This window comes from Equus przewalskii, chromosome 26 (assembly GCF_037783145.1).
Source record: "Equus przewalskii isolate Varuska chromosome 26, EquPr2, whole genome shotgun sequence".
NCBI lineage: Eukaryota > Metazoa > Chordata > Mammalia > Perissodactyla > Equidae > Equus > Equus przewalskii.
In genome coordinates, this window is record NC_091856.1 from 7,804,888 (window position 1) to 8,086,905 (window position 282,018).

General features: G+C 39.3%; 3 protein-coding genes and 1 long non-coding RNA gene across 10 annotated transcripts; 2 read left to right on the forward strand and 2 right to left on the reverse strand.

Moving 5' to 3' along the window:
• Nucleotides 1–1,209: 1,209 nt before the first annotated feature.
• On the forward strand, nucleotides 1,210–29,072 carry RNF20 (ring finger protein 20). Of its 6 annotated transcripts, none has more exons than XM_070595310.1 (21): nucleotides 1,347–1,561; nucleotides 2,647–2,801; nucleotides 5,790–5,864; nucleotides 8,315–8,482; nucleotides 8,602–8,749; nucleotides 8,902–9,084; nucleotides 11,973–12,091; nucleotides 14,205–14,351; nucleotides 14,526–14,603; nucleotides 14,800–14,919; nucleotides 16,028–16,207; nucleotides 17,149–17,284; nucleotides 17,616–17,737; nucleotides 17,858–18,228; nucleotides 19,454–19,571; nucleotides 20,154–20,303; nucleotides 23,082–23,294; nucleotides 24,154–24,279; nucleotides 24,447–24,587; nucleotides 27,635–27,736; nucleotides 27,993–29,072. In XM_070595310.1, the coding sequence occupies exons 4-21, from the start codon at nucleotides 8,366–8,368 to the stop codon at nucleotides 28,167–28,169; spliced, it is 2,748 nt and encodes a 915-aa protein (XP_070451411.1). In that variant the 5' UTR covers nucleotides 1,347–1,561; nucleotides 2,647–2,801; nucleotides 5,790–5,864; nucleotides 8,315–8,365; the 3' UTR covers nucleotides 28,170–29,072. The 6 variants fall into 6 exon arrangements, with proteins under 6 accessions (XP_008520690.1, XP_070451411.1, XP_070451409.1 ...); XM_070595308.1 differs by having other exon boundaries at nucleotides 1,355–1,588; XM_070595309.1 differs by lacking the exon at nucleotides 1,347–1,561 and adding an exon at nucleotides 1,595–1,903.
• A 5,124-nt stretch (nucleotides 29,073–34,196) lies between these two features.
• On the reverse strand, nucleotides 34,197–184,797 carry GRIN3A (glutamate ionotropic receptor NMDA type subunit 3A). Of its 2 annotated transcripts, XR_011533351.1 has the most exons (10): nucleotides 183,150–184,797; nucleotides 137,189–137,793; nucleotides 119,533–120,580; nucleotides 86,656–86,801; nucleotides 82,518–82,633; nucleotides 73,775–73,926; nucleotides 44,552–44,716; nucleotides 43,152–43,228; nucleotides 36,883–38,428; nucleotides 34,197–36,040 (listed from the first exon to the last, which is right to left on the reverse strand). XR_011533351.1 is itself a non-coding variant. In XM_008522467.2 (9 exons), the coding sequence occupies exons 1-9, from the start codon at nucleotides 183,846–183,848 to the stop codon at nucleotides 38,089–38,091; spliced, it is 3,348 nt and encodes a 1,115-aa protein (XP_008520689.1). In that variant the 5' UTR covers nucleotides 183,849–184,797; the 3' UTR covers nucleotides 34,197–38,088. The 2 variants fall into 2 exon arrangements, 1 of the variants encoding a protein (XP_008520689.1); XM_008522467.2 differs by having other exon boundaries at nucleotides 34,197–38,428.
• Nucleotides 56,916–57,964, reverse strand: PPP3R2 (protein phosphatase 3 regulatory subunit B, beta). Its single transcript, XM_008522466.2, has one exon. It carries the CDS (start codon nucleotides 57,830–57,832, stop codon nucleotides 57,317–57,319), a length of 516 nt encoding a protein of 171 aa, XP_008520688.1. The 5' UTR covers nucleotides 57,833–57,964; the 3' UTR covers nucleotides 56,916–57,316.
• Nucleotides 57,971–88,426, forward strand: LOC139079605 (uncharacterized). Its single transcript, XR_011533352.1, has 4 exons — nucleotides 57,971–58,342; nucleotides 60,808–60,886; nucleotides 64,372–64,462; nucleotides 85,553–88,426. It is a non-coding gene; the product is annotated as an uncharacterized lncRNA (long non-coding RNA).
• Nucleotides 184,798–282,018: the final 97,221 nt, after the last annotated feature.

The following is a 282,018-nucleotide window of genomic DNA, read 5'->3' on the forward strand; positions in this document are numbered from 1 at the left end:
GTCCCCAAACATGGTTCTCAGGCTTCTGCTTTGCCTAAAAAAATGTGAGGTGCTGGCCCGGTGGTGCACACGTTCCACTTTGGCGGCCTGGGGTTTGCTGGTTTGGATCCCTGGTGCAGATATGGCGCTGCTTGGTGGGCCATGCTATGGCAGGCGTCCCACATACAAAGGTGGAGGAAGATGGGCACGGATATTTGCTCTGGCTGGTCTTCCTCAGCGAAGGGAGGAGGATTGGCAGTGGATGTTCACTCAGGGCTAATCTTCCGCAAAAAAAAAAAAAATTAATAAAATTAAATTAAATTAAAAAAGAAAAAAAATGTTAAGTCCATTTGGAGCCAGTTACTTCTTTCCAGGTTAGGCACAGTGTTCTAGCACTGGGAACTGTGAACACTTGTTTTCCGTTGTTTACCTTGTTACTTCATCCACAGATAAGAGCCAGGAACCAAAGTCTTCACATTACCAGAAATCCAGTGTAGATTAGATTTCATCTTTTTTCCAAAGATGCCTAAATTCCATGGGCTCTTTCTTTTAAGACATAACAATCATTCTTCATTCCCTGGGCCCCTATCTGACATCATTAGATAGTTTTTCATAGTTCTGCGAGGCATACAGATTTTATGGATAAATTAGATTGATTACCTTACTATCATTAAAACATAGACATTTGGCTTAATTGAACAGGAAATAGCAGTTTGTTACTGACTAAAATCAATGCTTAATTAGCTTAAAATAGACTACTGTTGAAATCAGAAAGTATTTAGTGATTTGTATTTCTTATCTTTTCCTTGGTCAACTTCTTGTTTCAAAGAAGCTGGAAAGCGGTATTGTCCATCTTGTTTGCACACTAGAATCTCAGGGGTGGGGCAGGGTTGGGGAAATGCATTAAATAAAGTGTCCATGTCCAGGCCCTAAGTCTGGAGAGACCAAAACCCCCCAAGTGTTTCTAACGTGTAGAGAGGGCTGTACCTACTTCCCTGTAGGAAAAGTTTACAAGCCCTGAAACCCATCTAATCTCTTGGCTTTTCTCCACAACACTTCACTTCAGCACCCAGGGACTCCGAGTAACGTTTTCCAGAGGTACTCAAGCTGGAGCTTTCCTGCCCGGAGATTGACGGGACCATCAGCCAATCGGCAGCCTGAACGAGTCTCGGGAGAATTAATAACAGCCAGCAGAACAAGGCAATTTAGCTCAGGAGAAAAACCAGGTGGGAGGAGTAAAGGCTAACAAGCCGAAAAAGGCAGGGGCTTTCCGGGCCGCGTTGCACCTCAAGGTCTCAGCCGACCCCCACCTGCAAGCGTTGCTAGAGAGACGGCGCTTACTTCCGGGAGCTCGGCGCCCTCGCGGCACGTCACTTCCGCCCGGCTGGGTTCCTTAGTGCGCCGGGTTGTGTTGAAGCGACTTCCTCCTTTTTTTCCCTTTTTTCCGTCCCTGGCCCCGCCTCCCGGAAGTTGGATGGGTCTTTGCCTGCGGGTCAGGGGTGAGAGGTAGGAGGGCTGCGCGGACGTTGGTGAATAACTGCCCCGAGTTCCGTTCTTGGCGGCGCGAGTTCGAAGAATCCAGGTTAGATCTCGGCCGAGGGCGCGACGGGTAAGTGCAGGCCCTCGGGAAGCTCCGCCCTCTCCGGCTCGCGGGCCTCCCTCTCCCGGGCCTGCAAGTTTCCGCGCCGGAGGCTGGGGTCCTTGGCCCCTAGCGAGTCCGACTGAGGCCCTTGTCCTGCTCCTCTGTCTCCGGTCTCCGCGGGGGAATCCGCCTCAGGCTGCTGCCACCGATACTCCTCTCCTGGAGCTTGAGTTGGAAGCAGAGTAGTGTGTAGGCTCGTTGATGGCAGGGCTGCTTCCTAAAGTAGCAAAGTGCCTTAGCGTTCTCTCCGCTTCCTTTGAGCTCCGAAACCCTGGGAGGCAGGTAGGGCAGACACAATATTTGTTCACTTCCATTGTACGTACCAGGAAATTGCAGCTCTTAGCGAACTCACTGTTTCAAGGCAACTCAGCTCCCTAAGAGGTAGAACTGGGGTTCGCGCCCAAGTCTTTCCTAGCGTTGCACAAAATCGTGGGGAGAGTGTTTGGAAATAGGGAAGAAACTGCAAATATGAAAAGGAGAGCTAGCATCTCTGAGTGGATACTTCATGTCAGGCATCGTGCTAAGTTCTGTCTATACTTATTCACTGCTTATAAGGGGTATAGGAAGCATATACTGTTGTTATTCCAGGCTTCAAAACTTGAGGCTCAGAGATGATAAATGACTTGTCTAATATTAATGATTTGGTAAACATCTCCCAGATCTCTTTCAGCTCTGTGATTCTCCCAACACTGCAGAATTAACTTTCGTCCCGATCAACCTGTACTTTTCAGATCTTGGCATTTCAGGATGTCAGATCTCTGAAATTTTTCTTGCTCTCTTCATCCTTTGCCCATTGTCTTATTTCTTATCAGTATTCTATTTAGAAATTTTTAGTCATGTGAATTCATCCCTGACTCTTGCTCCACAATTTACTTTTCTCTTTCCAAGGGTTGCATGGTGTGGAATTAATGGATCCAGGTTTAAGGGTCAGCTGGAAAAATTGCTATTTTTTGCATCATAAGTGGTCTCTATTGTTGTTCTCCTTGCATATCTTACCTCAGTTTCTGCTCTTTTTTTCCCTCTAGGAAAACAGCTATCATCTTGTTCCAAGATGTCAGGAATTGGAAATAAAAGATCAGCCGGAGAGCCTGGCACATCTGTGCCTCCTGAGAAGAAGACAGCTGTTGAAGATTCGGGGACCACGGTGGAAACAATTAAGCTCGGGGGCGTCTCTTCAACGGTATGTGGAAGCAATGCTGTGAGAGTGTGCTTTTCTTCTGTTCGTTGCAACCTCACAGGAAGAGTTTATGGAAACCTTCTGGAGTAAGGGGAATTGATTTGAAAAGAAAAGGGAGGTAAAATAGCTAAAAGTAGGTGAAATGATGTGCTGGTCAGTTCTGAAGAAGAGATATATTGACATTTGATCTTTATTTTCAAAGGTGTACTTATATCCTTTGGAGAGTCTGGTGACTGACACAGCATTGATCATACATATTTAACAGTGGGAAGCTGTACATTTATTTTTCATTCACTGAAAAATTAGGTGCCAGGTGCTAAGTGAAGGTAGCAGAATCGTTGAGGGAGTGCTAGAGCGTGAGTCTGAGACCAGACTACCTGGAGTTGACTCTCCACTCTACCACTTCCCAGTTGCCTGGCCTCGTGTTATCCTGCCTGTAAAATGGAATTATAGTGCCTACCTCCTTGGGTTGTTGACATGGTAAAATGAGAGAGTCCCTGTTAAGGGTTTAAATATTATCTTTAACATGATAAGTATTCAATATCTGTGAGCTATTAATAGTTATTACTGGGCTAGATGATATGAATATAATGGTGACTAAAATAGATACTGATACTGTCTTTGCTCTTATGGAGTTGACAGTTTCATTCGACTGTTATACACCCAAAGCTCATGGTAATGTTATGAGTTCATTAGACATCAGCAGCTCGATATAATGGGTTTTGATCTAGGTCAGGATTCTGTATTTTAAAACTCAGCTGTGGAGATGTGGTATTAAAATACTTTACATCTGTATAGCTTACAAAACCACATGTGTTACTTATTTGTTTTGAGGCTGAAGATCGGAAGGAATAATGGGAACGCTGAGAGTAAATTGTTGATGAACTGTCATTTCTGAGGCCACCTGGGGTTCACCTCCTCTATACTGCAGCCAGGAGGTGACGTTTTCAGCGGTGTCTCACATCACCCATCCCAAGAACGTTTATTCGTTCAATAAATATAAATATTTGTTGAATATCCGTCATTTGCCACCCACTGTGCTTTACGTTGAGGATGGTGGCCCCTGAACTTCAGTTTGTAGGGTGGCATTGTCAAGGGAGCAGACTGTTGTGGTAGAGTGGTATGTGTTCTTCATAGGGATAACCACATGCTCTAAGGGAAGTGTAGAGCACACATTGCAGCATGGACTTAATCCAGAAAGCAGCGAGGAGCCATTGGAAGGTCTTAAGCAGGGGAGTAACGTGCCCTGGCATATGTTTGGAGAATAGACTTGGAGGAGCCAGGGTCATAGGCACAAGTTCAGTTAGCAAAATCGTTCCCTTGTTCCTTCTTCCTCTTCCTCCTCCCATTCTGCCTCTCTAAGAATGGAGAGCTGGGGCATATATCCACTGTTTGCTGCCTCAATTGGTTGAAGACAATAACTTTCCCTCTTCACTTCGAGGTTGCTGAGTGAGCCAGCTGAGATTATGGAACAAAATACTAAGAGACTCCAAAGTGTGCTTGAAGTAGGAACACTGGCAGTGTGGATGGAGCTGTCCACCAGAGCTGTGCTGAAATCTGGCAGGCCGACGGGGCATGGCATGGGCTCAAGCGTGTCTGTTACAGGAGGCTGTTGCAGTAATCTTGATGAGGGATCATGGTGGCTTGGACCACTGTGGAGGTAGTGTTGACAAGATTTGCTGATGGATTGGATGAAGTATATGAGAGAAAGGAGGCTAGATGACCCCAGGATTTTGGAAGTATGGAGTTTCCACTTAACTGAGTTAGGGAGGAGTAAGAGAGGAGCAGATTTTTGGGACCTGTGGAAGATGAATCATGAGTTTGATTTTGGACATGTAAGTTTGAGATCTTTATTAGACTTCTGCATGGATAGGTAGTTGGGTATTGTAATCTCCAGTCTGGGGAGACGTCAGGGCTAAAGCTGTACCTCTGGGAAACATCTTTTTATAGATGGTATTTAAATCCATGAGACTGGAGGGTCTACCCTAAGAAATGAGCATAGATAAAGAAGAGATCTGAGGGGCTGGCCCAGTGGTGCAGCGGTTAAGTTCGCACGTTCAGCTTCTCAGTGGCCTGGGGTTCGCTGGTTCGGATGCCGGGTGCGGACATGGCACCGCTTGGCACGCCATGCTGTGGTAGGTGTCCCACGTATAAAGTAGAGGAAGATGGGCACAGATGTTAGTTCAGGGCCAGGCTTCCTCAGCAAAAAAGAGGAGGACTGGCAGTAGTTAGCTCAGGGCTAATCTTCCTCAAAAAAAAAAAAAAAAAGATCTGAGAAGAGAGCCCTGAAGCACTGCAGCATTTTCATGTCGAGATGAGAAGGGACTAACCAAAGAGACAGAAAAAGAGGGGTCCCACTGTGGTAGAAAGAGAACACAAGAGAGTGGGGTCCCAGAAGCCAGTGACGAAAGTGTTTCAAGAAGGAGCTGATCAGTGCTGCTGATGGGTTGAGTAAAGGGAGGACTGAGATGTTGGATTCATCAATAGAAAGTTCAGTGGAGACTTGACAAGAACTACGTTGGTGGAGTGGTGGCAATGGAAGCCTGATTGCAGTGAGCTTAAGAGAATATGAAAGGAGAGGAGTTGAGGAAAAGAGGGTAGAGACAGTGCTTTAGAGGGGTCTTGTTGTAAAGCAGAACAAAGGAAATGGGGCAGTAGCCAGAGGGAAACGTGAGGTCAAAGGAAGGTTTTTTGAGGTAGGAGATATTACAGCGTGTTTATCTGTTGATTGAAATGATTTGGGGGAGCGGATAGACTTGATGATGTAGCAGAAAGAGGAGATGGTTACTGGAGTGCTGTCCTTGAATAGGCAAGAGAATGTAATATAACGCACAAGTAGGGGAATTGGCCTTAACAAGGAGCAGAGACAGTTTATCTGTTGCAACAGGTAGGGCAGGAGATATGGGTTCAGATGTAGGTAGGTTTGTAGTTGTGGTTGTGGGAGATAGATGTGGGCATTCTCTTTTGATTGCCTCTTTTTTTTTTTTTCAGTGAAATCAGAAGCAAGACTCATCTGAGAGTGAGGATGGGGGAGGAAGTTTTGGAGGTTTGAAGAGACAGGAGAAGGTATGAAGTAGTCCTCTTGAAGAGAGAATGGACTAGAGAGATGGAGTAGACTTGCTGGGCAGCACTGAGGGCCTCTTTGAATTTGTGATCATGAGTTTAAAGTGAGACGAGGCAGCATGGTGCTTGATTTTTTTCTCGTCCTATTCAGCTGTATGCATGTAGGCCTGGAGTAGGCGGAGAGTCGGATGTTACCAGGATTGGGGTTTTTCCCAGGCAAGTATGAGGAAGGAGAAGGTTATAAAAGTACTCAATTTTAATGACTGATCATGGAATTTAATTTTGATAAAGAAGGGAGAGAGACAAGTGAAAGAGAGGGAAACTATAGGGCCAATGGATTGCAGATTCTAGTGGAGTTGAAGAATTGTTGGAGTCAGCAAACTAGAGAGAGTACGCTGGAAAAACAGGTGGTAATTGTAAAGATTGGGGTGTTTGAAACTGAGCTTATGGAGAACATACAGGTACAGATAAAATTAAGACTAAGAATAACTGGGAGTTTGGTGACTGAGGGAGGTAGAGGATGAGGTCATTGGAGGAAAGAAGGTCAACGACTTGATGAGCCAAGATACAGGAACGATCATCTACGTGGGAATTGAAATCAGTAAGAACTATTAGAGAAGTAGTAGTGGAGACAGTGATAATAAGTGAGGTGCTAAATCTTCAGGAAATGTCGGGAAGTGAGCTGGCCATTTATAGATGAGTGCAACAAAGCAGAGCACTGAGTGGTTAGACCAATGGCATGAGCTGCAAAGCTAGGAGGTTTTAGGGAAGAGGGTGGGATGATGGCCTGAAGTGGCACTGGACAACAGGGAGGACACCTCTGCCTCCAGGTCCAGGGCTTCAAGGAGTGTGGGAGAGAAACCACCACCATTGGAGAACCTTGTGGAGGCTGTACTCTCTTCCTGGTTTCAGTTAGAGCAAGAAGGGGAAGGCAGTGCTCAGAGAAGGGGTTAAGCGTATAGTTTATTAATAATATTAATAAACGGCTACAATTGGGAAACTGTTGACTATTTGGTGTAACAAGAATGTTTTAACCAAAATGGGAGAAAATGAAAGTGAAATCAGAAGTTGGTGCTCTAGTAAGTAGTTCTTCCTTTAAAGTGTTCATTAATTCCTAGGTAAAGTAAAAATGTAATCTGTTCCACATGCTGTTTCCTTGCCTGAGATACTGCCCACCTCCCAGCTTGTGCGAGGGAGGGAGCTAGAGAGAGAGGTGAAAGATTTTGAGTGGGGTCGGGAATTCCTAAGGGAGTGACAATTTCACAGAAACAGAAGAGAACAGGGTCCTGAGCACAAGTGAGGTTTTAGGAATGTGGGCAAAGGTTGAAGTGGTGTGAAAGGGTCGAGGAGGTGGGAATTGAGGAGCTTTCCATCTGAGGGCTTCTATTTTCTCTTTAAAATAGGAAGCAAAGTTGTCTGCTCAGTGTGATGTGAGAGGAGGCGGGGCTTGGTACAGTTTGATACTGCCTCGATGGAGAATAGGAGATAGCTCACTTGTTAAAGAAACATTTCGGGACAACTTAGAAGATCTGTTCAGGTTTGGCGTTCGTTTTATAAAGGTGCCAGTCTCCCTAAGAGACCTTACCTAGAGATCTCAGCATACTGGCTATAGGAATGGAATAGTCAGATATGTGGGTTAACTCAGATTGGGGTTTGCAGAGGTAGAATAAAAGGGTTAAGGGCAGAGAATTGAGCCTGATAGGCAAGTGTTTGAAGGAATGTACTATAGGGTATAGTCAAGATATGGAAGATAGTGGAGACAGAACGGGACTGACAGGGAGAAAGGAGAGAATTCAGAATTCTGGCGATCTAGATGAGGACTGTTGTATTGGGATAAGGGCATGAGATACCTAGAAAGATATGGTTTTATTCAGGCAGTGGGAAGTTGGAATTTAAGATTTCAGATGTAACACAGTTTCAGATAATGACAACAGTCCAAGATGTGACTTTTGAAATGCATGGCTGAAGCACAGTAATATTGAAGCACAATAATCATTGGAGTTAAGGAAATCAAAATACAGCCTAGGTGCCAGAGGATGTCCACATGTGTATTCAGGTCACTGGCAGGGACTGGGATAGAGAAGGACCCGGGTGCCAGTCTTGAATGGCAGTGCTTAGAAGATAGACGACGGTGTTGACTGGTATGGAGGGTGATCCAGCTGGATGGTGGAGCCTCACAGTAGCAGTACTTTGTGGATGTACATGTGAATAGAACAGTGAGATGGGTGAGAGACTGCTAGTGTGTTTGTGTCATTCTTTCCTTCTGTCATCATAGACCCTTTCCTTTATTTCTTCTGCTTCTACTTCTTATCTAATTGTTTGTTGTAAGATTTTTTTTTAATGACTAGCTTTACTCATAGGAGATAACTAATTAACTAATATGACCTTCTTGAGTTTAATAGCTGATCTGTCTTTTCTTTGTGGAGACTAATAAGACTGGTTTCCCGAGGCAGGAGGAGTTAGACATTCGAACTCTGCAAAGCAAAAATCGCAAGCTGGCAGAAATGCTGGATCAGCGGCAGGCCATTGAAGATGAACTCCGTGAGCACATTGAAAAACTAGAACGAAGACAGGCCACCGATGATGCCTCACTCTTGATCGTCAACCGGTACTGGAGTCAGGTAGCTAATTCATTTATTTGCTCAGATTTTTATTTGAGCACTATAGTCCTCCTTAGCACTGTCTTCATTTCCAAAGTTGTGTATTTTGTTTTCTCATCATTGGACCTGCCCTTCTCCAGTTTGATGAGAACATCCGTATCATCCTTAAACGCTACGACCTGGAGCAGGGTTTGGGAGATCTGCTCACAGAAAGAAAAGCCCTCGTTGTACCTGAACCAGAGCCAGACTCGGATAGCAATCAGGAACGGAAAGATGACCGAGAGAGAGGTGAGAATTCGTGGTGGGTTCTACCGCTGCTGCTGTCTGGGTTCTTGAAGTAGAGCTTTGCTTTGAGGCTCTCCATTTGAGGGAAAAAAGTAGCTTTTGGTATTTCCAGTTTTATAATGTTGGGGGCTTCTTTTTTCCCCCCGTGTCCTCAGGGGAAGGGCAAGAGCCAGCTTTCTCTTTCCTTGCTACTTTGGCCAGCAGTTCCAGTGAAGAGATGGAGTCCCAGCTGCAGGAGCGTGTGGAGTCCTCCCGCCGAGCCGTGTCCCAGATTGTGACTGTCTATGATAAATTGCAAGAAAAAGTGGAGCTCTTATCCCGAAAGCTAAACAGTGGAGGTGAGGCAAGAACCAGGAGACGGGGAGCAGAGGGGGAGGAACAAGGACTCAGCTTTTCATGCTCGTCTGTAGTTTGCAAACTTACATCTTTGTTTTTAATTATGTTCCTTGGAATCTAATCTCCAGTATTACCAGTAATGTCATTACTGTGGCTTGTTAGGATTTTACGAGTGCTTCACATTTTGAGTCACATGCCAGTCCTGTAAGAAGCTGGGGAAAGATTTATCAGCCCCAATCTGATACTCTATTAGACACTTTTATAAGTAGCAGAATTAATTTTATTATTTAAGAAATAGCTCTATTTCTGGATATGTGTGTAGTTTTGGCCATTGGTTTATTAGTGGTAATAAATACTTTATTTTAAATATTGGAATTATATTTTTCAAAAATTTCCTTTATTAGATGTTGAATTTTTGACTTCGAAGAGTCAGTTTTAATATATTCTTGTTTTTTCTTTTTCTGTTATCTCTAATATTTTCAGAAAGAGTTGTTAGATGATCTCTGTTTAAAAAGGTAAAATAGAAAATATAATATGAATGGGAAGTGTCTATTTGAAATGAGGATTGTTTGAATTAATTATGTTACTGTTCAGTGTTAATGCAGAAATTATATTTGTACAGTACAGTAAAGTATTTGTGTAGCTAGGTTGCATCTTCTTAAATGTCTTGATTTCATGTTTTCAATAATAATCGTGGTCTAGTTGTTATATCTTATTACATCGCCTGATTATCATTAAGATGTTTAACCTTTCATTTCTGAAAGGAATAAGTTGAAAGTAATGGAGGTTGAACCATTTGGTGGGCAAATAAGAATTTTATTACTCTGTAATTTTGTTTTGAAGGATACTTGGGCTAAATTATCAACAGAATTAAAAGAAGAGGCATGTAAAAGACTTGTGAAAATTTAGCAGGCAACAGTTGCTTTTGCTTTTCCTTTAGTGTGTTTGTGTATTTTTCTGTTTTATTATTTGGATAACAGATACTTGTTTTAAAATATACAAATCAGCAATACGTAAAGGTAGGTTATAGCAGTCCTCCTGTCTCACTTCCCGAAGATAACCATTGTCAACAGTGTGGTTGGCCTCCTCCCAGACTTTTGTATTCATGTGTCCCATGTACCTGTGTGTTCCCAGCTAAGCCCTGTCTCTCGGTGCAGTGCCTTGGCTCACTCTTCTTTGTTTCTCTGGTGTGTCTCATTGTATCTGGTATCTCATGGGTACTTAGTTAATGGTGAATGAATGGCTATAAATCCTCTCTGTCACCTAATATAAAGCAACTTGTGTGTTACTTCTTTCTCCCTTGGCTCTACTTGAACAGTTAGATGGTTATTGTTAAATCTTAATAACAGGCCACACAGATATACCATATACATTATAGTAAATACCATATACATATTATATGTGGATGATATGCCATATGCAGAGGCTTTGTCAACCTTAGGCTTGATTTTATAAAGGAACATCAAGTAAAATAATTGCTGTATTTAAAAAGGAACTAAAATGAGTAGTAAATTAAACAATACTTTAAAATTATTCTTTTTGATGGCATGCATTTTAAAGTAGGGTTTAAGTTAAAAAATAAAAACATTTATTACAAATTACAAATAGCTTAGCTATTATTTATAATAAAAAAGGCAATTGCCATTGAAAGTGAACTTTCTAAGAGATAAAGATGTTTAAAGTATGAATTCTAGCATCAGCTGTAAGCTTTTTTGCAGTTCATTTTCCCTCTGTGTTTATTTGATTCTTGATTCAAAAGAATTGGCATTTATTGGCTTGTTGATTAATTCACTAAATATTTATAGAGCTGCTTTTTTTTTTAATAAGCACTGTTGTCAGTCCTTGGGTTATTAAGAAGACAAAAATTCAGTCCCTAGTTCTTAACTTGGATTATGAATCTGAATCACTTTGGGAGTTTTTGGAGCATACTCTTTTTTTGCCTCTGCCCATTGGGATTCTTATTTAGTAGCCGTGGGATGGATCCTAAGGAAGTGTCTAATTTTAAAGATTCTGATGGGCAGTCCTGGTTGAAAAACCAAGAAAACCACCACGTGACCAACCTGTCCTGTGTTCTGTTTTTTAAAGTGATGCCAAGGCATGGCCGTATGAGAGAGCACACTTTTTCTTCCTGATAACTGTCTCTAAAGGGCAATGTATGTCCTGAGAGTATCTGGTTTCGTTTACTAGCGTTTGGATTTGAGCTATAGTATTTGTGATTCTAATTTTAAACCTATTAACTAGGTGTAATAAGTTCTGTAGATTTACCTACCTTCTTTGTAAATAATAGTGTACATTCTGATTTTTGAGCTCAGGAGTGCCGCTAACATAGTATTCTGGAATATGATATGTAATTCTGTGCTCTTATCTTTATTCTTCATGATTTTATAGGTGCTCATTTGAACAAGGAAATTTCTGCTCCCTGCTCTGCTTCTCTTTCCCAATAGAGATACTTCATGTTGGTGTTAGTGAATAATAGGCCTTATGAAATAGAATTTTCTTGCTGTTAAGTCTGACACTGATGAGAGATACTTTTGTCTTGTCTGTAATTCTAGAATGCAGTTTTTTGGGTGATTGTGCCTTATCTGAGTAAAGTTATAGAACCTCCCCGTTTCTTTTCCCAAGGCATTTTGACTTTAAAGAAAGGGATGAGAGTTAGGGGACCTTGGCCCTGTGTGTCTCTCTACAGAATTACAAGATGTGCTCGTTTCCTTAAGCGAGTCCTCTAACCTCTGGGTACTTAACTTGTCCTGTGAAGATAATAAAAACCAGCCTACTTCTTGAAGTTTTCAGGAAAATCAAGTGAGACAGTGTGTTAATGCTTTGGTAGGATGTACAGTCGTAAAATTTGACACTATAGATGCTAAACTAAAGTACAGTTCTTCTCTCTCAGATAATGTAGTAGTGGAGGAAGCAGTGCAGGAGCTGAATTCCTTCCTCGCACAGGAGAACATGAGGCTGCAGGAGCTGACAGACCTCCTTCAGGAGAAGCACCGCACCATGTCTCAGGAGGTACTTGACGAGAAAGGAGAGACGATGTTTTCTAGTGGCCCGTGGCCGACACTGCCTCTGAATTCTGAGTGCTTCAAAGGTCCTCTTATTCTAGAAAGCCTATTTTTATATTGAAGAGCATGCAGGTCAGGCTAAAGCAGCCAGCTTGGGGAAATAAAAATCTGAGGAAGGGTTAAAGGAAGAAGATAATTGACTATGCCTCTGTTTAAACAGACATTTTAGGATCTTAGTCTTTCGGAAAAAATACCGTCATATGGAATTTCGCAAAACACCAAACCCTCAAATAATGAATTACCCCAAATATAAAGGATCATATACAATGTTACTGAGGAATGAGTTGGTAGAAATGCTTCTGAGAATGGGGCAGTGGGTACTTCTGCATTGATGATGGCCTAGGAACTTGAGGAGTATGGGTTTTCAGTCCAAACTTGGACATAAGTAGTGCCATGACCAAATCATGTCAAGATGTGAGTATTTTTTTTTATTTGTTTATTTGTATAAAATGATTGGGATAAAGTGATGATAGGCCTTTTAAGACTCTTCTGACTCTCTGATTATCATTTTGGTTTAGTTCAAAGGATTTTCTGCTGAAATTTGACCTACCTTAGTTTGGCCACCCACTCTTATGCTTATTAGTAAGTTAATAGTGAACATTTACTTAGTGCCAAGCACTTAAGCACTTTATGAATATTATCTCTAATGCTCAAATAACTCCCATCTTATTGCTAAGGAAACAAATTCAGAGAGGTTGGTGACTGGTCTGAGGCATAGATAGAAAGATAATTCAGATGTAAGTCTGTTTAACTTCAAAGCCTGTATTCATTATGCCCTGTGTCCTCAATTCCAGTGCCAAGGTCCATCCTGGGCTGGTGGCATGAGAATCATCAGAGGAGTTTGTTAAGATCTATGTATTCTCATCGATCTTCAGAGGGGTTAGAGTACCATGATGCTTATAAATCAGTTGGAGTGTAGTAAAAAAATAGAATGTTTTAAGACATACACTAAGTGCTGCCAAGATGGAAAGGTCTTCCTCTTCCAGCCATTTCCCAGATCTCACTTAGCATTACTAAGCTGGAGAGACACATTGCTTTGCTCAGCTGGGTAAACTCCAGGATGACTGTCATGGCTGTCGATGCTACCTGTCAGCTGGGAGCTCACCTTAGTTGTCCACTGGAACACCTGCATGTCACCTCTCCAATATGGCAGTTTCAGGGTAGTTGGACTTCTTTACATGGCAGCTGACTTCTTCTAGAGAATGAGCATCCCAAGAACCTCAGGCGGAACCTGCATGGCCTTTCAGACATAGCCTTGAAGTTATGTAGTGTCATTTCCGCTGGGTCACCAAAGTTGACCCAGAGTCAAAAAGAGGGGACAGTGACTCCATCTCTTGAGGAGAAGACTGTCAAAGAATTTTGGGGCCCTATTTTAAAACCAACACAAAGAGTATGTATAGATTATTGTGAAAATGTAATAGTTTTGTCATTAAAGTATTAAATAGCATTAGCTGGTGTATAGCTCCTAAATAGACAGAACAGCAAATATTTTTGTATCTTTATACTATCTGATTCTACATTGCCCTAGGGTCAGCTTAACAAAGAGAAAGGAAGTTTTACTTTCATTCTCTATGGATTGTCATTTATGGGAATATGGGAAGGGAAAGTTGGGAGTAGAGAGGGATGTCTTTTCTGAATATGTATTTGATTTTGACCTCCTAAAATATTTGGTAAAATCAAGGATGTTATGTTTTGTCTCTTGAAAAGTACACATTTTCTTTTGTGTTTGTGTTCTGTCTAGGGAATTGTGTTTCTACTCAGAGGTGGAAAAATTATTGAATCTTAAGTGGTGTTTTCCTTTTGTGAGAGTTCTTATAGACTTGTACAGTTTGCATGATTGTAACTGACCCAGAAGTGTTTCAAAGAACCTGTGAGTTCAGTTTTGTACTCATGCATTGGGAAGAGGATGAGCATCTTCTATTTAAATTTTTTCTATAATGCTACATAAGCAAGGGTTAATTTAGTGAGATTTGGGATGTAAGGTAGTGATGTAAGGCATTCCTTTTCTAACTGTCTTTTTTTTTGCTGTATTTTTATAAATGGCTGTCTTTGGGATATAGTTCTCCAAGTTGCAGAGTAAAGTGGAGACAGCTGAGTCACGAGTGTCTGTCCTAGAATCCATGATTGATGACCTGCAGTGGGATATTGACAAAATTCGAAAGAGGGAACAGCGACTCAACCGACACTTAGCAGAAGTCCTAGAACGGGCAAGTGTTGTTTTATTCATAGTTTGGAGACTAGCATCATTTTAAGGAGTCTACTCAGAAAGGGTGGCCTTGGGTAGTAGTCCTGGGGGACAAAATGGACTCCTCTGAAAGTAGTTTGGTTAACAGACTAAAATGTTAGCTTCTCTCACTAAAGAATCTTTGTCTTCTCTGTAGGTGAATTCGAAAGGTTATAAGGTGTATGGTGCGGGGAGCAGTCTCTATGGCGGCACAATCACTATCAACGCCCGGAAGGTAAAATCAGGGACTCCCTCAGGATGCGTTAGTTGACTTGGTGTCAGGTGCTGTGCTGGGTATTTAGGGGTGTTCACAAGTGGTGAAGGGGGTTTTGCTAGAAGAGTGGATCAGTGAAGATGGAAGCTTAGGAATGGAATGATTGAAAAGTTCTTTTTCTTTATTCTCATTTTGCTATTTTCCTGCTTCTCTCCAGTTTGAGGAAATGAACGCAGAGCTTGAGGAGAACAAAGAGTTGGCTCAGAACCGTCACTGTGAGCTGGAGAAACTTCGGCAAGACTTTGAGGAGGTCACTACACAAAATGAAAAGCTGAAGGTAGGAGACACACCTCTGAGGGCCGCACAGTGAAACTTGTTGCTCAGCTCACTTACTTACTGTGAACCCTCATAATTTATGAGGGGAAAGAAAAATTTTTATCGGTTTATCTGTTTATTTACTTCTGTATTTACTTATTCTTCATATCCTGCCTTGTTCTGAAAAGGATATAGAGCAACCTACAAAGATGTGTAGACTGAATCAAGGTGTTTTAACTTAGGAATGGTTGAGAAAAATGAGGAGTAGGGTAAACTAGGGTGAGGATTCAAAATGGATCAAAAAATGGCGCTTGTATACAAGATAATATGCGAAGAACATGTACCTACTGTGGAAGGGCAGGCCACTCACATCTCAGTAATTGCCGAATATGGGCCACAGAATTTGGCTCTCCAGTTTCTAGCTGCCCAAACAGAGAAAGAAATGTGATCAGTGATCCTGTTGCTTTTCAAACCTGCTCGTTAGAATTTTCTCTCTCCAGGTTCTGGTGGGGAAGAAAGTGGATTCTGAAAGTCTTCCCCACCCTCTTTTAATCATAGCCATCTGTCTTTTATAATTTGATGTGTTTTTAAATAAATATATGAGTAAGGGTGTTTGAACTGAAAAAACAAAAACAACCTGCATTAAATCAGTTAAAGTGTTTGGGTAATTAAAGCAAACAGTTGCTTAGGAAAAGTATAACTGTTTTTGATACAATGTCAAAAATATTTTTGTCTGTGACTTAAAGAGAGCAAGTTAGTGGCTGGGGTCCTCAACTATGTTCTTAAAATAAGCATGGTGACAAATTTCGTAGCATTCTTCTCTGTTCTTAGATTGGACAGATTTCATAGGGCCCCTCTATTGTCCTGGGATCTGTGTTGACACGTACAGTAAAACACGTATCAATTAAAACAATTCTTGGGTGAAAGAATACAGGTAGCGAGTACCACCTCTTGGATGGTCTAATTTAATTTGGGATACATTTTGTATAACTAGAAGAATGGGTACATATTCTTCATAATCTTCAGAAAACTTGTGCAGGACGTTAATGAGTTTAGATTTTATTTCCTGTCTAGCATCCAGAGCACAGATGCTAGATCCTGCTTCTGAGTTTTCTTTGGGCCTTCCTAAGGTGGAGTTGCGGAGTGCGGTGGAAGAAGTGGTTAAAGAGACTCCGGAATATCGCTGCATGCAGTCGCAGTTCTCTGTCCTGTACAACGAGAGCCTGCAGTTGAAAGCGCACTTGGATGAGGCTCGGACGCTGCTCCATGGCACCAGGGGGACCCACCAGCGCCAGGTGGAGCTCATTGAGGTAATAGCTTAGCTTTGTCTTCTGTATAGAAGCTTTTCTGCCTCAAAAATGTTATAATTGTATATAATTTAATTATAATCTATAAATATAAATTATGTTTTTATGTGCAATTAATCTCTTATTCATTCAGCAAGCATTTGTAGAGTAACCGGAGGTCTTTGCTCTGCTAGATGGCGGGCAGCCAGCCCTCAAGGATCATGCAGCCTAGTGGAGAGAATAGTAGTCATTAGAATGCAGGCTGGTACAATAGAGGGAGATCCAGAAGATGCAGTGGTAAAGGAGACAAAGCATCTGATTTGCCTGTGGAACCTTCCTGATTCTATTTGCCGAAGTGAACTATGACTTTTAAGGATAAATACAAGTTTACTGGTAGATAAAAATAGAAGGGCATTCCCAGCAGTGAGAAGAGCAGATATAAAAATAGTGTGGCTGGAGCCTTAAGTGCATGCGGGAGAATAGTGGGTAAAAGGTGTGTCACTGCTTACGAGCCATTATAGCGTATAACGGCACATGTAAATAATTTTTCTTAAAAGTAGAAACTTTTATGCATGTGTTCACTTCTGTATCTTCCATAGTCCTTAAGGTAATGTTTATAGTAGTTGGTCTTTTACTGTAAGTCTGCCACATGAAGTGAATTTAATATATCTTACTTTATGTTTATATACTGTTTTATTGTTTAGTTCTCCAACTAAATTGTAACATTCTCAGGGGCCATTTCCTTTGTTTCTTGAGTTTCCTGCCAGTTTTCAAATCAGTTTTTTGTAGCTGTCTGGTGCTCATTAAGTATTGATTGAACTGGAACTCTTCAGAGTAATCTCTTTTCTTGGTTTTTTTCTTTTTAAGAGTCTTATAGATCAAACTTAGGAAACATAATAATAGAATATGATGATAATTACACATTTTGGTAAGAGTTTTTGATTGATTCCTTTTTCTGTGTGTAGCGAGATGAGGTTAGTCTTCATAAGAAGCTGAGGACCGAAGTGATCCAGCTGGAAGATACCCTGGCCCAGGTCCGCAAGGAGTATGAAATGCTGAGAATAGAGTTTGAGCAGACCCTTGCTGCCAATGAACAAGCAGGTATAATTGCTCTCACCCCACCCTGAAGTTTGTCTGCTGCAAATGCCTTCCTTTAAAGACACGATGTGGTCACCAGTATTTGTTAGTTCTAACTGGAGTTCAGAAGTCCTCAAGAACCTGGAATCAAATCCTATAATTCATTTTCGTTCACAGCCTGGGTGTTTGTTTTCTAACTCACATTGGCCACTTTTGTTTTCGTCTTCTGAGAAGGAATCTTTCTTTTGGTAACTCTCCCTGTTCCTCAGAGGTTCCTGATGGGTTCTACACTTTCTCTCCTTGTGCCTCTGCCCTCATGACAGTTCTTCATAACATCGCTGTTGCTGTATTTAAGGTCCCATAAACCGGGAGATGCGCCATCTCATCAGTAGCCTCCAGAATCACAATCATCAGCTGAAAGGGGAGGTCCTGAGGTATAAGAGGAAATTGAGGGAAGCCCAGTCTGACCTCAACAAGGTACCCAGGAGGAGTAGGATAAGTATTATTTGCTATGAAGTTTGTAAAGCTGTTTTTGAGGGAGGAAGGCCTTGTGCTTGCCGTTAGTGATGTGTGTCTTTCCTTTCTTTGTCCTCCCAGACTCGTCTACGCAGTGGCAGTGCCCTCCTGCAGTCTCAGTCCAGTACTGAGGACCCCAAGGACGAGCCAGCAGAGCTAAAGCAAGATTCTGAGGACTTATCCACCCAGTCCTCCGCATCGAAGGGCTCTCAGGAGGAAGCCAACGAAATTAAGTCCAAACGGGATGAGGAAGAGCGAGAACGAGAAAGAAGGGAGAAGGAGAGGGAGCGAGAAAGAGAGCGGGAGAAGGAGAAGGAGAGAGAACGAGAGAAGCAGAAACTAAAAGAGTCAGAAAAAGAGAGAGATTCTGCTAAAGAGAAAGAGAAAGGGAAACATGATGATGGAAGGAAAAAGGAAGCAGAAATTATCAAACAATTGAAGATTGAGCTCAAGTAAGAGCAGTGTTTAGAGTCAATGTTTCTGACTGAAAAGCTAAGGTTAGGACATCATGCGTGAAATGTTCAGTTGATGGCATGACTTTATCTGGTAACTAATATTTTGAGTGTAGCTAAATGTACAATTAATGTGGTCTCACTTCTTGATCAAGTGTGCAGCCAAAATGGCCTACCTGGCTATTTCGAAGTCTGGATCAATGGTCAGATCTCAGTAAACCCCCTGGGATTCGTGAAGGATAAGTAAGCCATATTCTTCATGAATCCCAATTAAGGGAAGGAGAGTCGTGACTGAAGTAACACTCATGAGGGTTATTGGAAATGATCTACTGCTATTTATTGGATTTGGACAGATTGCTGGCATTAATTGTAATTTAAATTATACTAGGTAGATTATGTGTCACTCTAACTTGAGCAATATTGATCTGTTTGCTTGGCAGTTAACTAGTTTGTGTATATATCAGCTCATTTTAAGAGATTTCCTGGAAGAACAGTAAGACAGACAGTTAAGCCAGTGGCACACCATCGTAACCTTACATATCGACCCTTCTCCTTTGCATAACCAGTAATTTCTCTGGTAGAACCAGTTACTTCTTGGTCCCCAGTGGTCGTGGTTGAGCCTTTCTTGATGTTTGGATTTTAAGGACCGTGTGCTCAAAATGTTTGAACTTCTTTGTTGTATAAAAGTAGAGTTAAGAGTTTTGATGATTTAGAAGGGATGAAGAGTCTTCGGCTGATGGTTAGTCACTCAACTATCGAGTCTAGTATTAGGATCATAGTTTAAACTTTCAGTTTTCTCCTTTTTTTTCTCCCTGCTCTTGGTCACTTTAAGACGAACGTTTTTCAAGTGTGGTATCAGAATCACCTGAGTGACTTGGTGAAAATACATTCCTGGACCCCATCCCAGACCTACTGAATCTCAGTTTCTAAGAGTGGGGCCCCAGAAATCTGCCTATTTAATGAGTGCCGCAAGTGTTTATCTTACAACTTTATTTGAGAGAACTTGGTCTCTAACATAAGGTAGAAATGATTCCTTTATACACGGTACTTTCTGAGTATATCCAGAAGTCTCTTGATAGTCATTGCAAAAGTTTTGTCTTTGAGATGTGTAACATAAAGTGTAAAATAGAACTGTTGTAAGATATTTTGCTCACTTCAACATTCCCTTGCTCTGATGCCCTTTGTTTTCTCATTACACCGTTCCCCTCTACCACCCTCGTCATAGGAAGGCACAGGAGAGCCAAAAGGAGATGAAACTATTGCTAGATATGTACCGCTCTGCCCCAAAGGAACAGAGAGACAAGGTTCAGCTAATGGCAGCTGAGAAGAAGTCTAAGGCAGAGGTAATCTGGTCTGCCATTACCTGTCATTCTGGTTAAAGTCTTCATTTGTGGGATTTTCCTTCACATTTCTGAAGGATATAGTTTCTTTCTTTATCTTTAAAGTTAGTGTTTAAAACAGCAACATTTTCTTCACTTTCAAAGACCGTTTGAAATAGGGATTTCCAGATTCTCCACTAGGTGATAAGGTATATCAGAATTGGTGGGAATAGGAGGAGCCTTTTCGAGTTTTTAGTCCTGCTTTCCCCATATAAATTATTATTATAGTGATTTTCTGATTACTTTTGGGAAGAATGTCTTATTCTCTTAAAATTTTGGGGCCTAGAAAAAAAGGATGAGAACTCCTATTCCAAAGAAAGGTACATGTGTACTCCTCAAAAATGTTGCTGATGGAAGGTTGTATTGTTGGAGTGATGTTAAAACAGTGTTGTGACGTGGTGTACTAGTATCTCATTTATCTCCTTTCACAATTCTGTAAAGGTTCTTCTGGTGTTACGGGCCCTCCATCGTGCACAGTATTAATTGATGTTTAAAATTGTTTTATAGCTTTTTCTTTGTTTTTGTGTGATTCCTTTCCTCTTGTAGTTGGATGATCTAAGGCAAAGGCTCAAGGATCTAGAGGATAAGGAGAAAAAAGAGAACAAGAAAATGGCTGATGAGGATGCCTTGCGGAAGATCCGGGCAGTGGAGGAGCAGATAGAATACCTGCAGAAGAAGCTGGCCATGGCCAAGCAGGTGGGCGTGCTTTCTGCCTTTAATTGGCTTTGAAGTAAATGTTACTTGACAAGTAAGTGAAATTGGCTCCTTCATTCTAGTCTTTGTTGTTGTTAATATTTTTTTCTCCTATATATTTGCTTGTTTGTTTATACGTTGAAGTCTCTCATCCTTTGTTTTGTGTATTTGTGAGGAAAGAACTTTATTTTATTTTAAAGATTTTATTTCTCCTTTTTCTCCCTAAAGCCCCCCCGTACATAGTTGTATATTTTTAGTTGTGGGTCCCTCTAATTGTGGCATGTGGGATGCCGTCTCAGCATGGCCTGATGAGTGGTGCCATGTCTGTGCCCGGGATCTGAACCAGCAAAACCCTGGGCCGCCAAAGCGGAGCACGCAAACTTAGCCACTCCGCCACTGGGCCAGCCCCAGAACTTTATTTTCAAATGAATAGCTAGTTGTTCAAACATTGTTTATTGAGGGATCTATCCTTTCTCTGCTGATCTGGAATCAGGATATAATGAATACAAAATTTTTAAAAAGATATAAAGTTTTATAACATTAGGATTGTAAATATATGAAACCAAGAAAAGCATGTCCTCCAAATAGGTTATAAATAAATAACCAATATGTTAACTGTGGTTGTTTCTGGGTCATAGAACTATCGAGACTTTTCCCTTTCTCATAATGAACATGTATTTCTTTCTTTTTAAGTCTCAGTGAATTTTATTAACATTCAATAATAAAGATAAGAAAAATGGTTGGAAAAACCGTGTATGTTCATTGTGAGGAACTCCTTCACTGTTTCTAAGAAATAGCAAAAGACAATGAAATGAGGTAGTTGATTTTTTTTTTTTTGAGGAAGACTAGCCCTGAGCTAACTACTGCCAATCCTCCTCTTTTTTATTGAGGAAGACTGGCCCTGAGCTAACATCCATGCCCATCTTCCTCTACTTTCTGTGTGGGACGCCTGCCACAGCATGGCTTGCCAAGCAGTGCCATGTCCGCACCCAGGATCTGAACTGGCGAACCGCGGGCTGCCAAAGTGGAACGTGCACACTTAACTGCTGTGCCACTGGGCTGGCCCCTGAAAGGAAGTAGTTTTAATGGTGACTCGATCATTAAATACTTTGAAAACAGGAATGTTATTAGAACCAGTATACATTCTTTTGTAAAAAGTGGGGTTTTGGCTTTTCTTAAATCTGATGATTGCTGCTTTTCTCTCTTTCTCCTTTTCTTTTTGGTGAGGAAGATTGTCCCTGAGCTAACATCTGTGCCAGTCTTCCTCTGTTTTGTATGTGGGATGCCACCACATCATGGCTTCATGAGCAGTGTGTAGGTTCATGCCCAGGACCTGAGCCCGTGAACCCTGGGCCACTGAAGTGGAGCACGCGAACTTAACGACTATGCCACCAGGCTGGTCCCTCTCTCTTTTTAATAATTATCAGGAAATTGTACTGCTGTAGGTTCTAGTACAAGTGGAAAGACACACTGTGTTCTTATATAGGATGACTTGCTATCTTAAAAATGTTAATTCTCCCTAAGTTAGTGTATAAATTTAATGTAATCCTAATAAAAATATTAGTTTTCGTTTTTGTTTTGCTACTAGACAACTGATTATAAAGTACACATGGAAAAGTAGACAAGAATGGCCTGGAAAAGTGAAAAAGAAGAACAATGGGGTTGAGGGGTGGCAGTTCCTGTCTCTATCAGATATTGAAATGTAAAGTCTCAGTAGGTAAAATAGCTTGGGGCCAAAGACTCTTAGGGCTGAATACAAAGTCTAGAAATAGACCACGGTACCCAGGAGTATTTAATATATGCTGAAGATACAGTTCTAAATCAGTGGGAGACGGAAGACCGTTAAATGTGGTGATGCAAAAATAAACAAGATAACATTGGAAAAAAATTGGATATATACTTGAACACTCAGCACTAGGATAATTTCCAAATGGAACATAGATGTAATGTTAAAGAAGGGAATCCATAAAAGAGCCAGAAGAAAACAGATAAATTCCTTTATAAATTTGGAGTGGAGAAGACCTTTCTAACTGTGAATAAAAGTCTAGAAAACATGAAAGAAAAGATTGGTAATTTCGACTTATGAAAAAGAAACACACACAAAACTTCCACATAGCAACAAAGCCAAAAGATAAATGGAAAAAATATTTCTAACTCTTATCACAAAACGGCTTATCTTTCTAATATATAAAAGAGTTCCCAAAAAGTGATAGAGAAGAAAACCCAACAGCCCAATAGAAGAACAGGCAAAAGATATGAATAGTTCACAGAAAATACAAATGGCTCTTAAACGTGTGAAAAGATCCTCCATCTCTGTTATAATAAGATGTATAAATTAAAACTGTTTTTAGATACCGCTCTTGACCTATCAGATTGAGATGTTTGAAGAACTGTTGGAAGATCTGTAGATTAAATTCAGTATTATGCTTGTGGAAAAGTATGAGAAAATGTGAGATTTTATAATACAAGTTCTCTTAACCAATTGTTACTTGATCAGTTTACTAGATTATGGTATGTGTAATTTTTGTCTGCTTTAGCTGACTTCAAGTATAGATCAGCTAATGAGCATCAGACCAGCAGTCAGTGCCAGTGGCTTCAGATAATAGGACTTCTGTATTCTAGGACTAACCTAGTGACAAAATGAAGCTTCTTAAAGCAAAGTCTCTCTGTCACTAGGTTAATTTATTTCTAATGAACAGTGGGAAAGTTTAGTTTCCTGGGCTCATGTCTTTGGAGTTAGAAGATTCTATTAAAATGAAGGTTCTTCCTTCCTTATCTTAGGAGGAAGAAGCTCTTCTCTCAGAGATGGATGTCACAGGCCAGGCCTTTGAAGACATGCAGGAGCAAAACATCCGTTTGATGCAGCAGTTGCGAGAGAAGGATGATGCAAATTTCAAGCTCATGTCAGAACGTATCAAGTCTAATCAGATTCATAAGTTGCTTAAAGAAGAGAAGGAGGAGCTGGCAGACCAGGTTTTGACTCTGAAGACTCAGGTAATTAGAATGAATAAAGCTTTCCAGAATTCTGTTGAAGTATGATGCTTTCTACATGAAGATACACATAAAAGAATGATTATTGTGGCATTTTTTTGTAATAGGAAAAAAACCTGAAAACTAAATATACGTGATTAGGATACTGGTAAATAAATACATCCCTACAAAGGAGTACAATGTAGCTGTTAAGACAAATATGGATCTGCTAATATGGAAAAATGTCTAAAATATTTCATTAAATGATTTGTTTTATTGTACTTCTTGCATTAAAAATGTATATGTCTTTGTGTGCATGTGCTGTGTATTTTAGAAATTTCTAGAAGGCTGCATGGGAAACTATAAGAATGGTTACCTGACTGCCTCTGGATGTTGGGATGAGAGTTTGTGGATGCGAGACTTTACTTTTTACCCTTTGATATTGTGTGATTGTATTTTATGCATGAATTGCAAGAAAGACTACTGTAGAACTTCTACTTATTCTGAAAGAGACATGCTTGGACTTTTGTTTGAGCTATAATTTACATGTTCTAGTATGAATAGCCAGGCTTTGGGGATTGGTATGGGTAAAGAAGGTAAATATCCGTAAATGAAATTTCCTCTATTCTTGGCAATTTGGAGAAGAACCTTTTCAGTGGTTTCCCGGACTGTTACTTGAATCATCAGCAATATTTTTAATAGTAAAGGTGAAGCTTTTGATTATCATAGTCCTGCATGTATTTTGAAGGGTTCATGGATAAAATTAGTAATAGTTTGAGATTTCTAACAGATTCTCTTTTGTGGGCCTATGGATTAACAGAACCTAGTCAGTTTTGTTTTTTTCCTTCCTGTTTGTGTTAAAATGTGACTTTCTTTTTCAAAGGTTGATGCCCAGTTACAGGTAGTAAGGAAACTGGAGGAAAAGGAGCATCTGTTACAAAGCAACATTGGCACAGGGGAGAAGGAGCTGGGTCTTAGGACTCAAGCCTTAGAGATGAATAAACGCAAGGTATGGTTGATTACTCTGTAATCTAACATGATGATTAGTCTTTACAGGAACAAATAAGTATAACACTGATGAAATTAGAGGTTCACTTTATTCCTTGGACTTGGGTCACGTTTGCCTCACTGGAAATAAGGGGTGGTAAGATGATATTATGCATACATCCCTCTTAGGCAATGGAGGCAGCCCAGCTCGCGGATGACCTCAAAGCACAACTGGAGTTGGCTCAGAAGAAGCTGCATGATTTTCAGGATGAGATCGTGGAGAACAGTGTCACCAAAGAAAAGGACATGTTCAATTTCAAACGAGCCCAGGTAAGATCAATTGTTTTTTCTTTACATTTTGGCCTTTAGATGTTTTCTGAGCGCTGAAGTGACCCATGTGATGAAGGAGTCATTGGTCGAATATATGGCATTTCCTACTTGAGGGTCGATTCCTTGAGGGAAGAGACAGAGCCTTGTTTCTTCCCTGCCACATCCTCAGAGCCTTCCGTCGTGCCACCACTACTTGCGCCATGATATAAATACTTATTAAATGAATGAATTGGTGAGTTTGTAAAGAGGTAGCACCAACTTTAGAGGATTTTAAAGTTCTCCTACAATTTTTCAGTTTTTGGCACACAAACCGTTTTCCGTGATGCCTTTCTATACTTATCTATAAATCTGAAAATTATTTTAATCAAATTTACTTTCAGCTTAAAGCTAGTTATCTTAAAGTAACCTATCAGATTTTCGTCTTCTTTAAAATTAATTCAGTCCCTCTAAACTCTTACGCTGTATTTGCACAGAACTGAATTGACAGTACAGGCATACCTCGTTTTATTGTGCTTCGCGAATGCTACATTTTTTACAAATTGAAGGTTTGTGGTGACCCTGTGTCTAGCAGGTCTCTTGGCGCCATTTTGCCAACAGCATTTGCTCACCTTGTGTCTCTGTGTCACATTTTGGTAATTCTAGCAATATTTCACAGCTTTTCATTATTATTTTATTTGTTATGATGATCTGTGATCAGTGATCTTTGATTTTACTATTATAATTGTCTTGGGGCACCATGAACTTCGACCATATAAGATGGTGGATGAGTCAGTAAATGTTGTATGTGTTTGACTGCTCCACCGACTGGCTCTTCCTCTGACTTGGGCCTCCCTATTCCCTGAGACACAACAATATTGAAATTAGGTGAATTAGTAACCCTACAATGGTCTCTAAGTATTCAAGTGAAAGAGTCGCACGTCTCTCATTTTCAATCAGAAGCTAAAAGTGATTAAGCTTAGTGAGGAAGGCATGTCAAAAGCTGAGACAGGTCAAAAGCTAGGCCTCTTGCATGAAACAGTTAGCCAAGTTGTGAATGCAAAGGAAAAATTCTTGAAGGAAATTAAAAGTGCTACTCCAGTGAGCATATGAATGATAAAAAAGAGAAACAATCTCATTGCTGATATGGAGAAAGTTTTACTGGTCTGGATAGAAGATCAAACGAGCCACAACATTCCCTTAAGCCAGAGCCTAATCCAGAGCAAGGCCATAACTATCTTCAATTCTATGAAGGCTGAGAGGGGAGAGGAAGCTGCAGAAGGAAAGTTTGAAGCTAGATTGGTTCATGAGGTTTAAGGGAATAAACCAGCTCCGTAAGATAATAGTGCAGGGTGAAGCTGCACAAGTTATCCAGAAGATCTAGCTGAGATAATTAATGAAAGTGACTACCCTAAACAAGATTTTCAATGTAGACGAAACAGCAGTCTGTTGGGAAAAGATGATATGTAGAACTTTCTTAGCTACAGAGGAGAAGTCAACACCTGGCTTCAAAGGACAGGCTGACTCTCTTGTTAGGGGCGAATGCAGCTGGTGACTTTAAGTTGAAGCCGGTGCTCATTTACTATCCTGAAAATCCTAGGGCCCTTAAGAATTATGCTAAATCTACTCTGCCTGTGCTCTGTAAATGGAACAAGAAAGCCTGGATGACATCTGTTTACAACGTGGTTTACTGAATATTTTGTCCACTGTTGATATCTATTGCTCAGAAAAAAGATTCCTTACCAAATATGACTGCTCATTGACAGTGCACCTGGTAACCCAAGAGCTCTGATGGAGATGGACAATGAGATTGATGTTGTTTTCACGCCTGCTAACACAACATCCATTCTGCAGCCCATGGATCAAGGAGTAATTTTAACTTTGAAGTCTTATTCTTTAAGAGATACATTTGTAAGGCTATAGCTGCCATACATAGTGATTCCTCTGATGGATCTGGGCAAAGTAAATTGAAAGCCTTCTGGAAAGGAGTTACTATTCTAGATGCCATTCAAACCATTTGTGATTCATGAGAAGTGGTCAAAATAGCAACGTTAACAGGAGTTTGGAAGAAGGTGATTCCGACCCTCATGGGTGACTTGAAGGGGTTCAGCACTTCAGTGGAGGTTACTGCAGATGTGGTGGGAAGAGCGACAGAACTAGAATTAAAAGTAGAGCCTGAAGATGTCGCTGAATTCCTGCAAGCTTGCGATAAAACTTTAATGGATGAGGAAGTTGCTTCTTATGGATGAGCAAAGAAAGTGGTTTCTTGAGATGGAATCTATTCCTGGTGAAGATGCTGTGAAGAGTCTTCACATGACAACAAAGGATTTATACTGTTACATAAACTTAGTTGATAAAGCAGCGGCAGGGTTTGAGAGGATTGACTCTAATTTTGAAAGAAGTTCTGCTGTGGATAAAATACTATCAAACAGCATTGCATGCTACAGAGAAATCATTGGTGAAAGGATGAGTCAAATGATGCAGCAAACTTCATTGTCGTCTTATTTTGAGAAATTTCCACAACCACCCCAACCTTCAGCACCACCACCCTGATCATGATCGGTCATTGGCCATCAACACTGAGACAAGACCCTCCACCAGCAAAAAGATTGAAGACTTGCTGAAGGCTCAGATGATGGTTAGCATTTTTTAGCAATAACGTATTTTTTAGTTAAGCTAAATACATTGTTTTTTTGACATAATGCTATTACACACTTTTAATAGACTACAGTATAGTGTAAAGATAACATTTATATGCACTGGGAAACCAAAAAATTCATGTGGCTCACATTATTTTGATCCTTGCTTTATTGTGTTAGTCTGATATCTGTAAGGTATGCCTGTATTTAGATGTAACTTAAGTTTGGCAATATGATTATGGTTGCTTATTCTGAAACAAAAGAAAATATCTTGCCATTTGCAATTCTGTGCATTCCTGAAAGATAATTGGTCATGAAACAACAGGAAGTCCTTTCTTTTCACAACAGAAAGTTCAAGTTGGAGCAATTTTTCTTCTCAAAAATGGCAGGTTTCAGGGCAGTGTATCTAATGTGTATGTTATCCTACCACAGGAGGACATCTCTAGACTTCGAAGGAAACTGGAGACCACAAAGAAACCAGACAATGTACCCAAATGTGATGAGATTCTGATGGAGGAGATTAAGGATTATAAGGTTAGGAAACCTGCCTCAGTGATCTGTTTGTGTTTTGTTGTCCAGGCCTGAAATGGCCTACTAAGAGACTGAGAGAATAAACTCTGAACTTCTTTATATGAAGGTAACCAGAGACTGGTTTATTTTTGGCGGGGAAAAAATGGTACTCTCGTCTTAGTGCTTAGTGGGTTTTCTCTTGTTTGTTTGCTTATATATGAGAGTCATTTGGGGCTTCAGCCTTTCTGGTTGCTCAGACTCTGACTTCTTTCTTTTTTAGGCACGCCTGACCTGTCCCTGTTGCAACATGCGTAAAAAGGATGCTGTACTTACCAAATGCTTCCATGTTTTCTGCTTTGAGTGTGTGAAGACACGCTATGACACCCGCCAGCGCAAATGTCCCAAGTGTAATGCTGCTTTTGGTGCCAATGATTTCCATCGCATCTACATTGGGTGATCCAAGTCAAGAGAGGAAGAGAGGCTGGCTGACAGGCACTTATTCATTCACCACCAAACCTCTACCTCTTCTCTCCTTGACTGTCACCTGCAGGGCAGTTGTCTGTCAACTCTTTCCTCCACAGACTGTATGTCCAGGTTCTCCTCTCTAATAACTAGGACTTTAGGGGAAAGGACTGGTAAATGCAAGTCTTGAGTTTTACAATGAATTAGAAACAAACAACTCTTGTCTTCCCTACCAGCTTTGTTTATGTCCGGCTTTTAGACTTTTCAACATTTTCTTCTTCAGGCTCACTGTATAATCTTGGATTGTCCATTCCTCCTGAAAAAGTCAAGTTGGTATTTTTGACGTGGAGAAGGGAACAAAGAAGAGTGGAGACACATGGCTATTTTGGGGGGCAGATCTTTTAGAAATAAGCTACTTATGGGTACAAACTTTTCCTGATTTGAGTAGAAAACTTTTTGTAAACTTGGATTATAAAATGGTGTAATTGTACTACTTTTTCCTGGATGGTTTGAAGCCTTAATGAAATTATGTCCAGGATGATTCAATCCATTTCCTTTTCACTAGCAAAGTAACTTGTTAAGATCAGTTGGCTTCCTTGTTATTTAACTTTTGAATGTTCTACTCATTAAAGTCTTTAAATTTCTTGAGGCCAGATAATTTGAAATACTATAGCTCCTTTTATCTTACAATGAAATCAAGATTGGAGAGAAAGGGGAACAGCAATGAAATGGTGAACAGATCTGGGAACTTGATACAGGGAAGCCATGGTGAGCTATGAATTACTCTCATCCGCCTCTCTCAGGGGTTGGTGTGATCCCTGTTTTCCAGAAGATTCTCTATAATGTTTCTGTAGGACTTTATACTCCATAAGCTTCAATTAAAGAAGGATTCAGTTTGCTTTTGTGTTTGTGTTTTTCTTTGAAACTTACATTTGTCACTGTTAGTTGATTTTACACCTGCTGTTCTAGAATTGAAATCTCTTGGACAGAAATAATCAACGTAGATTAAGATGCTAGCTGTGTTTGAAGAATTTATTTCTTTTATTAATTGGAGCACTTTTCTCCCGGTTGTGTTATTGAGTCTGTTCTGGGGAGAGATTATGCCTGAAAGAGGACGGTTTATTTGACTACTCAGTTCCCATCCATAGTTCGCTGTGGGGGTAAGAGATTGTGGTTTGTTTTCCAGGAAGTATAAGGCTGCCTGGCACTTTAGGCTGAGAGTTCTTGAATTATAAGTTTTGAAGTAACCAGCACTCCAGAGGTGTTTTATATCTCTGCTAAGGGGTTGTGTAAAATGGGGCCCTTCTTGATCACCACCTGTCCTAGAAGATAGGTAAGAACAAATTCCATGTCCTTTTGTGGTCACTACCTATATTCAGCAGGATTTGTGATGAATTCCACAAAGTCATGAGGTATGGGTTGAGAAATGAGTCTAAGTGGGGAATTTCACAGCATCATCAAAGAGGTCACGGGTCCTTTGATCCCCCTGTCCCCCTACCCTCACACACACAGAACCATGATGGGGCGAGGCTCTGCTCCTGGACGTGCAGTGCATGTGCAGGCAGTAATAGGACACTTTCCCCTTGCTGCTCTCTTCTTACAGGGCAAGCTTGGGCATAACTCTGTTGGTTTGGAGGCAGACTACTTGTGCAGCAGGTGGCAGGTTTGGATATTGACTGTTTATGACACTTGGCTAGGAAAGCCAGCTGCCCAACAGTGATGATGGTGGAGCCTGTGGAATGTTATGGAGGGAACCGCTAGTCCCACGGGAAGGTGGATTTAAGCAAAGTTCCTCTAGCTTGGAAGAGCGGGGAACCCCTAGTCCCAACTAGCTTGAGGTCTAGGCAATACAGGGAGTGCTCTTAAAGTCGTTGTCAGATAATGACCAAAAACACTTGTGATTTTTGGGTATTCTGGCTTCTCTCACTACAGAAGAGGATGATGAATGGGCTTCAGGAAGACCCACAAATTGTCTGTCAGATTTCATTTGTGTTGGGTGTACATCATTTGTAGCTTGTTTCAGATGCTAAAGGAATTCTGGAACTTCACAAATCCCAAAAAAGTTAAGAATCGGTGCTCTAGATCCATCGAACTTCTTAAAAAGAGAATTTCTTGAATGCCAATTTCATAAACAAATGCCAATTTTAGAGTATTACAGAAGTACTAGAGTCTTCTCTTTTTTAAAACGCTTCAGGACATACAGGGATGGTCTCTTGGTTTTTTTCTTTACTTTTGTTGTTACCTTGGAAATTGTCTTGGCAATTTGGACCAAAGTCAGAGTTGATATGCCCTAAGGCATATGTCTTAACTACATGGCTTGGCTTTTACCTCCTTACCTGCTATCGAGATCTTTTTCAAAGGTGTTCACCTGTTTCTACTAGCTATTGCATTCTGGAAATTTGTAATTCCAGAAATTACATGAATTTCCATTGGGATTCCTTGTTTTTTTTTCTTATTCTCAGTCCAGATCCACTGGCATCTTTCTCCTTCAAGGGCAGGAGCTCTGCACATAGTACCATGTGCATGCCCCTTGAGTGATGAGTGTGATTGGATGCTGTGGGGATTCGTGGAAAGATTCTGGACAATAAGGAAGTGATCACCTGTCATCTTTTAGACCTCCTGGGAAGGTGATGCCCAGTTCTTGAAGGAAGCTTTATGCTGTTCTCATCTATTTTCATGGTTTGCTAGTGTGGAATACCTTTAAATTTTGGTCCTTAAAGTTTTTCCAGAAGACTGTCAATTGATAAACTCAAGTCCCAGTGAGTCTGCAGAAAAGTTTTGACCAATTCTTATCACAAAAGTCTACCTGATTGACATGATAGGACAGCCACACTGAGACAGTAAGTAGAAAATTAGTGGGTTGTGTATATGTTGGATTGGGTTTACGCAGTAGGAAACTCCTGGCATAGAAGTAAATTAAAAATTTCCTAGATATGTAATTGTCCCACCACAAAGAAAAATTGAGCTTTACCTTCTGGGGATTTCTGCCCAACTTTGGTCATTTCCTAACATTAGATATTAAGGTCTTATTTCTAGCATACTTCACAACTACTAAAATCAGGACATGGAAAGGGCAATGTCTTAACAATCTAATCCCCAGCATCCAGCAGAGGGCCTGGCACACAGGAGTATCCATTACATTTTGCATGATTAAGTTAATTCAGCTCCATCTTTCTGCTAACAAATCTTCAGAAGTCTGCTTTATCGGACCAATGTGTGAATTCAGACCTTATTTCTTTTTTTCACCCTCTAACTGGAAATAACTTTTCTTCATATATTGAAGTAACTTTTCAAATTTGGATTATCCTGAAATATATGGCTGCATTTTAAATTTCTTTTGCGGTGATAATAAAGGAGATTATTACAAATTCTGAAACTAATATCTCTGATAGAGGCAACCTATGATAGCCGGGGCTTTTCTTCACATAGATTTAGCCTTCTTTTTTTTGAGGGAAATTGTAGACAAAATTAGAACCACAGCATATTCACATTGACGTAATGATATGCTCTGAGGATTTCCGGTTACTGAAATCTTCAGAGTTGGAATGATTTAAAAGCTAGGATGTGAGAGCTGGAAGGGACCTCAAACCATGTCCTTATTTTAAAGATGAGGAAACAGGCCCCAGGGTCACTCAGTTTAGTAGCAGAATCAAAATGTGATAATCAGACCTCCATTGTTCTTTCTTTTACCCTAAGTGGAGACCTGTACCAACAGAGGGCTTGTCATCTGGGAGAAAATAACTGAAAATACTTTCTGAGTCTTTTTGAAGTCTTTCCAAAAACTTATATAAACCTGGTGTATTTATCCTTGATAGTTCTAATGTAAGTAGGGTCTCTTTGCCAGGCCCTTGATTAGGACTCCGTTTTGTCCCCCTGTTCATTGAGAGTTCCCATAGCACTTTGGTCTAGAGTAGACTTGAACCAAAGGGGTCTTTGGTTTTTCCTGCTCACCGACTCTGTTGATGTGTTTGTTGAGTGCTTACTGTGATTCCAGGAGCTGTGCTAAACACATTTATTATGAAGTCAGACTCAGATGAGAATGGCCCTGCCACATATTAGCAAGTTATTTCAGCTCTAATTCAGTTTCTTCATCTACCAAATAATAATAACCACATTACAGGATTGTATTGAGGATGAAATGAGTCAATAAATGCAAAATGTTTAGCACAGTGCCGAGCAGCTAGTAAATGTTTAAAATATTAACTTCTATTATTGCAAACAGAAATTGAGAGGTCAATTTTTCTTTCTTCTACATTTTCTTCCTATTTCTAGGAAAAAATAAGACTGACATCCTTTGGAATCTGGGCCATTGTGTTTATGTCTGTCTCTAAATCCACCTGTCCTGGTTAATGATGTCATGGCCAAGTCATTCCAAAATATCAAAAAGTTAACTTTGTTTGCTCACTGTCCTACAAACAAAATGCATATGAATGACAGTTCCACCTAGTGGTGAGGATCCTGGTCTTTTAATTCATCCCTCTTCAGCTTAGAATCCTTGAATAGTCCCTGGAGTCTTTGGGATACCAATCCACTCTAGCACAGTTATCTAGCCTCTGCTTTTCTTTCCGGTCCTTACAGCTTGCACTTGCCTCGTGCATTACGTTTCTGTCATATTGAACTATTTGATGTTCCTAAGTTCCTTGACTGCCACAGCTTCGCAGCTCTGGACTTTGTACATACTGTTTCTTTTACCTGGCATCCCTGTTACCCTCCACTCAGTTTCTCCACCACACACACACACGGTAAGTGTCTTTGCCCCCATAGTACCCGATGTGCATCAGAGCACAAGCCACATTGTTTTGCCAGTTTGTGTCTGCCTGCTAGACTGAGCTCCATCAGATCAGAATCTGCGTTTTATCTTTCTGTCTCCAGCAGCTAACCTGATGCATGCCTCAAAATAAGCATCCAAAAAATGACTGATGCAAAACATGCTTGGGTAAGTTGGCAGTTGAATTAGCTTATAGTAGGTTTATGTTTTTACGAGATTTGATTTGGGTGTCTTCTGGAAGAATGTGTGTGAAGAATGCATCCAGCTAGCAGATTCATGATGGCAAGTTTGCAGCAGCTAAAACTGCCTGGGTTGTCAGAAACTGCAAAATACCTGAGACTGGAGGACTGCAAAGTGGTTTGCACCAGTTCTTGGTTGGGCTAGATAGCAAAAAGAAAGAGATGCCCTAAACCGTTTCTGTGAGACTCAAAGGCTACAGTGTTGAGTTCAGTGGACCAATGCAGGTGCAGTTACCACATCAGCTTCCCTCTCCATTCTGTGGAGCTGGAGGCCAGGCTGAGGCATGGGTGGGAGGCAGGATGGCAGAAAAACTAAAGGGGGGTTAGAGGAAGAAGGGGAAGTTGTAAGGAGTGGTCAGTGTCCTGACAATGTAGTATGGTTGTTCTGGAATTGCGCTGCCTGCATGTGAATCTCTGCTGCTACTAATGCTGACTGTGTGACCTTGGGCAACTCACATAATTCCCTGACCCTTAGTTTTTCCATTTGTAAACCAGAGGTCTGGTTTATCTACTCCAGACTAGGTTTAGAGCAACTGTCTCATGGGGTTTTAGTGAGGATTAAATGAGATCACAGTTTGTAAAATAAGTGCTCAGTAAATGTTAGTTATTATTGTATTTTCCGTTTACAGGTTGTGGAAAGGACAGATTGTGAGGAGGTCCCTGAAGTTAGAGACCAGGCCCATCTTATTCACTATTGTGTTTCCAGCACTTGGCACATAAATACAAGCTGTTTAGCAAATGTTTGTTGAGTTCCTAAATGCGTGTGGTCAGGGCAGTTTTTCAGAGATCTCTTAATATTGTGGCTTTTCCTAGAATGTCTCTCTCTGATGAAGCCATTTCAGCTCTACTTCATGATGCCATAGCTCTGAGTGTTCTCAGCATACTTTGGGCCACTTTGGACTACACCAAGGAAACAAGCATAAGTCATAGCAGCAGTGGGTCTCCTGTTAGGAAGGGGCTGATGCCACAGCAACATTTGAATGCCCGAAGATAATGCCAGCAGTACATCCGAAAGTGAAGTTTCTGTCTGAACATTTATTCCACAGTCATAGAAACTGAAGATGGAAAAGACCTGAGGACATCTAGTCCATCCATGTGATTGTACAAGAAAAGTGGCTGGAGCAAAGCAGCCTGTTCACTTCATGCTCACAAGACAGCATTTCAGTTCTTCCTGGAGTGGAGCGATTGCAAACACATTAAAATGAAGACACAATGCAAATACTCTTTACAAACCTTAAGAAAATACTTATAAGTACATTATTTTCATAAAACAATTAGGAACTAATCTAAAAAAGGAGTGAGGGAATCCTGGATTAGATGGACGGTGTGGGTGGGTGAAGAAAAGAATAACTAAACATTGCAGATAGTGAAGTGGTTTTGATGACTAGAAAGCAATTTCTTCTGGACTGGTTGGGTTTTTGGTTTGCCCATCAAAAATATGAGTTGAGAGGAAGAGAGGCTCTGAAGTAGTTTCTTTCCCCTTCATTCTTTATCCACACCAAGGAAGTGCTTACTAGCTCCAAGGCCCTAATGACCCGGCACCAACACTGAGAAGTCTGTCACCCAGATCACATAGCTCTGTTCTGCGTGGCGGTTGCTCCACTTACCACTTCTTCTCTTGGCACCGAAGCAGCAGCTTCTATATTGGGTTTGTGCAATAGTGAGATCCATGAATAGCGGAGAGTCACCTCCAGGCATGTTAAAGACCTCAACTGATTGGGTCCCTGTGGCTGCCTCACTTGTCTGTCCCAGTCATTCTGCCAACTTAATGGTTGAAGGGATCCCCTTGCCCCTCTACAAGGGTGTCCACACTGTGGGGCCCTTATTATTATTTACATGAGCCTAGTAGCCCTACTTGTCCCAACCCACCCAGTCATCCTTTATTATATTCTTCCTGTGTCAGGAATTCCCTCTTGGAAAATTGGGTTGGGGTGAGCGACACAATCAGGTTGTCATGTTCCAAGTTCCCAGCATCAGAGCTTGAAAAGGAATGGAGGCCTTCCTGATCTCATGAAATAGGAGCCCACAAGAGGAGGCAAGGTAGCACCCCATCTCTTCTTTACCAGAATACTACCCTCCGCCTCAAGATTCCTGATCTTTGTGTTTTTTGAGCCTGAGGGGAATTGAGAGAACAGAGGTGGGGCAGAACAGAAAGGAGGGTTTTCAAAGGACCCACCATTTCATGAAGTCTTTTTACAAAACACAACACACTGTTTCACAAATTGCAAAACACTGTTCAATTACTACCAATAAAAATAACCATTGCTACTTAACATGAAGACTGCTTCATTTCACCACAAACAATTATGCTTTGCTTTTCTTTATCCAGAACTTGGAGGCATTTCAAGCAGTACTGATGGCAGGAAGCCCGCTTTCAGACCCTGCTGTGTCTCCCCACATCCTGGCCACAGTGTTGGCCAAGTAGTTCCTCAGAAGATACTCGAGGAGCCATGCACTGGTCACCTACTTCGGGGACAGGCAGGCTACTGCTCAGAATGCCTCAGTAGAGAAGCTTAAGGTAAACGCGATATACAAAAATCCAAACTTACAAAACAGATACATTAAGGGATAATTAATTGCATTACAAAAGGGTTCTTTACTTTACAAAAGAATTCACCTCTGGGTTCCTTTAAATAGCCAGCTTCTCAAGCACAGTCAGAATATGAGCTGAGTTATAAAAATGTCCATGTACAACAGTAGGAGCATGGCTGTTGCGTGAGTTGAGGTACACCTGTACATCAGCCTTCCGGGCTGCACAGAGCATGATGCAGTCTCTACAGCATCCTTAGCTATTGCAGACGGGTGGGAATGGCTAAGGGGCATGATCTTCCAAAGTCAGTTGCAGACATACTTCGGGACCTGCGATGAGAACGTGGGAGGATAGGGCATTTCAAAGCAGAGTTGTCCTTTCTGTTTCCAGGGCTCACCTGTTCCCTTACTGCAAGGTTGGTGAAGTCTAACTTTAGAACCCTCCTACCACCTCCCTAATCAGTCTCTCTGCACCTACATCCACCCCAGGGTTTTCTCAGACAATTAACTAATTGCTAAAGTGTTCTCTAATTACATCTTAAGGTGTTATCTTCCCCTGGGGGACTGGGTAGTTCTTAGTGGGAATGCAGGGATTGCATCCAAAAGTAGGGGGAGAAATTTTGGAATTGAGGAGCTTTTCCAATGATCTGCAGCTGTTACAGAGCACAGTGCTTGGCACAGCGCTGTGAGCTCATTGTAGGTCTTCAAATTGACTGGAGTGGAGCAAAGAGACTGAGAAGATGAAGCAGGTAATTGATAAACAAGGAAATCTAGTCCTAAATGGCACCCTGGGATGGGAGTGGCTGTATGGAAGAGGAATCAGCAGATGTTTGCTGAAGTTTAAAAAACTCTCAAGAAGGCTCTTCTCACCTCTCCCCATCGCTGGGGCAGCCAAATTCTATAACAGTGTTTCTCGAATAGTAACAACCACATGTGTCAGTCACCTGGGGATGGTGGTTAACAGGAGGTTTCCGAGCCCTCATCCAGATTCCCCACCCCTCCAGTCCTCTGGGGGAGCCTGGCAATCAGCATCCTAAGGAGTGCCTTGATCATTGCTACATTAACATTGGGAACTGAAGTTCCATAGTCCCATATTCCCTTCCCTTTCGGCATGTCCAAGCCGTTGCACACCAGGAAGGGATGCCCAGGTGGAGGGGAAACAGGTTACTTACATCAGTCTCTTGGGAGCATTAGATGGAGCCTGGAGGAGAATTGGAGGCTCCTCAGAGATGTTCATGGCTCCTCAGAGATGAATGGGAGTGAGGTGGGGAGGCTGACTTGGTCATTATCAATACAGATATGGAAAGCAGGACACATTCCTGAAGGTTGAAGCTTGTGATGTTCACAGGTTCGAGGCTCACTTTTAGGATTCCTACAGCTAAGAGACTGATGACTGCTGACCTGAAAATGGCCTAGTAAGTGGTTTGCAGAGCATTTTCACTTAACCCACCATGCCAACTCACACATCCTATATAGGCAACAACCAGGGATGCTCCAGTTTCATGCCAAGGCCACAGCCTTGCTTTATATTTCTCTTTCTTCTTCCTTTGTAAAAGGCACACACTATAGTGGAGATGCTTAGTCCTATTCATTCCTTAGCAAAATTGCTTTTCTGGCTCACAGCTTTTGTTCTAAAAGCACGCTGACATTTTTAATGCCTCTTGTGCCTGTCCTCTGTTCCCACTCACACATCCCTGTCCCTTTTCTTCATGGCAGGTCAACATGTTCCTACTAAATGTGAGTCAGGATGGTGTCGGAGATCCAGGACCTCCTCAAAACATGGCTCTTGCCTGACCCAGTCAATCCTTGGCCTGCTGTGATACTAGGAGTTGAGTTAATGTTTTAAGTACCAGCTCCCTGTCCTCGGTTTCTCTACCTCTTACTTTGCTCCCTGTCAGGATTGTAGGAACAAATCTAGCCTGGGGAGTTGTATCAAAAGCCACAACCCTGGATAGTTCTGCTCTATGCTAAGATTAAACCAACCACCCAGTAAGACATAGGTATGGGTGACAATTTTCTCTCTTATTGATAGTGCAGAGAAAGGGCTAAAACCCAGAAATATTACCGTGGCACCTGGTGAAAAGGTTAAGAGGAATGAGGGTCGTCTGGTTATTCAAAAATCCCTTCCTTACACAGAGTTTACTCCTCTGACTAATTTAAGATTCCTGCTCTGAAAAGATGCCTATCCTGGAGACCTAGGGGGCGAGCTCGGAAGAGCTGCCGCTGCTCTTTAGGCTGCGGAGAGCGGCCTTGACCTCTAAGAAGACCCAGACCTCAGCTTCCCTGCGCCTCTGTCAGTAGTTACAAAAGAGCATTACGAAGTGTCTCAGGGGCTCAGAAGAGTGCCAGGAATGGAAAGAGGGGAGCAGCGTGGTGGCCTAGGACTCGCGAGTCCGATTTGTCCTTTGGTACTCTTCCAGCTCCGTTTTCCTGCTCACCGCCAGCTGCAGCTCCTGGCGGATCACCTGAATCTGCTTCTCGAGCTCCGAGAGCTCCTGCATCACTGAGTTCCGAGCTCCGTTCAGGGAGTCTGCTCTCCCATTGGTGGTCAGCGAGGCTGGGAGCTCTCTTCTCCTTGGAGGCAAAGGGATGTCCTGGCGGGTCCGGAGGCCCAACTGGTTTTGTCGTCCCTCATCACTCAAGATGTATTTTCGTCGGTCGTCATGGCTCAAATTGGAAGTATTCCACACGGTGAGCTGACGGGGTCCCACGTTGGACCTAGGAAACCAAGAGACACTTTAGATTTGCCTTCCACTCTGCAGCCCTCAAAGTGCTGTTCCCCATCCATTAGCCATTTCCCGTGTGAATAACATGGAGCTGGTATGCTTTTAGAGATGAAGTAACAGCCATGGACAGCCTGCCTGCTGGAGTGTCATGGGGACAAAGGGAGCCGATACAATTCTTTTCAAGTGAACTTCAAGGTCTTGTCAAGTCTTCCACCACCCCAGAACTGGAATGGGTGTATCATCTGCAGGGCTGATGGATCAGGGTGTGGCACATTACTTTATGAAGAACCATACGTGCTTTTTTTTTTTTTTAAGATTTTTTTTTATTATTTTTTTCCCCCAAAGCCCCCCGGTACATAGTTGTATATTCTTTGTTGTGGGTCCTTCTAGTTGTGGCATGTGGGACGCTGCCTCAGCATGGTCTGATGAGCAGTGCCATGTCCGCGCCCAGGATTCGAACCAACGAAACACTGGGCCGCCTGCAGCGGAGTGCGCGAACTTAACCACTGGGCCACGGGGCCAGCCCCGTTACGTGCTTTTTTATTTCCCTCCTGCGAATGAGGCTTAGAAAGCAGCACTGCCTTGAAACATGCTAGGGCTATAAAGATGGTGCTTTAGTAGAAGTGAGAATCTGTTTATTCAGCTATTGGACTCTAATCGTGAGCCTGCTGATAGATACTATAATATGGCTCATCCGACGGGACCACCCTGATGTTTACTAGTTGAGTTTGAGGAGAATAAAAGCATACAAGCTACAGGTTTCAGCAAAAAGTTCCCTGTTATAGAGATGTCTTTATGTGGGTTGAGAATGACAGCTTAGGTCTGAAGCTTAAAAAAAAAACCCTAAGAAAGCCTCAGGTTCTTGCTGGGATAATGCAAGTCAAATAGAAATAGATTCGCAATCCTCTTTCAGGCTTGTGTCGAACACCCTACCACCATCTCAGAGAGGTGGCCGTAGACAGCAAGAGAGGTCTTGCTGGCCAGGCACAGGAGGAGCGGGGTCTGGTTTCTGAAACATGCTTTGACAGTTAGATGCAGTGAGAAGAGTTTCTTGCTGCAAGAACAGATTAGAGCCCTAAACAGCATAGCTAATTTCTTCCATCCTTGTTGAAGGAGAAGGAGGTGGAGGAGGATTTTGACCACTTTCACAATCTACCACAGGGCAAAACAAAATAGAAACGCTCTATTAAGTCCTTGTGTTTCTGTTCCCATACATATAACTGAATCAAGGCTTGATTCCTGGACTCTTACTTGCCAGGAGGAGAAGGGGAGGACCTGTAGGGGGAGGGGAAAAGGGAGAGATAATCAGGTCTTGATTCAGTTACATGGATGAGAACAAAAACACAAAGACTTCATAGGATGACTATTTCATTTTGCCTGTGGTGGATTGCGAAAGTGGTCATAATCCTTTGTACCTCCTTTCATCCATGCCCCTCTGTAATGTGACTTTGCAGCTTATCCTTATCGAGGGTGTTCAAGGGGGAAAGTCTGCTTCCCCACCTGCCTCCCTGATGAATTTGGTCTTGTCTCATGACTTGTTTTGGCCAACAGAAAGTGCCAGAAGTGGCAAGTGGCACTTCCAAGCCTAAACTTTTAACTCGCTTCACACACTTCCACTGTCTGTCTCAGCACCCCCTGCTGCAGCGTGAACAAGTCCAGACTGGTCTGCTGGATGACAATAGACCCTGTGGAGAGAGTCCCCAGTCTTTCCAGTTGACCCAGCTGAGGCCATCAGCAATCAGCCAGCCCTTAGCTGCTTTCCCTTTCCCCATGAGCTGGCTGTAGAGACACAAGCAAATAAGCTGAGCTCAGCCAAGTTTGGCCCAGATCAGTAAACTGCACAGCTGACCCTTAGACTCATAAGCAACTCACTGCTGTTTAAAACATTAAGTGTTGAGATAATTTCTCACACCACAAAAACGGACTGATATATGCCCCAAGCCATCAAAACACAAGCATTTGAAAACACCTGCAGTTCTTTAACATTTCTCATAGTTTAAGTCTCATATAAATGAGCAGAGGGCACCAGAGCTCAGCTCTCATGTGTCCTGGGCTGGGTAAATTCTATAATGAATCCTCTATAGCCCACTGGCTTTACACTGAGATCAGAGGTACAGTTATAATTTTCTTTCTAACCTTACAGTTCCCTTTAATTTTTCCTTCACGTCTTTTCCTATTGAGTTTGAATAATTTCAAAACAATCTTTTTGTGGTGTGTTATACGGTTTACAATTTTTGTCCGTCTTGGGGTGAGAGGAAAGGAAAAAGGAAATGTATTAGAAACTCAGTAGGGTAAAGGATAGACCAAAACATGTGAAATCACATGCTGAGTAAACCAAGGACTATATATAAATGGTCTCTGGCAATGCCTACTTTTTTCTCTGCTTTAAATAAAAAAGGAACACCACCTACTTTCATACCATGGCCCCAAATTTTTTCAAGCCTTTCCTCAAACCCATACATTAGTAATTCATTCATTTATCTATTGTTTTATTCTTTCAATAAATAGGGAGCACACAGAAGGGATGTTAAGTTGTAGCAGACAGGCATTTGGGTAGATATTCTTCTCAAAAAAGAGGGAGAGTTTTCAAGCAGACCTAACTCTAGTACCATAGAATGATTTGTAGTGGGAAGAACCTGGGAGTAGGGCATCTACACGCTTTCCTGGAATGTCCAAGAAGTCACAGAAACCAGGTAAGTAGAGATAGCTAATCTGGTTTCCTCCAGAGCTTTGTACATCTATCTGGGAATATCATATAGAAGAATAAGCAAAAGCTGGATTCCATGACAAACTCTAGTTGCCAGTGTCACAAGTGCTCTGATAACTGATCGACACGTGGCTCTAGGCTACCTGCAAATGCAAGATGACAGATGCTGAATGTCAGATTTGGTGTCTGGTTGGAAGGAATGAGTGTGTTATATTGTTAGCCTATATAGTGTTTAGCTTGTGTTTTGTAACAAGCCTTCCTCAGCCTAAGAGGGTAATGTGACCAGTGAGTGAACTGTATTTAACACTAAAAATGAGCAAAACAAGCTTCCACAGTGCAATTACATGACATCGAGGTTCAATCTTCCACCAGACCATTTGGAAGAGACCTGAGAGCTCTGGGGCCTCAAACACCCACTGCGCTGGGAACGGTACAGGTGGGTGTGGGGCTGTAGGGAGGTGGCACAGGAAATGTGGGCCCAACATAAGCGATGATGGATGTTCTGCCTTAGCTCCTTCTCAAAATAAGGGGTTCCAGAAGGGACTCTGCCAAGAAAAGTGGATAAGTTGTGTGAAAGACGCATTTAGCTCTCCATTGAGGCAAGAAAGATGTAAATAGGAGTCATATCACAGTTGGAAATGGGATCACTGGGCTTCTTGTTTCTATTACGACTGGAAAACAAATGCCTTGTCATTAGGAGATGATGTCTTTCTGCTGTGTCTTCTTGTGTTCCTCTTGTTAAAAATTTATGTTAAAAATAATTATAGAAAAAATATATATAACGTGACATAGAACAGCTGTGACCTGATTAGTCTGCAGCTTATCTCTGACAAGGCTGCAATTTGATACAGGAATGCCACAGACTGAGGTGGGGACGGGATGTGCTCACTGACTGGAAAGAGGGTTTAAGAGACAGCAGAAGTGATTCTGACAAGCTGGATGCAAACGGGAGAGAAGGAGACTGTGGTAGTCCCAGAGGAGGTACAAACAGGGAAAAAGAATCATGTTTTTCACTCCTTTTCCCTTTTCCTCTGTTATAAATGAGAAGTGTGAGTGTCATATTTCAAGATTACCCACAAAGCCAACCTCTGAGCTGAGGATCTGTCATAGATAACAGAGTCGCTTAGAGGTACCACCCTAAACTGAGGCCTCTGGGCATATGAAAGAAGCAGGAGGGCTGCCATAGGCAGCATGCAACAGAGGCCACCAGGAGCCAGACCCAAATGTTTCTGACATCTTTTGCCACCATGAATGAGGCCATAGTCATCCCCAGGCTGGATGTGGGGAAGGTGTGAAGTTTCATTTTCAAATGTCATCTATGCATTTAATGCTTGCTACCTTCTACTAATGAGATGCTCTTTTCTGGGGAGCTTGTAGTAAGACGGCCAGGAAGGGGGCTAAGCAGAACACGTCTGTTGCATATTTCAAATATTCCTAGGAGTTCTGGCAAGGAGTGGGGAGTGGAAACATGCCAAAAACGCAATATTGCATGAAGTTTGTTGCCTGCAGTCCTATGAATTGTCTTTTGTGTACTTTGTGTACAATAGTAATAGCTGAAATGCTTTGTTTTCAGAGCCTGACAGTATTATCTCATTTAATCCTTGCAGCATCTCTAGGAAGTAGGTACTGTTTTGATCTCAATTTCACAAAAGAGGAAATTGAGGCACAGAGAGGTTAAATAAGGAACTTACCCAAGGCCACACACATTGTAAGTGATGAAGACAGGATTTGGATCCAGATGCTTGCCTCTGGAGACCACGCCCACACTTTTAACCATGGCATATATTGCCTACACTGCATTTCGGTGTTTGTATATGTACAAGTATGTTGATCGTTTTGTCTGTTCTTTTTCTATTTGAAACCACATATATTTTTACTGATTGTGTTTATCAACAACTTGGTCCTAATTCAATCTGAGTTATTTACCTTTTGAGCACAGAGTCTTAGTTACATCTCTAAGCTTTTATTTTAACAAATATAGAGACACCGGGCGCTGGCCTCTTCTTACCTCTTTTCCACACGTTTAGTCTTGAAACGCTGCTGCCTTTCTTCCACAAATGATGTGTTTAGTGCTCGATGCAATCGCTGGCAGAAAGAACAGAGTCACATGCAGAGATCATCAGAAACACACAAGGGACAAGGTACCGCCCGAGATTTAATAGCATATCTCATCACCACAAACCTTGGCCTCTTTAAACAAATTTCCAGGGATCAAAACACAGATCAACATTCAGCCCCAAATCTCAAGAGGACAAGAATTCTAAGTTATTATTCAGCCTGGAGAAAAAAAAAGTAATTTGATAGGAAGCTTAGAAATGCTCCAGGTTGTACCAAGGTGTGTGACATAAAGAAGAGCTATCATAACTAACACATGGAAAAGGGCCTGTACAATTGTTAACGGCAAGTCAAAAACTTAAGTCTGAGCTTCTCAGCAGCCAAAACAAAGAAGGGAAGACGGACTCTTGAGAATTAAACTAACTGTGTCAACACACAGTTGGGAAGATCAGTGGTCTGCAGAGTCCTCCTTAACAGACCAAATACTTCCTAAGATGAAAGTAGGAAGAACGGGGTTCAAGCATAGCTAGACCAATGAAAGTGACCCATCTAGGAAAAAAGTCCTGTGTTAACAATGCAGAGAGGTCAGCCTAACGGATGAATGGGGCAGAAGTGGGAACTGGCAGCCTCACTGCTGAGAGGCAGGGGAAAGCCTGTCCCTGGGAGATCAGGATGGCTCCTCTCGCCTCACCCCTCACCACTGTCAGGGGAAAATGCTGCCTTTGCTAGAGTCCCTTCACCACTGAGAGGCCTTCTGAGTAGATTTTGGCTCTCCATGCCAATTTCCTTCAGGGAGAGATGTGCCAATGAGTGTGCTTGAATGGTTGGCCTGTCAGTTTCAGTTTTCCCTGCAAGTGAGTGTGTTGGTGTCTGGATTACATGAAAGAACTTCCATCCTATGAGGCTTGGCCTTGCCACCAGCGAACTTCAAACCTCTGCGCCATTGAAAATGCGGAGAGAACAGCGGCTGGCGGGTTCACCTAAAGGAAAATAGGGACTTCAAGCTCATTTAATGGGTTTCAATTTTGGCAAGAAAAGAATCTGTAGGAGACAAATGTTTCACACCGTCTCTTCAGATTGTCACTATGAAGTGAAACCAGGTTAAAAACAATTCTATTGCTTCCATTGGGAGCAACAGTGGAGGGTTATATGAAAGGAAGGGGCATTACGGGACAGCCTAATTTAAGGGGAAAGTGAGTTAACGAGATTGAGGGAATTCCATCTTCTACATCTAGAGCATCTACACCACCCTAGTTGTCTTGGTAATGTACCATTCATCAGGGCTCTGGATTCTCCCATCACCGGGAGTTCTGACGTTTAAGAATATTGGTGCAAGATGCCCAGGGCACTCACCTGACTGGTGTGGAGCCAGTACTGCAGCCTAGATTTGTTCCTGATTCGTGGTAGCAGCAGCCTGTACACGATGTGCTCACCAATGGTTGTCAAGATGGACAGACCAAACCCAATGCACAGCAGCACAAAGAGTCCAGAGAAGTGTTGGATGCCCATCTGCAAAGTCTGTGGCAGAAGAGGAAAGGAAAGGCCATGAACGTGATGCTCCTCCTGGCCTCATGTTCACGCAGACGCGGATTCTGTTTTTCTGGACCCAAGGAAATCTGGAGACTATCCTTCCCTGTGTGCTCTGCAGACTTCATTACACTGAACTGTGAAAGGAATCCAGCCAGGACTGAAGATGCTGCAGAGCACAGTTCCCGGGGTGCTACCCATATATAGTCCTACTGCATGAATAGTCCCTGAAGTTGTGCAGAGGCCCTGCATCTGGACCGCCTTACAGTCTCCAGAGAGACTGAGAGATAGAGAAAGAGAGACACCAAGAAATGAAACAATTTAATACAGTCCTGTGCTGCATAACGACGTTTTCGTCAATGGTAGACCACATATACGATGTTGGTCCCATAAGAGGAGTACCGTAGATCCTAGGTGTGTAGTAGGCTATACCATCTAGATGTGTTTTAAGTACACTCCATGAGGTTCACACAAGGACGAAATCGCCTAATGATGCATTTCTCAGAACATATCCCTGTCATTAAGTGGCACATGACTGTATATTAAAACATTGAATAACTATTAAGGAAAGAACCTCTCTCAGGGACATAGAATGAGTAGGTTTAAGGAGAAAAGATGATGAATTCAATAATTTTGAACTTTAGATCTGGCAGGGAACGCAGAGATCATCTAGTTCAATGTCTTTATTTTACTGATGAGGAAGCTGGGACCAGAGAAATGAAGTAAATTGAGCCAGGCTACACAATTAGACAGCCATAGAGGAGAAAGAGAAGGAACCTAACATATATTGATTGCTTACTTTTTTTGCACTGAGATAGGTATTATAACTGAAATCATAGTTAAGGAAACTGAAGCTGTTAAGTGACAGAGCTGGTCTAAGTCCCTGTTTGTTTTGCTCCAAAGCTGGGCTCTTTCTGCTACACAGCAAAACAGCAGCAGTTACAGCAACAACAATAGTTGCAGTAACTCTATGTGGCAGTCACTTTGCTAAGTGGTGTACATCTGATATCTAAGAGAAGCCTCACGAGTTCTCTACAAATTAGGTATTATTCAGTCAACTGACATAGATGACAGGAGTCTATCCTGCAGAAGCAAAGACATGTGATACACTGAATGCCTACTATGTGCCAGGCACTCTTCGAAGTACCATGGAACAGAGATAGGAGAGTTACGTCCCTGCCTTTAAACAGCTTGAGTCTAGGGAGGAAGCAAACATTTATACTCCGTGATGCACTGAGACATACCTCCTGAGTTTTGTGGGGAAGCTGGCTCATGATATAAGATTTAAAGAGAGGTAAGATGCAGAGGCTCAGGTGGGAAAGGAAGCACTCTAAGCTGAGGGTGGCAGAAGCCAAGAAGGACTGACAAGACCTCCCGGCAGGCACGGTGATATAGTGATGCTGTGGCTTGGGGTAGGGTGCATGAGGCATGGTCGTGAGGGAGAAACAGGGCCATATGAGGCAAGCCCTCAAACGCCAATGCCAAGGAGCCTGGGTGTCATCCCTCTGCTGGAGGCTTTTGGTCATCATCATCATCATCATCATCAATATTTATTTAGCCCTTAATATGTGGAAGGCATAACTCTGAGCACTTTGTTGATGTAGGTACTGTTGATGTTGAGGTAGGTACTGTTACTGTCTCCATTTTATAGGTGAGGAAACTTACGAACAAAGGAGTGAGGTAATGTGTCCAAAGGTTAGAGCTGGGGTTCAAAGCCACGTAGCCTGGCTCCAGACCCTACACTGTTAACTACCTTATTTGACTAAAGTGAGTGATCCTCCCATCCTCTGGAAGGGGTTTTCCTTCCTCTTATTCTCCCCACCTCTACCCCCAATCCTGGAGAAACAACCAGTCAGGCATGGCTCAGGCAAGGCTAGACCTCCTGGGGATGCCAGGAAGTCTATCGAGGGCGCGGGGTTCAGAGGCAGAGCTTGGAGATTTCAGGTTTTGGTGCAGCCAGGGCCTTGGAATCTCTTTTCCTCCACAGAAGTGGCTCTGGATCAAAGATGGGTGCTAAGATCCCTGGGGAAGGAAAGACTAGAGGTAAGCAGGGGCACAGAGCATACCTTAGGTCCAGGAGGCTGAGACACAAGGCAGGAAGACTAACAGACCACCTGTGAATGCAGGCAGAGCCCAGCCCCAGGGAATAAGGACCTCGCTGGTCTAGGCAAGGTGAGAGGTGTACTGGCCCCAAGGGCTACAGGGACTAGGGCTTTTCCACAGACATCTCTGTATAACTCTGACCTCCAGAAAGCATATACAAACGTGTCTGAAAACAGCCCTTGGCCTGGACCTGTTGTAATATGCACAGAAAATGGCTATTATGGAAGGATTTAGTGAATTTACTGCTATGGATGATGAACAAACTGGGGAATTCATTTTGGACTTCAGCACTAACATCATCAAACATACAGCAAACACCAAACAGGCTGGCACCGCTTTCTTAGAAGGCACTGCCAAGATGAGGAAGAAAACACGTAACTGACAGTGAACTATCTTGCCTTTAAACGCAGGGCTTCCCCTCTGTTTTCTTGTGCATAACAATAACTAGTCTCATTTTCCTCTTATTACATCAACAACAAATAGGCTGTATTCAGTTTATTTTATACATTTCTTTATTTAAATTTCTGTTGTTTATACCCACATACTTGACTAATAGAAGTAGTTACTGTTTTTGTTTTAATTGGACATCTAACGTGTGTGCCAGACACCATATATGTATACTATGTTCTTATGCTAACCCTGTAAGTTAAGTGTTATTATCCTCAGTTCACGTCTGAGGAAACTGAGGCTCATAGAGATTAACCCCCTTACCCAAGATCATGCAAGCTAATAAATGGGGGAGCTGGGCAGGGGATCCAGGACTGTCTGATGCCAAGCTGGCACTGCCCTTCAAGTGAACGCCAGTTTACAGGTACCCCTGGCTATCTGAACTCCTGCTGTCTATTCCCTATAACAACTTGCAAAAATTTTTATTCAAAACTCACCATCTGAATTGAAAATTCATTATAATCTGCTGTGAGCACCAATGATAATGTTTAAACTGTGTCTGAGCCTGAGCGATAAGATGTGGCGCTGCCGCTGTAACTCAGCTGTTCTTCCCCCAGGACCACACTGCTTAAATGCGCTATGCATTAGCCGTGCGCGTGTTCCCCACCTTATCAAGCAAAAGCTTTTTTTCTAATGCAGTGGAACTTGCTCAACTTGACATTGATGATTGGTCAGAGGAAGACGAAGAGGAGCAATGAACATTCAGTGTCAAATCTTTAAGATAAATTTAAGTGATGCAGACAAAATAATGATCGCAGTTGCAAGTGACACGAGTAGACAGACCACCTTCAGAAATGCAGTCGCAGCCCAGTCCCATGTCATCAAGAGCAGCATAAACGAAAGCAAAGAAGCGCAAGCAGAGGTAAGTTTTCTTCATCCCATCGCCTCCTCTGCAGCTTCATTTGAGACCTCCCAGCCACACACTTCCGGGGTCTCAAGTGACCGGGAGAGAAGACCGTCCCAGGATTTCGCTGGGGGCAAATCTCAGACATTTATGGCTTCATTGGTCCTTCATGTGCTCTCTCTCTCCCACCCAGTCTCACTCAGCTAACTCTAATCAGTAAGGAACCATTAAAAAAATTGCCTTGCTTGCTTATTTTGTTTTGCTGAATGTTATGTTTCTTTAACATTTTATTTTGTTGTTCATTTACATTAATATATATTCATTGCACTGTGGAGGGAAAGTCTACTCTGCATACTGCACCCATGAATACCCACTAATTAAGCATAAAAAAGTGGTCTTTTAAAAGCTTCATATTATGCAGAAATCCTTGGTGGGTTATCATATATAACAATCCATTCTTTGTGCATTTGATGTTAAACACTTATAGGTGTCTAAGAGTGTTTTAGTGACGTTTACGGAAACTGATTGGGGTGGGAATGCTTTATTGCTTTTCCCATATAAGATAATGGAAAGGACTCTCACCATCTGGAACTTCACTAGCCAACACATTTCCAGGAATAGACTAGCTTCAGATAAAGAGAGATGCCTGTACTGTCAGATGTTCTGAGTGGTCATCCAAGCTTCCACGCTTCCAAGCAGATCATGCATGCTTCCAGTGACAGGGAGAGGCCAAGACTATCAATTTTGTCGTTGCCCAAACCCTTGCATCTTTGCATTGCATCTTACTCAGATGTAGACAACATCTGACACCTGGTTAGATAACTGACTAGTTCTTAAACCTCCAGCAAGAAATGCAGTTAAAGGATTTCGCTCATCAATTGCTCTGGGTGTTACTGGCTAAGTCCTAGGAACTAAGCCTCCATGGGCCCCCCTCCACATCTCCTAACACACAGCGAGGACTTAGTTTCTATGGTCCTCTAAAGAGTTGTCTATACTTAGTCTTTTCAATTCCTCTGTTCCCATTATTTCCTGTGACCCACTCCAATTAGGCTTTTCATCCCCACCAGTAACCAGGACAACTTCTGTCAAAGCCATCAATGACCTTCACATTGCCAAATCCAATAGTCAATTTTCACCTTATTCGTGTACCAGCTTGGACACTGTTGATTACTTCATCCTCTTTGATATAGTTTCCTCACTGTTTTTAGGATCCCTCTCTCTTTGTTCTACTTCGGTCTTGTTTACTGATTCCTCCCCATCTTTCCGATCATAAACACTGGCACGCCTTCAGTTGTTTAGTGACACTTTCTTACCCAGACTCATGGCTTTAAATACCACCTATGTGCCAATGACTTCCAAATTTATATCTTCCCGAACTCCCAACTCAGCCTTTCCACTTGGATATCTAGTAGACTTCTCAAACTTGAACATCAAAATTAACTCCTAAGTTTTCCCATGAAACCTACTCCTCACAGTCTTTCTCATCTTAATGAATCTCCATCCTCGCAATTGCTCAGCCCCAAAACCTTAGAGTCATCTTTGATTCCTCTTTTTCTCTAGCACCCCGTACATAGTGTGTCTGCAAACATGGTGGACCCTACCTTCAAAATATGTCCAGAATCTGATGACTTCCTACCACCTCCACCAAGCACCTGGTCCAAGCCACCATCATCTCTCACCTAGACTGTTAAAATAATCTCCTAATTGGTTGCCTCACCTCTTCAGTCTGTCTTCTGCATAGCAGCCAGAATGACTCAAAATATGTCAATCCCGTGCTCAGTACCCAGCGATGGTTTCTGTCTCACACAGAGTAAATGTCAGAGTCCTTACGAGGGGCTACAAGACCTTACATGATTTAGTCCCACACTTCCTAACTTCATATCCTTCTTATCTCACTGGTTCACTCTGTCAGCTACGTGGGCCCCCTCTCTGTTCCTTAAATCTATCGTGCAAGTTCCTGCTTGAGGGTCTTCATTCTCTCTTCTCTCTGCCTGTAAACTCTTCCAGGAATCAATATTGCTCCTTTCCTCATTTTCTTCCGGTCTCTGCTCAAGTGTTACCTATCAGTGAAGTCTACCCTAACCACTTTGGTTAAAAGGCAAATCCTGCCTTCCTCCCCAACCTCCCCTGGACACAATCTATCTCCCATACCCTGTTTTATTTTTCTCCTGACAAAATATTTGTTTATTGCCTATTTCCCTCCTCAACTAGAATGCAAGCTCCAAGAGGCCAGGGGTTTTGCCCATTTTGTTCAGTGCATACGCTGATGGCCTAGAAGAGTGCCTAGCACTTACTAGGTTTTCAATAAATATTTTTTGAATGAATGGTTAAAAGCATATGAAAGCTAGAATCTTTTTTTGTATAATATAAATTTATATATATTTTCCCCATAAAACACTTTCGTATATCTCAGGAGATTTCTAGAATAATTCCATGAAGGAGAAAGATGGAGATGGATATTCCCAATTGATAGATGAGAAACCTGAGGCTTGGAGAGCTCAGAAGACCTGCCGTCCTGACTTCATAATGCCAGTGTGCTTCACTCTGGGGCCTAACATGGGAACTGGGAGAAAAACACAGTTACAATTAACAAAGTTAAAATTTGAAATTGAATGTGGTAATTTCAGCTGACTTACATTGGAAGTGTATTGTATTGATTTTATTTGCATAGGATCCTTTCCTAGGGGACCTGCCCTCCCCCACTTCATGTGGTTTTGGTGTGGCCACCATGGCTACCAGTCACGGACTCCTCACTTCTTGGTCAGGTGAGGCCAAGCACGTGACCCAAGATAAGCCAATTTGCATTTGAAGCAGAGACATGTGGCATCGAAAGTGGCTGGAGCTGAGTTATTTCAACGTCAGTGCCTCAAAGACACAGTTCCCTGCTTCCTGCCACTAACATCCTTGGAGTCCTGTTGTTCCTAAAGCATCATCAGTTCCTCTCCACCTTGCGTCAAAACATTGAGCTTCCCCACTGTTCTTTTGATGAGCCCCTTTTTCTTGCTTAAATTGATCTGTTGCTTGCAACCAAAGAATCTGACCTGATAGACAGCTTAAAGGATTAAGCTTCTTTAGCTCTGAGGTGTGCATATAACCTCTTTCAAGACAGACTATTTCTCACACAGAACACTGAGAAGAATGAGGGAGGTTGTCCTAGGAAGGTTTCTCTGATGGGTTGAGGCGTTGCCTTTCTTTGCATGCCTCCAAAAGCCTGGTGTGTAGCAGGTGCTCAAGAAATGCTTATTAAATGAAGTAAACACCTGAAAAAGAACTCAGTAACAATTACCTTCAAAATTTTCCAGTACCTATTAAGTACTTTTCCCCAGAGCAAAATGACTACAAGAGCAAGGGGAAATCATTTTATTTTTCAGTGATCTAGTGCATTAAACTTTACGTGATCTCCTCTCTGAGTCCGTACAGCTAAATCCTGGTGCTCAAAATAATTTTCTTTTTCTTTAATAAGAGCTGGAGTGGGGAAGGAATAATGGGTTTAGTGAGAGGTAAAGAAAAGAAAGGCTACGGAGCTTCTGAAATATTGATAATCCCTAGATACTTGGAAGCAGGATGAGGAGAAAGCAAATGCTGTTTCTAATTTTGAAGACCTGATTTCTGTTTCTTTTGTCACGCACTATTTTTCCCAGTAGAGCAGTAGTTCAATAAAGTTTGGCAGCTTCGATGTTGTGTCTATACATATGGCCCTCGAGCGGGGGGAGAGAGAAAAGATGGAGACCTGCATGAGGCTGGGCTCCGGCGGTACCAAGCACAGCTTTCAGGGGAGAGATTTGCCTGGCTGGAGAGAGTGGGGTAAGATTGTGCGGTGTAATCACTTGAGATTTCTAAAAGAAATTTAACAACAATCACGAGAAGGGAGAAAGAAGATGTACGGCTCAGAGAATCTGGAATTTCCTCATCCATGAAGACAGATCGAAAGATCACATTCAACAAAAGAAACAAAAGAGGTGATTTGCAAATTCCTGGGAGACACCGCGTGGGCGAAACGAACAGTACTCTCACAGTTGGACAAGCAAAATATTCTAGATGGACAGCAATCAGGGTGTGTGGGATCTTCCCATCACTTCCCCGGCCCGGGGGCGGGGACACCTCTGTCTTCTCTAACCTGGAACGCGCTCAGCGGCTCATCACCTTGGAGGTGCCCATGTTGCCGCGGAGAAGCCCCCTGTCTCTCTGTTCCTCACACTCCCCAAGCCCCGCCCCTTCTAGGCTTGGCAATCATCTTTTAGCCTGGACTCGATGCTTAATTTGCTACATGAGCTCCATTGTGCAGTCTCTGGAAAAATCTCAACTTATTATTAAAACAACTCAAAGATATTGCTAAAAATTAAATTTGAGATGATGAACTATAATCCTGTTGCTATTTAAACAATTAGTTCCAACTCTTCATTTTCTCTTCTGACCCAAGACCTATACATACATATTTTCCAGAGTTGTAAACATAACGTAGAACAATTATGCTTTTTTTTTTTTTTTTTAAAGATTTTATTTTTTCCTTTTTCTCCCCAAAGCCCCCCCCGGTACATAGTTGTGTATTCTTCGTTGTGGGTCCTTCTAGTTGTGGCATGTGGGACGCTGCCTCAGCATGGTCTGATGAGCAGTGCCATGCCCGCGCCCAGGATTCGAACTACGGAAACACTGGGCCGCCTGCAGCGGAGCGCGCGAACTTAACCACTCGGCCACGGGGCCAGCCCCGAACAATTATGCTTTTTAAAAAACTTATTTTCTAAAGATTTATGGCTACACATCAATTTATTTATTTTAATGGCTTTATGTGATCACCTATTTTTTGTTTTTTTAAGGAAGATTAGCTCTAAGCTAACATCTGCCGCCAATCTTCCTCTTGTTTTTTCAGAGGAAAATTGGCTCTGAGCTAACATCTTTGCCTATCCTCCTCTATTTTATACGTGGGACAGCATGGCCTGAGAAGCGGTGCCCAAGTCCCTGCTGGGATACAGAAAGGCGAGCCCAGGGTCGCGGAAGCAGAGTGCGCCAACGGAGCGTGCAAACTCAACCACTAGGCTACCGCCTGGCCGCTGGATTAGTGAGGCTGTTTTTTGATGCTTGTTTTTCTGACCTCCTTTTGTGTGAATCATTTATTTATATATTTTGCCAAATTATGCATTTCATATATATATATATATATATATTTTTTTTTTTAGTTGTGGATCCTTCTAGTTGTGGCATGCAGGATGCCGCCTCAACATGGCCTAATGAGCGGTGCCATGTCCGCACCCAGGTTGTGAACCCTAGGCCGCTGAAGTGGAGCGTGTGAGCTTAACCACTCGGCCATGGGGTCGGCCCCCTAAAATCTTCAGATTTTTAAAAAATATTTGCCCAAAAAAATTGTGAGAAGAAACACCATGTGAAACTAACAACAAAACAATTTCTTTGCCGGTCAGCTTTAGCCTAAGAGCTGTCAGATGTTATCCTTTGATCAACGCAGCTTTATTGCTGCTGGTGTCCCTTCAGTGTTACGGTTTTTCATTCTAAGTCAGCTAATGCCTTTCAAGCTGACACACGATTTGCTGCTGTTCACATTGTCTTCAGCTGCTGGGACAGTCCTGGGAGCCAATATGGAAGGAGAGAGGTCCAGTTCTGCTGCTCAGTCTAGTGACCTGACTCCTCTATCACGATGCCACCTTGTCTTAAAAAACATCCACGCCTCTCCCTTTTCAAGGCATGCAAAACAGACAAAACACAGTAGCCGGACTCATGACCTACTCTACATCCTACTAGAGAGAATCGGAAGCCTAAGTGAAGAGTGGAATTTGTACTTAAAAAAAAATTCCCAGAAGATTTTCCCTTAAGAATGCCTCTAAAGCATGATAGATTTAGAGGATAAACCAATTGTGCTAAGGCCATATTTTTTCCTATGTCTCAAAAAAAGAAGTGTCTAGTGCTTGGAGAATTGCAACATATGGTAGAGAGCAGACACAATCCATTAACAGAGGATTCATAACAACATATTGTTACTGACCTTTGTAACCTCAAAGCATATTGGTTGATGTTATCAGTTTAGTCTAAATACTGTTGCTTATTTTTCAAGATGAGATGAAGGCAGAAGATGATTTAAGACTGCCTTGCCTAATATGTTTTATGGTTTTCTCTTTGCAGTGCATAGAACCAAAGAGGGGGGCACTGCTTGCTGCTTGACAAGCAATTCACCACTTTTGTGAAAACTTGAGGCTTGATTTGATTATATTAATAAGACCATCAGAAATAATTTGGTTATTTCACTGAACATTGGTTTAAGTCTGTGTTTTGTGACTTACCAGCCGGGACACTTGGAGGAGATTCTAGAACTTTCTACAGCATCCTCTGTAAAAGTGAGATGATGGCACCCACCTCACAGTGCTGTTACGATGATTAAATAACAAATGTAACAGTACCTGGGACAGTTGTTCAATAAATGTTAACTACTATTATCACCCCGAGGAGTTGGACAGAACTAGATCTGCTGACAACCAGCAATTAACAGAGAGAAAAATCAAAGGATTCTAATTTGGAAGTAAATGTGATCTTTCTTCCCAAATAGCCATACAGTCAGATCTTCCCGGTTGCTGAAGCTAGAATCAGGCTCTCAGTTCAAGGTCATTGCCACAAAACCTTGGGTAGCTGGTACTGAATGGACTGAGCAATTTGCTTGTTAATTCCAGCCACTCCAGAAGCTGAAATATTTTTCCTCTTCTTGTGGAAATTTGAACGTGTAATCCAAGATGTTTCAACCCTTAGTTATAATTTTAAAATGTCCCTATTTTAATGTGCACATTGCAGAGTGTATAAATTATGTCTCTCTTTTAGAGGTCCTCTCAGCTGGCATCACACACACTCACTTTCCTCATGCAAAGTTTCCTCCACAACGTCAAACACACTGGGCTAGAATGAGAGTCTCTCTCTTCAACTTTCTCCAGTCAAGAAATCTGTTGTCCCCTCTGCAGATGAGGGGGTTGGGGAAGACCTTGACATTGTTTCTATTGTTTTCTTTCTGGATTAGGATTACACTTTAGAGTGGGTGTGGCTAAACAAGGGCTCAGAAGGAACCACTGGGCCTCCTGTCTCCCTTATACATTGATCTAACAGAAGCAGAGGAAGGGGGAAGTGAAGGGAATTAGGAGAATGAACCCATTGTACTCTAGGCACTCAAAGTAACCCTCAGATGGATCCTCGTTTTAATTAGGAGGAATGACAAAGGGAGGTTAAGCAGCTTGCTCATGCTCATACAGCTAATAAGAAGCGACCGTGATAAAAACCCAGTTGTAACTGAATCCAAACCCAGGTGTGTCTGAGTCTTTGAACTTTGTCATCCTGCAATGGGGGTGTGATTCATAGCACTACAGGGTTGGGAGCATTTACTGATTATTGATACATTTTTTTTTTTTTTAGGACTGCAAAGGGATTAAAGAGATTCTTATGCTTTGTGGTTCCTAAGTAATCTATTAAATAAAAAGTGCGGCAGGGTATCTTGGTAGATGGGTGCCCTGACAGTAATTAAATTTGTGGACTTATTTTTCCTACTTCTTTTTTTTGGGTCAAGACTAGCTACCAGCTTCTTCAAAATATAAGGATAATAAATCTCCTTGAAACGGACCTTCCGTGTCCTGAGAAAAGTCACCTGAGTTTTGTCCCTTGGCTAAGTACGTGTAGGGAGAATACGTTTCATTGTCCTGGTGTCAAGCACCTTCTGTGCGGAGTGGTCCCCTGTGAGAAACAGGGCTGGGTTAAAGAAGCAGACGCTGGGACCAGTGCGAGCCCAGCTCTTCTGAAGACAGTTTGTTCTCTGACAAATGGCAGTGGTAAGTGGGATGTCAGAGAGCTGGTAACATCTGGGATGTAGACAGTGGTGTATTCACTGGCACACTGGCTTTCCAAAACAAAACAAAAACAACTCTAAGTTTTTGCTCTTTTCCATGATGTCCTAGTCCCGGCCAATTTCAAGCTGTCAACGTGACGTCACTGAACCTGGAGCTGGGGAGAGATGTACACACAGTGGCTCTCACCAGTGTGAACAGGCTCCAGCACACCCCTTGGCTGCAGGATTATTAGGGTGTGAGGGACTCTGGGTTGAATGTTATATTAGAGAAAAAGCTTCCCCGAATGAGAGATTAGCTTCCCTGTCAGGCCCTGGGTTTGAGTTTCAAAACTAAGCTTTGCTAGTGCAGAAAGAATTCACTTCTGCTGCAAAGAGGTGCTTGCCCATGTCTGCATCTTTTGAGTACCAGGAGCAACACCACTTCAGCATCCTGGCGACAGTCCCCTGCAGCCGGAATCTTCACTACCTCTACCCATGGGAAGCATGACTCTGAATCTGTCCCTTTCTCTCCAGCTGGGGTGGGGCTGAGTGTTGGAGGTGAGAGAGCTCTCTGGGAAGGTCTCTGCCCTGCTTGGCTGGAAGCCTTCTTAACTGAACTTAACACTGGGGTGGCAGCCAACCCTGAAAACCTGCTGCCGGAGGCTGAGAGTTGGGCTGGGCACTTAGTCCAGGCTTAGCATTTCTTACAAGAGCCCCGAGACCAGTTTGTGTTCGGGAGCTGAAGCAAGGAGACAGGAAGAGCCTGACCTGATGCCTACCCCGCAAAACATGCTCAGGGATTTCTGGAAACATCATGGGGAGTTGGCTGTGGCCTGGGAAAGGAAAAGATGGACTTTTCTTGCCCAGAGAGAGGTGATTAAAGGTGCTCAGCCATGAGAAACATATTCGTCCCTGTTGCTACAATAGGGAAGTTGACAGTCTGTCAAAAGACACCTGACACCACAAGTAAATGAAAACAGTTCACCTAACACTTGATTTGAACTCTATAATTTTCTCCCACATATAAAACCATGAGAGGTAAAGGCAAAGATGTATATTTTCTTGTTTTTGAACTTCTAAAGTTCTTGTTGACTCTTTATAGTTTGGTCTCTGAATCTCAACAAAGAAAGAGACGTTTATAAAAGCCATTTCTTTCCCCACCATGCTCCTTCACCTGTTCTCTGCCACTCAGGGTACTACCCTGAGTCACTGAGAGAAGGATAATTAGGAACAGAGTTGGTCATGAGGTTTATGTTAGCAAATTTGGCTTTCCAAAGAGAAAATACTTCCGAGTAAGTCAGAGTGACAGTTGCGGGTCATCTTGAGCTATTCTTGAAAGAGAGAGAGGAGAAAGAAAAAGTTGTTGTTGGGTGGTGCTCTTTAAAAAAACAGCTCACACAGCCACCACCAAGTTCTTGTGGATCTCCAGGCCTCGGACCACAGCGCTGAATTCCTCGTAGGATATTTTCCCATCGCCGTCTGTATCCAGGCAGATGATGGTTTTGTCGACGACCTCCTGTAACTCCCAGTCTGTCAGGGTGTCGTCCCCCACCATCAACTTCAGCACCTGGAAGAGCTCTCCGTTGGAAATGTAGCCGTCTTTGTCCATGTCGTAGATGCTGAAAGCAAACCTTAGCTTCTGCTCCTCGCTGCCCTTGACACTGAACTGGGAGGTCCCCACGATGAATTCCTTGAAGTCCACTACGCCATTGCCGTCGGTGTCGAAGACGTCGATCACTCTCTTCGCCAACGGATTCCGCTGCAGCTGGGGCAGCGACAGGAACTCATCCACGCTCAGAGAGCCCGAATTGTCCAAGTCCAGCTTCTTAAACCTCTTGCTCAGCCTTTTAATTTCATCATGGTCAAACTGGGAGCACATTTCCTCCGGGTAACTGGCCTCATTCCCCATTGTGGACGCTGGGCGCCGGCTCTCAAGGTCGGAGGAGGGAGCAGGGACTGTGGGCACAGGCGGGGTTCGCGCAGGGACCGTTGAGCCGGGGCGGGTGGGGGGACGGGGGAGGGGCGGCTCGTGGGCCAGCCAGGACCCGACTAGAAAATAGGCGGCGCTGGAGCAGGCGGGAAAGGGAGCTCGCGGGTAGGAGAGAGCCGGGCTGGAGGAATGCCCAGCAGAGGGAGCGGCTGAGAGCAGGGCTACCCGCCTCTCTTCCTTCTCTCAGCCCCTTGTAACCCCTATCCCCCTTGCTCTTATGTTCTCTTCTCACTTCCTCACTTTCCTTTTTCTCCTTAGAAAGTAAACCCCAAGGGGGCAGGGGCTGCATCTGTATTACTCACCACAGTACCCCAGCACAGTGCCTGACATACAGCATGTGCTTAATAAATGTCTGTTGAATGACTGAGGGAACTGCAAACTGGGCCTCTTTATGCTCGCTGTGCAGACCTAGTGTGAGGAGGAAGTGAGGTAATACACCAAAGCCCTGATGTGATATCTATTTCCTAAACTCTCTGGGAGGGGAAGCCAGGATTGGCATCCTTCCAGTACAGTGATCACTGACCTTTTTCAGGACATGGGGTTCAGGGTCTTTATAAGAGACCCTGTTTGTAAGAGATCACAAAGAATTTCTCACACGGATCACCTACAGACAGTAACAGGTTCCTGAGGAATATACACAATGCTGAATTTGGGGCATTTTTCGGGAAGACACAGGTCCCAAGAATATAGCCTCTGTCTCCCTATTGCTTGGAATCCATCATCTCATTTGGCGGCTGTCTTGCAGCCCACTTTGGGGAATGGCTGTAACGTGTCCAGGGAAGCCTTTTCGTGTTTTGAGAGTGACAGGGGCCCCTAACCTGTCTCACTCTTTCCCACTCTCCTTCAACTGGATTTGTCCTTTTGGTTGAGGATGAATCTCACGGGTTCCCTCACATTCTTTCTTTTTTCAGGAGCATGTCAGTTAGTGCAGATGCATAAGGAATAAACCTGATTCAAGAACTATGCAGTTCAAACAGTCTTGGGGGAGCCTCAGGTCATCAAATCAAATGGAAGGAGGCAAATACTCCTTCCTTTAAAAAGTGTTGGCACCTTCTCTGTGCTTTACTTTGGGCAAACTATCAGTCTAAAGGTAACCAGGCTGCAACCAGCGCAGCGAAGCCACAGGGTACCTTATCGCTCCGTTGGGACAGTTTAGGGGAAAAGGAAAGGTTTGGAGGCTAAAATATTTGTGACCGAATTATTAGCCCGACTGACTGAATTAACTAGATCTGACAGAAGCATTATAGGATAGAAAGAATTTAAAAGAGGACAACCCAGCATCAAATCTGGAACAAGTTGCTTTATGTCAGTTTTTCCATCTGTAAAATGGGGCTAATATTTTGTATAGTTGTATAAGGATTAAAGACATAATGGCTGACATTAGCCAATATGATAAATCATTATCATTATTGTCATTATTACTAATTTTATTACTATTTACCCTGCCGGTGGAGATGAAGTCTCCAAGAAAGAATACTTGGCAGCCCGGGCCTCTAAGTGTATACATGTCTCTGTAATGAACACTCCTCATAGACCATTTCCCGGATGCCACTCACTGCTTGAAGCATTCTACCAGGATTGACTTTGGGGACTGACGGCAGACTTTCCACTGGCCTGCCAGGCAGTCTTATGGAGTTTTCACTGACTTTCTCCCCAGTAACACCTTGATGGTCGTCAATCAGAAAGGAGTCACCAGTGTAGAAACTCTTAGTAAATGTCTTCCTCTATGTGGGTGTGTTATTAGGAGGTAGTGAGGGGTCACAGAGAGACCATAGGAATTAAATAGACCAGGTTCCAGTCCCAACACTGCCCCTATTAGCTGTGAGCCCCTAGAAGAGCCGTTATTGTTCTTGCCTCAGGGTCCACATCTGTAAAATGGTGATAATAATTACACCTGCTTTATCTACAGCATGTGGTTATTGTAAGAGTGAGGTGAAGGAGTGCATATAGGAAAGTTATGTAAAAGGAGAAATATTGTCCCAAGAGTTAACTAATTTAATGGTCGAGCAGACAATACTGGGAAGATGGTACCACTTCATTGAAATCATTTAGTTTGCAACCAGAATTGCTTTACTCCTGCCTTGTAGAGGATGTTCTGTTATGCTGGATCAGAAGTTTCATTCAATGTGAAGTTGAGTTCCCCACTGCTCCACATTTCACAAACTTTGTAGTTTCAGCAGTATTATGGGACTCAATGTCATTGTTCCGATTTTCTCTGGCCATTATTCTTAGTTATTTCCATGGAAAACAAAATTTGTTACTCTTTCTGTTTATCACTGTGGAGGGATCTGGATAGTTGGACATTCACTGCGGTAAATAAATTACAAGGGTTGACTGATTGTTTTGGAAGAAATCAGGAGCCTGACGGCACTTCCATTTCAGTAAGCCATTTTTCTGTCCTCAAGAGTTTTCAGATGAAGAACTATGAGATGGTCACTTGCAAAAATAACTGACATTGGAAAACAAAATGGAGATGATGAGACCCAAGGCTCATATAAAGCTTCCTCTTCCAAGTTGGTCAGGCAAATGGGTTTCTGAGTAATGTCACACAGTCATTCTGGGAGATTTACAGGCAGCCTTGACCTTGGCTGGAAGGCCTTCCCTCTCTGTGATGTTGCTGGTCACCATACTTAACATCTGTCTGTATTGAGGTTAGCAACTGTGTAGACTGTGGAACCACATAGCCCTGAGTTTAAAATTTTTTTGAGCATCAGATTTCTCATCTGCAAAGCAGGAATAATACAGTGGTGTCATAGTGTTATTGTAGGTTTCAGTGAGATAATACCTGAAATAACACTTTAAAAAAGCATCTAAAATAGCATGCCAGCACACAGTAGTTGCTCAATACATTTTGTACCCCGTCTCTTATTTTTCCCTTCCCTACTCCTTTACAGCTGTGCACTGCACAACAACGTTTCAGTCAATGAGGGACTGCGTATACCACGGTGGTCCCATAGGATTAGTACCATACAGGTGAGTTGTGTGGCAGGCTATCCCATTTAGGTCTGTGTAAGTACATGTGATGTTCACACAATGACGAAATTGCCTAACAATGCATTTCTAAGAACGCTTCCCCATTATTAAGCGACGCAAGACTGTATTTGCTTTCTCCAGAGCACAAATTTGACTCCGGCTATATGTGTTCTAGGTTCCTTGGATATAACAAACCTTGTTTCAAGTCAAGTCCATTTCATAAATATATATTGAGCACCTGCTCTGTCCCAGGCCTTGTGGTCATGGGGGTTTCTGTGGTGAATAAGACACAGTCCCTTGAGAAATATACAGTTTTGCTGTTGAGAAACCTACAGTTTAGTAAACAGTGTGGCTTTAAGAATGTGGCAGGATTTGGTCAGTCTTTTTTGTTTATCATGTATATTCAAAAGGATCAAGAAGAATACACTTTATTTCCTTTGGTAATTCTGGGATGCTATTTAATATGAACTTTGGAGTGCATGATTGTCGATCCTAGTTCAGCTATTTAACAATTTTGAGATTTTGGGCAGAGTTACTTATCCGAGTCACTGTTTGTTCATCTATAAAACAAGGACAGTTGCTAACTCATGGCGTCGTTTTTCAAGATTAAATAAGAGAACACAAAAAGAATTAGACCCAATGCCTAGCACATGGTAGGTACCAAATGGTAGATGTTACCATTATTGCCTACTGTAGGCTTGCCTGGAAAACTCTAATAGGCTGTTTGACACACACACACACACACACACACACAGATATAGTCAACTATTCATTTGTTTTCTCCACAAATATTCATCGAGCATCTACTATATGAGAGGTGTACAATGGTGACCTAAAGCAGATACTTTCCCAGCAGTCTCTGTCCTCATGGAGCTCAGTTTTGCAGGGAAGATGGACATTAACCAAATGATCATATCCATAAATGTAAAGGAGTACCTGTGGCCAGTGTTACAGAGGAGAGGCAACGCAACGGGAATTTGTGGTGCCAGGGAGCTCACACAATAAGAATAGTCAGAAAGAGGAACAAAACCGCTATTGAGGATGGGATGATTGAGCCGAAATCTCAAGGAGGAGAGGTTACCTGGGTGTTCTAGGCAGAGTTGCATGTTCCAGGAAGAAGGAACTCCATGTGTAAAGGCACTGGGGCAGGAGGAGCATATCAAATAGGATGAACTTAAAGAAAGCCAGTGTGGCCGGAATAGGGAGGTCAAGGGAGTATTAGATGAAGTAGTATTAGGTCAAGCGAAGAGAGGGTCTGACCATGCCTTAGACACTGACGTTCATCCAGTCATTCCTTACAGGTCATCATTTATCCAATTGTGCTTTGACATGTAAAGTGTTCAGGGCATTCAGAGATGGTCCCTACTCAGAAAGCTTACCGACTGCTGAGCGAATTGAGGCATAACTAATTATAACCCAAGATGGCGAATGAAAGGTCATCAGAAAGATAAGGGCAAAGAGCTATAAGAATTCAGAGAATTGAGAGATCGTTGAGAAAGTCGCAGAATTCTTGCTGGGAGCAAATGGAGCAAGACTTTTTTGGCAAGAAGTATTGTTTGATCCTGATGACAACAAAGGGGACAAGTGCCATCATCACAGAAGTAGGAAAGGGAAGAGGTGTAGACCTCAGCAACTAGTTTAATGTAGCTGAAGCCCTTGAGGAAAATCTCAGAAGGTGGGCTGGAAGGAGCCAGGTCAAGGAGAGTTTTGAATGTTTGGCTAAGGCATATCGTTTCTATATGAGAGGGAAAGTACAGCAGAGTGACCTGATAGAATGATATTCTAAAAAGATTAATCTAGCATTGTGAAGGGTGAATTAAACAGGGGGAGAGACTGGCACTGTGAGAGCAGCTAGCAAATAATGACAATGACATCCGTTTGTGTGGAAAACGAGAGCCTGCTCTAGGGTGACAGAGGCACTAGAGGTGGAAGGCGAGGTGTATGAGTTTCCTGCGGCCGCCCAAACAATGTTCCACAGACTGGGTGGCTTAAACAGAAATTGATTGCCTCCCAGGTCTGGAGACTTGTTTTATGTGATGTCAAGGTGGCTCCCATTCCTGGTGACCCTGTGAATGAGTGAAGTCCACAATGTCCTGTCCTCAGCAGCCCTACTCAGCTTCTGTAGACTCATGACCCTGGCTTCCTTTATGATGCAACTCGTGTTTGGTCTTCCTCGTTTCCTGCTGTTTATCACTTTTCCCAGCATTATTGTCTTTTCCAAAAAATCCTGCCTTCTCATGATGTGCCCAAAGTAAGGCGGCCTCAGTTTTATCATTTTTGCCTCCGGCGATAGTCCAGACTTAATTTGCTCCGTGACCCACTTGTTCATCTTTCTGGCCATCCAGGGTATCTGTAGAGCTCTCCTCCAAGACCACATTTCAAATGAACCCATTTTTTTCCTGTCAGCCTTCTTCACTGTCCAGCTTTCACACCCTTACATAGTTATTGGGAATACGAAGGTGTAGATAGTCTTTACCCTAGTCTCTAATGACCCTTCCTTACACCTGATGACCTTTCCTAATTCTTTAATTGCTGCCCTTGCAAGTCTCAGTCTTCTCTTGATTTCTTGGCTGCGTTCCCAAGTAAGGGCTCCAGGGCTCCCCCATGATGCTGGCTTCTCCTCTAATGTGTGCTGAAATTCCACCAACTCCCACAGCTGCATGGGGAGTAAGTGTCTTCGGAAGCCTTGGATACGACAGAGGAAATGTGAGGGCAATTTCTTACGTTCTTAGTTCACACTCTTTGTGAGGTGGAAAAAAGATGGATTTTCTGATATTTTTTGACACTTCCCATCATGGCCACTTGATGGCAATCTTCACACATTGCCATACTTTCTCTGTTTTTTCAGCTGGAATCTTTAGAGCCTAGGGGCAACTATTTAGCACAGAGAATAATTAAGGAGGAGTCCCATTTCACGTAATTCTCCCATAGATTTCAGTGTACGGAAATCTAAAAAAGTGGAAGGAAGACTGTCTCTCACAATAGACCTAATCAGTTTGAACACTGTTTACACCTTTTAGTTGCATAGTAAATACCATTTCATAAATATTCATGAGTTCATTGAATTTAACCAAAGGAGAAGCAAGAACTATTAACCGTATGTGGTCTTGGGTATAATTTATGCCCAAGCATCACTGGTGTATAAAAGAGGAGACCTTTATTCCATGAGTTCCGTTTACTTGGTCATTAGCAATGGTGAAGGGGACACTTGCTGGAATTAGTTTTCAGTGTATCAGAATTCAAACTTCGGTCACGTCTGGTAACAAGAGAACAACAGAGGAGCAGCCCCAGCTTTGTGATATGAGGTGGGGGGGGAAACAAGACCTGAGAATTGTAGATCTCCAGCCTGCGCTCAGCAACCTGACTGTGAAACACCATTGACCATATTTAAAGAAAATAGTTACTGTTGTTTCTCTAAAGATCTGTTTTAAGTACAGCCTAATGGTTTCTATAAACTGTATTCATGTTTTCCCACTCAAACCTAGAAGCTGAGTTAGAAGAAAAGAATAAAAGCTCGTTAATCCAGCACATTGCAAAGTAGAAAATTCTAGAGTCACGTATTTCTCAAGTCCTCCGGTAAGAAAGTCTTCAGTTATATAACATATGTAAGTAATAAATAAAAGAACGTTTATGTTGGAATTATAAGATGCTTATAATAATAAGATGCTCCTACTTTTTTGGAGCTGGGGAGGGTGCACCAACTGTAATTTCTTGCACGTGCTTATTATTCATCAAATATTTTTTTCTTCTGTGTGGATAGCTCTATACACAGGGAAGGAGGGAATATTTGTTAAGCTAGATGTTCTCCATAAACCAGCTCATTAAATATATTTCACTACTTACAAGTAGACTCTATTAGTCTCAATTTTGGTGTGAGGATCTGAAGTTTCAGAAGTTGCCTGGCTTGCAAAGACACATAACGATGGAGACAGGAGTCAAACACTGGTATGTCCACTTCTAGAGCTGGAGTTCTCAGTTATTGCAGATGGTATTCCATGTGGAGACTAGAAAAGATGTCCTGCTCTTGAGGAGATGACAGGCGGGCTACGAGGCAGACACAGGAGAAGTCAGAGGCCTATAGTTTACTCCTGGGTCTAGCTGTGGCTGCATAACAAGGGGGCCAGGGAGGGTGGCCATCTATGATTTTAGAATCCCTGGGGAGGGCACAACTAAAACGGCAGCGTCCTGTCCAGCACCATGGTTGAGTGCAGTGTCTCTGGAGGGTGGGACCAAATTGCATTGCTTATAATTTCCTGCCTCAGTGTCTTGCTCGTGCTCTGACTGGAGGGCTCTTTGCCCTACAGAGGTTACCTCCTCTGAGAAGACTTCTCTGGTTCCTTCTTGCTCTCCCATGAGTGAATCAGGGGCTAACCTATGTCACTGTTCTGCCTCATATCTTCTTCCACTGCTGCCCCTGGGGCAGCGTGGTTTAGAGGGTTTGTTTGCAATCAGCTTCTACCTGCCTCTGAGCTCTGTGTTCATCTCTGCACCAGCTGCCCCTGGCACGCAGGAGTTCAGTACGTTTGCTGATTGATGGGTGGATAATGAATGAATGAATGAATGAATGAATTTGTTCTGGTAGCAGAATAAAAGAAGGTGAGGCCTTTCTGAGATTGCTTCCCTTTCTTCACATGCAATTCCACCCTGCATCATATAAGGACACATGAACAGCTTTGTGCTTCTTCAGGTTTCCAGAAAGCGCTACCTGGACAGGTTCCATCTGACCTTATGCTTGGCTTAAATATTAAACTCAATTACTTAGGCTATTCCAAGGGAAGCACTCAGCTGTCAAGGTGGCTCTCGACATACATGGGTTTTCAATTTAAAGCAATCTATAGTCATTAACTCTCCTTGCCTCACCATAACTCTCATCAGGTGGAATAGCGGACAGTGATGTTTTGAATTGAAAGAGGAAGGTGTGGGGATGAGGGAGGGGCAGGAGGCTGTTGGTATGTGACCCGGTTGTCAAGAGCAGAAAAGACTGTGTTTAAGCTCACCCCTCCCCCACCCCCGTACCATTCCCTTTGGGATTTTAAAGATAAACTGGACGGAACATTGACCAGCATTGAAGCTTCTTGATGTGACTTGTGTGATCTCTTTGGCTTTGAATGTAGAGTTGACTAACCCTTCCTCCGTTCCCCAAAAAATTAACAGAGGGAAGAACGGATCTGCCATGAGAAAGCCCCATTTTCTCAGTGAAAAAATCTTAATAGGTTTCACACTAGGTACACATTTTGGTGGTGTGGTGCGGTGGTCAGGGATGGAGAGCCCAGACTGGAAGCTAGTCAGTCAGTTCACTGTCCCTCCCTGTGTTCCAGTATCCATGTCTTGAGCTAGATAGGTCGGGATCCCGCTAAACGAACCTGCTTGAGAACCACAGCATTCTCTAAGCTGGATCTCCTGCATGGCTCAGTCTTACGGTGAGGGAACAAGCTGGAGAGAACTTAAGGGATTGGCCAAAGGTCACTCAGCTGGTTCATGGCAGAGTCAGGACGAACGTGAAAACCACTATCCATTCAGCACCTATTACGTGTCAGGCACTTTTATGTACATCATCTCTGTTCCTTCTGCCAAGTCAGAAACATGGAATATCGTCCCCTTCATTTTGCAGAGGAGGGAACTCAGAAGGGTTAAGTCGTTTGTGTTCATGATGTTTTGAAGCACCTTTCTGACGTGGATATTTTGATGACACAATTATTTCCACATTGGCACCTCTATAGTGTTCCTAAAAACAAACGATTTAAACGTCAGCTTTTAAAAATTACCTAAAAATGAGCTTGACAGACATCTTCACTCCATCCCTGCAGCCCCAACCCTTATTGGATGAAGTTCACAAATGGGGGGTGGCCAAGGATGGGAAGGATCAAGAGTAGATTGAAGGTCAGGTTGGGGTTGGGGGCCAGGAATCGGGTGAGGTCAAGGATGGAGTACATTCAGGGTTGGATGGGGGTCAAGTTGAGGGTGAGGTCAGAGATGGAATGGGGCAAAATTTCCTAATATACACTTTCCTTGATAATAAAAAACATTGAAAAGTGTAATGATTTACTTTTAGACTGTTTCAGAATATGCTTCTCCTTTTCCCTCCCTACCCCATATAATCAAGGTCTCTGGATCCTGAGATGGAGCCCCTTTCACTGCAATGTTCACCCCCTTGCTTGGTACGTGTTTGTTTCCTTCAGCACTCAATAACAGGATGAGACCGGTGGATTCAGAGACAGAAAACTTTGTAACAACCTAGCAAGATATGGATTCAATTGAGGCTCAGAGAACTTAAGCAATTTTCCAAAGGACATAAAGCTGCCTCCTCACAGCAGCAGGAGAACCGGGGTGGTCTGACTCCCAAGACAGGGTCATTCCAGTGGACCCGGTTGTACTTCTCTCTCCTTCCTGGCCAGCACGAGGCATGCTCTCTCTCCCTGCAGGCTGGACTTCTGTCTGCAGGTGCAGAAGCTGCACATTCTCAGATGGTCAGGCTCTGGGCACTTTCCTCTAGCTGGTCCCATCCCCTGCTTTGTGTGCCACAAGGGGCTGTGCTGGACATCCTTTGCCCTTCCAGATCTACTCTTCATCTTTCTCCATCCTGCTTTGTGCCCTGGGGAGTCCTCTGTGGACCACACTGACAGGCTTCCTTGACCAAAGGCAGCGGTGGAAGATGGGAAGGCAGGAAGAGACTGATGTCAAGTATTTATTCCCTGGCTTTCTCTTGGCCAGGTCACTGTGGGTTGGCTATGTTCCTAACCAAAGACCACAGCTCCTGTTAGAAAGCCCTTTCCTATGCACCCCTAGGTTTTTGGAATGGTTCTCTCCATTTTTTCCCTCGAGCCTAGGTGGTAACGGCTCCCTCACTTTACCTGCCCCTGGGAGCCATACAATTTCTGCTGGTTTCTTTAAACCATACCTTTGCAAATCGTTTCTCCTCAAACTGAGTCTGCAATCGATTCCCTGCCAAGAGTACTGTATCCTCTTCCTTCTTGACTATTCCCAGTTGGTTAAAAGGCACATTATTCAACTCATTATTTAAAGGAGACTTTCAAAAAGAAGTATCATCATATATCTTAATAATTCCTTGAAGAATTTTGAGGGTTTGCTAAGCTTTGATCTGCTGCCTTCCTTTGCTTTGCAAAAAGCAGATTTCACAAAACTGTTGCCCTGGCACTCTTAAACTCACTCAGTGACTTGAAAAAAAAATTACATTTGCTTGCTGAGTCAAAGGAAAATGAAGGAAATTCAGAGGCTGCCATACATTTTCCTCAGTGGAATTGATTGACAATGAGTCTACTGTGGGCAGAAGCACAGTTGGGTTAGAAGGATCGTGAAGACACATCTGAGGTCAATTTAAAATTCCTCTGAAAATTGCCGGAGGTGGTCTGTTGAATGGGACCCGCAATTTCCCGGGTGACTCTGGGGAGCAGATAAAGTTCTGGAATTCAAAAAAATGAGTTTATCCTCCAGAGAGACTGCAGCTAGACAGCTCTGGGGTTGCCAAGAGATGAGAGGTGAAGAGGTGAAGGTTCTCACAGGGGACCAAGTATTAATGTCCAACTACCAGAAATAGGGGGAAAAGCATCTTTCATATCATATTACTAGGTGATCAAATCATTTATTAGCCAATCTAGGATATTTCTTTTCAGAGTTAAGGGGAGTTTAATTACTCCGTGTCAACCTACGTAGACGAGGACTGTACCTGGAAAATGGGAGGTCAGGTCAGAAATAAACAGAGGAAGCACCTGTTGGGAAAGGCGCCTTCCAGAACATACCTGCCTCTGCTGCACTGCGCCCTGCAGCAGTCCCCCTGGGGGGTGAAGGAAGAGGAATATGTTCGTTAAACTACCATTTTATTACTCCTCACAGGAGCCACTGAGGAGAGGAAGAGGCTGAGCCTGAGGGGGGTTAGTGATTTGCCCAAGGCAAGGTGACGATGGTAGAGGCAGCCTTCAAATATGGCTTGTCTGATTTCAAAGCCAGTCCTTGTTTCTCTACAGTAATGCAGCCCAGCAGTGAGTGACATTTGAGGAAAAGGGATGGCACGCATAGCATTAACAGATGTGTCTCCTCCTTCCGACCTTTTCAGGGAGAAAGCTTAAAAAAAAGCAGGTGGAGACTCGTGGATTGAGCAGAGAGAAGTCCAGCAGGCAGAGGGCCCTCACAGAGGAGACCAAGCTCAGTCAATGAGCTGAACATTGATTTCAGTTAATTGCATTCTACCTTTACGTTCTGTGAGGGTGACATCCTGAAATTCTGTCTCAGGTTGTTCAAGACAAATATGCCAGTCAGAGCACAAGGATGTGTACTGTTGTTTACAGGCACACACGTGAGCATCATTGTGAAGCTTTTTCTTATGAAATAGACCAGGATATGCCACAGTGCAGACCACCATCCTTGAGAAATAATAGCTCCATGTATGTTCACAACATTCCCTGAGGCTGGGAGTGGCCCTCTGGTCTCTACAAACATGTGGATGTTATCAGGATCTTCTTTTATTTCTGTCTCTGAAGTTCCAATTAAGGATACGTCTCTCTTCTATTCTCTTCATCCCTACCCCCTCTCCCTTCCAAATTCGGCTGACCTGGGAAGTGGGCCCAGGGTTGTCCTAGCAACCATAACTTGATCCTGATATCAGCCTCTTATCCAACGGCTTCCAGCTCACAACATCCAGAATTTCCCAAATGCCTCTCCCCTGAATCTGACCCTTTAAAAACCCTGGCTGAAAAAAAAAATTGGTGTTTTGTTTGAAATTACTCGTAAATCCATACAGCCCTGAAACATTTATGGTGACACCTCATAATCCTTAGGAATGTAAGTGACCTTGTGGTTATCATATTTGGGTATAGGCTTATTATTTTACAAGCATTATCTTACTTAATTTTCACCGCAACAAAATAGATATTATCATCCCCAATCTGCAGAAGCTGAGGCTCAGAATGGTCAAGTAACGTGTCCTATATCACACTGCTAGTGGGATTCAAACCTGGACCAGTCTCCAAAGCCCATGCTTTGGACCATTATGCTATACTGTAAAGAACATTAAATATTCTTATCTTGGATGATATAAAGGGAAACCATAATCACTGTATCAAAGCTGGGTGGGCTCTTGCAGATGATTAAATCCAAAGAACTCATTGTAAATATGACTGGAAGTGGGTAGGAGGAGAAATGAAGCAACTTTCCCATCAACAAAGTGGGTGTGGAAGAGGTGGTTGGTTGCCTATTCAGCATCCATTCTCCTGTCTCCTCCTTCCTAAGGGAACCTTGCTTTTGTTTAGGTCTTTTCCACCATGTATTTCAAAGGAAGCTGCCCCGTCATCAGTACTAGGGGATGAGTCATGATTGGCCTAATCTATCATGGTGATCTCATTTTTCTCACCTCATGGCTTAGACATGGGCAGATGATACAATTTTGGCCAATGAAATACCAGAAAATCTACTGGAGAGCTTCTAGGAAGGTTTCCTCACTTCTAAAAAGAGCTGCGGGAAGACACCTGAAGATATCTATGAATCCCAGGAAATTCTCCTAATGAAAGGAGAAGAAGAATTAATACTTCTATTATTTACTATTTACTGGGCCAAGTAATTTTTTTTTCTTGGTTATCTTTTTTTTTTTTAAGTTTGACACCTGAGCTAAAATCTGTTGCCAAGCTTTTGGTTTTTTTCGTCTTCTCCACAAATCCCCCAATATGTTGTTGTATATTCTAGTTGTAGGTCCTTCTGGTTGTGCTATGTGGCACGCTTCCTCAGCATGGCTTGATGAGTGGTGCTAGGTCCATGCCCAGGATCCAAACCAGTGAAACCCTGGGCCACTGAAGTGGAGCATGCACACTTAACTTCTTGGCCCTGGGGCCAGCCCTGGTGCCAAGTTTCTTACTAGGTCTTTCCATAAGTGAGCTCTTATTCTCAGAACAAAATGGCAAGGCAAGTTTTATCATATCCATTCATGGATGAGGCAACTCAGACTTAAGAGCAATTAAGTCATTCAGTTGTTAATTGACAGATCCAGGATGCAGTCCAGAAATGTATGGCTTCAAATTTATCATGCTTTGTGTTAGATACTTTCACGTTGGAATAAATAGATTTGATACAAGCCCTGATATCAGTTCCCTACATTAAACCCAGCATATATGGGGTTAAAACCAAAGCATTCATTCCCTGCTTACTCCCTGGCTTCCTGGCACCAGAATCCACTATCTGCCATGGAGGCAGACAGCTAAGGACGCCCACCTGCAAATTACCTCATCATCCTCCCCACTGTAAGCAGCCTCCCAAGGCCAAACACAGGCTGGTGGGAAAGTGCCCAAGGCCACAGGCCACTCCCATTCCTATAACAGAAACATTCCTTACAAACTTTAAAACCCCTTGTCTTGGGGCCAGCCCTGTGGCACAGCAGTTAAATTCATACATTCCACTTCGGTGGCCCAGTTGTGACAGATGTTAGCTCAGGGCTAATCTTCCTCAAAAACAAAACAAAACAAAAATCCTTGCCTTCCATCCTTCACGGAAACGAGACACATTTGAGAGCTAACTCTCATCTCCTGGTTGATATCACCTGGAATAAAAACTCTTTCCTTTCCATAAGCCTGGCCTTCCAGTTTTTATTTGGCCTCTCAGGTGTGGAGGGTAAGGAACCTATGTTTGTAGGCTCTAACAGATTTATGCTAGTGGTTGTGTTAATCTCTGAAAGTATGTTCCCCTCTATGTGCCCAGGTGGAGTTAGGTTCTGAGTCTTCAGGGCCCTGCACCCTCAGAGGCTTGTGCTAGGAGTCAGATGGTCCTTCCAGCTGATATCTCGGTCTGATGATCCTGAAATGGCAACAGCCCAGAGGGGTGCTTTGGTCTGGGGGTGCCAGTCATTCCGTACAGCTGGCTTTGTTGACATGACTAGGAGACTCCTTTTGTCTCATCTAATGTCTTGCTGTCAGCTTTGAATTACTTGGACATTTTGGCTTGAGTTAACCATGGTCACAACAACCAGTAGAAAACACCAAGTGATTGTTGCTTTGCACAATTTAAGGAATTGGTTTGTTTGCTTTCTTGGCTGAATTAATTCTGCTGACCAGTGTAAGCCCAATTTTATTTCTCTTAGGAAAAGTCATGCAAATCTTTCCAAATAAAGATAAAAATACCTGCCTTATACAGTTGTAGTGAGAGCCAGTGAGTTAATGTCCCGAATACAGTTTTTGTCACATGGTAAGAAACAGAACATGCTAGTTCCCTAATTCCTCATTTCCCTTTTTGCTTCCTTTAAACCTTTGCTCAGTGAGATATGAGATTATAAAGAGAGATATGATTCAGATTGGATCAGGGACTATGGGCAGGCTCTGAAGAAGACAGGTCTCAGCTGGGAGTTTATGATGAGAAGGCATTAGCTGGGTAAATGTCAGGGGGAGAGTACTGGAGGAGGAGGATGCAACAGCATGTGCCCAGTCCCCAAGGCAGGGAAGCTGCTGGGGTATCTCCATCTGAAATGACCATTGTGGTGTGGCTGTAATAGCCAGGAGGCATGAGGTGAGGCTGAAGAAGTGGGCAGAGTCAAGTCCAACAGGGCATTGTAGGCCATGTTTAGCATTTCAGATTGTTCCCTAATTAACATGGGAGGCCATTGCAGGCTTCTAAGCAGAAGGGTGATCTGCCATGTAGAAAACAAATGGGAGAAAGGCAGGCATGAAAACAGGGAGACCTGTTAGGAGACTTCTGCAGTTGTCCAGGTGAGGGATGACGGCTTGGACTAGAGTGATGACAGTGGAGATGGCAATAAATGGGCATATCTGGGACATATTTTACACAAGGAAAAGATACGGCTTGTTGATGAATGCAGCAGGTGAGATGTGGGAGGCATTAAGGATCCCTGCCAGTTTCTGGAATGAGTAACTGGATGGACAGAGGTGCCATTACCCAAGATGTGAAGCACAGGATGGAAAGCAGATTTAGGAGAGAAGATCAAGGGTTTACTTTTTGACAAGTTAAATGTGAGATACCTGTAGGATATTCAAGTGGACATGTCAAACAGGAAGATAGATACATGGTTCTGGAGCTCAGAAGAAGAATCTGTGTTGAAACACAAATTTGGGAGTTGTTGGCAAATAGAGGCTATTTGAAGCCATTATTGTTGGCTTTAGATTCTTTTTTAAATGTCAGGCTGAACTTGTACTGGTTTATTTGGCTTCTCTCTTAAATAACTGAGCCTGTGGCTCTTGTTACACCTTTAGCCTCCTGTCTTAATCATCCACTTTCTGGCTCACTTTGCAGGTTTCTTTCTAATTACATTGTAAAGGCAGAGCATTGCAATAGAAAGATGTAGATTCTGACCATTTGTGTGCCTTGGGCAAATCACTTAAGATCTCTAGGTGTTAGTTACCCATCTGTAAAAGAAGGGAATTGGTTTTTTTAAGTTAAAAAAAATCTCTGATTCTATAATCTAAGAATTACCAGTTAAGGTATGTCTATTTTTCTAAACTCACAAAGGATTCATCACTGGACTACTGGGAAGTTAGCTTTGATTATATCTTGAAGGATATTTTGAAGTCCACATCCTGACCAGCAATTAACAGTTAAACCAAACACTGTTAATGTCAGTCTCAGATACTATTGCTGTAATACAGAGCAGCGTTTCTTCCACACTTGTGGATATAGTATATAGAAAAAAAGGAGAAATTTAGACATTTACACATCAAAATAGCATCACATTTAAATCCAAGACAAACTTGTCTTACTGCAAATTCCTATAGGAATGGGCATTCTTCCAGTGAAGTTGGGAGTAATCCAAATATCGTGGTGAGTCCTAGGATGTGTAAATAGCCTGGCTTATCGATCACAAGACACATACAACAGCATTTCCTCATATTCTTCAAGGTAAAGCTGTACAAAGTGTCAACATTATCAGCAGTTTTTCTTTACCTCAGTGACAGCGAAACTTCTTTTGCCACAGGGAACCACCTTGTACCACTTGTCATGCAGCACATCCATAAACCCATGTGACTTGTATTGACTAATTAGCTCGGAGATATTGGAGGTCAGTGGAGAGCCGGGTGGGAGACCAATGCCGTATCCTAGGAGAGTAAAGAATCTCAGATCAGTTTTTCACCTGAGAGGCTCCAAAGAGATCGCCACCACACTTGCGTGATATTGCCATTAGACCTGGCAACAAGGGTATGGTGAGCTTTTACCCTCTTTCCTTCAAAGGACTCAAAGATGTCCAAAGTATGATTGCTTTGGATCTGCTGCCTCTCTGAGTAGAAGAGATGAGTCTGGAAAGGAGAAGAATGGGCTGTGCACTGTGTACTAGTGGCACATTGTATTCCAAGGCCTTCTGCCCTTCCCTTCAAGTTATTTCTGAGAAGCCATCTTTGAGGTCTTTACTAGGGCTAGGATTCCTTATCTACTTCTTCTAGAACCCCTTCTCTGGACCTTAAATACATAAAATTTGATTAATCATAATTTCTGGTTTATGACGTACTCTCATCATTGGTCTTGCATGACCCTCTTTTACTTTTATTTTGTTTATTTTTTAATAATATGATGAGACCATGTAAATATACAACATAGTGTGGGAACTAAAACACCAATAAAAACATTGTCAAAAAACAACAACAACAAAAAACTCAAAGGAATCTGGTAATACCAAGTGTTGGAGAAGATTTAGATGAATAAGATCACTTATACATTGCTTATGGGAAGGTAATTTGATATAACCACTTTGGAAAACAGTTTGCTATTATTTCGTGTAGTTGAACATTTGCATGCAATTCGAAGTACACTCCTAAAGAACTCCTACACACCCATATCAGGAGATACGTACAAGAATGTTCTTAGAAGCACTGTCATAACAGCAGAAGTTGGAAACAACCCAAATGTTCTTTGAAAAGAGAATGGGTAAATAAATTGTGGACTATTTACACAATTGGAACATTATATAATGTGAAACATATGAATTAGAACCACATGCAATAATATGGATGACTCTTAGCAATATTGAGTGAAAAAAGAGCAGTCCCAGAAGATTACAGTATGAACCCATTGTATAAATGTAAAAACATTCAAAACAAAACCATATATTTTTAGGAATTCATATGTATGTAATGAAAGTATATTTAGAAAAAATCAAGAAAATGATAAACCAAATATCCAGGATAGAGGTTATTCAAGGAAAGAGAGGCCGCAGAAAGGATGAAGGAGGAGCAAAAAGATGGGTGTAATTTGTTGTTGGAGTTTTATTAACCAGCTTGGACTCTCTATCCTCACTCTCTGTGACTTTACTTGCTTTCCAAACTGTTACAATATTGTTAATCTCTTTGATGAGTCATGTGGAAGAACTAATTAACTATGTTTTGTCTTTAGCTTTTGGACAGCATAGTCAAAAAAAGATATTTTGCCCTCAAGATGATTGAGGAAGGTAAATTAAAAATACAGCTAGTTCCTTTTTCACAAATAAAGACTAAAAGGCTGTCAAGAATCCAAAGATAGTTCATGGAAACAAATATCTGCTATAATTACTCTATCTTATAATTTATTTCCAAGGACGTTAGTTTTTGTTCCTTTTTTAATTGCAGATACACAAATCTGTTTTTTAAAAATATGAGGCTTGAGTCATGTATATAACCAATAAAAGAGAAGAAATAAATAATGCAGAAAAAATTTTTGAGTTTTAAAGAACTGTGTGTTTTTTCCCCCTGATAATTTTGTTTGTTCCTAACAATGGCGAGTCAAGGAAATAATGACAATGTCAAGAACATGATTAGAATTTTCCATTCAAAGAGCTATTTTGAGTGCCTATTTTGTGCCTAGTAGTTTGGTTTGAAAGCCAAGACAGACAATAAAAGACTTTACAAGGGCAGCCTGTTCTTCTGCTGATGTTATCATTAAATAACATTTTTTAATAATCAGTGACTACAAGGAAGTAACTAGTTTTCTCTAGAAACTTTTATTATAATGAATGCTATTGACAAGTCAATTGCAAGGCATTCACTCAGTACCTATTTACATGTCAGGCACAGTAGTAATTGTGTGTATAATAGCATTCACTGACTTACTGATTCATGCCTTCATTTATTCACTCATTCATTCACTCAACAAATATTTACTGAGTGAATAGGCATTGTGTTGGGTGGTTGAGATTTAGCAGTGAGTAGGGCAGGTATGGTCCCTGCTGTCATGGAGTGTACACTCTATTAGGGGGACAGATATGAAATAATGCACTATATAATGATTATTGCATTGCAACTGAGATAATCGCCATGAGGGAGAAGAACTGGGCACATACGAAAATGTGGTAGGAGGACTTAGAATTATCTTGTGGGAGTGGGTTGATGGACTGGATAATTAGGCCAAGTTTGCTCCATATTATTGTATTTTTCCCCCCTGAGGCAATAATTTTCAACAACACCAACAATTTCTAATATTTGTCAAGGGATAACTATACTCACAGTACTACTCTATGATCAACTTTTTATGCACCTTACCCCATTTTGTAAACCATGCACTAGTCTGAATTTGTGTACTAGATTGTGCATATAGTTCAGTCAAATTACTCTGGGACTCAATAAGAACTAGAGCATATTGGGACCTACTGTATGCCAAATACTATTCCACATGTGTCTAACCTGTATATAAACCCGTGCAGAATATGTATTACTCAGAAACTTAAAGATTGAATAAGTAAACTGCCTAAGGTCACACAGCTTGTAGTTGGCAAAGCTAGCATTTGAAAGTAGGTCTCTTTGAGTCCAAAACCAATGCTCTTCCTCCTGTATCCACTATCACATGTGACCCAGGCAAGGGAGTATTTGGCCTATCCTCCCCTTCAATACAGGCTCTATCACTACAGTCATATTGATGTCATCTTCCCAAACCAGGCAATTCAGTAAAAAACCCACAATCATCTAAACTGGTGGTTTGTTTTCAGCAGACACAAATCTATATTATTCCCGGGCAGATTTTGTCATCAAACTTTTCAATAAGTTGTGTAAATATAATGCAAGTACAGCCCAAACTGGTATATGATTATGCATATATGTGGAAATTAACTAGCAAGGGCTGTCCCTTACTATATTGTTTCTCCTAAAAATCCTGTTAAAGCCAATAATTCCAGCCCAGGTTAGTGTAATAATGGCAGAATTGTTTTCATTTGATGAACACTTATTGTATACCAGTTCATCTATTCATTAATTCCACAAATGTATTGAAAGCTTATTCTGTGCCAGACACTCCACCACGTGCTATGGAGGTTACCAAGTTAAATTAGACACTGAGTTTATCCACATGAAGCTCATGGCAGCATGGGGGAGATGAAGTATACATAAATAACTACACAACATAGTAGGAAGTTACAGGACTTTTCTTGGAAAAAAAAGAGGTGAGGCATAAATTCAAAAAAGGTAAAGTAAAATCATTAGGACGAAAGGAGGAGGATGGATAAAACTCTGTGGCATTCAGAGGAATGAGGGATTGCTATCAGATGAAAAGATGAGAGAAAGCATCTTATGTTGATTTTTTTAAAAAAAATATAGTATATCTCTAAAATTATTTTATTGAGGTCACACTGGTTTAGAACAGTGTGTAAATTTCAGGTGTACATCATTGCATTTCGGCTTCTGTATAGATTGCATCACGTTCACCACCAAAAGTCTAGTTTCCATCTGTCACCATACACACGTGCCCCTTTACCCCTTTTGCCCTCCCCCGAGCCTCTCGCCCTCTGGTAACCACTAATCTATGCTCCTTATCTATGTGTTTGTTTATCTGCTACATATAAGTGAAATCATACGGTATTTGTCTTTCTCTGACTTATTTCGCTTAGCCCAATACCCTCAAGGCTCATCCATGTGTTTGCAAATGGCACAAATTTGTCTTTTTTTATGGCTGAGTGGTATTTCATTGTGTGTATATATATATATACACACACACACACATATATATATACACTGATTGTATGTATATATATATATATATATATATATACACACACATACCACATTTTCTTTATCTTTTATCCATTAATGGGCACTTGGGTTGCTTCCACATCTTGGCTATTATGAATGTTGTTGCAATGAACATAGAGGTGCATATAGATTAGGCCTGAGCTAACATCCGCCACCAATCCTCTTCTTTTTGCTGAGGAAGATTGGCCCTAAGCTAACATCTGTGCCCATCTTCCTCTACTTTATATGTGAAATGGCTGCCACAGCATGGCTTGAAAAGCACTGCGTAGGTCTGCGCCTAGGATCTGAACCTGTAAACCCCAGGCCGCCAAAGCAGAGTGTGTGAACTTAACCACTACGCTATAGGGCTGGCCCCTATAGGGGTGCATGTATCTTTTTGAATTAGTGTTTTCATGTTCTTTGGATAAATACTCAGAAGTGGAATAGCTGGATTGTATGGTATTTCTATTTTTAATTTTTTGAGAAATCTCCATACTGTTCTCCTTAGTGGCTGCACCAAACGGAAGTGTATGAGGGTTAGATTGATTCTTGATAGTGGTATTTTGAGTATATGAGACAAAAATACATGATAAGAAAGCTTAAAAATCTGAATTTAATACTTATAATAAATCTACTTATTCTAAGAATAAAATGTTGGCAATACAACAAAATTATTAAAATTACCTTAGGGGAAAAGCTATGTTGAAGTTGCAGAGACATTATAAAAAATTGCTACATAGGAAATAATAAATATTAAATCACTCCACTCCATCATGTCAAGGTTAATTTGCAACTGACTGCTAAAAATAGATTACTGTCTCCTCAAATTTTCTATTTTAATACATACATTGAGTATTGATATTTTAATGATTATTAGCATTACTAATACTCATTAGCTAATTAAAACAAACTATGCATATAGAACAAGGAGAGAAATAGGAAAAAACAGTTATGTGATGACTAGAAAAGGTATTTGTTAAAAGGCATAAAAATCCATTTTATTCAGAAACGCAAAATAGTAAAACCTTCAAAGTTTTGTTTCTGTCCTTTATCAGTTGCTTTTCAAATTTGATTGTGTTCATTGGTCAAAGAATTCTTATTTTTAAATTGCTGACTCAACTTAGCAGCCTGAGTTGCTTTCATTATCATTAGAAACGTGGCTTTGCAATAAAGACGAGGTTGACTATTTCCTGGTTGATGGATGAAGCAAAATGGAATCCTTCAACCCTAAAGATGAAGAAATCAGGCACCCTGGAAATTGGATATGGCTTAATAGCCCAAGACAGCAATTTTCAGAATAGAATCCTGATCTTTTCTCCATGGATAAATCAGCTTTACTCAGCTAAGAGTGGTAGAAATATATTTTGGCTAGGAAATGTATAGAAATTCATAGACGAAAAGAATCTTCCTGAAATGTGGTTGGAAAATAAGATCTCAGATAGGGTTAAAAAGGCTTCAAGAAGAAAGATCAAGTCAGTTTTGCAGTCTGTTCTTGGAATACCGTATTTATCTGGGGCAATGGTTGAGAACATATTGTAATAGTCTCAACTACGAAGAAGACTTTAAAAATGGGTTTCCTCACCCTACGCATGTCAAAGTAGAGAGGGCAGTGTGTGGAAGAAGCTGAGAGGTATGAAGATTATCTATCCTGGGATTATTGTATAGTGAATTGGTCTCAACGTATTAATTCAATATACTGAACAATAATAATTTATTGGGCACTTACTATGTGCTTGTACATGCTTTACATGTATTACTTAATCTTCACAACAACTCTATCATAGATGGACTATTGGTAAGTCTATTATGCAGGTGAGGAACCAGAAGAACACATTAAATGACTTGCCCAACGTAACACAGTTAGTAGCAGCAACTCTATTTTAACCCAGGCACTCACACTCCAGAGCTAGTGCTCCAAGCACTGTATTAAATAATTAGTGGAAAACAAGTAAAAGAACAAATTCAAAAACAGGCAAAGGTCTTCGGCAGAAAGGTCACAAATCATTACTGTGCGGTTCCATTACTCTTTCTTCTCATTTGACCTTTATCGTCAGCTAACTCCAATGCATAAATTTGGGACATGTATTCATTTATCTCAACACTTCCTTTTTTACAAGAGCACGCAATATGTCTTTGTGCCCCTGGTGTGTGGTATTTAATATGATCAAAGCCTTTCCACATGCTCTTGAATTCTTAATGGTTTGGGTTTGCTGTGCTGAGTACTCATGAAAAGGTTTCAAACTCCTTGTGGAGCCACTGTCTCTCATTTGCCTCACCTTTAAGCCTAAACAAATGCAGAATGGTGAAGCTGGGAGGGGTATTTGGCAGTCACAACAACAGCTGGTGTGATATCAACACTATAGAGAGCCAATGTACATTGAGCATGAAGGAATCAAGATGGACTTCGTTTTCCCTCCTAAATTCCCAAAGTCATTTATGCACCTGGGAAAGTGTATGCAGACTATCAGGGTGCTTTTGAGTAACTACATTAGTAAGTGAATTAGGTATGTATTTCACATCTAAACTAATGAGTTATATAATAGGTAATACATCATTTATTACATAACTGTTAAATGCCTAGCATTGTACTAGATTCTGTGAAAGGATACAGACGGACGTATGAAACAATCTCGTAAGCTGACTGGGTAAGAATTGTTCATAAATTTCTTTGATGATATTTTTATGCCTATAAAGTTGAAATAATTAATAACGAAGTCCACATTTCCATAAGTTCTAAATGTTGTGAAAAAAAGCATATATTATTTAAAAAATTTTGTTGAGAGAAATAGTCACTAAAAATCAATGAGATGATTAACATTTTTTAATAAAAGCAGCAATTAAGAGTTTTGCTAGTATCTCTATCATACTGTTGTTTTTAACTTATCAGTAGCCTCCTTTTGTGTTTTACCAAGTTCTGTTTTTACTTGTTGGCAGGGACGGTATGGAATTCAATTTTCTGATTTACACCTCACCTAGAATAAACCTGCTATGGTTTTTTTTAGAATACACCAACAATTATGAGAATGTTCTCTCTGTTCAAGTCTGTGGTCTTTCTGCTCTCTTGCCGAGAGAACTCTTCCATGCATCCCCTTTGAAAACATGGTGGTGTCTGGAGATGATGGGAACTATAAGACACTATGTCTCATAAGCACAGATGGAAATGTAAACAGGAAACCAGTGGGGAGTTAATTGTGTGGCATCTGGCACTGGGGTCCAGCAGAGTCAAACAAGCCATTTCACCACTGCCTTTTGACAAGATAGGGTTGCCCCCTGAAGACAAAGGTGGAAAATGGAGTCCCCCATTCTTATGCCCGCTAACAATGATTCATTGTTAGTAGCTGCTAATGGCAGAAGGGACCCCAATTACCCAGTGCATCCAGGACAGAAAAAGAAATATAACATCCCTTCCATATCCCCAGATGCCACAAAAATGGGAATTTTTCCACTATTACATAAAAACAGGGTTATATAATGAACGTTCTTTTAGTTTTCTAGCTTTCTCCTTCTCTTTCCTTTTCTTTTCTTGCCTTTGCTATCTCAGACTGTGGTCTTAAGAGAAGACCACTACCACAAAATCTCTCTCTTCCTGAGTTCTCTCCTTGGTTCAGGTGGAGGTCACTGCACCTGGAGAGGAGATTAATTTCTCTTAGGAGGAGGCGCAAAGAAACAGCATCAGCTGTTCCATTCTCATTCATCACAAAAATAAAGACTGAATTAAAAAAGGTGCTGATGTGTTTAGGGGAGACAGAGACCACCTGTGGTTGGGAAATTGGAATCAGAATAGTCTTGATACACCAGTTAACATACAGAAAAGTAGAGTTTTCTTGAAATAGAACTTAGGTCCCCCCGGGTATTGTTTCAAGTCAAAGTGTTTTCTGACAAGTGAGCATGGCTGTCTTGAGAGCAGCATGTACTGTCAGAGAAGGGAAGCTGGGAATTGGGAGATGTGAAGTTTGCTGGTTCGAACCATCAGCCTCATATATCAACTGTTGTCCAGAATGAAAGGAGCGACTGACATAGCAATCCTTCTCTGGTCCCAAAGTTTGATTGATTGGTTGATCAAGTTGGAAGCAAAAATTTGCTGTCAGTGGGGAGAAAGGCAAACCTGAGATCCCAAACAAGGTTTTGTTTAGGACTCTTAAAGGTTACTAAGCTATAGAAGATTTTTATTTTTAACTTATTTTCAAACCAGTGGAAAAACATTTACTTAAGAACCATGAGATTTGGATTCTAATTCCAGTCTTATCATCTAATTGTGGGATTATGAAAAAGTGATGTAATGTGCCTGGGCTTTCTTGTGAATAAAGTGAGTAGATTGGGTTAGATCAACACTGGGTCCTTCCAGTTGTAAAATGTAATCATTCTAGTTTTTGCATCAGATTCATTATAGGACTTGGCCATTAGGAAATGCAGGTTAAATTAAAATTGGACTCCTCTTTATTACACTGTGTCACCACTCCCAGGTATCTGAAGAAACATCGTTTGGTTAACAACAATGCTTTTTGTTGTTGTTGTTTTTCTAACAATTGGGTGAATAAATGTTTGTGGAGTAGGTGAAAAATAAATTCCTAACTTCAGCAACTTAATAGCTAAGTGCTTATGAGTTGAAAATGAAAACAAAGGAAGATGAATAGCTCTTTGCCTCTGACTTTGGCATTTGTGACTTGCGAGGTTGGCAAACTGAGCTCCTGAATAAAAGGGAATCACAAGTGACTGATTCATACCTTCTATGGCAAATGGCTTCCCCACAGTTAGAAGTTTGCAGTCAGCATCCACTGACACTTCATAATCCAGAAGGGCTTTGTCCATGATGAAGGCGTCTAGTTTCTCTGGATCATTCCTATATTTAAGACCAAGAGAAGAAAAGTGAAAAATGATTCGTTAATGTACAGGAAGCACTAAGGCTGACAGCTGGCTTTGTTTCGGGGACAGAAACCTGGACATTGAGGGCAGCACAAGCCAGCAAGCTGCTGACTCAGCCTTGTTGACACCTCACTGACCTGTAGAGAACAGACTAGGGAAAACAGACACTCTTACAAGAGAGCCTGACATCTTTCCAGTGGGTTTATCTACCAGGTCCTTTCATTACTTCTAAATCCAACAAAAAAGCCAGAGTGCCTCTGAATTGAATGGGAAGGTTCATTTCCCTTGCATTAACTGAGTGACTTGTTTGCGCTAGGCATTGTATTTATTGCTCTCCATTTTATCACTCATAATGACTGTGCGATGGGTGGTATTACTCATTTTAACAGATGAGGAAATTGATGCTCAGACAGTTGAAGTAACTTGATCCAAGTTATACTGCTAGTTGTTGCAGCCAGGTGGTCTCATTAATCACTATGTGGAAATTCTTATTTCTTTCTGTCATGGTCACTATCTTATTCTTTAGAGATCAGGCATCATTTCATATTTAGGAATATGTATTAAGGAAATGCAAAAAAGAGATCTAGCGCTCTTGGGAAAAAGGGAATTAAGGTCTCTTTAAAGTTCATAGGCTAACATTCAAGAAATGGAAAGGTAAGAATATGTAATAGATCTTAGTGATCTGATTTATTAATATATCTCTAGAGATTCACGTTTCACTCCCATCCCAGGAGGCAGTTCAGGCAAGAAGCATTTAAGGTAGGTGTCCCCGGACGGTATCAGTGAATTGGATGTGGCCTGGGTTCATGATGCCAACAGATGCCTTGTGTATCCTTGATGTGTTCTCTGCATCTTTTGAACCTAGGCTCAGAGGTGGTCTAGAGGAAGGCTATGTCTCAGCACTAGCTGAGCTTCCATTTGCAAAGTGGTCAAGGAAGGAGGAGTCTCAAAGAGAACTGTTTAAGGTGTATGCAGTGACTTTGCTTTCAGCCACCTCAAATTCTTTTTGGGAAAGTGTGGGACATGCATCCATTTAAGAAAGGATTTCCAACCCTCAGGGGGTCCAAACAGCTGTCCAAACAGCTTGGCAAAGAGAACTCTTTTCTATTCCATCTGGGCTTGATCATTCCTCTCTTAGAGCCAAAAATGAGGCTGTTGGAATTCAATACAGAGGAGTGGCCTCTAAACTCAGAGGAGAACATGGGTAAGGCACATCAAAAAAATAAAAGAGAAAGACAGCCCTAGACACCTCTAAGATTCATCCTTGGGCAGAAAGTACATCTTTACACGGATGGCTTTGTCTGGGCCACACATAGACACAGATAAGTAGGTTACCTTCCTTCTTGGTACCAACGACCATTGCTTGCTCTTTCTGCTCTTCCAAAAATTGAAATAGCCAATTCAAAGTGCATCCCCTTTTCCAGAGGTATTGGATATAAGTTATAATGAGGCCATGTTTAATTTTAATGGAAATGAGAAGCACCTCTCAGATACACAGCTGTGGGAAGTTCAGAAAGGGTTGGGGATGTGAATTGTTTTCTAGGAGCTGATGATGAGGAACCTTAATGGAATACAGGCAATAAAAAATAAAAATCAAGCTGAAAGATATCTGTCCAATAAAAGTTTGACTGACCCTGTAGCAGAATGTACCTTGGGATCTACATAGCAACAAGTTACCATTTGCCAATACTCCACCAATATTTGTGATAGCAATAGCAATCGAAAAAAATTGGAGTTCAGTTTTTCTAACCAGTAATTCCTGAGGTCCAGTCTCAGTGGTTTCCTTAAATAACTACTCCTGATTTTGGACTGCAAAGTGAAGTTAGCTACAACAGGTCTCTATTGCATAGAAAGGCAAAAAGCAATTAGCTCACAGATTCCCATGGAGCCCTGAGTCACTGGTGAGGAAGTGGCCAGTGTGGTCCAGGTATTAGTAGTTTCTAGACTGACTGAATCATCCTTATAGTTGGCAGGACCTCCAGTTGTTTCTCTCGTTATAGAATCATGCTGTGTCTTTTTTTAGCATTCATTTAATAATACATATACTACCAAAAACAGTCTTAAATAAACATACTAAAATTAATACTTTAACAGGGATTAATTTATTGGAATACTGTCACTTCAGAAACAAGGCTCTAAGTGAGTAGAACTAAGCCCAAGGGAATTTTCGTGGGAAAGGGGAGGGACAGGTTTAATACAGGAAACTGACTTGTACAAGCAACTTCAAGGGTTGTGCCCTACAGGTCAGGGCTCTGGGGTGTCATGGGGGTAGCACGAGGACTGCGGTTGCTTGGAGTGGTGGCTAAGAGCATGGGCCATGACTGGGCCAAAAGTGGAGAGAGAAGCCCAGAGAGGAAGTGAAGGGGCATTAACGATAAGCTCTGCCTATATTCCAATTTCACTTCCATCAGTGAGTCACCTGGGGAGCTTGTTAAAATGCAGATTCTGAGATGGGGCCTGAGAGTCTGCATTTCTCACAAGCTCCCAGGTGCTAACTTAACATGGACCATTCTTTGAACATCAAGGACCTCCTTTTCTGCTATGGTTCCTAGACTGACTTGCAGCAGCGTTTGGATTCTAAAGACCGGGTTCTATTCCCGACTGCACCACTTGCTAGCTGTATTACCATGGACGAGTAGCTTCTTTTGGGTCTCAGCTTCTTTATCTGTACCTGATTTTCTAACGATTTCTTCTCTCTAGACTAGAGTGGGGCCAACTCTGAGCATTGGAGTCTTCTCAGGTGAAGCCTCCAGGATAAATGCATCCCCTGAGTGCTGAGTGGGGACTACAGCAGCGGCTCTCTCACCGTTTTCACAGTGCCAGAAGGGCACGGTTTGTCAGCCATTACTAAGTGGGAGCCATTGCTGTCTCTCTGACATCTTTTTCTTTCTTTCAGCCATGAATTTGCCTGAAGGAAAGAATACTGAAGAGGAGCGGGGAGGCAAAGGAGCACTGAGCTCCGTCAGAGAGCAACTCTAATGTTTTAACGTTTATGCAAAATTGAAAGTGCCGTTTCATAGTGCTTAAATTGAACATATATAACTTTGCAAATCTGAGAGCACAAAGTTTCCTCTCTAGGTTCTAGTTAAAAGTCCATAAAATTGCTTTTGGGGCCTATTACTACTGCTCTTGAGAAATACAGACTGCTTGAGTCCCGTGACGTTATTTATTCATTTCCATTCTTAAAAAAGAATTTGAAGTGGCAAGTTCTGCGGTCCATTGGGAAGATTATTGTGGTTGGCCATAGAGAAACCAGTCTCCTGATGCTGCACAATTCTAAGAGTTGGAGGTTTGAATGTGTGTCATTGTCCTGAGACCATCAGGCAGGAGGGAGAGGAGCGCTCACCCTCAGGCTGTGGTGCTTATCAGGAGCCATTCATTCCCTTCTCCCAGGCAGACTAGACGAGCAGATCTATAATCACAGCACCCTCCTTTGCCTTCAGCTTCACTGAATTACAGCCTCTGATAATCTGCCATGGAAGTGTGATTGCTCTTGATTGCTTCTCATAAATTCTGATGAGGAGGATGCAGGCATGGGAATCACTGCCTTTTATTTCCTTTCTACAGGAAATCTCTAAGATAAATTCCGTTTCCTTGTGGCAGTCCACAGGCTTGGAGATTCACTGTGAGGGAAAGGGTTGCTTTGGGACACTTCATCCTCTGGCCACATTCCTTGAGTGTTTGATCATTTCAGCACCATTGTTTTCTCAAGTGATGTCAAACCAACATTTACTTCCCCCACCATCTGCTACACTAATGACCCCACTGGCACTTTGAGCAAAGCTACTGCCAACTTGGGACTATGCAGGTAACTAGTAATCTAGGTCACATAATTAAATGCACACTATTCCATACTGCCTCCTGGATCTCACACAGTGTGAGCTATTACTGTATATACAGTGGGTATATCTAGCTGTCATTTACAAAAGCCAAAGCACTACATCAGTAGCTGACTTTCCTTTCAGGGAGAACTTTTTGGACCCAAGAGGTCACACTCACTTCAGATACTCTACTCCGTCGGGGGTGGCTGGTACATTGTACCTTCTCATATACTCATGCATCTCTGGGAAGCTTTGCCTCACATAATCTTCAGCACTGCTTTCCCGGACAGTTCCAAAGCGGAAGCCTTGGGAGGGATGATGTAGCTGGGGAGAGAAAAAGAAATGTCTTCAATATAAATTATTCTAAGAATTGTTTTCAAAATTTTCCTTTTCCATCATTCTTTGGAATTTAGTAATGATTTAGAATTTTTTCAAACACATGTAGTCATAAATATCTACACAGAAATGTGCAGACATATGTACATGCTCTTATTTCAACTTTCACATGTGTTCTATCTTCAAAAGCAAAAAGACAGAAACAACAAACAGAAAATACAAAACAATTTTCTGCTTCATATTGAGAACCTATCAGAATTCTTTAGAAAATGTATGAGTTGGCATGTAGAATCAGCCTCGTTATTATAAACTGCATAACAGATGAAGTATAAAGTTAAGGTAATAAATTAAAGATCGTGTTCCTCCTTGGTTAGAACTACACAAAGGCCAAGATAAAACTTTGCATCCTGAGGTTGAAATATACCTGACCCAAAGCAGTGAATACATCTCTTTAATGTCTATCTGTCTTTTTGCTGTATTATATTTTAAGTATGTTAAATTTATTTTTGGTGTTATTATGAAATGATCTCTTTCCTTTTGACGACTCTATCATCCAGTGCTGAGTCATGCTGTAAATTTGCTTAAATGGAATGAATGGAATGTAAGACAATTAGGAGCAACAGAGGAAAAGGGCAGCTGGAGTAGACCCAGCAAAGTCCTAGTTCTCCAGGATGCGAGACTTCACCGTGAGGACAGGTAGAGCACCGGGAGTTCTCCAGAGGCTCTGCCACAAAGGATGACAAAGACACAGCACGAGAAACATCATTATTCATGAAAGTTGTAGAGGACTGTTAATGTAGACTTAGATTATTTCAAATACAAGAATGAACAGGGATTGGACCATTTTATGAGAATAGTTGAATGTCTTGTAGTCAGCAGTATTTTAGCAATTCTCCTCAATTGTTACGTTAAAGTTTTTGCACTTTTTTATTCTGCTTCATGTTGACATATTTGATATCACTAGTTCTGACCTGAAGCCCCAGGGACAGAAATCCCTGGATAGGCTTCATGGAGTTTATAAAGCTCCTGAAATTGTAGGCAACATTTTATATAAATATGTGGTTGTAGTTTTCTTCTGTGAGGGAGACAGTACAGACTTTCATTTTTAAAAAATTAGGTTTTCAAGTTGTTTACAACCCCAAAAGGTTAAGAACTCACTGAATAGGGTAACAAGTAACTCATATTTGAAGATGAATTAGTTTTGACACACACTAAAGTTCTAACAATATGACAGTAGTTAAATAAATTATATGGCAATCCTTATAGAATGTTATACAATATAAATCATATTTGCAAAGCATATTAAAACAAGGCAAATGCTCGGATGATAAACGAAGAAAAAACTTTTGTATGGCATGGTCAAAATTAAATATGTATATAATTATCTTAAATGCTGTGATCCCCCACATATATCACATTTGTACACACACACACACCTCAGAAGAAAATACATCAAGATGGTAGCAATGGTTGTCCTATTGGTGGCAAAATTGTGTGTATTTATGTATTTATAGATTGTCTACAGAAACACGCCTCATGTTTATAAGTAGAAAAAACTTTATTTTTTCTATCAGTCAGTAAAATAAATCACTCATTAATTTATTCAACATTAATTGAGAGCCTGCTTTGTACAACTTTCAGAGCTATTGGGGCCACAAAGGTAAATACTTGCAATCATTGCCACAGAGGAATTCACCACCTGGTTGTTTATGAGATTTCTACGGACGCTCCAATGTTGAGTAGGTGATATGACATACCCTTGTGTTTAATGTAATCATTCCATACGCTGAACACATTCTAATGTTTTATACCAGTATAACCTTAATGAGGCATCAGCGATAATAACAATAGCTAACGTTTATTTTTTGTGGGCCAAAAATGGTGTTCAGTGCTTTACATGCATTATCTTATTTAATCCTCATAACAGCTCCACGAAGAGGGCACTATTATTACTTCCTTTTTAAAGACTATTAAACTGAAGCTCAGAGAATTGAAGTGATGGGCATAAGATCACACAGCTGGAAGTAGTAGGGACTTGATTAGAACTCAGGTCTGTCTGATTTCAAAGCCCATGCTCTTATGGACCACATCATCCTGCCTTCCACCTCATGGCAGCAACTGGAGAGAAATGTTTGCTCAATGAACTCACCAGTCTTTTAAAATATTCTCCTTAGACCCCTTTACCATTCTCACAACAGCAAATTGCAACCTGCTGGCTTGAACAAGGCAAATTTATCAGCATTCGGTCTGTCCAACATCTATTCATTTTTTAAGGCCTGGATCAATACTTTCTATATGAACTCTAGTCTTATCTAGCTTAACCCTCCTATCTAGAACAACAAAAATAATTCACTGCTTATTTATCTGTGCTGATACAGCACCTTGTATCTACCTAATATGTCACCTAGGTGTTTATTAACCATCTTTCCACACTTCTCATGCTTTATCTCCTACGATGCTCCCAAGAAACTTATGAGGTATTTCTATTATCTAATTTTTATAGATGAAGAAGCTAAAGATTAGAAACTTTGTCATTTGCCCAAGGTCATAGAGCAAGTATATGTTGGACCTGGGATTCAAACCCTCTCTGATCAAAAATAGTGATTTTTTTTTTGCCATTGAGTTAACATCTGTGCCACTCTTCCTCTATTTTGTATGTGGGATGCTGCCACAGCATGGCTTGATGAGCAGTGTGTAGGTCAATGCCCAGGATTGGGACCCATGAATCCCAGGCCACCAAAGGGGAGCACTTGAACTTGACCACTACGTCATGGGGCCGGCCTCTAAAGTAAGCTGCTGACCACTGTAGAACACTGCTTCTGATGCTACATCAGAGTGACCCTTGGTCTGGTCCTTACAAAATTTGCTACTTATGTGCCAGGCAGTGAGCTAAGGGCTGTAAACATTTTTAATTCTCACAATAATCCTACAAGGTAGATGTTATTTTCTTATGTTATAGATTAAGAAGCTGAGGTTTGGGTAGTTAAAGTAACAACCAAATTCTCACAGCTAGCAATTAGCAAGATTCAGCCCATGTTCTTTTCCATGATCTGCAGACTGAGCTTCATTCATTTGTGTATCAGTTACTGATTATGACCCTTGTCACCTGACAGGTGCTCTATGAATTTATCGAATTAATTAATTTACCACTATTCTTCCATCGTCTCTTCACCAGTTTAACTTCTGCCTATCCTTCTCCTCTCAGTTCAGTCATCGTTTCCCTAATTTGCTGTCTGTGCCAGATCCTCCCTTCATAAGCCCTCATATACACATAACCTCCTTCTGTAGAACTTATCACAGCTGCATTTTTCAAATTTAATTTGTAATAGTTTAATGTCCAGACTCTCAGCTTCTTCATTGACTGGAAGCTCAATGTAAAACATTTAATTAACCATTGTGTTCAAACGCCTCTCATCGTGTGGTTGCTCAATAAAATGCCTGACGAATAACTGATTGATAACTATTCTTTGAACCCAGAGGTGGGTGAGAGCTTAGTCATCCCACTTAGCACAAGAGGGGCTAACAATATAGCTTACAACGCAAGCTTTTGAAACGAACCTTCCTTTTAAGGTAAGAGGATCTCAGTTCAGTAATTAAAACATTTTTATCTTCTATATGAGAAGAATCCCTTTCAGAAGTCCATTTCCTCACACTATGCCGTGGCGAGGACCTATTTCTAGGCAATCTCTGGGCCTCTTCTCTGCTGAGTGCATCAGTACATCATTCCTTCCCCAGACACTGGAAGGAGTTGGGAACCAGCAGATTTAGGCTGAGAATTCCAGTGAGGACTAGTCTTTTGGGTTTTTCCCTTTCCATGATGTTCAGCCACCCTTCATGCACAGGCTCCCACCTCTCCCTCACACGGCTCTAATGCCTGTGAAGGCAATGGTTTTGGGGTTTTGAGCATGGAAAGTTCCTTCAACATTAACATAAATAACCAGACTCCATGGGAGGAAGTATTTTGTTAGCCCAACTGGGACACCACTCTAACTTGGAGATGTTTTACAAACACTGCCACCTCTCTAGTCCAAGCCACCATCATTTCTGCCCTCTGCAGTTTCCCTCTCTTCCCCTTAATCCAGTCAGATTGGATCCAGATTTAGAGCCCAAATCTGATGATGCCACTTACTTGCTTAATGGCTATCAACGGCTCCCCATTGCCCTGGGGATAAAGTCGAAACTCCTCATGCGGCCCCTAAGGTTCAGCACGTTCTTGCTCCTGCCTTCTCTCCAGCCTCATCTCCCCACTTTCCCGCTGGCCCTGTAAGCTGTAGCCAGTTCTCTTAGTTCTTCCAACATATATATTTTGCCTGATCAGAACTCTCGCCCAGTCTTCACTGTGCCTGGGATGCTCCTTCTCCTCAAACCTACCTTTCCTTTGTCTAGCTAAGTCTTAAGTGTCGCTTCCTCAGAGAAGACTTCACTGACCCCTTGACTAGATTAGACCACCTGTAACACCCTCCCATTGTGCCCTGCAATTTCATGTAGTATTGATGACACTTGGAATTACTTGTTCAATGTCTGCTTTTCCTATTAGCTTATAAGTTTCCACGAGGGTAGAGCTCATGCCTGTCTCATTCTGAGTGTGGTCATAGGTTCTCAGTAAATGTTAGCTGCTATTACTATCATTATGATCATCATATCATTACTGCAACAAAACAATGCTTGGCACATAGTGGACGCTTGATAAATATTGGTGTAATAAGTAAATCGTCATTATTAACATGAAATTCTCTTAGGTTAGATACATTTCAAATTTGACACTTTTGTCACACTTCGTTGTCTTTCTTTCCCCTTAAAAATTAATTTTTTCCTTTAATTTTTATTCATTCTTTCAAAACAATATATTCTTTTTTTATTTCTGTGCATGAGATTCTAGTGGAAAAAAAACAATGAGCTACTCAACAGTCACAGAATATTAGAATCAGAAAAGGAATCTAAGAAGCAATTGATACAACCTGATAGACTAGCGTAGTCCATCCTGTGTGTCCATGTGGTGTGTGACGCAAATATCCACGGATGTCAGAAAGCCCGATTAAGGAGGGAGGATAAAGCATACAAAGAGCTAAAGCAGTTGAGCCGTATTACAACTTTCAGCAGGAAGTCCCTGAGAGAAGAAAATTTCTTTACCATTTCAACTAAATAGTTCACCAGCTCTTCCAATTCTGTTTATATTTGTGTCAACCTCTTCAGGCCTTGGGGAAATATCTAAGGTCAAACTATCTATTTGTATGTGAATTGTTCAGTATTAATAGAACACTGGACTTTACCCAGAGCATCTACGTGAAGAACAATCAGATAGACCTTTCACAGAAAGCAGAAAAGTGGCTCAAAACAAAATGGAAGCAAACTCAAGAAACAATCAAGCTGCTGTGTCCAAGGTAGATGTGATGCTTTAGATTAAAAACAAATCTCAATGTTGAGTATTTTCATTTAAGGTCTACATTTGTATTTATCTGAGATTGGTACTTAAATAATAAATAAAATGGAGTCAATAGACCTAGTACAGTGTCCTCTGGAGTTGAGTGGGAAGGGCCATTCTTAACTTGCCCAATGGAAAGGGATATACTAGATATTGAGACCATAGCTCCTCCCCATGACATTGTTTTATACACTTAAAACCTACGGACTCTATAACATGAGGTGGTCTCAGAGTTTGGAGGGACCTTAAAAGTCACCTACTCTAAGTATCCACTGATAGCTGAATCCTTTATAGCAAAGCTAGATATACCACCTAGAGTTTTTTCAAAATGTAGATTCTGATTCATTAGGTCTAGGTTGGAGCCTGAGGGTCTGCATTTCTAACAAGCTCCCAGTTAATGCTGATACCTCTGTTCATGGACCAGACTTTGAGTAGTAAGACTTTATTTATAACATGACTATTAAGCACCTGTTAAGTGTCTGCTTGGATGTCTCCAGTGACAAGGAAGTCACTCCTCTCGAAGCAAATCTTCTGTATAGGAAGGATGACTTTGTGTCCCAGCCAACCAATCTATCTATTTGAACATGTAATAATAATAGTAATAACAACAATAATAAAATAACAAGTAATGTTTATTATATGCTAATACATTTAAATCTAATGAGATTGCTACTTTTATTATTACATACGAAGAATTGAGATTCTGGGAGATTCAGCACATTGTCTCAGACCAACAGAAAGTGATAAATTAAGATTTGAATCTGACTCTATCTGACTTGAAGCCATTCCCCTTATCTAGCACCACATTCTGCCTTTATAGCCTGGTGTTATTGCCCAAGTTTTGGCAATAACTTTAAGTAACATATACCTATCTGTGCTACAATTTCAAAATAATTTTGGTTATAATAGATGAGGCCATATAATTTATATTGCAAACTAGGACTCTTGTTAAAAGGGAACACTATTGATTATTACAGAGGAACAATAGACACTAGGACTGTCCCTAGCAAACAAGAACGTGTGTTCACTGAGTTATTATTTATGCTCCGAACATGAGAATACAGAAAAATGAGACTGGAAATAATATTTCTGAACCCTACCCAGTGTATTTCTAATGTGAATTACTGAGTACATTTTCTGTTGCAATTCTTTTTTCCTTGTTGTTCCTGGTTTCTTCTACAGAAGCTAGGTTTTCCATTTCAATGTAAGCATTTTACTGCCTCTCTCTTCATTTTCAGTCAGAAGCCCTCTATGTTAGGTCAGCTAATCACTGGTCAACCACATTTTTTGACATTATGTTTGATTTATATGAGCTTTAGCCCAGGTCCTTCTGACAACTTGAGTCACTGTATCACATCCCTTGGATAGATGAGGGGTCAGCAAACTATGACCCATGTGCCAAATCTAGCCTGCCACCTGTTTTGTAAATCAAGTTTTACTGGAATACAGCTATGCCCATCATTAACGTATTGTCTATGACTGCTTTTGCACAACAGTAGAGTTGACTAGGTGCGAAAAGACTATATGGTTTCACAAAGCCTGAAGTATTTACTATCTGACCCAAAAGAAAATGTTCGCCAGCCCCTGGTGTAGACAATATTGGTCTAACTATCTCCTTGACTCTCATATTTCAAATTTTCCTCTCTATTCTAAAATCCCATCTGTCACTTAAGAGATGCCATCTTTGGAGGTGAATGAACAGAGGCAGGTTTGATAAATCTCAGCAGGCTTCCTGGCACTGTGCAGATTTAGGCTTTAGGATGATGACACATCTCATTTCTAGCTGCGTGGAGTATCAATCCCTCAATGAGAGGCCCCGACTACTACAGTCCTTTGTTTCTTTCTAGTACCAGTAACAGGAATGCTCCAGTTCCAAGTCTCAAATTGGAGCATTAGTATGATGTGTGGACTAATTTTAAATTTAATTTTAAATCCCAGGGGCAGGTGCCATTGCAGCTGCCTTCACAGGCTTGAGGTTATGAGAAATGGCTAGTGACACGCATACTTACTCTATCTGAGTTATTTTCCATTCCATCCTCTTCTTTGCCACTTTCCTCCCTTTCTCGTCTTTTCGGTGCACACTTTGTGTACTTGCCATCTCACCAAAGCTGGAGTCATTTATTATTTCTATATTATTTCTTCCATTATTTTAATAATGGTAATAGTCAACACTTATTGGATGTCTCCTTCATTCCAGGCACTGTGTCAAGATCTTAAATGCATCACTATATTTAATCCTCACAGCATCCTTTTGTGGTACGTATAATCATTATCTCCGTTTTAAAGATGGAGAACTGAAGCTTAAAGCTGTTAAGCAACTTGCCCAAGGCCACACAACTGGAAAGTGGCAGATTAAGGAACTGAATCCAGAAACCTCAGGGCTGGTACTATTAATCTCTAGTTTATACTGCCTTCAGGAAAGATTCTTCTGCTTTGAGAAGCTGTAGATAAGATGGGCTTTCCTCAAACCTATGGTCAATTTAATCCAAACAACTAGTGCCAGCTTAAAGAAATAAGACAAAGAGCCCATATCCCTTGGGTTTTTAAACAAGGTGTTGATCATAGTTATAGCAACAGCAGAAAAACAGCAACATTTGAACTGTGCTATTTACAAAACTCATTCTTGCATATTATTCCAATCACAAAACAAGCAGTCTGAATGGTGTCTGTGTTCTATTCATAAAAGCTAAAAAAATAAGCGAGATGGATTGACCAAGCTTCTTAAAACAAGCACACCCTGTATCCCCTGTGAGGCTCAAACACCTGTGCTCCATATGTAGTAGTCTTGGGGGTGGCTGTAGAGGGACTGAGCCCTGCTCCTTCCTCCCTTGTCAGCGTCACCACATCTTCACACACATCTCTGATGTCACGCTGCCCATCGTAGTGCTTATTTTTTCCACTCTATTTATGTTACAGGTGGGGGCTAGGGACTGAACTTGAAGAGAGATGTCAAGGCTGGGAAGGCTGTAAAAATATGGAGTCCAAGCTAGAAAAAAGACGAGTAGCAGGAGGAGATGCTACAGATCGTTTAGTCTGTTCATTTATTTTTATAGATAATAATACAGGTAGCTTCCATTTATCAAGCACTCCCCATGTGTCAAGCATTGTGCTAAAACCTTAACATGGATTATGTAATTTAAGCCTCATAACACCCTATGAGCTATTTATCGTCATCTCCAACTTTCACACAAGAAACTAAGGGTTGCATTTAATTAATGTGCCCAAGATCACTCGGCCAATAAGCATACAGGAGGGTTCTGAACATAGTTGGACTCCAGTCTTTGTACCTGAACTTTCCACAGTGCTGTTTCCTGATCTATACAAAAAGGAGATTTAGGCGCACAATGAGAAAAGCTAAGAAGGGACTTACTCCAGGTCACACAAATAATGCAAAGGTGAGCTTGAAAAACTCTAACTCAGGCCCAGATATAATCCTGTTCAATGTATAATCCCCTCCCCAAATGAATATGGCTGATAAAAATAACTGTTCCTTCTTTATCCTTTTTAGTATGCTATATTCAACAACACTTCCCATCTACTATTTATGAAACTATAAGTTTCCAGTCTTTATTTCCTTCTCTAAAAAATAATTTGCTGAACTAAATTTGCCCTGCAACATCCATGAAATGGCACTGCAGTCCTCAGTTACTAGGCTTCTGGAAGCCCTTGGATTCTTTCTGTCTCACATTTAGTAATATAAGGGTGGGGTCTATCACCATGGTCTTTATAGCATCTAGCCTTTAGATACTATAGAGACCAAAGCAAAGATTTATAGGATTTCTACAGGGGAATTATCGCTATTCTGCTGCAAATGTTCTATCTGTGTCTTTGTGTTCTGTTCCCTTTCTTTCACTAAGTCATTTTGTTTTGCTTCATCTCTGACCCTGGCCTCAATGTATTCTATTCATCTCAGCAGGATATCCTTTTCAGTTCACTGAGACCCTTCCAACTGTCTTATTTAAAACCCCCTTCAAAACTCACTTTATTTTGAGGAATCTTGTAGAGCCAAATCCGTTTCTCCCTTATATGTCAGACTAATTATTTCACCACTGGTATTACTAACACTGCTGGTGTTTCCAAATGAAAAAGTATGGAATGATAATAATCACAATGATTGTGGTGATGATGATGATGGTGGTGATGACGATGATGGTGATGATGATGATATAGCTCACCCTATGCCAGGCATTGTTTAAATGCTGTAGACATATTAACTTTTTAAATCCTTACAACAGTCTCATGAGGCTAAGTCTGTCATTATATCCATTTTATAGATGAGGATCCTGAGGCAGAGAGCAACTAACTAACTTGTCTAAGCTTAGGGAGCTAGTAAATGACAGGACTGGGCAGCCAGTGTGGCTCCATGGTTTATGCTCTTGATCGCTATAGTACACAGTACAAAAGTTTTCATCTTTATCAGCTATTCCCTTAACTTCTATGAGGCGCAGTTCCCTTATCTGCAAAATGGCTAATTGAAAGAGTTCAGCCATTGTTCATGTGACCCAAGAGCCAACCACAGGAGCTTAATCAGCCCCTAACAATCTGTTAATGCTAGCAGCCATCATTGATTGTGCTGATTGGGTGCATGGCTCTCCATATTCATCATCTGAGGCAGGTTCTTTAATAACTCCAGTTCACAGATGGAGGAAATGAAGCTCAGAGACATGAAATACCTTTCCCTAGGCTCTTCAGCCCATGCTGTTGGAGTCAGTCATTACACACACTAATCAACTGACTCTAGAACCCAACTACAGGTAAGATAATGTCTTACTGGGTTTCTCAAAGGTAATTATGGTCATAATGCAATTACTTTAGAACCGTAGTCCCTCTAAAGATGTGATTCCACTCTAGGTGGCAGAATTGGGGTTTGAACCAGGTAAGCTGAGGCCAGAACCGATGCCTCTTACAGAAAACGGGAAGATTCCTTTAAGCCCAATGACATCAGAATAACCCTGGCTTTTTGTTTATATAATTGACTTGCTATCCAGCCAAACTTCAAGGTGAAAAACGACCTGTGGACCGTGGAACTCAAACTACTCACTTGAGTCATTGCCCATCACCAGCAGTACTGTACTCTGCAGGCTGAGCAGGCAGCAAAGTCCTTGCCGAACCTAGAGTCAGCACTTCTGGGCTGATTAAATGCAAATGAATGAAAACAGCTATAAATCCAGTCTAGTGATGTAAGCTCTTTGGCACAACTCTACTCAAATCCTTACGGCATAGGAACTTGTTTTAATGCCAGTTTTTAATTATATAACTCAGAAGAATTAAATATTAAAGCATGTCCAATTTGGCATTTATTTAGGGTGGGTTCGGTGCAAAAGTACGGGAGGAGGTTTAGCCTTAAGGTTGGTAACTGACAGCATGGACCCTAGGAAACCAGCCTCTTACAGAGGCTGCTAAGCAAAACATCCAACAGACAGAAAGACAGACAAACTACTGAAAAACAGTAAGAAGAGAAAACCTTTCCTTTTGCACTATTTTTTTCCTAGGCTAGCCCTTGGGGTGACTTGGGCTGTATCTAATCATTTTATTTACCATGACTGAATAGTCAATCTGTCTTTGCTCTGGAGTGCTCAGGGAATCAGTGACTGAGTCGTTATGATGGAGGGACCCTTAAAGATTCAAGCATCTATTCTGAATAAATGCATCCAGGAGGAGCAGATGCTCACCCCCCCACCCCAGGGCAGCCTGCCTGCAGCGTTGCTCAGGCTTTTCCAGTGGAGACCATCTCCCAGTTTATGACAGAGCTGGTGTTTTCTTATCTGTCTTTTCTCTTCAGCACATTTGCTACTGTTAAATGAATCACAGGAACAGCACAACTAAAGCAGCCCTTTGCTTGTGAGCTAAGCATCAGAAGGCAGCAGTCAGCTGAGTTAAAAAGGCATTTGCTTTCTCCTTCTTTTGCAAATTTGAGAAAATTTTCATGCAGCAATAGAAAAACATGCAGTGATTTGTAAAGTTTGCAGTTGAGAAAAATGAGGATTAGCAAGATTAAGCAATTTGGCCAAGATTAGACAGCTAAGTGGAGCTATGTCATACACACATTTAACGTATTGAACTTGTGTGCTGCCTCTGGACTTACTTAACCTGAACGTAAGTTCTGATTCCACTATCTTGAGTAATCCTCATTGAGAAAACAATCTAGGAGCATGAAATGAGGAGTTTATAATTCATAAGCAGAAACTGGCTTGGTGCAACTGGAAGAGCAGCTCCATGAACTGTCTCTAGTGACTAGATAATGGCAGCAAATGCTTGATGAATGAAAATGCCCATAGTGTAGAGAAAGAAAAAACAAAGATTGGCTCAGAACCTAAAAATTCACAATGTCAATTAATCTACACTGAGTTTAAAAAGCATGCATTCTAAAATAAGTATGTCATCTGTTTAAAAAGTAATTGTAAGTGGAAGCTATTGGACTTTTAAAATCATCATCTGTCACATCAGTATACATTAAAAAATAATAAAATATTTATTTTTATTTTTTGCTGAGGAAGATTCACCCTGAGCTAATATCTGCTGCCAATCTTCCTCTATCTTTGCCTGCAGAAGATTAGCCAAGAGCTAACATCTGTGTCAATCTTCCTCTACTTTGTATGTGGGTCGCTGCCATAGCATGGCTGACAAGTAGTGTAGGTCTGCCCCCAGGATGGGAACCCATGAACCTGGGTCACTGAAGTAAAGCCTGCTGAACTTAACCACTGCCAAACAGGGCTGGCACAAAAAATAATAAAATATTTTTAACTAAAATAACTGATTTAAAAAATTTGTTTACTTATTAAATCCTGAATTAATTCTTCCTTCCTCTTCTTTTATGGTTCATATTCTGACTGATAACTTTTAGATAAGTGGGTTCATTTTCAAATGAACCATTTCTTCCCAGAGTGATAGAATGTTAGACCTAAGGTGTGTTAGAACTATTTAATTCATAATCCTTAATTTGCAGACGAAGAAACTAGAGTTGACCAAGGTTAAATGACTTGTCCAACGCCAAAGACTTGATTACAGCAAAGTTGGGTCCAGAACCTAGTTTCCCGGACTCTTGGTCATGCAAATAAAAATAAAGTATGAACACAGAGATATTTAAGGATGAAAATCGAACAGAAACAACCCGAATATCCAGATCAATGTTAAGCTGTTGAAATGGAAATTATGAAAAAACTTTAATAGTTTCATTTTATGAAAAACTTTCCAAAATATATCCACTTATTTAATGCCACAAGTAATACATGAATCTATTTTCACACTAAAGTGCAAACAGAGTTTTATGGCATAAAACATTATAGTGTCTCTTTTTCCTTCCTGATTCTCCTGCCTCCTCTAGAAGTAGCCCTGGCTGATTTTAGTGGTTAACACGAGTTTCCTTGGGCTTACCTTGCTCTCTAAGGGGCTGAATTTGGTATTTAGATGTCCTTTTTTAATTACAGCCCTGAAAATGTACTAGCCTTGTTTGAGACTATTGTTTTCTCTAAGGAACATGAAATAGAGGTTTAAGTTTAAATGTGTGGCTAGCTGGTGTGCAAACCACAAACAGAGTGACACCAATCTCTTAGGTTTCCATAGTAACTTCCCGTGTTATTTGTCTGTTTGTTGGCAGATAAAGAACTTCAACCTTCTATACAGGTCCCCTCAACAACCCTGGGATGTCAGGAGGGAGGAAGTGCTGTGTTCTCCATTTATAGAACATGACATCAAACCCTAGGGACATTAGGTGGGTGTAGTCTATTGATTGTATTAATGGCTCCAATTCTCCCTGCTTTGATTCCCACCCTTTGCCATGTCACTGTGAGTGCCCTCCCTCTTTGACTCTGGCCCTGGCCAGTCAGGTGACTTGCTTTGGTCTCTGGAATGTTAGCAGACATAACGTAAGCATAGTCTTAGAAAAGAGGTTGTACCTTTCTGCTTATGCTATAGCCCTCTGCTATCATCATGAGAAGGACATACTTAGCCTGCTGAAGGATGAGACATGGGGAGCAGAGCTAGCAAATATTGAAGTCACTCCAGACCAGCCAGCAGCCAGCTGCCCCCCAAATATGTAAATGAGCCCAGACTAGGTCAGCTGAACCTGACAAACTTGTGAGCTATGCAAATGCTTTTTGTTGTATGCCACTGATGTTTTGTGGTTTGTTGTTCTATGGTATTATTCTAGTAACCGGTAATTCATAGAGTGGTAACAACTATAAATGAAGATCCAGAAATTTAACAGTCTTCCGTCTCTAAGCCTGATGCTCATGTCATTTGGCTCACTTTCGCCTTTGCACATGCTATTAATTACGTCTGCCTGAAATTTCCATTTCCATTCCCCTTATTCTTTCTTTAAAATTTAGTTAGGTCTCTTTTTAGAAGCTTTCTCTGATCTTCCCAAGAAAGAGATAATTATCCTTGTGGGAACCACCTCTCCCTTTCACATGTTCTTATTATTTCACTAATCACACGGTAGTGCAATTAGTTGTGTACTTGAATGTATTTCTGAAGGGAATATGAGTTTCTTTGAACTCTTTTAGAAACCATCACAGTGCCTCATTAATATTTTTGGAATTATATTAACTGGTAGAAAAAAAACATTGGAGGAAGAGATCGATGATTTCTTACTGAAAGATTTCAAGCATATTTCTGATTCGATCTTGCCTGCCACCTAAGTTAGGCTCCCTGGGTCAGGTGATAGATTCAAGAACAAAGAACCTATTAATTCAGCACATATATATGATATATATTCTGTGTACCAGTTGATAACGCCTATGAATAACATAGAGAAGCTCTCTAAACTTATGGAGAAAAACAATTAACAAAAGGCAAACCAAGTAATTACAGATTATAATAAATTAAAGAAATGAAGATAAAAAATGCTATGTTGAGAGAGAAAGTCAGGTGGGGTGGCCACTTTGCATAGGGCGGTCAGGGATACTGACATCCTCACTGGGTACTTAATGGTGAACGTGCTTCCTTCCCTGTTATTCTGTAGTGTTTTAATCTTAACTTGATTATATACTTCTGAGGACGAACACTGTGTACACTGTTCTTTATGTCTTCCACAGACTTTAGGAACAGAGAATAACTTGCTGGCTGATTTATTAATTTGATAATGAGGGGCATAGTAAGTTCCTCTTGTGTTTGTGTGTGTGTGTGTGTGTGTGTGTGTGTGTGTGTGGTGTCTTCCTTTCTGATTTTAAAATTTATACTACTTGCTTGGAGGGTTGTTATAAGTCTGTAAATTCTACAAATAAATTTCATATTCCTTGGTAATACTTCTGGGCTGCTTCTGAGATTTCCTGTTTAAAATTGGTCACAGGCTTTATTTCAAAGATGTGTGTCAAAGCATAAATCCTGAATGCCATGAATGTTGGCTGTAATTCTTGGAGAAGTCAAGGATGCATTAGGTCTTGGCCTATTGTTAGAGGTGTGAGAGAAAGAACTAGGGTGGATCCTCAGCCCTCATAGTAGGTATAATCTGTCCTTCTTCATTCATCTGGTCACCTTCAACTCTGGGATTATGGTCATCGACAGCTCCTGAGAATTTTGATTTAATAAATAATTACAGAGCATTGATACAGGCCAGTTGCTGTGCTCAGGGATTTTATATACATTATCTCATAATTGCCTAAGGGCAGTGATATGAGTAGGTATTATTTTCATTTCTATTTCTTGCTCAGGATCACAAAATCCAGTTATGTAACACACACAAAATTCAAACGCAAGTTTTCCGACTTGAAACAGGATTTAGAGTTCTTTCATTTTTTTCCCAGCAAATGTTCATCAAGTGTCAGGCTCTGTACTAGGTTCTGGAAATACATAGATGGTTAAAATGAGATGGGGCGGTTTTCATGAGGATCTTTCCATTGCACCCCATGAGAAGAGAAAATGCAAGAAATAAGTGGGTTTGAGGTATTTAGTGTAGCAGTTTGTCTATTTAGAAGAGCAACTGTTGCATTAAATTCCCTGGAGAGCCAGTAGTTCCCAACATCCTCCTCCTACCAACGGCACCGACGGCACCGTCCCCCAGGGGGGAATTGACCGCCAGTGGGCTGAGCAGGGGTCCCAGGCACTGAGCCCTGTGCCATGCCCTGTGGCTGCAGTGTTCACGCTTTTCCCAACCTCTTTGGACCAGGGCCACAAGGGACTTGGGCAGCCTAGTTACCTTTCATATTTTCCTTCAGATCAACCTAGTCAAGTCAACTTGTCTTTTCTGAGGCTTGGTTTTCTATCAGCATTTAGTTTTTATGTATCCAGGCTTTCCTCTAATATGCATAATTGCTGAAAGAAAAAGGCTGTAGAACAGCCGTGGATTATAGCTTTTAAGGGAATGAACTCCCAGTTAATGTTGCAAGACAGCTTCCATTATAATCCTATTTTCACATCCCTGTGACTTTTTAGGGGGGGATGGAGGGAGGAAGAGATTTCTGTTGAGCTAAACTCTTCCATGGTTTGACTTAGGTTGAAGTGATTTTCAAAAATGAAACATTTGCACAAACGTCTCCATTTATTTTTGAGTTATTGTTTTTGGAAAAGGCTGTTCATTTTTACAAGTGTTGTTAATGCATAAAAAATTCCAAGTATGAATGGCTATTAAAACTTCAGTTGCTGCATGCCACTTGTCTCAGGAATGACATCTGAGTAAGATTTTATAAGAATTATAATTCTCCAAAGCTAGATTCTTTCTGTATATAACTATATCATAGTTTAGTGAAAAAATGGTTAAAATATTTCATTATTTTCAGAGTTTCATTGTAATGCTTGGTTAGCACACAGCTTTTCAGAGAGCAGATAAACATTTAGGTTACTTTTACTATTTTTGAATTTATGATAAACTCTAAACTGACAAAATACACCTAAAAATAATTTCTATACTTTTTGAACTATATTAATCAAGCTTTTAATTTTTTAGTTTAGGTCTGTTTTACATGTGTCTCATAAATGGCACTTTGTTGAGACTTTTTCTAAAAATGTTGCTTTCTCAGTGAAACCAATTAGCAGAATTACTAATAATTACCATAAAACCCAAACCAATTCTTCCTATGCCTAAGGATCTCTATTTAGAACTTGGGGCACATATTTAAGTAAGTATTTTGTTCTATTGGTTTCTTTCTCTTAATTATTTTTTCCTTCCACTTATTATTGATATAGTTTGATATTCTGAAACATAACCTCTCTTGTGTCTATTTTTCATTTTATGTGTATGACTTTAGATGATTTATTTATATTTAACTATACTAAAACTCTACTATGAGTGTACCTACTCACTAAGATGAGAAAATATTATGTATATTATAAAGTGTGATACAAATGAAAATTGTATTATCACTGAAAATAATAATGTAATTTGTTTGTTTGGAATTATATTGAAATATTGTTGAGAGACGGCTTTGTGTGGTCAGTAACTCTGGGCTTTTCCATTTGGTGGCAATCTTTATATTCTCCTCCAAAATGAATGGCATCTTCACTAAGTAAATGTTTCACATTAAATAACCTTTTGGTCTCTTTTAAAATCTTGTACCTATTCTTCCATTCAATATAGTATTTTGTGATCTTATCTGATTTTGTTATCCTAGTTAGTTACCCTTTGAATATTATCTCTATAGTCTTTGAATCTTAAGTTATTCTTTTCCTTTGTGACTGGAGATGAAGCATTTTATTAAAAATGGCTTGGAGTTTTCTCATTTCAAATTCTGCTCTGGTACACACACATGTGCCTATATACATCCGTACACACAGATGTAAAATATGCATATATTATATATACTATATTATTTCTCATTATGTGTATGCATACATCTTATAGACACTTATTTATGCTTATATTCTATACAATATATTATGATATATTTGTATATATTATATATTTGTATATATTATATATTATATATGTATGTATATATTATATACATTGTATATATATTTGTAGTACTATATGTATAATATATAATATAATATATGTGCATATATAATGTATATATGTATAATGTATATGATATACACATACATATATTGTGATATATATTGTATAGAATATATATATTATAGATAGATATAATGAGAAATACCTATATGTACATTTTTTACTAATGTATATGTTGCATTATTTTCTGATCCTTACCACTTTTTCCTCTAACATATCCACACAGCTGTTCCTATCGTTTGGAGGGAGGTTTGATCTCTTTGTTCTCTTTCCAAGTTCCCTTTTCCTCTCTCACTCTCTGTGTGCTTGTTAAGAATGAGTTTTCCCCTCCTCTTAGCCTTCATAGTTCTGATTCATCATTCAGAGTTCAGCTCTATGTTTCTTGCCTCAAGGCGGCCTTCTCGGATTGTGTCCCACCCTCCCCAGTTGGTCAGATTCCTGTTAACCCATTGGCACAGCATTCTGTCCGTCATCATAACACTTATCTCATAGTTATGGTCATTTAATGTCTGATTCCTCTGCTAAAATGAAAGTTCTCTGAGGGTAGGCTTAGGGATCTGACTTGTCTGTTGTAACCCAGCCCTTGTCTTAGTGGCGGACATGTGGTAACACACATATTTATGGAACTGATGGATGAAGGAATTGCCTGCCTGCCATTCTCATTTTACAAAATAATTTCTATATTTGAAGTCATTAGTCAATAAGACGAGGCATTTAATATAGTTTTTCCTATGATTGCTATAGAGGACAGGCTAGTTATGGTGCCCGATGGCTGAAAGCATTTCAACAACTTTTCCCCATGGGGAGCTATAATTTTACCTTATGATATCATAAACCACTCAAGGATTTCATGTAGTTACCAGAACCTTGGGCTAAAATTATAACCCTGAAAGCCCTTGCTGCCTATTAGTCATTTGGTACATGGCACAAAGCAAAATATAGTCTGCATTCTTGGACTTCAGTTTGGCTCCAAGTATATTGGCTGCTTGATTTTATATTTGACCTGCAAAATATTCCACTCTCTGAAAGTTTAAGCCATCTAAAACCTGAAGGTAATTCACAAGTAATAGATGTACATTAAGCAGTAATTAAATGAACATATTACGAATTTCTTATTTGTTCTGATAATTATTTTTCTCAAATTACGTTTCTGAAATGCTGAGCAAAGCATTGAGAGATGTAAGCATTCCTACCCTTGTATGCTTAATAAGTTTTTGAATATAGTTTAATATGAGGCAGCACATTGTACTGAAAACTGTGATGGATCTGACATTAGGAAGCTTGGGTTCAAGTAGCATCATCACTTAACTCCTCTGTGCCTCAGTCTTCTTCCCTAGCCAATGCCTTTTCTGTCACAAAGATGTAGGGGATAAACTGAGGTGCTGAAGAGGAAGCATTTGGAAAGCAATGAAGTGCTTGACAAATGGCTTGTGTCGTTATTATTTGTCATATTAGTGAAGCAAAATTGTCATTTTCTAAAAGCATATAAAAATGAGAAGAAAATGACTGGATCTGGAAAAAGCTTGTATTTCCTATATGTAATACGTTTTCTGCTTTCAGCACTCTATTGTAAATAAGAACCCGTGCCAGATGGTAACATTATGTGAACACATGGGCAAGACCTTTCATTCCTTCAGATGAGCTGGAAACAATGATTTGTCAAGTGATGTAAAGTGCAGGGTGAGAAATGGGTTAATAATGGTTCAAAAGAGAAGCTGATAAGCTGGTTACTAGCTCCACAGAGGAAAGGACAAGAGTGAAAAGGCTTACAAAGCAACACAAGGAAGTGAGGGTAGACCAGTGACAGAGACCAGGGATTCTTTTCTGAAATTCTCTAGAAGACGGACCAGTGTGTTGCTGATTTGGTTAGAAGGCACACAAGTAGGATAGATCAGTTCGACAGTGGGGTAGGGAGAATTCTGTGTGGACAATGAAGAACAACAGTGTATAGGTCTGTCATCCAAGATGTCTAGCAGTTGGGCTAAAATCATAGCTGGCACACTAGGGCTCTGAGCCAAAGCATCTCCTGGATGCTGGGAGAGGACCAGAGCTAGGCAGAATCACAGTATGGAAATCACTGGAACCTTGAACTTGTTAATAGGGCATAATGCCAATTATAAGATAAAGGTAAAATTTAGTCCTGGAACATGGCACTGATTCAAGGGTAAAGATAAGAGTGGGGCCAGCAGCAAAGTGACCTGATGCTGATTCATGTAGGAACAGACCTACAACAATGTTTCTCCAAATGTATTGTACATATGAAACTCCCAGGGATCTTATTAAACTATGGGTTCTGGTTCAGTAGGTCTGGAGTCAGGTCTGAGATTTTGCATTTCTAACAAGCTCCTGGAGATGCTAAAATGGCTGGTCTTTGGACCACACTTCTGAGGAGAAAAAATCTAGACAGGGCATCTTAAAGTCTTCCTGAAGGAGAATAGGATTAGTTCCTGAGCCTGGTTAGGGGAAAGGTAAGAAAGAGAGCTGTGCCTGAACGTGAGGGAGAAGTGACTTCAGCTATGAGAAGGAGACAGTGAGAGGGGGCTGAATCTTGGTAGGAATCTATGCTGACTACTTTATCCTTTGGTCTCTTCTTGCACGAAGCTGACGGTTGGTGTCTTCTCCCTAAAATTCATCACATTGTCCAGTGGTACAGCCCCTGTTCTCTGTGTAAGCAGAATCATCTGGTCTAAATTAATAACCTCTATAGGAAGTTAACAGAATTTCACCTCTTTCAGGGAACATTTGTCTTATCTCAAAAGACATGCAGTCTATATAGTGGCCGTCTGGAGGAAAATTTCTTAATACAAAGAAATAGCTGTTAGGAGAGTTTCAGGACCTGTGGCAGGAAGAAAGATCTGAGGTGCCTCTGATATCATTACTGTCATGCGTCGCTTAATAATGGGGACATGTTCTAAGAAAGTCGTCGTTAGGCAATTTTGTTGTTGTACAAACATCATAGAGTGTAGTTACATAAACCTAGATGGTGTTGCTTACTACACACCTAGGCTATATGGTACTAATCTTATGGGACCACCGTTGTATATGTGGTCTGTCGTTGATGGGAGCATCGTTATGCAGCACATGACTGGATATTCTATTGGTGAGGAACCAACCCTTTATGTGACTGCCAATTCAGGAAACTAAAAATCTTAGTAGAATGTATTTACAGGTTATTTTATTTTATATATGTTTTTTATAATCAACTATTTTTACTAGACAATATATATCTAGCTCATTTTTTTTTCTTAACGGCAACATCATATTTCCATGAAGGAATGTACCCTACTTTAACCAATCTCCTCTTAATGACTGCAGATTATTTCTAGCCTTCCAACAGTATAGTTTAGATTATATATCTAATATATTTCAGAGGAGATATAAACTGATGCGGTCTTTGTTCTCTTTGAACAAAATTTATGTGAGTGGTGCTGAAGGTGGAGTAGAGTAACAGTGTGAGGGGTCTAACAGTGGGAAGATGAATTAGCACCAAAGTTCATACTCAGATGCTACAGCTTCAATCGGAGATTTGTAACTGCAGGTCAGGAAGAGAAGAGAAGCTGCCACTTCACTGGGAGCAGGGCGGGGGGGGCAGGGCAGCATCTGACGCTGTGACAGTATGCCAGAGTGGTGGTGGCTGGAAGACATTATGCAGATAAATAGCTCCTTCTTCTTAGTTTATGAGGTACCCAGGAGGGCAGATTCTTGTGACAGCACTTCCCTGGGTAGGGTAGTAGTGTTGATGATGGTGGGGATGGAGTGGGAGTTAATCTTTCCTGGATCCGTGTCTCTCATATCTTCATCCCTTACTCAATCATATACGGTGTGTGCATAGATTCAAATGTCGCAGCCTCAGCAGCAGTCTCTGCCCTTGAATCATCTTTGTGTGTGAGCAGACTAAGTCCAGGGTGGGCAGAGGGTTGGTTGGAATAAATCAGGTCGAGGAGGATGTTCTTATTGCATGTGTAAATGAAACACAGAGTAGGAATAATTCACAGTCAGATAGTGTTGGATAGGAATCCTGCCTCTGCCGTTTATTAGCTATATGGCTTTAGACGGGTTACCTAATTTCTTTCAGCCTCATTTCCTCATCTGTACGGATGCAGTAAAGTTTAAATGAGAGAAATCCATGTGAAGCAGTTAGCAGAGTTCCTGGAACATAACAGACACCAATAAATGTCATTATTATCATTATTATTTATTGACCACATTTTCAGTTCCTGTTCCCCAAGTTATATCTGGAGTCTTATTATGACCCTCAGGATGCTGACTGATCACTTTAAACTACAGGAGATCCAGGTATTTACGTACCTACCTTCACTTACATTCTTATTTGCCAATAGCTTCACTTCCGTTAACTCTGTGTCTTCAAATCATGCATGAAAAAACTCCCTAGTTAAAATATAATTTAAGGAAACATTGATAGCTCCTGTTTTGGTTGGCACTGTTAAAATTTTCTGTCATTTGGCATGTTATTTTTTTAGGCAGCAGCTTTCTGATAAAATGCCACAGTAAGTGCACTTCTTGAGTTTGAAAAATATTAACAGATACTGACAAAATGTCTTTCTGAACTTAAGCTATGAATAACATCATATGTATTTTATATATGTCTGTGCAGTTGGCCGGAGCAGGCTGAGATGCAGTTGCAATTGGGAAAACTGAGCCCTAGCTGACTGAATTTCGCAGACTGAGTCACAGTGAAGCCTCCTGACTTGCTGCTGGATACACTGTTGGTTAGATCATGCTGGCTCTGATCTGACTAAGGATTAAAAGGTTGAGGCTAAATCAAAAAAATCCAGCATTCAGCTTAACTTGTAGTGTTTGTGGAGCTAAAATATGTATTTTAGACGTAATAGGAGCCCTTTTGGGGGTTACTTGCAACTTCTTCAGACACACATAGACGTTTATTAAGCACGAAAACAAAATTCTTCACAGGGCAAGCTATCAAACTTAAATTGCATCAAACATGTATCTGTCCAACACCAAGGCTTTGCCGTTTGTTCATACTGCATCGCCCCCTACTGGCACTCACCTTCTATTCATTCCATAGCATCTAGTATGAGAATGGTTTGAATGGTTTGAACGGTTGTGAGACCAAGCAGAGGTGGCTAAGATGAGACCAGCAGGCTGGAAGCAGAAGCGAGAGCACCTCTTATCTGCATTTGGAAGGTGCAACCAGGAGATTTCCACATTGTGTCCAAGAGTGACCTGAAGTAACTTAGTTCTCCCTAATTACAAACGAGTGTGTTCATTTAAGCTGCATTAACTTCTTAAGTAATATAAATATATGTGTGTGAACACACAGTAGATAGACATGCATGTGGATAATTCGTTATAATTATATAAGATATATGTGAATGTTCATTGATATCCTATGACATTCATCAGTACAGAAAGTATCTATGTATAAAGATAGTGCTTGCTAAGCAGGTTAATAATGTCAACAAAGTTATAAGCCAATTTCCCCCTGATTTAAGAGAAGGGTTTGCAAAAGTGTAGCACATTCTCTGTTTGTATTCAAATGAAGGAAGTGATCTTAGACATTCATTAAAGCAAATCCAGCAGGGTGTCTAATTGGAAACACTTTGCTGCAGTTAGTATGAATTACTGTATCTATTTGAAAGTAATAAAGCTGCAGTTACTTAAAAAATTCTGTAAAGATGCCAGCTCAAAATTATTTTGGAAGTAGGTGAGGAAATAAACAGATTACATGCTCATTTGTTCAGTTTTCCATTTATCAACCTGAATTAGCAAAGTCTTGATGATTTTCCCAAAGTTCCTTGAATTGAAGAACATTCAGGAAGGGAAGTGAAATGTTTTTTCAACTCCTACTAAGTGTCACGTACTGTGTGTCTGATCCTTACTGGACCATTAAATGTTTCTAAACTCACTCCACAATCCACTGCAGGGGATGCGGAACCATCTAGGCTGGGGCAGAGTTATCTGTCTCATGTTCCCATTCAAGGATCCTAAGTCTTTGACCCTTAGCTTAGGGATGGGCATCATGACCTTAGTTGTTTTTTTTTTTTTTTTGCTTTGATGATCTGATTATATCCATCTCATGGCCCAAACACTCCAGGTCACTCTGGGATATAATTTGGAACTTACTTGGGTACACTCTCCAATTCCAAGTGAGTGGTGCTCCTGCCCTCTGCCTCTATCCTCTTAGATACATGTTGGTCACCCTGCTTGGCCTCAGAGCCAAGTCCATTATTTACCCAACACTTATCTAAATGAGTGATTGCCTTAAGGTTAGGCTCTGGGGATACAGGCGCATAAGATAGATCTGGTCTCCACTGTCGTGGAGTTCATAATCTAGTGGTGGATGGAATCTGAACTTCAGCTAGATATTTCACATCCATTATCTCCTGTAATCCTCTCAAAGGAGGACACAGAGGCCATGGTAAGTAACTTGTCAAACTTCACACAACTAACCTATGATTGAGGCATATATCAATCTTAGATCTGTCCACACCAAGACTTTGCCCTTCATATCGTTGTATGTTGCCCCTTACTGGCTTTCCTTCTATTTGTTCCACAGCATCTGGTATGAGAATTGTTTTGAATGATCTTATCAAAATTATTGATTTCCAAGTAGTCCCTGAAGAAGACTATACCCCATATGCAATGATGCTGCCATTTTTCATTCATTTATTAATTGAACAACATTTACTGAATGTTTACTGTTCACCCAGCATTGTGAGGATCCAGTGGTAAGCAAGATACAGTGGACAATTAATGAGTAAACCAATAGATAACATGACCGTTTCAGACAGTGTTAAGTCCTATGAAGGCAATAAACTAGGTGGGAATGGAAATTTGCTTCTGACAGTCTCTTTGGAAAGAATAGCATCTTTACAATGTAGACATTTCACTGTGGAAGTACTACTCACTGAGGAACTTGCCCTACCTAGACTTGAAAGGCTGCAGGCAGCAGCAGTGTATGTGGAGCAAACATTGCTGCTGTGACCATTGTCTCATGTCTGAATTATTCTCATTCTTACTTGGCTTATTATGTACTTTCTCATTACATAAATAATACATGAACACTGTAGAAAATATGGAGTGGAAATGATAAAGTAAATGTTTCCCATAATTACACTGCTCAGACATCAGTGCTATTAATATTGTGTTATATTTCCTTCTAGTCACTTCTCTTTACTACATGTACATATGTAAATTACAAAATTGGAAAGAAAGCGTATGGTTTTTATCCCAACTTTTCACTTAACATTTTATTTTGATTTTTGACATTTCAAAGACTCTTCAAAATCATTTTTACTGGCTACATTTTATAGCATATAGGAATATTATAATGTATTAATTGTGCTATTCTTGCACATTTACATGGTTTCCAAGTTTTTGCCATTTTGAGTAAGAATGTGGTGAATCCTTGTGCTAAATTGTTGTCCATATACTAAGTTATTTTTTTTGGACAGATTCCTAGAAGTGGAAGTCAAGGGTGAAAGGTCATGAACCCTTTTATGGCTCTTGATACAAATGACTAAACTGATTGATGAGCATATTGTACCAACTCACCCTCCCAATAGCAATGCATGCTGGAGCCAGTCTTAATGTGCTCCCACTAAGATCAGGAATTATCGGTAAACAATTCCTAATTTGATAGGTAAAAATATCATCTCATTACTGTTTCAGTTAGCATTTCTTTGATTATAAGTAAGATTTAAGATTCTTTATATTTGTTGGTCAATTTTATTTCTTTTCTGAATTGCTATTAATATTCATTATCTATTATTTAATTTTAACATTACTTAATGTATGCCTTGCTCTCTTCCTGACAGAGTTAAGGCAGCCTAAAGGTCACGTAAGATACAAGAGGCATAAATTAAAATAGGATGAAGTAGAAAAAGAAACAGCAGGAAGCCAGGAATGATGTTGAAAATGCATACTGCAATGACAATAAATCTGCTATCAGTGGGCAAGAAATTTGCCTCCAAGCTCTCTGGAAGTTAGCTCAAAAAGAGAATCTTGCCATTTACCAGTTCTCATTGACAATGAGAGAGAGAGAAAGACAAAGAGAAAGAGAGAGAAAGAGAGCTAATTATTCAAGATAAGTATAATTAATATTGGTATTAAAATCTGATAAGACCTTTAATTATTTTTATTGTTATTTTGTGCCCCCTAGGGGTCAGACACTATGCAAGTTGCTTTACTTGGATTAATTTAATTTCCATGACCACTTATGAGGGGAGGTACTATATTAACATTGTTTACAACAGTGCCTGGCATGTGAGAGCGGTCAGTGAGTATTAGCTTTTCCTTTATTGTTACTAATATTGAGGATTTCAATATCTAGAAGAACAAATCCCTTGAATCTTTTATTTTTTATATTAAATTTAATATATATATTTTAGAAGTTTTAGCAACAAATAAATTTTAAAAAAGTCCTTTGGGATTTTGCTTGAAATTGTTTTATACCCATAAACTAACCAAGGGAAAATTTGACATCTTTAAATATTCAGTCTTCCAATTTGGTAATATGGCATGTTGTGTGTGTGTGTGTATTTATTTAATTATTATTAGAACAGCTTTACTGAGATATAATTCACATACCATACAGTCCACCCATTTAAAGTGTGTAATTCAATGGTTTTAGTATATTCACAAGATACGTGCAACCATCAGCACATTAATTTTTTATCCAACCCATCCTTTATGTTTTGTGCATTAAAAATTGTTTTCTTTTAACACAATTTTTATAGAGGACACTTCCCTGATCTCTTATGAATTTTTGTTGCCAAAGTGAATGGGATGTTTCTTTTATTATGTTTTCTATCTGTGAGTACATGGAACCCATGGGAAGTGCAGCTCTCCTCAGACTATAGCACTTCTTGGATTTTTCTTCTTTTGAGAAATTTTCTCTCTAGCATACCTGGTGATCAAAATCCTCTAACTTATCACTTGGCCTATGCTTGTCCCCCCTTTCCTGGCTTTCCAGTCTCATAGCTCACAGTTGGGTGGGTGGTCGTGACTGAGCTCCTCTCCTTCCAGTCTCGGGCTTCTGCACACGCTGCCCCATCACCTGAGATGCTCTTCTCTTACCACCCTCCCAACTCGCCTTAGCTCACTTACATGCTTCAGATTGCATCCAGACTTACTTTCCTAAAGGCGGGGCGAGGGGTGGGGGGGAGGTGGGGTTGGAAGAGGGGGTGTGTTCTCTGATTTTCCATTCAGATCAGGTCTCTTGCAAGCCTCTCAGATTTTGTTGTATTTTCCTTTACAGTAACTTACCACGGTTTAAATCATTAGCTGATTTGTGTGCTCTCTTGATTAATGTCTTTCTTTCCCACTAAACTCCATGTTGCAAGGACAGTGTGTTGCTCAGTATTAAATTGCTAGCCACTAGTTTGGTGCATGGAACAGAAGTTACCATTATTGGATGAATTAAAGAAAGAACAAATGAATGGTTTGGCGTAGTTCAGTTTTCTTTCCTCTCATCTCAAACCCCATTTACACTGTCTTGTTTGCCTGGGAGTTCTGGCACCCCTCCCTTCTTCAAGGCCAGCTTTTATTGTATGAATTCAAGTGTTTTATTGGGCAGCCACATGCTGTTATATGGAGATCAATAAAGGTGGTTTTTATTATTTGGGGAAATGCTTATCATTTCCTACTAGGGCTATGTGAGTGGCCTTTACTTTAATATTTCTGGTTAAAGTTTACTCTTGCTTTCACAGCAGGTCTATTTAATTTTTAATATTTACCTGAATGTTCCCCAGAACTGTTTTTCTAAAGCAGCACCACCATTTGCCTGTGCAAAAATGACGCTAGCTTCTTATTTCCTCTAACAAGCTGACATCTTTTTTTTTCTATATTAGAGACACAGGCCTAAAAGGGGTATTTTGTGTGAGAAACTGGAAAAGAAGAACTAGAAAGTTCACTAAAATCAGCAAATAGCCCATTTCAAAAGCTCATGTATCCACTCAATTCGACCAAGTGAGCTCTATGAGGGGAGGAAGTGCTTTATTTTTCCATGTAATTTGTGATTTATGAAGTGATGTTTTTCATCTTGTCTTAGATCTCAGTAGATTGGATGTCAACGGCTGGAAAGTTCTAAGAATACCCAGGTCTACATCTTAGATCAGAGACCCAGGGGAAGAACTTGCTGGATATAAATAATACAGCAGTTTCTATTCACCTGTCAATCATTCTAAGATGCTAAGAGGAAATGACTTTGGATGATGAGGCAATGGGTACTTGCTTCCATCTGTCTACTTTCCTCTATTTTCTGCATTGCCTATAATGAATAGTGCTAGCTCTATGTCAGAGAAATACCCATATAAGCTTTATCAAAAATATCACTCATAAATTCTTGCTTTCATGGTCTCATGCTTCAAGAGCCCACCTGCTTTGAAGCATGGAACTTCTTCCCAGAAGAGTCGGTGGGAGGCTGTGAGAAGCTACATATATTACTTTTAGTGTAAACTAAATTATTCAGGCAGAAATAGTTTAGTTAAGTGAGGCTAGAACCAGTCTCTTGAATTTTATTGGCACAGCAGGCCAGTCCCTCTCCCTTGGTGTTATCTGTAGGAGCAGCCAGCAACAAGCTTATTTCTTCCCTCTGACCCCCTCTCAGAAAAAAAAGTATTCTAACCTGCCTTGGCTCCCACAACATGCAGTGAATCATAAATTGGTCTGTCCTGCACAGCCTTTGGCTTTTAATTTTATTTCTGATTCAAAGTAGTTAGTTGAAGGCAGTGAATCTCAACTCTGAAATGGTGATAAAATGTTTACATTTTAATTATTTACAGTTTTATTAATTGTGCTAAATATATAGCCAGCATGCTAATCAATAATGATCAAGAAGAAAAATGGAGCTATTATATTCATTGTAAGTTATCTGATATCTTGGTTACAGATACTTATGTGGCCAGGACTCAATTTACTGATGGACTGTGTATAAATACAGACCACAAATCTCACTTTTTAAATCAATAGGTTTTCATCCAAACACATTTTCCCATATGGATATTTTAGAAGTGGTGGTTAGATTCCAAGAATGATATAAAAAAAAATAGCCAAAATTTTGGGCTAGAAATATAAATTATTTACACAAAAAATAAGAAAACTCTTATTATAATTTGAAATATTATATGAGACAGAAAAGTCATTTTAAGGAAAGAGTAGATGGAACTTGTGGGGTTTTGGGGTCCTTGGATGGCCTCTAAGAGTGAAGTCATTGATTCTTAGGAGCACATTTCTTAAGAAAATGCTTCTAGGGAAGTCTGAGAGTTGTTTCTCTCAAAGTTTTCGGGCACACAATTAGAACACGGGGAGATTATCCCAAGATGACTAAAGAAGAGTCAGAGAAGGGAAGGAGGCAGGGGTTCAACAGCATTAATGTGGAGGCCCAAGGAAGTGTGAATGAACAGAGCTGTGAGTAGTGAAAACAGGCTGAAAACGGCAGCATGGAAGAATGGAAGTGTCCTAATATCCAGTAGGTGAGGAAGTGAAAGGAGATGAAAAGAAATGAGACAGATTGTGAGTCAGGGGTGAAGAATCTTCAGAGTGTGACCAATATTCCATATATGTCACCTCTCATTCAGATTTAGCAGATTTTTCACCTACAGCAGAAAGTCAAATGTCCAAAGAAAACCACAGAAGATCTGTGACTTCCATGGTATGCTTTCACTTAACAGAATTAAAATGCTATCAAGTAAAATTGAAAAATCAAAATGGAATTTTGCAAACTACTGAAAAAAAGCAAATCACATATACCCAGTTTCATCAGACTTTAAAACACACACACACACATACACACTTGCTAATTCTCATGGTTTGGACTGGGAACTGATCAGCCTTTGAGAGGTCTGATAACTACTGGCAAGAAGCTAGACGTGACAGGTGGGGTAATATCAATCCTCATCTCAAAAAGTCAGAATTCTATTGCTAGAGGGTCAAGGGCCTGCATGATTTTACTACAGGGCACCTTTATCTCCTTTCTTCCACCTCATCTCTCTTCAAACCCTCTACTCCAACATCTTGGGACTTCTTTATGCCTGTTGCTTTCCTTCAAACAGCAATTTTTCTTCCCGCCACCTTCTCCCTTGGGGATCTCACACTTCCCAAGGGCTTTCATACACAGTAGCACCTCTCTGTCTAGGATTCCTACTAGTTTCAATCTCACTCTTGAACTCTGGCTCCCCGTTTCCAAATGCTGCTGGATTTCACTTGGATATCCAAAACAGATTTTAAAATACCATGTATGAAAAGGAACTGATCGTGTATTTTTGAGCCCATAAACTGCCTTCTCTGCTTCCTTGAATGGTACCATCATCTCAGACACTCAGGCCTGCAACTCTGAAGATGTGACTCGTTGTTACCTCTCACACCCAGTTAATTTCCAAGTCCTACCAATTTGATCACCACAATATTTCTTGCAGCCTTTCTTCTTTCCATCATTGACTACAGCTATAACTTCAACTCTACTCGTTGTCTTTCTCTTCCAATCTTGTTTACCTGTTGCTGCGGAAGCAACCATTCCAAATGGAGCCTGCTCCTCTGTGCTATTCCATTGTTCGAAATGTCAATGGGTCTGTACTGTCAGATGTCCACTCTTCTTAGCCGGATGTCAAAGAGTCTCTGTTATCTCAACTGAACTTAATTTCACACTTGGATCTCACCTCCTCCCTCCATGTGACATATGCTGTGGCTAAATTGAACGCCTCAAGATATCCTGACTATGCCTCATACTTTCCACCTCTAAGCAGGTCACTCTGTTCCTTTGCTTGGAACGTGCGTTCCTCCTCCCCTGATGCACATGTCCAATTTTAGAGTAGTTTTCAAGAATAAGCACACATTTTTATCTTGTTAGTTAAACTTTCTCTTGATGCACTAAGTTTAAGGTGATCGTCCTTTCCTTGAACTTTGACAGTATTTCACTTGTTTCTAAACTTCAGCATGTTTATAACTTTCTAAGTTGTTTTCTCCCCTCTTTGGCTTATTTACCTCTGAATTTCTCCACCTCATTTGCTGTAAGAAAAGGATACAATCCCTCAAAGAATTGAGCATTGGGAGGAGAGAAAAGCTCTCATGTGAGTAACTGCAATATACTTAAGAATGAATGCTGAGAGACTGAACGGGTATGGAAATTATTTTAAGCATAACTCCCTGTGGGAGGGTGAGGACATTATGTCATCTGTTTAGTACCACACATCTGGAGAAAATGGAACAATTCTGTCAATAGCATTATTTGCCAAAAGTCCAGATGTCCAGTATTGCTTAATCAAATAATACAGGTTTCTTTATATGAAAAAATTGTATAAATGAGAGACTTTAATATGGAATCAACACTAAGAAAGATATATACTTTTTGGAAACCTTAGTGGAAATTCATTTATCTCAAATTGAAAACAGTTTATATTTAGGCTTGTCTCACTTCATTAAGAATGTACTAGCTATAACAGAAAGCTGACTTTATCCAGTTCTGCTCACTTTGTCTTGTGGGCTGCTTTAGATTTATAAAAATGTCACCTTTTTATTCTTGTAGAATTGGGGATGGAGTCATTGTTTCTTTTTGCTTAAAAAAATTGTTTTACTGCAGTGTATACTTTATGATTTTCTTTTTAATTCCCTAAAATAATCATTGTTTCAGGTTTCTCACACATAGCATCCAAAACTTAATTTTAGCAGTCCCTGGTTCTGACTAATGAAATTCTAGTCAGTATTGTGCTCATCTTTTTACATAAGATAATGCTCTGGAATCTTCACAACGACAGGCATATATTACATTGTTCTTGGGACTAGATTGGGCTGAATGGTTTTCAGTTTGAGTTTGTAATTTAAGAGTCACAATGCCAAGATTCTTGCAAAAAATCTGAGTAAGTCTTTATTGCGATGGTGAACCTTTGGGAGGTCTACAGGTCTATTGGAACAATAGATAAACAGAGGCTGCTAATACTGGTGCAGCGTGTGCATGCTGAAACATCACCAAAATCTCTCTTTAGGGTGACACTTTTATTTGTGTCACCTGAGTGTTCATTAAGAAGCAATGCAATTCCTTGCCTAGTTCCTGAGCCATTGTTTGTTGACTCTTTTCATGAGGTTCATGTCACTTACCAGGAGTTTGCAGTGTATAGGTCAAATTTATCATGTTCATTTGTTTGCAGAACAGATCTTATATCCTAATCCAAACCGTTTATGAGATTCTCTAAAGCTGCCACCAGCCCTCTAGGCCACTCCATCATTTGATAAAGATAGTTGCAAATGTCCTATTTGTTGATGCTCTATGAAATGAAGTTTTTATGTTTAATAGAAATTTACAGTGAATCTTTCAATACTTTCAGACTTGGTGTGGAAAGAGGTATATGAAAAGGCATGAAGAGTGTTTCACAACTTGAAATGCTCACCTTAGTTCAGGTTGCTTTAAACACAGTGTGTGCTGAGTAGGCCCATTGAATTGCAGGTGTCTTCAGTCTCTCCCAGGTGGGTCCTACGCATTGGAACACACTTCTGCTCTGGATTTACATTCTGTTTCTCATCAGGTGTGTAGGGCTCCCTTGAACCCTATTCCACTTGCCTTGAACTTTGACAGCCCCCTCTTCTCTACTCCTATCAGGTTGGAATAGGTTCTCCATACCCCCACTCACTGAAAGGGGTCCTGTTTCAATCCAGAGAGAACACAGACATGGCTGTCCTTACTCCAGTATCACCACTGCTTTACCTGTCTACCTGAACTCTACCCTCCTGCTCTTAGGATCAGATGTCTAGGATACTAAAGGCAGTCTGGAATAGATACAATTTTCTTGAATATCCTTGGACACTGCAATGTAACTGCTGGCACTTTCCTCTAACCCAAGGTGGCCAACTGTACAGCTTCCCCTACTCTTTAAGGACACCCTGTTCTTAGCTAATCCTGCCACCTCAGCTCAGTACTCCCTGTTCTATATGCATTGAGTTCTCTAGCATCTGATTTTGCTTAGGATAAAATGTTAGTTCTTTTCATTTTATTATTTTTTAATGGAGAAAAAAGGATTCTTTACTATTTAAAATATGGGTCCCACTCTTTATTTCCATTCATTCCCAAGAAAATTAATTAATCAGTTTTTGAAGTCTGCTTTGGGTGAAAATTCTCTGTAAGACTATTTCTTGATAGTAATTTTGTCAGACAGTCAAACAACATAAGGACAAACTACACTAATAACTGTTTCTACCAGAAAGACTTTCTCTAGGATAAACACCCCTTAAAACTCCTCATTTTCATTGTTTCACTTAATAAAACAAGGAAATATTTAGTTCAATTAAGCAGCAGACTTTGGCACTAGTCTCTAGAGATGGCTGAGAGAATATTCTCTTGTCAGGTGAAAGGACATAGACATACTGTAGCATAAGACAAAATATATGGAGTTATAATGGGCAATAAAGAAAGCTAGAGTAAAAAGAAGTATTACCTTTGGGTCATGTATTCCAGAAAGCTCTTCATAGATCTTCTCACCTACCATGACAGCTGCCAAGTTCGCCGTGTATGTAGAAAGGCAAAACATACAGAAAATGGCCCAAAGATTCATTAGAAACCTTCCAGTCCAGCATTTTGGGGGTTTGATGGCTACTGTTCTACCAAACAAGAGGGCATAACAGACATTCAAGGCTGAAGAGAAGGAGAAGACTTTACTTCTATTCCGCCCCTTGGGAGTCATACCAAAGGGGCTCTTCCATTCATATAAAGTGAGGAAGATGGCAGTGATGTGCAGAGCCACAAAAATTCCCAGCCACATGGTCCAGTGAAGTGGCCACATGAAGGCTCCAATGGGAGCTGCTGTGTCTCGGGTCCTCACTAAGATGCTCAAGCTGGTGGAGAAGAAAGGACTGGTGAAATCTATCACCTGGCTTCGTGCAGTATTGATGCTGAAGGAAGTGACTGCCATGTGGGCTGACCCACTCAGGAGATCACCCACCAGCCCAGTCCAGTGCCCATTTTTCCAGGCTCCATACTTGCCATCCCCAACAATATAGAGGTCAAAGTCAAAGTTCATGTCTTCTGCTAGCTTTTCCAGCAGATCAATGCAATATCCATAGCAGCATTTCTTGAATTTGAGGGGCACTGTATCATTACTGCTATGGAGGCTGCTAAAAAGGCTGTCTAACATGGAAGAGTCATTAGTCATGGGGTCTAGACAGAGCTGGCCAGCAGGGCACAGGCCTTCATCATCTACCTTCCGGGTGAAGACAAATGGATGCTCGATCAGGGTAACCACTCTCAAGTGTAGCTTACTTGGGTGTTGGAAGTGGGTTTTGTGTCTCTGGGCCTGCTCTGGCCATATTCCATAGTCCATGACAATCTTTCCCCCCTGCCAGCTGCCCAAGCGGGTCCACATTGGCTTTCCCAGGGGGTCATGTTGCAGATTCCAGATGAAAAAGTTGTTTTCTGAGCTGATGATGGAGGAACCTTTTACACTGATGGAACCACTGAGGCCTCTGAAGGTGGTGTTGGCTAGAAACCTGGCAAAGAGGAGCAAAGGCAAAAAGTAAGGAAGAGAGGTGACGCCCAAAACAGGAAACAGTGCTCATCTTTGCTTCTCTGTCTTAATAAAAAGAAACTCTAATCTTTTTAAAAAAGGCATTGCCTATATTTTCTTCAGGAATTAATTAGCTAGACTTTTTCTAGGAGAAGAGTCTTATTTCTCTGAGCCGATGAGATCTCACCCTCAGGTTTAACACCAGGGCTAGGCGTTTGGCTCTTGATCTTGCTCCAAATCTCTTTATTTCTAGATAAGGGATGTGTTAATTGTTTTCTGTTATAAACTGTTAATTATATATTCTCACAAGTTTCCAAGCTAAGGAGGTTTGCGGCATCCTTAACATGTCTTTTTTCTATTACTCACTACATTTGATTGCAACTAAATCAGCTTGATAAATAATTTTTGCTGCTAGGAATGAGTTTTAATAAGTATGCATATACTTTTATAATTGCTTAAAAATTGCATTCATAATTTTAGAAAACAGTTAAATCTTGTTACCAATGTTTCTCTTTGTAGAGTGTAAACAATCAACATATCTGTCCCCAGGAGACCAGTCAAAGCTGCCTGTTGGATATCATCCATGGAACAAACAAAAAAGATGATAAATAGACTGGCAGTTCTCAGGATGACCTCAGGCTACCCTCCCTCTAAGTCATTAGAGAAAAACAATTGGCTCTGGCTCTAGAGAGAGCTTCTGCCAGAAGCCAAAGAAAGGAAAATTACCAACTGAATGATACACTGATTCCCAACCCAGGGAACCCGGGCACTGTCAGTATATGTTCTGATCTGGGTGAGACAGGAAAATGCTTGGTTGGAGCCTCTGTGTTTTTCTTGATTCTGGGAAGATAAGACAATGAGAGGTAACGTGGAATTTTGTGGCACCTCTGTACTCTTCGCTGCGACCTTGTGTCAGGATAAAAGCCCAGACTGTAACATCAGACACATCTGTGTTTGAATTGGTCCAGCCACCTTATAACATTGTCCTTGGACAACTTACTGAGCTCTAAGCTTCAGTTTTGTCATCAGCAAAATGGGTAAAATAATACTTCCTCCTTTACCAAGAGCTGGAAATAATGCACATGAAGCACACACCACACCTTCTGACATAGAACAAATATTCCAGATATGGCGGCTGTTGTTCAAGTTTTTTCAGTCAAGGCTATCCCCAGGTCACTTTCCCAAGTCCTTTCATAGAACTTTTCTAATTGGAGACACCAAGTACTACATTACTAAACTCATAGAGGGTACCCAACACACATTTCACATGAAAAAGAATTAAATTGAATGTGGAATGTAACATAAAAGATTGTTTTGAGGAATCAGATGATATGAGCCTAGGTTCTGTGAGGGATTAGAATGTGCCATCCCAAAATGAGTGTCTCTATGGCTTGATTATTTTTAAGAACAAAAGACTCTGAAAGAAACTTTCGCCTTCCCCTAACTGCCTAAAGGAATTTCAGATAGAAGGCCTGTTCCAGGAAGGAGCTAATACTGCATGATATAAACTAGGTGTGATAAACGGGGAGGAACTCAGCAAGGCCCATTTGATCAAAGTTTTCTCCATCTGTCATTGTCTTTGCAAGGCATAGTCAACATCTGTTTATCAAACATTTGCTTTTCCATCTCCATGTAAATTGCCTTCCTCCCCTTTGAAGTCCCAAACCACTACCCCAACATCCTCCTTTGTCCTTAGCTGACGATGGTATTTAAGGTAATTGCTTCCATCATTTTGGTGAGTTACTCAGATTTCCTGGGTTTCTCCCATGTATACATGTTATTAAACTTTACTTGATTTTCTCTCGTTGTTCTATCTCATGTTAGTTTAATTCTTAGACCAGCCAGAAGGACCTAGAAGGTAGAGGAATAGTTCTCCTCCCCTACAGCTCTCAGCAAAACACATTCATCCATTGCCCGTCACAAACATTACCCATTAATTTACAAATGCATATACAAGCAGTAAGAAGCTATGCTGCCACAGAAGGGACATAGAAAAATCTGAAAGTGTGAAGAATGTACTAATTTTCATTAGAGATATAAATGTCAATCACATTTGAAGATGCTATACTATCACTAAATGCAATGAAACTACTCATTTTGGTAGATTGCATGTAATGGTAATTATTCATGTTAGCACTCCCCAGTGGGGCTCTACCACTTAAAATGAATTCTATTTTGCAACAAGTAATGAAGTCTCAATTATCTTAGACTTTAAAACAGTTTCTTGCTTTTTTAGAGAAGTAGGGACACAAATCATTACGATATACAGATTAATCAATTGATAATTACCTAGGTACTATAAGGGAAAGGTGACTACAGTTGTGTTTCTGAGGAGCAACTTAGTTTCAGATTTTTTAAGACACACACACACCCTCACACACACACACTTGCACTTGCTGACATAGCCTAGGGAATAAAATGGTTAGTAATAAATAGGTAATTTCACTTGGCTAATTTAGTGATCAGGAAAGTGAAGTTGTAGAAAGAGAAGCCCTTCATTATTTTAAGAATATGTAGGGCTTAGTGATTATAGATTTTAACTGGATGGATGCTTCAAAGACTGCCCCTGAATAAATATATATTTAAATAATCTCAGAAAAGAAGAACTAGAAGTCTTTAGAAATCTTTCAGAGATTGTATAAGTCCCTCATTCCCGCAAAACCATTCCTTGTTATCCGTATTAAATAACATTCAAGATGGCCATGACCGGAGGACAATGCTTGGGTGTCTTTGAGGCATTCATGTGTCACAAAAAGGCAAATCAACCAGGATCTAAATGTCTTCCATTTTCCCAGACCAGAAAATCCAGGGCTTGTTTCTCTATGCAATCTGCATGAGGAAATTGGGTCTCAGAGAATTCCCATTTATGAGAGATTATTTCTGTTTGTTTTATTTTCACTTTTACAGTAAGGATAAATTAAAATCATCTCATTGATAGCTTTAAGTTATAGTCACACTTCACAGTCTTTGTAAGGTAATGACAATGCATAGTGTAGTTTCAATGCTTACTGTATTCATTAAAAGATTAAAAGGTTGAAATCCAGGTTCTGCTTAAATCAAATTCTACCATGTTCATGCCCCAGACTCTTTATCTTGCCCTGGACTCTTCTTGGATGAACGAGAAAAAGGAAAACCAGGAACAATTTTATTGGCAAAATAAACTGATGCCAGGCACTGTTCTTAGCACTAGAGTTATAGAGTTGAAAGACACACTCATTGTTTGCAAAGAGCTCAAAGTCTAGTGATGGATTTTTCTAGAAAGAAAGATGAACAGGCAATTCTAAAGCAGGGTAATGAGCATCATAATAGAGGTAAACCTGGGAACCATTGGAACAGAGAGCAAGGGCACCTGCACGTTTTACTCTAGGGTGACAAGGAAGGCTTCTTAATGGAGGAAGTACCAGAGCTGAGTCTTGAAGAAGGAATTACAGTTAGCCAGGAAGAGAAGCTGGGGACTGATGCTTTCAACTCGGGGAGATGCGTGTGCAAAAGCCAGAGACAGAGTGTGCAAGCTGCATGATGATAAACAGTGAGAAATAAGGCTGGAGATGAGGGTGGGAAATGAATTACAAAAGGTCTGAGGCCAAGAAGACGGTAATGGAGAGCCATTGAGAGAGGTTTATCTGGGGAGGGACAATACCATCAGACATGATTTTAGAAAACATTTTTTCCTGCTAGTTCTATAGGAAATGATTTGGAAGGAGGAGGGAGATGAATGTAATTTCTTATATGAGGAATAATGCTCCTTCCCTCCTCTGGCTTCTTCTCTTCCTGTCTCTCTGCTGGTTTCACAGGGTGCTTAAAGCGGCAAGGCTAAGGAAATGGCAGTAGAAGTGGAGAGAAGATGGCATAATCAAGAGATATGGTTTCAAAAAGAAAAGTAGAGATTTTAAGAGGGCCAAATGCACAGGGTTGCAGTTAGCTCACAAACCACACTAAGAATGTGTAAAACTCGGCTTGATGGAAGGTCATATACATAAGACCTGGAGGATTTAGTTGAATATCAGCTGAATGTGAACCATAGAGCATCATGGGTACAATAAAGGAGAAAAGTAACCTTAAATTCATTTTATAGAAATTTAGTGCCTAGGTGACAGGGACCAATAACGCTACCACACTCTGTGTTCATCACACTATTGCTCCAGCCTAGATATGAATTTTAAATAAATCTTCCAGATTCAGGAATGTTATCAGGAAAGGTAAGGAGGTGGAGAATGTAACAGGGAGTGGTGAGCCTGAGGCTCTGATTGCAGAGCAGGGCAGAAAAATGAGAAAATAACATAGGAAAAGCAGATTGCAACTAGATTATAGAGGATTCGCATATCCATTTTTTGAGATTGGATTTTATTTAATTGGAAAAGGGGAGCCATGCAGATTTCTGAGCAGAGTAATGATATAACCAGAGGTCTGCATTAGCAATATTGATCTGGAAACAGGTAAACTGTGTCTATAAGAAGGAAGAAATGGTGAGCAGGACACCACCCAGAAGAATATGGCAATAGCTTTGTCATGGTATAAGAAGGGCTTGGACCTCACTCTGTGATTGAGAACCTACTTTAGCGCTGTGCATTGTGCATAGTGAGTGTCTAACAAAGCAGTTCAGGTATACATCTTTCTTATCAGTAAACCTCCCAAGATGCCACTCTGCTAAAAGAATGAAGCTCATTAGTTAATTTGCATGGAGGTAACTTATTACTTTAGTAAGAGCTCCCAATTATGTCACTAATTAAGAATATATGTTGATTTGTATAGAAACCCAGATAAAATTTGCACTTTGCAAATTGTGTAGAAAATGTTTTTGAGACAGTACGCAGTATAAGCAAGATCAGTGTTTAATATATTTAAGATATGTTTTAGAAGCCAGATTTGCACACAAAACTTGATATACTAATTAAAGGATTTTCTTATTCATTAAAACAAATGAACAAAGATGTTAACAAAACAATACATCATCCATTCAATCATTTATTCATTCAACAATACTCATTGGTGTGAGGCACTGTTGTACGTGCTGAAGGATATGGTAGTGAACAAAATAGACAAAAAATCTATGCAGCCTATATTCTCCTGAAGGAGACAGAATAAATAAGTAATATGTACGGGATGTTAGATAGTGCTAAGTGCAAAGAGGAAAAATAAAACAGAGTATGGAGATAAGATGTGTCAGGGTTGGTAGTTAGTGGGGTGAAATTTTAGAGTAGGGAGGCCAGGACAGGCCTCTCAGAGAAGGTGATATTTGAGTAAAGAGCCGAAGAAAGGCAAGGAGCTAACCAGGAGGATAGCTGAGGAAAGAGCATTCACTGTACAGGGAGCAGCAAATCCAACATCCTTGAAGTGGGGTTGTGTCTGATCCGTTTGAGGAGCAGCTAAGGGAGCGAGGGGCAGGAGAGTTGAAAACGAGGTCAGAGAAAACTTACAGGGAGTGGGAGTTGGGGAAAATAGGATTTTGAGGGTCATTTTAAGGACTCTGTTTCTTCTCTACAAGAGTTGGAAAGTCATTGGTGGGTTTTGAGCAGAGAAGTGATACGATATGACTTACATTTTAACAGGCTCGTCACAGTGCTGTGTTGAGAATGGACTAAAGAGAGACAAAGGCAGAAGCAGAAAGACCAGTTAGGAGGCTGTTTCAAATACCCAGAATAAAGGTGATGGTGGTTGAACTGAGGTAGTGGCAATGGAGGCGGGAAGAATTAGTTGGATCTTGAAATATTTTGAAGGTGAAACTGGCAGGATTTGCTGATGGCTCAGATATTACTAGGAAAAACAGGGGCAAGGATGACACCAAAGTTTTTGCCCTGAGCAATTGGAAGGCTGGGGTTGCCATTAATGGAGATAAAGACAACTGTAGAAGAGTCAGGACTGAGGTGGATGAGAACTACCAGGAGTTCAGTTCTGCTAATATTAAGTTAGAGATAACTGATAGACATCCAAATGGAGATGTCGAGTAGGTAGTTGGAGATTGTCTGGACTGGAGATACAAATTTGAGAGCCATCACTCTATACGTGGTACTTAAGGAGACCAAATGAGATCACAGTGTGAACTGTAGATCAGAAGTGGTCCCAAGAGTAAGTCCGGGACACTCCAACATTTGGAGGTGGAGCGGGTGAGGAAGAACCAGCAAAGGAAACTGCGCAGTAGCCGGAGACACAGGAGAAAAGCAGGCTGTGTTGTGTTCTAGAAGCTAAGTGAAAAAGATGTTTCAAGGAGGAGATAGTGATCAACTGTGTCAAATGCTTCTAATAGATCCAATACAATGAGGACTGAGGACTGACCATCGGCTTTAGAAACATGTAGGCCACTGGTGACTTCATGAGAGTAATTTCAGTGAAGTGTTGGAGCCTAATGCTTCAAGAGAGAAGGGGAAGAGAGAAACTGGAGACAGCTCTTTAGAGGGTTATGCTGCAAAGAGAAAGAGAAAAGTGGAATAGTGGTGGAGGGGAAAAATCAAGTAAAAGTGTGTGCGTATAAACGTATATATGTGTGTGTATAACATTTATATATAGGTATGTAACCATGCTGATGGGAATGATCTAGAAAAGATAGAAAAATTGTTGATGTGAGACAGAGGAGGGGGAATTCCTGGGACAATGCCCTTGAGGGGCAAAAAGGATTGTGCTCTAAGGTGCAAGTGGAGGTGATGCTCTTTGCTGTGATAAGAGAGGAGCATGAACATTAGAGGAGGCAGAGAGAATACAGGGCCCAGAGGCAAGCAGATGGGTGGATGTGGACAAGATGGCTTGTGGAAGTCCTCTTCTGATTTCTTTAACTCGTTTTTGGGCACTTGAAAAGTAAAGCATAGATCTCATTATACCTTCCCACTGTAATTCACTTGAGAAAAGTTTTACTGTATTATTTTCAAAATGGGACCAAAGGTGTTCTTACAACTACAGAAAGCAAAGGACTTTCATGAGAAATCTTTTAGATCAATTTCAACTGAAATGTTTAGTGTTTTGTTTTCCCCCTTAAGTTTCTGAGAGTCAGTTGTAAAACTGTCTGGGCCTGGCACTTTTTTAAGAATTGTAATTCTTTAAATCACTTTTTCAATCTCTTCTATTAAGCTTCCCATTTCTCTGTGTCAATCTTGGCAAACGATATTTTTCCAGGAATTTGTTGCTATGGAATCCCATATAATACCATTTATACTAGCTTAAGGATTCCTCAATTAATTTTGGTTGTTATTTTGTTAATTCCTTCTTTCTAGGTCTCCTCCCACCTCTCTCTCCTCTAATTTTCTTTTGGATGAGGACATACTTGTGTTCATATCTTCTTCTTTAAAAATAGAGTGTTAATTGCAGTGTTTATCTTAATTTATCTGATGAATTATGTTATTCATGTACTATTTTCACTCTTTTAAACTTGCTCTAAAATTTATTAAAATTAAATAAAAATCTCCTGCTACAAATAATGTTGTCTTGTTATTAAAGATCTCAAGACTTGTTGCCTCCTGATTTTTCTTCCATCTTATTCAGCATAGAAAGTTTTACTGATATTACATTTTTATGTTTATTATAAATCTGTATCTTTTCTTGCTTTGGAACTAGTTCTGTAATAATCCCATTGTTGGCAATATATGAATTTACCTCTTTGTTGTTTAAATGCATCATCATCCTTATGTGTCTCCTTCTACGCCCAGTTGTTGATAGGTCATATATTTATTTGTACTATGATCTTTTTTCACACACCAACTTGTCTCTGTCTATCTACCTCTTTCATTTGTTTTTCATTTCTTTTTAAATTGCCCTCTTTATCTTTTCCTTTTTCCTCTATTGTTGCCTTCCATTAATCTTATCTACGAGAATGTCTATTTTGCTCCGTAAAGCCTTAACATTTATTTTTCCCTTTGGGAACTTTCTTTGTATCATTAAAAAAATCTGTACCCTCATTCTCTTATGTCTTGAAAAATGAGCTGAATTTCTTTTCCCATGATCATCTCGTCCTATTAAATATTTCTCCCCTGAGCAATGAGAGATTTGTTCACCCTCCATAAAGCTCTATAGAACTTTTTAGCCTGCGAGAATTTAATTTTGATTTTTTTGCCTTTGCCTGATTAGAAATCTTTGGCCACGTTATTGCCAGTGACCATCTACCCAACTCCCCTCTCACCAGTAGCACCTAATTCTTATCAGGTTTACTTACTTCTGTGCAGAGAATCTAAATATTTATTTCTTGGTCACTTTTAGCTCTAGGTCTATTGACTATAGCAGAAAAGCTCAATAAAGCCCTTTTAGCATGAGACAAAGGAATAGTTTTAAAATTTCCCATTCTTCTTTTTCTGGGAGGAGTGAAGGAGAGTTGGGAAGAGAGCCAGCGGTGTTCAGAAATCCCATCTTTTCTTCACACAATTTGTGTCTACAATCACGTAACGAATCTTCCATTCAAAAACATCCTCCAAATATCTACACTTTTGTATTTGTCACAAGCTTAGACTTATATAGCTTTTTTCTGCTCTTTATCATTGAAGAGCCCCAAACTATCTCTCTTTGAATAGTCTTATGTCTTTTAGAAAACTTACACCCAATTCTGATCTTTCACAACCTCTGTAGATCTCCAGTTGTCTGAATTATTAACTATTTATATTTTATGTTTGTATTTTAATACGTGTGTGATATTTACTACTTTTCAAGACTTTTCCCTAATTCTTCTCATTCCCTAAGTGATTCTCATTTTGTGTCTCTTCCTCAGGCTCTAGACTATTTCCCCTTCCTCCAGTATCCTTACAGTTTTGGACATGTGGATTAATCTTTGGTTATCTCATCATTCTTTTAATGTTCTTTCTCTCATTTTATTTTTCTGAATTTTCTCCTCTTTTCCTTTTGGTGGACTTTGTACAAAGGAATTGCCAATATTTCATCCTGTTCAGAAGAGATCTTGTCTAAAATCAGCTCTTGACTGTCTCTACTTAATTTAACTATTTTTTTTTTGTAGTTGCCCCTCTAGGCCCCCTCCCACTACCCTCCGAAATCCATTTTACTTCCTTTTATATTTTTCAATGTCTCTTTTACCATCTCTCTCTCTCTTTCTTTTTTTTTTTTATCATCCTGGAGAATCTTTGTCTATTTGTATGGCCAGTTGTTACTCATTTGGTCTCTTTCACTGAAACAGACCCTGTCGTGTCTGCCTCCCTTTCATGATAACATGAATTTGCCACCTTAGCCACAAAGCTTACCCATGGTCCAATTCTGTCAGAGGACATTGCTTTGATTTTGTTCTCCATACCTGAGGCAGCTCTCCAAATTAAGCATTAAATATAGATGATTTCTTGAGCTACACGTAAAATGACTCCTTAACTGTCTTCGCTAAATCCTCCTTAGTAACCCTAAAGGATAAGTATGTGGCAGCTGATTAACTCATCTTTGACTTTTTAGACTGTTAAGTCTTACAAGTCACGGATTTTGACATTCTCCACATTCTGAGAGCAGTTTCTTCTACAGAGTTGCTGTTAGGAATGAACAAATCTTCCCTTTCCCACTTCCGTGCTTCATAACACTGCAGGGTGTCAAGCTGAAAGAGATGTCAGTGTTCATCTAAGCACCTATAGTACGGAGTCATCTTTGAATCTTAGGCACAACATGGCATCTGGCCAGCGTAACTCCTCAGCAATGTTTGGTAAACGCAATTAAACACATGCCTTCTGTTCAAATCAAACATATATCTCTTAAAGAGCTCTTCACCACTTTGCCAGAAGAATGAGCTTGATCAACCAGGAAGTATTTGCATTTGCAATCTATGGACTGTTCAAAGCATTAAAATTCCAATACATTTTTCCCCTGAATAATGGATAGTATCAAAACCAGAAATTAATTCAATGAGAAACCTGATGATAAGGAACTTAATAGGAATTGGAAATTGCTAAATTTCAACCTTCAGAGTATAGGGCCCCACACATTTTAGTCCTTGATTGCATCATCTCTTAAAACAGCTCACACAGCTCATCTTTTAAAATAGATTTCTATCGGTGAATGGACAACAGCAATTTAATCACATATTAAATGTGCATATGTACACACATATGAATCATTGGGTCTATGTTTTGCCAATATCTGCAAAATTCAGTTACTTACAAGTGAAACTGTAATGTGGAAGGAGAGCTCTTGTTCTTCTTGACTTTTTTCCCAAGAGGAGAAAAATACTAATGTATGGAATTGGGTCATTTTAATATACAATTTTGGCTGTGTTACAATTGGTGTGTGTGTGAGGGGGTCACTACATCAAGAAACTGGACACATGGCTATAGCACTCTCTTTTCCTGCTTTCATGTGGCACAACTGGCAAGCTGGCACTTTTTTCTCTGTGTGTTTTTTTCCAACATGGTAGTTAGATCTATTCCATACCCTTAAGTTGTTTTCCTTTCCCTTCGCTTTTTGGCATGACCCTTGACTCTTCTCCACAGTTATTGTCTGCATCCATCCTTTGGACTGCTCCTGGTTGCTTCCTGTAATAGCCCAAATTCCTTCATTCTAGCTCTCTAGATCTGGCTCCAGCACTAGTCCAGGTTCTGATATCCTTTCCTTTAGCATGGCCCTGGCAATGGGACAATATGCAGCATTTACCAGTCTAACATCCATCCGAAGGGTTACTGGGTCTGGAAGTTGAAGTGGCCCCGAGAGAGAGAGATCTAGAATTCAGAAGAGGGCTGCAGTATTGCCCTATCTTCATACCTCTTTTTAAAATGTTTCCAAATTTTATAGTAGATGCAAACAAAGTAAAAAATGTCAACGAAGAAGACAATTTTCTCTCAGGCAAATAAAAGCTTGGAAACTTTCCTAATTTGGAAAAATTCCATAGTTTAAAACCTGTTAGATGCAGGATTAAGCAAATTTAAGCTGTATTCAAAATAGGGTCCTGAGGGAATACATATTTTTCAGTGTTCCTTATTTGAAGCTCTCATGACTTAGAGAAAATTTCAGACTCAGCTCTTCACATGACCTAAGTGACATTGAAGAAGGGGCAAATTCAAAGGATTTCAGCCAAATTAGTCCAGTTTCCTATTGGAAACATCTGGAAACACAGACCTTAAATGTTGGTCTTTAAGATTCTTGACACCAAGGCATGTGTTTTCTGAAAGTACTAACTTCTTGGCAACCCTAGCAGAGAAAGTTAACCTAGGAGTAACAGCTGAACACACTAGGTCACCCACAGCAACAGGTTCTCCTTGGGGAATCCAAAAAACCAGTGTTACCAGCATCCCACCACTGGCTTCCATGGTCAATGCAACTACATTTCTTTTAAGTACATGTTGAAACATACAGGCTGACTAGTTTGGCTCCATAGAGGTCCTTAGGACGAGAATGCTTATACAAGGGTAATCATGCCTCCTGATTTATAGCTTTTGGCTAAAGGAATATGAATTACAAAGTAACGGGATCCCAATTAAGAAAAGTTTATTTTAATTCTGAAAGCTCCTGGAACTTGAATTTAAATGAACTGATTTAAATCTTCCCCTATAAAGTGCTAGCTGAATGACCTTAGGCATACCACTTAACTTTGCAAGTAGGAATCCTTATAGTTAAGGAAATTGGAGTTTCAAGAGATTGAATAACTTTGCCTTGGTCACAATGCCAGTAAATTTTTGTAAAGGTGGATGAGAATACCCCACATTAGAATCATATCATGCAGCCTCAAGTTCTTCTGAAACTCTTCTAATATCCAGGAATGAAATGGGGACCGTCATCAATTTATACCTTGGGATTTTTGAATGGATATTTGTTTTAGTCTTTTTTCCTGAAGCTTCCTAGTACCTCACAATACTCGGCACATAGTAGGTTCTAAATAATATGTGCAGAATCAATAAATAAAGCAATATTTACTATTAATGAAAGACCAGAGAATCTTGATATTGCTTGACCACGTAAGCGTAAAGATGAACATAGCTTGGAGGAGAAAGAATCTCTAGCATGGTGGGCCGTTCTTCAAAGACAACTGAGGGGGCTGCCTAACAATGCCAGCTAATGCCAGAGGATAATCATTACTAGCGTGGGTGTTATCTCAATGAAGAATGATAACCAAACAGTTAGGTCAAACAAAATGCATAAAAAATATGGATAATTAGAGGAGCATACCCTCTCTTGGTGAGAGAACAGAAGAAGGAAGTTGTAAGCTTCCAGAGAGCAGGGCCCTTGTCTTCTATTTCTTTTCTTTTTGAGGAATATTAGCCCTGAGCTAACATCTGCCACCAATCCTCCTCTTTTTGCTGAGGAAGACTGGCCCTGAGCTAACATCCGTGCCCATCTTCCTCTACTTCATATGTGGAATGCCTGCCACAGCATGGCTTAACAAGTGGTGCTAGGTCTGCACCCAAGATCCGAACCAGTGAACCCTGGGCTGCTGAAGAAGAATGTGCGAACTCAACCACTGTGCCACTGGGCCGATGCCTTGTCCTCTATTCTTTTTGTCTCCAGCATTAGCCAAGGACCAAGGACCTGGTGAAGCCTAGTAAGCTTCAACAAATGTTTGTGAATGAATAAACAAATTAATCACTGCCTACTTGATACAGAACTGAACTGCAGAAGCTGTTTAAAGAAGAAGGCAAGATTCCATAGCCTGCTTAGAAGCTAGAATAACTATCAGGACTATGATTAACTAGCCAAAGGGTCAAGGACTTCTTAGGCCAAGGGGAACAAGGTGTTTATCAGAGTCTAAACTCCTGGAATTCTTAAAGAAAGGATAACTGCCTTTGACCAGCCGGTGAGTAAGCCAGGGATCTCTTCCTCCAGGAAGAATCAATGATTAGCTTTCAGAGAAGCATGGGCAAATTCTAACCCTAGGAACAGCAGGTAAATCCTCAAACTCTTATTCGCTTTCACCAGAGTCCAGTGCTTAGAATGCAATAAGGGAGTAAATGTGGGCAAGGCTAAAACCAATTTTGAGAAATAAAAACAATCTTTATATTCTAATGGTTTTAAAAATTACTTTTAAGACTTCTACACTATATTACTTAATTTGGTTAATTTGTTACAGGATTATGATTTTACAAATATGTCATGGCTAATGTTCTGCCATTCAAGTGACATTCAGTATGCATATAAAATACAAATTCCTTAGCTTGGTATAAAAGCACTGTGCTGCATGCTAGCAAATTAACAGCTTTTCCAGAATATGTCAAATCCACTTCATATGCAATGTATGCTTCAATTGTACAAAATTTCTCTTTCAGGTCTTGGTGAACTTGCAAATACCGTTTCCTGTGCCTGTGAATTTGATCCAACTCAGAAAATTCCTATTCATTTGTCAAGATCCAATTCCAGTGTTTCTCTTTCATCACCAAGTCTCTGAGAAGAGTTAATTATTTTCTCTGCTATGTATCTGAACATATCTCTATTTTTAAGAATCATATATTCATTTGTTTTATAAGCATTTACTTACTTCTCAACCTTGTGCACTAGGCTGTCAGCTACAAAATGCAAGATACAAGTTTTCACTTTATCTATCTCACCTTAGTTCAATAAGTAATCATTGGCTGCACAAAAGCCCCCATACATACGTATTTACGGAGTTATTACCAAATAATGTATCAGATATCATTGCTTCAAATAATTAACATTTAATAAAGCAACTTGCAAATAAATTGTTAAAGATCACGCTATGAACTTGGCCCCCAAATGGTTTTGGCTACTTTTAGCTATGATGGACATTTGATTTGGCATGTGGGGACCTAGAAAGAATAAAATCCATTATGCCTGTAATTACGTCTGTGTAGTCTGCCATAAGAAATTATTTTTCTAGTCTAAAAGCTTATGCTGAAAAAGCTATGTTTTTGGTGATTTCGTTAACATTTAAAAATGTTAACAATTCTGTCAGCCCAAACCGAAAATGACTGTGTGAGAAATGAAAGCTTGCAAAACTCTGACACTCGCTATTCATGGCTCATTATCCTCATGACTTTCATTTTGCAGTGAGGAAGTGGGGTCAGCTTCACAAAATTTAGAAACGATTAAGAAAATTACTGTATGCAGATGTGACTTATGGACTGAGAATAACGCACTTTCTAAAAGACTGTATTCAACAAAATAAATAAGGATGATGAGAAATCCACAGATGTTTTATGGCTTATGGCAGTTTTTCAGCTATTCATTATAAAGACTCCTTCCAGGGATTTGCCCACTTCCCTTGACCCTTTCCTGAACACTTTGAAACTTTCTCTTTTACTGTATTCCTCAGGGAGTTTATGAAGTCCTAGGCATATTTCCTGAAATTCTTTGAGTTCATTCTCAAACACATCCACTGACCCTTATACATTGTGAATTGGTGCCCGGGTCCAAACCTCACATTTTTCTTTTATAACTTTCAGAGTTTTTGGAATAAACATGTGGAAATAGTCACAAGGGCAAAGGTTATCCACTAACCTAACATTCTATCAAAAAAAAAAAAAAAAGAAAAGAAAAAAAGGAAAAGAAGAAAACCAGATGGTATCTAGGTAAGTAGAAAACCCCTATGTTTTTAATTTAGATAAAATTTAATTTATCTGTCAGCCACTCATTTTTCTTCTGTAGCAACAGATGGTGTAGGATGTAAATATAATATAAAATTTCCATTCCTTCTTTCTGTGTCAATTTAAATAAATGTCTATTAAGTGGCTGTTATATGCTAGGCATTAAACTAGGCTAGATAACAGTGTCTCCATTTAATAGAATTTATATTTTAGCTTAGAAGTCAGACACATAGACAAATAAAGATGATGGAATGGGCTAAGTACTATCATATAATTTTATGTACAAAGTGCCATGGGATACTTGTTGATGGATGCACATAACTTTAATATAAACTAAATTTTGAGGAGACAAAGACCAGTTTGATTTTGATAAAATGAACCCTTAAGGTATATACAAGCCAACTCAACAAATATTTCTCCCTGTAGCTTCTAAACATGTTTAAGATCCAAACAGAATCGTTTTTCTTGTGCTCTCCATTGTGCATGAGACAGAAAGATGCTAAATAATTTAATGTCGTTTTCAAAAGTGGTTTTCCTGTCTGATGTTTATGATTGTCCTTCCAAAATAATGAATATAAATAAAGGCTTTGCTTATATTTTTGTGATGAAAGAGAATGTTTCTTCTCCCAGATAAAATCCTGAGCCTCAATTATGTGTTAGTTCAAAGACTGTAGATTGAATCTGGATAGCGGTTGTAAAATAAAATATGCATAGACTTTAATCTTGAGGAAATTCAAATACAAAATGTGAGAAATGGAAAGTTCAAATGATGATAGGACATCCAATTTTTTCATTAATAGATTCCTAATAAATGAATTTTGAATTATTTTATTTTATTAACAACATTCTTTAGGGAATGTGTAGGCTGTGCTTCTAATTGGCCAAATGTATGGCATTCGGCATGCTGTCTTCCACACAGTAGATGCTCGATCTGTGTGTGTAAAATTGGATGTAAAATGCTTAGGACCTTCTGAGCATTCATCAATATTCATGTCTTTCTAAAAGGCAAGACATGATGAGGTTGTCTTGTCAGATGTCTCTGCTCCAAAAGGACTACCTAAAAATGGGACAGGCCTTTAGCCAAGCCTTCACCTCTGAAACAACAATAATTCTCTGATTTGGCCACTCTGACTGTAGGTGGCCCTTTTCAGAAAAAAATCTAGCCCCCTCCCTATAAAGTATATAAAATAAATACATAAAATATCTTTTAAGGATATTTCCAGAGATTGTGAAAACCATTTTTACATGGTGGGCTATTTTTTCATTTAAATGAGCTTTTTCCATTCTAGCTTCTGAACCAGACTGGGGAACTGGAGAGAAAGGTACCTAATTAAAAAAAGAAAATAAATATATAATATATATATATATATATATTATATATATATAATACTCTTGTGGAACTCTTAGTTCTATCTGTCTATCTACCTATCTTCACAACAACTCCATGGATAGTAGGATCTACTGTTGCATCTATTTTGCATAAATGGATATAGGAAATAGGAAACTAAGGCTCAGAGAAGTTAGGTAACTTGACCAAGTCACACAAGTAGTAAGTGACAGAGATAAAATTCAAGCTCAGAAAGCCTGGCTCCAGGTCTATGCCTTTGACCACCACTCTACACTGCCTTAGGCATTAAGGCCTGGGAGGAGAAAGAAAAGTCTATTTCCTGCTTGACTAAATTTTTTCTCTGTGTGGATTTAGAGAGATTTGTCCAAGTCTGTTGATATGGGAAAGAGTGGGCAGGGATAGAAACTTCTATTGTGTATCTACTATGCGCTGAATACAGTGTTACGTACTTTTCATATATAATTTCATGGTATCTTTATTATAATATATTAAGATATTCAATATTATCCTAGTTTACTAATTAGAACACTGAAGCTCAGAAGTTTTAAGTAACTTGCTAAGAACACACAGCTAGGACAGGACTAAGCCAGGGTTTAAAAGCAGGATTATACACTTGTGCTTACAAGTGTATAGATCAAATTCCAAATGACAGGTCAAGAAATACTAGCCTTGTGTAACCAGAAAACCTTTCAGAAATATTATTAGCGTTTAAAGCTACTCAGAGTCAACATTTCTGCAAAGGGGATAGAGAGGGAAATTTTACATCTTGTCACAACCCTATCAATGGTGATGCAACCCAGGCTTTACATCCTACCTTGATAAATATTGTCCTGAAGTGAGATTTGCAGCTTCCACATCCATGCAGTTCATTGTGCTGGGAATGAGAGCAAGTTCTGGCTGGATCATGGTGGCTGTAGCTACAGCTCTTGCGACCAGTTCCATGGCATCTTGTACATAGTATTCAAAGACAGACTGTGTTGTTTTTCCATGAGCAATGAGCCCTAAGGGCAGACCTTCTGTCCTTAGTTCCTCAACATTCTGGGAATCCCCCAGCACCCAGGGAAGCTCAGGGGGCGTTAGCCCAAACTGGGTGGTAATTTCGAAAATCCGCCGGATACTTTCCATGTCGCAGCCAAACATCACAACTGTGGGGGTACTGTTCTTAATGCTCTCAAGCTGGACCTGCAGGAAGCTCAAGAGGTCCTCAGTGGAGGAGAGGTCGGTGGTGATGTTGATGATAGACCCGAGGTGGAACTTGGAATTATTCTGGGTAAGGAGGAGAAAGTCAGTGATGTTCCAGTCTTCCTGGCACAGCAACAAGCTAAAATTGTACCAGTTGTTCATGGTCAGGATTGAGACAGTGACATCAGCATCAGAACTTAATGAATTTTCTAAACTCAGTTGTAGGTGAAGGGGATTCTGTATTTAAAGATATGAAAAAGAAGAATTAGAAAGCATTGGCCAAAGATTATAACATAGGGTACTTTTGCTTTCTTATGAGGCTTAATCCTTTATTTTTCCCTGTGATATTCAAATGCTTCTGGGATAAAACTCTCATAATTTGGAAAGCCATGTTTCCTGTCTAATAGAATTATTGATTCCCTACAACTGATTTCCCTATAATTTTTGCTAAGAGTACCAGAGGACAGATGGTTCTTGATGTAAATCTAGGCGTGACATAACCATACATTTGGTCTTAAATTTTTATCGGGTTAAGATTTTATCAGGATACTTCCTTACAGACAGTCCCCTTTATACATCCCGCTTATAACTATCACTGTTATTAACTCCTTTATTAAATTTTCTCCTCAGGTAAAATAATTGAAAGAAATTATTTTTGCTTTCCTTTAAAACTAATAGCAGAGAAATCTTAAAACAGTGCAGGTACTTGTATAAGGCTGGTGTGGAAAGTGCATGCATAATAGTTTCCTAAACTTCCAGCCCCTGAGGAAGGCATTTCATCTAATATTTGTGGTGCTATGGTCTGAATGTTTGTGTTCCCCCAAAATTCATATGTTGAAATCCTAATGCTCACCGTGATGGCACGAGGAGGTGGGGTCTTTGGGAAGTGATTAGGTGCTGAGGGCAGAACCCTCATGAATGAGATTAATGCCTGAGAGGCTTGATAGAGCTTCCTTGCCCCTTCTTCCACGTGAGGACACAGTGAGAAGATGGCAGTCTGCGAGCTGGAAGAGGGCCCGCCCCAACCATGCGGGCACCCAGCCTTGGACTTCCAGCCTCCAGAACTGTGAGAAACAAATTTCTGTTGTTTACAAGCTACCCAGTCTGTGCTGTAGCAGCTTGAACAGACCAGGATACATGGAATAATTAACAATATATACATTAAAATTAAGTGTTGAGTCCAATATTGAAGGCCTGATTACATTTTGTATCTATTGACACTGGATTCTTGCTGTGAAATGTGTGCCATTTAAACACATTTATGTAACTTCCATCACAATTTCATCTACTTATAGAACTCACCAACTCAATGAAGAAAGATTATCTTATTAGAAAAATCGTAAATTATTAATCATATAGGTGAAGTGGAAATAGTCCTCCAATGAATGAATTTATTGACTGTTCTTCCCAAGTACAGACATTTGATATATTTATCCTTTAATATTGACACCCTGAGAGTGTTTAGCAAAAAGCCTTACACATGTTAAGTGCACAATAAATATTGGCCGAATTGAACTAAATATGTTCCCATTGGGAACTAGTAGACTATTGGACTATTTTTGAGAACTTGCTAAACATTCCGGTCAATAACGTAAGCAGAGAAATGAGGAGGACTTTCTCAGTAAAGTTTCAAGTCCTTGTGCTAAAGGAAAGAAGTGTGGCCTCCCCTTGCACGCCAAAAAACGTGTAACAAGAAATAGAATTTGAGCTGAACTTTGAATTCTTTGAAAGCATTCTGATATGTGTAGAATAAGGAGTGAGGATTCCAAAGAGATTTTTGGGAGAAAAACTATGACAAAAGGCAGTAAATGAGAGCAATCATGGCGGTAGGTAGGATGGAGTTTTAAAATTTATTCTGAGAGTGTGACTTCTGTCCTTCCAAATTAAGCTATTGAGTAGGGCTTGTAATGATAAAAGCAGAGCTTTTGGAGGATCATCTATGGGCAGCATTCACCAAGGAGAGGGAAAATAAGGCTTCCAGGATCTTGATTAGGTGCTAAAGGTTTAAGCTGGAAGCCAGTGTTGGTAAGGGTAGGAAGGGCGATGAGAAAAGGTATTTTTCTTTTGGATCACCATAGGAGAAAAGTTTTTTTTTAAATTAAAATTTTTTGGCAAGATCAGATGTGAGAGGCAAAAGAGAGAAAGATGTCAAAAAACTAGGAGACAATATCCAGCAAGTAGTTCCTGTTTTCCAGGCTTGAGATGCCAAGCAAGATTCTTGAGGTAAGAGGAATGGAGCTTCACTGCCTCTTTCCAACTATTGATTAATATAAATTGCTCCAGAGAGTTCTTCTGTCCTCCTTTTTTAGCTTTCTTCCTTCCTTTCTTCCTTTTTATTTCCTCCTCTGCCTTAACCCTCTTCCAGAATGGAAGGCGAGTTCTACATATAGCTGGGAGGAACAAATTATTCCCAACTGCCTTCTTGGCCTCAGCTCCCTGTTCTGTTGCCAGTTTTCCTTCTAAAACATAAATATGACCATATCTTTCTTCTGCACCAGAACCTCTGAATCACCCATAGCAAAAATTTCAAAATAAACAGTACTGCTTGGGAAGCCATTCCTAGTCTTTAATTTCACCTCCAACACTCCAAATATGCTCACCAAGACAAGTCGTACTGGATATTTTGTTTTTCTCTTATCAGAGCAAGCATTTTCACACCTCACAAATCTGATATGCTGATCTCTCTACCTGGGAATGTATTTGCCTGTATTCATATTTATCCTTCAAAACTCAGCTCTTACATGCAGATTTCCGGAAACTAGTTTATGTAGTATTTACTACTGTTTCTGCTGCTGCTGCTGATTTTTTCCCCACGATATTTTTGCCCTGTTGACTTCCTGCCATGGTGAATTGGGTTCTTGTTTGTTTGACTGTTCCTCGGACTGCTGACCAAGCAGGATTAATCATCTCATGTCTGTGTCATGGTGGCATTTTGTTCATCACTCTATTACAGAGCTCTTCACACCTTAGTGGAGCTATATTGTTGTCTATCTCCCACACCAGACTGGAAGCTTCTTTAGGACTAGGACCGTATCTCAACCATCTCTTCAGCACAATTCTTAGTTAACCAAACATAGTATTTGTCAAGCGGAATTTTCTTTTATTCACCTCAAGTCCTGGGCTCTGATTATAATCTCTCCACTGAAAGACTGAGAAGAAGACCATTTCCAGCAGAACTTCAAGACCTAATATTTTGCCTCCGGTTGGAACAAAAGCTCATTCATATATTTCCTACAGAGGGACTCACTAAATTGGTGTGTGAGGAACAAGCTCTAATGGAGGCAAGGATGAAAATGTTCTCCTCTTGCTAGATAGGGAAGTGAAATTAGCTAATCAAATTGAGCATTTAGCACCATAGAAACAAACATATTTGGTAGAGAGAGTGACATGGGAGTAAAATGAAGACCCTTGTCCCCATAGATAGTGATTAATCCATATAATCACATTCTCCCCTACAAACAATTCTATTAAGAAATTCCAGATGTTGAAGTTAATCGTTTCACAAACTTAAGGAACACAATTCTTCAAACAAATATTTATGAAACGATAGTTTAGAAGCATCTAGTGCTATATTTATCTAGCAGCCTAGGATGCAGCATCTCCAATTTCTCTGCATATAATGATAAAGGTACACACACATGCACACACAAAGATACGAAAACTTTTAACACTAAAATTCAAGTCTGATAATAAAACTTTTATCAAAATCTGGGACAACAATTAAACAAGACCTATTGAACCAAATTGAGACTCAAAATCTACGTCTTATATATTTTGCTGTTTGCAAAAGAGCAAACTCATGGTCTGAAAGAAGGTATAAATTTTTTCTAACATAATTTCCACATTATTTACCCCTTAAATCGGAGATCCAATAGCAGCACAACCCAAGAATTAGGAAGCCTCTCTTTACCACTCAGAGAGAGTGAAACTGCCTCATAAGTGCATTTAATTTATACAAATTAAAATAAACAGGCTCAGTAGAGGAAGGTAGGGGGAGAGAAAATATGAAGTTAAATAGTACTGATAATTCTAATTCCCTTCCCTAAGTGAGTGTACTCTTTATTATACGTGACATATTATATATACACTACTGTGTACTGTTATATATGCATATTATTACACACAGTTGTTTACACAAAACCATATATGCCAAACTAAATAGATAAATTAAGGGATTTTCAAATGTAATTTTCCTATACTTTGAATTGAATTTTTATTTCTACCTAATATGACATGCCACTCCACTCCATTGATTTTTAGGGTTTTATTACCATCAAAATCTGCTGCTGCATTATTTTAGAGGCTGAAATTCCCAAAAGCATAGGGCATGAAGTGTGGGTAAGCAACGGCCATGCTGAAATGTACTCATGGAACGAAATCTCAACAGGGGACAGGGGAGTTGCCCAGCGGCAATGCAGTTGCTAGTGTCAGAGAACTGCGAAAGTGTCAGAGAATCAGTCAGTGGTGAAAGGGAAGACTGCTTCACCTGCCGTGGATCATAGTGGATTTGTAACTCATAAAATATTAAAATTCCACAGAACGAAAAATCAGTCAAGAATGGTAAAAAAAAATTTGGAAAAAGAAAAATGACAGAGAGGTGTTGCCTTAAAAGATATTTGAACACATCAGAAAATGCAATTTTTATAAAATAATAATAATTAAAACAGGGAAGTGCTAAAAAAAGGATTAACAGGTAAATAAATAAAACAGATATTAATGTATTTAAGGAAGTACATTGATTTACTATATATTAATATATTATATTTTGAAAATTATAAAGGAATTTGGAAGAAACATATGAGATTAGGAGTTGAGAAAATAGATTATTTGGAAAAATGATATCACTTAAGTACCTAATTCCACCATATATTAAAAATAAACCCCCATGGCCTTCTGGTTGAGTGTGGTGCACTCTGCTTCGGTGGCCTGGGTTTGGTTCCCAGGAGTGGACCTATACCACTTGTCAGCAGCCCATAATACAAAGTAGAGGAAGATTGGCACAGATGTTAGCTCAGGGACAATCTTCCTCAAGCAAAAAGAAGAAGATTGGTAACAGGTGTTAGCTCAGGGCAAATCTTCCTCAGCAAAAATAAACAAATAAATAAAAAATAAATTCCAGACTATTTAAGAATTAAAAGTACAATGTCAAATCCTTAAAAGATAGACCAAACAGGTAAATGTCTCAGAAATCACAATGATAAAGAGAAAAACATTAAACTAAATAATACAATATACAATATTTCTAGCATTAAACATCTACCATAAACAAAAAGGTAAAGGAACATGAGAAAGAAGAGAATATTTGCAATAAATCTGATAGACAAAGAGTTGATGTTCATAAAATATAAAGAACACTTGCTAATCAACCGAGAAATAGAATCCTTGACTGAGTACTCATTCAATCAAGGAAAATAATTTTAAGCTCCTTCTGTGAGCTATGCTCTCTGCAAAAAATTTCCTGTTGCCTGTATAGTGGGTGAGAGATAGACAATATCTTTTTTTTAATTTCATATTTAATACTTAAGTGCTGAAAGTGATAGAAATTGCTATTTTTTCTTTCTTAAAGAAAAGAAGCAGGTAACTTCGTAAAAGTCAGAAAATACCCAGTGAGTCTTTCATGCCATCCTAGATTTTTCTGCTGTCAGCTGGACCCACTAGAAACAGCAAAGGATGCATTTCTGAACCCCACTCCAGATGTTTGAAAGTAGAAGACATGATTACAGTAAATGGACAAACATTTAACATCATTATAAATTGTGGAAATGACCATAAATATAATAGGGTGTGGCGAGACTGGGAAAGGGGGAAGAATATCCCAGGAAAAGTTTAATAATTATGATTAGTAGGATAGGTGGATATAAGTACGTGCACTGTACAAGCACTCTCTAATTTAGGTCTTTAGAAAAAAATAAGGAATGTATATAAAAATAATTGATCACTATATATAAGTAAACATATATAATGGTTTATAAAAATATACACATTTAACTAAACCTGTGGTCTCATTTTGACCATCCATTCTTCTTCGACTAGGTACTATCTTTCTAGTCCCAGGTAAATGGTTGGAGCCATCGCCTCCTTCTATATTCCCTCTGATTGTTCATTTTCCTCCTTTATAGCGTCTCCAATGTTCTTGCTTCAGTCCTAAGCCGTCCTTGCTGTCGATAAGGTAAGCCAGCTGAGGTTTCTCTCCTTTTCTGAGAGGCAGTAATGATGTGGATCAAGGCTGCCCCAGGGAGAGAAGCCCAAGGCATCCTGGCCTACATGACGATCTATATGACCTGATTCATATCTAAAGCTATACGACCACACAATAACCAGACCCCATCTGCACTCATACCATTTTAATCACTTTTTACGTCATCTTTCTTTTATCTAGTAAAAATAAGTCACGTACCCAAGCCTTATAAATTTAGCCCTAACCCTCAAAACATTGCAGCCCTTCACTGCCCGGGGGTCCTGTCCCCATGCCATTCTCTGAATAAAGGAGCACTACTACCAGAGCTTGAGCGTCCAAGAAATCTTTCTTTCGACTCCTCTGCTCACGGAGCTTGCATCAGTGAGTATAGCGGTCAGTGCTTCATAGTCGGGACAACATGTGCTTCAATTCTGACCCCATCGTTTATGAGCCATGTGGCCTTCGACAAGTCAACTGGCATTTCTGAATTGTAAATTCCTCATCTCTAAAATGAGGATAATACTACCTCTTACCTTACAGATTCATTTTGAGAATTAAATATGAGAATGTGATAATGCATAGAAAGTGCCTGGCACAGAGTGAGGGCCGGGATGTGGTAGCTGTTACAGTTTGCTTAGAGTTAAGCTATCAGGTTGGAAATGCTTGCTAAAGTGATTGCAATACAATTTTTTTCTTTGCTATTGCTCTTTTTTCTTTCTCTTGTTGGTTTTCACACAATGGTCTCTGTAATAGATGGCTTTTACAAATGCCGATTACCCCAACTCCTTAGGAGGAAAACAGCTACTGTATCTCAGCCTGGGAGAGGCTGTTCATTTGAGAGATATGTTTACAGCAGAAGACCTCCCCTCTCCCCTCAAAAAAAATGCTTCTTTCTTTGGTAACTAGTTCCAGTGAGACTTCACAAGCTAAGAAATTTTCGGTGCCAACTGCTGGAGATCCCCCGTCAATCTTTGTTCTTCCTGAGAGCATAGATTCAGCTGTTTTCTGGATCAGTCAAAGTTTCAAAAACAGAACTGTGAGATAGTCCCTTGACAGAAGAAAAGAGGTAACGAAGCCAGGTTTGCTTCAAGAGTGGAGAAAAGATGAAATTCTCTCAGCTCTTTCCTGGGCAAGCAAACCCATTTCGTTTTACCTTCTAGGCCAAAGCTCAGAAAACTCAAGTGAGCACAGTATTTCTGCTACTTTTAAGAGAGATGAAATTCCTCTCCTTTCATAGGTCGCCAGATTACTAAAGATGTTCAAGGGGCTCAGAACCGGCTTTCTAGGCTGCAGTCATTTCTCCCAGCCAAAGAGAACCTCCTGCAGGTTTGCTGTTTCTCATTTTCTCACAGCGCATTTGACCTATATTATATAGAAGTCTTTTTTTCTGAAAATCAAAGCCTACTCCTTTAGAAGCCCAGGCTTTTAAATAAATTAACTGTTTTTACAGTCGTATTAGGGATTCAGGCAAACATAAGGCATAGTCCCTGCCCAGAAATTGTAGTCTAATAATAATAATACAAGCGAAGAGCTAATACCTACGGATGTCCCTAGCGCCTTATGCGTATTGTCTTATTTTATGCTCACAATGGCCTCATGAGGTGAGTTCAATGACTAGCCTCCTTTAACAGATGAGGAAAATGAGGCTCAGAGAGAGTGAGTAATTTTCTCAAGGTTTCACAGCTACTATGAAATAGAGCCTGGATCCAAAACCCAAATTGGTAGGACTTGAAAGCCTGTGCTTTTGGTCAGTACTCTATACTACTCCTTCCACTTGGTAAGAACAACATGCGATATAGAGCCTTGACATTTGTGGATTTAATATTTATAATTCTAATTATTTGCAAGTAATTCTAAAGGCCCATGGAGTCGAGTCACTTTTGTGTGTGTGTGTGTGTGTGTGTGGTTTTTTTTGGTGAGGAAGATTGGCCCTGAGCTAACATCTGTTGCCAATCTTCTTCTTTTTGCTTGAGGAAGATTGTTACTGCACTAAGATCTGTGCCAATCTTCCTCTATTTTTTCGTATGTGGGATACGGCCGCAGCATGGCTCGATGAGCAGTGTGTAGGTCTGTGCCCGGAATCTGAACCTGCGAACCTCAGACCACCAAAGCAGAGTGGGCAAACTTGACTGATATGCTACCGGGCCAGCCCTTCAAGTCACTTTTAAGATCTGTCATGATGGGTTAGAATGACATGCCCTGTGTGGCTGGCACATGGGAGCCAGTGAGGGGGGCCTAGCCTGCTGCACAATGTGCACACGGCTTCTGAGCCATTTTCTTCACTCATTCTCTCTGTGTAGCAACTCCTGTGAAATGATAAGACTTGTGTTTCTTTATTAACAACAATTTGACAAAGAAAGCCAGTTGAATAATTAATAACATCAGTTTTGTGTTTGGTAGAATAAGAAAGTTTGGAAAAGCTCGCTAAAATTTTTCATTTAGATTCTACTGAATTTCATAGTCGAAACTATAATCTAAAATAATGTTCAACCATTATGTATGGTAGTATTAACAAAGACCTTGGGACATATCCCTCAGGACTTTTGAGTGATATATGAAACAATACATAACATAAAATGCAATGAATGCTACACAAGGTAGGACTATGGATGTATGGAGCAGTCAGCATAATATTGCCAGTCATGCTGGGTGCAGTCTATTTCACTGCAGCAGTATGGGGAAGGCTGGTCTCACCTTCTGGAATAGAGCAGACACTGGTAAGCTGGCCAAGTCTTAGGAGGAAGTATTGGCATGCATAACACTCTTCAAAAACAAGTGGCTGATTTATTCCTCCAACAAAACATGTGTCAAAAGCCTATTATATGCCAGGCTATGAATATAGAGATGCCTGTCTTCAGGAGGAAGAAAGAGCAGAAGCAAGCATATGGTACCCTTTGAACCAACTCAATCCTTCTTCACCCCTGGCCGATTTCCAAAAAGGTAAGTCAGGGCATAGCAGGTCGGTTTGTGGCAGTCACTCAAGCTTCCTGCACTGGGCTTTTGATCATGCATTTTTTCCCATTCTAGTTCTAGCTAATTATTGATTCTCAACTCAATCATTTATATTTCACCCCACTTCTGCCTTTTGTTCTGGATGAACCTTTGTTTCTCTCACCTGACCCCTGGTAATCTTGAAAGCCTTTGGCTGCCACTCATTCTCTGAGCCCTGTTCTCCCAGCCCACTCACACAAGATATACCCCACCCAGGTGCAACCCCTGGGGCTTAAAACTGTCACTGGTATACTTGGGGGAGGGAGGGCTTTGATCAAAAGGATGTGGCTACAGAGATATATCGTCATATGGTGCTTAAAAGAGCAGTCAGCTCAGGCATAATGTCCCAACTCAGGAAAGAGTGAAACAGGGACAGGTAGTCATCCGAAATGTGGGCATTTGACATCAGGAAAGGCTATCAGTGAACAACAAGGTCCAAAACTTTGGTCTAGGGTTCAGAAGGTCACTGCCATTCCCAGGAGAGTCCAGAGGAGAGAATGTGGTGGCTCTATTTGGAGTATCTCAGATCTTTGTTTGAATTGTGGTGCTGCCATTTACCAGTCTTGTGTGACAGATTTTGTGAAAATCACCTAGCCTCATGGAGCTTCATTTTCCATTTCTGTGCAATGAAAATGATACCACCTGCCTTGCAAGGTTTGTGAGGATTAAATAACATGATGCATCAGCACATAGTAAAGAGTAAGTGGTAGTTTATAATGATGAAGATGCTGATGAGATTAGGAACGTTACACCAAGAGAACTGAAGTATACGGGCTAGACTTGTAGTGCATTCAGTTTATTTAACGTCAATTGAATAGCTGTTTTGAGGACCATTTTGTGCCAGTCATTGGGTGCTGACTACTGAGACTACAGTAGTGAATATGACCAATATGGTCTTTTCTTTCATGAACTTTAAAATCTACAGGACACTATAATCAGTACCAGGACACAAATTGAGGAATAGTTTAGAGATAAAGCAGCAGACCAGTGACAAGAAATAGAGCCCAAAGTTTGAGCAAGACTAAAAAGAATCGTGATTTGGTTTCTGAGTTTTAGATTATGTGGCAAATATCTTCACAGCCTTCTTTCCTGGTGGAGGTTGAGGGACCATGGATGAACAGGAAGGGAGGAGGCTAGAAGAAGGCAGAATCTGACAATCAGGGAGGCTTCATCACATGTCTGACATGCAGTAAGTACTGGGTAAATGTTATCCTATTAGTATTATTGGTATTGTTAATAAAATTAGCAGGCTTCTTTGGGCTGGCATAATTGATCCTTCCCTGATGACTCACAGCATTCTGATGTCAACACCAGTCATTGTGCCTGGCTACAGGGCTATGGAGCCAGCTGGTTTCCATGTTGACCAGAACAGGTAGAGCTGAGCTTATGATGATGTGGGAATACTTGAAACTCTTTAGAAAGTGTATTTTCTCAGGCGAACTCTGTATGACTCCACTCATAGGTGGTAGTTAACATATAGACAAAGAGAACTGATCAGTGGTTACCAGGGGAAAGGGGGGGTGGGGGAAGGGCACTAAGGGTGAAGTGGTGTACCTACAACATGACTAATAATAATGTACAACTGTAATTTCATAAGGTTGTTAACTATCATAATCTTAATAAAAAAAAGTGTATTTTCTCTTTCCTGCCACAGCATCAGTTATCTACCACCTCTTTTTGTTGTGTCAGTGTGCCTACCATCAACTCCTTACAGCCGTTTTAATACACTTTGAGCTAGAAAAACAGTACAACTCTCATGTCACAATTTTGACTAAAATAAGAGGAACATACATCAAGACCAACCCATCAGCAAAATGGATCAGCTTTAGCAGTATTGAGGAGGCTGTGGACTGGATTTGAGATCAGGACTGTTCTGGGGAACTTGACTTCCATTTCTTTAACTGTGACAAGAGAATAATAATAGTCAACCAACTACTCCAGGGCCATGCAAGAACATGACGTTATGCGATGAAAGTGCTCTATGAAGTGGAGAGCACTATAAAAACAGAAGACACAAGGCATTTGCAGATCTGTTTCCTGGACAGTACGGGGTGGCAGGATCAATTACCTACATAGAGGTAAAGGAGGCATTTCTGGAGTAGGATATTAAAGTTAGATATAATTGTCAAATTCTAAGCCAACTTCTTCATCTTTATATTCCAAAGGACAGGATTATTTGTTATGTTTTAAGAACTTTTGGAATACAGATGTTGGTTTCAGACTGATTTTAGTTCCTATTTCACCACCCAAGTTTTGGCCAGATTTAGTAATATTCGAATGAACTTACACATTTATACACATCAGCAGGCGGATGATTTAGAAGATAATTAAAATTTATCGAGGTATTCAAACTATTGTTATAGACACTCTCAGTGACAAACTCTGACATATTTTCTTATAATGGGAACTATTGAAATGTGCACCAAATAATTAAACTGTCTAGCATGCAAGTTAAATTTCCTATGGAAATTTGATTACTTTATGTCAATGCAGCTTGAAACTATTATTAAGAGATGGCTTATGTCACATGCTAATTTGCTTTATTACACTAAGAATGAAAACTCAGCTAAATGCTGGACTATTTCTATTTTTAAATACTCTCCAGAGATGACACCACAGTTGACATAAACTTTTTTTCTCAATTCCATAAGCCATTTTTTTAATTGATACAAGTACACGTTTTGTACATTTAAACCATGGTTCAACTAATTGCGATGTAATATAGCTTCCATATATACTGGTTTAGCACCCCAGATTAATTTCATGGTTATAAAATCAGCTTAATTGCATAATGCCTTCTTCTTTTACTTGGAAATTTAAAAAAATTTTATTGACTCACATTCATTGCTTGCTACCTGACATTGACCAGTTTAACACTAGAAATGGTATTAGCATGCCATTTAACAATATCTCAATAAACATCCATTTTAGCACCTTATTTCAAAACTTGTAATCTGCTAATTATGATTAAGCTTTGCTACCATGACATTTTATTTCACTTGCATTACTAGGCACATATTAGCATAATTAATTCTACATACATTTCAAATCTTGGTTCAAAGTAAGACGGCTTTGGAAATGTTGAATTTAATTCTTAAAGTCTCTGGCCACTACTTTCTCATGAATTAGTGATCAAACACAAAGATTCTTTAAGCAGTTCTGGTGACCTCAGGTCCAGGACAATGAATCCTGAATGAACAGGTCTATGTTCTTTCAGGATGGTCTATGTGAGTATTCTCACTGATCACAAAATGAAAAAAGACGTAGTTAGCTGGTTTTCAAATTTAAGGTTTGGATTGTCTCTGGCCCTGTTGTGAACTCACTTGTCAAGTCATTGCCGATATACATTCAAGGCCAGTAGTAATCAGGGCAGAAGTAGTAAGTTTGAATGATCCACCAAAAGACAATTAGTGTTCTTCTAACTTTATCATTTGGTTTGGAAGGGACCTTAAATCTCCCCTAACCCAACCTCCTGTACAGTTTATGCATTGCCATGAGTTAGGGAGTAAGAGTGAGTTAAAGGCATTTCTCTTTTTGTTAGGAAGGTTAATAATTTGTTTAATTGAGATCGTCTGTCTTTATTATGGTCTTTAGTGAATATGATTAAATTTTAATATTTATGAGTATCTACTTGTGTTTAATTTTATCTTCTGAATTTTAAGGGAAAGATTCAGGCTCAGTCCAAACTTGCACACTCTAATATCTCTCTGTAGCCCTTAAACCACAAATAATTGCCTTTTAGAAGAAACATATAAAGAGTACACTGATTTATGAATTTACTAATTTTTCTTCTCCACTGTGACAAATATACACAATCACACGGTGTCTTGAGGGTACAGAAACATTAACTACTAATATTTTTAGTGCTAAAAAAAATAAAATCAAATATCCAGGCTTCCATCTGATTTACTGCATGAGCCTTAGAATTATCTCTTTCTGGAATTATTTACTCTCCATATATATTCATTCTGTTAGCATTATTTAGCCTCTATTGGCATTATTTTCTTTGAAACTCTTGCATATCATACCAAAGGTTTTTAGGCTTTAAAACTGGAAACCTCCAAAGACTATCATTATGTTTTCTAAGTCAGTTTGGAGCATAGACCCATAAAGAGATCAGGGATCTTGAGAGGTCTTTATTATTTCCAGAAAAAGAGAGAATTGATAACCCAGCTTTTATCACACAGTCCAGCATCTCAAAATGCTACATTCACAATATTGATGATTTTCTCTCTCCTTCTTGTGTCCTAGATGATCCTGGAGAGTTCTGATATCCTACTTCCTGCCTCCCTTTCAAGATTACGCAAAATCCATCAGAGCAGACTGTTACAGCTGTTTGTATTCTAGCCCTCATGCTTTTCTTCTTTGAAGCACAATAGTGGTGTCAACTTGTCCTGTTTATTCAATTGTCTAAACATATCTTAGTTTCCATTTATCTTGGAAGCCATTCCAAAAAACTCGGAATTCCCAAGTGCTCCAGCTCTCTTGCCTCCACATCCAGGAGTAGGTCTTTTTCTCTGCCCAGAATACTCTTCGCTTCTCTTTTTGCAGCAAGGTGGTGCTCAGGCTCTGTTTTTCCAGTTAAACATTCTTGACTTGCCTCACCCTCAAGTCGTATTACTTGCCTCTGTGATCTGCTGTCCCACCACACTCTGTACATCCCCCAATTATTTCTTGCATAGTCTAGTCATCATTAGTTTACTCATCTCTCTCTCTCCCTGGACTATCTGGGAGCTAGAGATGTTGTCTTTCATAGTAAAATCCTTAGTAACAATGCCCAGAAAATAAGAGACTCACAGAGAAGATTTGTTGGTTGAATGAATAAATGGTGATATATAGTTCGGATTTAGACAGAGAAGCCTGACCTTTAGCTGAGATAAGTCTGTCTTTTATGAGTCATTTTCTTTCCTATTTGACCAATACGGTTTCTCTCTAGAGGCAAGAGTAATTATTATCTGCTTTCCCATAAAATCTTATCCTCCCGTATGACACAAATCTTCTCTGACGTCAATCAGAAAAGTGGCACCTGAGTGCTGAGAGGATTGACAGAACTGCTCAGGTTCATATGCGCCTGAGGCACTGTTTAGAAATACAAGTGAGTCATGAAATGCGCAAACTCATGTGTCAGTCATTTTCTTTATAATGAAGATGGTTGTGGGGAAAACATTTATTGTGCTTTATAAATTATTTGTAATCAAGTTTGTTTAAATGTTCAACACTGATGCCTTTAAAACATGATTCAACATACAGAGGAATCAATATTGAGGCAACCTTTCCGTTACTTATCTATTATCTAAGGTACTATGATAGAACTGGAGAAATGACTTGGAAATCTCAGTGACCAACTCGAATGGTATTCTACCAAAGTAAATGGAAATGACAGTAAATAAAGAAAACTATGTTAAGGGAAAGGAAGAGGACAGATAAAGGAAGATGACAAAAGTTTTATTAAGATTTTAAAACTTAAAATAATGCACTTATTATTATGAGGCAAACAGAAAGTATCTTAGCATTTTGCATAAAAGAAGAAAGTAACCAGGCTTCTGACGCAACTATACATGGCATGGAGGATGGCGAGAGGGAATGTGGACAGCTAACCTACAGTATAAACCCTTCTATCTCCTTGCTCTGAATTAGTCTAGTTTGCCACATAGTGTATATGATGAAAGAGTGAAGATATTTACTCTTTCTCAAGGAAACAAAATGCAGATTGCTGAGTTGAAGTGAGGTGGGCCCAGAGTTAGTTCCTGAAGTGTTTGGAAACTTTCAATTATAGAAATCATGGGGAGTTTTTTCATTCCTCTCTCACCTCCCCGATGACCTTGTTCTGGAATTTGCTTCAGTAGTTTCCCTCTTTCCTCTGGGTTCTCCCATCCGCTTACAAATATCCTTAATATCATCCACTTTCCTCCTCCAGCTACTATTCCAGATTTTACTCCTTTTCTTCAGCACAAGTCTGAAGATCTATCGATTCTTAAAACTTCCACTTCCTTACTTTCCATTTTTCTCATCCAATCAGACTTTTGAATTTACCATAACAACTTTTACTAAAGCAATCAGTGACCAAACATTGCTGAAACCAAAGATCGATTTTCATGCTGCATGTGGCTCACCTCTAAATACCGTTTGATACAGTTGTTCCCTCCCTCTTGAAACACTTCATCCTCTAGGCTTCTCAATCTCATAGGCCTTGTTTTCTTCTTATCTCACCAGTTGATTCTTCTCAGTCTACCATTTTGCTAAATTTGTTGTGCCTCCTTTTCTTATCTACACTCCAGCATACTAAATTTAAGTACCACCCATACACTTTCTTCTCCAATCTGGACCTTGTATGTTGGACTGCCTTCTTGATATCTCCTTTTGGATTCCTGTTAGGCACCTGAAACTTGACAAATCCAAAGAGATTCATTGCATTCTTTCTTCTTAACCCCACTCGAGACACCCCTGCCAAATCCGCTTCCCTTAAAGTCTTCCCCAAGTCACCATGATTGCACCATCAAGCAGAACAATTGCTCAGGCCAAAAAAATAGGAAATCAGCTTTCAATTCCTTTTTTAATTCACCTCACTCATTGAATCCATCAGTAAGTCCCATTCACTCCAAAATATTTCCTGAATTCAATCTCTTTCATCATCTCACTGCTTCTAGAGCAAGCCTCCCTCTGTCACCTGGAGTAATATGACAGCCTCCTGACTAGTCTCCCTGCCACCACCACTGCCTGTCCAGCAATCAGTTCTATACACAACAGGCAGAGTGATCTTTTAAAAAATCCAAATCCACATCATTCCTTTGCTTAAAACACTTCAAAGCTACCTACTGCAGCTGAAGCAAAATGTAAGCTCTTCACGCTATGCCCTAAATGATCTGGCTCTGCCTACTCTCTAAGCTCACCCTCTCCACCATGTGGTTTCAAGGCCATTGTGCTCAAACCTTGTACTTGCTGCTGCTCCTCCTTTTTAATTTTTTTTGGGGGAAGATTAGCCCTGAGCTAACTGCTGCCAATCCTCCTCTTTTTGCTGAGGAAGACTGGCCCTGAGCTAACATCCATGGGCATCTTCCTCTACTTTATGTGTGGGATGCCTACCGCAGCATGGCTTGCCAAGCGGTGCCATGCCCGCACCCGGATCCCACCCGGATCCGAACCCCGGGCTGCCGAAGCAGAACATGCGCACTTAACAGCTGCACCACTGGGTGGCCCCTGCTCCTTCCTTTTTTATGCAAAGTGGGATTACTCTTTCCCACAGATAGCTGATTCTTTCTCAACATCCAGGCCTCAGCTCAGATTTCAAGGCTCTCAGCCTAACATTAGCAGCCTCCCCTCTGAACCACCCTCCATCAGATCCATCATTTTCTTCATGGAACACAATTTTATCCTCTTCAGATCACTCATCAGTAACGGAAATTGTCCTACTTATTTGTGGATGAGTTTGTTGAATATTTTCTCACTCACTACTAAAAAGAAATGTTCTAGAGGGCCAAGACACTTGATCCTCACTATATCATCTGGGCCTAGAATAAGGTTTAAGGCATTTGATGGCTGGCTGACTGACTCACTGACTCAGGATGCCTCTCTATCACATATTAAAATTTATCTTTCTACCAAAAACTTCAAAACCTCTTTTTTTGACTGAGAAGATGTTTCTCAGAAACTGTCCCATGGGAATTATTTTGGGGTCTTTCTGTGCTTCCTCTGTCTCCATCCAAAGCTGGTCTGATGCTCCTTTTGCCTCCACTTCCACCCCTATCTCTACCTCCATCTCTGTCTTGATCTTGATCTGTCTTGGTCTGTAAGTTTCTTTATCTAAACATTTACCTCCTTTGTGGTCTGTCTTTAGCTTTCTCTTGTTTAAACACAAGCCAAAGGGCTTCCTTTAAAAAGAGCATAATAATGGCAAGTGACTGTATTTACTGAGTGTTAGAAACCATTATCATCATATTCAAATAGCTTGCTGCTTTGGCTATTGTCTTTAAAAGACGAAACATTTTAGCTATTAGAAAAATAACTCATTATTTTGCATCTCTTTCCTGCAAAATTGGATATCTGCAGATCAAATCATGTTTCCTATTCTCATACAGTATTTCCTGATAGAATAGGACTGGTCTTTTCAATACCTTAATGTAACGTTATGGAAAGGCCCAATTTAATCCTTTGGTGTTTGAGGTCAGATTCACTTCCAGAGTAACTCATGTTTCTAGGCAATATATTTTAAATATATTTTTATTCATAAAATATTTGTTGAATTGCTACTATATGCCAGGCACTGTGACATATTGGAAATGCAATGGGAATGAACAAAACAGACATGTACTCTGTCTTTGTGGAGCTTAGAGTCTTAAGGGGGAGGCAGATATTAACAAAATAATACATTAGAAAAATAAAAAATAATAATAGGTAACACTTATTGGATGAATGTTTACTGTGTGCCAGGCAGTATTCTAAGTGTTTTACAACTATTAACTCATTTAATCCTTACAGCAACTTTATGATGTAGAAACTACTAACATGCCCTTTTTACAGGTGAAGAAAGTAAGGTCACATAACTGGTAAGAAGCCAAAGTGGGATTCAAAATCAGTCTCTAGAAGCCATGCTTGTAATCACTGTGTTTTACTGCCTGGTGACACACACAAAAAAATGAAAGGCAAGAATCATTCCAAGTCAATTCATAATTATAACAATAAGGTCTATGAACCTACAAAGCATAAAGAGACTACCTTTCAGAGTGACCTAGTCTGGGGACTCAGGGAAGATTTTCTTAGGGAGGAGGTGTTAGAGCTGAGATGGGAAGGATTTAATTTATATTCCATTCCCTCCAACCTTGTTCTGCCTTACCTAATACTACTAGAAGCTTCTTTTCAAAGGAATACAGAGGCTCCTCATTGACAAGTTGGTAGTTAATTCATTCTTCTGACCTTTCCACTTCCTGCAAAATAATCGATCTTTGCTGTTGCTTAACATAATGCGAAGTCAGAAAAAATGAATATGGGCCAGATGAATGTAAAAACTCTCTGGGTGGCCATGGTCTGTCTCAGGATGAATGTGACACCTTCAATAATAACCCTAATAAGTGAACAATATTAACTCCAACTCTTTTGTGACCCATTCTAACCATTTGTAGATAAAGATGTAACTTGGAGAGGAATTGTTTAAGAACATCATAATCAGATTACACAATCAGGGTGCTGGAAGGACTGACGTTATTGCATTTAATTCATGACACATTATATAGTAAACCATTTCAGGGAAATGGCGCCTCTCCTTTTAAGGTAGGTCATTAGGAACATACTCCTCACTATCTGTGTGGCAGAACAGTAGAACGTGCTGCAAGAGGAGGTCATCATGCACTCTTTCTAAACAACAGCTCATTTAATCCTCAGACGGGCCAGGAGGCTTCAATTTGTTCCTTGGACGTGGATTTCATCCTTCACCCCAGGACTTATCTAAAAATGTAGAATGTTGCAGGAAGAGAAACCAAGAGAAAGAACGAGAATGAATGTGTTCCCAAATGATCAAGTTTTACAGTCTCTCAAATCCAAGAGGATTGATCTTTTTTTTTCACTTGCAGATGAAACTCACAGATTTCAGAAAAGAAATCACATGCTTATAAGGAGATGGTGAGACTAAATCAGCAAATAAGGAGCAAGAAACATCCCAACAGCAATTATTCAACAGCCACTGAAATTTGCAAAAGATGCCAGTATCACCCAGGAGAGTAAACAGTCATGATGTAGAAATGTCAGTTGTGGAAAGAGTATGTTAAAAATGCAGTGCAAAATTTCCCAGTAGTATATTTTGTCTTATGGAGTGTGGCATCATGCACAATAGTCCATAAGTAGTACCAGGGTTGTAGCTATGTCAGCAGAAATCTCTTTACTGCTCTGTCCATGGTAATCATTAATGAACTGAACTGGAGACATGCTGGCTAGCTTAATTTATTATCACCAATAATTGCTTAAGTGTAAAAGGTTGAATGATGGAATTCAAACCTAAATCCTATATACACCCATTTACCTACTCTTCCTTATGGCTAATTTATTGTCCGAGCTTGCATATCTTTTTTTTGTTTTTTTGAGAAAGATTAGCCCTGAGCTAACTACTGCCAATCCTCCTCTTTTTGCTGAGGAAGACTGACCCTGAGCTAACATCCATGCCCATCTTTCTCTACTTTCTACGGGGGATGCCTACCACAGCACGGCTTGCCAAGTGGTGCCATGTCCCCACCCGAGATCTGAACTGGCAAACTCAGGGCCACAGAGAAGTGGAACGTGTGAACTTAACTGCTGAGCCACTGGGCTGACCCCTCAGCTTGCATATCTTTGTCACAGTCAAGAACGGCCACCTTTTTGGTTGCTTGGTAATGCCTTCTTCATGCATCTTTTAAAATATCCCAGATTGGCAGCTCCTCAGAAATAAGAAATGGATATAGACGAGAGTACTCTTATTTATGTAGTAAAGTAATTGTTAATACACATCTCTCTAGTTTAAGTAAACACCTTTTCTTTGTTGTTTTAGCTTTTCACAACTGCTCCCAGTACCAGCAGAGATATTTCTAACACTATGTAATATACCTACAGTTTTAAGGTCATATCAGGCAGTTGTTTTCATCCTCAACTGTGGCAGACAACTCATCCTAAGGATTTTGGATTAGTAGATAGTGAAATTTTACTCCCCTCTTGGACTGCTAGGAGTCTCCAGGCAAGAGTAATGTTATACTCTTCTTTATAGTTAATGTTTCTGCTGAGGGGGAGGGTGGAAATGAGCATGAAGTCAGAAGTTGCTCACTTCTCTTTTGATAGTTCTTTGGCAAGGCTTTCTCCTTAATGTTAACCAATTGCATCTTGCTGATTATCAGGTGAGGAAAAGAGAGAGTTCCTCAATGCAAAATGTTGGGGTGGGAGCCATGCTTAGAGGTACTGAATAAGTAATAGACTTAGATAAAAAGAGAACGAGAACAATCCTACCATTTGAATGAAGAGTCTAAAATGAGTTAGCTGATGAGAGTAAAACATTTTTCATTCTAAAGGGTCCTGAGGTCATGCCAGTGATTAAGTGCTAATAGTAGTCAATAGATTAATAAGTGACTAATGCAATCCCATTTTAGAACTTGAATAATTAAGTGAATTTTACAATTTTCAGGGATTTAACATTATTTTTTATGGACAATGGATTGTCCAGTGGTGGGGAGACTGTCATCATATGCCTTTTAAATATGTTTTAAAACAAGATATTGTGGTTTTGTGATGGCTTTCTAGATAGAGGTAATTAAAGCATATTTTGCGGGACTATGTGATAGTATTGCTAAGCCAAAGGGGGAGCAGAATGCTCTGTATGAAAGGAGAGATGGGGTACCGTGGTTTAGCCCCACAATGAGCTCAAGGTCACAGATGTTAATGTGGCCTAGGAATTATCTATATGATACCTACCTTGATAGCATTCTATTTGTATAATTACAATTAATAATGAATAAGTCATTTTGGTTTAGAGCTCCAGAATTAAATTTATTATCTGTTCAAGGCATAAATCTTCAGGAATAATGGGATAATGATTTGTCCTATGCATTTCTACATCTAGCCTGACATTTTTATAACAGAAGAGTGAGCATCTAGCTTCAAATTATAAGGTCTACACTAATGTCTCCCAGATGTTTATTAAAAGTCACCAAAGTAACTTTGCAGACTCTCACATAAAATTTCACAGTAAATCCCCCACATCTGAATATGTCATCAGACATATTTTATGAATCCTATATAATAGTAGAAAGCTGAAGACTAAATTTTTAACTGCTGTAAATGTTTTCAAGAACTTTTGAAAAGGATGCAAAGTGACCATAACACACAGGCAATTTCAAAATGCTATGGTGAGGGCCAACCCTGGTGGCCTAGTGCTTAAATTGGGTGCACACTCCACTTCGGGAGCACGGGTTGCATTCTCAGGCACAGACCTACACCAGTCCTCTGTCAACAGCCATGGTGTGGCAGGGCCTCACATAAAAAAAAGAGGAAGATTGGCAGCAGATGTTAGCTTAGGGCAAATCTTCCTCAGCAAAAATAAACACAACACCAAAATGCTCCAATGATCCTTGGCAAGGGACTCACTCTTTTAATAACACATTCATATTTTCCCAGTCATAACCTATGCTACAATTCTTTAAGTACTTTTTTCTCTTTTGAAGCTGATTTTTTTCCTAGGAAGATAAGTTGCCTAAGTTTTCTAGAGGCTGGACATGAGTAAAGGAAGCTAAAGGTAAATATGTTAATATGTATTCAGTGTCAAATAGGTCTCAGAAAATTCGAACAATCTTTTCCAGAAAGAAACAAGATTCATATTTACCCATCTCAGTAGCTTCAGATGATAATAATGTTTTAAGATGCCAAAGGGGTAATGTAAAAGCAGTTTTAAAGAATATATAATTTATTATATTACATGTCAACTCTCTGCTTATGAGATCCTTGGTAGAATATGCCTGGTTTTGTTGAGCCAGCAGAGCCTGGTGATTAAAGTCTCAATAGAGGAGTCAGGACCTTTGGATTCTGAAGTTGATGCCACAGCAGCTCCCACGCTATCTAAGCTCCCACAAGAAGACTCTCTGACTCAGCAGGGATGTAGAGGACAGAGAACTGGACTTAAAATCGGAAAATTTCACCTTCATACTTGCTTGGTAAAATAGTCTACCCGAGGCCCAGCTTCTTTATGACTTAAATTGTAATTTGGGGGAGTGATACCTTCCTCCTAGAGTTGTTGTAGGTTATTTTGTGTATGTGAGGTTATATGAACCAAAATTACTTTGTACATTGTAAAATCCTCACTAGCTGAGAGTGTTTTTATTATACAGATACAATAAAAGGCTCACGCCCTGTATGCAAAACCCAAAGGGAATGAGAACCCTCTACCGTAACTCCACCGGGGACTTCTTCCTCTTTCCGTCAGGAAAGAGTCTGTCGGAGATTGTAGGAATGGTATGTTTATGATCTATCAATGTGATGGTATAAGAGCCTGTCAAAAGTGTTGTTTGGATATCCCAAACTTAAACTTATTCTATACATAACCTGTCTCTTTTACTATTATTCTTCTAAATTGTTTTTCATGGAAATCCTTGGTTTGGGAGAAACTCTGAGTGAATCCCAGTAATTTGAGGAGGCTGAAAGAAGGAACTATAAAGAGATTAGATTTAAGTATTGGTTGGCAGTATCAATCTAGTCTTTAAAAGCCGGAGAAGTATTTATAGGTAAATATTGGGAGTCAGGCAACGTAGGGGTGGGTGAGTGGAAACTCGGGAGTGAAGAATTAAGGATCTAAGTCTCAACTATCAAAAAATCTTGAATAACAGATAATAGCAATTTTGTACCTAAACCAAATTCTCTGTCTCAGAGAATTCTAATTATTTTTTTGAGTCTCAAATGTAAATACAAATTAAGACAAAAATTCACTTATTGTTGAGTGAATGCCAATAAATGTGCAAATATTAGTAATCTTTGGCAGACGTCAGTGGATATATTAAGATTTGGCAGATGATTGATGTCCCAAGTCTATTCTCAAGAGTTATAATTTATTCTCTAAAAAGAACTCTACTAGTCTAGAGGTCTGTAGGCTGATACTTTCCTAGTTTACCCAACTTGTTTTCCTAAGGGAGAGGCTACTGAGGAGAGTCAACCTCTGGTGATGAGGTACACGAGGGGGGAATTATGCCAAACAATTAGAATGACATTACATGGCATAAAGTCAATTGACAACCTGGCATTTTTCCAGGCAATCTGAAAGACAAAGTAGATGGCCAAAGCAAATAATTCACATTAATATATATTTTCTAAACTTCTCATTGTCCAATTCAACTATCTGTTTAGTTCAGATGAATTGGAAAATTGCCCAGTCTGCACAGCTCTCAGCAATTAAGCACACACGCCTAACATACCAAGTTAAATGTTGTGAAATAATAATTTTATTGAGAATGAAACAAAATCAAACAATGTTGAGCAAAGAGACATCAATTACTCACAAATGAATCTCAGAGTTAGAAGAAATCATAGCATCAAGACCATCCACTATAGGAGGCAATGCTGTGTACAGGCTTTGGAGCTACAAAGACTGAACTTGATTCCTGGCTGTGTCTCTTACTAGTTGAGTGACCTTAAGCAAGTAACCCCTAACCTCTTTACCAATAATATGAGGATAAAAATAGCTATATGAGAAGACAATGCATGAGCCTAGCACATAGTAATGGTGCAATGAATGCTAGCAATCATTACTACTATTTCTTTGATACTTTAGGTGACTCACTGTGCTGGATATGGCTATTGTCTCTCAGCTGCAAACTCACATTTCTTTTCTCTGCTTCGGGATGTTGGAGCTAGTACTCTACAAACCACATTTCTGCTCTACCAGGGAGATCCTGGTAGGCTCCACCAATAGATGCCACCAGGGGGAGACTGCAGGGCTGGAGGAAGAGAAGAGACTTGCTTCTTCCTGTCTGCTTCCTGTGGCTTTTCTGTCTGTAGCATCACCCCAGCAGCGCTTCTTCATCTTTCAGCAGCTCCTTTCCAGGGCAGCAGCCAAATCCAGTGCAGCTTTTCCAACACTTGCAGAACCACTTTCTCCTGCACCCTCAGAGCTACCAACAGCAACCAGCCAGTTAGAGGTCTGGATGTGAGCCCTTAGGGACCCTCCTTGGAGCTCAGAGACACCATCACCAGCTGAACAGTACCTCTTTGTCTCAAATATCTGAGTGTCAGCTTCACAGGCTTCTTCCTCTAGGCTCCTAAGTGTTAATATTTCCATCATCTTCCGGTTGTTTTCTTAGTTCCAGGGATGGTAACTGCTTCCAGGACTTGCTATCTTCATACCACAGAGTTCTCTTATTATCCTTCCAGTTACCTGACCAACAACTTTGTACCTAGTTAAATATTCATTCTATTAAATTTTCTCTCTTCAAATAACTGGTGTGGTTTCTATTTCCTGAGTGGCTCTCACTGATACGCTCAATATTTGACAGTTTATTTAACCACTTGGACAGCTTAGAAAGATCTTGGTTTTGAGCTACACTTCCCTCGAAGTGATTATCACCCAAGGGGGCCTTTTGAACCACATGGAACAACTCTCCTCTCGGACTTCACTACCTTATCCAGTATTGGCATGTTTCAAATCAGGTTACTGCTCCAAAGTCACAGAACTAGGGAGAAGAATAAATGAGGTAGACAAAGCAGCCAGTAGGAAATGGCATGAAGACATGGATAGAAATGAAATGATTGATTGCCGGTTCAAACCAAAACTACAGTAATGGATCATCATCCTAGAACTTATCCATAAAATTCCAATAAAATGCAGGAACTGATCTCATGCAGCATTCCTCAATTTCCTCTAAAAATATCAAATAAGATATAAAAATATGAAAGCTTACAACTCTAAAAGCTTCTGTTAACAATCAAACTACTGCTAGAACAGAAAGTTTTTGCACAAATTGCAAGCTCTTGGGACCAAAAGAAAAATATATAAAATTGATTTCTATATGAAAATAACAGGAGCTAATATTTCTTGAGTACTTAGTGCATACCAGGCATTTCTTAACACTTTCTATAATCTTCCTTTCTAACACTTTCATTTAATCTTCCTTAAAACCCAATGAGATAGATCCTATTATCCCTATCTTATAGATGAGGAAACTCAAAAATAGAGAACTTAAGCAATACCAGTTGCATTTAGCTAGGTAGTGGCTGGGATGGGATTCAAACTCAGGTAATCTGGGTCCTCTGGCTCCTAACTCCTATAATGACTATCATCTCTTTCTTTCTTTCACTTAGAAGTTCAGTTAGAAGAGTCACCATGGTCCCTCTACTGCATGGGTTCTGCTTTTTGAGGTAGTCAGAATGACACTAAATCACTTCCCTCCTCTGCTTAGTATTCTCGTTCATGAATGTAGATAGAAACTGTATCTCCAAGTGGAGTGTGTATGGGGGAGGTTAAATTCCCACAGGAAAAGCACCATTGAAGGCAGCAGAATCAGAAGTCACCCTAGTAGACCTGCAAACCAACAGCTCTGTGTGTGTGTCTTTTATGTACTTCATTGGTTCAGATCAATGAGTCTCAAACAAGGGGGCACATCAGAAACACCTAGGAAGATTTTTACGTACACAAGCCTGTATTTCCTAAGACTTTGAGCCAGGAAGTCTAGGATGGAGCCTAGGTGTGTATTTTGAAAAGGCTGTCTAGGTTGAGGAATTGATTAAGAGCCTCTGGTTCATATGATCAGAAAGCAAGTCATCAGGGGAGGAGCAGATTCCAGCTAAGTTCAGCAGAGTCCACCATGCTTGATGACTGCTAAAGACTAGGATTTGGTGTCGGTGCTGTGCACAGCAATTTTGTGTCCAGTTGTATTTATTAGAAGAGGATTCAGCCGGAACAAAAGTGAATTCAAAGTATGGCAATTAGCAATCTATGCATCCTACTGGCAAACAAGAAAGTATAGATAGATTTCTTACTGATCTAGAATAAGAACTCCTCCTCCCACCCAATAAAAAGGAACAGAACAACATTGGCTCTATATAAACGCTGTAGAACAGGCAAAGGAAAGGAAAGACATTCTGAAAGTGATTTATTTTAGAAGCCAAAGGAAAATAGGAAAAAAGTCTCCACAAAAACCCTGACATTTAAACACTAAGCAAGGTAACATGACTTTTACAAATCATGAGTAACTCACAAGAGGACAACATGTTCAGATGGACAATCATAGGATGCAATGAAAAAGAATAGTGTCGTATGGAAAGAAACAGAGAACCTAAAAATCCAAGTATAGATTTCAAATATGCTTTGGAAGCATAAAAGGCATGATAAATATTGCAAAACATTGAATTAATGATATGCAAGACAAAATTAAGAAAATCTTTCAGGTTGAAGGACAAAAGGGCCAAGAATGGTAGATAATGAAAAATGATGGGCAACATGGCTGTGTGTCTCGATTTGTATTCAGATAGTTCTTGGATTTATGCCTATTGTCTTGTGTAATTATTAACTGTCCCCCTTTTCATTTTCAGAATTGTCCTGGTTTGGATATAAGTTATTTGTGTCCTAGATATAGGGAGAAAGAAGACAGCACCAACCTAAGAATTATGATATATCTAAGAAAGAAACCATAACAACAAGAATGGAAGCACTAATCAAAGACAGATCTGAAGAAAAATTCTCTGGTTTTAAAAAAACCCTCAATTTTATGACTTCATTCTTCACAAAATCAATAAAAATTGATTTTAGACATATCTGGCAAAATGCTTTAATAAAAATCTGTCAAGCATTCAGGACGAAAGAAAAGAGAAAAAGTAACCTTCAAAGGGATAAATATAAATATCATGGGTTTCTCATTTCTGCTACATCAAATGCTCAAAGACAATAAAGTGATATCTAACTGAAGTTTTTGAGGAAAGAATTTTATGCTTTGTCAATCTGTCTTTTATTTGTAAGAAAAATAACAAAGACATGCTGGCACATATAAGGGTGTAGAAAATATTCTACGTTCGTATACCTCAGATGAAAAAGATCTCTGGAAATATTCCAATTAACCAGCATTTATTTTCCCCTTCCAAGAATCTATGCTAAGGAAATAATCTACAAAGTGGACAAAGAGTCTATGAACAAGGATCTTATTGTGGAACATTTTATAACAAAAATTGTAAAAAGCTTAAATGTCACCATTCTAGACATATCCAATAGCTTGGGTTAACATGTAGTTAATAAAATAATGGTAACAATGGCTTTCCCACGACATGGGAAAACACTAGCAATGTCACATCAAATCAAAGCATCTGAATAGAAATCCTCCACATTTAAAGAAAAAGTTTTATATACTAAATATTAGGAGAAATATCTTAGCAAGTTAAGAGTGATTGTTTCTGGATAGTGAGATTAAGATTTTTTTCTAGGTTTTCATATTTTCCTGATTTTATATTAGAGAAAATCAACAAAATAGGTAGAGAAATATGATTTGGAAATTAGAAAAGATGCATAACATCATGTAAGTGAGCAAAGCAGAATAAAGAATTGATTGTACCTTTATAATTTCAAAGTTCGTTCATTCATTCCTTAAACAAATATTGTGCAAGGCATGGTTATAGGCCCTTGGAGTATAATGGCAAGTAAAACAGAAAGCACCGACCTCAGAGAGATAAAAACATGTACACAAGAGGACAAAAACAGAAGGGAATGTATATTAAGGTGATGAAATTATTAGTCTTTTAAATTGTAAATACATTTTTTAACATCACCACTACATTGATTTCATATAAAAGTTGCTATTTTTTTTTAAAAAGCCAATGAATAGCAGAGTGCAACTAAGTCAAGATAACATTCCTAGACCACTCTGGCCCAGATTATCAGCTTTTTCAGAATTATTCACAAAAATTCTCCAGGCCATTTGTTAGCAACTTTCTTTGCACAGAAATTAGAATTACTGAATCTACAGCACAGGAAACAAATCCAGGGATGAGATGCAAGGACAGTTTTGTATTTTGAAGTGACATTTCTTATGAGAGACTTGAATTACTTTGTCATCACTATTTTCTTAACTATCTCATCATAGAAATGTTACCAGTTTTCTTTTAAAAACCCCACAAATATCAAGGAAATTTGTCAGTTTTTTGCCATAAGTTTGCTTTTCTTTAATGCCTGTTAAATTGTAGTGTCAGGAAACAGAGGCTTAAGGAAAGGGAAAACAAGGGAACTAGCATATTTAAAAAAGATTCAGTATCTACTATATGTCAGAGATGTTGCTAATTCACATGATATAAACTATTCTACTTAATCAATACCTCAAACGCTAAGCAGTTATCATTATCTCATTCTCTCTCTGATGTGAGTAAAGTTTCTAAGATTCACACCTACGGGCACACCTGGAATGGATTACATTCACTGTCTTTTAGTGCCTTTTTTTCCTGTTGTTCTCTTGCTTTCAAATGAGGGTGGCCACCTCTCCTTTATAATGTGTACTTATTCTAGTTCTTTCTAACTGCACCTTAAAGGCCTATGTCAGCTCCTATTGCTTAGTCAGTCATTAAGGTATTTCTGGTCAATACTTGTCTATGACAAATATGCTGACCTCTCCTAGTCCAAAAGTGTCAAACTGGCAACCCTCCAGCTTTAGAGGGCCTGCAGATTGTTCTTTAAAGAGCGAGTTAGTTAATTAACTCAATGGGGGAATCCTTTCACAATGTATGTGTATATTAAACCATGACGTGTGCACTTTAAATATAATTTTATTTGTCTCTCTCTCTCTACATATATATCATTAATGCAGAAAAAATGTTGAGTTAGTTATCAACATTTAAGGAAGTTTTTACATTAAAAAACCACAGTCTGGCTTCCTTTGGAAATTCAGAATATCTGGCAAAATCCCCATGAGTAATAGCTGGTTGCAGCTGACTGATGACTGGTCGCCTCATTTAGAAAGATCAGGCATTCTTCACTTACCTAGAATTTTTACTACTCCCTACTATATTATTTGGGACTGTTTTTCACATTTCCGTTACCTTCTTGGTCTCATAAGGCATGTGAGTTTGAGACTTCTGCCCCAGGTCATTGATTCTCAAACTGTACTGGGCATATATCAATCACCAAGGGAAGTTTCTTAAAAAAAAAAAAAAAGCAGCTATCAGGACATAGCATACAGTTTAGTGGAACTCAGTGAGTCTGAAAATCTACACTTAAAAAAATTACCTAATATGATTTTGTTTCAGGTAGTTCCCAGTCACTCTTTGAAAATTGCATTAGGGGAGACTCGTAGGCAATGATGTCCCAAAATATGATACTCAGAATCACCTGTGGACACAATCACCTAGGCTATTTGTTTTTTAGATAGACTTCTATGCTCTTACCCTAGGGGTTCTGATTTGATAAGTCTGAGAATCTATGTTTTGAAAACTTATCTGGGTGTTGCTAATACACAGATGGCCACCACTCCAGAAGGTTGAACGCCTAAGGAATTATATTCATAAGAGAAAAGCAGTGAGGACAACGGGAAGCTAGAAATACACCTGGCTAATCTTAGCCACATCTGTACTCTTGCCTGAGTTCCTGATATTTTGTTTGACAAGAGATGACAGGATAAAATGCAATTCCAGGGGGCTGACCCTGTGGCGAAGTGGTTAAGATTGGTGTGCTCCACTTTGGCGGCCTGGGTTCACAGGTTCAGATCCCAGGTATGGACCTACACCACTTATCAGCCATGATGTGGCAGCAGCTCACATATAAAACAGAGGAAGATTGGCACAGACATTAGTTCAGGGCTAATCTTCCTCACCAAAAAAAAAATAAAACAATTCCAGGCTTTTTTTTTTTTTCACTGATGATTACTTCCAGTAATTTTACTTTTCATCAACTCTGACTTTCTCTAATTTTATATGTCAAGAATCTTTGGCTCTACAATATAATGAAATTGACTAAAGGCAGGGATGAGAGTTTGGGAAAGCAGTGGCTCAAAGTGATGAGAACAATGTCGCTTTTCTGTCATTTGTGGTCTTCAGAAAATTGAAAATATTTGGTGAAATGAAGGATGTATGAAAAGTTTAATAAGCTAGTAGAAGCAGGTTCTCTATTTCTTACAAAATCAACTTCCTTAAGGCCTTACTCTTTCAGGTTTGTTCTACATCTTATAGTGAATTCTGGGTGGTCATGAACTCTATCCACCAGTGAATGAGGACCCTTTTTCATAAGGGGGTGCACTTTCTTAGGTTCACATCACCCCATCTTGAGAGATGGTGGGTTTTCCATAAGTATTACTTAGTTCTCTTACACTGGAAGGGATGGAAATGCATCATTAATTCATACTATAGAACTATGATATTTAAAAACAGTGTGGTACTGGCATAAAAACAGACAAATAGACCAGCAGAACAGAATCAAGAGCCCAGAAATAAACCGAAGCATGTACGATCAACTAATGTTTGACAAGGGAGCCAAGGATACTCACTGGAGAAAAGACAGTCTCTTCAATAAATGGTGCTGGGAAAACTGGATATTCACATATAAAAGAATGAAACTAGACCTCTATCTTACACCACTCACAAAAACGAACTCAAAATGGGTTAAAAATTTAAATGTAAGAGCTGAAACCATGAAACTCCTAGAAGAAAACACAGGGAAAAACTCCTTGACGTGGGTCTTGGGTAATGATTTTATGGAAATTCCACTTAGGGCATAAGCAACAAAATAAAAAATAAACAAGTGGGACTACATCAAATTAAAAAGCTTTTGCACAGTGAAAGAAACCATCAATAAAGTGAAAAGGCAACCCACAAGATAGGAAAAAATATTCGCAAACCATATATCTGATAAGGGGTCAATATCAAAATATATAAAGAACTCAAATAGCAAAAAAAACACAAACAATCCAATTAAAAAATGGGCAAAGGATCTAAACAGACATTTTTCCAAGGAAGATATATGAATGGCCAATGTGTCATGAAAAGATGCTCAACGTCACTTGTCTTTAGAGAAACACAAATTAAAATGGCAATAAGATATATCACCTCACACATGTTAGAATGGCCATCCTCAAAAAGACTAGAGCTAACAAATGCTGGTGTGGATGTGGAGAAAAGGGAACCTTTGCACATTGTTGGTGGGAATGTAAATTGGTATAGCCACTATGGAAAGTAGTAAGGAGTGCCTCAAAAAATTAAAAATGAAACTATCACATGATCCAGAAATTCCACTTATGGGATTATATATCCAAAAGAAATGAAAGCACTAACTCAAAAAATTTGCACCCCCATGTTCACTGCAGCATTATCTACAATAGCTGAGACATGGAAACAACCTAAGCGTCCATCAGTCGATGAATGGATAAAGAAATTGTGGTATATGTATACACACACAATGGAATATTATTCAGCTATAAAAAATGAGGAAATCCTAGCATTTGCAACAATACGGATGGACCTTGAAGACAGCATGCAAAGTGAAATAATTCAGAGAGAGAAAGACAAATGTATGATTTCATATACGTGGACTCTAAACAAACAAACAAACAAACAAACAAACACTAAATTCATAGAAAAATATGTCAGTTTTGTGGCTACCAGAGGTGGAAGGTGGGGAGAGGGAATTGGAGGAATGTGGCCAAAAGTTACACACTTCCAATTATAAAATAAATAAGTACTAGGGATGTAATGTATAACATGATGACTAGAGTTAATAGTGCTGTATGATATATAGGAAAGTTGTTAAGAGAGTAGAGTTCTCATTACAAGGAGAAATTTTTTCTTTTCTTTTTATTGTATCTATATGAGATAATGGATGTTAACCTAACCTATTGTGGCAATCATTCCACAATATATGTAAATCAAACCATCACGCTGTATGCCTTAAATTTATGCAGTGCTGTATGTCAGTTATTTTTCAACAAAATTGGAAAAAAATAACCATTGAGCATCTACAATGAGCCACACACTGTGCTAGGAGCTTAGAGGTCAGTTCAGTGGAAGAGAGAGACAGGTATGTTAAGAAATAATTACACTGCTGTGATAGATCTAGAAAAGTAGCAGGTACAAGGTACAAAGGACACACAGAAGTGAAAGTGATTCACTGTGGTAGGGAGAGGGTGGGCAGTCAACGGCACACAGGGGATGTTTGAGCAAAGATCTGAAGGTTGAGTAGGAGTTTCAGGCCAACACAAAAGGAAAGGGCATTCCTAGCGGTGAGAATAACTTGTGTCAAGGCTTGGAACAGCATTGTGCCTTTAGCCATTGCTGAGCACAGAGTGCAAGGGATGAGGGTTTGGATCAAGAAGAAATGAGGAGAGTTAAGCAAGGCTAAGATAAGGAAAGGCCTTGAATGCTGCACTAAGTTGCTTAGAATTCATCCTATAGGTTAGAGTCAGGCAGAGTGTAGGTGGTTCATGAGAGGATCTTATGTTGTTGAGAGACTTGACATTAAATAACACTGACCTGCAGTGAGAAAGTTAATCCCTTTTCAATTAGCATTTAATCCTTCTGTTAAATCAAGGTGAAAGCCTCAGTTTGGTGTCAGTATGTCTTCAACACTTCTCAAACACCTGGAAACTTTCCATTTTAAAAAAGGGCTCAGGCAAGAGTACCTAGTTAGAATTATTTTGTTTTCATTGTGTACTTATTTTTACAGTTAATTTCTATTTGTGGCAATGAGGTACTTGTTTTTCATTAATGTCATGATGGAAGGATTTTTAAAAATAAATTTATTTAAGTAAAGTAGTAAGTTAATTTTAAAAATTAATAGCAATGTGTGATGTCGAGATATGGCAAAAATTATGAAGGCAATACATGAATGCCTGACTTGGAAACCAATACCATTGTCTTTAGGGAGGAGTGGAGGAGCTAATTAAGCAGGCTAGTGAGCTTTTTCACTTTTTGACAGAAGCTTGGAGTATCTAACAGAGGAGTCAAGAAGGGAGGCAGAGAAGTCAGTTAGGAGGTCACTAAAATGCTGTGGGCAGAGATGGTGTGGCCATGGTGAAGCCTGTTGGTTTATGCCTAGTGTTACTTTGCACGAAGGGGATCCTAAGAGTTCTCCTGGCCTGGACTGCTAAATCCTAGTGGTTATGAAAGATGGAGATGCCAAGATCTTTAAGTGGTTGCTGCCCAGCAAGTGTTAAAGGAAGACTTGGAATGAAGGTTAGACTAGGATTTGATTATTTTCCAGAATCCCAATCCATTATGGAGTATTACTTAGACACTAATGCAATCTTAAATCTTAACTAATGTACTTTTATGGCTATAAGAAGGCAATCTTAGGTTTAATATTTGATTTCCAAAGTGTCTCTCATTCTGTTCTGAGTCCTGGCTGTGGTCCTCCTATCCTGCCAGCTCCTCAAAATCCTTTCCTCTCCCTCAGGCCTAAGATGGGCAGCTGACCATGGGGACATTTAGGACAAGCACCTTTTTTAGTCCCTATTTGGGAAGTGTGAAGCCCTGCTCTCCTTCCTTCCCTTTCCAACTGCTGCTGACCATTTAGGAGTTGCAGTATGACCACTCTGGTTCAACGCAGGAGGAGAGAACAAGGGTGGGCTGTCCTACTGCCAAACTAGTACTGAGGAAGATGCGTCCTGGCTTTCCAAATCTGGAACTGGGAATGTTTTCCTGAAGAAAAAGATGTTTCAATAAAAATGCTTCTCATCTGTTTTTTAATTTGAATTTATGAAGAGTTTTTATGAATAGTAAACTTACTGAAATCCACATCAATTCTTTAAAATAGCATAGGCACTTGACAAATACCTGTTTAATGAGCAATTATTTATAATTTATAGTGGAGAAAAATGAGGCTCAGAGAGGCTTCTCGAGTCTATACAGATGATTATGGAGCCGTAACTCGAAGCCAGTTCTGCTGGCTCTCCTCCTTGCTCCACAGCACCTTGGTCTCAAACAGAAAGAGCCTGTTACAGATAGTGTTCAGTGTCTAAAGAACTATTAACACCAGAGTTCTGCTATATTATAGGTCAAACAAGCTTTTATGGCCTGGCCTGAGGTCTTAAGAGCCACAGATAACATTGTTTCAAAGGAAAAATCAATTTTGAATTGGAACTTAATTCATCTGTAAATCAAGACAACTTGGGTCTGTCTGTCTTTCTATATAGATCTATAATAGAGAAATGCTTTTAAATATGATTTGCATTTATTGATTTTTTTTAAAAACCTCACACACACACATTTCTATTCCTAGAGATCTTATTTTTTCTAGGCACCTGTATCTCAACAGAATGTCATGAATTGGAAAGAGTTATTCGCACGTTTGTGGACAGGCTTAAGGACTACGTTCTGTAAATTTGCTGATGGTTATTGACTTGATTACTTCTCTGGCTTGTGGGAGGCATGTCAGAATCTTAGGAGTGGGGCACGGAAGGCTTTTTTGAACTATATGCACAAAACCTGGAGAATCTGATACATTCTGTTAAGGGCAGTTTACCTTGCTCCAATTTTGTGACTTAGTGAACCATTGTTATTAAGGTGTGTGTTTCCTCCCTTGGGAGTGTTGGGACATGGAAAAAAGAATGATAATATTTCCATAGTAAAATAACTTTTGAGCAGTGGAGTGGCATGAAGCTAAGTGCTTCATAAGTGTTTGTTGAATGAAAAAAATGAAAGAATGAATAAATGAATGAAAGCTGCTTTGCTTTAGGAAGATTTATCTAGCAGCATGATGTAGAGTGCTTTGGAGGAAAGCAACTAGAGATATATAGGCCATTCAAGAGTATGGGTGGGAGGAACTAATGTCTTTTGAAAATAGGAAGGAAGGATAGAGGTAGGAGAAATATACTGAGGAGGCAACAGAACCTGGTGAGAAGAAAAGGCAAAAGTCAAAAATGTTCTGAGAAATCTGTTATAGGTGAGAGGGGACACCATCTTAGGATATCTTTAAATATTTTGAGTCTAAGTGAGAAAGAGCGATGTAACTGGAGATTCAGTTAGAAATTCCTGGTGCAGCCACATGCAAAGAGCCAAATTCAGGAGTCTAACCCTTGGGAAATACCCATATGTAGGCAGGTACTGGGTCTGGTTATCGCCTCTGTATTCCTTCCTTGATATTGTGCCCACCAGCCAATCTTGTAATCCACGGTACTAAGGATAGTTCATTTATTCATTGATTCAACAAATTTTATTCCTATGCTCATTCCTATCTCAGGGCCTATACATTTTCGTTCTCTTTGTCGGTAATGCTTCTCCCTCAGAAATTTGCATGGTTCCCTCCTTACTTCATTCTCTGCTCAAATGTCACCTCCTCAGACAGGTCTTAGTGACTAACCATAGTCATTCTCTAATCTTTGAGCCTGCTTTATTTTTCTCCATTGCATTTGCCTCTACTTAATAATGCCATATGATATATTACTTTGTTTGCATGTCTTATTGTCTACCTCCCCCTCTAGAATGTAAGTTCTTTGAGAGCAGGAGCTTTGCTATTTTATTTATTGCTGTATTCTAAGGTTTATATTAAGCACTTAACTCAGGAATCTGGCCATTGCTCATTGGATTAAGGGAGGGCCTATAATTTTGGGTGGAGAGGGAACAAATCTATGTGGGTTGAGCCAATCAGATGTCTGGAGAATCTGAACTAAGAGATACAAGGAACATAGTCAGATGATTTGGTTAGAGTTGTAAAGTCATATAGAGTTCAGGCTCTGTCCTGTCATGATAAATCAGAACCATGCACATATAGAAGTTATAGCAGACAGAGGAAGAAGCAGGTATCGAGAGAGGAGGATGGAGCATATGTGAATTGAGAAGCCAAGAGAAGAGCTTTTGAGCCCCAGAAGAAAGGAAAAAGAGAGTAGCTGCCCTAACACTTTCCAGTGGTGCAGCCCAGCTGGGCCTCAAGCAATTCCTCTCCTTGTCATTTTCCTATAGTTTGTTAGGGCCAATCCCTTGTTTTCCAGCTCGGTGAAGTGAATTTCTGTTCCTTGCAATTGCATGCCCTTAGACAGAGATAGAAGTATCCAACAGAACTTTCTGTAAAGAGGAATATGTTCTAGATCTGTGCTGTCAAATACGGTAGACACTAATCACATGTAGCAGCACTTAAAATGGGGTTAAAGTGCCTGAAAAACTGAATTTTTAACCTTATATCATTTTAATGAGTTTAAATATAAGTATTCATATATGGCTATTAGTGATCATATTGGACAGCACAGCACTGTGATTATTACTACACGGGTCAAAGACGCATAATCAGTAAAAGACAATGAAAGAGCCAACAAAAAGGAAAACCCTGATACTGTCATAGAACTCAAGTAGAGAGTGTCCCACAGCACCAAAAATTACAAGAATGCTAAGGAGGATGAGTCTGGTAAAGTCCCATTAATAGCAGTGTTACTGATTTTTTCATTGGGAAAACCTGGATTCAAACAACAGGGGTTAAACAAATCATGAGAAAAGTCCATTCAAAGGCAAAGTATCTAGTCATTAAAATAACGGAAAAATATTAGTGACACGGGAAGATATTTAAAATATATGGGGAAATTTTAAAAATTCATAAAATAGCATGGTCCCAATTTTATAGCACATACATATGTCTCGATCTCTAGGTTGTGAGTTTATGGGTAATTTTCATTTTATTCTTTGGCACTTTACTGATTTGCAGAATTCCCCACAAAGAACATAAATTTTTTATAATCAGAAATAAAGGAACAAATTATATGCTTAACACAATAAAATGGCTGCATCTTTTCATATTGCATTATAAACCCAATTGATAGTAAATACAGCTACTAAAATACTTAAGAACTCTACATTTCTAAAGTTAGTAAAAGTCATTCACGTTTTCCTCCCAACCCATCTAGATACATTGAGATATCTTACATAATGATTTATAACTGCGATTACAGATATGGTAGTAGAACAGCAGAAACTGTTGGATCTTCTTGGAAGGCAGAAGAAGGTCTTTTCTTCAATGGGTTAACCTAGATTTCCCATGGTCAAAAGATCAAGAGATGGACTAAAACCTGCGTGGAGTCCTTTTCCTGTCTTGTGAGATTGGATTCCTAGGACGCTTTAACTTAAAGCTATATTTGAGAGACCACTAGATGGCTCTCTGTGCATACGACCAGGCACGTTGGATTAATCCTTCATTTTCAGGTACACACTGAAGCATTTCCTTGTGTGTATAACATAGTGTGTGATATGATGCAAATTAATTCCTTGCATGGCACCAAAGCAATAACAGTTCTCTATCTGTGCCTACTAAATTCGCAAGATACAGAAGCAAATTCTTTGTTTAATGGAATCCCTGTTTAAGTACCCCATTTGGGACTGAACAAATAGAACTTCACAACTGAGCCAGATTGTGATTCTATTAGATAAAGACATGCTGAGAGTCTAACTTTGTTTATGGAAATAAACATTTTTTATTTTTAATCTGGAGAGTATTAACCCAACTTTTGTTTGGCTTTGAGTTGAGGCTTTCAATACAAAAGACACCAATAGATTGTATACAGGTTGTGTAGCCATCAAAGCGCTTGATCCTGAAAGTTCAGCCAATAACCACCCCTTGCTGAGAGGATGGTAACAACAACCCAGTTCTGAGTCATTCCTAAGAATGCTACTGGAAGACACAGACCGAGCTATTGTTTGGAACTCCGCAGACTCAGCCACTTGCAGAGTGAGGAAAATATAAAGTTAGGCTGAAAATACAAAGGAAAATATCACCTTTTAATACAGAAATACCATCAACTCAGAGTGCCGAAGATTCAAAAAGCCATGTCGACTCGGAGTTTTCAGAAAATTAAAAAAATAAGATTTTCTTTGACAACCAATGTCCAGCTGGAGTGACAGTACGACTTTCTTTAGTTGTACCCAACTGTTTCTAAAATTTTTAAACCATTAGCCTTGAGCGAATAAAGTACATCAAAATGTTACTCTAGGACACCCAGGGGGAAGGAGTGCACATGCGTTGCTTTTATAATCAGAAAAGCAATATGCATTTAAAAAGTCCCTCCTAGTTGTATGCATCAAACAGCTTTGATATAGTCAGCATTCCGTAAAACACAGAGCTTGCCTTATGGGTCTCCTTTTCCTATAAGTATATAATAGCGCTGTTGTCCCTAAACTTTGAGCTAATGTACGCCACAAATTAGTTCCATTAGCACAGATAAAGCCTGTATGAAAAGGGGGAAACTTCTGAACTTTCAATCCATGTCAAGTTAGGCTCTGCCCTTTCTAACAACCCCCACTCTTCTTCTCCCCCGGGGAAGCTTAAACCATCAACTGGGTCAAGATTCTTTTGTTCCTGGGAGCTGTCTATGAGATATTAGGCTAGTAGATAAGGCAAGACCTGTGAATTCCTAATTCCGACTAAGAGAAATAGAACATTATTTTTTACCTCCGACGTAACCGCTCCAAGGATCCAATCATTCAGATCCCAAAGGAGCAACTAACTGAAATTAGACTTCAGAGTTTACTTCATTGCTGATCAACTTCACAAACATCTAACCTGAGGGTTCACTTCAGTGAACTGCAACTCTAAGTGGGGTTTCAAAACAGCAGATGCCTGTTTTTCTTAGGGTTGGTCCTCTGGAACTGAGTGTTCTCAGCCTAAATATCATAGGCATACTGAAAATGCACATGGAAGTACTCTGGAGAGCAAGCTAGAAGATTTGAGTTCTTATTCTGATTATTTTAGTTTTTATTAATCTTGCCATGTCAACACTCTGTGTTAAAAGAATGATTATTTTTTTTTTTTTTAAAGATTTTATTTTTTTCCTTTTTCTCCCCAAAGCCCTCCGGTACATAGTTGTATATTCTTCGTTGTGGGTCCTTCTAGTTGTGGCATGTGGGACGCTGCCTCAGCGTGGTCTGATGAGCAGTGCCATGTCCGCGCCCAGGATTCGAACCAACGAAACACTGGGCCGCCTGCAGCGGAGCGCGCGAACTTAACCACTCGGCCACGGGGCCAGCCCCTAAAAGAATGATTATTATAATAAGAACACACAGTTCTTTAGGTCGTGTGCTTATAACTGCACACATGATGTCATCCTCACCACAACTTTGTGAGACAGCCATATTTGATGGATCAAGAAACTGAGGTATGGAGACATCAGGCACGTTTCCCAAGGTAAGAGGCCTAGAAAGGTGTGAGTGAAGACAAACTAAGTCTGCGCATCTCAAAACCTATTCTCTTAACTACCTTATATTTCTTCCAGCTATATGTTATTATTGCCTCATTTGCAAAACAAAATACTATTTGTCCTGCTCACCTCACAAAGTAATTGTGAGGATAAAATGAAAAGAAAATAGCTGTGAAAAGACTTTGATAAATTTAAACATACTTTGCGATTTATTTTTTCCTGAAATCTATACGTTCATATGGAAATATTGAAAGTGCCTATAGCGAAAAGTGAAGGTAACTTATCTTTTTTGTCTTATTATTTTTAATCCTGTAGGTAGTACACACTTATTTTTAGAAAAATAGAGGCATAAATAAGGAAAAATGCGGACTTCTACCATCTAGTTGGAATCACATTTAACATTTTTATAAATAAAATTCTAGACTTTATATTTTACAGGTCACAATTTACATACACTGCATAATTTTTTTCTCTCTGTGACAATGAATATATTTTCATTTTGAATGGGTATCTAGTATTCCATTGTAAAGATATATCATCATTCATTTAATTCAGTCCCAACTTTTGAATATTCACTGTGAAATAAACTTTTAACAATCAAACCTGGAAGTAGATATCTCTCTCTTTTATCCTTTTTTTCTGAGATAATTCAAAAGTAGTGATGGATCCGCTCTGTTTTTGGATTGTAGGTGACAAGTACACTAAATTCAGAAAAGAGCTATTAATCTTTTTTCTTCTTAGTGACTTCTTACTTCCCACAATGCATAGTTCTTTCAAGTACTCTATATGTTGTCTATACATTGTTGTCTATCTCACAGAACTGTTAGGAAGATTCTATGAGCACATTTGTGAAGAAGAAAAGCTTAAATGCTACAAAAATATACATGATTTTTTCCTAAATCTATGTCTCAAATGAATAACAATGTGGCATAATTCAGCCTGACTGAAAAACAAAGTCAGCCAGCCCTGGTAGTCTAGTGGTTAAGATTTGTCACTCTCACCACCACAGCCCGGGTCCATTTCTGGTCAGGGAACCTCATCACCCATCTGTGGGTTGTCATACTGTGGCAGCTGTGTGCTGCTGTGATGCTGAAAGCTATGCCACTGCTATTTTCAAATACCAGCAGGGTCACCCATGGTGGGCAGGTTTCAGCAGAGCTTCCAGACTAAGACAAAGAAGGACCTGGCCACCCACTTCCAAAACCATTAGCTATGAAAATTCAGTGAATAGCAGTGAAGCATCGCCTGATACAGCACAGGAAGGTGAAAGGATGGCGCTAAAAGACTGAGCAGGGTTCAGCTCTGCTGTAGACAGGGTCACTAGGAGCGGGAATTGACTCACTGGCACTAAGAACAAAAAGGAGTCATCCTGCTTAATCCTTTACCGCTTGAACCCTTGAAGGCTTATCTCCACCAGTAGACCATCCCTAGTCAGCCAGATACTAGCCTTTCAGTGTCAGGGTTTACTCCAGCTGCCACAATACCAGCCCAGCTCAGTATGATCAATTTGCTCCCTCAATGCAGGAGCTCAAACACAGACTTCCCTGAAAGCTTCTGAATCATACACATTCAGGAGGCGATCTGAGAATCTTGCTGAGGTGTTAGGTTGTGGGAAGGGATGAGAGAGGTGACAGACAGCTGGCTCTATGCTCATCTTTTTCCCATTGCTCTTTTCTCCCCCCGTCTCATAAATGAAAGATCTGAGAAGGACAAACGAGTGGCTTAAAGATTTCCATTAATTTGTTATTCATGCATTCACTCAAAAAGCAATGCGGCAGATGCTGAGATGGTCTTTCTTCCTTCTTGCCTAGTTTATAGATTTGGCATGACATTTCTGGTGCTGTACAATTCCTCTACTCTTCTGTGTAAGTAGATAGGAGTAACTAGAGTAGGCAAGAGAAAAGACAATGAGATTCTCATCTCAACATTTGGTGGTGCCACTAAAATGAACAATAACTTGCTATTAGAGCCCTACATAGCTGTCTAGGGCAGTGGTACTCAAAGTAGCTGGTTTGCAAACTGTTATTGGCCCATGATGAGATAAAGAGCTTGTGCTACTTAGGAACCTAGTTCCTTTTTTTTTGGCTAAACGCACTTACTTCTTTTTCTTTTAAGAGAAAGAAAATGAAGAAGTGGGTAGAAAGCAAGGTGGAGGATGAAGACATGTTATATTGTGAATCACATCCCATTTTGATTAGTAACTACTAATGGAGAATTAGAACTTGTATGTTTCTTATCAGATCATAACCAATACCTCTCTACTAGTTACTTGGCTATCACTATAAATTTCTCCAAAGTACTTCACTTTCTTATTTGACTTATAAAACAACTCTGTCAGATTAGTAAGGTATCTTCTTTTGACTATTAAGCATAGGTGTCCAGAGATAGAGGCACTTGCCCAAGATTATATGGCCAATAAGAGGCAGAGGTGGGCTGAGTGTCTTTTCACTACTATTTAACACACTTTCCATTATATTTTGCTCTTTCAACCATGATTGGAATTTGACTGGAGGAATTCATGAAATAAAATCTAAAGGCACAAAACCCATAGTGCCTTCTGCAACTCCAAAAGATAAAGCATTAAGGAATTAGACATTGAAATTGGTCTTCAGATGATTCAGATACTTCAGTTGATTCAATCATAAGTGAACTCCAAAAAGTAATAGCCAAAGAAGATCAAGACCAAATATTCTCTATGACTATACTGTGGCAAGCAAAAAGAAAAGTGGGCGAGATGGATTAATTGCCTAATGAATGGTGTCTGCTAGTCTCTTCTGCTCTATTTATCTAGAGAAATAAGTAAGTATTGTAAAAAATATTCCAAAATTAAAAATAAAAACTTCCAAATGAATCTCAGGTCTCTGTTCTTCAAGAGTAACCTGTAAAAGATCACTGCTAAGGAAAGTTTTGCATCACTTGACATTTAATTTGAAATTGTTTATCTTCAAGTCAGTAACAATTGGGTGCTACTATCAGAAATTCATCACGAATTGCAGAAGAATATACTTTCGCAAGAGGAGACAGAGCAGTGTTTTCCATGAAGCAAGTCAAGGAAAACCAACAACGTTGAGAGTAGATGTTTTAAAAATAAGCATCTTTTAGAGGCTGGCCTGGTGGCTCAGCGGTTAAAGTCACACGTTCCGCTTCGGCGGCCCAGGGTTCGCTGGTTTGGATCCTGGGTGCGAACCTATGCACCACTTGGCAAGCCATACTGTGGCAGGCATCCCACATATAAAGTAGAGGAAGATGGGCACAGATGTTAGCTCAGGGCCAGTCTTCCTCAGCAAAAAAGAGGAGGATTGGTGGCAGGGCTAATCTTCCTCATAAATAAATAAACAAACAAATAAAGAAATAAATGCCCTTTCCTTGTCCCCTCAAGAGGCACATACCTAAGTTATGTAGTGGTAGTATGTATCATTGTTCTGTCCCCTGTTCCACACAAAAGTGGCATTGTGCTAGCTAAATTCTAATAAATAGGCTTCAGTAGTTAGGCCTGTATTATCAGAGAAAATGGATCATCTGAAACACTTATATTTCCATGGGAATAAACATATATTAATTAGTTAGCATATATGGCTCACAAGACGGGCAAAGTGTGGTTGGTACACTCAACAAGAGTTGAAAATAGTAGTACAGTCATTATAACTGCGTTGGTTTGGATCCAAGCCAATTATATTACTCCATTAACTCTGTCTAATGGAACCAATATGGAATTAACATGAGATACACATTTTAGCAGCAGGTAAATTTCAAGGAGTTAACTTTGGAGAAACTATACAAAACCCCTAGAAGAAAAAGGGGTTTGGAGAGGGAAGAGAAAGAACAACTGTTGGAACTTAATGGAACTTAAATGTAAACATAACTGGATCCATATGCAGCATCATTATTTGAGGGTGTGGGGATAGAATTTAGAACTAAGAAATGATCATTTTATTAAAATGAGTTAGCTGAAAGTGGAGGTTTGAGTATGGTAGTAAAGTCAGAATTTTTTTGGATGAAAACATGCTTTGATCCTATCCTATGTGTAATGTTGTATTAAGTTTTTATTATGTGGTGATAATACACACATGGTTTCCAAAAGTGAGTAGTTAACTATCTTACTTTTAACGGATTTCCCTGCTTAAAGGAAGTTGATTCCTTTCAAGCTGATGATCTGATGCTTTTATGTTTTGAATAAACAGTATATTGGAATAAAACTATATGCTTCTCTCAGGGGTTTGATCATTTCAGTGGTATCTCTTCCCATTAGAAGTTGTGGCAGGAATACTGTCAAAATCATTACTTATTAATTAAAGGCTTCATATGAAAGAAATCAGCAGCCCAAAAGAAAGTGAGAGGAAACACAGTTGCTGCTCCTTCTCTAAAAGCAATTTTGATTTGCCTGAATAAGAGACACTATTTTATTTTGCTTGCTTGTGTGGACAAGTCCACTTTCTTCTAGAAGCCCTTATTCAGGCACTGGCACAATCAGTGTATTAGGTCACTGGGCAGTAGACTCCAATGAGGACAGTGGCTAAATTTGATTTAATATGTAAAATGACTTTGACATTCTTTTATATTTAGAAAGTTTTTTAAAAATCACATCAGTGTATTAGAGAAAGGTCTACTTTTCAGGAGAAGCAAGGAAAAGATTAGTTATTATTTTTGCTGAAAGCAGATTAGGGTCATCTTCTAAAATTACATATTACAGTGACTTGGCATTGAGCTGGACATTCTTAATATAGAACATTATGGGATGACATACTAAAAGTAAGACAAGTTAGATAAGTTTGAATTTAAAATACAAAGAAATATGAAAGGAAATGTCCTCAGTTGGGCAAACTAGGTCTGAGTTAATATAATAATGTCTCCCTTTCAATATGTGGGCCGTGAAAGTAACAGTGACAACAGTGATTGAAAATACATTTCTGAATTGAAACACAGAAGTAAATGTGCTTGGCAGAGTACTTATTTTATTGTCAGCTTGTAAGTTTGTCCCTGGAGGACTTTCTTCCCCCAGTAGTCCTAAACCTTTGAAGTTGACTGATTCTAGAAGCTGCTTCACAGTTTCTCTGGTCCCCTTGTTGTAATGTAGTGTTTACTGCACAAATCCATCATGGAACACAGACAATTTCCCTTCTAACTAAGGAACACTAATTTGGGAGAAAATTCTTGCTATTTAAGACTCTTGCCAAACAATCTACAAATGGAAAGGAGTCTGGAGACTGTGAACACTATTGGCAACTTATGAAGTATTAGGTAATAAAGAAGCAATGATGAGAAGCAAGTGATGCTGACTCTTGCATTTCATTAGATCTGATTCTGCATATATATTAATAATGATGCACCCTATGGATGCAATTTCATGTTTATAGCACTTTGGTCATTGGCAGCATTGTGCACCTGTGTTTTCCATGCCTTCCCATCTGCTGCCTACAGTGATTCAGGTGACGGAAATATTTTAGATAAAAGTTAATTAGGTTGCACTCTGCAGATCAAATCTGTGTATTTCAGCATTAAATAGTAATTTTCTGGGCAAGTGCTGAAAGTATCTTGTGCCTGCCCTTCCTAAGATTAAAAATGTAAGATTCACTTTTTTAGAAAAAGAAATCTTTAGTATTCTCTTGATATTTTATGCATAGATTTTATCAAAGTTTTCACCTGTATTTATCCTCACTCATTTTAGTTTTTACCTCTGTATCTATATCAAAAGTGGAGGAAAAGTGATGAGAAATACTTTTTCCAGCTAAAAGGATAGAGTGAAAATGATACAGAGTTAGTAATTCTCCAGTATCTGGACTCTTTTACCAGTACACTTACAAACGTTGATCAAGCTCCAGAATTTTCCTCTCTCTCAATCTTTAAAATGGGGCCAATACCAATTACCTATTTGTTTCATAAATACTGGTGCAAGTCTTAATGAAGCTTGATATTTTGATTAAAATAATGCACAAAATGCAGAAAACTGCTATTACTGAAAGGACCCCACCCTCTCCTTAAATGTTTATCTCATCATTATTATAAACAGTTAAGTTCACAAATAGCTTCTTTTATTGAAAATACATTTAATTTTCTTAACCCATAGGAAACTAAATCATTAGATCTTCTTCCTTTACTCCTAGATAATTGGAGCAGAAGTGGGCTGAACACAGCAACTGCAAACTGCCAGTCTCTGAGCCCACATCACATAGAAGGAAGGTAGGGACAAAGAAACCAGCCCAAATGAGTCTTCTCCTCCATTTTTATGCTATCAGCTAATGTCTTTAATACATTCCAAATCTAGGACTAATTAGCCACTGTTCTTTACCTATTTTTTCTGTACTAGTTGCAGATTTCCTATTTACTCAAAGGATTTAGAGAGATGTGTTTTCTTCCTTTGCCTTCCTTCTCCATCGCCTAAAGCTCAGGCACACCTTCTAAAGAAGTCAGAGAGCAGATGCTGCTCTTCCTGCCACATGCTCTCAGAGTTCCTCACGGGAGTGAAAGACTAGCAGAGTCAGCCATCCCCATCCCCCGCTCTAGTTATCAGAACCTCGATCGCTCTCCACGGTCCTGAACTTCGACTTCTACTTCTGTCGGGCACCCGCTAGGTTTCTTCCAGCTGATCAAAACGTGAAGATTTTTTCGCTTATTCTGCCCACTTCCTTGCTTCCATCTGCTACCTCTCTCTCTCATTTTATTTTCATCTGCGCTTAAAATGTTTTATTTTACTTCTACTGAGGCCCTTCTACCTACCACCTACAGAAAAGGTCCAATCCTTAAACAACGTCAAAGTTGTAAAGCCCTAAGTCCCTCCGGACTTCATCCGCCCCCCTTCTCTCCCCACACTAAGGTCCGGCCCCCAGTAGCGCCCAGCTCCACTCCACGCGCCAGCCTCCTCTCACCTGACTCTCCCGCGGAAACTCGTGGCGCACGATGCTGATCACTGGGATGTGCAGGACGGAGCTGACCAAGTCGAGCTCCATCATCTCGCCCTGGCTCTGGGGGAAGGCAAGCAGCGCCGATACCCCTTGCACCACCACGGTGTGGCACACGCTCTGCAGAAAGGAGAAAGGGTCACTACTCCACGGCGAGCTAGGGGAGGAGAAGGGCAAGAGCGGCAGATCGCCTAGGCCCGCCTCGATGGCCATCACTACTTCCAAAGACAGGTTGTAGGGCAGTAGCCCTTCCATGCGGTTCAGGTTGTCCACGGCGAAGAGTAGGGCATCCCGAGGCCACAGGGTCTCGGCCCCGGTATCCTCCCCGGGCTTCCGGGCGCCCAGCGGCCCCCGGCCATGCAGGGCGCTCCCCAACCAGCGTCCTCCTGGCGAGGGCGCCGGGGGCCGCCAAGTCCCTGGCGAGGGCTCATCCCGCTGGGCGCCTGTCCGGCTGCCGTCCCGAGGGCGGCTGGCCACGCGGGGGGCCGTGGTCCAGGGCTGCAAGTGCACCGCGCCCACCCTCACCGCGTGCCCGATGCGCTTGAGGATCTGGCAGGGCTGCGGGTGCGAGGAGGAGCCGGGCACCCCGGCTAGCACCAGTGCGCAGGGCGGCGGCAGCAGCAGACAGACCCTGCTCAGCAGCCACCACAGACTCAGTCTCCTCATTACTGAGACCCGCAGGGAGAAAGCGCGCCCCCTCCTGCGCCCGGCTTGCCCCCTGCAGCCGCCGCCTAAGGTCTCCGCCCCCAGGTCCCGCGCGCCGCTCACTCCACGCGGTGAAGCGGTCCCAGGAGCTGGAGCGGTCTCCAGGCCATCCAAGTTGGAGCCTAGCGTGCTCTCAGCAGTCTCAGATCCCACTCCCAGGCCCCTCCGCCTCGCATCCTCTGCCCGCCCGGTCCCTGCGCGGAGCCAGGCAGGCGGGCGGGCCGGCGCCTGTCACCTGCGGCTGGGGCGCCTGTTCCCTGCCCGCCCCATCTGCAGGGCGGCTCGGGCACTGCGTCCCGCCCCGTGGGGAGGCTGGGCTGAGAAGCAGCCGGAGTTCCTACGGTGACCGAGGAGGCAGCGCGCGCACTTGGATTATTTTCTCTTCCTTTTCCTTCCAGGAGAAACCCACTTATTTCCTTGGGGTCGCCCAGGAGAAGGGGTTCACGCCCGGGGCGCGGAAAAGATGCCAGATACTCCTTGCTCCACCGTCGGCTACCTTCTCGCAGGCTTCCCCAGAGCTGGTTTCATTTTTCTTCCCTCATTACTTCCTCTGTTCCTTTCTTTCCTCCTCTTTCCGCCGGGTCGCCGCCGCCGCTTGCTTCCTCAGAGGAGCGACGCGACTGGCCAGCAAAGGGTGGTTCCGCTCGGAGCGCAAAGTTCTCCCAGCCCCAGCCGGCGCCTCCCTGTTGCTGAGCCCTGGCGCCAGCCTGTCGCTTGGCTGCGCTAAACGCCCACTGATGGTGAGATTCCCGGGTGGCGCTCCCCGCGCCCCTGCAAAGTCCTCTCCCCTCAAAGGCTAGGAGTCGTAGTTTGCGATTTTCCCTGCCACCTAAGAGGGCGAGGACTCCGATTCCCGGAGAATTCAGAATTTGGAGTTGCGCCTGAGGAATCTGAAATCCACTGGTTCACTGGGATAGGTTCAAAGAGGCTGTGACTTTAAGGCGCTTCTCTTCGATGTGTCGCTTTAACGGTTTTTCCGGCTAAGAGTATTAAAGCCAGCATCATTTACACATTTAATCTCCTCAGCTTCCTTCTCTCTGGCACGTGGGCCTTTGCAATTTTTGAGGATTCCTATGTTTTTAGGTTCTCAGAATTAAAACAGTGAATTTGAAGCAATTATTTCATCAAGAAATTAAAGAGAGTCAAAATACTTTTAGAGTCTCAAATACAGTCAACAGCAGTTCCTAGTTTAGACCAAGAGTCCTCCAGATCACTGTTTCTAGTAAATTCTTCCATTTGTGTGGTAAGACAGTGGTATCAGTGGGTTACGATTCGATCTTTTCCTTCATGATCTGAATAATCTGGAGTTAGAAGGAAAGGAGAGGGTTAAGGGCAGGTGTATGGTTTCCACACATACAGTAGATTTATTTTTATTTTCTGCCACTGTATCATTTAGGAGAGCAGGAGAGGTATCCGTGAGGCAGAGCAAGGACTGGGGGTCAGCAATTCTGAATTTCAACACCACTTCAAGAGAACCATGACCTTGGCAATTTAGTTCACCTGACCTTGCCCTGCTGTTTAGATCTGCTAAATTGTTATGCAAATACAACTAGCTTTTAGCTCTGGAGAGTTGTTTTGATTCATGAGCTAAAGTTTCCATCACGCTTTAAATCCTTGGGATGAAGATGCTGTGTTAAGTAAAATTCCCGAGAAGGTTGCAAAGTGAATGCTGTTTTCCTCAGCACTGGCCTTTAAAGGCATCTCAGAGCAAAACTTACCTGACATTCAAAATAGCTCTTGCAAGCCTGGGGGGCCAGAGAAGAAAAGGCTCCCATGAAGGAAAAGTTAAAATCATAGAAAAGGCTGAACCAGAAGGGAAAGTGTTGCTCGTGAAGCCCTAGAAAACATCCCATGCATGGATGCTGGAAATTTCCTCTTGCTCCAGATGATTCCACTGATTGGGATATGAATAAGGAAAGTATAGAATTTCATGGTCCTTGCATTGCAGGAAGACTGAGAGTCCGTTAATTGTGTAGCAAGGAGGTGTGGTTGTCTGTGTATGACTATGTGTGCATCGAGGCGTACAACATTCCAGATTATGACCGTGCCCTAGAGTGATTATCTTAGCTCTTGGCATTACATATGTGTTCAAATCAGGTTTCCAGGAAAATAGGTGGTGATGAAGAATAGATCTAATCGTTAATAGCATCCTAGAGTCACTGTGTGTCCTTTGGGCCTCTCACAAGTCCATGAGCATCTTGAGGGAATGGCTGAACTGGTTATTGATAGAAGAGAGGATGATTCCCACGGTTCTGAGGATAGCGCTGCCCTAGCTCATGATAAAACGGTAGCTAAATCTGAGCAACTCTGACGTGATTTTTAAAAATTTTTAAAGATTGGCACCTGAGTTAACATCCATTGCCAATCTTCTTTTTAATTTTTTCTCCTCCTTCTTCTCCCCAAAGCCTTCCAGTACATAGTCGTATATTCTAGTTGTGAGTGCCTCTGGTTGTGTTATGTGGGACGCCACCTCAGCATGGCCTGGTGAGCGCTGCCGTGTCCACGCCAAGGATCCAAACCAGTGAAACCCTGGGCCGACTAAGCGGAGCGCATGAACTTAACCACTTGGCCACAGGGCCGGCCCACTGACATGATTCTTTTCTTTCCTTTCCTCACATCTTCTTTTTCCTTTTCCCCTTCTTCTCCTCCTCTTTCATGCTCCAATGGCCATAATTTTGAAAGCTCTTTTAGATTCAGTCATCAGCTCAACAACCATTTATTAAGCTTCTACAATGTGCCAGACATTGCTGTAGGACTGCCCTGGGGATAGATGAATACACTGTAGTTCAGAGAAGTTGAGTGTTTTTCTCATAGAGTCACATGATTAATAAGTGAACAAAATGCTAACATTGAGCTTATATTCTAGTGGGAGAGAGGAATAGAACATACAAATAAGAAAATGTAGGATGTGTTAGTGACACTAAGGAAAAAAGTAAAGCAGCAAGAAGGAGTCTTAAGAGAGTGGGTTGTAATTTTAGATAAAGGAGCCAGGAAAAACTCCTCAGAGAAGGTAGCTTTTGAATAAAGACCTAAAGGGAGGTGAGGGAGCAATGCTTATAAATAGTTAAGGCAAGAATTTCCAAGCAGAGGAGACAGTGAGTGCAAAGGCCCTGAGGCAGGAGTGTTTCTGGTATGTCTGAGGAATAGTGAGAGGTTCAGAGTTACTGGAGCAAAATGATCCAGGGCAAGAGTGGTGGCAGGTGAAGTCAGAGGCAATGAGGAGGTGGCAGATTATGTAAGCCAATGAAGACCTTTAGCTTCTACTCTGAAAGAGATGAGGAGGTATAGGGGATAGGTGTTAAGCAGAAGAGTGACAAGACTTATGTTTGAACAGGACCACTCTAGCAGCTCTGTTAGTAGTAGGTGAAAGGTGGGCAAGGGTGGGAGTCAGGAGACCGGATACGAAGATGTTGCAATAATCCATGTGAGAGATAACATTGCTGTCAAATCATAGAACAATTTTATCAGATGAGTGTTATTATTCCCATTTTATAGAATAGGCAATTGTATTTGAGAGAAGTGAGATATTTGCACAAAGTCATCACATAGTGAGTGGCAGTGTGGATTCAAAATTCTACGTTCGTCCCAGCTGTGTTGTTGATAGCAGGAATCAGCCAAATTTCAAAATTGGCTCACCCAGAGAAGATGAAACTCTTTTTATTACCAGATTTGAAATGAGAACTACTGATACAAGAGCCCGTGTTGGGGAGTCAAATAAGCAAAGACAAATCCAAATGCTCACAATTGAAAATGTACTTTTGTGCAAATCTGTGCTTTCTGGTACCAGCAAAGGGTAGACTGAAAGCTGAGATGTTCTGGAGGTAACCCAGGAGAAGCTGCAGGGAAGGATGCCGTGGGAGTCAGGAACGTGGACTCTATTCTCAGCGCGATTTCCATATGGTGTGACTTTTAACCTCCTCAAGCTCAAGCCTCCTCCTTTGTACTGGAGTTGTGGTGACAGCACTCGGCAGCCGTCTACATGGCAGTGTGTGGACTCCTGTGACCCTTTCAAGTTTCATGGAAATGAGAGGCTTCTTGTAGGACTACCAGTTCAGTTGCCTAGTTTAAAGGTTTGGAAAACTCTCTCCTTTTTGCCTGTATCCTGATGTATTTCAAGTTCTACCCGTGTCTTGCTTTGTTTTACAGGTGGCAATAATATTCCATGGCAAGCTCCTGTCTCTGGGTCAGCCTTTTATGCAATAGTAGCCATGTAGGTTTTTTTTAATCAATATTTATTCAGATGAAAAATGTGCTGACCCTTAGCTAACAATACTCAGAAGCCCAAGTTGTGACCTCTCCTGCACAACTTCTTTATCTCTGTTGCCAGAGACCCTGTTGTTAGGAGAACCTTTCTGGGTAAAAACAAACAAACAAATACGTAGAGTTGGTAGAGAAGCTGTGTGGCAGAGTTTGGGGAGGGCATGAATCTAGAAAAAATCAAGTCAGTTTAGAGTTTAGTGAGCCCTGAAGGCTCGTCTGTCTAAAGCTTAATCATTCTTTTCTCATTGCCCCAATCAGGAAAAAAAGAGGCCTCTAGGACTGGATACCTTGCAACACTCTCCTATATTCTACTAATTACTCATTAATTTTGGCAATAGTCACCCTGTTTTATTTATTTATTTACTTTTTAAAGTTTGGCACCTGAGCTAACAACTGTTGCCAATCTTCTTCTTCTTTTTTTTTCTTCTTCTTTTCCCCAAAGACATAGTTGTATATTCTAGTTATGCTATGTGGGATGCCGCCTCAGCATGGCCTGGTGAGCGGTGCCATGTCCGTGCCCAGGATGCGAACCGGTGAAACCATGGGCTGCCGAAGCAGAGTGTGTGAACTTAACCACTGGGCCATGGGGCTGGCCCCCGTCATCCTCTTCTAAAAAGGCAAATAACTCGTGATTATGGGACTATCCATCACACATTAGTATACATTATTTTACCCTTATTGTTGTAATATTAATATCTTGTAGGGAATTTTTGCAGGGGAGAAGGAGTTCATTTTGCATTATGGGGACATTTAGGGACATAGGAGAGGACCAGGCGGGATCTCACTAAAGGTGTTTTGGGCAGCCTGCGGGACTGGAAACAGGAGAAAAGGAGCATTAGGAACTAAGAAAATGGGGTGAAGAAAAAGAAGTGAAAAATTAGTCCATCTTGTCTATTTCAAATAGTGCCAGGACTTTGCACTTATGCTGGAAAATATAAAGGAAAGTGTCTTCTATTTTGTACCACATGATTACCTACACTCAGGAAACCAAATTCAGGCCAGGACTATTACCTATCTATAAATTAGGAACTGCCAATAGCTGTTTGTCTTTCAGCGATGTAAAAGGACACTGTGTTGTCCTCAGTCTAGTTGTCGTCAGGGGAGTAAGTTATCAGTTGTGACAAGTGCTTGGCCTTTTCAACATCCGCTAGGTTTATTAGCTCAGTGTTTGAATGTCCCGATTCCTCTCCTAAACCGCGCATCACAGGGAACTCAAATAGGACATGGAGAGGCCAATATGGCAGTCTCTCTCAGTGTCTCTCTTTTTCCTATGTTTTTTTTTTTTGGGATAATCATTCCAATTTAGTGTTTATCCAAATGAGTTATGTAAGAAAACTTGGCCCATCACAGACTGCAACATTTTTAAAGGACATTTTCATGCCCAGTTTGTAGCACAAATTTTATAACTGTAAGCCAAAATAATTTGGGAATTTTCTAAAGGCTATTTACCGTTTTGAGGTCATGCTTTACATCTGTATAAGCATTTTGTTTAAAAAAAGTAGTTTTTGTTTCTTTAGGAAGAGACTTTAAGGAAGGTTTTCAGAACATGTGCAAGCATTATGAAATCTTCCTTATTCTAGAGCTTATTATCTTGAGTGACTTCTGCATGCCAGATGCTTTGCATACATGATCTCCTAATTTCATGAATACACTGTATTAGCCCTATTTTGTAGATGACAAAACTGACATCTGGTGAGAATGAGTCATTTGCTAAGAACTGGGAAACAAACCCAGATTTGACCCTTTGATACCAAAGGCCATCGTCTTTTCATTCCCTCTTCCAGGTGACTAGAAGCATTATGATCAGGCCTGGCTGACTTTAGAACCATTTTCTAACAAAGATACAGGGATGAACATAATCACAAAGTTATTTGATTATCACTTGTCAGAGTACATAAATGAAAACTCTCAAAGTTTTAATATTTAAAGATATCTCAGGAAATAGTTTTCTTACTCTTTAATAATACACATAAAAAGGCATAAATCAATATCATTTTCTATTCTCTTATTGGACCACAAAATATGCAGTAGATTTCTTTTGTCTATTTCATGTGTGAAATGACTCCTACATTGGCTGCTGTTTTAAACGTCACTGGAAACATTATCTTGTAACTCTTTATCCTCCTTAGGATTTCTGTTCAGCAACCACATACTCAGGATATCAAGGAATATTTTAATATGTGAAAATCTGTGTGATTTGGGATGGTGCTTCTGGAATGTTCTCACTGGGAGAAGTTAAATTCAAGGGGCATTTTTATTCTCCATAAGGCAGACCAGAGCTGCTTCTTCACATACTGTAATTGACAAGACTTCTATCTTGATCAAAGGATTGAAGAGTTTGCATGGTATCAGCTAGCTCACTCAAAAACGAGTTTGCGTATATTTCGTATTGTGATGGGAGCTTTTGCCAAACAGTGTTATCCTCCATGCCATTTCCAGGTGCTGCAATTAATGCAGGAAGAAAAAAAATCTCATGATTATGCTGAAGAAGAATTTTCTGGGAACTGAACCTGTCTTTGAAATGAGAGCTAATCATCTAGAAATTGTTATTGAAAGAGGAATGACCTCATCCTGAATTTGAAGTCCCCTCAAAAAGCAGTGCACGTTTTTCTTTTGGGGTACCATCATTGGGTGAGAAAAATTCAACTGCCCCTCTCCTCCAACAGTACTATCGCTGCAGCAAACTCTATGGAGAACAGACTGAGCTAGGCTGAGACATTAGCTGCTGTGATTAGCTATGGTCGCATGGAGTGCTACCAGGAACTCAATGGGAAAACACTTCATCCATTAAAAATGCTGATATAATGAGACTGATTAGGATAAGGCAAGATGAAAATAATAACTACTGTATTCTGGAATGGGATGACGCCTCCTTTTTTGGAATAGCTTAAAGTATTTTTGCAGAACTTTAAAAAATTCTCTCTCAAGTAAGAAGAGGGTAGACACATTAATATATTTATATAGTTTTAAATCAATTATGAATAGCTGATGCCTGAGGCAGAGAGTCAATAAGTGGATAGCCCAAGGTTCCACAGCTTAAGGCAGATACAGAACCAAAATCTTAGTGTTTTTTATAGCAGTCAGAATGGGGAGGCAGCATTTATACCCTGACCACAGATGGGGGATCTGGTGCTGTGTAGGCTGGTGTTTTTCCTCTGATCTGCTCTTGGGCAAAAAGAACCCTGTCTGCTTCTGACATTGGATGCCATCAAAGTGAGGGCTGAACTTTTCTAACAATGAAAACACTGGCAGCCCATTTGTTTATAATGGCCATATCTACCTTAATCTTCATTCACATTTTTTAACTGCGAGATTTGTGATTTCCTCCTGCTTAGTACGGCTTCTTCCTGAAGTGCTTCATCTGGTTAGTGGCACAGTCATGTTTCTGTGAGGTTTCAAAAATGATCTTCAGCAAAAGCAATCTTCCTTTTCTATTCTACCAGCTATTCAATCTTCCTCTTTAAGTCTCCCTCCTAGCTCCCTGCTGCTTTTGAAATCAAGCTGTGATTTTCCTGGTTTATCAGCTGGTTTATTTATATGGGGTTTAAATTTGCTATTAGAGACTTTTTTTTTTACTGGTATCTTCTACAGTGTCAAAATACGTCATCTTCACTCCAGAAGTGGGTGGCCAGGAACTTATTCCTGGCAACCTCCACAGTTGGTGGTATAAGCATCTGTGTATGTATGAGATGGGTAGGGGAGCTTGCCTACAGCTTTTTTGCTTTCGCATCCACAGTTTTCAAGGGACTACAATGTCAACAGGTTGCCCATACGTTATTTCTTTCTGATTCTGCTAATGCCAGCAAGTCTTATTTGTCTACATAGTCAGAGGATATGGTTTAAAGAAATGAAACTAGCCAATACAATCTTTGACTATATTTTTCACCAGATCAGAAAATATGATGATAATAATGAGATTATACTGAATCCTATGAGTGTATTAGAAAAGGCTTTAGCAATGTATTTATATGTATAGTAAAATATAATATATGTATAATAAACATGTAATTTAGTAATATGTATAAGTTGAACTATTAGTCTCAATTCTCCATTCCCCCGTAGTAGCAATATGACCTCATGCTAAGTATATATCCTTGGTCCTTAACTGGAAGCTTGGCCAACCCATTTCTTTGACCAATGGGATTTGAGTGGACATGATGTAAACAAAGACTTGAAATGTGCTTACACAGATGGGCTTGTTTTCTTGAGCTCCCACCTTTCACCCAAGAAGAACATTCTTTGGATAGCTGCTGGTCCAAAGACCAAGACAGGTATGTAAAACAGACATGGACCTGTCTGTGGTTTGGAACCAAGTCCAACTGACCTCACTTAGATCAGCTGAACCCCAGTGAACAACAGTCTAGTGAGTGAGAAATAAATGCTATGCTTTAGGCTGCTGAGATTTCTTTTGTTATCTGTTATGAAGCTAAGTGACTGATACATGTGTATAAATCTGTGGGAAAAAATTTAGTTAGACGCATCTTGTTCACCTTTTGGAAAAATATTCCAAAGATAAACCATGGGTTTATCTTATGGGTTAAAAAAATCCCTCAGACATCTTCATAGTATATCCTGGGAATATCCCACATTCAGTCCAAGCACGTTCATTTACTTTTACAACCTCATACAGTGAAGATTCACACTCTTTGCATGGCCCAACATGATGAAGATCTTGAAGTATCATGAACTTAAACATACTCAGCATGTGCTTATGAAAAACAATTCCATACATTCATAAAGTGCCCAGAATAAGTGATATCAAGGTTAAAATGGACACGTCCAGTCACAAAATGATCTTATAATAAGAAATTCTTTATTTACACTTTTCAAAGTGCTTGAAGAGGGACACATACACTATAGTAATATTTTAAAATTTTCTTCATCTTTCCTATTCATTTCATTTATTCATTGCAACTGCTTCCACATTTCTTTCATCCTAAATTGTCCCTAAAATCTTCAAACAGAGAAAATTTGAAGATTTCCTCAACCATAGCCTCTTTCTCTGCTTCTAGCTGTCTTTCTGGTTCTGCATAACAAACCCCAAGGGAATTTGGCTCAATCCGGTTGTCAGGAGACTAAGGAATTCGAGTCAGAATCTTCTTTAGTGGCTGGAGTTAGGATAAAGGCTGGGAACACTCATAATTTAATAACTGTTGACACACCACTTGTGGAAACTAAATTGACTCTGTATTAGGGACATGATCGATGTTTGGTATAGAATGAAGACACAAATGAAAAGGTCCCTGCTTTGAGATCTCACTTGTGTTGGAGAATTTTGTCATTCCAACAAAGCATTAAAAAGATATGAGGAATAAAGTTTGAAATGGAAAATACTTCCTGAATTGCAATTGGGTTCTTTGTAAGGGTATCAAACATAGGGAAATCAACAGAAAAATGTTAGATAATAGAAAAGATAATATATGCCGGAAATCAGAAAGTGGGGCTAATAGGATAAAATAATGCCTCAATGTAATATTAATATATGTATACACACATAAATATATATTTTATATTTGTCATAGTAAATATAAGAGTTTCCAAATTTTATGGTCTCCAAATAGGTGGCGTTAGGGGTTGTAAAAATGTCACTTTACTTCTCTAAAACTAAAACCTAATTTAGCTTTCAAATTTCCATTTTTACTGATGGTAAAAAACTTAAATAGGCCAATTTAAAGAAATTCAATCTGTTTGGGTTTAGCAGAGTCCTTTAGGGTTCTTTCTGACCCATTCTCCTTCTTCCCTTTGCTGGGGTGGAAGTAGACTTATGAATCATCCTGGTATTAGCTGAGAGGGGTTCGCTTTGTGGGCATTTGTCTGTTCCAGCTTCCACTTGTGTCTCCTATGTGGGCCTGCCTCTTCTGTTGAAGTCCTAAGGTCCATGACTTCTGTGTCCTCCTGGTTCCAGCTCCAGGCTTCTTTGGGCCATTGCCTTCTTCAGCACTTCTGTACCTCTCCTAGGCAGCTATGAGAGTTTTCTGAGACTCGTCCATGCAACACTGGGTGGTGTGGAATTTGATGAGGCTGCCCTCAGGCTTCTATCTAGGCATCCCCCTCTGCCGTTGTTCTAATGCTCAGAGGCTTCTCTGTAAGGTTTCCAATCTCATAGGTTATGCTCCAAGTTGCCAGAGAATATTCCCTTCTGCTGTGAGATCCTCTTAAACTACCAGGGGTTCATGTAATCCATCTTTTTCCCCCTTGAGCATCTCAACTTTGTATTAGTTTTCTGTTGGTGGTAATAGCAAATTACCATATATTTGACTGCTTAAATTAAAGCGCATATATTATCTCACAGTTTCTGTGAGTCACGAGTCCAAGTATGGCTTAGCTGGGTCCTCTCCTCGGGGTCTCACCGGGCTGCAATCAAGCTGTTGGCCAGGGCTGTAGTCTCATCTGAAGCCTCGACTAGGCAAAATTCTACTTCTAACCTCATTCAGGTTATTGGTAAAATCCAGTTTTTTGGTGTTATAGGACTGAGAACCCTGACATTTGTCTGGATGTTGGCTGTTGGCTGTTGGCTTCCCTCAGATCCTAGAGACCACCAGCAGTTCTTAGAAGCTGCTTGCATATCCTTTCCATGTGGGCTTTTACAAAATGGCAGCTTATTTCATCAAGACCTCAGGGGGAGACTCTGCTAAGATAGAGTCTTATGTAAAACATAATCACAGGAGTGACATCCCATTACCTTTATCATGAAATGTAATCTAATCATAGGAGTAACACCTTGTTAACTTGCTGTATTTTATTGATTAGAATCAAGTCACAGGTCCTGCCTTCACTCAAGGGGAGGGGTTATTTAAGTGTGTGGACACAAGGAGGTGGGGATTAGGGGGCCACCCTGAAGTCTGTTCATCACAAACCCCAAAATGAGGTGGCGAGCTGGGCACCTTCAGAGAGCCAGTGCAGAAAAGTTGTAGTCACATCCCCTCTACTTCTCCTTTTCTTGTCAGCTGATAACACTTTTATTCCCTCAACTAACCCTTACATCATCATGTATACTTTTTTCATGTATGGACAAAATTTATGACCTCTCCAAAGGTTGGTCTCTAGATCTTTCAAGTTTTTAGAATTCCAAAACAAAAATAAAAATTTTCTCTCAAACCTGGCTCTTGAAAATATTGCCATCAAGAATGATCATCTCTGCTATAATTTTGCAAAATCAACTCAAGAGCTGAAAAGCCAAAATATGATTCTATCCTCTTTGTTCTCCCTTAAATATGCAATAAACTTTATCCTTTATCTTCTCTGTCCAGCTTTAATGGTGGGTTGGATGCAAAATTGAGAGCACGTTAATTAGTTAGCAACAAGGAGAAATATATCAGATGACATTTCAAAATATGCAGGCATACCTCGTTTTATTGCACATCACTTTATTGCTCTTCATAGATGTTACATTTTTTATAAATTTAAGGTTTGTGGCAACCCTGCATTGAACAAGTCTATGGGCACTATTTTGCCAACAGTATTTGCTCACTTTGTGTCTCTGTGTCACATTTTAGTAATTCTTTCAATATTTCAAAATTTTCATTATTATTATATTTGTTATGGTGATCTGTGATCAGTGATCTTTGATGTTACTATTGTAATTGTTTTGGGGTACCACAAACCGCACCCATGTAAGACGATGCACCTAATTGATAAATGTTATGTGTGTTTTGACTGCTCCGCAGACTGGCTGTTCCTTTGTCTTGGGCCTCCCTATTCCCTGAGACACAACAATATTGAAATTAGGCCAATTAATAACCCCAGAATGGCCTCTAAGTGTTCAAGCGAAAGGAAGAGTCACACATATCTCACTTTAAATCAAAAGCTAAAAATGATTAAGCTTAGTGAGGAAGGCATATTGAAAGCCAAGACAGGCTGAAAGCTAGGCCTCTTGTGCCAAACAGTTAGCCAAGCTATGAATGCAAAGGAAAAGTTCTTGAAGGAAATTAAAAGTGTTACTCCAGTGAACATATCAACGGTAAGAAAGTGAAACAGCCTTGTTGCTTATGTGGAGAAAATTTTAGTGGTCTGGATAGAAGGTCAAAGCAGCCACAAAATTCCCTTAAGTCAAAGCCTAATCCAGAGCAAGGCTCTAATTGTCTTAAATTCTGTGAAGGCTGAGAGAGAAGAGGAAGCTGCAGAAGAAAAGATTGAAGCTAGTAGAGGTTGGTTCATGAAGTTTAAAAGAAGCCATCTCCATAACATAAAAGTGCAAGGTGAAGCAGTAAGTGCTCATGTAGAAGCTGCACAAGTTATCCAGAAGACCTAGCTGAAGTAATCATGAAGGTGGTTACCCTAAACAGCAGATTTGAAATGTAGATGAAACAATCTTCTATTGGAAAAGACTCTATCTAGGACTTTCACAGCTATAGAGGAGAAGTCAATACCTGGCTTCAAAGCTTCAAAGAATAGGCTGACTCTCTTGTTAGGGGTGAATGAAGCTGGTGACTTTAAGTTGAAGCCAGTGCTCATTTACCATCCTGAAAATCCTAGGGCCCTTAAGAATTATGCTAAATCTACTCTGCCTGTGCTCTGTAAATGGAACAACAAAGCTGGATGACAGCATATCTGTTTGCAACATGGTTTATTTTAAACCCACTGTTGAGACTTACTACTGCTCAGAAAAAGATTCCTTTTAAAATATGACTCCTCATTGACAGTGCACCTGGTCACCAGAACTCTGATGGAGATGGACAATGAGATTGATGTTGTTTTCATGCCTGCTAACAACATCCATGCTGCAGCCCGTGGATCAAGGAGTAACTTCAACTTTCAAGTGTGATTATTTAAGATACATATTTCTTAAGGCTATAACTGCCATAGATAGTGGTTCCTCTGATGGATCTGGGCAAAGTAAATTGAAAACCTTCTGGAAAGGATTCGCCATTCTAGAAGCCATTCAGAAGATTCATGATTCATGGGAAGAGGTCAAAATGTCAACATTAATAGGAGTTTGGAAGAAGTCAATTCTAGAGGAGTTTGGAAGAAGTTGATTCCAACCCTCCTGGATGACCTTGAGGGGCTCAAAACTTCAGTGGAGGAAGTAACTGCAGATGTACTGGAATGAGCAACAGAACTAGAATTAGAAGTTGGTCCAGAAGATGTGACAGAATTACTGCAATCTCTTGATAAAACATTAATGAATGAGTAGTTGCTTCTTATGGATGAGCAAAGATAGTGGTTTCTTGAGATGAAATCTATTCCTGGTGAAGATGCTGTGAAGATTGTTGAAATGACAACAAAGGATTTAGACTATTGCAGAAACTTAGTTGATAAAGCAGGGACAGGATGTGAGAGGACTGACTCTAATTTTGAAAGAAGTTCTACTGTGGGTAAAATGCTATCAAACAGCATCGCGTACTACAGAGAAATCATTTGTGAAAGGAAGAGTCAATCGATGCAGCAAACTTCATTGTTGTCCTATTTTAAGAAATTGCCACAGCCACTCCAACCTTCAGCAATCACTACCTTGATCAGTCAGCAGCCATCAACATTGAGGCAACACCCTCCACCAGCAAAGAGATTACGACTAGCTGAAGGCTCAGATGGTGGTTAACGTTTTTTAGCAATAAAGTATTTTTAAATTAAGGTATGTAAATTGTTCTTTTAGACATTATGCTATTGCACACTTAATAGACTACGTATAGTGTAAACATAACTTTTATATGCACTGGGAAACGAAAAAATTCGTGTTACTTGCTTTAGTGTGATATTCATTTTATTGAGGTGATCTGGAACTGAACCCACAACATCTCCAAGATATGCCCGTAATTCTGGTCTATAGGCATAAAAAGACTGGGGAATGCTATTTTTATTAAATGACTGCATCTCGGAAGCTTGCATATTAACATTGAGAAAACTCATTTTTTACCCACTATGCTTCAGTTCGATTAAAGAGCTAAGTATAATCACATAGAAAAATTAAAACATATAGATGAAAGTACTTAAGGCTACACTGTTAATGCGCTGAAAAAGTAGGAATAATCCTATGCTGATTATAAAATCAAGATATCAATGCACAAGGAGGGCCACACAACTGTTGACCCTTTTTGATAAAATGATCCACTTTACAGAAATTAATACGAAAAAACAAAGAAGAAAAAAACAGTTAGGAAGAAAGAAAACCCAAAAATTCTAAGTAGAAAGGTATTTTTGAGCACAATCGAAACATTGTAGAAACCTAGAAAGCAACATGAATGTTTAACAATAGGGGAATGAATAAGTTATTTATGGCATATTAATTCTATATTATTTCTTTCAGTCAATAAAATGATGAATATGAAAATTTTAGCTTTTGGTAAATCACCTAAAAATATGTAAAAAAAATCAAGTATTGATTGCATACATTTTGATTACAGTTCTGTATGTAAAATCTTCATTTACACATTGATAGAAATTGGAGGAGATCAGGGAAATATGAATATAAAATAATGGTTATAATTTTTTAAATTAGTAAATTCTTTTAAATTAAACATTTATACATTGTAATATAAAAAACTGATATGCAAGTTAAAGTTATTACTAATCTAGCAAGTAATTACCCAATTATCTCTCATATTTGAAACATATTTAGGAACCAGAAAATAAGGAAATACATACCCAAGGAGCTAAAAATCATTGTGGTGCCAATGCTCTGAAGTTCACACATTTTATTTATAGAAAAACACTTTCAACTTTTACTCAGAGCATCTAAGAAGCCTGCTTCCTATATCATAGCAGATTTGAAGAGATAATCAGAAGAGAGGGAATAAACCTCAGAAAATTAAAGATAATAATAAGCTCTATACAATATTTATAGTATTCATAAAGTGCATTCACATGCTTTATTTCCTATGATTCATCTGAAACCCTTGAGATATAACTTTTTCATTGTGTCCATTTGCAGGAGAAGACATTGAGACTTCAGTAGTTAAGTGTCTTTGCCCAAGATCGCACAACTTAAATCTAGGTGTTCTAAATTCAGATTCCTTGATCTCTTTACCTTCACTACATCCTCTGTCTTGCAATTGCGAAAAGTGACATCTGATTATCTATCAACTTGGAAGGTCAGCAGAGCAGGTTCCAGATCAATCCGACTTATTTTTGCCTCCTGGCTTACCTGCTATGTAAGAATTCTAAGCCTCAGTTTTTTTATTTACAAAACGGGGAAAATATTTATAGGACTGTTGTGATAATTAACTGAGAAAATGCAGGTGAAGTGCTTGGCATAGTGTCTAGTAGCAGTATGGAAAGTTTTAAATGCCTACAGTAAACATGTACTTAAAGTTAAAACAGAATATGGAGTAAACTGAATAAACAGATTACACTCTATTCACTTTGGAATTTGACATTATTTTAAGGCAAAACAGCTTAAATGGCCACATTTGTACAGATGTTGGTTTCTTTTCTTTTAGAGCATACTTGCCACTTCTTCACAGTTCTCTTAACTTCTGTGATTTTCAGTCTCATCACGGAATATAAAAGTTAGGAACACTGGGCTTTTTCAAATACAGGTGCCGATTTTCATTCCAGAATATCTTAATGAATGGAAATATGTAGAATTCTACCTGATGCTGCTTTCCATCATGAATTTTAGAAAGAAGACAAGGCCCCAAAGGTTCGGCCTGGTGGTGTAGTGGGTAAGGTCATGCACTCTGCTTCGGAGGCCTGGGGTTTGCGGGTTCAGATTCCGAGCATGGACCTACACATCATTCATCAAGCCATGCTGTGGCCAGGTCCCACACACAAAATAGAGGAAGATTGGCACAGATGTTAGCTCAGAGCCAATCTTCCTCACAAAAATTTTAAAAACATAGAAAGAACTCAAGGCCCTGAAAAAAATGGGCATCAAAAGTTTCCATCAGGAGCAAAGACTTCTGTGATCTCTAGAAACCTGAGTCCAATGGTACCTCTTTGAAATAAGCTTAAGGCATCACATTATTCTTTCTTATGTTGTCTTTTGGCTTCATGAAGTACTTAACGTTCTCCAAGGTCTTTCTGGTCAGATTAGTTGGTATTTTCTAAATTATTTTGGACTCATGAGAAGACTGCTCAGGGAAATAGTTTTGGAGCTGGTAATTTTCTCAACACACACATAAGTGCACGTGCAAACACATGCACACACACACATCCTTGCCATTTACTGCCTTCAATGCACTATATTGCATTTCTCTTGTGTCTTTGTTTTAATCAGTGCACCTTTGAACCCAGGAAAACAGGTCTAATTCTGTGTGTACAGAGGTGATGAGATCCATTCTTCCTTGGATGATATGTCTGAACTTAACTCTTTGGTACCTCCCCAAATTTTCTTACAATACCAAATAGATGTGCAATAACTAGTGGTAAATTCAGACTTTCGTACTTCCAGCAGACTAGGTACTAACTGAATTAACCAGATTCTACTTGCTTTCTAGCAATCAGAAGAATAGATGTATCATAAACTTGGATGGATGAATGAATAAGTGACAGAGGCCACTAGAGGTTTCAGCTCTGGCCCTCCCTCCCACCTTCCACCCCTGGTCTGCAAGAATATAAAAGTGATTTATAAATACTTTTGGGGAAAAAAAGCCCAGTACAACAACAACAAAACAAAACTTCTCACCCACAAATAAACAAGACAAAGAATCACCTGGTAGAAGCTGCTGGGATCAGGGCCTACAGATGAAGACAATCTCTCCAAAATGCCAGTCCTTGTCTTCCTTTTCATTGCACATTGGAGCTTATGACTTTTACCAAATAGAGGAAGCCACAGCTGGGAACTAATCTTAGATTTAAATGTTCTAATACATATTTCTTTGAGTGAAGGTGACAGGTAATGGGGAATGTTAATGGTGACTTTGGAAAATTCATGAAGAGAAAGTTAACCTGAGTGGCGAGTAGAGCGGAAAGAATGGGTCAAGTATTAACAAGTGGGCTTAGCTTCCAAGCAGGAAAGAAGGCTCAAATTTTGAATGGAGAAAGATTTCTGAACTTCTGAATTGTCACATTGGCACATAACGTGCACTCAATATTAACTATTATTATTACTGAATAAAACCAAACTCTCTATACCATTAAAAACACCCAGCAAAAAGAACTTAGAAAAGTATAGGGCTTCAGCATACTGGCAAGCTGTATTACTTAAAAGTCTTTGGGAGCATCTCTGCATTTCAACAGACGGCAACAGAAGGCAAAGATCAGTTTATTCTCTCTTTCCCTTAGACTGAGCCACCACAAACCTATACACTTGGATCGCATTAGTGTATTCCTTTGAAGAACTGCACATAATAAATTATATTTAATATTATGCACTTGTCTTTTATTTTAATTCCTATGACAAAATTTGCTAAAGGATTTGCTGGAAATAAGGTTGAAGATTTTCTTTACTACCTAACTTAGTTGTGCTTATATAAAATTCTCTGTGAGCAATTCTTATAGAAATAATTTATGCAAAAAGCTTGGTTTCCCTTTAAGAACTATGATATTCTCTCCTTTCTAGAAATGAGAAATATAAGTCTTTCTAATTATTCCTTTTACTGTCTTTACCAAGAAGCTCAGTATCAACTTAGAAATAAAGTAAGTATACTAACATTATTTTTTTTGCCTTTTTTTATATTAATTTCTTTATTTTATGTTGTATACTTTTTATATTCCACTACCGTGTTTCATGCTTTTTTTGCCAGTTGTCTCAAATCCTTTGTGGAAAATAATAGATCAAAATTCAACCATGCAATCAAACAATCAATTCCCCCAAGATCTTTATATTCTGTTTTAATTGAGAGAAGTGTACAAATGACACATTATGCATTTATCTAAATTTATTAAATTTGATAAAGGAAATACTCAACCAGATGTGAACAAAGATCTTCTATAGATTTTGCATTTTCATTGATTTCATAGTTTCCGAAGATTTTCTAAAACTTGGTGTACAGTTCTTCCGGTTTTAAATCTTGTGATAAATGAGCATTTTAAAAACACTCATTTAAATTAAGGGAGGACTGCTCAGTAATGATAACGAACACCATGACATATCAAATAATTTTAACCAAAAGTGAAAATGTTTTGATCCTTTTATTTTTCTCATAATTTATACCTTCATACATATCCTAAGGTTCATTCAAACCACTCGTTTCTGAATTATTTACATTCATCTGAACACTGGCGGGTAAGAGTTATCTACCGTCTGAAAATAACATCTAATTTGTGCCTTTGTAAACTTTTCTAAGATCTGATAAACAAGGAAAGCAATTTATTTTATCATTTGACCTGAGTTCAAAATGTAGTAAATTTTAAAAACTTAGAAACGTGGTAAACAGGTTCTCCCAAATACGGGGACCTGTACACCTTCAGCTGTAAAGAACAGCGAAAACGCCTCGCGGTTTCAGGCAGTTACCAAAATCCCACTGCCCCTGACACCCTGCCAAGTTGCAGACAATATGGAAAGATTGTTTAGCAGCTCTGGAAAATCTGAGGAACTGGGAACATCTGAATCATAAAAGCAGCTGCCAGTGAAAATAAATCTGCTGGTTATGGTTGGTTCTGTGTAGGAATGGGCAGTCATCCCAGCGGGGGTCGCTGGACTGTGGAGAGAAGAGGCTCCCGTTCGTTGCTCTGGTGGAATCCTGCCCTTCGAGTCACCCCAGTTCCTGATATTCGGTGAGCCCCTTCAGAAGCGTTGTCTTGTGGAAACACTTCCTTCAAAGAAAACTGGAGTCGTGTGTAAATGGTTGTGACATTTCCTTTCCTGATAAGGAAAGAGAAAAACTTCACTCGTTTGTTTTGGGTAGACTTAAATACTCCTGTTGGGGAGAGCGTCTGTGGGTGCTTAGAAAGACATCCTTAGATGTGGGAAACCTGTCTGAGTCAGTTTGGGCTGCTATAACAAAATATCACCGAGTGGGTAGCTTGTAAACCACAGAAATTTATTTCGCACAGTTCTGGAGGCTGGAAGTTCAACTTCAAGGTGTCAACACAGTCAGGTGAGGGCCCTCTTCTGGGTCGCAGATTTCTCCTTGTTTCCGAACATGACAGAAGGGGCTAAGGAGCTCTGTGGAATCTCTTCTATAAAAGCACTAATCTCATTCTAAGGGCTCTACTGTCATGACCTAATCACCTCCCAAAGGCCCCTCCTACTAATACCATCAACTTTGGGAGTTAGGATTTCAACTTATGAATTTAATGCGGGGGGGGGGGGGGGGGACGACATAAATCTTCAGACCATAGTAAACCCTCTGCAAAATGTTCCTGTGTCCCTTGATTTAAACTTACACCAGTACCAAAAATAGGCTGAGGGCTACCTCCAAATGGATTTAGGATCATGGGCATTTGTTCATGGGCAAATGTCTGCCACTTTTCCTCTGAGGATTGGAGTCTTGGGATGACAGCTTGTGTTTGCTCTTTTCCTTCTCTTATGTTTGTGCTTTGTTAGTATCACTTCAGCACATCACATGTTCAGTTAGCCAATTAGTGTAAAATTACCGTATTGTCATATGTGGAAGTGTTTGGATAGAGATAAAAATATACAGGCTTTTTACTTTCAAAATAATGTCAATACATGGTCACTCAAATATTGATATTCCTACCAGACTTGATCAATTGTCAGGTGAGACAATACAACTTGCCAGAGCATGCAAGTGACCCACATAATTCTTCTTTTACAATTAGAGTGGGTCATTACATTTTTATACTCAGACATTGAAGAATCATGAACATTTCTTCCCCCCGCCTTTTTGTCTGGTTAATTCCGTTAATCTATACATAACTCTTGCATAGAGAAGCCCTGGTCAGAGAAGCTCAATTCAGCCAACGCAGAGTGTATAAAATTGCAGCCTCACCTGGTCTCCATCAAGGAGTAATTTGAGATGGAGATATTGTTTTTGCAGTACAATTTAGGGACGTAGCAAGATTATTACCAATATTCTGTTAATAACTGAGTCTTTAAGTTGCAAACATGAGAGTTGATATTTGTGCATAAGTCAAATGAAGATTACTGTGAGGCTGATGCTCCAATTTAGGCACTAAAATTAAGAAACAAATATAAAGATATTTTAAATTGGATACAATTTTAGACTTCCTTGGAAACTTGAATTTTGGACTGGTTGATTTGTTTTCCTAATAGTAGATGAAATAACTTCATACTAGTTAAGTAATTTTTTAGACTTTTAAAAAAACTTTTCAGTGAAAAAGTTTACAACAGATTCAATCTGGAAATAGGAGGGTAGAGAAAGGCATGTATCAAGAAATGTGTTTGGACAGGAATGTAACAGTCAAGGAAAGACGATGCCAGAAACAGTGAGCCCCTCATGGGAGAGAGTGCCACTCTCCGTAGTCTGTAAGAGGTCTGGGATACAATTCTCTGAGAGAAACCAAGCACTTGTGGAGCATCCTGTGGCTTCAGGAAGCTGGGAGGCACTTTGAAGTCTTTCCCAGGTTCTGCAGAAACAGATTGACATGAAGATTTGAATGTAGGAAGTTTACTGGAGAATGTGCTTGGGAATAGCACCTGTTGGGGGTGAGGGACTTCACAGAGGGAGGAGGTGCTGAAGTTGCAACAGAGTCCTCTACAGACCCCACAGGGAGCTCTGGAGCAGGATTGGTCTCTCAGAGTTGTCCCAAATTGAGACAAGGAGGCGGGGGCCTTTGTTTGCTTCTCCAACCTTCCCCTATCAACTGGACACTGGAAGAGGGCTGCCTCGAGAGGGTGTCACTCTTGATCAAGGTTGCCCCCTTTATCAGAAGGCATTTCCCAAAGAGTGATTTGGTCATGAGTTGTCAGCCATCAACACTCCTGGCAGCCGGAATAATGAGGCCTCTGTTCTGAAGGGGGATTAGGGTGGCCTGACCACAGCATTCCTTGTGGTTACCATGCCTTGTTGAATTCAGAGCATGCAATTATTATATTATTATTGTAATTATTAATGATCAGAGCTAATATTTATTGAGACTTCTTTATTCATTGGACACTGTGTCTAATGCTTTGTGAGGTGGCCACTTTAAGCATGACCAGGCCGTGAGGTGGTACAGATCACTGTTTACCAATGCAGGCTTTGGAGTCAAAGTGCTTGGGTAAAAGGCCAACTCAGCTTCCTGCTTCCTAGCTGTGCAACCCGGAACAAGATCGTTAAATTTACAGATGCTATTTCACAGGGCACCTGGGAATGTTAAATGAGCTTAATTGTATAAAGTGTTTAGAACAGTGCCTGTCATATAACTTATATTTTAAAATGTTAGTTATAATTATTGTTTTACCCATTTTACAGATGGGGAAACTAAGGCTTGGAGAGGTTAGGTAAATGCCAAGTCACATGAACTCAGGCAATTTGACTGCTGAGTCCATTCTCTCACCCTTATTGAACATTTTCTGTAATAAAGTGCTAAGCATATTTGATAGGTAGAGTTCCAGGAAATCTAATAGATTGTGTTCTCCATGACTTCTGATATGGGAGGGTCAAACTGAGTGAACATTAACTCCATAAAATAGTATGGGTTCTTCTGACATTGCAGCAAGATTCTGATGTTAAAGAAAACATAATCGTTTATTTGTTCATTCATTATTCAATAAAAATTTTTTGCGTTGGGCCATTGTGTTCCAGCTATTCTGCTGGACTCTAGGATAAAGCGTTTAGCAGGACAGTCATTGTTCCTGCCCTTGAGGACTTATGGCTAAATAAGAAAAGTGTACAAACTTTTATAAAAGAGAAGTACATGCTATGTGCATGTGAGAGGAAGAATGAGCTTCAGATTTAGTTAATATTTAAGTACTTACTACAGTTAAGGCAAAAACTACCACTCTCACACTCATAATCTACATGAATTATTAATGATTACCCTATCTCCCTCTGACCTTTAATGTGGCTCAGAGTATGTAGTCGAAGCACATTACATATGCTCAAAAGAAAAATAAAAACGTAAAAATTTAGTAATATAGGTAAGCCATTTCATCCAATGGCTATTTGCCCTGGAGAGAGTGTGAAATGGGAAACATTACTTTTGTTATTCAGTCAGTTCTCTTCAGTTTCCATTTACTTCTTATAACATGAACACTTCATTGAGCTGGGCATGATTCTTATGTTAAAGACACTTACTTTTCAAAAACATGGCCTCTAAACATAAACTAACTATTTCATCTGTGCTGAATTGAAGAAACAGCAATCTGTTCCAATCCTGGAGGAGAAATTTCTGGCATTGAATTTATTAGTCTCCAACGTAGCATAGAATATGCTCGTATGTGGTACTTGATCTGCGATAAAAAAGATTTTTAGTGGTAGCTTTGATTGTATGAAATTTTTTCCTTATACACTGACTTTAGAACTTAACCCCTGAATATGATGTGAGTCCATATAGTATTGTCCTTAAGTAAATGGGCCTTGGAGCCAAGTAAACTTGGGTTCAAATCATTGTCCCCCCAAAGTGTGTGAAAATTCAATTAACTTCTGATTCTTCATTTTCCTCCTCTGTAAAATGGTGATAATCCTATAACACAGGCTTGTCATGAGGATTAAATGAAAATATATGTAAAACACTCAGAACATGTTTTGTTGAGCACTAAGTGTTCTATTACAAAAAATGACTGTCAGACATAGAGCTTTAGGGACTAAGAGTTGACACAACAGCTAAAAGTCATTTTGTGCTCAGGGCTGGCCTGGTTGCATAGTGGTTAAGTTCATGTGCCTTCCTTCAGTGGCATGGGGTTTGCGAGTTCGGATCCTGGGTGTGGACCTACACACCACTCATCAAACCGTGCTGTGGTGGCATCCCACATAGAAGAACTAGAAAGACTTACAACTGGGATACACAGCTATGTACTGGGGCTTTGGGGAGAAAAAACAAAAGAGGAAGATTGGTAACAGTTTTTAGCTCAGGGCCAATCTTCCTCACACAAAAAAAGGATAAATACAACTGAAGGGGATGAAGAAGAAACAAAGTTATTTTGTGCTAATGTGTATTAGGATCCAATAAAACATAGAGGAAAATAGTATATAAAACAGTGATTAAGTTTAATTTCGGAGTTAGTGTTGAGCCTAAAACTCCACTTAACAAACTTTGTAACTTTGAGCAAGTTACTTGACTTCTCTAAGCTGTTCATCTGTGAAACGATGCAACTAATAATTTCTAACTCACAGGGTTGTTGTGAGAAGTCAATGAAATGATCCATATAATGCACTTAGCTGAGTTCCTGGCACATTGTGTGTGCTCAAAAATGTTAGCTGTTATTATGGGAAAATTTCACACACATTAGCTTTTTAACCCCTACAGATATTTATTTAACAAATGTTACAAGGAAAGTTCAGTGATTTGGTTAGCTGGGAAGCTGTGATACTCATCTCAATCACAGATCATTTGACTCCAAGTTTAGGGACTTTTCTACAACCTGCTTCCTACTCTGCCTCGTATCCCCTTTTCCCCCATCCTCTTACACCTCACCCTGCTCTTCCCAATGAAATACGAGCAAGTAGCTGTTACAAGTGATGCTGCGGACATACTTTTACAACACAGTCTTGGTACTCAAAACTAAGACCACAACTAAAATTAAACTCATAGAAAATCCCTGCAAGGTTTTAATAACATACAAATATGTCAAACCGTGAAAAGTCACAATATCAGAATGAGTCTCCAGAAATAATTCAGAGGATATGCCCAGCTTAGATATTCAGACAGAATTTTAAAAAGAAAATGAAAGATACCTTTCTGCAAATACAAAGCACAGACTAGAAGAAGCAGGAGACGAGCATGGAAGTAAACTTTTCATTGCAGTTGTCTTAGTTTTGGAAGAATTCACTCTGGTTTCAACTTCATAGTTGAGGAAAACAATACAATCTCTTGTTCTCTCATTAATGTCAGTTTTCTTTCTTTCTTTCTTTTTTACTAGCTATAGAAGCCTCTTATTATTTACACCTTTAAAATCCATTGTAATGTCTACGTTTATCAACAGGGAGTGGAGTGTATCCCTGAACAGATGAAATAAGGTAATGTTGGATGTCCACTGGTTAGATACCTTACATAATTGATCTGTGTCTTTGAATCCTGGACTCTAGTGTAACAAGCAGACCCTTAGTGTCGTATTCTCAATCATTAAAGCTCTGAATTCAGAGTGCTTGCTGCATGTCATGTCTGTGGCACAAAGCAAGAATGTACAAATTCAAGGTCGCGTGGTTTTAGTCTGCTCAATCTAGCTTATGGTCATTCTCTACTTGGTTTAGATGTTGAATCCTGTTATCCTTTACACTTAAGCCTGCCTGCCTAACATCTACTGCCTCATGAAAGGGAGTCTTATAGGTCCAACAAGATTGATGCAATTGTCCCACTTCCTCTTCTTCAATCACTGCCTGTTCTCATTCTGACTCAACTCCTGTCCAATTCCTGGCACTGAGCCGAGTCTCTTCTACTCTTTCCATTATGTCTGAGGAGCTCCAAACTTTTTCACGTCACCCTCAAAGATTTTGGCTTAGATGTTATACTGGTGCTCCCCGCTTTGAATGTCCTCTTGTAGGATACCTTGCCCTAGTTGGCTTCCCTGCCCCACACTCACTTACCTACTTGCACTCCAGGAAGATAAATACAACCAAAACAGTCAGCTGGCAGCATCATGTAGACTTCTCAGATACCAGTTCCTCTTGAGAGATTTCGTATATATATACATATATATATATATGTACATATATATGTGTATACATACGTACATATATATATGTAATTCTTGAATTGCTATTTAAAGTACCACTTTTATACAAACTCTGTTCAACTGCACAGGTAGAGTGAGTTATTTGCATAGTCTTCCTCCTGGAAATTATAATTATAATTAATACTTATATAGCATTTACTATATGCCAGGCACTATTCCAAGGGCTTTATACACATTGAACCAATTTAATCCTCAAAACACCTCTATCAGATAGGTAATATTATCTCCATTTTACAGATAAGATAACTGAGCTGCAGAGAAGCTTATCATTTGTCAAAGGTTACCTGAAACACTATTAAGTGAAACGTACACATCATCTGCTATCTCGTGTTAGTAAATTAAATTGACTCAACCACTGACAATATTGACTCTGTTTATCCACAAGCAGCTCTGGGCTACAATATTCAGTAACAACGTAAGATATGTTTGTGCATAGTGTTTCTCATTTCCCTGTTGAAGTACCATCCTCCTCTCATGGCCCAGTTCTTTGAATTGTTTTATAAGGAGAAAAGGAATCCTAATAGAGGATGTATAGTAAAATGACTCAGAAGAAGAAATGCAAATGCCCGTAAGCGTATGAAAGGATGCTCAACCTTACTAATAATCAGGACCATGCAAATAAAAATAATGATATTTTCACCTAACACATTGGCAAATTTTAATCATGATAATCATGAAGTTGTAGAGGACTGGGAAGTCTCATTTATGTTCTGTTGCTGGATTCATAAATTAGTATGGCCTTTTTGGATGATAATTTTGCAGCATCTTATAAAGACTTAAATATGTGTAATCTTGAAGGTAGCAATTCCACTTCCAGGTGTCTATCTTAGAGGGCTATTCAGATGTGGATATAGTAAGTAGAAAGATGTTTACCACAGCATTATTAGTCAGGACAAAATCCATCAATTGACAATTGGTTGAATAAATTGTGGTGACTGCATTCATTGGACACCATGTATATAGGAGTAAATCAGGTAAATATATATGTAGTGGTGTTTGAAAAGCTCCAGGATATATTATTATGCAAAAAAGGAAACTTTTAGAAAAATAAATAAAAGCACCAGCTAACCTAAAAACGAAACACAAAATTACATATCTCTAAGTGAACATGTGTGCCATGTGCTTATAAACCAGAGTAGCAGCTATCTTGGGGAAAGTATCCAGAAAATTGAGACACTATTGTCTGAAGTTTTTATACATACATATACAATACATCTTTGCCTTTCTTTTTGTGTGTACATTTAAGAATAAAATAAATGTATAATATAGCTTTTTATAGAGGATTTGTGTTTTCTATGCTATCTTTCCTTTTTTTATTTGCTTTTTTAGAAGGACTGCAGAAGAAGGGTATTCTTTGATCCTTTTCTATCTACTCAGAAGAGGCTATTCTATGATCGAGGCAGGATAACAACAAAGGCTTCCTGGTGCTTGTATATCACCTTCAAGGCAAAGCGGACATAAATGATAGGGAGGAGCTACAATCGCTTAGCACAATTTCCCAAGCCCCATTGTTCTTATCTCTATTACTCAGTTGCCCAATGTTGCAGCCCAGCTTGGCCCTCTAAATGTTGGATCTACTCTTTTACCTTTACCTGGCTAGCTCACTTGGATGCCAAATAGACTTAACCCTTGGATTTCAGATGTTTCAGTGGTTTGTTCAGTGCTTCTCAATACCTTATCTAATGAGCCCATTGATAGTCCCTCTTATTGCCCATGATATTGCATTTCTACCGCAGGCCAAATCATCATCCTAAAATGGACCATACAGGCTTCTGGAATACTGTGGACTTCCAAAAACTATTATGAAGGACCTAAACTACCTGGACATTAAGTGATGGTCAACTGAAACCGAGAGGTCTGGGAGGTGAATACGTGAGAAGCAACCATTGTACTTTGGTCTGCTCTCTGGGAGGCAAAGGTTGGGATAATGTGAGTAGTGCTTCCTAGGTCACAGACCAGAAGTTTCCTGGGAAAAAAACTGTGAATACACTGAGGGTGATGTCAGAGGGAAATGCAAGAATTATGCATGGTAATTAAACAATAGGAACATGCGACGTAGTTGCTAAAGTGACCTGACCAATTCTGCTACGTGACTCACACTTGTTTCCCAGGCCAGGTGTGGTCATGACACACTGCTTTATAGACATGGCCTAGACTCTTCCATTCCTGCTCCATTAAAAGTGCTCTCCTCTTTTCCCCTTTTCTCAATATGATGGCCAGGGTTTGGCTTTGGTGATAGTGGGGTTGTTGTGCTGAAGGCATTATAGGCCCGCAAGCCTGCTCTTCAGTTCTGTCAGCATTGGAATGTGTCCAGCTGCTCCTGGGGATCTAATTTGGAAGCTGAAGGAAGAGGTGACAACAATATCCTGTTGGGTTTGGTGTAAAAGGAGCAGGAGGAACACCGGCTATAACAGGAGCCAGACTGCAGCCTTTGTAGACTGTATGCTTTTCTCTTTACAAAATATACTCAGGAGTATTTTGAAATCTCCCAGACTGCTTAACTATCCAAAAGAAATTGAAGAGAAGAATTATCATCGATTCCTGAGCCAGATGCTGAATAGGAGACTAGTACAATCTCAAAGGGCTGGTAGGATGGTACCTGCTGGAATCCAAGGGTGAAATTCAAGAGGGAAAGGTGGACCTTAAGGAGAATCTAGTTGGAATCATTTGGTCCCGTTTGGAGAATCTTTCTCCGGAGGTAAACCTTGGAGGTTCTGGGCTTAGTTTAGGAGAGACTTTTCAGTTACAACTATCTTTAGCAGTAGTAATTTCCTCACTTTTGGGGGTGTTCAGATGGGAGAAGGATGACTGCTCCTCAGGCTTGTCCTAGAGAAGATTTGGGAAGCAGATAAAGTAGGAATCCTAGATGATACCACGAGGAACCTTAAAATCACAGGATTTTGAATTATTGAATTCTCAGTGTTAGCCAAACATCATATGGAGTTATAAAATATAGTGTAGCATATTTTGAATTTTTGGGAAAAGCAATTCAATGGCTGCTCTACTGTCAATTTGGGTGATGGACCCCAGGCTTAGCATTTAACTGACTGGGCTATTCCCTAAGCTTCCAAACAAATTCAATAGAGTCAAGCATTTGCCCACATGGTATCTTCCTAACTGTGAAGATCTTATTCTTTAAAAGACTTTTTCTTTAAATCAGCATTCATGCAGAAATTCAATAAAGACATTCTTTCTACTTTTCAAAATCAGTAATTTGAGAATAAATATGTAGAAAATGTCTTCACATTATTTGTCTGTATGATCTTTAAAATAACCAAGTGTTTTAAACCATGGCATTCATGATATTTGTTTTTCTATATACAGTCATTGAACTTTGCTTTCTTTCTCATTTAGATTGATAAGATTTGGCCCAGCACCCAAGTCTCTGGGTGTGCATGTTAACACAATTTTGAGGCAATAGAGTGCTTAGAAACTGTGGTGATTTGTGTTGCTAAAAGAGATTTTTAAAGTAATAACAACTCTTGAACTTAAGCTCCACTCTGGCAAAAGCTTGATTAAAAAGAAAGCATTTGCAGTTTGAAAATCAACTTATTATTTGTGCTCTAAGGATAATGAAAAGAAGCACTCAGCATAACCAACCAACCATCTTCCAAACTTAATGGAATTCAATGAGAGTGAAACCATAGTGATGCAATGTATCACATTCCTAGAAATCTAAACACAATTGTTCTCACAAGATATAAACTGTTTGATCATCCCCTCTTTGTCCTTATTGTTTCTATCATATGATTACAGAATCATTTTCAACAACAATCAGGAGAATAAAAACGATTTTGTAGCCTTCCACTAGGAGACACCTCATTTTAGCCCTGGTTCAATTATAACGTGACTCAAATAATTTTCTCTTTGTGCATAGTTTATGTTGCTGCTTTCTTAATATAATGTGAAAAATCCTCTGAATGCTTAGCTTTGTTCTTCACTATAATGGCATATTTGCAGTCTAGAGACAATGATAATAGTATTAACAATATAATAATACTAATGATAATATCAGCTAACATTTATTGAGTGCTTACTATATGTCTATTACATCCCTTTATAGAATATATATATTTCAGCAACTGACTTTTTAGTAGTGGCCTCTCCAACTTGGAAAAGACTTTCTTCCTGAGAATTCCTCCTCTGAATTACAGACTGGACTATATCCTATTCCTGATTGGGTCCTAGAAGGCTGAACTTGTTAAATGTGTGCTCATCCTTTGGTAGTTGGCAAATACTGTGTTATTCACTGGGAGGCATGATGATAACGATTATACATCGTCACTGCCTTTCATGAATACTTACTTAGGTGCTGTATATTAAGGAGGGCATATCCAGCTATAGCATTCTTATCATTGTTTATAGATATGGCTTTTTAGTTGTCTGTCTTTTGGTTAGACAGTAAGCTCTTGAGTTCAGAGACCATTCTATGTTGTCCAGTGTTGCATATCAAATTCCTAGTGTAGTGCCTGGCTCAAAAAATATTTGCTGAGTTAATGGTTTAGTGAAGGAGATGGAAATATAAATGTATATTATAATAAATGGTACAAGAAAAAGGAGAGATGATGCTGAAAGTAGCAACTGAGGATGGACGGCATTATCCTTCTCCCTTAAATGTTATGGCAATATGGTAGAATTATATTGTTATATCTTAAATTTGATGATAACAATATTTTAGATATAATAATATCTGAACCATAGTATGTGACTTCTAACTTTTTTAGGAGAATTCATAACCTGTGCCTCATACTGTCATCTTAGTATCTTCTTCTTTTGGTGAGGATGATTGGCCCTGAGCTAACATCTGTTGCCAATGTTCCTCTTTTTGCTTGAGGAAGATTGTCGCTGAGCTAACATCTGTGGCAATCTTCCTCTATTTTGTATGTGGGACGCTGCCACAACGTGGTCTGACGAGTGGTGCATAGGTCTGCCCCCAGGATCTGAACTTGCCAACTCCAGGCCGCCGATGTGGAGCATGTGAACTTAAAACTACAGCACCACCAGGCTGGCCCCTCATCATAATATCTTTTTGAAGGAGGTAAAGGTGGCATTGCTTTCATTTTGCAAATGAGGAAATTGAGGCAAAAAAAGTTTTAACAACTAATATAATTCTTTCTAAGCAACCGTGCTATGGACACAACCTATACTGAATAGACAATCCCTTGGTAGAAATGTTCTTTTATTTTTATTTTATTTCTTCCCCAGTTTTATTGAGATACAATTGACATTGTGCAAGTTTAAGATGCACAACGTGTTGATTTGATAGACTTAGGTACTGTGAAATGATTACCGCAGTAGGATTAGTTAACACCTTTATCACCTCATATAATTACCATTACTTTTTTGTGGTGAGAAGGTTTAAGATTTACTCTCTTAGCAACTTTCAAGTATATAATACAGTATTGTTAACTATAGTTACCTTGATGTACATTAGATCTCCAGAACTTATTCATCTTATAATTGAAAGTTTGTACCCTTTGACTAACATCTCTCCATTACCGCCCAGCCCCTGGAAACCACCATTCTACTCTCTATTTCTGTGACTTCAGCATTTTTAGGTTCCACATATAGGTGAGATCATACACTCCTTGTCTTTCTCTGTCTGACTTATTTCACTTAGCATAATGCCCTCAATGTCCATCTGTGTTGTCCCAAATGGCAGGCTATTCTTCTTTCTAATGGCTGAATAATATTCCATCATATGTATATATACATATAGACCACATCTTTATCTATTCATCTGTAGATGGACATTTAGGTTATTTCTATATCTTGACTATTGTGAATAATGCTTCAGTGTGGATAGGAGTGCAGATATCTCTTTGAGTTTCTTATTTCATTTCCTTTGGATATATACCCAAAAGTGGGATTGCTAGATCATATGGTAGTTGTATCTTTCATTTTTGGGGAATCTACATACTGTTTTTCATAGTGACCTTACAAATTTACATGGTTGCCAACAGTGCCCAAGTGTTCACTTTTCTCCACATCCTTGCCAACATGTATCTCCTGCATTTTTGGTGATAGCCATTCTAAAAGGTGTGAGGTGATGTCTTTTAACCGCTATTAATCCCTTATCAGATATATAATTTGAAGATATTTTCTCCCATTCTGTATGTTGCCTTTTCTTTTAGTTGATTGTTTCTTTTTCAGTGTAGAAGATTTTTAGTTTGATATAGTCCAACTTACTTATTTTTGCCTTTTTTACTTGTAGTGTCGTATCCAAAAAATCATTGCCAAGATCAATACGAAGGAGCTTTTTCTCTATGTTTTCTTCTAGGAGTTTTATGCTTTCAAGTCTTACATTTAAGTCCTTAATCCATTTAGAGTTCATTTTTGTGAGTGGTGTAAGATGAGAGTCAGTTTTATTCTTCTGCATATGATTATCCAGTTTTCCTAACACTATCTATTGAAGAGACTATCCTTTTCCACTGAGTGGAGGAAGATGTGGACAGAGAGAGTAGCCAAGTTGTATAAATGGATGAGCATTTGAGTGAAGAGACATAAGGTCCCTAGAGCTGCTGTAGACCCAAAACAAGTTTTCAGTTTCTGCTGTTTCTGAGGCCTGGATGTCCAGGTTTTAATATGCCAATCCTATTGCCTGCAGGAATGTGAATGAATTGCTCTTTTTCATAACCGTAGAGCATAGTAGAAGAGTGCGCAACCCTGGTACAGAGGTTTGATGATCAGCTCAAGGGCACTGCCACACCTGGTTGACCCCAGGCCCAGCAGAACTAGTTACATTGATGGGAGTCCTCAGTATAGGACTCAGGCAAGGGTAAAATGGCAGGTGACCTTTATTCAGACTAGGATATAAGTTCGGACTTGTGACCACGGGCATGTGAGTAGAGTGAGTTCAGCAGTGAGGTCATACCACCAGTCAGTGGACAAGTGAGTTTCTGTTCTGAGGTCTCTTCATGCTTCCAGGCCAAGGACAACAATGGCTTCTGAACCTAGGACAAGATTGAGATAGTTGCTTGGATCTTTATGGATCCAATTTTATTTCTCCAGTCCATCTCATCCTTCTCTGCCCTTACTCATTATACTTTCTAGCCACATTGGCCTTTTTCAGTTCCTTAAGTGTTTCTCTAATTTTTTCTACTGAAGACCTTTCTTTCTCCTTATTAACAATGTCTACTCATTCTTCAGGTATTGGGTTAAGTGTCCCTTTCTATGAATGCCTTCCTTGACTAATAATTCTAAAATATCCCACCCATCTACTTTATCTCAGAACCATTTATAATTTTTCCTCAGAGCCCTTAACAAAATTTGTAATTATACATTTATTTGCATGTTTACATGTTACATGTACATTTTCCACACTAGACCTTACATTTCACAAGGGCAGGGTCTATGTTTGCCTTGGTAATGCCTATATCTCTAACACCTAACCCTATTTGCATAGAATTAACCTTTAATAACTTCTGATGAATGAATAAGTAAATCCATGAGAATTAAAGTGATGTGGCAATAGGGAATTGGGCAGTCCATTATTGAACCAGGCATTTGCTTTTCTTCAATACAAGATCATTTTGGTTACCGAATGATAATTTTATTTTACCACAAAACAGCATCACATTTTTAGTAGTTTTAGTCTCTCTGAATGCCTTTTTTTAAAGCCTATAATCAAGGAAACTTCTTCTCTTGGGTGAATTTTCTTGGTGTTATGTGACTGACATATATTGACTGATGCTATTAATAACAGTCTTAAATAGTTGCCTTTAAAATAATTTTTCAAAATGATTTCTAAAAGAAAGTCACAGAACACACAATGTCATTTGTAAATGCTGTCACCCTTTCTTTGAAAAATTCTGCATTTCTTGGTTTCCATTGGAAATCTGAAGATCCTGAACAAGAGTGACTCAGAAGTTTTTCCTTCTTTTAGAATAAAAGTTTAATCCTGATAGCTTAGTGTATACTGGCCCTGTAGAATTCAGCACGTCAAGAACAATTTTATCTGTTTTTCATATCCGATTCGATAGCAAATTCACAGTTGGATCTGGCAGAAGGGAAGGCAAGGATGTCAAAGAAACAGATGTTGGTATTGTAAAAGCAGATGCTCTATGCTTAATTTTACATGCCAAAAAAAGTTCTATTATTAAAATTCAACATCTGTCTTTTTAGAGGAATTGCTCACTCTCAACCAGGTTGAAAGTAATCCCTAGTATTCAATTACAGGAATTTTTTTTTACTCAGAATGTTATACATTTGAAAATCAAATCAATAAACCAGATGCAAACCTTTTCCAATGTTACAAGGCGTTCACAGTGATGTATGCAAGGAGCTTCAAAAAGGAAAAGTTTCTTGTATGAATTGCATCTAATTTCTTCCTCCTGAATGCTCTCTTCTCCCTTGAAGAACTGGAATGACAGGGGTGCTGATATAAGACTACCCGTTAGAAGGAAGCACAAAAAGGCAGCTTTGGTTTCTGAGGAACTGAAGTCTGAGCCCAGGAGTGTTCCTGAGGAGACTTTTGATCAGTAATGAAGGGAGACCTATCTAAGCCCATGCTTTGAAATCCTGCATCCTTGATAAGGTCAAAGATACAGAGCAAGCTGCCCTAGGAACCTAATTACAGCCCTACCTCTCCAAGAGAAATTAAACATTGGCAGGAAGGAAGGCACCAGCAGCTGTCAGGAAGCCATTTCTTCAAGGACAGCTGCACCTTGACAGCACTTTAAAAGTGTTTGTCTCATCTGCTCTGCAAACTCCTAAAAATCAGTCCTTTCATCTCTGATTTGACGGCTGGCCCTGAACAACTTAGGGAGTTTGTGCTGCTTTTCCCTAGTAGGGAACTGTGTTCGTGCAAAGACCTTCTCATTTGTGGCAACTCAAAGTTGCAATGGTTGGACAATGAGGCAATGGATGGCCCATTTATTGGGAAGGAGGTGAAGAGGAAGCATCATGTTAATCAAGGAACCTGAGATTCCACGGTAGTGCATTTCTGAATGAGACTTTCGGAGTTTCAGGGCAAATTTTCACTTGGTTTATAAGAGAAAGAGTTGGAGAATCCCTTTAACCCCAGAGAAACTGGCTGATAGAAAGGCACTCAGGAATTCAACTCAACCTGTGTTGATTTGTTTTCAGACATTCTGAAGGATTGGAGGAAAGGATGTAAGCCCTTGTAGGTTTTCACAATACTTCCCAACATGGGTTCTTGTGAGTCCACTGTGGTTCCCATCAGGAAACTTGGGGAGGAAATCACTTTTGATCTGTGGGTTTGGCATCTAGATATTGATGCCTGTAAGAAGGATTAGGGTATGACAAGGATTAGGGGATGAGAAAATCCACAAGGGAGCATTCTGAGGACAAAAGAGAGAAATTGAAAACTTGTTAGGAAAGTCAGAGAAAAATATATTTCTACTACAAGAAACCGTCAAATATGTACTTTTCTTGCTGAAGACTGAATTTGAAAACTGAGAAGCACGAACTTTATAAATATGCAAGATTCTGATGCACTTGAAAGAAATTCACTTGGTAATGACTATAGTCGGAGACTTCTCTCTCAGGACGGTTGGGGGGATTTAATAAGGTAGCTGGTGGCGTCTGTTATATAATGCTGAGATCAGCATTAAGAACAACAAGAAAACCAAACAAAAAACAGTTATTATGTAGGCATTTCTTTTAGCCCTTCGTATTGTCAAGCTCTCCTTTTAGCTTTTATGTGATGAATTTTAAGATAAGTTTGCTCTAGCATGTTGGTTTTATGTAAAAGTGACTATGACCCCTTTAAAAGCCCAACTGATTCTTTCATCCAGCTTCAACTTGAGGAGCTGGAGTAAATCGAGACAGAGTGACAGTACCAACATTTTCTCTAATACATAAAGAAAAATATCAGACACCAGAAATGTACATTATCCTCTGGTGCTTCCAAAGGAGTGTGGGCTCTAACAATTTGCTCTGGTTCCTTCTGATGCAATGGGATTCTGGAGGAAGGAGTACTCAGATCTTCCTGGGTGATTGAGAGAATGCTTCAGAGAGGTGCTAATATTTTGCCTGAGATCTAATGGATGAGCAAAAGTTTACCAAATTTGTAAATCAGAGAGGTGTGGGCAAGTGTGGTATGCCCAGGAACCTACAAATTCTGCTCCTACCTTTGTTCCCTGTAGTTTACTCTTTACCCAGTAGCTAAAGTGCTTCTTTTAAAACATAAAAATCTGGTTATGTCACTCTGCTTCTTGGTATCCTCTTTTGGCTTCACAATGCCAAACCTCTTATTTCTCCTGGTCCATTTTCCCCATGCCCATGACTCCTTAGACAGACACACTCACCTTCTTTCTGTTTCTTGAACCTGCTGACTTCCCTTCTCCTCACTGTTTGCCTGTGTTCCCTCTCCTAGAAATTCCTCCCTCTAGATTTTAAAAAGTTGGCTTCCTATTATTCAGGCATTTCCTTACCACCTTCCCAATCTAGTTACTCCCATAACATTTTTCTGATTTATTTTATTCATAGCACTTACACCTTTCTGAATTTATTAATTTTGCTACTTATTGTCTCACTAAAGAGAACATAAGCACCCATGAAAATAGGGACATCATCTAGTTTGAGTAAATTTCTTGTTGTTAAAACAGAATTGTCATAGGTCGTAGGTCTTCCACACATGCTTATCAAATGGATGAGTAAAAAGTGAAGGAATGAATATTTTTGTAAAGTTGAAAAAGAGGGAGTGTCAAGAAATAAAGCTTGAGAAGCAGAGAGACACCAGCTACCTGGGACTGTATGCTATGTTAGGAACTTTAAACTTTATTCTGGAAGAGTGTGAAAGGCATTGAATAATTTTGAGAAGTAGGGTAGCACTCATAATTCCTATCTGAAAATCTTATTTGGCTTTTGTGTGGAAGGATGGGTTGACGAAGAAGGCTGGAAGTCAGGAGATGAGTTAGATATATGTTCCAACGTGCTTTGAAGCAGGGGTGGGAGAAGGAGGAAACATTGCATAGTGATCCATTGTGTGAGCTGTGAAGTCATACTGCATGGGTTTGAATAATGGCTTCATATTTTTTCATCTGTGAAATTGTGGCAAATTACTTACAGTCTCTAGGCATTTATGAAAATGTGCCTCTCAGATCTTCGACTCCACGGAGAGTAACAGCCCCAGCTACTGTGCTCTGCAATCCATCGCTGCATTCCCACTGAGGTCACATTTCCCTGGGCTGTTGCTGGCCAGTGACTGAGCATGATGGGGATACCAAAGCAGGTCCTTTCCTGGAAGCTGTGGAACTCCTTTGAATGGGGAATTTATGTTGAGAACTCTCCATCTGCTTTTTGAAACTTTCTTAGGACTGCACTGCAGCCTAAGCACTTCCTACTCAACCTTCCTTCTTTCTCTCCCTCCTTCACATAGGGTGGACCTGCATCTCAGTCTGATATCTCTCCCAGCCTCTTCTGGCTTCCATCCCATCTTCTTCTTACAGGTGTTTTGCCCAATAAATCTCTTGCTAATCCTGTCTTGATGTCTGCTTCTTGGGGACCTGAACTGATACACTCTTTCAGTCTTAATTCCCTGCTGTTGTTGTTTTTATTATTTGAAAGACAATTTTAGAGAGAATAGACAGAACTTTGTGATTGCTGGATGTTTGTAATAAATCAGAAGGAAAAGTGTATGCCTAGGTTTTTGATCACTCACTCTTAAGTAACTGAGGCAAAGGTGCTACCTTCCACAGACAAGGAATACGGGGAAGAAATATACTTGAGAAAGAAGAGAAGGAAAATGGATTTTGTTTGGAAGTGTTACTTTTGAGACTCCTCTAGGACATCTTGAATAAATGCCTGGCTGGTCATTTGATCTATGGATCTAGAGCTCAGAGAAAACCCTGGGCTAGAGATTGTGAGGTAGGTGACATTAAGGTATGAGTACAAGCCGTGGGAATTCTAATGGATGAGAATGCACAAGAACAACAAGAGGGCTGAGGAGAGAGCTGCAGGCAACAGGAATTTTTAAAGCATACAACAGCTGGAGGAGTCAGCAAAGGAGAGAGAACAGAGAGCAGGTATCAGACAACTCATTGGAAAGCTGCAATTAAGTTGAAGAACAGAAATGTGGATTAATGCAATAACATAGAAAATTCAGGAAATGACTTTATATCATATTTTTTATATGATAATACAGTGGAATGGGGAAAATTGTAGGAGTCTAGGAAAATATAATTCAAATTCATACCTTACATCATAAACCTAAGTATATGTGTAAGTAGATGGATTAAATAAGTATAAAAGCAAACCAAAAAAAGAAATCTAGATTGTTATTCACCCAGTTTTGATGAGAGTTAAATAGAATTACTAAATTTGGGGGAGTTGATATTTTTCTATATATTACATGGAAAATATAATCAGATTCAACTATATAAACATCTGTAAATTAAAGTGAATATAACCAAAATGAAATGATAATCAACAAATTTAGAAATATTTGTGTAAAATGAGAGAAAAGGATTCACATTGACAGTATTCTGCAAAATATTCAAAGTTCAATAAATTGGCAAAAGATATAATTGATAAAAAGTAAAGAAACAACTACAAACAAGCATATGGAAGATTTCTACCTCATTAGTGATGAAACATATGGAAGAGTGTTCAACCTCCAGGTATAAAAAGATTAAAACCAAAATGTATGGAGGTACAACTTTACACCTATGAAAATAACAAAATAAAAAATAACTTGACAATCGTAGCTTCCTTTGGTTATTTTATATCTCATATTTTTTTCAATCATTAAATTTATTCACTAATTTAGCAAATATTCATTAAATGTCTACTCTGTGCTAGATAAAGCTCTAGGTACTAAGAATAAATGATGGATAGGAGAGATAAGGTCTACCTTACCTCATTCAATGGAATGTCCTCTCCTTTTCCTCTCATTAGTATTGCTTTAAGAATTTAGTATTTCTCTAATTCTTGACTATGGTAGTAATATTTTGAATCTATTGGCTCCAGCTTTCTTCAACCAGTTCTTTACCTTGCTAACAGAGAGATTTTCTAAAAATAAGTTATTGTGAACTTCTTTGTACATATCAAAGAGTATATAAAATATGAAGCTTAGAAATGTGATTTTGATTTGCATTTTATTATTACTAATGGAGAGCATATTTTCTTATTATTATAAGCCATTTGTACTTTATTTTTTATGAAATGCTTGTTCAAGTCCTTTTCCTCCTCTCTGCAATTTAGTTGCCTTTTTCCTAATCATTTGGAAAGCTTCATAATCTATACTTACTAGTCCTTTGAATAGTTTGACACACACATACATACATACTTGTTTTTTTCTCTCTGATGAGCATTTCTTAATTTTAATTTCAATGTGGTCAAATTTATCAATCTTTTCCTTAATGGTTTTGCTTTTTGAGTCTTTTATGAACTATTTTCCCATTATATGTTCATAAAGATATTATCCTGGATTGTTTTCTAAATATTTTATGAGTTTGCTTTTCACCTTTATTTTTAATCCTCTGGGAATGAACTTTTATATATGGTGTTTGGTGGAGTGGAGAGCCAATATTGTTTTTTCCACGTGGATAAGCAATTGTCCTAGCACCATTTCTTAAATAGTCCATCCTTTTCTTACTGCTCTGTAATACTTTCTCTGTGATACATCAGCTTCCACACATGCATAGGTCTGTTCTGGGGCTCTGTATTTCCTTGGTTTATTTCATTAACTCTGATGAAGCTCGACACTGACTTAATACCAATAGCTTTAAAATGAAGTGTGTGGTAGTCTGTAGGGCAAATCCTCCAATCTTGTTTTCTCCTATAGGAATATTTTGTATAATTCTGGCTCTTTGCTCTCTCATATGAATTTTAGAATCAACTTGCCAAGTTCCATGAGAAGAAAATCCTGTTGGGATTCTGATTGGAATTGCATTGATCTATAGATCAAGTTGAGAGAATCGACGTCTTTATGATTTTGAATCTTTTGATCCGAGAACATGGTTTATCACTCCATTTATTTGGGCCATCTTTAATAGATTTTAACAAAGTTTTATAGTTCTATCTATAAAAGTCCTGCACATCTTTTGTTAGATTTATTCCTAAGGAACTTATATGTTTGTTGCTATGATAGTTATATTTTTAAAGCTACATTTCGAACTGTTGCTGATGCTCTGAAATGCAATTGATTTTTGTGTGTTGATTTCATATTCAGCAACATAGTTAAAACCTTTTAGTTTTTCCAAAAATCTGTCTGTAGATTCTTTTTAGGTTTCTACAGAACCACTTATAGCATTTGCAAATATTAGCAATTCGGTTTATTCATTTCTTAGCCTTATAATTTTCATTTATTTCCCCTTAAGCCCTGTATTGTAGGATTTCTAATATAATGTTGCACAGAATTAGTGATTACAGTATTGTTTTTGATTTTAGAGTATAGGAAATGCTTTCAAAATTTCACCATTGCTTGATGTTTTTGGTGGGTTTTTAGTAACTACCCTGGATCAGGTTAAGGAAGATTATTTCTGGCCTTATCGTCTGTGTTTTTTTAATATCATGAAAGGATAATGAATTTTATCAAAAACGATTTTCTCATCTACCGAGATTACCATATGGTTTTCCTGCTTTAATCTATTCATGGTGCATTACATTTTTTTACTTTCTATTATTAAACTAACTTGTAGTCCTGAGATAAACTAATTTGGTCATGATTAGTCACACTTTTAAAGCATTATTGGATTTGGTTTACTAAAGTTTAAAATTACTATTCTGTGGTCATGCATGAAATTGACTGCTATTTAATCTTCTGCCTCTCTCTTTGTTATGTTTTGGTGTCAAGATTACTAGCCTTATAGAGTGAATGGGGGAATTTCCTCTTTCTTTCTATTCTCTGGAAGAATTTGTGTAAGACTGGAATACCTGTCTTTGAATGTTTGGTAGAAGTCACCTGAGTTTCTCTCTGAACTTCCTAGTTTCTTGATCGGAAGACTTAAGTTGGCTCAATTTCTTTAATGGTTATAAGGCTATTAGGATGTTCTATTTCTTCTGGAACCAGTCTTGGTATATTAGATTTTTTAGGAATTTGTTCATTTCATCTATGTTTTAATAACAATTGTTCATAATGTCTTATCTGTATAGTTTCTGCTTCATCTGTGGTTTGTCTCCCTCTGTATTCTTAGTATTTTCACTGTGTTTTCTCTTACATACTCTTGTTTTCTCTTGATTAATCTGAATTCTCTGTTTTATTTAACTTTTCAAAAAAACAACGTTTTGCTTTGTTGTTTATTCCGTGTTTGCTCTTTATTCCATGTTTGGTTGCCATTTCATTATTTTCTGCTCTTACCTTTCTTTCTTTCTCTCTGCTTTCTTTGGCTTTATTCTGATAATCTTTTTCTAATGTCTTACTTTGCATGCACAGATCATTAATTTTGAATTTTTTCCTAATGAAAGCAGTTAAGTGTCTATATTTCTCTCTGAGTACTACTTAGTTGCATTCAACAAGCTGTAGTTTGTTATATTTTCATTATTGTTCAATTATAAATATTTGCAGATTTCCATTATGATTGCTTCTTTGACCTATGAGTCATTTAGTGGAATGCTTTTAAATTTCTGTGACTATGTAGGATTGCCTCGTGATATTTTTATAATTAATTTTTAAAATTTATTGCATTGGGTTCAGCAAATGTGGTCTGATTGATACAATTATTTGAATTACTTTTTTATTTTTTTAAAGATTGGCATCTGAGCTAACAACTGTTGCCAATCTTTTTTTTTTCTGATTTATCTCCTCAAATCCCCCTGGGTACATGTTTGTATATCTTAATTGCAGGTCCTTCTAGTTGTGGCATGTGGGATGCCCCCTCTACATGGCCTGATGAGTCATGCCACATCTGTGCCCAGGATCTGAACTGGCAACACCCTGAGCCACCACAGCAGAGCTCGCGAACTTAACCACTCGGCCACAGGGCAAGCTCCCACAATTATTTGAATTTTATTGAAGCTATATTTGGTAGTTGGTCAATCTTTGCTAACATTTCTTCCATGCTTGAAAAGACATGAAGGCTGCAATTGTTGCTTGTGACCCTCTATATTTGTCCTTCAGAATGAGTTCCTTTATTTTACGGTTCACTTCTTCCAAATCCTTACTGATTTTTATCTTCTTTCTCTTCCAATTAAATCTCCCGCTATGTTTAGCTATATGGCTGATCATAGGGCTGGGGCAAGAAAAATACAACATGAACCTGGAGTGTCTTAAAATGCCAGAGAAAAAGGAAGGACTCAAAACACAAGAGAATGGAGGCATGTCAATGGGGCACTGGGGTCAACCTGAAAGAGCTCCCAGGGCCAAAACTGGAACATTTTGAGCAAAGAAAAAGAAATAAAGCAGTATCGGATTATAACCCGAAGTATGAACTACATCTATGTGAGTACAAACTGATACAAACTCAATGATTGAAATAAGCAAAAGTGGTAAGAGAAACAAATTTTACTACGTGCCAAGCACAGTTATGGGCACCAGGGACTGTCAATGAACAAAATAGAAAAAGATTCCTACCTTCATTGTGTTTACGTTCTAGTACAAGGAGACAGAAAATTTTAAAAATAAATAAATTTCATAGAATGTTGTGAGGTTAAAGCTTCTAGCATGATACATAAAACTGGGCAGAGGGGGCTGGCCCCGTGGCCGAGTGGTTAAGTTCACGCGCTCCGCTGCAGGCGGCTCAGTGTTTCGTTGGTTCGAATCCTGGGCGTGGACATGGCACTGCTCATCAAACCACGCTGAGGCAGCGTCCCACATGCCACAACTAGAAGGACCCACAACGAAGACTACACAACTATGTACTGGGGGGCTTTGGGGAGAAAAAGGAAAAAAATAAAATCTTTAAAAAAAAAAAAAGCTGAGCAGAGGGAAGGGAGTTCTGTTACAGTGTTAAATACATCAGGTATCATGCCATGGTGACTTTTGAGCGGGCCTAAGGAAGGAGGGGAAGAACCATGCAAACAGCTAGGGGAGGGATGTTCCAGGCAGAGGATACAGAAAATAGAAGGGCTTTGAAGCAGGAACATGCCTCAGTATTCAAGGACTAGCAAGTGGGATGTCGCTGGAGTAGAATGAGCAAGGGAAAGAGTAGGAGAGGAGATTGAAGACGTGTATTAGTTTCCTAGGCTGCCAAAACAAAGTACCACAGAGTTGTTTTAACGGTGGCTTAAAGCAACATAAAATGTATTCTCTCATAGTTCTGGAGGCTAGAAGTCTGACATATAGGTGTCGGCAGGTTGATTCCTTCTGGGGATTCTGGAGAACGAATTCTGGAGAGCTAATCTGTTTCATACTCTCTCCTACCTTCCAGTGGTTGCCAGCACTTCTTGGCCTTCCTTGGTTTGTAGACGCATCACTCCAGTCTCTGCCTCCCATGGCATTCTCTTCCCACTTGCCTTGCGTGTCTGTGTCTCTCTTTTCTCTTCTTGTGGGGACATCACTCATTTATTAGGGCCTGCCTTAATTCAGTATGATCTCATCTTAACTAATTACATCTGTAGAGATTTTATTTCCAAATAAAATCAGATTCTGAATTGTTAGGGGGACATGATTTGGGGGTAAATACTGTACAATCCAGTATAAGAAGTAATAAGAAGCAAAATCATTTAGGTCTCTGTAGGCTATAATAATGTATTTGGTTTTTACTCTGAGGGAAGTGGCAAGCTATAGGAGGGTTTTGAGCCAAGAAGACATGGTCTAAGCTAAGTTTTAAAAGGATTACTCTGGCTGCTGCATTTAGAATAGACCGTAGTGGGCATGAGTGGGGAGAGGGGAAACTAGCTAGGAAACTATTGCCTCCTATTATTACTAAAATAATTCAGATATCGGAAGATGACGTTTTAGATTAGAGTGGTATCAAGGAATGAAAAGTAGTTATATTCTGGATGTTTTGAAAGTAAAGCCCACAGGATATTCTGATGGATTGAAGGTGGCGTGGGAGAAAAAGATAGTAGTAAAGATTACTCAAACTCAGCCACTGGAAGAAAGGAGTTGTCATTGAACTGAGACAAGAAAGTCTGTGGGTCAAGACAAGTTTAGGGGAAATATTGGATGATCATTTTTGATATAATGTCAGATGCCAATTAGATATAGAAGTGAAAATGTCAATTAGGTACCTGACTATGTAAGTCTCAGTGCACTGAAGAACACTTGGAAAGAGACATAAGCTGAGAGATATAAACATCTAGATGGTATTCAAATCTGCTTGATTGGATGAGCTCACCAAAGGAGTGAGGATAAAAGAGAGAAGATGCCCAAAGACTGACTCTGAGGTCACTTCAACAAATCAGGAATTAGAAAGAAGGTGGGAAGGAGCAGCTGGTGAGGGAATATGAAATCAGGTGAGTGAAGTATTCTGTTATCCAAGTGAAGAAAGTGTCTCAAGGAGGAAGAAATGATCATCTCTGTCAAATGCTGGGAGGAATATAGAGGAAACTAAACATTGACTGTTGAATTTAGCAATGGGGAGTAACCTTAATAAAGTAACCTTTAGTATTAATATTAGTAATATCTAATATTAGTAACCTTAATAAAAGGACATTTAGTGATTTGGTGGAAGTGAATGACAGACAGAAAAGCCATGAGAAGATAGGAGGAGAGAAACCGAATAGCACAAAGAACTTGGTGTGAGGTTTTGCTATAGAGCAATGGTTATCAATTAGGGCAATTCTCCTCAAGGGAAATTTGGCAATGTCTGGAGACATTTTAAATTGTCACAACTGGGGCCATATTTTTAATAGCACAACAGGAGTGCTACTGGCAACTAGGTGATAAAGTACAAGAAGGCTGCTAAACATCTTACAATGCACAGGACAGCCTTTACTGATGTGTCCAGATCATTCTCTGTCTGTTCTCACTAAGATTTACCTTTGAAACTACTGTCATCTATCTCTAACACCCACTATCTCATTATACTGTAGTCATATAACATCCTCTCTGGCACTACCCTTCATTTCTAGAAAATTTTAGCTCTTGGTTCACTGTCACTCTCTCCAACAATTCCCATCTTAATTCTTATCAATTTCAATACCCACATAGAAAATCACTCCAACATACTTGGCCTGTCAGCTCCTTGAATTTCTTCCCTTCACGGAGTTTGCTTTGCTGTTCGTCACTTCCATAGTTTTCTCCTCAAAGGTCTCTTCATTGTTACCAATAACTACAAGCCCTCCATAAACTCTTTTGAGCAGGCTACTCTCTGACGAATGCCTTCTATTATTTCAGGCTATTTGCTCTACTATTCTGACTCCAGTCATGTGATTCCATGGGGTCCTGAAATTTATTTTCTACCATAATTTGATTGTTCATCACCCACTTCATGTTCTCTCTTTTCTCTTTACCTAGCGGAATCATTATTATCACCCCATTCCATACAGCTTTGTATTCCTTTTCTCTATCTCAATTTCTTTTTCTCACTTTGCTAAACTCCAGCCTTCTCTGCCTACTATCTTCCCGTACTTCTTTTTGTGTGTGTGTGAGGAAGATTTGCCCTAAGCTAACATCCGTTGCCAATCCTCCTTTGTTTTTTTTTTTTTTTTTTGCTTGAGAAAGATTGGCCCTGAGCTAACATCTGTGCCAGTCTTCCTCTACTTTGTATGTAGGATGCCTCCACAGTATGGCTGATGAGTGGAGTAGGTCTGCACCTGAGATCTGAACCTGTGAACCTGGGCCACTGAAGCAGAGTGCGTGGAACTTTAACCACTCGGCCTGGGCTGGCCCTCTGTCTTCCTGTACTTCTGAAGCTGAATGGTCTCACTTAGATTCATGACCACAAACCTCGACCATTATTTTTGTTTTAAAGATTGGCACGTGAGCTAACATCTGTTGCCAATCTTCTTTCTTCTTCTTCTTGTCCCTAAAGCCTCCCAGTACACAGTTGTGTATTGTAGTTGTAGGTCCTTCTGGTTGTGTTAGGTGGGATGCTGCCTCAGCATGGCTTGATGAGAGGTGCCATGTCCACACCCGGGATCCGAACTGGCAAAACCTGGGCCGCCAAAGCATAGTGTGTGAACTTAACCACTCCGACATGGGGCTGGCCCCTCAAGAAGATTATTAATGTTATCAGCATTCATCCTATCTTTTCCTGTTTTATTCACCCTTCAACTCTTCTAACAACTATTCCATACTTTCTCAAACCCCTAAATCTTCCCACCAACCTCCACCTTACTGTCAGTTGATGACCTTGATTTCTAGTTCATGGTGAAAGTAGTTCTCAGAATAGGACATCTACAAGTTCCCTCTACCACATCTACCCACCCACCAATATTTATGCTCATATACTTGGCTGTCCCTTCTGGTACCAGAGCTGAAGTTTCTGAACACTCATTCTAAGGCCAATCTCTCCATTTGGACGCTAGATTCTATTTCTGATTGGTTTATACTTTTTCTTTTAGAGCAGTTTTCATTTTGTATCTATATGTAGATTTAAAAAAGCTTATCTTTCTTCAGATGTATTGTGCTTATGCTGGATCTACAGATGACAATATCTTTCAATAATTCTGTAAAAGAACTGCTGCTATTATCTCTTGAATCCCTAGATAATATGGGTAATATCTGTTATCCAGACAGCCTAGCACTTTGGTTGGATGATCACTAGAATTTACACCTTTGTCCTCCACGTCACTTAACGACACTTCAATACTTTTTCTTATCTTTTTCTCTCTGCACTACATTTTGGGAAATTTCTTAAAACCTACCTTACTGATCACTGATTCTCTGTTTGCCTGTATCTAATCTGTTGCCTAATTTTTTATTGAGTTTTAAATTTCAATTTGTTAAACATTTTTATTTCCTGAAATTCTATTTTTTTTATAACAACCTGGTCATTTTTGAGAGTCTTCCACAGATTTATCTTGTTTTCAATTCCTTCTACTCTTTTTTCTTTAAATTTAATAACCTTGTCTTTTATTATCTTACAGTGTCTATACAGGAAGTCTTCGTGTTTGTGTCTATTATTTGTCATTTCTGTTTCCCTTGCTCATTGTGACCTATCTCATTGTGCATTTCGTGAGGATTTTTTTATGTGAGAAATTATTACTTCAATTATTTGTTGAAATTTTCTATATGGGAATTCCGTGAATTTGAAATATGGGTTCTTCTACCTGGGAAGATTTGTATTTGCCTCTGCCAGGTACCTCGTTCAGACTTAGACATTAAAATTATTAGCTTGCAATTTTTAGAACCATCAGGTGGTCTGTATTCAATCCCCAAACCCACCTATGTCTAGGCTGGTGTCCTTGAATTTCCAGGAGAAAGTTTTTGTTGTTGTTTCCACACAGCCCAAGCCTTGAAAGGCAATCTTCTCTGTCTCTCTGCCTCTGTCTTTTCTAGTTCACTCTTTCCCTGAAGGTCTGACCTTTGCTGTGAGCTTTGTGTGCGTTGGCCCAGGTTTCTGCTATGTGCAGGCTTGAAGCATTGTGCCCCATCTCCAGCATGTCTTAAAGTTACAGACACCCAGAGGTCTGTATTTTTCTCCAGGGTATCTCGGTGGCTTTGGTGCTTGCTTTCTCCTTGATTTCCACAATGTTCCCAATTTTACCAGATCTCCTTTGCTTTCCTATAGTCTCATTCAATTATTTAAAACATTTCTTCCTCCCACTCTACCCCCTTTTAAATTTTGGCAAGCATTTTTAGGTGTTCGTGTTAGACTGCTTTGAGTATTTCTATTCTATCCTATTGCCAGAAGTGGAAGTCCCATAAATTCTTTCCAATAATTAATTTTAACAAAAATTCCCAAAATTTAATAACAGGAAAGAAATATTAATACTGCAAGGTGAGGATCCACAAGCTAGAGCCCATGGGCCATATTGAGCCCACTATTTCTTTTTGTATGGCATCTGAGCTAAGAATGGCTTTAACATTTTACAAAGCCTGAAAATATTGGCTCTTTACAGAAAAATTTATAGACTTCTGCTATAAAGCAACACCTTTACTCTCAATAAAAAGAGTTGAGAGATAAAATTGCCGAGAAAAGGATAGTTCCTTTGTAATTCATGAGTGTGGTGTTTATTTATTCCAAGTTATTTCTTGTTCAAACACTCCTCAGATTCTGTTTTGCACTGATGATCAATATTTTCATGATAAAACCACATTATTTTTAATGCTCTGCTCTCCTTGATATATGTGACTGGATTACCTTTGCCATATGGCAACCAACAGAGCTCAGAAATTTCTAACTGTGTTGCTTCTCCCATTTACATTTGCCATTTTTTAAAACAGAAAATGTCTAAGTTCTATACAGCGTAGGAGTTTTCCGTTTACTCTGCAAAAGCATGTTACGTGAGGAGGAAATATAATCTTCAGCTGATACGCATTAAAGCAGCTTCCTTTATTCCTGGGAGTTTAAACCATTTTGTCAAATAATGTAAAATAACCTTGCTCCTTTGGCAGAAATTGGACTTCCAGTAGCTGATGGTAAAGCTGTTATCTGGAGGAGGGAATGATCCGTACGTTTATTGCATAACATTCACACTCATCAGCCCTGTTGCAAATGTGCCTGAAATCATCTTCCATAGCATATTTTTAAATCTTTCATGCAGTCTAGTGAGATTTCTAAGTCAATCTTTGCGGAGAAACTTAAATTAGAATAATTAAATAACCTCTTTTTTCCCCCACACATTTTGACTTTCTATTAAACAATAGCAGTGGCAATTTATGAAGCTTCTTCTAGTACAGAGAAGAGACCCTGGAGGGATTCTTAACCATGGATATTTACTAGGGAGCCCACATTCTTCCACACTTTGACTTAGGATCACATGAGGAAGTTTAGCTGGAAGAGGTTTATTTCCAGAATGAGTTGGAGGTGATTAATCAGGGGACCAAAGACGGCTAGGAAGGAGGAGTTGAGGACAGTCTGAATTTGCAGGAAGGATTGCAACATTGCAGGTTCAAGGTGAGAGAGGTAAATAAAAATATTTTAGAAACAAAGGAAAAAAAATAACCACAAGGCTGTTCACAGGAAGGATTGCAGGTGAAAGCCAAGTATGTGTGATGTTAGTAGAGAATATTTTGTGTGGGGGCAAGATCCGGTTTTCTGCTTTTATTTTTTGAGTCTGCTAATTTAAATGAGATTTATTCCTGTTAGCATAGGAATACAAGCATACTGTTTTGGAAAACACCATATCAAAAAGTGAATTTTAATAAGATCTCTGATAAAAGTTAGGATTCTCCTGGCACAACTGGAGAGGGATGAGAGAGGGCAGGAATCCTTCTTGCAAAATGCCAGTAAGGAATTCCTCTCATTGCAACTACTCTTTCATTTCTCTGTTTAAACTAGTTAGCTTCATCTAGACTAAAGTCTACCCCAGATTACTCAGGTCTGAATTGCTGGGTGAGGGAAAGACACAAGCAGCATTATTACTTTTAAAAGTTCCTGTGGTAATTCTAATGTGCAGCTAAGGTTGAAAACTACTGATTTAGATAAGAGTTTCTCAGTCTCAGTACTGTTGACATTTTAGGCTGGGTAATTCTTTGTTGTGGAGCTGTCCTGTGTATCACAAGATGTTTAGCAGCATCCCTGGCTTCTACCAACTAGATGCCAGTAGTACTCTCCACTCCATCAAGTTGTGGCAAACAAAAATTTCTCCAACCATTGCCAAGTTCCCCTGGGGGGCAATATTACCCCCAGTTGAGGATCACTGATCTAGACCAAATGAAATCAGGAACAATGAAATAGTTGCTCTGAGATGCATTCTCATTCCTTTAAGGAGGAGATGATACCTTAAATAAAACATTTTAATAAATTTAGTTACATTGAAAATTGGTACAGCCACTACGGAAGCAGTATGGAAGTTCTTCAAAAAATTAAAAATAAACTATCATATGATCCAGTAATTCTGCTTCTGGGTATGTATTTGAAAGAAATGAAATCAGGATCTCAAAGAGATATCTGCACTCCCATGCTCATTGCAGCATTATTCACAATAACCAAGACATGGAAACCATCTAAGTATCCATCAGTGGATGAATGGATAAAGGAAATGTGATATATATGCAATGGAATAATATTCAGCTATGAGAAAGAAGGAAATTCTGCCATTTGCAACAACATGGATAAACTTCGAGGGCATCATCCTAACTGAAATAAGTCAGACAGGGTAAAACAAATACTGCATGATCTTACCCACTTGTGGACCATAAAAAAGCCAAACTCATAGAAACAGAGAGTAAATTGGTGGTTTCCAGGGGCTGGGGGGTGGGGGAAAATGGGGAGATGTTGGTCAAAGGGTTCAAACTTCCACTTATAAGATGAATAATTTCTAAAGATCTAATGTACAGCATGGTGACTATAGTTAACAATACTATATTATATACTTAAAAGTTGCTAAGAGAGTAGATCTTAAATGTTCTCACCACATACACACAAAAAATGGTAATTATGTCAGGTCATACATATGTTAACTAACCTTATTGTGGTAATCATCTCACAATATACAATTGGATCAAATCATCACATTGTATACCTTAAACTTACACAACATTCGATGTCAATTATATCTTAATAAAGCTGAAAAAAAATTCAGATACCTTAAATAGTATGAATAATAGGGACTCTGAATTTTTCTCCTATTTTTATATTAATCTGTATACACAAAGATAGCTCCTTCGCTTGAAGATATCTCCTTAAGCTTGGCTCATTTGAAGTAACAGGACAGCCAGGGGTATGTGTGCAATTGGGAAAAAATTAATATTAAAATTGACATCATTTATTCTATTTTATTTATAATGTTATACATGTGAGTGGTATTAATACACAACAAGAATTCCTAGTTATTTAACCCATGAATCAAGTGATCAACTCTGATATACTTTAAAAAGGAAGTGCAACAGAGTGACCAATATGGGGATGGAAGACAGAATCCCACACTCCACAAGGATTTTAAGAAGCAAAATGGGACATGATGATACTGGTGAAGAGTATGTGTCAAGTACCAGCCCAAACACTTTGTATGTTTTATCTTTTTAAAACATTCACAAATAACCTTATGAAGATTAATACCCTCTCCTGGTAAGAATGATGCTGATTTTTACAACCAGTTTGCCCTGCTTGGGAGGCACTGTGGTATAATGCGAAGAAAACCTTTTTAATAAGAGACTTAGATTTGAATCTTAACTAAATCAATTGCTAGATGTCTGCTCTTGGGCCCGTTATCCATTTTGAATTCAGGTTTCCTAATTTTTGAGATGAAAACATCACGGCTACTGTGTATGAGAATAAGAAATCATGAACATGAGGCACATAAATAATATCTAGCAATAGTTGACACATAATAAACATTAGATTCCTCTCTTTCTCTCTTTTTCCTTTTTACTAAGTATTACCTGTTCTAGGTGCATTTTTTTCATTTAATCCTCACACAGTTGTGTGAGTTAAGTATTATTACTTTATTTCACACTTGAGAGAATGAAGACTTAGAGAGATTAAATAATTTCTCTGAAGACAAATGCTAAGTCACAGGGTTAGGATTTGAACCTAGGCAACCACTTGGGTGAGAAAACTGGGATAGAAAGTATCCACTTATTAGGTAGTATTCCTAAGTTCCCCCATCCCTTTTTTTTGATGAGGAAGATTGGCCCTGAGCTAACATCTGTGCCAATATTTCTCTATTTTTTTGTGGGGGGCTACCACAGCATGGCTTGACAATCAGTGCGTAGGTCCATGCCTGGGGTCTGAAACTGTGAACCCTGGGCCACTGAAGCAGAGCACATGAACTTAGCCAGTATGCCACTGGGCTGGCCCCCTTCAATCCTCTTTAAACAAGCTCATGGATACCTTTTGTTTGCATATTCTCCTGCTGATCACTTCAGGGTATCATGCAGGGAAAAATGGAAATAAGGATGGTATTTAAAGACTTTTCAAAATTACATCCCTTAATCAGTTTGAGACTCCAAATATTACTAGGACTGAGTTTTTCATAGACTCTTTCTTGACTTACTTTTTAGATTATTCAGTAGAAATCCTCCAGATCCATATTCTTATAATTCTATTCTTGAGAAGGGTAGAAAGAACTCCTCAATTTTTCCCCATTTTTCCTTTCTATCCACAAAATCTTTTGTTGGTTCTCAAAGGATGGAGTAAGTATGAAATCATGGCAATTAAGAATAGAATCCATACCCAATCCAAGTCCCATTTTTTTCTTAATTTTTGCAAAAGATAGAATTTATTCAGGTGGGTCAGTAAGTTTCAGGTCAGTGATCAAATTAACCAAAGTCTTGAGAATAAGTCAAGATGTTGTCTAAAGAGAGTGATTCTTAAATAGATAATCATATCATTGTGATTAGAATTCATTAATTGGATATCATGAAACAAAAGGTAAGACAGTTAGAGTGTCACAAAAATCCCAAAACAAATCCTAAATGAGAGCAACTTGCCAGAAACCACAAAGAAGAAAGCAGATAAAAAGAATAAAGGGAAAAAATAAAAGATGCCAGGTTTTCATAGATTATCTCTTTAGTGTTTTATCAACTGTAATCAGGAAAACTGATAAGACAGCACAATGCTTTTTTTCAAGGATCTGAACAATTCATTCAATTACCATAAAAGTTTCCTGAACCTCTTTCATCAGGTCCAACTATAGTGATCATCACTGAGCCACATGCATCCCCTATTTTTCTCACTTTTACCAGGAGTTTAAATTTCAGTGTAAGCTCAGATATTTGTAATTGGTTTCCTGATTCTGCAATTGGTTTCCTGATACATTCTGTCTGCACATTTTGGAAATATTACCATGGAAAATAATTGAAATAGATTGAATTAGTGGTAGAAACGAGAATATATGTGGGGATATATTCTCTTAAAAAATGTCTTAAAAATAATGAAAGTAATTTCAACAGACTTTTTTGTTTTGGGTAAGGAAGATTGGCCCTGAGCTAGTGTCTGTTGCCAGTCTTCCTCTTTTTGCTTGAGGAAGATTGTTGCTGAGCTAACATCTGTGCCAATCTTCCTCTATTTTGTATGTGGGATACCGCCACAGCATGGCTTGATGAATGGTGTGTAGGTCTGTGCCTAGGATCTGAACCTGTGAACCCCAGGCTGCCAAAGTGGAGCATGCAAACCTAACCACTACACCACTGGGCCAACCCCTCAATAGATTTTTTAAGAAGAAAATTTCCGTATATCTGTATATATCTCTATTTATTTTTTCAGAAAGTCAATGCAACAAAAATTAATCATAATTACCTTTGGGGAGAAAAAATGAAGGGATAGAGGTTTTTGAATGAGATGAGCAAAGAAAGAATGCTTAAAATATTTTAGCCTTTCTTTATTGTTTGAATTTTTTACCCACATATACAGATTAGTTTTCTTTTTCTTTAAGTCAACAGGACATTAGAATTATGGGGATCTTTTTTTCTTTAAAATTTCCTGTATTAAAATAACTAATAAGTATGATATTGATATTATTTCAGGATTAAGCCTACATTTTAGAAATCTTACATTTGCATGTGAAAAAATCTGTCTGAACTTTACTTAGATAATAGAATGTCTTAAGGTTAATTTTTTTGTATAGTATGTCTATGGAAACAATGGAATATTTTCCAATAGCTACCATACCAACTGGAGACACGTCTGATAAGTTATTTGGCACAATGTTTGCATGCATGACCTTTGCCGCTTAGGCCTATCTTGTTCGGTTGCAGTCAATTGACAGCTTCGTTAAATCATTCTTATTACCTTTATGTTTTGCACTACTGAAGCTGGAACTCATGTTATCCATTGATGTGCTAACACATCAGTTCAGCAAATCTGCTTTGCTTTGAGAAGAGTAAACATCATCATTCTATTTATTATTTGCCCCATGTGGCTGGACTTCATGCTCATGAACGTCACACCGAAACTCCTACTTTGTGGAAATGACTTTCTGATATTAATAGTTAGAAAAAGCCATGATAACACTAAGATACAGTTTTATTCAATTCTTTTCCAAAGTCTTTGGGTCTCTGAAGCAAGAATTCTTTCACAGTTGCTTAGAAGTAATCTGGCAGTGATGTATGAAAGTTACGAGGTTGGGCATTGGGGTTAGACAGAACTCTCTGGCTCGGTTCTCTACTATTTGGGAGCTCCTTAACCTTGAACAATTTATTTAACCTCTCTGAACCTTAGATTCTTAATCTATAAAATGCAGACAATATTACCTTACTTTATAGTGTTGAATTGAAATTAAATGGATGATTACTTTAAAGCACAGTGCTCAATTATTTTTCCTATTAATGTTTTCATTGCTTCATACTTTCCTCATATTTATGAAAACTTAGTTCATACAATGAGGAGGTTTCCTAAAAGTATAACCTAAAATGGCTTAAAACTCTGATGCTAATAATAATAATAGGTAACATTCTTTGGATTCTTTCCAAGTACTTTTCTTTCATTATCTTATTAGATTTTTCACAACACTGGACTTATTCTTCTGGCTAAGATGGACTAACAAGGGCAAGATCTCTCTTTCTGCCTGAGAAAACTAAAAAAGCCCAGACATAGTATATGCACAGTTTTTGAGACACTGAATATGAGGCAGTGGAGGAGAGATATCCCTGAGAGATGGGAAACAATTAAGGTGAGCCCTACAATTTCCCTAGCTTACGGATTGAGAGTGTTTCCATGCCTGTGTATAGGGAGGGGGAAATCCAGGTCCATCCCAGGAGACTTCTTGAGTTGAGAAGACAAAGCTGACAGTCTGGTGAGATCAAGGTAGCTGGAGTTCACAGGGCAGAGTATCAGAGAGGAGGGAGATGCACAAAGAACTCTGGAGATCTGCAGAGATTCCTTCTTGAGTATTCAACAGAGTGCTGATCAGCACATGCATATGAAGAAACTACTGAGGCATCGGGGAAAGAACACCCCAAAATGATTGGAGGGAATAGTGGCTGGCACTCACCTAGGGCCAGCAATAGTGCCTATTCCCACTAGCCAGACAGGAAACCTAGTAATTCATGAGGATTGGCTAGAGCATTCAGAAAAGTCTTGCCCCAATAGTGAGGAATCATTAACCCTAGTCTAAACACTGTTCTGGTTCTGCCTGACAAATGTTAAAAGCAAGACCCAAAAGGATCAAACTGTTCTAAGTGCATTCTGGAACAAAGTTCAAGAATATTTATTGACATAAAAAAATCTAGCATCAGACAAGATAAAATTCACAAAGTCTGGCATCCAAAAACATTATGAGGCATATAGCAGGAGAGTGTAATCATAATAAGGAGGAAAATCACTATATTAAAACTGACCAAGAGCTGACCCAGATGCTAGAATTAGCAGACATTGACATTAAAACAGTTATTATACCTGCATTCTATATGTTCAAAAAGCTAGAGAAAAGAGTAAACATGTTAAGTAGAGACATAAAAGATATTTTTAAAAATCCAAATTGAACTTCTGTAGATAAAAACTACAATCTAAATGTAGTTTAGATGAAAAAAAGAGATGGAAAAAACTACCCTGGGTGGAATTAATGACAGACTGGACCTTACAGATGGAAAGACGAGTGAATTTCAAGACATAGAAGTAGAAAATAACATGGATGAAACACAAAAGGGAAAAGTGAATGATAACAAATTGAGTGCATTAGTGAGCTCTGTGACTACTCTAAGTGACCTAATATGTGTGTAATTGGAGTTCCTGAAAAGGGAGGGGCAGAAAAATATTTGAAGAAATAATGGTTGAAAAATTTCCAACTGGATAAATGCACAGAGGCAACAAGCTCAATGAACTGCAAGCACAAGAAATGTGAAGAAAATTTTACCAAAGTACATAGTAAGTAAATTTCTCAAAACCTGTTGACAAAGAAAATCTTAAAAGTTGCCAGAGAAAAGATACATTATGTGTAGAGGAACACAGATAAGGATTGAGGCAGATTTCTCATTGGAAGCAATGCAAGTGGAAGATAGTGGAGTAACATCTTTAATGTATTGAGAGAAAAAACTATCATCCTAGAATTCTATACCCAGGGCACATATCTTTAAAAAATAGACATGGTAAAAATGAAGACTATTGTACTACAAGAATGTGAAAGGAAGTCCTTCAGGTAGAAAGAAAATCATACCATACGTAAATGTGGAGCTAAACAAAGGAATTTTCTTCTGTGTGAGGAAGATTGGCCCTAAGATAATAGCTGTTGCCAATCTTCCTCTTTTTGCTTGAGGAAGATTTTCTCTGAGCTAACATCTGTGCCAGTCTTCCTCTATTTTGTATGTGAGATGCTGCCACAGCATGGCTTGATGAGCAGTGTGTAGGTCTGCACCTGGGATCCAAACCAGTGAATTCTGGGCTGCTGAAGTGGAGTATGTGAACTTAACCACTACTCCATTGGGCCGGCCTCACAAAGGAAAATTTTAAATACCCCAGTTAAGGGCAGAAATTGTCAGACTAAATAAAAAACCAAACCCAACTATACGTTACCTACATAAAATGTACAAATGATTAAAAGTAAAAGGCTAGAAAATGAGAATCATGCTAGTAATAATCACAAGAAAGCTGAAGTGGGTATGTTAATGTCAAGTCAAAGTAGATTTCAGAGCAAAGATATTTACATCACTCCTATGAAGGCAGTGTTAGGGTTTTCCAGAGAAACAAAACCGGTAGGATGTGAGATCTATCTATCTATCTATCTATCCGTCTATTTGCCTGCCTGCCTGCCTGCCTGCCTGCCTGTCTGTATGTCTGTATGTCTGTCTATCTACCTACCTATCTATCTGAGAGATTTATTTTAGGGAATTGGCTGACGTGATTGTAGGGCCTGGCAATTTCAAAACCTACAGGTGAGTTGGCAAGCTGGACAGCCATGGAAAAATTGATGTTGTAGTCTTGAGTCTGAAGGCGGTCTGGAGGCAGAATTTCTTCCTTCTTGAGGGTCCTGTCTTTTCTTTTAATGCTTTCAACTGGTTGGATGAGGCCCACCCACATTATGAAAGATAATGTGCTTGGATCAAGGTCTAAATGTTAACCACGTCTTAACACAACAATATCTTAACCAGTGTTTGACAAAACAAGTGGGTACCATAGCCTAGCCAAGTTGATACATAAAATTAATCATCACAGGTAGGTAATATTTTCAGCCTCATTTTATAGAGGAATTTCCTTTGGAAAATATACTCTTATTATGCTAAACTGATAAATGTAAATATTGCAATATAGAATCACCTCCTCCTTTGATGCAAACTCTGTTAGACACCTTCACTGAATCTCCATATGTTACACATTTGAGAGCTAACTGGTATTTCTTACATTAAATTTGTTAAGTGAGATCAGATTCTTCTACTATAAGGTTTACTTTAATGTTATTCTGTGCTTAGTCCATGGATGAGGGCAGCATACAGTCGGACTCATAGTGATAAGAATTTCTCACATTCATACATGACTATTATGAACAGACGCATTTAACATGTATTATATTATTTAATCTTAAAACATAGAGGGTGCTGAATAAACTTTATTTCTATCATAATGCTTTGTACCAAAGGTTGTGAGTGAACAGTCACATTATTTAGAAAAAGTATTGCTGGGGCCAGGCCGGTGGTGCAGTGATTAAGTTCGCAAATTCCACTTCTTGGCGGCACGGGGTTCGCCGGTTCGGATCCTGGGTGTGGACATGACACCGCTTGGCAAAAGCCATGCTGTGGTAGGGGTCCCACATATAAAGTAGAGGAAGATGGGCACGGATGTTAGCTCAGGGCCAGTCTTCCTCAGCTAAAAGAGGAGGATTGGCAGTAGTTAGCTCAGGGCTAATCTTCCTCAAAAAAAAAAAAAAAAAAAAGAAAAGAAAAAGTATTCCTTTTGACATATTGTATTGAAAGATTTCTCCTGTGTATTTATTTTAGTAAAATATTGTTTATGCTTAATGTGTACAAGATGATTTGATGTACATACACATAGTGAAATGATTACTACGGTCAAACTAATTCACATATCTTTTCCTCACATAGTTACCTTTTCTTTTGGTGATGAGAACACCTGAAATCTACTCCCTTAGCAAATTTCCAGTATTCAATACATTGTTGTTAACTACAGTCATGACACTATACATTAGATCTCTAGACTTATTCATCCTACATAATTGCTACTTTGTACCTTTTGACCAACATCTCCCCATTTCCCCTACCTTGTGTTCTGTGGTAACCATGTTTCTAGTCTCTGCTTGTATGTATTCACCTTTTTTAGATTTAGCATATAAGTGGGATCATTCAGTTTTTTTCTTTCTGTGTCTGGCTTATTTCACTTCGCATAATGTCCTCCAGGGTCATCCACATTGTCACAAATGGCAAGATATCTTTCTTTTATATGACTGAGTAATAATCTATTGTATACATATACCACAATTTCTTTATCTATTCATCTGCCAATGGACCCTTCTCTTGTGGATTTTTAAAAATTTTCTTTAGTATTTATCTGAACAATAAAATATATAATGAAATATTTTAAACATACTTCACAAAAATTTGAACTACAAGTATGAAATTTTGTTTTTCTCTCAACCACAGTTGCTTAGGTTTTCATATGTCCTGTGGAATTCATGGAACTTAATCAACATACTGGATCTTTATATCTTTTATAGTATTGGGCCCCAAATAATTTAACAGCAAATTTCCTGAGCTAACTCATGCAAAGAAAATGTTTAGTAGTACCTTACACAGGAAGAATAGTGGTGACTTTATTTCTTCTTAAGGTGTTACCCATTTTCAGTTCAGAGCCAAACTTGAAGATCCTCTTCCTGCCAAAAAGATGTGAGATAACCCCCTGTCCATCACACAACAGAGCGGAACACTGATTCTGCATAGCGAAGGCAGCCAGCCAGAGAACAACAAAGAAACAGAGAAAAGAACCTGCTTACTCATGCTAGGAGAAAGCAGAAACTATTCCTGTAAAAAAAAGTAATTGGCTGCAAACATTTATTAGATGGTATTATAAGGTTTATAAGAACTCTTGTGCTTAAAGTTATCAGGTAGAGAATGAGGCTGAAGGTTTTCTGCAATTAATAATAGGTGTCTGATGCGAGGAAGCAATCATCCCATTACAGACTAGGATGGGTCAGTAATAAGATAAGATGCAAAGATAAGAGTCAGCCAAAAGCAAATGAAGGATCAAAATCCAGAGTGGACTAAATAGAAAATGTTGCCTTAGTTAAACCAGGTGAAGAGTTTTCTAGTTCATGAGGAAAACTGTACAAGTTAATCTCCATTTTTTAAATCATTCCCCAGATATTTTCTGAGCATCTACTCTGTGCCAGCCCCTGGACTAAATGCTGGAGAGAAAATGGAGCAAAGCAGATATGATCCTTGCCTTTCTGGAGATTATAGTCTAATGAAGGACACAGATTAATAAAATAATCAAAATATAAATGTGAAAAGTCCTCCCATCCTAGGACTCTCAGTCTTGTTGACCCCTCTGCCTAGGAACACGCTTTCCTCATCTGTCTGTTTAATTCCCTCACCCTTTTGAAGTAGGTGCTCAAATCTTATCTTCCAAATAAAGCTTGCCCTGATCACCTGTTAATATTACAGCCCCACCCCACTCCCTTCACTGGTGCTTCCAATCCCTTTGCCCTCCACTGCTTTTTTTCCCATAGAATTTATCATGTCAACATACTATGTGATTTACTAGTTTACACATTTATTGGTACCATCTCTCTACTGCTAGAATCTAAGCTTCTTGAAGGCAGGGACCTCTGCCTCTGTTTATTGGGTCTATATCCCAAGTACCCAGAACAGTCTGACACATAGGAGGTGCTAATATTCATTAAATGAGTGAATAACTGAGGCTATGAGAGCCTATCAAGACATCTTACAGAGGTCAAAGTGGTTATCAATTACTACACTTGACTTAAATCCCTTGTAAAATGTCTATTTTTTTCATATAATTGACTCAAGTTTTTCAGTTTTCTCAAGTAATTTTTCATGAAGTCTCAAGAATTGTTAAAAAAGAAGTAGAAGTAGAAGAAGAAGAAGAGAAGAAGAAGAAGGGGGACAAGAAGAAGAAGGCAAGCCTTCTCATTCTTCATTTCAATTCTGATACTTAGGTTGTGCCAACCAGAAAAGTGACTTTTCAGAATTTGCCTTAACGTGATTTACTTTTATACACATACCTAGACATGTATGACCAGGGTTAGTAGGTATGATTTTCATGATATTTCACTATACTTGGCCTCTGATTTCTCGTATCTTTTCTGATCTCTGTCTTTTAACGTGTATAATTTTATTGCAAGGTGTACTTACTTGATCCTCTCCATGACTATTTTCTTAAAAATTGTAATTTATGGAAGATTCTCATGGTTTACCAAGGAGAATATTTGAAGTCACAATTGTCCTGGAAAATTTAGGTTACGTGGACACAATCCCTGCAAGGGATCTTCGGCACATAGTTAAGCATTGATTATGTGCCAGCATCTGGGGACTTAAAAATGAGAGGACACAGAGGATCTTCAAGAAGTTGTTTGGCTCTATTAACCCTGGAGTTGAGCCATTAGTGATGGTTCACTGCAGCCTAAATTCTGGGCCAATCATGTGTAAGCATTGTCATAATTTAAGGATACTGGTGGAGCTAAACTTTTCTTATTAATGATTTTTTTCTGTCTCTTTCTAGTTGCCCACACAGGACTAGCCTGAATTCTCTGTAGAAATAAAATCTACATGTAACTGGCTGTCTTTATTCACAAATCTGTGGTTCATTGACATGGGTTTCATTAGAAACCTGTGTCCTCCATCCTCAGGCACTTATAAGGAAGTCTTCTAGTCCTAGATGCAAGTAAAATTGTAATTGTTCCAAGGAATTTGTTAATGTTATCTCATCCTGAAGTGTGCCACCCAGTAGTTCAGCATGGTTGGGACCCACGCAACCATGGGTGAGAGGAATGAAAGATGAGGCTGCAGAGTTAACAAGGAGCCAAATCAGAAGAGTACTCTATGCTTCATCGGGGAGTTTGAACTTTATCCTGAGGTCAGAAGAGTTGTATTGAAGTGTTTTATTTTATTTATTTTTAATCAAGGGAATGGCATAATCAGATTTGCATATTTGGACAATCACCATGGACGCAGTGTGAAGAGTGGATTGGAGGGGTGTCAGGATCAGATGCAGGACAATCTACTTAAGGGATGATGATGTCCTGAATCAGAACAATGGCAGTGGAAAAGAAAGGAGTATAGAGATTGCCTTGAGGTGAGTGTGCAGAGGAACTAAAGAGGGAACAACAAAAGATGAAGCCATATTTCTGGCCTGATCATCCGTCACTCTCAAGACAAGCAGCTCATTTGGGGAAAAAATGCTGAATTCATCTATGGACATGCTGGGTTTAGATAACTGTGGGCCATAAAAAATTGTATCTGTTTAAACAGTTAGGTATGTGTCCCTGGAACTCAAGAGAGATGTCTAGATGGAGGTAAAGATTTGGTATTTATTAGCACATAGATGTTAATTGAAGCTGTAGTTGTAAATAAGATTTACCTGGGAGAGGGTGTGGAATGAGAAGAAAAGAGAACCAACACTGTGGTTTACTAATACAAGGATATACAGGAATAAGATCCTGTAAATGAGACTGAGATAGAGCTGCCAGAGAGTAAGAAAAAAACATATTCATAAGCAATGGACCCTTTATAGCTTCCATCATCCCTATAGATCTTGAAGTTCCCCAGGACAAGAGCAGAGTGGAGAGGAAGAGTTATTGCCAACGTCTTTAATGAAAGAGGAGATTGATCAGGTGATGGTAGATGATGGTGACTGCTGGTGACTAGGAGGGGAGAGTGTGACTAGATGACTGGATGGCACACGCTTCACAGTGGTAAGAACAAAGAGCTTGGAGTGTGAGAGAATGAGAAATCTTCTTTTGAAAAGGTTTCAGGATAAACAAGATTTTGAGACGAGTCATATAGACTGAATGTTTGTGCCCCTCAGATTCATATGTTGAAACCTAATCCCCAATGTGATGGTATTTGGAGATGGGGCCTTTGGGAGGTGATTAGGTCATGAAGGTGAAGCCCTCATGAATGGGATTAATTATAATCCCATTAGTTTATTATCTTATAAAGAGATATAAGAGAGACTCCAGAAGACTCCCTCACCCCTTCTGCCATGTGAAAACACAGTGAGAAGATGGTGTTCTATGAACCAGGAAGTGGGATTTCACCAGACACCGAATCTGCTGTTGCCTTGATCTGAGCTTTCCCAGCCTCCAGAACTATAGAAATAAATTTATGTTGTTGATAAAGCATCTAATCTGTGGTGTTCTGTTTTAGCAGTCCAAGCTGACTAAGACAAGTTGAACTTAAAGCATGAGAGGGATGACGGAAACGCTCAGTTAAAAGACTGTGGATCTAGAGGGATATAACTCAGGACTCAGGATTCTAGAGGGCACAGTGGGAAGATTTGGGACAGAGGGAAGCAATAGGATGTTGTGTTAAGGGGAAAGCAGCACATAACATTATGGGGTGGTGATATGGTAAATGATAGTGAACAAGAAGGCTTGTGTTGGTGCAGTCTAAAGATAGTAGGGATTTAAGGTGGGGGGTTTAATTCTTGGTAAAGATGCTAGATAATTAGTCTTGGCTCTACCCTGTATGTGGCTGGAGTTCTTGGCTTTCTTAGGAGTCATCTTTCGCCAATGGAATCCTAGGTTTTGATAGATAAGTAGATCTTGAAGCAGGACAAATGACCCAAGGTCTGGTGATGACATGAACTACGTGGGTGACCCAATTTTCTGCAGAGTAACCAAGCATGTTGGGTTCTATGTGCCAACCTTTGTATTTCATGGAACACCCTTCACCTCCATTTTCAGATCACCATTTGAGATCTGAAGCCTTGTTTATCCCTTGAGGCACAGTAATGTCCCCCTTTTTAAACGCGCCTATAGTATTATATAATTTCCTAACCACAGCACTAGCCAAAATATATTATTGCCAGTTTATATAGCTATATCTTCCATTGGGCCATGCTCTTTAAAGGTCAAGAAATTTCTGGTCTACTGATACATTTCAAGAAACTGGCATAGTGAGTGAAATATTTTTCTCCGTACACACCCACACCCACAACCCACACACACACACACGCACACACTCACATACACACATACACATATATAGTATATGGGTGGGGCTAGTATATCCAGTGGGTATTGTACCTTCTGTCTGAGAAACTGGTATGTGCCTGTGCTCCAGGGAGGTGTTCTACGTGAAGGTGGAGTTTTTCTGCCTTCAGTGTCTATGGGGATGTGTGGAGGAGAGGGGTTCAGGTGCTTGTCATCCACTCACACTGATCATGGCCAAAAGAGGGCAGCAGAGAGCCACAGAGCAGAGGTGATGTGAGGCGTTGCAGAGAACTTGGGTTTGCGAGAATACAAAATCAAGAGTGAGAGTTTTGGATGCTAGGGATAGGGTGCTGCTTTTTACAGAAGCTAGTACTTTGGGGGTTGGTTTAGCAATGAGAGAGTTGGGAAATCCCCTAGTCTAAAGAGGATATTTAAAGGAAAACTTGAATCTTAAAACCAGGAAATAAAACAGGAAGTAGTAAGGTATTTGCTCCTTGGTTAGGAAGTAATTTGTAATAATTATGTTTTTATTGCCAAGAACATCCTTTGAAACTCAGGCCAAGCCTCCACTCTGTTTATTATGTGACAAATAGAAGAGTTTGATCTTGAAAGTGTGGTCTGTCAGTCATACGAAGGAGAGGGGAGGGGATGGCTAAGTTTAGCCCACGGAAGGGAAGCCACAGATGTACAGGGAGATGCTTCGAGTAAATGCTAAAAGGCTTGCCTCTTAGGGGCAGATCAGGTCCATCTGTTCTAAATGGCCCAAAGGGAGAAAAACTGGGACTAATGAGTAGGAATGACAGGAGGAGTGATTTCAATTCAAAACCAGAACTTTCTTCTTCAGTAGCCTCATCTCATGGACTCTCCTCCTTTGTCTGCCATGCTAGAGCCACACTGGCTTCCTTTTGGTTCCTCAAACACACCACAAAGTTTTCTGCCGTTTTACTGCAAGCACCGTTGGATTTTCATCATCTCTCAGATCTTGACTTAACTGCTGTTTCCTAAGAGGGTCCCTTTGTGGCCATCCCCCGCTATTCTCTATAATAGCATCATGCTCATTTCCTTTAGAACACCCATAACTATTTACCATTATGCATTCATTTATTTCTCTCTTGTTTTATCATCTGCCTGCCCCTGAAGGGCAAGGAAAAAGTATGTTTTACTCTCCACTGTATACCCAAATGCTGGTAACTATGTTTCTGCTTCCATAGCAACCTGAGACCATTGTCAGCAAGAAGTTTAGAGAGAGATATAGCTATGAGATGTAAATGATTATTGGAAACAAACCTTCAAACTGAGCTTTAGTAATGATTAAACATGAAATAGAGATCCGGCAAGAGTCTGAAAAGTTAAATTACATATTTCAGATATTAAAATGAGATATAGTATTTCTTCTTCATTGCTACTAAATAACTTCCTTTGGGCTTTGCTGTATATTTTGCTCTATGTGCCCCTACCTATATTAGTTTTCAAGGCTGCATAACAAATTATCACATATGTAGTGACTTGAAACAATACACATTTATTAGCTCACAGTTTCTCTGGGTCAGGAGTCTGGGTATATCTTAGCTGAGTCTTCTGCAAGGATGCAAAAGGGTATCAACCAAGACATGATTCTCATCTGAAGACTCTCCTAGAGAAGACCCTCTTCCCAGTTCCCTTGGGTTGTTGGCAGAATTCATTTTCTTGTGCCTGTACGTTCATGGAAGCTTGCTTCTTCAAAGCTAGTGATGGAGAGAGAGAGACTAGAAGCAAATCTACTAGCAAGATGGAGTCTTATATAACATAACAATCAAAGAGCGACATCCCATCACCGTGCCATATTCTGTTAGTTAGAAGCCAGTCACAGATCCCACCCACACTCAAGGGGAAGGATCACACAAGCACACGAATGCCAGGAGTTTGAGATCATGAGGGTCTTCTCAAATTCTGTCTACCACAAGAGCTAATATTAAAATAAATATACATGTAATTAGTTTTACTATTTGATATTCATTGATATAAGTATGCTAAAAAAACTTGAAGAAAAGCTAATTATCCAGACCATGTCTATCATCTTAATGAGCATCAGTTATTATTGTATTTATTTAAATGTCAATTTTGACAAAAGCATAGCAACTCACAGCCAATTTCAGAAAACTGAAAATCTTTTCAGCAATGATTTAGTCTTCATCAATACCAGCAGTGAGGAACATAACTATCTTCATGAAGGCATCATTTTAACTCCACGTTAATGACATGTTGTAAATATATTATCTGTAGGAAGGTATTAAGCTGTAAATGGGCAAATGATACCAAGCACATCAACAATGGGTGGATAAAACTGAGAAACTCTGCCTGAATGCAGATGGGAGGAAAAAGAGTTGACAACAATGAGAGCCAATGGATGGAGAAGAGAGAAAACAAAATTCAAACTGGAATATATAAGCCATTCAGATACACATCAATATAGTCAAGTTTCATATTTGAAGATAAGGACCATGTAGATTTTTGCTCACTTTTCAGGCAGTGACTTGGAGAGTTCAACAATCCTTTGTTGAAGAAAAAAAGAATAACTTAAACTAATTATTTGAAAATTATTAAAGGAAAAATTTCTAGAGTAATTTAAAAGATTGCTAACAAACTTTGTGTGCCACAGAGAACATATTTTCTTTTTAAAATTCCATAAAACATTTGCAAAAATTTTCTTAAATTAGGCTACAAAAAGCATCACTTACTTCTCCAAACCGAGAATTGTAAGGCCATATTCTTTGATCAAAATGTGCTAAAATTTGAAATTAATACAAATTTATACATCCTCCATGCAAAACCAAACCCATCTATGTGGGAAATGAAAAAAAAAAGACATTCTCAATAAGAATTGGGCCAGAATTAAAATCAAATGATGACTAAAGACAACTTACAATAAGAATTGCAGAGAAATTCTTTAAATGACATATAAATTTACAATAACTGTAAAAGTATGATATTGGCCTGAGGATAACAGATAGGTCAATGGACCCACAAAAAACCTTGGTGCGGACCATAGAACATGTGAAAACGTTATGAACGACAGAAAAGGAAACATAATAGGTACCCAATAACATGTTGAATGGATGAATCACTAGGTTTTCAAATCAGTAGGATTATTAAACAAATATTACTTTAACAATTGATAATTTTTTGGAATTAAGATGTTAGTTCTCTATCTCAGATTCCACATCAGAGTAAATTCAATATGAATAGAGTTAAAAGTAAAAAAATGAAACTATAGAAAAATAGAGGAAAATAGCATTGAATATGTTTCTGATTTAAGGGTAGGAAAGTATTCTCAAAACATAAAGTTAAAAAAACCCATGCACGTAAATAATGAGATTTGACTAAAAATATCTGAACAATAAATACATTCATATACGTACTAAAGGGCACATGGCAAACTGGTGTAAGTATCTCAAATATTTTGTGAAAGAGAATTTAATATCTTTAGTAAACAGTGCTAGCAATCAGTACAAGAAATACTCCAACAGAGAAATAGGTCAAGAACATGAGTAAATAATTCACAAGAAGAAAACTAGCCAATAAAATATGGAAAAAAATATTCAACCCCAAGAATAGCCGAAGTAAACTAAGTAGAAATATGTTACTAGTTTTAAATTTTCAAATTTGCATGCTTTGAGAAATGGTAATACCCATTTTTGGCTGGGGTGCAATTATGACTACTCTGGAGGGAAATTTTGCAATATGCCAGAGGATCCTTAAAATCCTTGCACTTTTTTGGCTGGTAGTTTCTCCTTTAGGAATCTATTTTTAGAACATCTAAACAGATCCACTGAAGGATTTATGTATAGGAATCTTTGTTGAGGCATGATTTATAATGTCAAATATTCAAAACAAACTAAATGACGAAAAAGAATTGAATGAAGTATCATACAATTACTAAAGTTGTGCTTAATAATAGTATTTAATTACATATTTAAATGCTTAAGATATATTATTAAATGAAAATGTAAGTCATAAAATAATATTTACAGAATGTCCAATTTTAAATAACAATCACTTACTCTTTTAATAGAAAAAAGACTGAAAAATGTTATTGGTGAATCTTTGATCTTTGTAGGAGTCATCTGAGAGACGGCAAATAATTTTTATTTGCTACATTTTCCAAATTTAGTAAAATATTATAAACAGATTAGTTATATGTGTAGAAAAACAGGAAATGATATTTACTAAAAAATGATATATATTTTTCAGATAAAATTGTTGAGTTTAAAAATAAAGTTATGAGAGATAATGAGAGTATTCATGAAGCGGTTAGTGAAACACTTTCATATCTCACTATTGACTGCATTTTGAAAATTCTAACTGCTATAGGCAGGAGAATTTTCCCATAGCAACACATTTGGTGAAGAGCTATGAATTGAGAATGTGACTGGCCACAGTTGCACAATGTCTTTTCAATATGCTGTTGTTGGTAGTGGCGGGTACTTTTTTTTTTTGGAGGACACTATGGTTATTCTTCAACTAATCCTCAAAACCTCCCAGTTTTGGGGTCTTAGAGAATATGTTTAAACAGTCAGAGATGGAAGGAATCTTGGATCATTTGGTTGAATTATTTTCATTTCACATCTGGGAACCCAAGGACATTATATGATCTCCTCACTGAGACGAAGCCAGAAGCCAGTGGTAGCCTTTTATCCTTTCCTTTTTGTATAATGTGCTATGTACATATACCTGAAGATGATTCTGCAAACTTATCTAATAGCTTTTACAGTTGATTTTTTTTTAGATGGGGAGGTAAATTCCCTGTGGCTAGAAAGGAATATTAGATATATTTTTGCCTAACGGCCAATGTGAAAATTTTAAGTGTATAACATATGGCATACCCATTTATTTGGGACCTCTACGCAAGATGTGCTGATCTACCTGATAGGCCTTTTTGGTTCCTGGACCCAATTCCGACAGTGTGATGCAAAAGGTATTGGCTCCATATTCCTCCTTATTTTATGTTATTAAATATCACCCTCAACCTTAGACAGAAATACTTGGACTTTAACTTAAATTATGCATGTGTATAAATTACTTTTTTACTTAAATTATTCACTGTGTATAAACTACATATGTCCCCTAATTGCTAATATGGTGAACATCTTTTAGTAAATGTATTGAATGAAAATACTAAGAAAACAAACAAATTGAATTCAGACAGCAAGGTGTGTTAATTTTCCTGGTTTACGATGTTGCAATGTCCACTGGGGATACTGGAGAGTCCTTTAAGGATATAGTCCACTGGTTGACTCATCACATTCCAGGGTCTAGTTTTCAGCCTTGTAAGGCCAGAAATTCAGTCTTGTCGGAACTCTGAGATAATTAGATCCTGGGAAATAGCTTCATTTCAATAAAAAGAGAAAGATGTATAAACTAGAATATTAATTTACTCACTTGTAATGAAAAATATTTAACTGTAGCTAGGACTGAATTACTCATCTTAGCAGATCAGGATATTCTTTCCCTGTAGGCAATAGGCAAAGGCTACAATATTTAATCAGAAGGCTCATTTGATGAAAATATACTTGTTTAATTTCAGGGTGTATCTCTCCTAAATTAAGGATAGACTAAATTAAGACTACAAAGATAGTCTAACCCTGTTGAGGATAGATACCTACAGAATCTGATGACCTCCAGTCTCCATCCCCTGAATACGCACTCACTGTATTTTATAACTAGTCCCTATCTTTCTGCAGGCTATTATGTCTACCTTCCATATTCCATATCATATTTTTAAACCTCTTTTTTTATCATTTCTATGTTATTTTGATATTCTATATTCTAGCACTAAATGTATAGTATCATTTCTTCACTGATCACAATTATATAAGTTGTTGCCTAAGTAAATGTCTTGAACCCCGTCTTTTGAGATACATACTTTATATAAACTTGCTACAAAATGATAAATCGCATTTTCTAGATCAAACCAATCTAGGAGTCAAACTGGATTCCTAGATATCATCATATTTACATTTTTAGGTTTACTTGCACTCACTATGTGAGTTTTTCCATTCTTACCTGAAGTCTCCTTGCAACTATTTCTGGAAGTCTCTGCAGAGCGATGCCCTCCTGAGGGCCCTGATGCCCATGAAGGAAGTGCTGCACTTCTGGGGTGCCCATCAGTGTGGATGCTGCTATGGTGCTGGTTCCTGCCCTGAGAATGCTGTCTTCTGCTTGCTGCATGTATTGCCCTTCACCACAGGTGGGTCTGTGCCCCATTGCTGCAAGAGCTGTGGCTAATAAGCTGCATTGCCACAGAAGCAGAAGCAAAAATAATGAGGTCAAAACATATCATGATAATGACCAACCAAAATAAGAAATTTCTGGGTAAAGTCAGTCCCTGAGGAAATGGGTTAGCAGCGGTCAGGAAAATAGGTGATAACCAAAAGTGTTTACCTTAGAAAAGAAGAGGATTTTGGAGTTGGATAGAGGAGAAAGAAGAGAGAAGATAGAGAATGGCGCTTTAGGTATCATTGTAGGAGGCTGGAGCTGATCTAACCTTAGCCCTTGGGATGCCTGTAGGTGAGTTAGAAAAAGGCTCCTCTCCTTCCAGATGGAGGCAGCTGCTCCCCAGGGCACATGACTTAAAGAGATGGAGGGCTGGATATTTCTGTTTTCGCACCCCCTTGGCCAAGTGCATTTATGCAGGGCACAAATTGCACAACTGTTTAAAAATTAATGACATTTAACAAGAATATTGAAAAATGATATAATTAAGGAAAACTGGAGGTTTTTAAGTATATAAACTTTTTGGGTGTTTATCACTAAGTTAAGATATTTATGTAGCAGCAAGAAATTCTTCTTAGTTGCCACTAAAAAAAAGAAAGAAGTGGGTTTTAAATATGAAATGTAGATTAGATTAGCATCAGTTATCTGTTTATGTTGTATTAATCTAGTGATTCCCAGAAGAGTGGACCCTGCTAGGAAGGCATACACAGGGAGTAGGGTCTTACAGCATTTCGCACTCTGTTGAGCTCTGTTTTCACAATTGTGATTTCTCCTTTTTTCCCTTAACTTGAAGTATGCTTGTCAACCACATCCAAGAGGCTACTATTACACAAAGTCAGCAATGCCTGGTTTCTGTGCAGCAATATTCCTAGACAATACTGTTTTTCCAATATTTGTGGCTGTGCTATGTTTAGGTCATGATTAAAATATTTTTTCCGGCGACAAGCATTTGAAATGGAGCTTCTGAATTATTTCTCTCTAGTTTTCAGCTTCAGCTTCCTATAGTATAGAGTGCTTTGGATTTAGTCCTACCTAGAGGCAGAATACGTGTCCTAGGAAAATACTGCCAACTTCTTGATTCTGTCACTTCCTTAAAATTTTATGGCACATATATATGTGCATATGTATGCATGGGCAAATGTGTGTGTGTGTGTATATATATGCATATATATAGCATATACATGTACGTATGCATATGTATATACATATATGCCATATAGATTTCAGAAATTTAAAAAATATGAAGTTTCTCACCTCCTTATACGTGGTTGGTGCCTTAGAGGGAATTAGTATCACTACTTTGCAAATTCAAACTGTGAACATTTTCATTTGAGGTGAATCCCAGAGTTGGCTTTCGGCAGTGTGTGCTAGAGGTGTGATACACTGGGGGGCTCCCTGGAGGGAACATGGCAATGGAGGAATTTTAATATAGATGCATGCAAATAATAGAGCTATAAACCTTGGCAGGAAAAAAAAACTACTTCACTTTTCTAGCAAACTGATTTTCTGGACTCATATCAAATCAGTTTCTAAACTTGCTATGGCCATTTTTAGGCAGCTTGAACTCCCCTGCATGTCCCTCTTTCCCAACTTTTCCCCCACTAAATCCTCCTGCTTTCAGATTTGTACCAATATCTCCTTTTCTTCTTTGTAGTTGGCCTGACAACCACTCTGTCCCTTGGGTATCTGCTTCTTTAGGGATTGTCTATTAAGCGTAACAGTCTCCCTAGCCTTCTTAGTAATCCTCCTCATTCAAGTTACTTTCTTGTCACACACCAAGATGGCAACTAGAAATTCCTGGTTTAAATGTCTTAGCTGCTGATTACACAGAAAAAGGGAAAAGGCAAAAGTAACACATATGAAGAAGATATACATTTCTGAAATCTTAAAAGTTTCCCACAAACATTCTTCCTCCAGAAATGGCACTTGGTGGCCTGGGTGAGCACCTGATATCTTATTCCTGAGCACTGAGCTACTAATAGCACCCCACCTTCCTGCCACCAGCTATAATAATTTTTTTTTCAAATTCTCCCCTTTACAACAATGATAGCAAACATACAAGGATAGAAACCATTATTTTTCAATGTAATCAAATGGATTTTATTGCTGATACATTGGTGTCTTATGTCTTTAGACTTAGGCAATAACAGATATCCTTTTCCGTGTATAGATTTATTCTTGTTCTTTCCTTCTCCTCCTACTTCTAGAACTGGACTTCAGGTGTAAATGACTTGTGTCATGAATGGAACAGTTGAAACAACCTGAGGTCCTGGATCTGAATTCACGGAAACACCTTTTAAGATTCATGAGCCAAAACGCTGAGTTTGTAGTCCCCTGCTTGATCCCATTTTCTGTCTTTTCAATACATTTAAAAAATATAATATAATAGAGATTTGAGCTTTAAGTTTCTTATTTCTGTAGAACTGAACTGCTTGAATTCTACAGCCCACATTCGAAATAAAATATTGAACATTTTCCTGACTCTTGATCAGACTATCAAATTTCATTCTTCTAGGCTTGTACTAATCTACGTCATTCACTAACAATTTACAACAGTACAACTTTTGTTACATGATCTTCAGCAATAAAATATCATTTAAAATATTTTAGCATTTCATTATTAATAAGGGTAATTTGTCCTTATAAGAATTGATATTTTGTTTTAAAAATATCACAATCATTATATAATAGTATTTGAAGTATAAAATGTCCTTTTTCTATTCTTCTTCTCCAAGGAATTAAAATGAAAGCTAAAGACTTAAAAACCACATCACCATTATGAATCAAATAGGAGGTACCATTCCCTGGTATTAAATAAGTTATGAAAATTAGCACTGAGAATAAATTAAAGCATGGTGAATATTGCACAAGGTAATAATGAGATTCACTGTATGGTTTCCTAAAATCCTTAGAGAGAAAAGTCAATGAGTCCCAGTCGCTGAAGGCACTTAGGGATCATATTGTCTAGCTGCCCACTGTACTGGAGAGAAAACCACAAGAGGGTTTACATGACTTTCCTGAGTGTTGTTGGTGGCATATCGAGATGTAGCACCCATTTCTTCTAACTCCCAGTCTTATAACAGTTTATTAAACCATACTGGTTGTAATCATTATCCCATGAAATTTTTGGCATCTTTTTCAACCTCATATTTGTTACCATGAAATAGATCTGGTGATGATAAACTGTAGTCGCTTAAAAATAAACTTCATAATTATACATTAAAAAAATTCTTATAGGAAATCTTATTTCCTTTAGGCTTTCTCTGATTTTCCTATACATAAATGCTTGTAATTACAATTTATGAAGAGTCTTGAAGGGAAACATCTTGGTGCTATGCTGTTGCGCATGTTATTCCAGGGAAGTTGCTCCTGCTGGTACATTTCATGCGAGTGCTGTTGTTGTTGGAGAGAGGGAGGAGTTATTTATTGTCAACCTGCACATAGGAAAAGATTCTTCTTAGGGTTTTATTGTTGGGGCTCTCTAGAGAAACAGAATCAATGGGATACATGCAAGCATTCAAGAGAAGATTTATTATGGGAATTGGCTCACAGAATTATGGAGGCTGAGAAGTCCCATGGTATACCATCTACAAGCTGGAGAACTAGGAATGCTGGTGGCATAATTCAACCCTGGGGTCCACAGGCCAAGAATCAGGAGCCCTGATGCCCAAGAGAAGATGGACATGCCAGTTCAAGAAAAGAGAGAGAGACTTCACCTTTCCTCTGCCTTTTTATTCTATTTGAGACCTCAGCGGATTGGATGATGCCTGTCCACATTAGTGAGGGCAGATCTACTTTACATGGCCTACTGATTCAAACCCTAATCTCTTCCAGAAACAACCTCACAAACATATCCAGAAAAATTGTTTTATCAACTATCTGGTCATCCCTTAGTCCAGTTGAGTTGACACATGAAACTTATCATCATAGTGGTTATGCTTTTTTATTTTCAGAAACTGACATTGATTGAGTGTAACTCTAAACTCAAAATTCTAGTGTCTACATTGTCTTATTGTTGAAAAATAAGCTACCTTTGAGTCTATCCTTATCTCAAATTTTGTATAGCAGTTTGGTTTGCCTGTCACCATCAATCAATGTTTCCATACCTGTAACAATTCAGCCAATGTCATTCTAACTCAGAAGGAAATAACTTTATCCCCAGGCATTATTGCAATATGTTTCAAAAATTATAGATCTATTTATAGGTGATGTGAAACATTCTTCACATTTATAGCCACTTAATTGTTGCTTTAATAGAGAAGTTAGCCTTGACTGTGAACTGGATCCTTTGAGAGGCTTATTTATGGAGAACACAAATGCCTCTTTTCAAGGATTCCAAGGTGCCAATACACTTTGACTTAGCTTTGAGTTGCTCCCGACTGAAGATCTAAAACTGAACATTAAAGAAAGAATTTCAGTTTTCACTGAAATGTGGAAATTGATGACCATAAATTTTAGCACAGTAGAGTTTTTTCCATTACCTTTCTCTGGAGAGAGTCTTGTCAATGGGAACTAAACGACATGCATCATCTTGTGTTTTCCTCTAAAACTCCCACTGCTAAAAGAGAACAGCATGTTCAGAGTTTCCACAGAAAATTATTATATTACCTTGTGTTCCCTTATTCCACTTCCTGAGTCTGACTCAGACATAGGAAAAGGGGCAACCTGACTTACCTATAAAGAAAATTTGACAAAACCTCACATTTCTTTAAACCATTACATTTTCCAGGTCTGACAAAGTTATTGAATAAAAGAAACTATAAAGGATGGAAAATGACATAAACTCAGTTATCTCCAGTTTACAAAAAAGGATAAGTAATCTAAGTGACATCCTAACTTTTGGTTTTGGAACACGTGAGGTATCATAGTAATTTGAAATGGTTCTATCTTTTCAGAGACGATAAATTCAGCTTCTACAAATAATAAATAGATAGGCCAGACATGGTTAGAAGAAAGAACATATTTGAAGTCAGAGACCTGAGCTTCTGGCTCGTTCACGTGGTTAATTACCCTTGGGCATTTTTTTTCCATATATAAGATAATAAAAATAATAACACATACTTGTGGTAGATTGATTGCATTAAGGACCATAATTTTTTTTTTTTTTAAAGATTTTATTTTTTCCTTTTTCTCCCCAAAGCCCCCCGGTACATAGTTGTGTATTCTTCCTTGTGGGTTCTTCTAGTTGTGGCATGTGGGACGCTGCCTCAGCGTGGTCCGATGAGCAGTGCCATGTCCGCGCCCAGGATTCGAACTAACGAAACACTGGGCCGCCTGCAGCGGAGCGCGCGAACTTAACCACTCGGCCACGGGGCCAGCCCAAGGACCATAATTAATGGCATCTCTGTAGCAACATCTTTTCCCTCACACTATAACTCTGAGATCAGCCATGTGACTTGTTTTCGCCAATGGGACAGTATCAAATAATGCAATCTGAGGCTTGAAAAAGTGCTTCTGCTCTTTCTCTTGCTCTCCTGCCTTTATCATGAGAACATGCACAAACTAGGGGATAAAGCATGTGGAACAGAGTCAAGACAGCCTACTTTGTGCAGTCAAGGCCCAAGGAATGTGAGAGAACCTAGCTAAGGCAATCAGAGCTGCCTAGGTGATGTGCAACTGATTGCAGATGCATGAATGTGCCCCACCAAACTCAGCAGAATTGTGCAGTCAGTGATCAACTCATGACCAAAGATAAATGATTACTGTTTTATGCCACTAAAGTTTTATGATGGTTTGTTATGCAACAGTAGTGAACTGATAAAATACTTCATTGTAGGAATTAAATGAGACAGTGCACATGAATGACCTTTGCAAACCGTGAAGTAATATGAGTTAAAAATATGCTAAGGATCAATGAGTTACTGGAGATCAGGACATGGAAGAGCCATAAGATGTAGATTTTAGTTATTTCCAGCATCCATCCAAATATTCAATTTAGTTTGTCAATTTTATTTTGCTGTTGTTGTTTAAAGTGATATATATTTATTGTGGCCACCTATTTATGTGCCTAAATGGCTTAGAAGTTCTCATCACTTATAAACTATTATTTGAAAAGGAAACAGTAGAGAAAAAGCCCAATGCCAAAAACTAGACATGGAAGAAGCTCACCAGATTGTGTTCACTTAAATAATTTAAGTGCAGAAAATTTTCATTAGCAAGCAGACAAGAATTTTTTCCTTAGCAAGTTATTAATAGTTTGGCTTGACCAAAGTTAAGGCAAAGAAAAGTCCAAGAAGAAAATTACACATTTGATATTATTTAACACTAATTTATGGCATATTTTTACACTCCTGAATATTTTTTTAAAATTAGATGCTGCAGAAATAAATAAAAAATGAATCCTTGATTTCTGAGTAGACTTCTCCAAAAATTTATTTTTTAAAGTAGGCCTTTTGGATTTTGGAACACGTTTTTCCAATATCAACACAGATATATTCTGAGGGTAACCTACACAAGCCTGTTTAACAGCAATAATATAACAAATATATACTGGGAAACTTACATAAGCCTGGCTCTGTTCAAAGGGATAGAGATATATTAGTGAATAAAGTAGATAAATATTCTTGATTTCATGGACATTACATTCTATCGGGGGGACATAAATAGGAAAGACACATAAGTAAATATGTAGTACAGTATCTGGCAATAAGTGTTACGGGAAAAAAAGATCAGGAAGGGGAGATGGAGTGTGTCAGTAGGGCTGTCATTTTAACTAGATGGTTTTCACTGCAGTGGCTGAAGAAATGGGCCAGAAGCTGGGAAAACAGACAAAAAGAACAATCCTTTGTGGTTGACGAAGGATTATTTTTGGTGGTTTGAAATTCCTTTTCCTGCTCTATTCTCTCACCTTAAGGCCATAGTTTTCATTCCAGATTTGTTGAGATAAGAAATAGAGACAAAGTAGGAATGTGTGAGGAGGGCACAGCAGCTGAGGGAGAAGTGGATAGTTCCTGAGATGGTTGCTTACATCAGGGTAAATCATAGGACATGGAACTTAGACTTTTCTCTCCTATAATGTACTTTTGTACATCAATGTCTTTTCTCTTTTTCAGAGCGTGCATTACTCAAAGTTAGGAAATGAGTGTATGCTGGGGAAAAAATTAAGGGGGTTACTAATGTGCTGAACTAAGAACCCCAAAATGTCTTCAGGATATTATCTCATATGAGCTGACAGAACCCTTCATATTGGGTGTCTGTTGCCTTTTAAACTGCTCTACAATGTGGTGTCTTGAAACAGCAATTTTATCCTGCTCAAGATTTTGTAGGTCAAGAATTAGGCTCCCTTGTGGCCAGAGGATCCACTTACAAGATATCAGACTCACATGACCGGGAAGTTGGTGTCGACTGTTGTCTGGGAACTCAGCAGGTCTTCAGTCTGGGGCCTCAGTTCTTCTTTATGGGGCTTCTACCTGGGGGTGCTTGGGCTTCCTCACAGCATGGTGGCTAGGTTTCAGGAGTGAGCATTTCAATATTGTATGGTCTCATTTATATGTGGAATCTAAAATAGCTGAACTCAGAAATAGAGAGTAGAATAGTGGTCACCAGGGGCTGGGTGGTGGAGGGAATTGGAGAGATATTAAAGAACACAAACTTGAAACCTGAAGATGAATAAGTTCTGGACAATGCATAGCACAGTGATTATAGTCCAGGATACTTTTTATATACTTCAAAATTGCTAACAGAGGCTGGCCATGGTGGCCTACTGGTTAAGTTTGCACGCTCAGCTTCTGCGGCCCAGGGTTTCACCGGTTTGGATCCTGGGAGTGGACATGGCATCGCTCATCAGGTCATGCTGAGGTGGCGTCTCACACAGCATACCAGAGGCACTCACAACTAGAGTATACAATTATATTCTGGGGGGCTTTGGGGAGAAGAAGGAGGAAGAGGAGGAGGAGGAGAAGATTGGTAACAGATGTTAGTTCAGGTGCCAATCTTCAAAAAAAAAATTGCTAACAGACTTGATCTTAAATGTTCTCACCACAAAAAGGAAATGATAATTATGTGACTTGATAGAGGTGTTAGCTAAAACTGTGGTGATAATCATATTGCAATATATAAATCTATCAAATCAACATGTTGCACATCTTAAACTTACACAATGTTATACGTAAATTTTATCTCGAAAGAAAAAAAAGAGTGAGTGTTACTCGAGATTGTACTGAATATGTCAGTTTCATAAGGCTTGGGCTGAGAAACAGTGCCACTTCTGCAGTATTCTGTTTGTTAAGGCAATCACAGAACACCCACAAAATTAAGGGGGAGGGGTGTAGACGCCCACCTTTCCATGGTTAAATTAAAATGTTGAATGAAAATGTGTGTTATTCCTACTAAATCATCAAAAATCTTTGAATTTTAAGACTCATCTTGTTTACTAGGTCTAAGACAGTGCTTAAGGTCGTCATTGTAAAAGCTAATTTATTGAATTGAACAATGATTTTATATTGCTCAATTTTTGAGGGGAAGTGTGAAAGATGCTTTCCAAAAATTGAGAGAGAATAAACTACATAGGATCTTTCTTATGTTGATTGTTTCACGTTAAGCAGTCCATGTTACTTCCCCAAAGCTATTTTCCTTTCATTGCAGGTATGCTTGACTGACCAACCAGACACGAGCTGTAAAAATCAGAGGGAGAGAAATTGCTTTAGTGGATTCAAAGGCAGGAAAGAATGTTTTCTGCATCGTGAGCCACTAAGCTGCAGGTTCCGAGGGCTGCTGCGTATTGGAGATCCCTGAACAAATCTGATAGCCCAGAAAGACAAGACAGGCATAAGGCCAAGCTACAGGGTAGAAGTGTCAGAAGAGTTTTAAAAGTGAGTCATGCAGTGTTGATTTTAACTCAATGTTGTGCTTAGGTATGGAAAAAACCATTCATCATTATTTCACTGAAAACAGTGCTCGGTGCTCAGCTGGAGTACAGTCTTGTGAGGCTCATGGAAAACTTACCTTTCATTTTTGTCTGTATGGTAAATGCTGTTTAGAGCAGGGTATGCAGAGGTTAAAAGAACTTTTTAAGAACAAAAGTTGACAAACATGTCTGAAAGCAAAATGTGACTGACAGCTCATGGCTGCCTAGAGATGGGACTCAGTAGTCTCTGTATAGTGTGTAATTCTTTCTTTATCTAGAGGGTCAGGAAGAATTTTCAGGGTGGAATGGGTCCCTACATTTCCAGAGAAGACCAGGAAATCCCTGTTCCTGGGAACTCAAGAGAAATTTGCTTTTTTAAAAAAGGCTTTATAATTCGATCAGAAATTGTGATGAAAGAGGAAGCAAGAAATTAGTCACTTTCTACAAGCTTTTGTTGTTTTAATCAGCAGGGCAACAGACAATGGGCAAGTTGGCAATTTAGAGCAAACTTAGAGGTCATCCTCTAATGGTTGGATGAGCTGGTTTATGTCAGAGGTCTGACTTAAAAAAAATATAATTGTGAGGCTTATGACAGTATCTTTGGGATAGCCTTAGTTAGAAGTCTTGAAAAATTTAACCTTAAGAGAGTCTGGAATCTAAAAAGAGACAGAGAGGAGAGGAACTGACTGCTACCTTTACAGGAGAGTTTCCTTCCTGCCTACTGCTTTCCCTGTTGGTTATGAAGTGTTTATCTCCCAGCTTTGGCTTTGTGATGCTGTGGTTGGGACTCTGCAAATCACAGTTCCCTCTTGCCAGCTAGCTCCTATTGGGCACTATTAAGATGAGGAACTAGAGAGAAATTGGAAGGGTGAAAGAGGAAAAGATGCTTGCTCCTGCTTTTTTGTTTCCTGATCTCAAGGCCACTCTAGCAAAGGTACTTCATTTTGAACATGGCAGTTGGGTCCTGTAGCAGCAGGTGTCTCCAGGTTCCATTTCCTTTTTCATATTCCTTGTACCAGCCTCACTGAACCTTTCCAGATGACCAGCACTTAACAACTAATGACGTTCCCCGTAAGTCTGAGTGCTGCTTCCACAGGGGTCCTCCTCTAAACTCTTGAGGTTCCAGTGCTGCTCGTAGTGCCCTCTTCTTAGAGGTGTATATCCAGTTCTTTCGGATCTTTCTTTTAAGCTTCTAAGTTCTTTGTAGCCTAGGGCAGTAGCTGCTTCTTGCAGTTACCACTTGTGTGATATTTCACTCTTTACTTTTTGCCCTTTTACTCCTTTTATCTTATTCATTAATTCTCTATATTAAATCTCTGTTAACATCACTGATAACTATGACCGATACATCTATTTCACAGGAATGTATACAGTAGGACCCAGTGCTACTCCGGTTTTGCCATAGAGGTGCAGAGTCTGAACTTTTCCTATCTTCTCCACACTAAGATACAACAATAATGTTAATCCTCAAGTCTTGCCATAGGGTAGTTGATAATCAACTGGCTAAACAAGCTAAAGGAGGAAGAAAACATGGTGCATTCTGGGGAGGGGTCATTATTTAAGTTACTCAGAACTTCAGGGCTCTGCCAAATCTCCAAGGGTCAGTATTTTCTCACATGAAATTCTCTTTAGAATCCTTTTATTCACAACCCCTGCCCCCCAGCTGTAAATGTCATCCCATGGTGTTCTGGTTTACATGTATGTCCCTCAGAATTTGATTTTGTCCTTGATCCCTATCAGCATTCTTCCTCCTATTCAACAGGTGGATGAAGTGAAGTAAAGTAGAGGAGCCAGAGTAGGAATGAATTTCCAGAGTGACTAGGAAATGACCCCCTTAAGAAGACATGAAACAGGGTGTCCAGAGGACAGTTTAAGGATATCTCATTCAGAGAGTGTGTACCAGGAAATTTTTCCCGCAAGATGTACATCTGAGTTGAATCTTGAAGGATGAACTGGCGTTAACAAGATGAAAAGGGAGAAGCAGGTAGGCTGTTGAACTAGAGAAGATGTACCTAAATATCCAGGTAAAAGGAGTGAATTTGTAACATTTTGGCATACTATTACATAGCAGATGGGAAGGACAAAATCAAATTGGCTTTCCTGCCATATCTATTTTCGAAGGCCAGAAAGACTTTTGGGAACAGAATATTAAATACGTATCAGGATACATAGAATTTTAATTGACTTTCATCAAAGTATATAATTTATATTATCTTGTTTACTAATTATTTGGGGTAGATATATACTATTTTCTCATTAGACTAAGAATAGAGACTGTCAAATACTATTTTGTGTCCACCCACCATTACTTACACAATGACATGTAAATAACTTAATAGATGTATATGAAATTAATAAATGAAAAAAATTAATGAAACTTTCAAAACACCACTATGTGCCATGAAAATGGCCCAGTGAGACCAGCATTCTATCTTGAAGAAGAGCATGTTTTTTCATTTTGTGATATTGGTCTCAAAAGGCAAGAAATTTACCACTTCATACAGAATTCCCAACTACCTTCTTAACAAAATTTCAATATAGATTTTGTTAATGATTGGTTCAGGAATATTTTTCCATATATAATTGCAAGACTTTTTTTCAGTTGTCAAAGAGGAGTTTGATTTGTGGTAAAATAATTTAGTTAATATTTGCCACTTTGGGGATGTTCAGCATCCAGACATGCTTCTTAGTTGCATTCTCCTATTGATTTAGAGACCTTTTACTTGAAGGCAGTGGTCACCTCCTACTGTATGAACTGAGGGAGATATGACCCCTTCTCCGTTTATCTTAGTAAAATCAGACTGTAAAGCTATGACATAGGTTTGGCCAACAGGTGTTATTTGTAGGACTTTGAATCTTGAGCAAATGATAGCACAATACAGTGCTTGTTAAAGTTGTGTGATAGCCCTCCAGAGCTTGCTGCTATCTGTCAAGTTTTCATACTTGGTCCTCCAGTCTTCCAATATTATTCCAATAAATTCTCTTTTTACTTCAGATTATCTGTGTCATTTTCTGTTGTTTGCAACCAAACGCCTAGATCATATAGACGGTTTTGTTAAAGATGTAAGCAAACATATTCTTTATCCTCATTTGAAACTTATTGCTTTAAAAAAGTACAAATACTGTAAAGTGGAATTTTGACCCCCAAAAAGAGCATTTCTGTTTTTAATATCAACCATCTGTGAACAAGTTTCCCACTGGATACAAAGGTTTTTGATGGGTATTGTAAATGTCTTCAAGAGACATAGACATTTTTGAATGGAGAATTCAGGGTTTCCCCAGTGATTGTGATGAGTGTCCAGATGGTGTCCTGATAGCCACTCAGCAGAGTCCTTTAACAACAACGATTAACAGCTAATTACATTTAATGCCTTGAAAGGAGTCCAGCAGTATTCATCTGATCAGAAATTCATCCCTGGGTACCTCCAGAAGAGAGAAAAGACTTCCAGCATAGCCATCTGGATGCTCTTTTTACCCCCTGCTCTTGCCACTGAAGAGGGTTTAGTGATGTCCACGACTCCTTTTGGAGTACATATTCTGCTTCTGGAAGCTGCTTAAAGAGTGGGCCTTGCTGAATTAGAGTGGCTTTTATCCCATCAAAGGCAAGAGTCAAGCTGCATGAAAATCCTCTGTATGGATGGAGAGGACAAGAAAGAAAGCTTGAAAACCTGCACCAGACATTGTGGTGATCCTAGGAGTCAGGACACACAAAAAACCATGCCAGAACAAAGTTGGAACAAAATGCCTCAACTGTTTAATTCAAGGAAACGTATATTGCTTCTCCTCATATTTTTCTCTACAAATGCAATTTCTCTTCACATAGTATGTACACAAGAAATTAGCATTATAATAAAACTTGGTCAATTTATAGACTCAGTTTAGAATTCATGACAATTCTGATAGAAATTGGCATGGAACATACATTTTTTCATTGTATGTCGTTTACTTTCCTATTTAAATGGAAGCTCAGCCCACCTGACATGTATAACTAAGGTCAAGTACTTCCTCAGTGGGAGACAACTGAGCATGATGTAGTAATCTCCTATCTGGCAACTATGTCGGTGCCACTGTTTACAAGAGTCCAGAATCTAGACAGTTGGGTCATTTGTAGGCAGCAGGTGGCCAAGAGGTGAAATGTAATAACTTTTCCCCTCTGGAAATGGCCTCAAAACACAGTGGGGGGCCTAAGAGCCCGTGTCTGCGTTATTGAATCCCACACTTTTGGTTATAAAATTGACAAGCTGAGCCAACTGGATTTCCTTTCCTGGAAATGTGAGTTTTGGAAGAGGAAGGCAGAAAGACTGTGACTTTTGAAACTGGGTCACATAATGGCAATACTATAGAATGAAGGCTCTTCCTGTATATTTTTATGTGTACTTAAAGCATAGTTTTAGGTTTTGATAAACAGTGTTTTTATTATCCTTTTTGGTAGATAGTCCACAATTTCAATTTGGACTTTTTTTTTTTTTTTTTGAGGAAGATTACTCCTGAGCTAACTGCTGCCAATCCTCCTCTTTTTGCTGAGGAAGACTGGCCCTGAGCTAACATCTGTACCCACCTTCCTCCCACTTTATATGTGGGATGCCTGCCACAGCATGGCATGCCAAGTGGTGCCATGTCTGCATCTGGGATCCAAACTGGCAAACCCTGGGCCACCGAAGCGGACCGTACACACTTAACCGCTCGCCACCGCGTAGGCCCCTGGATTTTTTTTTTAATCCATGTGTTTGTATCAGTCAATACAGGATAGATTAACACTAACTTCACATCCATTAGGATCAGTCCATGGCTGTGCTCCGTTAATGCTTGCTCAGAATCATCTGAAATGTTGCCAGTCAATGCAGCACACATTTGAGAGGAACAGAATAGCACTTTAAATACTTCCACTCACATTTTATTGGCTAATCAAAGTCACATTACCATGCCTAAATCCAAGAGTGTAGGGAAACACAATCCTATTGTGTCCTGGAATGACAAAAAGTAGAAATACGAGAAATATTGATGCAAGGCACTCTTGCAACACATCAGTTGGAGGAATTTTTGTTCTTGGCTTTCTGATGACCAGAAAATGTTGCCAGTACTCTTTCTAAAGTTTGGAATTTATTAAAGTTTGCTGACTGGTTGAATATTGATCAATTTTTGTGACTGTTTCATGAACACTTAAAGAAGGTATACTACCTATATTCAAGGTATGGAATTTTATATATATCAATTACATATATTTTTTATTTATGATATTTAATTTTTAAGAATATATTGTGTCCATTTGATCTGCCATGAACTGAGAGAAGAAAATGAAAACCCATTATTTTAAGTATTTCTAGTAATCTTTGTATCTTCTGTGATTTTTGCTTTGTAAATGTTGTTTGGTGCATATATTAATAACTGTTATTCCTTCATTATAAGTTGCACATAATTATATTCTATTTTTCCAATTTATACATCTTCCCCTGAATTCAACATTTTCTGACTTTAAGGTAACAACTTGTGATATTTTTCAAACACATTTCAATCAGTGTTTTCCCCTACCACTAATAGGTTACTGATGACCACCACTTTAGCTACATTGATCACTCTGTCTTCCTTGAAAGACTATTTTTGCTTGTCTTCCAGAGTGTCAGATCATCTAATTTTCCTTCTACCTCACTCATTGCTAATTATTTTCCTGTCTTCTTTTGCTGTTTTCTTCTCAACTTCTGAAACTTCTAAATTAGTTGGAATGCTCCAAAACTCCCTCGTTGGGACTCTTGTCTTCTCATTCTATACTCCCACTTCTGGTGATGCCATCTAGCCTCACGGTTTAAATACCATCTATACTGTATCAGTCAGGGTCCAATCAGGATACTGAAGTCACACCAGTCATTTTAACAGAAAGAATTTGACATAAAGAATTAATAACTAGGCATAAATTTGTTGATTATGTTACCAATAATTATCGTTCTAAGATACTCTATATGGAAACATTTTCAGCAAGTAAAGTTTTTTAAAATTTAATTTCATTGTTTTATTGAGGTCATATTGATTTATAACATCATGTAATTTCAGATGTATATCATTATATATCAGTTTCTGCATAGACTGCATCATGCTCACCAATAGTCTAATTTTTAATCTGTCACCATACACATGTGCCCCTTTACCCTTTTCCCTCTCCCCCGACATCCTTCTCTTCTGGTAACTACTAATCTGTGCTCTTTATCCATGTGTTTGTTTATCTTCCACATATGAGTGAAATTATGCAGTGCTTTGTTTGTCTTTCTCTGTATGGCTTATTAAGCATGATATCCTCAAGGTCCATCCATGTTGTTGCAAATAGTACAATTTTGTCTTATTTATTGCTGAGTAGTATTCCATTGCGTGTGTGTGTGTATGTGTGTGTGTGTGTATATATATGTATATATATATACACACACATATATACACACACAGCCATATATATTTGGTACATACACACACATCTTCTTTATCCATTCATCAGTTGATGGGCACTTGGGTTGCTTCCGAAGATTTAATACCTATCTTTCTCAAACTAGTCTGAAAAACTGAAGAAGATGGATGCTCCCTGACTCATTCCATGAGGCCAACATTACCCTCATACCAAAACCAGACAAAGACAACACAAAAAAGGAAAATTATAGGCCAATATCTCCAATGAACATAGATGAAAAATCCTCAAGAAAATATTGGCAAACCAAATAAAGTAATACATTAAAAGAATCATGCACCATGACCAAGTGGGATTTATACCAGGGACACAGGGGTGGTTAAACGTCTGCAAATAAATCAATGAGATATACCACATTAACAAGATCAGGAATAAAAATCACATGATCATCTCAATAGATGCAGAGAAAGCATTAGATAAGACCTAACATCCATTTATGATAAAAACTCTCAATAAAATGGGCATAGGAGGAAAGTACCTCAACATAAAGGCCATATGTGACAAGCCCACAGCCAAGATACACTTGATGGTAAAAAACTGAAAGCAATTCCTCTGAGAACAAGAACAAGACAAAGGTGCTCACTCTTGTCGCTCTTATTCAACATAGTATGGGAGGTTTTGGCCAGAGAAATTAGGCAAGAAAAAGAAACAAAAGGTATCCAAATTGGAAAGGAAGAAGTAAAATTCTCACTGTTTGTGGATGACATGTTTTTATATATAGAAAACCTTAAAGAATCCACCAGAAAACTATTAGAAATAATCAACAACTACAGCAAAGTTGCAGGGTATAAAATCAACATACAAAAATCAATTGCATTTCTATACATTAATAATGAAATAGCAGAAAGAGAATTCAAGAATACAATCCCGTTTACAATCACAACAAAATGAATAAAATATCTAGGAATAAATGTAACCAAGGAAGTGAAAGACGTATATGCTGAAAACTATAAGACATTATTGAAAGAAATCGAAGAAGACATAAAGAAATGGAAAGTTATTCCATGCTCATGGATTTGAAGAAGAAACATAGTTAAAATGCCCATATTATCTAAAGCAATCTACAGATTCAATGCAATCCCAATCAGAATCCCAATGAAATTCTTCATGGAAATAGAACAAAGAATCCTAAAATTTAAATGGAACAACAAAAGACCCTGAATAACCAAAGCAATCCTAAGAAAAAAGAACAAAGCTGGGGGCATCACAATTCTTGACTTCAAAATATACTACAAATCTATAGTAATCAAAACAGCATGGTACTGGCACAAAAACAGACACACAGATCAATGGAACAGAGCTGAAAGCCCAGAAATAAAACTACACACCTATGGACAGCTACTCTTCAACAAAGAAGCCAACAACATACAATGGAGAAGGGAAAGTCTATTCAATAAATGGTGTTGGGAAAACCGGACAGCCACATGCAAAAAAATGACAGCAGACTATTATCTTACACTATACACAAAAATTAACTCAAAATGAATTAAAGACTTGAATGTAAGACCTGAAACCATAAAACTCCTCAAAGAAAATATAGGCAGAACGCTCTTTGACATCAGACTTAGCAGCATCTTTTTGAATAGCATGCCTCTTCAGGCAAGGGAAACAAAAGAAAAAATAAATAAATGAGACTACATCATACTAAAAAGCTTCTGCAAGGCAAAGGAAATCAAGAAGAAGAAGAAAAGACAACCTACCAACTGGGAAAAATATTTCAAATCATACTTCCAACAAGGGGTTAATTTCCAAAATATATAAGTAACTCATACAACTCAACAACAGAAAAACAAACAACACAATCAAAAAGTAGGCAGAGGATATGAACAGACATTTCTCCAAAGAAGATATACAGATGGCCAACAGGTACATGAAAAGATGTTCAATATCACCAATTATTAGGGAAATGCATATCAAAACTATAATGAGATATCACCTTATACCTATCAAAATGGCTATAATTAACAAGACAAAAAATAGCAAATGTTGGAAAGGAGGTGGAGAAAAGAGAACCCTCATACTCTATTGGTGGGAATGCAAACTGGTGCAGCCACTATGGAAAACAGTATGGAGATTTCTCAAAAAGTTAAAAATAGAAATACCATACGATCCAGCTATCCCACTACTGGGTATCTATCCAAAGAACATGAGATCAACAATTCAAGGAGACTTATGCGCCCCTATGTTTGTCGCAGTATTATTCACAATAGCCAAGACATGGAAGCAAGTGGAGTTTTTAAGAGGCTGAGGGTTGAGCATTTTGAGTTGTCCTTTCCAAGTATAATATTTTTTCCCACATGTGAGCCACATTTCTCCCTGTGAAAGTGCTGAACACGTCTGAGTATGTAGACTATGCCAATTATACTCTAGGCATTGGCACAAATTCTCTAAGATCCTCTTAATTTTCACTTGTCTATGTGCTATTCTTTGGTCTTTACTTCATTGGAGAGGTAAGGAGGTAAGCGTATAGAGATTTGAGTTTGACCATTGTTATAGAAATAAGTGAAGCCTTTCAGTCTACTTTGGATCTAAGCCTCTCAGAATCATTTGGATAAGGCAGAAGATGTTCTTCTCAAGGTTCATACTAGTTCAACAGAGTCCTGTATTGGAGTGTGGAATAGAAGTGTAGCCAGGAATATGTTCCTTTGCCATGCTCTTCCTCTGTGTCCATATGTTCCTTGGGAATTTGCTTGACAAAAGCCGAACTGACCATCTGTTTAGTTACAAATATCAACTAGTATCAAATTTAACACTACTTGTAATTTTTTTCTAATGTTTTGTGCAGTTAGAAAGAAGAAAACAAATATGACAATAAGAAACAATGTTAAATTTTGATTATGTTTTCTTCTGTCTTGGTGTGGGATTTTCTTATTGTACTCTTTTGAAAAATTATGTAACTATTGTAATTTTGTCCATTTTTTATGCATGTTTTTGCACTCTTTGTGTTATCAAAATGTAATTATTTCTAATTACATACTCAGATAAATACATTTAATTAAAATAAAATACTGGCCAAAGAAATATAACAAATATAATAAATAATGATATGAATAGTGCTTTTCTTCTCAAGTGCTTTGTTCTATGTCAAGTTATTTTGACCTCATCACAATCTCATGAAATATTCTGGGCGGTGCTATCCTCTTGATGTTACAGAGGAAGACACCGAGGCCAAGAGATGTTAAATGACTTGTTGGAGGTCAGAGTTTAGGTTATTTTAATCCCACATTGTTGTGAGGGCTGAGCACTCCACGTTTCCCACAACAACTTCCATTTTCTTACTCAAGTTGATGCTAAGAACCATTCACTGGTTAGACTATTTTAATTTCTACAACAACAGAACAGTGTTTGACCTTCTGAATTGGCTTTTGTAAAAGCTAATGAGGTATTAAGCTGCCTGAGAGATTTGAGATGAAAGATTTTCCCAGGTCTTTTACATGTTGTAAACATACAGCAGGCAGGGAACAGAACTTGCTTTTGTACATTGTGAGGTACGGTATGGGGGAGGGATTAATAAACACGGAGGAGTGAATTGCCTGTGGGTACATTTAATGTTCAAGAGCTTCCAATAATTTTCACAGTTCTGTCCTTACCTCAGTCAGGTACACAATGAATCGTTTGGTCTCTAATCATCCTCTGTCAGTGATTACACACCTACGGTCTGAGAGCCACGCGTATCCAACAGGAGGTGGAAAACAAGAGCAGAGATCACTCTCTGCCTCGGAGTTTCTTTACTGTTTCTACTCATGGATGCCACTGCTTTACATTCTCTCAGCTGGTGGATTCTGTACCTGCCTTGACCTTCAAGATTCTGTTGAGCTCCAGTCTTGCCTTAAACCATGGATTTAACCCTTTTGTGCTCTGCTCTCTGCTGACCTCAGACTTCTGTTTTATGAGTCCCACTTTGCAGGACTTGCTGGGTTCCTGACCCATTGCCTCCTCTGACTTCAAATTCATGTCTGCTCAGATCTAGTTGGAATTCATAAATCCTCATTTTGCTCCAGATGATTGCTGCCTTCATCAGTCCTTGGGCACAATACTTTATGCTTTAATTTGGTTATTCTATGGTTTTCCTGATAATTCTCTCTCAAAGTTATCTGCTAGTTATCTGAGAATGAAGGTGAAATATACAGTAAAACCTGAAGTGATTGCAACCATATGATGATGTTTCTGAGGGAAAAAACACATAATAAAAATTTCTGCCTTTTAGAGAATGAACTTTTCTCCATTGAGTTCACATCATATTTGAATCTGGAAAATACATCTGTTTATCAAAATTCAGAATGAGGTTTCAAATCTTTTCCCATTCCCCAGTCAATAGTTGTAGTAAGGGGAAGATCCTAAAGAATCTGGATAGGAGAGGCAAAAATTCAGAGCAGTGCTTCAGGCTCACTGGGTAGCAAGGGCAACCTTTCTCTAAACATCAGTTTCTTAAATTTGGCTGTGCTTTTGATGTTGGGCCGGAGATCTTGCTAAACTAGGCCTAAGCTTCTTAGGCCCCACCTAGAATATCTTAGGGCAACATCATCAGAAAATCTGAATTTTTAACAATTCTCTAAGCGATTCTGATGCACTGGGCCAAAAGATAGGTATATGAAAACCTCTGCTCTTTGTAACTGGGGGTAACAATTATGCAGATCATAATTGAGAGAAAGAAAAATCTTAAAAAGATACAGTTGATAAAGACTCTATATTTAACTGTCTGACAAAAAAAGCAATTGAAAGGAGACAGAGAATTCTCTGCAGTTATTATTAAAGCCCCTGATACAAGAAGTTGAGCAACCTCCAAAGTTAATTGTTAAGAGTTTGAAACATGGAAGAAGAGGATCAGTGAATCATTATGGTGAAGTCAAAATAGTAGACAGATTAGAAGAGATCCATTTCCCTTACCAACACCTAGATAAGGATTTCACCAGTTTACTACTAAAGATGGATTGAGAGTTAATGTTGGATCACAGGATTTTGTAGTTTACGTTTATTGTTACATCTTTATAGCTCTTTTCTCATTGCACGTGTTTCATTGTTCCTCGTTGATGATGTCACTTCATCATGAGTGTCTTCTTTTTAAAAAAATATAATTCCAAAGTAAAACATCCCTCAGTTATTTTTATAGATAGGTAAATCATCATTGGATAGGTCCTGAGTGGCAATTGCAGTCAAGAATTTGGCGTCCAGGGACTGGCCCCATGGCCGAGTGGTTAAGTTCATGCGCTCCGCTTCCCACAGCCCAGGGTTTTGCTAGTTCGGATCCTGTGCTTGGACATGGCACCACTCGTTAGGCCATGTTGAGGCGGTGTCCCACATGCCGCAACTAGAAGGACCTACAAATAAAAATACACAACTATGTGCTAGGGGGATTTGGGGAGAAGAAAGCAGAAGAAAAAAAGAGGAAGATTGGCAACAGTTGTTAGCTCAGGTGCCAATCTTAGGGAAAAAAAAAAAAAGAATTTGGCATCCAGAGTGGGAAAAGCAGAAATGTAGCTCCTCTTACAAAATTCTAACTTAGTAAAACTTGCTCTGTTGAGAATGATCTGGGGTGATATTCAAAAACAACTGATACGGCAATATAAATTAATGTACAAATAGAAATGCACTGAAAATTCCTTTTATCCTTTAAGTTAAATATGTGAGTGTATGTGTATAAAATCATACAATTGCTCACTTAATGACATAAAACATTTATCCAATTTAATAATTTTCAAATCAGTTGTTAATTTGTTTAGAAATTAATAGCATGATCTGTTGTTTGTCATAGCTTTCACTGACCAAATGTTGTTCTTGTCTGAGCCATGAGCTGATGTTGGGATGGGTGGTGAATAGGTTCCTGGCAGCTGTACTTTTTGCGTCTTAGAGGCAGCTGTCTGCCCTGCCTACATGTGTGGAGAGCTTGAGTTTCAACCAGTCATGGAAGGTGGGAAAACTGAGGGAAGAAAGACGTGGTGCTGTCCTTTAAAAAGGCCTCCTGGAAGCTCCGCACAACATTTTTCTTTACATCTCTTTGACTAGTACTTAACTACGCAGTCACACGCAGGAGCAAGGGAGCTTGAAAAGTTTAATCTTTAAACTGAGAAGCTATATTTCTATCCCATAATCAAAATGATAGCTAAACACTGGATGTTGGAGACAACTTTCACTCTGCTACACTTCCCTTTAATTCATTCCCCTATTTCTTTAAGGATGGTAGCAAAAGCACAAGAACACAAAGAAGCAGATGAAAAATATGGAATGTCCATTCAAGCTATCATTTGAAGGTATTTTGATTTTGGCTTACAAACTTTTGAAAACACTTGCCAGGAACACCTTTCTTCCATCAGAGTACTGAAAGATCTGCATCCTCTGGTCCTACCCTCACAGAAATCCTTGGCCTGGACTTTGATGCTCAATATAATAATGACAATATTTTCAGTGTATATGGTTTGAAGTCTTTAGGGGAAGAAAACAGAGAGCTGCAGTTCTGGATATTGCTGAGTGGGTTTGATGTGCTTGAGAGAAACAAACCGAGAGTAACATCAAGTACACAGCTGTTGATCCAGACCCTCAACTCAGCCACATCCAACTGCGAGAGTTTTACAAGAAGAAACTACATCCTCCAAGAACTCTAGTCTGAGATGGAAAAGTAACAAAAACAAATTCATTTATGTAAGCATGCCAAACATTTTCATACTGCACAGATATATTTTATTTATGTATGTATATATTTATTTATTTATTTGTGGCGAGGAAGTTTAGCCCTGAGCTAACATCTGTGCCAATCTTCCTTTATTTTGTACGTGGGTAGCCTGCCACAGCATGGCCTCCAATGAGTGGTGTAGGTCTGCGCCTGGGAACTGAACCCAGGTCGCTGAAGTGGAGCATGCCAAAATTAATCACTAGACCACTGGGCCAGATCCTACAGATACGTTTTAATTGCCTCCTATTAATCCTGTTGGTGAGGGAGGGATTCCCATCCTAGGGTTATGGGGATAGCCAAACACATGGCACTGGACACTGGACAGATGAGCTCGACTATAGTTTGTTAGTCACATATAATCATAGCCTGGAAGAGGAGAACACCGTATGCCACGCAGGATCGCACAGGGGTTGGGCCTGGAAACCGAGTCAAGGGGCTTTCTAACAGTAAGAGGGTGAGGTGCCTCCTGGCTCCCATGGGAGGATGTGATTAGCTTTCTACAGGTTGGCAGGAAATTGAAACCCGCTCCTCAGGGATGAGAGGGAACTGTGCTGGTCTCTTTGCCAAGGAGGACTGTTTGGCTAGGGTACTTTATCTCAGGGAGCAGATTGGGGAGGGGAACTTTCAGTTATATCATTCAAGGCCCTCCCAATTTTACCAGATGTTAAGGGAGCACACAATATTGAGCCTTAACTTTAAGCCTTATACCACATGCTATAGATTTCCTTGGGCTGGGAGTTTCTTTCTACTCCTTACTGGAGATAAATTTGAACAGAGAGACTTAAGTCTTCTTAATTTTACCTCTGTTTGCTCAAGTATAGTGAATATTCAACGCTTGACTAAATTTCTTTTTCTTTTAAAAGCATATTAATATTTATTTTGGGAAAAAACACAACAGTTGTAGGGTTCATAGTCTTGATATTGCATTATGTAGAGAGAAAATATATTGCAATTTCTCTTTCCTCTGCAGTGGACATGTCAGCAATAGGACAGTCCTTACTACGAAGTATGCAGGGACCTTAGTGGTATTGGTCTCTGATAACTGGGCTATAGAAATTGATATAGCTCCATAACTGGCCCACAATGGGGATGGTCAGATAACTCAACGACAGTATCTATCCATCTTGAAAGTTAGTAGAATAATATCCTCAATTCTTTCTCTGACTATGAACCTCTCCTTCCCTCATCACGTTTTCTCTGACTATGACCCTTCTATCTCCCTCTCATAAGGACGTCCATGATTCCATTAGATCCAATTGTATAATCCAGGATAATCTTCTCATGTCAAAATGCTTAATTTAGTCATATCTACAAAGTCCCTTTTTGCCATGTAAAGTAACACATTCACAAGTTCAGAAGATTAGGACACGGATATCTTTGTGGGGTGTCATTATTTTGTCTACCACACAAGGATTTGACATAAATTCATACATGAATTAATGCAAAGACCTGAACTACTGTGGTGGCTGTGGGCTTGACACCACTCTGTACCTCCCTCCATAACTAATCAGACACAAATGTCTATTGTCTCTTTCTGTGATCCCTTGAAGCTATCTATTTCTTACTTTTCATTATCATTTAACCATTCTTCACTTTGCCATTTTTGTGTTTTCGCTAACTGTTCACTTCATCTAAAAATTATTCCCTGTATCTTTTTCTGCTATCCAAATTTTTCTAATTCATTATTAAATGGCATTTCATCTTGTGATTAGACGGAGATGAACCATATTTAGGCTGTTTTCTTCCCTGATCTATGAGGCTTCTGTTGAGTTTTTATTGCTTAGCCATTTTTCAGAATATTAGGCTTTTTCACAAACATAGCAGGTGATTGGACTGAGTTTATCCACTGCAAATCACATAGGACATTCATCCAAATGGCTCATTCTGTCCAAAAAACAAAACAAAATTCAACTGAATAAATTTCCAAATCATGCACTTATGTAGAATCTAAGGTCTGAATCATTTTCCGTTGGACCCTGTCTCTTTCCTCCTCTCTTGTCAGCAAACCATTTCCATTAAAACAAAAACAAAGGATCTAAAAGGACAGTTAGCTACATCTCCTCATTTTATAAGAGAAAATCTGGAGCTCAGAGACGTCATGATCAGGTCACTGGATTATTAGATGGCAATAAAATAATACTCAAAACCCAGACTCTTGAGTCATTTTTATAACAAGGACTTTGCTTTTATACCATGCTGCCTGATGTTTAAATCATTGAAAATCAAACTCTCATATAATCATCAAGGAATTGCTTCCTTCAAAGCATTGAGAAGATAAGAGAACTTATAATAATCTCTATTTTTTTACTTTTCAGTCAGTTGTGTTGGTATTTTATAAATATAAGGCATAATATGTGAAAATGTGGAGGAAACAAAGTTAGCTTTTCACTTCCTCGTGAGCATGTGCCTCACGATGAGGCTGTTGAAAGCAGTAATCTGACACTGTTCCTCCTACCCATCAAAATAAAGCGACAAACTCAACATTTGCCATTGAAATAGGAAGAAGTCTATTAAATTTATCAAAGCAGACATTTCAGGTTGGATTCTTTGGTTTTCCTTATCTGCCCCTGAAATTCATTGGTGCCTGAGTCCATGGGTCAGTCTGGTTCATTCTATAGAAGACAGTCAGATAAAAGATCAGAAGATGAGTCTTTGCTGGTTGGCTGACATGTGCATATTATTCCTCTCACTCAAAAAAAGATTTTACTAGATCTAGTTTCATAGTCCTGCAAATTTGGGAGCTGCCTTTTAAAACTGCTAGTCTGAAGTTGGGATTGGGTCCAGCCTTTAATCACAAATGTATGAGAAGGGGTGATAAAGTCAAGTGCTGGATGAAACAGGCATATTAGAAAGTCTAGAGTTGGTTGACTTCTCTTTGAAGAAGCAAAAAGGCAACAAACAGCTTGAAGAAGTGGGCATTAGAGAGCACGCATTCACAATTTGTTATTGGTGAATATCTTCCAGGACATTTATCTGGTCACAGAAGGATCATCAGCTGACCAGTGAGGTACTTAGAAATGAGATTACATCCAACGTCTCTTTACCTTTATCACTTTAATAACACACTTCCTCATTTTCTCTTTGTCTGGAATGTGGGCAGTTCTCAGTGACTGGGTTTCAGGTACAAGAGAAAAGCATAGAATATAAGTGCCATATCAGACATTCAGAGGTCTGTGTGTGTGTGTGTGTGAAACTCTGAAACATGACTCTTGAATTACTATAGGATGTTCCACTCTTCACAGAAAAGACAGATTTCACAGTATGTCCCTTAATGTGAATGTACCAACACTGCAGAGTTCAAAAGTACAAATGTTACAGCCAGAACATTGAGTTTCTTGGAAGTGTGTTTGAGAATTCTTTTAAGATTATAGCTATCTAACACTGTCTGCAAGGAATTTTCACATAGGCTCTGTCATATCCTGTAAAAGACTGGCTCATCGTAAGTGGGAGAACAATCGTTCTGATACAGAGTGATTGCATTTCAGCACTCAATATGAGAGCAGGAATAAACAGGTAAGGAACTAGCAAATATTCCAGAGGACAGTGCTTTATTGTTACAAATACCTACCCCAGGCTAACTCCACCCTAAGTCACTGGAGTAAATGTTGCAGAGAGTCAAAAGGCACAAAAACTTACTGAACATTTCAACACCTATAACTAACACAATATTTTAACTGATGAGAGGTTTAAGGGTGGTGAAGTGTAATTGTGACAACTCTGACAACTTTGTTAACCCTTAAATTCTGTTCAGTTAAATGCAGACTCACTTATATAAAACGAAAACATGTAGCAATTCCACTGTGGTAAATATAGTAAGACAACAATAAAATGGTAAACTGTAGTGAGGATTGGGAAACTGAAGGATGCTTGAAAACATCCAACTAGTGCTAAAACATGACTCTGGGGAGTCAGGAAAATCTAAGGAGGAAAGATGAAAAATGACCTAGCGATCACCTAAAGTAATTTAGGTGTGGCCTGTGTTTTCCAGAATGTGAGCCTATTACCATCCTTGTGTATCTATGAATGTGGTTGAAGACACAGGAACTGGAAATCTATTTGAAATCAAGCTGAGATGAAATTAATGGTCTTTTTTAAGATTCTGTGCATGTGGAAAGGTTCTACATTATTGCAAGGTTAAACAAGCAAGTGAGTGTAACCAATGCTTTGCCTGCTCTTTAAGAAAGAGGAATTACATGAATGGTCATGTACTGGGGACTGTTTCTGTCTTATTCTTGTGTATACCCCAAGTGTCTAAGAGCCATATGGAAAATATTTTGGGAATAAGCATGGGTAAAGGAATTTGGTGTTTGCAAACTGAAATTGATTAGAAATTCTTATTGTTTGTACATGTTAAACACACTTGAAACTGTATCTGGGCATTGTATACAATTCTTTGTTAGTAAGTTTCTAATATAATTAGCAGTGTATGTGTATATATTACATATAATTATAATTGCATTATACATCATATATAATTAAAATTGTATTATATATAATTATAGTTACATTATTATTATATTATATATTATAACTAAATTATTATTATATATAATAATTATATATTATACATAATTGATAGGATTTCTGAGTGGGAGTGGCTGAGCTTATTAAAAATCATTATCTGAGAAAAGATAAAAATGTATGTATATGAACATACTATTTTTATAGCTAAGACAAAATTGTTATTATGCTAGCAAAGGTTTGAGATGGAATTTGAAGAATTTAGTACCACTTGGTCAATAAAAAATTTTTCTTTTTGAAGATTTAAGCAATGCAAAACTAATTAATATTAGATCTTTTTTGTTGCCTTCCATAACATTCTCCTTATAGAAGTTATTCTGGGTCATCTTTTATGTTATATATTTCTTTCCAATATTTTAAATATGAGTTAAACTAGTACAAATACAAACTGGGTTAAGTAACTGATAAATGACCATTTGCTTACTCTCCATTCACTTTGGAATGGATTAAGGCGTATTAGATAAAATTAGCCCAGAGACCAAGGAATAACTCTATCCTCTCTCAAATCATTGCTTTTCTTCTGCATACAGTTCTAAAAAAAAATAAAGACATAATGAACTATCATATTATCATCAATTGAGCTTTTGTCGCAAATCCACCAATGTGGAAAGCTGGGCTAGAACATGGGCCTTTCTGCTTCCCACCCATAGTACCCCTCTCCCTTCCCAAATCCAAATCTTGAATGTCATTCCCTCTGGCTAGTTGTAAGGAAGGACAGGAGAAAGAGAAAAGTGATAGTGTCTATTCAGGGAAGGCAGACCCCAGGGAACGTAACTTTCCTAGCTGAGGAAGAAAGGAGCTCTACCTGAGTATGAGACCTTTTAATATATAGTTAGATCTTCCAGCATCAATGGTGGTCTGATCATTCTCTTGAAATCTGATCAATCAGGTTAACAAAATTCTTCTTTCCAACATGCGTGAGCTGGAGCAATAAGGCCAAATAATATAAGGGAGGAAGGCATCTTGAGTGTGTCTCAGCCTTAGTGACCTACAGCTTTTGATTAAAGACAAATATAGTCATAAATTCCAATTAAATATTATTATAGTCACAGAAATATATGCATTTATAAAAGCAAGCAGAATTAGGAATATTTGGCTCGTGCTCTGCCAGATCCCAGGAGAAATTTCCAATTACCTTGGCATCATGGCGATCTACGGCACAATGTAAGTCAGACAGAAAAGCAATAAAATCATTTCCATTATCTTCACTGAATGCATCTACTACAAAGATATAAGATCTTAGTCAACCAAATGTCAAAGGCACCTGGGTTCAATTTACCCCTGTTCTCATATCAGTCTTTCCAGTGAGCCTCTCTTTATATCCATTGAGGGTCTAAAATTCCTAGTAACTTAACATTGGTTAGGGGCAAAAAAAAAAAGAGCATAACTGATGCTTTTCACTCTGAGGCCTGAAGGTGTTAGTGAGAGAGGGTGGTTGTAGGCAGGTTGCCTTTTGTTGGCTCTGAGTTTTTTCGCTATTCATTGTGCAGGAATGTGTCCATGTGAGCAGGTAGGGGGATAGGAGCCTCCTCCTTAATCCAGCAGAGACACCACATAAGCAATTGTCAAGTGCTAGAGCACTGCCAAGGAGATGCGCAGATCAACTGGGGCTTCCAGATTAACATTTGAGAAGGAGATTTTGAGAGCATACAGGTGGATAGTAGGGAAATCATGAAGAATTCCTGCCCCCCCCCAATTATGGGCAGATAGTACGTCTGATTTCAAAGATGAGTAAACACGAAAACAATATATACTTAATATGAGATCTGTGAACAGATTTTGTGGCATAAAAGGAGAAGAACGCTTACAATGCAGGCACAAATATGACAATACATTATAGTCCTTGGAGGTAAATTTTAAAAGCTGTTGTTTTATAATTTCTGTAATTCAAAACATGAACATGATGAAACAAAGAGGGAATAAGACAAGAGACTGAGATGAAAACAGAGCCAGATAAGCTAAGTTAATATTAGGATGATACTAACAAGTGCCATATGAGAAGCAAAATATGCATCAGAAATAATAAAGATAAAAACTGATGCCACAGAAAAGGGAATCACTGATGTGAGGCACACATCTGAGAAGCTTTTCCAGAATCCAGGGTGAAAGGATTAAGATAGAAAGATGGTGACAGCGAAGATGAAACACGAAAGATTAAGGAGAACAGACATGAGAGATAAATGAACAAGATATCAGAACAAATGGTGAAAAGTCAGTAATCAAAGTTGTGACTATAGCAAACTTCCCTAAACTGAAGAAAGCGTTGAGTTGGCAGAATGAAGAGTGTCACTGAGGAGCAGGCAGCAGTAATGAAATGAAGGCAAGATGTAGGCACAGCCTGCTGAGATATCTGAATTTCAAAGGATAAAGAAAAAATATGTTATAAACATCCAAGGAGGAAAAAAATCAGATTACTTACGTAGAAAAAAAATCAGTAGATGTAGGCTGTCTCCGTTGCTACATGGCAATGCTAGAAGCAATATTGAAAGTGGTGAGGGAGATAATGACGATATTAAGACTGAAGATCCCGCACGCAGGCATATTGCCTTTCTTGTGCAGTGGCGACGAAAAGACATCGTAGAATGTATGCAGCTTGTGAGATGTAGTGTACAAGTTCCATCCTTGATGATACTACTCACAGATGTTCTCTGGCTGACAGAGATGAATGGTAATAAAGAACCGTCGAGAATGGGGAAGTTATATTAGAGCGGCACCGGTTGTGAGGAGTAAAATCAGCTAAATGAATAACATGAGTAATTATAATGATTACAAACATAATCAAAATATAAACGTCAAAACAAATTCTAAAGCTGAGATTAATAATATAAATTATTAAAATGTAATAATAAAAACCTGCATATAAAATTCTAGATCAGGCAGTGAGTGCGGGGTGTCGGTGGAAATAGAAGCATTAACGGTAGAAGGGTATTGATTTTTGAGTCTAATCACCTTGATGATTATCTTAAAAAGTTTATTTACTTGTATTTTTGCACACACAATCATTTCATCTATAATTGTTTGTAATATGTATTCCTTTACCATATTTGTCTCTTATTTCTGCTTTTTGTTTCTCTACGAGTTTCGCAGAAATAACCCCCCAAATCCGCTCTTGTTACTGGAAGCGAGCAGCAAGCCCTGCTCGCAGAGCTCCCAGTTACCAAGATTGGCTCATTCTTTCTTTTGTTGCTCGGCCCGGTCAGTCTCTTATAATTATCACTGGCAAGCCTGCTTGGGGCCTGAAGGATCCAGAGCAGATTCCTAATGCCTGATTTCCTTGCACTGCCACGGTATTCAGATGCAGTCAGCTTTAGACTGCTCTGTGTGGTAAAAATATTCCCTTTGATGGTTAATTAGTTCTTTGATCTGTATTAACAATGTTAATCTAGCAAGTGTCAAAGTCACCTAGGAACGCTACTCTGTTCTTTCACATACACACTTGTTGGTAATTTTAGAAGCGTATAATGGTCACTGTTATCCTGGTCTGTGAGTGACACATGGTCCTAATTAGGAGCCAGACTGTGCATTTAAAACAGCAGGAAGAAAACTCAGGCTGGTCCTCAA

Bases quoted from the DNA above. Each gene is read 5' to 3' on its own strand.
- RNF20 (XM_008522468.2), top strand. From the start codon at position 2,673: ATGTCAGGAATTGGAAATAAAAGATCAGCCGGAGAGCCTGGCACATCT. The intron at 19,572-20,153 runs GTAATCTGGTCT...TTCCTCTTGTAG, and splicing joins AGAAGAAGTCTAAGGCAGAG to TTGGATGATCTAAGGCAAAG. The intron at 20,304-23,081 runs GTGGGCGTGCTT...TCCTTATCTTAG, and splicing joins AGCTGGCCATGGCCAAGCAG to GAGGAAGAAGCTCTTCTCTC.
- GRIN3A (XM_008522467.2), bottom strand. From the start codon at position 183,848: ATGAGGAGACTGAGTCTGTGGTGGCTGCTGAGCAGGGTCTGTCTGCTG. The intron at 137,794-183,149 runs GTGAGAGGAGGC...CTTTAAATACAG, and splicing joins AGTTTCCGCGGGAGAGTCAG to AATCCCCTTCACCTACAACT. The intron at 120,581-137,188 runs GTAGGATGTAAA...CCTCTTTGCCAG, and splicing joins TCAGGACAATATTTATCAAG to GTTTCTAGCCAACACCACCT.
- PPP3R2 (XM_008522466.2), bottom strand. From the start codon at position 57,832: ATGGGGAATGAGGCCAGTTACCCGGAGGAAATGTGCTCCCAGTTTGAC.